The sequence below is a fragment of the Myiozetetes cayanensis genome, unplaced genomic scaffold (genome assembly GCF_022539395.1).
Source record: "Myiozetetes cayanensis isolate MyiCay16 unplaced genomic scaffold, myiCay2020 scf14, whole genome shotgun sequence".
NCBI lineage: Eukaryota > Metazoa > Chordata > Aves > Passeriformes > Tyrannidae > Myiozetetes > Myiozetetes cayanensis.
Window position 1 is genome coordinate 19,984,472 of NW_026087048.1, and position 234,462 is coordinate 20,218,933.

At 52.0% G+C, this 234,462-nt stretch overlaps 8 protein-coding genes and 1 non-coding gene across 12 annotated transcripts; 2 read left to right on the forward strand and 7 right to left on the reverse strand.

Annotated features, from left to right (window-relative positions):
- Positions 1-10,587: 10,587 nt before the first annotated feature.
- On the reverse strand, positions 10,588-37,757 carry UACA (uveal autoantigen with coiled-coil domains and ankyrin repeats). 2 transcript variants are annotated; one of them, XM_050309502.1, is made up of 19 exons: positions 37,652-37,757; positions 26,078-26,211; positions 25,498-25,586; positions 24,981-25,045; positions 24,560-24,617; positions 24,010-24,080; positions 23,794-23,900; positions 22,699-22,880; positions 22,260-22,297; positions 21,828-21,914; positions 20,641-20,748; positions 19,913-19,945; positions 19,318-19,416; positions 19,078-19,114; positions 18,128-18,180; positions 14,255-16,945; positions 13,525-13,674; positions 12,460-12,525; positions 10,588-12,364 (listed from the first exon to the last, which is right to left on the reverse strand). In XM_050309502.1, exons 1-19 carry the CDS (start codon positions 37,706-37,708, stop codon positions 12,293-12,295), a joined length of 4,197 nt encoding a protein of 1,398 aa, XP_050165459.1. In that variant the 5' UTR covers positions 37,709-37,757; the 3' UTR covers positions 10,588-12,292. The 2 variants fall into 2 exon arrangements, with proteins under 2 accessions (XP_050165459.1, XP_050165460.1); XM_050309503.1 differs by lacking the exon at positions 19,913-19,945.
- Positions 37,758-53,353: 15,596 nt separating this feature from the next.
- On the reverse strand, positions 53,354-69,195 carry MORF4L1 (mortality factor 4 like 1). The gene is made up of 13 exons (XM_050309557.1): positions 69,070-69,195; positions 67,355-67,401; positions 65,147-65,214; positions 62,914-63,000; positions 62,674-62,754; positions 60,597-60,659; positions 58,437-58,462; positions 57,808-57,896; positions 57,602-57,703; positions 57,048-57,136; positions 55,849-56,021; positions 55,457-55,541; positions 53,354-54,009 (listed from the first exon to the last, which is right to left on the reverse strand). Exons 1-13 carry the CDS (start codon positions 69,107-69,109, stop codon positions 53,925-53,927), a joined length of 1,035 nt encoding a protein of 344 aa, XP_050165514.1. The 5' UTR covers positions 69,110-69,195; the 3' UTR covers positions 53,354-53,924.
- A 175-nt stretch (positions 69,196-69,370) lies between these two features.
- TRNAK-CUU (transfer RNA lysine (anticodon CUU)) lies at positions 69,371-69,443 on the reverse strand. The gene has a single exon. It is a non-coding gene; the product is annotated as a tRNA-Lys (tRNA).
- Positions 69,444-70,060: 617 nt separating this feature from the next.
- Positions 70,061-102,477, forward strand: ADAMTS7 (ADAM metallopeptidase with thrombospondin type 1 motif 7; the record flags this gene model as incomplete). The annotated part of the gene is made up of 25 exons (XM_050309752.1): positions 70,061-70,118; positions 70,796-71,145; positions 72,163-72,334; positions 74,081-74,277; positions 75,312-75,395; positions 75,989-76,113; positions 77,127-77,276; positions 78,075-78,218; positions 80,717-80,861; positions 81,000-81,092; positions 81,683-81,828; positions 83,621-83,790; positions 83,964-84,097; positions 84,789-84,909; positions 85,260-85,504; positions 86,692-86,833; positions 88,265-88,391; positions 88,899-89,112; positions 91,494-92,626; positions 92,921-93,332; positions 93,623-93,775; positions 94,058-94,231; positions 94,654-94,800; positions 95,003-95,162; positions 102,314-102,477. Coding segments are annotated over 25 exons (5,160 nt in total), but the record flags the coding sequence as incomplete, so codon positions are not given.
- A 7,616-nt stretch (positions 102,478-110,093) lies between these two features.
- Positions 110,094-114,433, reverse strand: CIAO2A (cytosolic iron-sulfur assembly component 2A). The gene is made up of 5 exons (XM_050309566.1): positions 114,273-114,433; positions 112,973-113,137; positions 111,844-111,893; positions 111,288-111,333; positions 110,094-110,548 (listed from the first exon to the last, which is right to left on the reverse strand). Exons 1-5 carry the CDS (start codon positions 114,406-114,408, stop codon positions 110,451-110,453), a joined length of 495 nt encoding a protein of 164 aa, XP_050165523.1. The 5' UTR covers positions 114,409-114,433; the 3' UTR covers positions 110,094-110,450.
- Positions 114,434-115,093: 660 nt separating this feature from the next.
- SPG11 (SPG11 vesicle trafficking associated, spatacsin) lies at positions 115,094-142,922 on the forward strand. The gene is given in 42 exon segments (XM_050309501.1): positions 115,094-115,311; positions 116,060-116,244; positions 117,004-117,231; positions 117,813-118,011; positions 118,590-118,727; positions 119,444-119,670; positions 119,673-119,906; positions 120,123-120,268; positions 120,747-120,879; positions 120,974-121,129; positions 121,563-121,741; positions 121,904-122,080; positions 122,511-122,582; positions 122,996-123,123; positions 123,763-123,941; positions 124,663-124,870; positions 125,368-125,429; positions 125,432-125,570; positions 126,273-126,379; positions 127,166-127,311; positions 127,643-127,804; positions 128,169-128,235; positions 128,672-128,837; positions 129,560-129,765; positions 130,264-130,372; positions 130,634-130,793; positions 131,876-132,106; positions 132,299-132,499; positions 132,818-132,925; positions 133,306-133,468; positions 133,586-133,800; positions 134,224-134,968; positions 135,662-135,804; positions 136,399-136,597; positions 136,753-136,890; positions 137,505-137,638; positions 138,390-138,497; positions 139,019-139,187; positions 139,843-139,931; positions 140,698-140,853; positions 142,015-142,166; positions 142,531-142,922. Coding segments are annotated over 42 exon segments (7,263 nt in total). The 3' UTR covers positions 142,712-142,922.
- Positions 142,923-143,398: 476 nt separating this feature from the next.
- On the reverse strand, positions 143,399-151,619 carry EIF3J (eukaryotic translation initiation factor 3 subunit J). Its single transcript, XM_050309565.1, has 8 exons — positions 151,550-151,619; positions 151,376-151,476; positions 147,517-147,574; positions 147,174-147,265; positions 146,674-146,788; positions 145,706-145,864; positions 144,655-144,728; positions 143,399-144,317 (listed from the first exon to the last, which is right to left on the reverse strand). Exons 1-8 carry the CDS (start codon positions 151,575-151,577, stop codon positions 144,189-144,191), a joined length of 756 nt encoding a protein of 251 aa, XP_050165522.1. The 5' UTR covers positions 151,578-151,619; the 3' UTR covers positions 143,399-144,188.
- A 2,324-nt stretch (positions 151,620-153,943) lies between these two features.
- Positions 153,944-180,931, reverse strand: CTDSPL2 (CTD small phosphatase like 2). The gene is made up of 13 exons (XM_050309545.1): positions 180,917-180,931; positions 165,292-165,500; positions 163,951-164,089; positions 162,004-162,153; positions 161,350-161,562; positions 160,539-160,617; positions 160,140-160,251; positions 159,764-159,850; positions 159,101-159,163; positions 158,927-159,006; positions 156,893-157,019; positions 156,492-156,587; positions 153,944-155,984 (listed from the first exon to the last, which is right to left on the reverse strand). Exons 2-13 carry the CDS (start codon positions 165,481-165,483, stop codon positions 155,919-155,921), a joined length of 1,404 nt encoding a protein of 467 aa, XP_050165502.1. The 5' UTR covers positions 165,484-165,500; positions 180,917-180,931; the 3' UTR covers positions 153,944-155,918.
- A 4,942-nt stretch (positions 180,932-185,873) lies between these two features.
- GOLM2 (golgi membrane protein 2) lies at positions 185,874-205,102 on the reverse strand. Of its 3 annotated transcripts, none has more exons than XM_050309550.1 (10): positions 204,563-205,102; positions 198,856-198,910; positions 197,770-197,872; positions 196,634-196,724; positions 195,678-195,765; positions 195,326-195,406; positions 194,868-194,966; positions 193,569-193,742; positions 190,785-190,952; positions 185,874-187,081 (listed from the first exon to the last, which is right to left on the reverse strand). In XM_050309550.1, exons 1-10 carry the CDS (start codon positions 204,887-204,889, stop codon positions 187,014-187,016), a joined length of 1,254 nt encoding a protein of 417 aa, XP_050165507.1. In that variant the 5' UTR covers positions 204,890-205,102; the 3' UTR covers positions 185,874-187,013. The 3 variants fall into 3 exon arrangements, with proteins under 3 accessions (XP_050165507.1, XP_050165506.1, XP_050165508.1); XM_050309549.1 differs by having other exon boundaries at positions 195,624-195,765; positions 204,563-205,095; XM_050309551.1 differs by lacking the exon at positions 190,785-190,952 and having other exon boundaries at positions 195,624-195,765; positions 204,563-205,098.
- Between the last annotated feature and the right edge of the window lie 29,360 nt (positions 205,103-234,462).

Consider the following 234,462-nt stretch of genomic DNA (forward strand, 5'->3'; position numbering starts at 1 on the left):
CCAGCAGAGGCCAAAACCTGGAGTTTCTAAACCTTCCCCCAGCATGTGGACCCTCAGCAGTGCTGCAGGAGCGTGGGTTGTTTAGAACAAGCAAACACAACAAAAAAATGGAACCTCTCTCCCAACAGGAAGAAAAATATTTTTTAAAGCCTTGAAGTTTTTACAGCTGGTGAGAGGCAGCACGGGGAAAGCTGGAGGGCAGCCCTGGCCAGCAAATTCCAGCCAAAGTAGGAGCATGGGAGAATACCAAACCAGACAGGAAGAAAAGAGACGAAGAAGAAGAAAGGAGATGAAGAAGCTGAGATAAAAACGAGATAGCTGACGGGCTGGTGCCCACGGAGCAGGGCACCAGAGCCTCGTGTCTGGAGATGCACCAGCTAGAGCTGGGAAAATTCCCTGGCTTTGAAGACCAGGTCTTCCTGGAGACAAACAGCTCTAATCCACACTCCTGAGTAATTCTCTCTTTGGCAACACATCATACCAGCATCGATTTAAACCTCAGGGCAGCTGCACTGGCTTTAATCTAGGTTTTATTTTTGTAAACTCCAGTTTCAAGGAGAAGGCTCGCAAAGCGGAGCCGGGGCTGGTGGCAGGGAGCAGAGCCAGAATCACTGATGTCTGCACTGGAAACACTTGAGCTTCTTCAAGTACAGGGACCAAATGTGAAAAGCTTTGATCCTAAAAAGCTAACAGCCCTGTCAGGGAGGAAAGGGGTCAACCTCCTCCACTTCTGCTGGGGCAGCTCCCTCTGCTGCCTTTGCTCACCAGCTGTTCCCAGAGAGGCAGGGCAGGTCCAGATGGGCTCCCAGCAGTGCCCCAGCAACATGTGGCCATTAGTCTCCTCTGTAAAGTTATCACCTCTGAAGAAACAGAACCCAAACCTGAGAAGGGAAGAGCCATCCCTGCGAGCTGCCCCGTTGGGGAACCAGCTGGACGGGCCACGGGAAATGAATTCCATCCACTGGCTGCTGCAAAGGCACAGAAGAGTCAGTCCCTGCCTCTACCATCCCTCTCACACGTGGCAGGACCCGCCACCAGCATGGTGGACACATGTTATGGGGCAGGAAGGTGTTTTCTCTAAGGAATGCATGCCCACAAAGGCTGGTTGGGTTCCACCAGTTCCCCAGTGCCACGAGCAGCAGCCACTTGGTCCCCGCTGCCTCCAGAGATGCTGCTCCTGCTCATCAGCAGGTCCTGGAATTGGGGGACACAGCAGGAGGCTTCACCTCTGAAAGAGGGGAGAATATATCCCCGCAATTACAATTAAAAATTCCAATTAGCACTTCCCTAACTGTGCTCAGCTGAGCAGGTCCACTGGTTCCAGTATGAACAGAGCCCTTACTCCAGGCTTGTGCTGGAAGCAGCAGGAGGGACCAGGGATTTCTTTTATCAGAACCTGTAGCTGACCCCCAGTTCTCACCAGCTACAACTGCTTGTAACAGGAAAACAAACAGTCATTGTGACATCTCTGGAAATGAAGAGATCAAGTGTTCCAGCCCTGTGATAGCTGTGAACCATGGCAGATCCACTGCTGCTCTCCAGACAGCCTTGTTTTCTCCATGAAAGAATAATTCAACAGCCTGCCTGACTGTCCTTATGGATTTTTAAACTGGGTGGAACACTGAGATTGAGAGATTAATAGCAGTGTCTCCAAGGATATTCAGAACCAGGGGAGGTGCTCATGGAGCAGCCAAAACACAGAAACACAGAATGATTAAGGGTGGAAGGGACCACCAGAGGGGTCATCTGGTCCAACCTAAACAGAGACAGGATGGATAAGGGATCTAACACGAAACCTCTGGCACCTGAGATGGATGCTGGAGGTGCAGCTCCTTGAGATATTCTCCTTCACAGGGCACTGCAGAGCAAACCTTGGTGCTCCCATTGCATCCCTCATCCCCCTCCCCACGGACAAGGTCCAGGATCAGACCTCCCTGCTGCTGGAACAGACACAGTGCACAGGGATGAAGACAGAAAGAATTTTCATACAAAGTGGGGGACCTTTTCCACATCTTAGTGCTGTTTTCAGTGCTCCTCCTGCTCCAGGTAACCTAAAGCAGTTTTGCAACAGCTTTCCCTGAACTTTGGAACACTCTCAGTGCAGATTTCTCCTCAATTTCCGCTCATTTCGCAGCGTTGCCTCCGGACTGTCCCTGTGCTCCCCCAGAGCGGGGCTGGGGCAGCCGCTCCGCAGCGCATCCCGCGCTCTTGTCCCTGTCTCTGGCACCATCTGGAGGTGGCAGCGCCATCGGCAGCACAATTCCCTCGCGAAGGAAGAGCCGGAGGACGCACGGGAAGCAGAAGGACCTTCAGAGCGCGTGTTTAACCCCAGCAGAGCAGCGGGCTGATCCCCCAGCCCAGCAATCCCCGAGGAATGGTCTGTCCTGTTCCTGCGAACCCCCCGGGCTCCTTCAGGGAGGCAAAGGGAAGCAGAAAGAGCATCTCTGGAGAGGGCAGCTCGGGGCTGTCAGCAGAGAGCTCTCTCTCTCCCAGCTTCCCCAACACAGTCCTCTGGGACAGAGAACCAGGACGGCCCCTGCAGATCTCTCAGCATGGGGTAAAAAGAAAGGTTTTTAAGGCTTAAGGTGACCTGTGGGGCTCCTACACACACACTCTCACCAGGGTTCAGCAGGAGCGTTCACAGGCCAAAACCTGCCCACGACAGGTTTGTAAGTCAGGGCTGAGAGATGTCCCAGGAGGTTCAGTCAGCGCCAGGAGGGAGGAATGTACCCACTGACAGAGCCTCGATTCCCAAATCAAGCCCAGCAGGGGATTTTCCCCTCCCAGTACCACTCTCTATTCTCAGGTCCAAGCTGCAAGTGAAAGGCCAAGTAGAAGAAAGGAAGGAAGGGAACATTTTGGGGAGAAGAAGCCCAGTATAGCCCCCTTTGGAGCTTTCCCCCAGCTGCACATCCCATGGCCAAGCCCACGGGCAACACCTGGATCTGAGCACGTCCAGGGGTCCCCAAGCCCACTCCACGATCCCCCAGCCTGGCAGGTTCACCTGCTCCAGGGCAGATGCAGGCTCAGCCCCTTCCACGGAGAAGGGATGAGCTTTCCAGCACGTGAGAAGCACGTGGGAAGCACCTTCCCTTCGCTCACACCCGCGGCTGTCGCAGCCCCTGCTGACAAGCCACTTTACTGCAGAGATCAGCTTTTGGCCCCAGCTCGGAGAGTTTTGTTTCTCCTTCTCCGGAGAAGGAAACAGCTGTGAGAGTTCTGGGGAGGGAACTGTGGTGAAAGGCACCGCTGGCACAGGGCTGTGGAGTTCAGCGGCTCGGAGGCGCTGGAAGGCCCGGTTTGCTGCGGGGTGGGTCTGGTGGGACCCAGGGGGCTCCCTGCCCTCTGTGCCCCCACAGGGGGGGAATGGGGAGCCCAGCTCCCAGCACAGCTCCAAACCCACTGTCCGAGGCAGATCCTTCACAGGCACTTGAGCAGCTGCCAGGTCCGGCTCCCATTCCACGCTCCGGGTGGGAGCGGGGAATTCTTCCCGGCCTCCTTGGCACGGTGGGGGCTGCTTATCTGAGAGCCAGCCAGCACCTCCCACCGGGAACAACAAACACGGGCAGGCACTGCCGAGCTCCGGGCTCCACGTCTACCCTGGAATGTGCTGAAGGTTGAACGTTTCTAGTTCTGCTCTTCAGAACACCTGGAAGTGGTTCCTCAGGTATCTGCTCAGCATAGCTCAGCACTGAGGAAATTCCGTGCCTGAGATCCCCGTCGAGCCATCTCGCTCATCCAGGGTCTCCACCACACGTCAATTAATCCATTAATTAGCTGTAGCAGCACTGATGCTGGATACCAGCCTTAGAAGAGAAAGAACCCAAGCATGGGAATGGAAAAACCCTTCATTCCACAGACTTCGCCACCGAAGAGATTCCAAGCACAGCATTCCCAGCACGACGAGAGATGCCGCAGGATTGGCACATTTCCTTCCTGAAGATTTTGCAAAATATCCTTTTTTTTTTTTTTTTTCCCCTGCAGCAAAATCAAAGCCAGACTCGGCATCAAATGATTAAAGGTTAACTAAGACTTCAAACAAGCATCACGCGATGGGTCGTTCTCCCAAGAATTATGGGACACAAACTGGGCTTGGGCTTTGGGATCTGCATTTCATTACGGCCGTGTCGGAGGGTGAGGAGCAGGAAAAGATGAGCTTTGGTGCAGATGCGAGATTTGCTCTGGAAATTCTTCAGAAAGAAAAATATTGCTGCACCTGTTAGAGGCAAAATGCTGATCTGGGGAAGTGTCCCGAGTTTGGGGTGAAATGGAATTTGAGTTATTTTAAAATAAGATTCCACTGGAATACACTGGCTTTTTTTTTTTTTTTTTTTTCTTTGTTCTGTGGAAAACAAGGTCTGCTGGCTCAGGATGTGAGGATGCAAACACAGAGCAGGCAGGAGGAGGTTCAGGCAGCTCTGGCTGCACTGCCAGAGGGTGGTTGGCACTGAACAGGCTCCCCAGGGCAGGGGGCACAGCCCCAAGGCTGCCAGAGCTCCAGGAGGGTTTGGACAACGCTCTGAGAGACAGGAGGGATTGTTGGGGTGTTTCTGCAGGGCCAGGGGTTGGACTGGATGGTCTTTGTGAGTCCCTCCCAGCTCAGGAGATTCTCTGATTCTACAGGGTCGGATTCTCCTGGAGGAACTTGGCCTCTGGAAAACCAGAGCAGCAAACCCAGGGAAGAGGAACCCAACACCCCAGGCCAAGAACCAGCAGCTGCTTCCAGGCACATCCTTTTCACACTCCTCCCCATCCCTCACTGCAGCCTCATCACAGCAGCCTTTTAATTAAAAGAGGTGGCTCCGTGCACCTTTTTCCTATTGATCTGCAGTCAACGAGAGCCCATAAAGCAAGAAATTAAAGCCATGATTTACAGCCCTTGGCCGGGCTGCCGGCGAGCTCTGGCTGCCATATTGTACACGATGGTTTCCTGCCTCTGCCAGGACATAAAAACTTGATACAACAGCTCCAAAAGGAAAAAAATCCCTACCCCCAACACCCCCTACACACACACACACACACAACCCTACAGGGCTTCCTCCAGGAACCAGCTCCGAGGATGGTTTTCACTCACTCCCCGTGCGTGTGATGTGGGGCCAAGCCGTGGTTCCAACCCCAGCAGAGAGCAGGGAAGATGAAAGGGCAGCCCCGGCTCTCCCCAGCCCCAGCCAGGTGTGCAGCTGGCACCGGGAGCCTCCCGGGGAAGGCGTTCCAGGGGAGACATGTTAAAGCAATAAAACCCAAATGAGGAACATGTGGCTGGAAACGTCGATTCATTTCACTTACTTCTAGAAATGAGTTTTCCCAGGGCAGGGTTTTGGGGTTTCTTCAGCGGCACTCGGTTCCAGGAGCGTGACAGGGATTCCAAGGCGGTGTGCGAGCCCTCGGAGAGGTTTGAAATGCCAGCCAGCAGCTCTCTCCGAAGCTAACAGCCTCTTATTTACAGTTGTGAGGGCTCAAATAGCTCACTGAAACCTTCGAATGACACAAATTCCTCGGAGGCAAGATGCCAGAGTTGAGCAAACAATTTGTACGGTATGTTAAGTGCAGGGGAAGCCGCGGAGCTTGTAATGAAGCCGTGGCTGGTGTTTCCAATCAGGGCTGAACATGGCACGGGAAGCTACCGAGGGAACCAACAAACCACGGGGGCGGGAGGGGCACGGGGGGAGCGGGGCTGGGTTAGAATATTATTTTCTGTGGCTTGTTGAACAACGTGACGTGGTTATTGCTGGGGTGGGAGGGTGGTGGTGCTGGCAGAGAGCACGGGACGAGCTCCTGCTGCTGCTGCTGCTGCTGCTCCTCGGATTCCGAGGTGGGATCCGGGATCCAGGTGTTCTGGAGATTTTAAAAAAAAAGGATTTTTAAATAAAATCACTTCTATGCCTTTAGTGCCACCTTTATGCACAACATGCCCACAAGTGCCTGGAATGACAGGAGAAGGTGGAATAGCCTTAAGCTGAAGGAGAGGAGGTTTAGTTTGGATATCAGGGAACTTGGATGTGACGAGGCAGGTGCCTCCTCCCCAAAACAGTAGCAGCTTTGCTAGGCCAGGTCTAGCCTAGAAATCCGTACAACCTCCCTCCCTCTGTCCCCAGCCCCTCCAGGCCCCAGAACGGATGTGGGGACAACTATCATCAAATAACCGTGGCCAAACCCCCACCTGCCCGGGAGAAACATCACCTCCAAACCTCTGAGAACAGAAATAAACCAGCTTTGCAACCCAACAGCCAGAGATGGGTGACACTGGCTGGATGACACTCACCCTGCAGCCCCGAGGTGCCTGACCCGGGGTGGAAAGGCGCTCCCGGTGTAGCCCAGCAGTGCTGATCCGGTACAAACTCCCTGAGCCAGTTCAAACACATTCCACAAGTGCTGGCACATCAGCTTTGCCCTGGCAGGCTCCGTGCCAGGGCAGGTGACCTCTGTGCTCACCCTGCTGCAGCCGAGGTGCTGCCAGGGCAGCCCCCAGCTCTGCTCCGGAGCGGCACAGGGAGCACGGCGGGAGCTGGGAACGGGCTGATCCAGCTGATCCAGCTGAGAGCGGCATGGGAGCACACTGGGGGCAGAGCTGCACTGCTGGGGGATCCAACAGCACACTGCTAATGACCCCAGGACTCCTATCCCAGGGCCAGCAACACCTGGAACACAGCTCTGGCTGGGAGCTCTGCTCAGCCCAGGGGCCAGGGACAAGGGACATGAAGGCTCCAGGGAGACCTGAGAGCCCCTTGCAGGGCCTAAAGGGGCTCCAGGAGAGCTGGAGAGGGACTGGGGACAAGGGATGGAGGGACAGGACACAGGGAATGGCTTCCCACTGCCAGAGGGCAGGGACAGATGGGATATGGGGAGGGAATTTCTGGCTGTGAGGGTGGGCAGGCCCTGGCACAGGTTGCCCAGGGAAGCTGTGGCTGCCCCATCCCTGGAATTTCTCAGGGCCAGGTTGGACAGGACTTGGAGCAAAGGGACAAGTGCCCCAAGTGGCTCTTAGGAGACTTTTCCTTGCTTGCCATTGCAGCCATGAGGGGTCAAGAACAGACTCTCCCGTCAGACCCCACAGCATGGAGTGGGTTTTGTTCAACTGACATTAAAAAAATAATAAAAAAAAAAAAAGGCAACAACGCAATTAGAATGAATAAAAATACCCTTAAACACCCCAGCAGACAGTCAGTGTCGGTGTTTTCAAAGGCACAGGAGCACTTTAGAAACAGATTGGTTTATTTGTTCCACGTAATTTACTTCCAAATGTGTCCCTGGATTCCCCATCCATTGCATGGGAGATACTGCAAAGGTGACCGGGCAAGTTTCTAAATCACAAGCTCCATCAGAGGCCACAAAGCACCAGCCAGGCTGGGGGGGATGAGGGGCAGGGGCTGGGCTTGGTGGGTTTAAATAATCCCACTTTGACCTTGGAAAGCCCCAGTTCCAGCTGGGAGCACAGGGAATGCTGCAGCCAGCCCTGGCTGGAGCCTGAGGGAGCACCTGGAAAGGGGAACAAGGCAGACCTGTGTGATCTGGAGCTGGTGAAGCCTCTATGTGGAACTCTGGAATGGACCTTAAAGCCCACCCCATCCCACCCCCTGCCACGGGCAGGGACACCTTCCTTATCCCAGGTTGCTTCAAACCCCGTCCGACCTGGCCTGGGACACTTCCAGGGATCCAGGGGCAGCCACAGCTTCTCTGGGCAATCTCTGGACACCACAGAGTGTAGCAAATTATTCCCCCTTTTATATGGGCCAGCAGCCCTTTTCCCTGTGGATACAGCCCAGGGAATCTCCAGAGCCCTCTCCATGCACCACCCTCCCCAGATCTTTTTATATCCTCATTCAGGAGAGGAGAAAAATAGCAGACTGTCAGAATTCATCAAAGCTGCCCAAATTAATGTATTTTTGGACTCTCTCTCTCTCCCCAAGAGACACTGAAAACCCAGGAGAATCCTGTCACCCTTTTTTCAGGCCCTGCTCTCCCTCTCCTTAACCTCCTGCAAGGTTTTGCTTTCTGCCAAAGAACTCCCTCTTATCCCAGTGTGGCACTACTTAAATGCCCACTGATTTTTTTTTTTCCCCCCACCTTTTAGCAAGAGTAGGATGTGAGAGACTTCACTGCCTGGGGCTGCAGGAGACACCAGGAACAGGGTTATCCTATTTCTGCCCGATTTCCTGTCAAAAATACGCAGGAACACCAAAGGTCCCGTGTTTTCCGAGTGCCTGCCACCCACTCTGTGTCTGTGTGGAAGATTTCAGCACAGCACCTCCAAAATAAAACCTCCAACAGCTTGAGAGTGTCAGCCTGGAGAGCTGAGCACACACAGAGCTGTCTTTTATCTGCTTTTATGGGGATTTGACAGCTCTGTGCAGCTCCAGCTCAGAACAAGCTGCCAACAGCCCAGGACTCCCCGGAGGAGACAAGGTCATCCCTTCCAGGCAAAGGCAACCTGGATGTCACCACTGGGAAATCCAGGCCCTGCTGCAGTCCACCCTGGAATTCCTGGCTCCTGGAAAACCAGCATTTAAAGGTCTTGCAGCATCAGCTACACTTTATAAATTCTTACTTTTTCTTGGTGAATTTCTCATTGACAAAAAATCATCTACTTCCCCCCTCCCATCCTTGCTTCCCTCAGAGGTTCCTCCTCGGCTTCTTGCAGAGGAATTTGCAGGTCGGACTTGAAAATTTCCCCCTTCTCTTCAGAGCTGGGATGTTTATAGACAATATTTTAAAACCCAAGGCACAAACATTCCTGCTTCTCAACCCCCAGAGCTGCTTGAAGACAAGCCCCTTGTCCAAGTGTGTCATGACCAGACCCCACGTCACCTTCACTCCCTTTCTACTCACCATTTGTAAGTTTGGCCATTGCTACAGAAGTCAAAACCTCACAGGACCTAAACTCCAGCAAGCTGTCTGAGGAGACAAGACCAAACAGAAGTGTCTCTCCATCTCAAATAATTCTTATCCCACTCCTGATCCTCCTTAGAAAGATCCCACCTTACTCTGAAACTCCCCCTTAGGTTATAAAACTCCAACTTGATGCCCCGCTGAGAATTTTTGAAGTCTTTTCCACTGTATTCTAAAAGTATATAAGCAAAATCCCCAACACTTAATGAAGTGTAAAACTAATTATTATGAAATAAAACTAGCTGTTCACCAAGTGGAAAACCAGCACATTTTCCTCTCCTATTTTCCTTTACAATGTGTCCCCTCCCCCTGCTCTGCAAATGTAAAAATAAATATTCCTCCCAGCCTGGTGCTGCTTTGAGGGCTGTGAGCCCACCAATAAAAACCTGCACAGTTTAATGGCCCTTAAATGCTCAACATCCTTTTCACTTCATGTAAAACCCATCTGATCTAATGGCTGGGACAATTACAAGTGTGGTTTTTCCATTCCAAGGTAATTTTCTGCGTTGGCAGAGCAACAACACAGGCACGAGATGACAAAAGCAGTAAACTCCAACTTTCCACACTCAGAGACACTTCCAAGTCAGCTACCCAAAAACAAAAGTCAAAATTCCCCTTAAAAAGTGCTGTTACACAACAAGAACACTGTGCCAGCAATCAGTTCTAGGGCCCATTACCTCGGTAATGCTGCTCTGCTGTCCCATGGGACACACCCTGGGAGGCCTCTCAGGTGCATTCCACGAAGATTTGACATTTTGCTGCCCTTCCCTTTCTTCCTTTCCTTCCTCAGCACTGGTGTCCATGGAAATGGAGGGGACACCTGCTGGGTCACCCCTGCCACAGGAATGTCACTGCCACGGCCACAGCCCAGGTTTTACCTTCACCTTCATGAGTCCATTCACCCCCACACTTTTATTCAGCATTGCCAAGGGACTGGTTCCTCTCTGAGCCTGGAGACACCTCCCCTGTACAGGATTTAGACAACCCACACCTATTAAAGCCCAAAAGTTTGCCCTCTCCTTGCTGATTTTCCAGTATCACCCACACCAAGGGAACAGAAGGGTCTGAGCCACCAGGTGTCACCTGAAATACGGAACTGCAGCATTCCCAAGGAAATTCACCTTTAGTTTCTCGTTTCTGTGACACTTCAGCTTGCATTAATTTCTAAAGTAGGACTTTCTTCCCAGTTGGGAAGAGATAATGGACTGGATAATGCAAATATCCCAAAACTGAATTCAGCTGGTGGTGAAGTTACAGCCCTTCCCCTTCAGCTCACACCGAGTGAACGGACTCTGGAGGGGCCAAGAAATTATCTGCAGAGATGGCTCAGCATGGAACCAGCAGCAGGGTAAGTTAAGTGAATATTTTTGCACTAAAAGCTCAGGAACAGAACTTCTCTGGCTCACCCCCAACTCTAACAACTGACACACCACTTGCCCTGTTCGGTGTAGAAGTGACCAGAGTGGATTTACCCTGGAGAATTAACTTGTAGAAGTTCTGGGTCTCGACCAGTGTCACCAAAATGTTACCAAACCCGCTCTGAAAACAGACAGAAAAGCACAATAACCCCAACAGAGTTTAAACCCCAAGGGTGTTACCTGGTATGTGAGATCATCCAGGCCAGTTCAACACCCTTCATACCCACATTACTTTGCCAAACAACTTCTATTTCTTTACCTTTAAGAGAATTGACCACTACAATACCAAGAAAAAAAGAAGAAAACAATTTATTGGTGATGTAAAACGGGAGAGATTTAGAAAAACTTACATAGAACCCCCCGGCTAAGGAACCATACAATATCAAAATATGCCAGAGTTAGTATAACAAAACAAATCCTCTCCAAAAAGTTTCAAGTAATGCAATCATACAAGAGTTTGGCTAAAAAGTAACATCTGTATACTGAGATGTTTTCTGTAATAGTCCTCTAAGAAATTAAAGGAAAGCAGCAGCAGATCTGTTCAACTACAGACACGTATTTAGCAAATATATTAAGGGTATTTCTAGAATAAAAACTGCCCTGCACACCCCTCACTGTCTGGAGCCTCCACGTGGCAGCTGCCTCTTCAATTCTACAAGACTCTGCCCCAAAGGGGATAAAAAAGGGAAGAAACATAATACTACTGTAAAAAAAGGGAGGTGCAGCTGGCTGGGGAGCCCAGTTAAAACCAGGCAGAGAACTCTGCACTCTGACTTCAGTCCCTGCTTTTGAGGACCATGGGGGAGGAAGTGTCTTCTCTGCCTCAGGATGCCAGATCCCCACTGGGGAGTTATCAGCAAATGCTTTAACCAAGTAGGCTGAGGTCAGCACAGACACTGCTCAATTAAAACAGCCCCATTCATTACCAGGCTCATTTTTTCAATTACTTCCTTCAAACAGTCCCAAATTTCATGTTTTCTCTCATTAAACTTCCTTGTGGAAGCAACCACCTTCAGTTAAAAATGAAGCTTTGTTTAATGGGTGGATTCCAAGCAATTAAAAATTCTCCTTTCATTAATCCTCACTATTGGCATCTTCCCCCATAAATAAGATTATAGCACATAATTTACACCTTAAAATTCCAGGAGCTGGTGTTTGAAAATCCAATACCTGAACTGTTGTGCAGCTTAATGAGCTGCTCAGTCTACACCCCCCAGGCCTAATGAAGGATGAAATTATCCAGCAGCAGGACTATGGCACTGGAATCAAAAAGCTGTTCCACAAACCAGGACACTCCAGCTCCACTCTTCCAGCCTGCAGCCATCAGCATTACAGCATTCAGGAAAGATTTGGGGGGAGGGGGGAAGGGGAGTGTTAGTGTTCTGATGGAAAACCTGATTTTTAAGTCTTGTAAAAAGCAAAAGGCACTAAATCTTAAGCTTATATATTAAATAAAGGCTGTAACTTGGCCAGCCAAGTTACAACAAACACCTAAATACCTTTTATCCACCTCTGCAGCTGACTTCGTGTCACAGCACACCCTGGTCAGCTAATGTGACCAATTAGCCACTTTCTCTTAATCATTAAAGGAGATACAGCCCCAATACTCAGCCAGGCTCCTGTGAACAGTTTATTTTTAACCACACCCCGAGAGTTCAAGTCAGAGGATGAACTGGAGGCTCTGGGTATAGGCCTTGCTTTAGTAAGGGTCAATCAGACATTAAAATAATTCATCTACTATGTCATCATTCTGACAGTCAGTTTGACACCGGTTTTAAAAGGTGTTCCACACCTTTCCTCCATCAGTGGAAAAGGTGTCAGGCCTGAAATGGAGCCCTGTTTTAGTGTTTTACAAGAAGAAGATGCTCGAGCTTTGTAAGTTGTTTCCTATTTGGAGGTTCTAAATCGCAGCTATATCATCACCATTGTACAAATCTCGTGGAGGTTCCCCCTCCCACAACCACAGCACTCCCACGGGACACAGCAGGTCAGCAAACCAGCCCCTGTCTCATCCGGATGATCTGGAGCAAGGCAGCCTGGACATCCTCATCCATGTGACCCTGCAGAGGCAAACACTGGGTCAACACCAGAAACACGGCCCAGGGGTCTCCCCCACCCAGGAGCAGAGCAGAGCACTGGCCATGGCCAGTCCTACCTGCACGGCACTGAGAAGGTGCGTCCGATACACCGAAACCACCTCCTGGTGCTGCCTTTTGGCATCCTGGGAAGGACAGGGAGAGGTGAAATCAGGCATTTAACATCTGCTCTTGCCCATTTCCAGCTCTGGGCGCTCGGGTTTGTGCACTGACAGGCCAGCCAAAGCTGAATTTCAAGGTTAAAGTTATATCCCCTCCATTAACCAAGAAAAAACCCTCTTTGCTTCATTTTCTTTTTGTTATTTCTTACTTGCAGCAAAGCAATTTTGCTGAAAGGCTGCCAGAGCCAGCCTGGGGGCTGAGATCACAGAATCACAGAATATCCCAGGTTGGAAGGGAACCACTGGGACCATCAAAGTCCAACCCCTGGCCCTGCACATCACCAGCATCAGCTATTTGTCTAAACCCACCCAATTTAAGAACTCTTTGCCATATAAGGGTCAACCCTGCAAAGAGCATTAAAGATGTGTTTGTACATCTGTGCAGAAGTAGGATAACTAACTCTGAGCTTTAATTATGAGCTCTACTGTAGTCAGAGGGGCCAAAAACCTGAGTGTGCACCAAATCCCAGCACTCAGCAGGATGTGCTCCCCCTCACTGGTGGCACTCCATGGTAAGCAACACTTCAGGGTCTGCAGCCAAGGGAACACGAGTAAAATCCATTAAGAAAGGACCATCTCACTCTTTCAAAGTGAGAAAATATATGGTTGGGTTTCTGCAAGGAAGTGTTAAAACTGAGCTTGCACTCAGAAAGGTTCCTGGTGTGAACTAGAGCAGAGTACCACGCAGGCACAAATTCTCCCTGAATTGTTTGTGTCCTTTGCGTCTGGAAAAGCTGCCAAATGCTGCAACTCAAAATGCAGAGAAGGCAGAAAAATTTAGAGAGAGGCAAGAACTCAGGGAAATTAAAAATGAAACCCACCAAAAACCAGAACAGTGAATCCTGTACTTGCCTCAGCCTGCAGCCACCCCCTACCCCAGTGGCCACGGCCACGTTTCCCTGTTTATCCAAGGAATCCAGCAGTGCTACTGCACGTCAGACAACACCTTGGGTGAGTACTTACAGCCAGCTGCTGCTGGAGTGTTTTCACTTGGTTCTGGAGCACTTCCACCTGCTGGTTCTGCCTCTTGGAGGGGATCCCAGTGTAGGTGAGCTGGGACAGCCCGTTGAGGGCTTGTTTTAACCGCTCGACGTCGTTGAGCAGCTCCGTTATCTTTGAAAAGAGCACAAAACCCACCTCATTTAAGGATGTCTCACCAAAAACTAATGTTCTTCAGTGTTCTAGGTAGTCTGATGAAGGCCAGTAAGCACTGAAGGGTCTTTGTCCCAGCTTGCTAAGAGACTTCACTACAACAAAGGACTTTATTTTTGGGACATGCTGGGTCACATTGTGCTTCCTGGCACTGAGATGTGTCAGGTATATGGACCCTGGAGGGGTCCAAAAAAGCAAGTAGTTAAAGATATTCTAGGTCTAACTTCTAAAGAGAACAGTGAACCATCAGAAAGCAAGCCAGAGATGCCCAACAAACACAGCTCCAATGGAAGAATGACCTGATACCCCCAAAGTCTGAAGCTTTAATAGAATTTAAATACTACACATGATGTCCAAAATACATGAGGGATTAAAAAAACCTTAGTATAATGCAAACCCAGGACTTCATCTGATTTGGGCCAGTCCTGGGTACCTGATGCTCAGCACAAGGTCGTGCTTGAACACCTCAGGAGCTGCATTTGCAGCCTGATTCCTCCCTGCTGAACTGAGAGCACCAGGAGCATTAACTGCCACATCCCACCTTGTTATCCTTGGCTTCCACCTGCTTTGCAGACTCCTGGATTCTCTTCTGCAAGTCAATAATGGTTGTCAATGATTTATCACACCTTTCCTTCTGGTCTTTGATTTCCTGCTCGATGCTGCAGCTCCGCAGCTGGAGCAGCTCCTTCTCATCCTTCAGGGACAGCTCGCTCCTCCTCGCCTGCAGAGCCTCCTCACACGCCTCCTCGTACTTCTTACTCATGCTGGACAGATTCTCAGCTATGCTGCTGATCTGGGCCTCCAGAGTGCTCTTCATGGAGGTGTATTCTGCCATGTCAATCACTTCCCTGCTCCCCAGCTCCGTTAAGGCCTGTTGACTCAGCTGGAGCTCAGCCTGCAGCTTCAACATTGCCTCGCTTTTCACTTGGTTTTCTCCCTCCTTTTCCTTCAAGCTGGCTTTGATTGCTGTGATTTCTCGTTCCAGCATTTCCTTCATCTGTGCATGTTCCACCAGAGGTATCGAGGACTCCTTCAGAGCTGACAGTTCCTGCTGCAGCTCTCCCACTTTTAGTGTTTCCTGCTCGTAACGCTCCTTCTTACTCCTGAGGGCTTCCTTCAGGTCCTCCACGGTGTGACCCAGAGCCTCCTCCAAGGCCTCCATGTGTTCTCCTGAGAGGGGCTGAGGCTGCAGAGCCCTGGGCTCCCTGGCCCTGTCCTGCAGCTCCCCTCCCTCCTCCTCCTGCCCCGTGTACCTCCGTACCAGCCCCCTCAGCTGCCCGTTCAGCTCCTCCATCCTGCTCGCAAACATCTTCTCCATCTCGTGGGATTTCTCAGCCAGGATGTAATTCTGCTGCAAGTCGTTCTGGATGGACAAAAAGCCGTTTTTGAGCTTTTCATTCTCCTCTTTGAGCTTCTTGGTTTCCTCCTCGCTTTCCCTGCACTTCTGCTCCTGTTCCTGCAACTGTGCTCTTAATTCCTTCACTGTGGCTGCAAAGCTCTGCTCTCTGTCCTCAAAGGAGGCGACCGGGGCGTATTTTGACTTTATGCACTCCTGAATTGTGTCCAGCTCGTTCTTTTGGGCCTCAATTTCTGCGTGCAACTGTGAAATCTCCTCCTGCCCCCTCTGATACTCAGCCCTAACCGCAGCATTGTTCTCCTGCAGTTCGTGAACACTTTTATTTAAAGCGCTTACTGTGCTTTCGTGATCTTTTAAACTTATATACTCCGTTTTTAACTGATTCTGTAGGAGTTTCACCTTGCCTTTCAAAGCTCCGTTTTCCTCGTTTACCTTCAGGAATTCGTGCTTTATCTCCCCAATTTTGCCCTTCAGGTCTGACAGCTCCCCGTTGGTCTTTTCCAGGGTGTTGTTCAGGACTGATTTCACCTCCTCGTGTGTCGTAGCCAGCACATACTGGTCCCTCAGGGTCTCCCTTATGACTGTGTTCTCCGACACCAGTTTGCACACTTTTGCCTGCTCATCATCATACTTCTTCTGAAGCTCAACAAGCTGCTTTTCAAGCTCAATCCCGTTAGATTTTAAAGCTTCCACTTCTTTTTTGTGCTGTTCTGGAGACACATACACAGCTTGGAAGTGGCCAATGCTCTCACTTAAGTTGTTCTTCTCTGCCAGCAGCTTTTCAGCTTCTGCTTTGCTTTCATTGTACTTCTTGGTTATTTCAAACAACTTTTTGGTCAGGTCCCCCACAGCCTGATCATTTGTTTTCTTCAGTTCCTCGTGAATTTTTAAAGGCACGTTCTGGCTTTTCATTTCAGTTTTTAGCACTTGGACTTGCTGCTTCAGGATCTTGTTATCAGCCTGCAATCTCTCCAGTTCCTCCTGCAGAGCCTCGTTCTTCTGCGACGCCTCGGCGATCGCCCTCCCCAGCTCCTGGTTGCGGTGCTCCAGCCCGCTCCTCACGTGCTCGTGCTCCTCTGGCCTGACGTGCTGAGCCAGGGCAGCTTTCTGGCTCTCACACTCCCTCTTTAAAAGCACAACCTCCGCCTGCAGTTTCTCCCGCTCTCCTTCCACCTCTGATAACTTCCTCGCTTTCTCACTGACCTCGCCTGACAACAAACTCTTCATGTTCTCAAACCTCTCTGCAGGCACAGACTGGGCCAACTTGGCTGCTGTTTCTTTGAGCTGCCCTTCCAACTCCATGACATGCCTTCCCCTTTTATCCCGCTCCATCTCCAACGTAGCAAGTTCCTTCTGCAACCTCTTGTTTTCCTCCACCAGCCTTCCTTCATCCCTCTTGAATTCTTCCACCAGCAATTCGTTCTGCTTAATCTGGTTCCTCAGCTTCCCCACCTCAGCAGAGGCCCCCTCATACTTGGTTTTCATTTCCTTCAGCTGCTCCCTGAGCTCCTCTGCCACCTTGGTGCTCCCCGAAGCCACTTCGTTCGTCAGGTGGTCCTTCAGGGCCAGGAAGTGGGTCTGCATCTGCTTAACTTTGCCCTCAGAGTCGAACATCCTTTTCTGAACGTCTTTTAAAGCATCTTCCAGCTGTTTTATCTGCCCATCAGATTCCACCTTGGTCCTCTCACACTCCGATGCCAAAGCTTTACATTCGGATGCCTTGAGGGACAGTTCCCTCTGCAGTTTGCTGATTTCTTCCTTGGCTGCCCCAAAGCAGCTCCTCAGGTTGTCAAGTTCTTTCTTCAAGGTTTCCTTCTCTGAACTGGGTGATTGGACAGGCAGGGACAGCTCCAGGGGCCTCAGCATGGACCTGGACTGGAGGGAAATTGGCACAAAAAAGGCGTGTTTACAAGTCTGAAAAGTCATTTTCATGGGTTTATTGTTTATTATTATTATCACATTTTAATATGTGAATTGTCACACACAAAGAACTGTCTTAAATCCCTGTTGATCTGAACCTGTACAAGAGATTTCCTTTTCCCTTAAAATTGCACTAAGTTATTCTTGCCCATATTACACAACAGGCATTTCAGCTTCTAACAGTAAAAATCTTGAATATAGCTCTACATTATTGTTTCCCAGTCACAGGACCCCAGAAAAGTCTAGGTTGGAAGGGACATTAAAGCCCATCTCATCCCACCAACTCTCCCAGGCTGCTCCAAGCCCCATCCAACCTGGCCTTGGACACTTCCAGGGATCCAGGGGCAGCCACAGCTTCTCTGGGCAACCTGTGCCAGGGCCTGCCCACCCTCCCAGGGAGGAATTTCTTCCCAATATCTCATCTAAACCTAAATCTTAACTCATCAGACCCTACTGACATTAAAGTGCAGGTCTATTCCATTCCCCTTGTTATGCTATTCATATTTAATCACTCATCTGCCTGAACAAATTTGATTTATTAAGAGATTCCCCCCCATCCCTCAAACAGGTGAAAATAATTTTATAAGGAATGAGAGCAGAGTATGCCATGGTTAACAGAACCCTCCTGCTGAAAGGACTGAGGAATACAGTCATTTGGAATTCTAGAGGGGCTTGGGTTGGGAAGGACCTTAAAGACCATCTCGTTCCACCCCCAAGGGTCTGACAGGCCTTGTTTACACTGGAATTGTTGCTTTAGAAGGTTGACAGCTACCAAACAGAATTGTCAGGAAACGACCACATAGCTGGCAGGAAAAAAGAAATCTTCTGAATATTACCCAAATTTAAAGTAGAAAAAAATCATGGAGGTGGAACCCCAACTTTACCCTGTGACAGTTGATCCTGGTTTAGGAGAGCTCCTTACAGACCCTTCAGCACTCCAATTTCCTAGTATTTAAAAGCCCTGCCACAGACAGGACTCTAGAGGGCACCAGCAGTTAAAAATAAACACGGAAAAGCGAGGAAGCCTCGAGGTTTTGTGTTCAGAAGCAATGCTCAACAAACATGCATCTATGAGGACATTCAGCTTTCCCAGCATTGCTGTCTTAGCATTCTCTCCTCTGGTAAAATGTTTCTTACCTGTGATTCCACAGCGAGCACTTGGCCTTGTTTAACTACTGAATCTTCCTTTCCTAGATTTTCAAAGCAAATGGCATTCAGGTTCTGGTTAAAAACACAATCACAAGAACTACGATTTTCCTTCCTAATTTCAGTCTGTTCAATAGGGCCATGCTAGACTGAAGGTTGGTGTTTAAATACTTGGTATTAAAACAATCCCTCCTTAATTAATTGAGTCACATAAAAAGTCTGGACAAAGCCCTCCTAAGGAAAAGAAAACCTTGGGAAGATTACTGCTGTGCCAGGCTGGGTAAATTGTTCTGCAGAAGTGTCCTGGAAGCCACCTCACCCCGGCTGCAGGTCTGCACATGAGCACAGCAGGGAAAAGCATCTCCCTGCCCTCCAAAGAAGTGATTCCTCCTGACAGACAGCCAAACAGCTCTCAAAACGTTATTTAGTCTGTCAGGAGCCATTTAGTTACACAAGTGCAAGGCAGGTCTGTGACCAGGCTGGATGCAAAAGACTCCAGCCTGTGCAAATGGAATTATTTCCGGCAGAGGTGTAAACTGAGGTCTTGTGATTGGAAGTCAAAAGCTGCTCCACTCAAGCCTTGCCCCTGCCCGGTTTCCTGGTGCTGAGCCAGACAGGAGCATTGTGTTGGGGATGAGGGATGGAAAGGGGAGCTCCATGGGGAGCAGGGATCTTGCTCAGCTTGTTTTTCACGTTCTTAGAAGATGCAGCAGAGTCACAGTTCACATTTCACGAGGCCAGTCACTGTAAGTGAGGCTGATGGCAGTGCCCTGGCAGCCACCCACGGACACACCCGTGTCCAGCTGACTCTGCTCCGGGGGGGACACGATGCTTGGCTGGATTTAAGACCAACAATATGAAGAGATGACAAAAAACCCCTTTGTCTGTGTATCCTAACACTGCAGCAGGCACGGCAAGCTTTAAGAATTTACCATACTTACTGTTTCCAAAGTTACTTCCAGACCCCGCAGAGTCCCCCTAGAATCAAACAGAAGAAAACACAAAACATGAAGCTGAAAATTTGTTTTAAATTCTTTGGTGTATGTTAAACTAGGCATTAAAGGGCAGGGAAAGGTCTTACAAGGAGATAACCACTTAAAACTTTCGACAATTTAAAGCGTTTAAGTATTTACTGCTGCAAATATCGATGGCTCTATCACATTTCAAATCAATGAACGTACTTCATAGTATTTGAGTTTAGCTTTGAGAGCCTCAATAGTCCTCAAGCTTTCCTCCTGCTGCTTCTCCTTGGTAGTGAGGATTTTCTTCAACTCATCCTTCTGAAAGAGAAAGAAGTGCCAAGTAGCCAAAGCCACAAGAGGGGACAGATTTACAAGATCTCAAGCAACTTTTTAAAGAGTTTAGGGAGAACTTCAACCAAGATCAGCACTGAAAGAACCCCTAAAGTTTTATGTTGAAGTTCTTCCACAAGACTGCTTCTCTACAAGAGGAGTCTTGAAGAATGAGTCAAGCATATGCACCAACATAATCTGCTGTTGTTTAATTTATTCATATTTATTAGTCTTGCATTACTGAAAGTCACTAGAGATAATTATAATATTAAGTTTGCTTTAAAGGTGCCACAGGAATTACACATATTATCTGTAGTACTGGAAACGCTGTGCAGCTGTACAAACTGACACAGAGCAGCAGATACTTCATTTACCATTTTTAGGCAGCTTTTATTTCCTCTACAGTTTTAAATACATTACTGAAACGAGAGAGTTGCTTCCCCTATCTCCCAGTCCTGTTACACTTGCGGGTGAACTATCGTACCTCATTCTCAAGATCATCTGCAAACATTTGCTCCTGCAAAAATAACAAAAAAAAAAAAAAATCCCCCCCCCCAATCATTTTTTCAATGATGTTTAAGGGGCTTGCACACAGTTCAACAGCTGAGAAACCTATCCCAGTTCCTAATGCTCCCCATCCAGCCTCATCTCCCCTGTCAGAGGTTAAACAGGAGTTAGGATGTCTGACAGAGCACTGTCCCTAGAAACTGGAACATTCCTCACTTATCTAAATCAGACACTACTGAGGCAGAAAAGTACAACTTCAGGAGGAGTTTGCTGATTTTGGAAAGTGACTATTCAGAAGTCTGGTTTATAAAGGCAATGCTGAAGAGAGAGGCTCAGACAAGCCAGTGATTCCAAGAAGAAATATTCTTTCTATCCACGTGCTGCATTTAGGAAGAGCTGCATAAATGTACCTCTACAAAATTCAGTAAACAAACAAACATGAGCCTCCACAAACAAAAAAACAAACCCTGGTTTTATTTTCTTTCTGCTGGTCATGCTTAGCTCTAAGGAGAGGGATTTGTTTGTTTGTTTGTTTGTTTGTTTTTGAACAAGAATTTAAAAAAAAATGAGTGACACAAAGCAGCAATTCCCAGGAAAGGAATGAAGACCTCGCCCTAATTCCACGTGCTTTTCTTTCTACTCCTACTGTCAGCATCAGGGGGTTATCCCAGCTCTCAAGTCAGGTTGTTCCAAGGCCTGGTTTACCTCATTCAGCTGCATTTGTAGCCCACTGATTCTGTCCAGCAACATCCTTTGCTCCTCCTGCGCTTCTCTCATCCGATCTTTCAAGTCTTGGTTTTCCAGCTCCAAGTCCTTAAAAGTGAAATATGAGATTAATAAATACAGACAGACCATCAGACCACACACACCCTGGGAAAGGCAATGAATCTGAACCAGCAGTTTTAACAGCCACTGAAGACTCCAAGCCTTGCCTAAGGAGTCCCCTGATGGTTCTGTGGCCCTTCTCCAGGTCAGGAGTGGTCTGGAGGTTTACACAAGCACAGGCTCCTGAGCCTTCAGGCCCCCGAGCTCCAGACAGCTCATTCCTCTCAGTGCACACAGGGGTTGTGGAAGGAGGAGCAGAGCGGGATCACCCTCAGTGCTGACAGCCCTCAAGAGCTGCTTATCTGTGTCTGTTAACACATAACAATAACTCCTGTTAGAGCAGCTCCTGACACCAACCACTGCAGCCAAAGGTGCAAGCCTTTAAGTGTGAAACTGTTCCAGCAGCCACCAGAGCCACCCCAGTGACATCCAAACCCAACAGAGTGATGGGTCCCTGTGCCTCAGTCAGTGCTCACATGCTGACACAAAGCACCTTTAACTCTTGCCTGAAATCGCTGCCTTAACTGTGGAACTGCTCTGGCCCCCACCAGAGAACAGAGATCTTTATCCTTGCATTACAAAGCATTTCAGAGTGAAGGCCTCCTTTTTTCAGGGCTTTGTTCCCCACAGATTAAAAGCGTTGTTTACCTTTCTGAAAACTGTAATGACATGGGAACGAGATGGGAAATTAATGCTGGTTAGTAGAATTGTGACACAGATTACTTTGAGTATGACACAAACATACATCTCTTGAGAGTGCTGAAAAAATAAATCTTCCTGGTTTGTGACTCTGGTGTTACTGCAGAGACAGAAGGTTAAGAGGTAGGAAAGGTTATGGAGACTTGCAACTACTTATTACACAAGAAAGCATTTTTCCTGAAAGAAGTTTACAGCTTATCTGCATAATTGCACATTCCACAGTCAGGCAATTAAGTTTTAAGCAAACAGCAATATATGACCTTTCCTAATGGAATCATTAGTGCTTCCTTTGCAAGCTCATCTTTCTTTGGTTCATCTGGTTCATTATCCACGTGGGAATACCCAGATCACAGGAATCCTCCTCTTACCTGAGCATTGTGTTCCTTCTGATACAGTTTGACATTCACCTCCTCCTGCACAAACCCCCGACTCCACTTCTGTGACATGTTGCTAATCTGTAAATACAGCAGTAAAACAGGGATTTATTTGTACTCCTGCTGTGTCCTGCAGACACCCTTTTCTGGGGATAACAGGCTGCTCCCACCCCCCTTCCAGCTCCCACGGGGAGCAATCCTACAACATTCCCATTTTGACAGCTTGCCTCGCAACAAGAGGTCACCCATGATCTCATCCCCACACAAATGGGAGGCTTGTCAAAACTCTAATCCTGAATATGCACATCATGGAATATTTTTCACACAGAACCAGCCACACCATCTGATCCCAGCTACAGACGAAGTTTAGAATCATAAAATACTGAACAGTTCTGTGTCACAGCACAATCCTAATCAGATACTCACCTTTTGCTCAGCCTGCCCTTTCTTCATGCTGTCCCTTCCTAAAAAAAGCACCACACAAATAGGAGGTTACGAAATGCATTTCATTCAGATCCATGCAACAATGCAACACATTCAGCTCATTCTATCCACTTTCCATACTGGGAGGACATTTCAAAAAAAATAGTTCACCACCCACCCTCCAGTTAATCAAACATGGAAACATTCAAAAGAGCAAAGTTTTTCTATAAATAAGGCTAAAAACTCCAGTGATCAACCCTACAATGCCAGGCTCAGCAACGTTAACCCCTCGAGGCGTCAGAGCCTGCATTTACCTTAAAAGCTTTACTAAAACCAAACACAACCCCAAAACCTTTCTTTCCCCTCCCCAAAGAGGCAGTTTATCAGTGGGGACACACAGTTCTACCCAGAGAGCACAGTGGTACAACCAGGTTCCTCCTACCTTTGCCGGAGTCCTCAAGGGCAGCTTTTATTAAAGCCAAAATGTCAATATTGTCCCCAATCCTGGCATAGTAAGCACAGTCATGCCCAAGGCCATCAGTCAAACTCACATCCGCACCATTCCTGAGCAAAACCTCCACGGCATCCCTGCAGCCGTACTCACAGCCCAGCATCAGGGCAGTCCTGGCGTGGAGAGAGAGGGGGGTGAGCTCTGGGGAGCCCTCCTGGAGGGAGCAGCTCTTACACACACAATCCCTCCTACTTTCATGTCTAATCCCAGAAACTGCAGCCCAGGCACCTTCCCTCTGTCCAGAGAGGAAACAGCTTTAAAAAGTAGTTTAATCAACATTTAAATATTTGTTAAAAAGCAAACAAACCCACTATAATGATAGTATCTTCATGGGACCAGCACAAACATGCTGCCTTTGAGAGTCTCCCAGTGTTTTGAAAACTTTGGTTTTCTCTATTAGATACAAACCTCAACAGACACAACAAGCACAAGATGAGGAGTTTAGACAAAGCCTGGAGAGGGGAGCACCTGGGAGCCCTGGCAACGCTTCCCAAACACTTCCCAACTGCAGGACGTGCCACGGGAGCAGCCAGGCTTTGTCCCATGGCAGCCTCACGTCCCTCGGCCACCAGGCAGGAGACCTCCCAGGAATAACTGGCAGAAGCAGCAGCTACAAAGAGAAACCCCCTCCCCTGAGCCAGAAATAAACACCTCAAGGCCTTGAGGTCCCTTCAGAACTCCAATGGACTCAGCACGTCTTGACAAAGCCCCCCTTTTGTCCTGAGCCATTTTGCATATTGATCCCAAAGGGTGCAAGATGCAGCTTTGGACACAAACTCTTGAAACAGCCAACTGTAGGTTCTCTGCTGGCAGGAACAAGCCTGGGTGTATTTTAGATGCAACTAAAAGCAATAAAATAAGGCCAGGTTTATCTGCGTTGCTGAACTGGCACGGCTACTTCTGAACTACATCCCAGGTTCTTTTCCACCACATTTAGCACGTTTATTCTGCAGCCTGAGAGCCAAGGGGCAGCTTTCCACCCTTCCAGTGCCAGCAGGCCGTCCAGCAACGCTCTGTGTGCGTTACCTGTTCTGTTTGTCCCTGGCATTGACATCTGCCCCTCTGTCTATCAGCAGCTGGCAGACTGCGGGACGGCACATCTGAGTGGCCAGCACCAGTGGTGTCCTCCCATCCTGGAGAGAGGCAGGGAGGGGAAAGACATGAGGCAGGGGAGAGGAAGCAGAGAAAGTAGGGGGACTCCCCCAGGGGTGTGTGCAGGAGCAGGGTGAGAGCAGCACTCACGCCATCCTTTGAGTTCACCACGGCGCCGTGGTCACACAGCAGCTGAATGCTGGAGGAGCAGTCTGACATGGCTTTGGGGAGACAGAGAGAGAGCAGGTCACGCTGCTGACAACAGCCCAGACTCCTCCTCGGGTGCGTTTGGCCCACAAAACTTCACCCAGGTATGTGAAAGCACTGCAGGGCTCTGCAGCCTGGTCCTCCCACCCCCCAAAGTGCCCAAAGGAAACCAACACTCCTGTTCCAGACACCGTGTGGCACAAGCAGGGTGCAGAAAACCCAGAGTGAAGCTATCTTATCCTACTGACAGCTCTGCTCTGAAACTCTGCTGAACATTTTACTAGAAAATGCACAGGCATCAGAGGAGACTCTCAGACCTCCAGCCCCCAAGACTGTTCACTTCACTGCTGAGGACAAGTGTCATGACAGCACAAATCACTCTCTCCTATTACTGTCACCAAAACTAAAAGGGAAGAATTCTGCCCCTCTGAAAGTGAATCCATTGATTAAACCTTAGTTTCATATACAGCTGCAAGAAAAGCAAAACCCTTACCTGCATCATGAAGAGCAGTTCTTCCCTGGAGATCCACATTCTCCGTGGGACAATTGTACTGTTAAAAAAGAAGATGTGCCACTTATATCTGCATGGAGACATGCACCAAATAAACAGAAGTTTCAAAGAACCCATTAAAAATTTAAAAAAAAAAAAATAAAAAAAAATAAAATGAGCATTAACTGACCCAGGAATAAACGAAGCAAAAATAAATATCACACAAACCTAAGACAACCCTCAATATTGTTTCATTAATGAAAGATTAAAGCTCTTTTCCCCATGACTGTCTTATTTTTTTAAAAAGAATCTAATTGGTTAAAAAAGAAACCACAGGAGAAAGGCATATCCCAATTCTGAATCAGTGTATTTCAAACCTCCTTTTCCCTCTCACTAATAAGAGACAAGCTGGATTTTTCAGTACCTGCAAGAGCTTCTGCAAACACAAGGCATGTCCATATTTTGCAGCTAAATGCAACGCGTTTCTCCCTAAAAACAGACCAAAGGCAATCCAGGATTTATTTTGAATGGATTATTGATGAATATTCACATCACTTTAGATACAACAGTCCCTCTGTGTCAGTGCCCCCCATTCTGCCTCTAACCAAGGCATCCCTTTTGTACACACCTCACTGTTTGTTACAGTCTGCCTATTTTAGAGAAACTGCAACCAGGGATTCAAGTTCATTAGTGAACTTAACCTCAAAACACTGCAAATGGCTCCACATAAGCACTTAAAAAATAAACTGTCACATGAAAGGAGCAGGCCAGGTTAGTTCTGTAATTCTCTTGTTTTCGAGTCACACAGAAAATGAATTTTTTTTTGCCAACTGTAGAAAGGAGGAAGATCCACCCTGTGGTTCAGCTTAATTCTATTCCAAATTAACACCCAGCTGAGAAGAACATTTTCAAGCAGCCCCTGGAGCCCTGAGGAAGCCCACCTGCAGCATCAGTGGCCGTGATATCCACTCCGTGAACAAGGATGGTGTTCAAGCAGTCCAGGTTTCCCTTTGACGCTACCACATGGAACCTGTAAAGGAGGAAACACCTTGCTTAAGCACAGCTGTTTTGTACCTAAAAATGGCAGTATTAGCCAGGAAAGCCAGAGCCAACAGCTGCACACTGAAGGCATTACACAGGACAAACCCAGCTCTGGACAGTATCCAAACCCAGGTGAGAGCTGTGCAGATATTACTTTAAGGAACAAGACAGCTTTCTTGAGAAACAGCCATTATTTATCTAATCAGTGAACCAGGTGAAATACCAGTGTGGTTTCAGTTTCTCTTTAATACTCAAACCTGGCAAGAGCGAGTATTTAAATACTGCCCTTCCCTTGGAAGTGAAGGTAGTTTGAGGATTTCCCATCCTAGCCAGCTGGTATTCCAGATTAGTACACTGGAATTGAACATGTTGTATTGCATAGACTTAGGGATTCAAAAAAGCTTTTGGAGAAGCAGAAGATTGGGAATTGAGGAACTTTCAGGAGCTTCCCAGGCCCACTGGGGCCCTGCGGTCACTTACGCGGATCTCCCTTCCACATCCAGCTTTGTGGGAGTGACTCCTTTTTTGGCCAGGATGGACGAAACCTTTTCCACATCGCCCCTTTCAGCTGCTTTCATTAACCTGTCATCGTATTTGTTCCAGTCCGGGTTCAGCTGTGCAGGAGAGAAGCAGAGAGGCGAGTGAGCCCGTGGGGCAGCACCAACCCAGCGAGGGCAGGGTGGGGGGCACAGCAAAGCACGTCTTGGTCTGCAGAGGCAGTCACACCATCAAGCTGCTCACAGGTGTTTGTGCACAACGTCGCTGTGACACCTCAGCCAGGCTGCTGGAACTGAACAGTGCCCAGACACGACCTGGGTGAGCCACTCTGGTCCTGAAGGAGACCTCTAGGATCAAACCTCTTTGGTTTTCCTCGTCCTGCTTCATTCTTTGCTCAGTTTTCATGTTTCAACAACTAATGGATGGTCTAAAAATATGCACCAGGACACAGCTTTTCCTGGCTGTGCCAGACTGTGCACTGGGTCAAAAATTACCCGAGTAATTGCTAATGGTGGTCAAGAGAACTGAGCTGTAGAAGAAAGAAATTCAAAGTTCAAAAGCCTGCAATTCCCAAAGCAATGGAGAGGGCAAAGGAAGTCCAAGTCAGTTATAAATAGCCCACCACACATTCAGCCCCAGACAGTCGTCATCCCCCACTTTTCCCTTGTTTACTTCCAATTTAGAATTTCAGGCCACAGGCCAAGCCTCCCACCCCAAGATACAGAGTTTGTTCTCTTCACTGCCAAACCACCCCTCCTGAATGGCTTTGGGCTTTCCAGGAATTTCTGCCTGTGACAGAAACCTCCCAGCCAAGCTGGACACTGAAGAACAAGATTTAAAAAGGAGCATTATATTGAAATCTAACTCTGCACAGCAAAAGAATTTGTTGACAACAGTGAGACACAAGCAGCCTGTAGGTGCACGAAGTTACTTATCCCTGTGGATCAGGAGTTCCACACCTCACCAAATAAAGAACATTTAAACAGATAACTCGAACCTAGGGTTTGCCAGGAAAAAGAGGATACACAAAAAGAACAGAACCAAAAGCCCACTGCCAGCACCTGCATCTGTAGTGATTTGTAAAGTGGAATTGCAATCGTGACCAGGGGAGGCTGAGAGGGGTCTCATCAATCCATACAAACATCTCCAAGGGGTGCCAGAGGGTGGTGCCAGACTCTTCAGTGGAGCCCACTGACAGAACAGGGAGCTATGGCCATAAACCAAACCATGAGAAGTTCCACCTCAACAGGAGGAAGAACTTCTTTCCTTAAGGGTGGCAGAGCACTGGAACAGCTGCCCAGGGAGGGCATGGAATCTCCCTCTCTGGAGACATTCCAAACCCACCTGGATGAATTCCTGTGTCACCTGCCTTGGCAGGGGGTTGGGCTGGATGATCTCCAGAGGGCCCTTCCAGCCCTAAGTTTCTGTGTGATTATCTTTACTCCCCTTTCTCACAACAAACAAGATTACAGTAATCATGAAGGCTTAACAACAGCTTACTCAGTACAACGCTTGCTAAAAGTGACATGAGGTAATAAAAATAGACCACTAATGACATTACCACCAGTGTTGCCCAGCTGAAGTGCAGAACTCATTTGTCAATCAATTAAAACATCCATTAGCCTGAAAGCCAAGCCAGCCTGGCCTAATGAAGTCACTGTGCTGGTGTCACCACCAGCCCCAGCAAACTCTGCCTGCACCGCCTGGGAACGCCGCTGTCCCTTCCCAGCCTGGACACCATTCCTCTGCAAAGCCACCTCCTCAGCTTCAGGTTTTAATTCCAAACACCTTAGAGGCTGTGCACACACAGCATCAACTCTGTGCCCTCTAAATTCTTCTGCACATGGCACATTCCCATCCTCTCAGGAAGGGGATCCCACCTGGAGTGTCAGTCACTGGGCCGGGATTGCCCAGCTGCACCTTTGCAGCTCATACCTGCTACCACAAACTCACCCACATCTACAGAAGATCCTCCCCAGCCCCTCCTTGCTCCCATTTAATAAAACTTCTGACTAACAAATGCATTACTTAAAAAAAAAACAAAAAACAACAAAACAAACCAAACCCAAACAAACAAATCCATCACTTTCATATTTTTTCCCTTTGGTTATCACAGTAAATCATATCCACGGCCTAGGATGTACTACATTTACAGGGGCTGGAGGGACAGCACCGGGGGGAATGGCTTCCCACTGCCAGAGGGCAGGGTTAGATGGGATAGGGGGAAGAAATCCTTCCCCTTGAGGATGCTGAGGCCCTGGCACAGATTGCCCAGAGAAGCTGTGGCTGCTCCATCCCTGGAAGTGTCCAAGGCCAGCTTGGACGGGGTTTAGAGTGACCTGGGCTAGGGGAAGGTGTCCCTGCCCACGGCAGGGTTGGGACAGGATGAGTCCCTTCCAACCCAAACCATTCCATGATTAAATCATTACCCATTTAACAAATGCATTTCACATTTAAGGAAAATTCCTCACAGGAAAGGTTGTTTTAAGAGACACAACACACATTAATTAAACAGCACCTACGCTACAAAACATTTACGCAATTCGAGCTCTCACATTTTTGCAGCTGTAAATGACTGCCAGGGACATGAAAGCTCAGATACCTACAGTGTCTTTAGCTGCACAAGAAAACCAACAGATCATCCTGAACTCTGAGCCTCGTGCTGCCAGGAGGGATCAGTTTATCTCACATCAGCTCACAGCGCCCGGAGCTCACACAGGCTGCTCCCAGGAACGGCTCCTCTCCGCCGCCCTGGATTCATCCTGCTCCGGCCGTCACTTAGCTCGGATCCCCCAGGATGTTCTCCCCATCTTCAGGATCATCTTCAGACTTCATAACTCTTGGAAAACTCCCGGCCAGAGGAGCCGTGTGCGCTCAGGGCTCCCCAGAACCCTCCCAGAGCCGCGGGTCGGGTGGGAGCAGAGTGGCTGGGGCTCCCAGGGAAATAGTGCCCAGACCCCGGGGATCTTGTAAACAATACGTAGACAGTCTCCTGAGGCTGATCTATTTTCTGATAGCCCCGTCCTTGCTAGGCAGGCATAGAAAGCAATGGCCATTAGTGCATTCCCGGCGTGCCCGCGCCCTGAGTAATGCGGGGCAGGTTTGGTGTTAACTGAGGAGACAGGCACGCAGGAAACCCTGCTGCAGGGTTGTTGTGCTCTGCAGACGGGCAAACACTGGCTCTAAAATAACAAACACGGTAGTCAAATTAACTGTGCACTGACATGGGGGAAGGTCACGCTTATCACCACTAATAACACACGAGGACTGAAATACTCCCAGGAGTCACTTTTTCCCCATTCCACCAGGCCACAGAGCTGAAACCAGACTCAGGCTCAGACTTCAGACAGTTACGACTGCGGAGCAGATGGAATGCATGATCCTATTTTGACAGAAATGTAACCCATTTCAAATTAGAAAACACACATGCCTCTGCTTTAAAAAAATTCTCCTTTTACAGCTCTGAAACCCTTTCTGAATAGAACCTGGTTTCAGCTTACTGCTGCTGCCAGTCTGTCTCCCAACATGAGGAACGAGAGGAGTCGCAGAGGCTGTGAAAACATTCAGTGACAGCGCAATGATTAACAGGAGGGGAGAAGGAGAGTCCCCTTTCACAAGTTTTAAATTTAAATGGAGATCTCCCAAGTGCCATATTTAGAGGAGTAGGTCAACAAGGCAAGCAATGCACTGTTTTGTCTGCAGAAGAAAAACCTGGTCCAGGGCCAGAAAATCCACACACACACCCACTCCCACCCTGGAGGACACACACAGGAGACTACAAATAGCCTAATAAAAGGATCTTCTCAGCAAAGAGATTTAGAATCACTCTTTCATATTTGGACTAATTCACTCCTTCCCGGTAATTTCTGAACTATCCCACATCCCCCTTTGCCTCTCAGCACCACCGTGTTTCCCCAAGGAATGCTCCAAGACCTCTCTGCAATTGGTACCCATGTGACAAAGCCACGCCAAAAAAGTGCAGAGACTGCACTGTCGTCTTCTGACCAGAACCAAGTCTGTCTCCTCAAGCTAAAAATGGCTTTTTTTTGGGGGGGGAGGGAAAAAATAAATACACTTCACAAGTGACAGCACCAGAAAAGGGCTGTTTAACCAACAGCAGTTTGGTGAGAAGTGTAGGTAAGGCTGTGGCTGCCGGGTGTACAGCCTTCTCCAGAGTATTTATCCCGAAGGTTTTACTCCTCTCCACGTTATCTGCCTGCAGACATTCCTGGTGACTCGTGAGCTGCAGCCCCTTTGTGCTGGAGATCCTCCTTCGACAGTGCTGACCACAGGGCTTAGGGTTGCTAAACCACACTGCCCAGCCCTGCCCAGCTCCAGCCGGGCACAGAGCGGCTCTCACAGCTCCATGGGCACCGGGCAGCCTCAGGAAACACAGCTGCAAACTGCCCCTGACTAAACTGCTCTCCAAGGCACTGAAATCAGGGACCCTGAAGGGTAGAAACAACTTGAACAGTTCAGAACCCAGTTCAGAGCTGTTTATCAGAACACAGACCAGAAACATCATCAGACAGGGGCAGTGCAGATCCCTGCAGGTGCTACACTGCCCACCACCCCACAGATGCCTGGCCAGGGCCAATGTTACCTGCCTTTTATTAACACAGAGCACCTGTTTTTTCTAGGCTCAGCCTGCCAGGAATCCTTCCCAGCTCCAGGTCTCCAAAGATAAGGAGCATCCCATCTCCTCCATCTGTCAGGATCAGAAGCAGCCTCGTTCCCAGCAGTTTGTCTGGAGCACTCCCTGTTTGAGGGATTTATCTGAAGCAGACACGCTGGGTGCCTGCACACTGTGCATCCATCTGGGATCCAACACCCTTGGGAGGGATGGAGAGACATGTTCACACCACCCTGCTCAGAGAGAGAACATAAACTGAGCAGGCACAGGATACTGCTCCAAGTGCCCTCCTGGCTCTCAGGGAGTGACAAACTTCCAGGGCTAGAGGGATTCTACCCACGTGCCAATAATCCTGAATGAATCACTGCATTGACTTCTCCAGTTTTTCCTCAAGTCCAGGTGAGCTCTGAGCATCCTCGACAGCCTTGGGTAAGGAACTGTCCAGCTGAGCTCTAACAACATGCAGGGACAGGACAAAGGAACAGCTTCACGCTGAAAGACAGGAGATTTAGATTTTAGGAAGAAATCCTTCCCTGGGAGGGTGGGCAGGCCCTGGCACAGGCTGCCCAGAGAAGCTGTGGCTGCCCCTGGATCCCTGGGAGTGTCCAAGGCCAGGTTGGACAGGGCTTGGAGCTGCCTGGGACAGTGGAAGGTGTCCCTGCCCGTGGCAGGGGGTGGCACTGGATGGGCTTTGAGGTCACCCCACCCAGTTCAGAAATACCAGCTGTAATTTAAAGCAGCTCTTAAGCCCTTCAGCCTGAAAGCTGGGCTAAAGCTGTGAAAGTGAGCACAGCCCTGTCACGGCTGGGCCAGGCAGCTGATCCCATTACCAGCAAACCCCAAACGGGACAGGGCCCCGCTAATGCCGTCAGTGGGTGACATAAGCACAGGCCAGAGCACAGCTCTGGGGACACCCTGCCAGCACCAGCACAGCAGGAGCTCACAAACCTACCAACGGGCCTCCACACAATCCCAGATGGGTTTGGGCTGGAAGGGATCTCAAAGCCCATCCAGTGCCACCCCCTGCCAACTATCCCAAGTTGCTCCAAGCCCCATCCAACCTGGCCTTGGACACTCCCAGGGATCCAGGGGCAGCCACAGCTTCTCTGGGCACCCTGTCCCAGGGCCTCCCCACCTGCTCAGGGCAGGATTTCTTCCTCATGCCCCACCTAACCCTGCTGTGTCTCAGATGCCAGGGGCAGGCTCACACATCTGTCAGGCTGCTCATTCTGATTTCCTGCTCCCTCTCCAGAGGTCAGAGTACATTTGTAATCAAAAGAAAGGCCTGGCAGACACACCCTGCATTTCATACAGCACTAAGTGACAAATGCTTTTGAAGTAGTTTGATTTATTTGGAAACTGCACAGGCTGGCAGAATGAAAGGGTAAGTTAGACTAGTGAAACTATTTTTTTTTCCCAAAAGATGTTCAGCAGGTGCAGTTTCCCCTGCAGTGCAGAGGCACTTCACTATCACCCATCTATTCTGTAGATTTTGCCTTACCTGCATTTGCCTAGAAAAATCCTGCACATACCACCTGCAAGGAACAACAGGTCCCTCCCAGCATTGCCAGCATCCCCTTTCCACATGACTGGGATGGGATGGGAAAATCCACCAGCACCAGCCACAAGAGTTCACAAGGTTCGGTGGAAGTGTCAAAGGACTCTGCCTACAACCCCTGAAGGAGGCAAGCCCCGATAAAAGAATTTAAAATAGTCTCAATTTTGTTCTGAAACAGCCTCCTCGTGTCTCGTGGCCAGCACACAACCACAGTGCACTTTACTGGTGAAACAGCCTCGAATTCCCAGCCTTGAGACACAGACTGACCTGGACACCAACAAAAGTGATCAGAGCTGCTTATGCACTCTGCAAACAAAGCAACAAAGCAGTGGCTCTGCAGCTCCTTAGAAAACTCTGTTAAGTCCATTTTATGGTGACTGAGGCCGGACTCACACACAGCAGAGCAAAGCAGAGCACCACAGCTCCCACCTCGCAGATACAGCAGCCCAGGTCCTGCTGCTCCTTCCCAGCTTCACCCCACGAGTGCCCAGGGGAAAATGTTTCCCCTTAAGCAGGGGGAGAAAGCAGGAGCAAGGTCAGAGTGCCAGGAAGGGCAGCACATCACCCTCACCCTTCCCGGGACCCCGGGCACAGCATCAGCTGGAATTAGGAGCTCTCAGCGAGGCCCCATTGATTTGTGTACTTCCATTTATTAGCAAAGCATCAGGAAATATCAGGGGCTGATGAAATACAGTGTGATTATTACATCCATACACAGGGATAGCCCCAAGCACATGTGCACAGGGAAGGGATAACCCACTGCAGTCCCAGCCCTGTTCTGTCACCATTAAGTGATGAGAACGTGGAGACAGAATCGCTCTCAGATGTTCAAGCATTTGCTTGCTAATATTAATATTTAAATACTGGCAAAGTGCTCCCTAAGTTGCTTCTACACCAAAGGTCAGATGAACTCAAACCAGATAAACCATGGAGCTTATCTGTGTAATTATGTCTGCAAATCAGCTCAGGGTATTGAACTCAGAGGCACTCACTAAACCCCCCCTCTTTTAAATATTTTTAATTGCTACATTCCAAACTGATAAAGCATTAAAACTCTCTTCTACCGAGCCTGAAAATTACAATGCACCTGTAAACAGGCTGCACCACAAAGCTTTTGCTGGACCACAAATTGCCTGTTGTGTTCCTTCAGCATCAACCCCAAACATCACCGAAACAAACACCTAATTCCAGTTAACTAAATGCAAACGAATCACAAAGGGGTTTTTCCAAGGAGCACAGGCATTATTAGCAGGAGCCTCAATAAAGCTTCCTGGAACCAAAGGTGCTGGAAAGAACAACCCCAGCCCGGCCAGGAATGCCATTTGAATATTGCAGTGCTGTGGGTCCTCCGAGATACCAGCACAGAGTCACCCCAGGCTGCCCGAGGGAGGCAGGGATGGCACAGGGACTGCTCTGGCCACGAGCAGCAAGGCTGGAAGAACCCACTGCTGCCTCCCAGCACCGTGAGCAGCGAGTGGCTCCCCAGCTGCTCTGCCTTTGCACGGGGCAGTCGTGACAAACACCCCCAACACCTCGCTCCTGTACAAACCACCCTGTGCCACCAGCAGCACGAGGCTTGCCCGTGCCTCCAGAAGTGATCTTCAACCTGTGAAGGCTTAAAATTATCAAACATCTATTTTTTACTTCGTTCCTTCAGTTACTAATGTGTGTTTGGCAGCACTCTGGGGTTACAAAGCATTTTTAACATATTCGTACAAAGAGATGGTGCTGCTGATGAATTAGCAAATTCAAACAGTATTCTTCATTCCCCCAGTAAAATGGGTCAGACCAGAACAAGAGGTGGTACCTGCCCTCTCTGGTGCTGACAGGGCAGGAGTGGATGTGTAATTTCGTACTGGGTCACCCCACAAAGCTCCACTCCTTACCTAGAGGAAAACTCACCCATTTAACAGAGCTGGGCAGCCTCCACGGGGAAGAAAACTGTTGACACAACCCTGAACAAGTTTAGCTGTCACTAACTACAGAGCCTGTGCAGATATTAATTTAATAATCACAGATCATCAGAGCAGGGCAAGTGCTCAGGTGTCCACCTTTGTTCCTTGCACAATGGTTTCCACTAATTATAGACGAGGTTCAGTTTCTCTTCATTAAACAAAACCCAGCATCACCCTTCCCAGAGGAGAAAGGATTGGTAGAAGCTTTCACATGGTTTTGTGTCTGCTCATTGCCACCACGTGCAGGTGATTCCTATCTCAGGCAGCACTGCCGGTTTCTGAACCACCCGTGGGTCTCACACCAGCTCCACCTCACACCTTGGGATGCAACAATTCCAGAGGGAAAAAGACCTGCTGCTGCTCAGCGGCACTGCCAGGAATCCCGTGTTTCCCAGGAACCCCAGGAGCCCCCTTCCCTAAATTCCAGGCCCCATCACAAAGGGCAGAGAGGTTAAAACCCCACACTGAAGAGGTAACACAGCTCAGGTTTAACAGAACACCTCCACAGCTGCTTCCCAAGTGTCACACAAACAAGTGGGCACCTCTCCCCCCGCAGGGGCCGCAGTCAGAACCTCACCCCTGACACTCCATCTGCAGAGGCCTGAACCAAAAATAACGTTGCAGAACAATGAACCAAACCTTCCCCAACCACCTTCTCATCTCAGGAGAAACCCAGCAGTGAGCATGTCATTTGTACAGACAGCTGCACACAGAACTTCTGACTCTGCTGGAGGAGCACGAACCAGGTCACAAACTCACATTTACAGTACCAGGATGTATTTTGGAACCTCAGAAACGCAGCCAGTGTGTGCTGCTGTGGGCACCCGGTGGGACTGACTGCATTAATTAAAGCCTTTTCTGTATCTGCTGGTGAAAGAGGCATCACCTCTGACCTCACGGCTTTGTGCTCCACAGAGTCTCACATTAAAGCTTCCAGCCTACACTCCTGCCAACGACAAGCATTTGTCTCACTATTCAAAGCACCAAACAGGCTGCTCAGATGATTTTCCAAGCACCATCAGCCAGCTGGCGTTGGCAAAACCAGGTAATTCCATTGCAGGCACAACGTTCTGGATAACTGTGGAATTGGTAATAATTAATGCTTTTACTTTTTGCTGCTCTTTGCGGCTTCCCTCCATCAGGAGCCCAGTAATAAAGCCATTTCCAACAGATCTCCATCAGAAGGCACCTAATTATTCCCTTAACCTGGAGGGAAATTTCCAAAAGCAGCATGGATTAGGTTTCTCTCCACCCCCCAGGAAATAGCACTGGGTGGGGAGAGGAGAGAGGGATGAAGTTTCTCAAACAGGCAACTCTTTTACTCTCCTTTGAGCAGGATCTGTAAAGCTCCTGCTGGCAGGATTCCCACCCACTTCCCTCCTTCCCCAGCAGCAGAACAGAGACCTGGCTTCATCCCTTCATCCCCTTCGGCCTCACGGTTAACACCCACCCCTGGGGATGGATTTCTGCCCCCATACAGAAGTTTATAGGTTGGTATTTGATGAGCTGGTGATCATGTAACCAAACTATGCAATAAGCAGGGGAAATGAGTTTATCATGGATACAAAGCCCAGTTTTTAAGGGATCTTGCTGAAAGCTATTTCCCTTCGCATATTTTAGAATAACTCCAGCTCTTAAAAGTATTAGAAGTACTCAAACCTCCTTTGAAGGCAAGGATCGTTGAGCCCTCACCTATGGAAGCGAAAAATCTCCATGCCTACTCAAAACAAATACGGGTGCTGTCAGTCTTCGCTGAGACTTAATTATTGTGGGCTAATTTGAGAATGACAAACAGCTCTAAAGTACAGGACAACCGATGAGCACAAGGCAGCGCCAGCCTACACATGACAAATCATCATAACTGACTCGTGAATCACTGCCGTGCTCCGGGAATGCTCCGGCCCCGCCGGGAGCTGTCACTGCCAGGGACCGCGCTCAGCACTTCCCAAACCTCAGCATCCACGCCTCTTTCAGGCGAGTGATTATGTGCAGGTAGCAGCTCCAGAGCCGAGGCAGATGCGCAGGAGGATTTTAAAGGCAGCCAGCATCTCAAAGGACAGCTGACAAAAGGCAGCGTCTCACGTTCTTCCTGCCCTTTCCCGCTATCCCGCGGTGCCAGCGGGATGAGGGATGAGCTCGGGAGCGCAACTGACAGCGCGGATTCCCGGGGGGGCGTCCACCCAACACTCACCATCAAAGGTGATTGACCACACAAAGCGATTCCCGAGCACGGCTTTCTCCGGTTACAAAGACCTCCCCCACCAAAAGTCACCGGCAGGGGTGAGCGAAGTGAAAATAAAGACCAACGAAGCCAGTCAACAGCAGCCTAAATTTAGGAAGAGAGAGAGAACCAAGGCACAGACAACTGCACCATCGCAAAGGTGCATTTCCAGAGGTTCTGCCTCGCCCAGGCCTAGCATTCCAGCCTGGATGATCAGGAAGGAATCACAGCTGTGCAGTGGCCAGCTGCCCTCTGAGAGGTTTTTGCCCGCTTTCTGAGCACGTCCTGCTTCCCGAGCGCTCCGGTGCTGCCCCGTGAATCGCTCCCGCAGAGCTCCTGCCATCCTGCCCATGCCGTGCACACACGGGCGCCCCAGGGCTGGCTGCCAGCCGGGGCTGCACCGGCTCCGGAGGCTCCGATGGAACACAGAGGTGTTAATTCCTGCCGGGGCCGGCCGGCAGAGCCCAGGGCAGCGCTAAATGCGATCGCACGCCCGTGTTCCGAGCGGGCGGCCGGAATGAGCGCCGGGGGCAGGGAATGTCACCCCCTGGCTCCCGTGCCCCCTCCCCGGCACAGCCCACCGGGGGTCCCTGCCCTCCAGACCCCGGGACCCTCCAGCGATCCCAGCTCCCCACGGATCCGGGGGGCTCTGCCCCCCACTCACCCCGGCTCCCCGCGCTCCCTGCCCACAGCGGAGCCCCCGATCCCGGGGAGCAGGGACCCCCCGGCTGTGCCTTTCCATGAACCGGGACCCTCGTGCTCTGCCCCTCCAGGAGCCGGGATCATCCCGGGGAGACACGACCCCTGTGCTCTGCCCCTCCACGAACCGGGACCCCCGTGCTCTGCTCACCCCGAACCGAGACCCCCCAAACTCTGCCCCTCCACGAACCGAGACCCCCCGAGCTCTGCCCCTCCACGAACCGGGACCCCCCGAGCTCTGTCCATCCCGAACCGGTCCCCCCGAGCTCTGCCCACCCCGAACCGAGACCCCCCGAGCTCTGCCCCTCCAAAACCCGAGACCCCCCGAGCTCTGCCCATCCCGAACCGGGACCCCCCAAACTCTGCCCCTCCACGAACCGGGACCCCCGAGCTCTGCCCACCCCGAACCGGGACCCCCGAGCTCTGCCCACCCCGAACCGGGACCCCTCCGCAGCCCCCGGGTGTCCCGCCGCCCCCTCCCCGCACCCACCGCGCTGCCCCCGATGACGGCTTCGTGCTTCTTGAGGCGGGACTTGAGGCTCTTCATGTCGCCGCCGGGGACCCCGCTCCGCTCCCGCTCCCGCCGCCGCCACGGCCGGACCGCGGCCCCGCCCTCCCGCGCGGCCCCGCCCCGCCGGGCCCCGCGGCCAATCAGCGAGCGGGGCGGGGGAGGGACTTCCTCACTTGAGAGGGGCGCGGCCCGGCGCGGAGCCGCCCGGCCGGCAGGGGGCACGCTGCGGGCGGGGCAGGGCGCGCGGAGGGAGGGGCGGCGCTCTGGGCCGGGGCGGCCCTCAGGGAACCATAGAGAGGGCGGGCTGGGTGTCCTGAGGGAGCGGGGCAAGGACCGGGATAACCGCCGGGATAACCGCCGGGTAACGACCCGGAGCGGTCCGGGCCCCGGGGAGATCCGTCCCTCCAAGCACAGCGCTCCCGGTGTCTGCGGGAGGGGCTCGGAGCCCGCACGGCCGCCTCAGCGGGCAGCACAAACCTACGGTCACAGGGCAAGCATCCCCCTTAGTGACATTTGTGTACAAGAGAATAGAGGGATCGCACCAGAGCTGAGCAGAAGCAGCATATTAAACAGCACCATCCACTCCCAGCCTCGGTGTGCCCCAAAGTGGCAAAGTTTCCATTCACTTTAGTTCATCCCAAGTCTCATTTACTGTCCCTTTTTCACCCCATTGTACTCACAGCCGGGTCACACAGCACTGGCCACTCAAGGTTTTGAGACTTACTCGAGACTTATTTAATTCCAGCCCATGGGTTGTGTTAAAAACCTTACTTATTACAGTTGGAATGGGGCTGTTCCACCGATGTACCTCCAGTATAAGCGGGGCTGGAGATAAATGCCACTGCTTTTTAATCAAACCACATTCAAACACTTTCCCTATAGGTGGCTTGTTTAGAGGGAAAGAGAGCGGCGTCTTTAAACACAAACTCTCATTTTGTGCACATCAGGGTGTCTGGAGAGCACCAGCGTGCTCCAAAATTAAACCCTTCTCCGAGGAGTCTGACCTGGCCTAAACTCATCTAAAGGGATTCATCCCAGATCCGGGCTCTTGGGAGACACATTCGTGCCCTGAATGCCATTTAAAGTTTTTGGTGGTGGTGTCCCCTGGGAACCCCAATTCCCACCGCTCCAGCCTGGCACAGGCAGTCTGAGCTGCCTGGCACAAAGCAAAGCCACAGCAGCAGCTGTGGAGATCAGGATTCCCTGGTTGTTTTCTACCCTGACAGCACAAGTGGTTTCATTTGTTCTTTCCTTCCTATTTCCAGCAGCTCCAAAGGTGCTGGAAAAGTGAGTTCCTCGAGCGCACCCGAGGCTCAGCACGTCACAGGGGTGTTTGCCCAGGGATGTGCACAAACGTGCACATGGAATCCATGGAAAAAGCCCAGGCCCAGCCTAACCTGGGGCAGATGAACTGGTTTGAGTTGTACGGATCAGAACCATTGTCTGCCGAGCTGTCACAGAAAATAGTTGGTTCATTAAAACTAAGCTTTTATTACAAAAATTTCAGCTTAACAACATATTGTCTGACTCTCAGGCCCAGGCTCACAGCAGTGGCTTTCTCCTCTTCCCACCAAATTTGCGCTGTTTAAAGGAAGCTCCTTCTGAGTCACCCCCCTACTGGGAAAGCAGAATCTTAAAAATAACTCCTTGCTCTCGAGTCAATGCCGAGAACTGCACAGAGCAGTTCCAAGTGCTCGGCCAGTTCCAGAGCCAATTCCATTATCCCTGTCCCCAGATAATCACACACATCGGTGTGTTTGCCCCACCCAGCTGGGTCTCAGTGCAGTAAGAGGGTGGCATGTGCCTTGTGATCCAGCTCCCTCCGATCGGAGTCAATCCTGAGGGCAGCGTGTCCCAGTCACACCACAGTTCCCACTGGCCAGCTCTGACAGGGTAGAGCCATCAGCCAGCTCAGCTGGAGCAGAGCATTCCCATGTTTTCCCTGCTGTCAAAGCAGGAAGTTCCCTATCTGAACACCATCTTCCAGCCCTACCTGTCAGCACAAGAACAAGGTATTTCACGTTAAATTCCTGGTGTGAGTGGCACCCCGGCCCTGCAGCCTCAGGGAGCACAGATAACTCTCCTGGAGCTCCACCTCGGAGTCTCCAGTCCAGCCTGGGCCAGACCAGTGTAGTCTGGACAGATATCCCTGTCTGGCCCTTCCCTGACCATGCTGCCAGAACTATTCCCTCATCCTGGACACATCTACGGGCTCTTTATCCAGACTTCCCACTTTGCTCTCCAAATTAATTCAGGCTGCTGCTGCTCAGATTGTTGGCATGCAGTTGTCACTACATCACCCCTCTCCACATCCCATGCCCTCTCTCCTGTTAGCTAGAAATACCGGAGAATCGTGGAATCACAGCCTGGTTTGGGTTGGAAGGGACCTTCAGGCTCATCCAGTCCCCCATGCTGCCGTGGGAAGGGACACCTTCCACTATCCCAGGTTGCTCCAGGCCCCATCCAGCCTGGTCCCCATGTTTGTTCCGCAGCGTGCTCTCGCCATCACTCCATCCCTGCTTCTTGGCTCCTGTCCCCTCATTGTCTGGCCAGACGTTCTCCCAGCTCTCTTGGAAGCGAGGCGAGCCAATACAAGCCAGCGTGCTGTGGCTCGTGTTTGCCGTGCGTGGGCACAAAGAACGGAGCACAACCTGAGGGTGGTGAGGTAAGGTCACTTCACACTTCCCGAGCAGAAACCTGGAGCTCCTGATGGGGATTTGTTCCCCAGTCCGCTCAACTTCATGATTTCTTTCTCTGGATTTTCTCCTTCAGCCCACAAGTGTCCCTGGAGCAGCGGCTGACACTGCACATCTCCCGGTGCGCTGACTCAGGGCACGGGGGCTGCTCGTGCCTCAGCGATTCCGCGTCCGCAGGGACGGTGGGAGCTCTGGGCACGGCTGCCTGCACTAACACACACTTAGTGCCGTCCCAGTGACCAGGGCTGGGATCTGATCTCAGCAAGCAGCTTATGCAGCTCCCGAGCCATCACCCTCTGTCTGCTCGCACGGTTCATTTTTGTGACAACCTTCGCTCGCAGCAGCACAACAAAGGGGCTGCTTATCCCGGCAGTGTTTGCGTGATAAGTGCAGAGTTAATGGCACACGAAATTTTCTGGCTGGTCCTCTGCAGGCCTGGGATCTAATTAATCTCTGGCAAGTCCCCCTGAAATAGAAGCAGTGTTGGCCTGCACATGTAGCAGTCGAGACCAACTAATTGGAGCCAAACTGTACAGCGAGACAGGAGGGAGGACTCGCCGCAGCACGGCGGGGGTTTCAGAGTCACAGTGCTGGAGCCCGAGCTCCTGCTCCATTGGAAGAGCACCATTTGTGCCATTCTCTTGCCCCAGCCAGAGCTCAAGAAATATCTGAGTCAGAGTCACAAACATCCTGCAGCCACACAGGAGCTGGCTGGGGAGAAGCCCCTAGGCAAAGCACCCTATGGCAACATCTGTCTCCAATAAGTCTTAACAAGCTTTGGTTCTCAGCAGTTTTATACGACACAGAAGCAGATCAGCGTGAATATATTCCACTTTTCAAGGGATTCCACTAATCAGTCAGTTCATAATGGGACATAAACGTCAAACCCCAACACGGCTGAAAGGGAAACACACTCTTCACTTTCTATTTCCACCGGGGTCATTAAATTACCCAGCCACCTCCTGCATCACTGGCTGCCTTAATCATCTGGATAGATTAATCCCCATGCCAGGCACACACAGAGAGGAAGATATAATTTTATCTCCCTTTGCTCTTGGACCCATGAAGAGTCACAGTCCTCATTGCAAGGATATAGTAAGGCCTTGTTCTCTCTCTTGTGTCTGACCCCTCACCTGAGCCCGAGGTCCCACTGGGGGCAGTGCCCCTGGCAGGGACACGTCTCTGTGCAGTGCCTCCCTGACCCAGCTCCCAGGATCACACCAGGTACTCTGGGAGCAGGGATGGCAGGGATGGCCACACGGAGCACACACAGTCACTGTCCCACCCAGCAGCCCCTGGAGCCTGGCTGGATCCCTCCTTCCCTAGGGCAGCTCCTCCCCACCAGCCAGGAGCACCAGCCAGGCGTGCACAAACCTGCCCACACATCCTCTGCCCCTGTGCTGGGACAGGGAGGGGACAGGGCTGCAGGCACCTACAAACACGTGGGGGAAGGCTTTAACAACATAGCCCAAGCAATCCGGTGTCCAAGCTGTATAGAATCATGGAATTATAGAATTGCTGAGATTGGAAAAGACCTCTGAGATCATCAAGTCCAGCAGTCAACCGAGCACCACCACCATGTTCACACCAAACCTTGGCCTCAAGAGCCACATCCACATGTTTTTTGAACCCTTCCAGGGACAGTGACTCCACCACTGCCCTGAGCAGCCTGTGCCAGGAGTAACACTTTTCATAATGTCCAGCCTAAACCTCTCTTGGCACAGCTTGAGGCCATTTCCTCTTGCCCCATCACCTGCTCCTGGGGAGAAGGGCCTGAACCCCCAGCTCACTCCAGCCTCCTCTCCCTTGTTGCCTTTCACCCCAGCTGTGTTCTGAATTCCCAAAGGGGAGAAGGGAGGAAAGAGAGGCTGCAGTGCCTGTGCCAGCAGTGTTTGCACACTGCGCTCCCGGGCCCGCCTGGCCTGGCGCCCGGCCGGGCACAAACAAAGCACTGAGTGCCAGTCTCCCGGGAGCTGAACTCACCACAGCTCCGCTGCCAGCTTGGCTGCTCTCCCTCGCTCCTGGCGGCTACGCCAGCAGCGCCCGGCAGGCACAGGGAGCGCCCAACCTGCACCCACACCAGCCCTGGCACGGCTCACGGGAACCGCCCCTGTGCGGCCACGATGGACACGGGAACAGGTGGGGTACGACCTCCCAAAGCCCTGTGTCAGGTCACAAGTGGGTGTAGAAAGTAGGGCTGGCGCCTGCTGCCAAGACAGCCCACAGAACAGGCTGTCCTGTGTATCACAGATTAAATCACACCCCAAAGGAAGAAAACACCCCAAAGGGAGGGAATCTGGTTTGGCAGCAAGAGAGGGGAAAACTCAGGTTGTGGATGAAGACTGAAAACAGCAGCTCAGTTTTTCTCCACCCGCACGTGTTTTCAGGGAAATGGTGAATTTAATTTTTGGTGGACTCCAGTGCAGATGTGAGGGGAAAGTTCTGGAATGCCACTAGGGAAGATGTACAGTGAAGGCATCCCATCCTGGGGCTCCAAGCTTCGCTGAGCACCTCGGCTGCTGAGAGGCAGCAAATACGCTTTCAGAGGAATGAAGTTGTTGTGCTGGGGCAACAGCAGTGAGAGCCAGCCAGAAAACCTGTGCTGTAGCACTGTGGTCACAGCATCTGTGTGATAAATGATATTAATTAAGCAGCACATTCCAACAATTACAAGGGAAGGCAGCATGTCCCACACAGACCGCGGTGCCTGAACTCTGGAACACGTGCTGTGGTCATACCCGAGGGTGGGAGGGAGAATTAGAAACAGAAGTGGGTGCAGGGAATATACCACAGACTTCTCACATTCCCACCAGGAAATCGTTGCCATTAAATTCTGGTTCACCACACCACAAAAAAAAAGTGGGGTTTGCCGCTGCCTTTGTTTAGCAGCAGGTGCAGGAAGGAGTTCCAATCAGATCATGCAGCTCCTGAAACACAGGAGCAGAGGCAAAGGAACCTCGGCCAGGGCTCCTGGGGCTGCACCAAGTGACAGAGCAATGGCAGGAGAAACCCTGATCTCCCATGGACGGACTTGGTCACAGAGATAAAGCCTTACCATCAGTATGGTCAATGGGAGGACAGACAAACAGAAGGGATAAGGAGAAGTGATAAGGAGCCTAAAGGAATGTGAGGATCAAAAGGAGCTTAACCAGAGCTGAATGCCTTCCTGCACAGAGCAGACCAGCCAGGGAGAGACCATGCTCCAGTTTAACTGTTTCATTTGCAGCAGGAGAGAGAGAGAAAATGTGTCTCTGTGGGAACAGTGTGCAGATCCATCAGAACAGTGGCAGAGCTGCAGACAGGTCTTCAGAGAGACGATGCTCTGTCTGTGGGGGGCCAGCCCAGAAAACATCTCAAATAGCTGCTGCCATCAGCACATCTCTGTCCTGGATGGGCTGGCTGGCTGCACTGGAAACCAGAGCTCCCAGGCAACCCCGGCCGCACTTTCCAAAGCTTTGGAGTCAATAGCAAAGGCAAAGCTCTTCTTAAGCTTCTTACCCTTGTGTGTGATGCCTGGAGTTGGACCATCAACAGCTTGGAGCCTTGTTTAAGCTCAAATGGATCAACAGTGAAACCAGAGCCCCTTGACCTTCAGTAGCTCCCTCACCCTCCTTCTCTTCTTGGGAACTCCTGTCAGCACCCAAGAGACATTGGATTCATTTTTAGGTTGATGAGGGGCAAAGCAAGCAGGGTCCCAGGTTAGCAGCCATCCAGGCACGCAGGATTTGCAATATTAACAACCCCAGCGTCTCCCACAGTCTCCCAACCAGCAGAGCCTCCTGCAGCCACAGAAACACCACACAGCTCTCCAGGCCTCAAAAATCAACTTGGTTATCTCAGCCGTGCTTTCCTGCTCTCCATCTGCTCTGAGCAGTGGCAAACCAGCGGGGTTTGAAGCCCTGCCTGCTGCCGAGGGAGCAGCTGGACCTGCAGCAGCCAAACTGGCCCAGGGCTCACAGGAGGAGCCAGAACGAGCTGCAGCAGAGGAGGAGGAGGAGGCTGAGGGATGAACAACCCCCAGGGAAGCACAGGGGGAACAGGGTTCCTGAGGTCACCTCAGGCTGCTACACGACTGCCAGCTCACACCAGCTACTTCACCCCTGAGTTTGTGGTACTCCTGCAAAACAAATCCTGTGCCTGCCTCCCCTGCTCCCTCTTGGCTGCTGGCCGATGGCAAACGGAGCCTGAATTTCCTGTGAATGGGGCTGGGTTCTGGAGAGCAGCTTTGGCTCATGCTGGGCAGCAATCTGTGCACAGATCCGGGAGCTGAGGGAGCTGTGGAGCAGAGGCCTCAGCCCTTGGAGCAGTCCTGGAGGAAGGGCAGGCTGTGTCCCAGTGCCAGTGGTGCTGCAGAGTGCTGGACTGAGGCAGCAGGCAGCGAGGCTGCCGGGAACACCTGCAGAGAGGTCTGGCAGCTGGAAATGTGAGCTGATCCCTGGGGATCTGCACTGCCAGGGCTGTGCAAGGGCAGGGTTCTCCAAGTCTTGTCATTTCAAGAGAGAGGGGAAAAAATACCTGTGGGTCGAAGCATCCAAAGCCTGGGAACTACTCCAGGAGAGCCCTTTGCTCTGCCCTTTTGGAGTGCCCGGGTGCAGCACTGGGAGCAGACGCCAGACACTGTCCCAGGCATGTCTGCCCCTGGAGAGCATGTGTGACCCTGGGATCCCTCCTGGGATCTCCAGCAGCTGCCTTCCCTGGCTGCATGGGCAGCTCCTGTCCTGATTCAGGGCTTGTTTTACCTGGTGAGGCTCCAGCCCTGCTGAACAGTGTCTGTCTCCATCGCTCTGTTATTTGAACACACTTGTTTGCTCAAGTGCAGTGACCAATCTGCGTGGCAACTCCATCCACAAAATACTCTCTGTCCTGCTACAGGGCAGCTTCCATGCTCAAATTCCTCTTTGCATCCAATCTGGGAGGCATTCCAGAGTGGTCTGTGCTGCAAGAGCCTCTTGAACAATCAGCTGTGGAGCAGTGATCACAGTGTGTGTGTGATTGCACAGCTCTGCTCCCTCCCCATCCCCTGCAGGGCCCAGGCAGCCATCCAGGAGTGTGGAAGTGGGGGAAGAAGCACAGCTAAATCCAAACCAGTTCCAGTTCTGCTGGAGTGGGGGAACTCTGCCATAGGGATTTCCCCCATGTCACACTCCCCAGAATATCCCATCCAACCCTGCCCTCTGGCAGTGGGAAGCCCCTCCGTGGCACCAGTCCCTGGCTCATGGAGTCCCGGGAGCAGAGGTTGGCAGGGATGTTTGTGCTCTCACTAATGAGCTGCTGCTTTCCCGTGTCCTCAGCAGAGCATTCCAGGCTCCTGCACACCCCATGTGCCGGGTTACAGCTGCTCTGGGCTCTGATGTTTCTGGTGTTTGCACTGACGAGGGAAAGAAAATTACTTGGATTTTAAATTACAGCTTAAATCCTGGAGCACGAGACCCAAACATCAGGGAGGAGAGCCTGTTGCCAAGCCACCCTAATCCCAGCCCTTTCCTCCTCTGTATTTAGCATTCCTGCTAATGGAATTTGGAGTACAGCTAATGCTGATTAACATTTCCATGTTAGTTATTTCACATAATCTTTTCTCCAGCTGTGGCACAGACTAGAAGCACACCATTTATCCTTGTTCAGTCTCTGTTTCCCAAGCTCTTCCCAGCCAAACCACTGGGAATGAAAGGCTGCTGTGTTTAACTGCTCCTGACACAGATCAATTCCTAAACTCAGGAATGGCGACCTTTCCCTCTAAACCTCTGCCTGGATAACAAGATTTTGATTGCAGGCTAATGCTGGGGTGGGAACAGGGCAGTGGGTGGTTGGGAGGCAGGAGTGAGGACATTTTGGGGATGGAGCACTGGTAACAGCCAGCCCAGAAATAATCCGGCTAATTTTACACCTGCACTCATCCCTCCCTGCAGGGAATCCAGCACGGAGAGACCGACGCCTAAAATTAGAGCAGGTTACAGACATGATCTTGAACATGTTAAAAGTAGAAACACGCCAGTGGACGCAGCGCTCTGATCCCAGCACTCCAGCCTGTTTCCACTCGCGGCGGCGGGAACATTCCGGGCACCTCCCGTGTTTGGTTACAGCGCTAGGGCAGCCTCGGGGCAGCCCCAGCTGCCACTCGCGAGGGCAGGGGGTGTTGTGTGGCTCAGGAAAGTGCCCAGGCTCGGGAGGCCAACCACCGAAACTTCCAGTCCCCTGTGTCAAACACCGGCTCTGCCGGGCCAACCTGCCGCGCTCCCGCCCCGGCTCCGCCTGCTCCCGGCATCGGCACCGCGGGCAGGGAGGCAGGAGCCTGGCACGGGGATGCAGGAGCCCTGGGATGGGGATGCAGGAGCCAAGCTTGGCTGAGCAGGGACAAGGCGGTCCCCAAACCGACCGCTGGCAGCTCCCCAGGACATGGGCTCGGTCCTACTGCACGTTCTCCCCCACCTCCTCCTACCTCCATTTCCCCTGCTCCTGCAGTCCTGATTCCATCTCCTCCAAGGACTAGCTCAAGCACCAGCTGGGGATCATTCTGGGCTAACTGGGTTTTCTGTCATTTAAAAAGGAAACCCCACTTTGTGACACACCAGTTCTTAATCAAAATTAATTTTTCTGTATTATTAATTCTCCCAGAGTGAAAAAAGCATCACTAATGTGTGTGACTGCATCTGTTTGCAGGGTAAAATTAGAGCCTGCTGTGATGTTGACTTTACAGAGGGAGCAGCACTTTATTCCCCTCGACCTGCAGCCAGTGAGGCTGCACAGGTTCAGCTGGGAGAGACACTTCCGAGCACATCACGGGGTGTCTTTCACAGCTTCTGCTCTGAAACTCCCGTGAGAAAGAAGGAGCACGAGGAGCTCCTCCCCAGCCGCTCCCAAGGGCTAATTGCTGAGTGCACTGGACCAAGAAGCACGCGAGGATGGCCCAAGCCAGCGCTTATCCCTCCTGGAGCAGGATCCTCACCTCGCCCGCGGCAGTTCCAGCGGAGGCTCGGGAGGTGCTCGGTCAGGGCTCCAGCGCAGGGCTGGGCGCTGCCGGTGCCTGCCCTGGGCTGGCGGGGGCTGCCAGCAGCACGAGGAGCTCAGCCAGCCCACGATTCCTCACTCCTGGGGTCCCCGGGGACCATCACTCCTGTACTGAGCACTCCAGGGAGCGAGCAGGAAAAGTGGAAATCAAGGAGCTAGCAGGGAAAAGTGGAAACCAGCACAGCACAGTCCCTGCCCTACCGCTCTCCTGCTCTGTCCCGGTGTCCCTCGGATGTCGGCGGGCACTGGAGCAGCAAAGCCGGACAGGGAGGGCTCCAGGAACCCGCCCTGCTGCTTTACAGCACCTGTAGATGAAGGGGCAACCTGGCCCTGAAGGACAGAGCATCCTCTCAGTGCAGGGAGAGGACAGGGCTGGGAACTTACTCCCAGTCTGGGAAGGGGATACAGGGATCAGAGCATTCTCTCAGTGCAGGGAAGGGACAGGGATCAGAACATCCTCTCAGTGCAGGGAGGGAACAGCTGTTTTGGTGCCATCTCAGAGCCCCAAGGTCTATCCCACCCCTGACAACAGCAGCATGGCTGTGGGCCCATGGGACGATGCTGATCCCGTTTCCATGGAGAGCTCAGTAGAGATGAGAAGAGATGGAGAGAGGGGTGGGAGCGGTTCAGAGCTCTGGGAGCCTGGATAAGGAATCCCTCTTGTTTGTATGGAAAGGGGACGCCAGGTTTCCACTCCCCACCCAGTTCCAAAGCAAAGGCAGTGACGGTGGCAGCGCCGGGTGATAACGCGGTGCAGCTCCACAGAGAGGCTGTCCCGGCCCTGCAGCAGCACACACCAGCATCTCTGGGACACAGGCACTTCCCTCTTACCTGGGGTGCTCTTGAGGGCTGTCCCAGGGCCAGGAGCCAAGGCAGGAGCCAAGGCACTGCACCATCTCCCAGGAAGGGTTTCCCGGGTTCAGGTGTGCCCGTACCACAGACCCAGATCTGTCCCAGGAGCTGGGAAAGCCCCAGTGGAGCCAGTGCACAGGGAAACCACAGCAAGAGGAAGGCAGGCAGGAAAGGGGCTGTGTTCCATCACAGACTCCAGCTCAGTGCTCCTGATGAGCAGGAGTCTGATTGTGCTGCACCTTGAGAGGCCTCAGGCTCGACAGCAACAGTAACAACATCCAGCAACAACAAACACAACAAAGGGAGAAATATCCTCAAAACAGCAGCTTTGCCAGGACCTGGCCCCAGTCAGGGAGCAGCCGGTGTACTTGCTCCCAGAGCACAATGACAGCACATCCATCCCCCTGTGCCCCTCTGTCAGGGTGCCCTGGCCACCAGCTGCCCCTCCTGGGCCACCACCAGGCTCTGCCCCATCCCGTGGAGCCCCAGCTGATGCCCATCTGGGCATTATTCAGCTGCTGGCACAAACCACCTGGGACACCATGGAGAGACTCTGAGCCACAGGCAGCCACCCCACTGAGCTTCCCAGCCTCACCTCAATGTCCCTGGTGCGTTGAGGGCTCCGACGGGGGGGACAGGCAGCTCCAGTCTCAGGGTGACACCAGCCCATGGCTTTATGGCAGTGTCTCTGCCAGCCCCAGGCTGGCCCAGAAGGCACCTGCCTCTTCCCTGTCTGCTGCCCCCAGTCCTCCCAGACGTGTTTCCAGGCAGGAGCAGAACAAGGTGGAGAGGGCAGGGACCCAAAGCTGCAGTTGCCCAAGGCATCGCTCCCAGCCAACCCTGCCCTGGCTGGGAGGAGGATTGGCCTGCAGAGAGCCTGGGCAGGGACACTGCATGGCTGTGGAATCCCCTGGCCAGCAACCTTTCCCAGCCCTTCTTGGGCACAGACACAGCCCCACGGGGACACACCCGAGCCAGTCCTCCCCCTCTCCTGGCTGGTGGCACCACAGAGGGCTGGGAGCGGGCAGGGTGGGCACACTGTGCCATCATCCCTGGCTGAGTCCACCGGGGTGAGGGGGTGAACCAGGTCCACACCGAAACGGCACAATGAGAAACCAAGGCTGTTTGAGGGCACAGCAGCAGCTTGGGGGCTTTCCTGTCTTTTAAATCTCATTTGTCTACTGAGGGAGCCAGGACTTCCTCAGATGGATCACCAACTATAGCTCTAAAACCTCCAGGGCAGCCCCTTCCCCACACTCTGCCTTCCAAAAGGGAAGCATCCCCAAACCCTCAGGGATCTGGGTGGACTCTGCCCTGCTCCCCAGTTCCACCACCCCAGGCTCTCCCAACTTGGCCACCACATCAGGTCCCTCCTCCCTGGGAATGGCAGCTAAACCCAGCACCCAAAATCCAGGTGGAAAATGGGCCCTGTCAGAGCACCAAGAGCAGCTGCCAGGAGAGGCCCAGACAGCCACGTGCCTGGCAAGGCATCTCCTGCCCACGGAAAGGCAGTCACAAGGCAAGCAGAGAAAGGAGAGGAATGTGGGCAGGTCCAGGCACTCAGAGCTTTCGCAAGCCCTGGGCAGCTCAACCCCCTCAGGAGCTGCTCCCAGCTCCAGGTGCAGCCCAGAGCTCCTGGGAGCTGGAGTGAAACAAGGACGAGCTTTTACCTCCCCAAGGCTGCACAGAGGGAAAACATCTTGGCTTGTCTGCTGGTCCAGCTCTGCCGGGATTCCCACTCGGGAAGGTCCCGGGAGCCAAGTGCCTGCCAGTGCTCTTGGAGCCTCATCCCTTGTGCGGCTGGAGGGAGCCTGCACAGGATTGTGTTTCCAGCTCCACTGCCTGACCTGATGCAGTAATGACACCCCTGGCCAGCCCTGGCAGAGGGAAACCTTTCCCAGATGACTGAGTCGCTCCTGAAAGGCTCTGTTAAGGAATAAACTAATCAGCCAGCAGCCTTCAGTGCTGCAGTTAGCAACCCCTCAGTGCAAATTGAAGGTGACAGCAGTGTCTGAGCCAGAGCTGCTCTCCAGCCTCGCCGCCCTGGCAGCTCCTCGAGCTCCCGTGGGACTCCCACCCTCCACTCACTAATGTTGCCAGTGGGGGCTGCCTGGCCAAGAGCTCCCGGACCCACTGAGCAGCTGATGGGACTCAGGGGTGACATGAGGCCATGGGAATATCATGGAAATCAAAACCTACCAGTGCCACCCAGCAGCAGCCGCTGGGTCCTTGAGGAGACACAGCTCCTGGCAGCCCCTCCCAGCCCAGAGCAGCTGCAGGAAGCTGATTTACCCCGAGAGAAGCCGATTACAGCTCCCTGACACCCAGGAAGGCCGCACAGCAGCAGAGCCACAGCAGGACTGGAGGTGTCAGAGCTGCGTTCGCTCTGGGGGCACCGGGGGGTCCTTCACGTCATGGGCTGGGGGAGCATCTGTGCTGCTCCTGCATCTGTGCCCCAATCAACTCACTCACTCCAGGCACTAATTAACAGCAGTGAGTAGGCAAGACCTTGCCATAATCCCAGTGGTGGAAAGCCCAGAGCACCTGCACTGAAAAGCCTATTGCAGGTAACAGAGAGTCACATGGAGACCTAATGGGCTTTGGCTCCAGCCCCACGGGGGGGACCCGTGAGCTCCTCATTCCCTGGTGTAAGCTCCTTATCTCTGCAGGGAGCTCTGGCAGCTCAGACAGCAACCCCTGGCAGCTCAGACAGCAACCCCTGGCAGCTCAGACAGCCCCAGCTCCTGCCCATGGCAGGGCCGAGCCCCCCGCTGGCACAGCCCCAGGACCACGTGCGGTGCCACCGTGTGATGTGTGTGCTCCCACCCCAGCACAGAGCCCGGGAGGGCACGGGCTGCTCCCCGCACATCCCAGAGCCCCACGGCCACGTGCAGGACACAGCAGAGGGGACAGCAGGGCAGGGTTTCTGGGGGAGCACTCACCTGCACGGATGCCATGGCCCAGCCTGGGCAGGGATCACTCTGCTTCTCCCCGTCCGGGGATGGGGAGCAGGGCCGAGCCAGCCGAGCTCCGGCCCCGGGGACGGAGGAGCGTTGGGATCACCCCTGGCACAAACACTGCTCGGCCAGGCAGGCTCTAAATGGCAGCAGGAAAGCAGGGCGAGGATGGACCCAGCCCTCCACACCCCCCAGCACAGGAAATCACCCTCAGATGGGAACAGAGGAAGGAAAAAGGCGACCCAGCTCGGGGGGCAGGGGGCAAAGCTGGGATGCTGACACTGCACAGCACCGCCCTCCAGCCAGGACCACCCCGGGGGGACAGCCCATCACCTCTGCCCAGCCACCACCTCCAAACAAAACATTTCCCACCTATAAATACACCTTCTGCAGGAGGAGCTCGGCCAGCCCAGGGCACCCACAGACTCCCAGTTCCCCATCCACCTCTCCAGAGATACACAAACCAGACACACAGACACTGGCACAGCTCCAGGCACTCCATCCCATGCCCGGCTCAAGAGCCTTGGCCGAGGAAGGGATGAGTCCCCACCATGATCCAGCCCTGGAGCTGTGAGGGACAGGCCACGCTCGTCCTGCAGCACTGGGAGCAGAAGGAGCTTTGATGCCTCAGGTACAAGGCAGGTGTTGTAACCCCTCACCTTGCAGAGACACAGCCTGAACTTCAACAGGGCTTTACCTGTGAGCTTGGCATGGCATGGTGAGCTGACAGGTCTTTTCCAACCTAAAGGACTCTGAAATTGCTGCCTCAGTCCATCAGGGCACAGTTCACCCTCCCCAGGAGCTGGAAGGAGCAGAGGCTTCCCAGCTTGGAGGGGCACCACAGCACAGGCACATCCTCTCCCTGGGGAGGCCGAGCACCACAGGAGCAAAGCCCTGGATCCAAAGTCCTGCATCCAGAACACCCCTTGGCTGGGGAGGCAGGGACAGGACTGAGCCTCCCACTCCCTGCTCACCTCCCTTCCCTGCCTGTGGACAGCCTGGAAAACAGAGCAGGTGGTGCCTCCTGAGCTCAGCAGAGGAGCAGCAGAGCAGGGAAGGAGGCTCAGCAGGTCCCTCCATGGGAGGGGAACGTGGCTGTGGCCCCCCCAGGGTACAGGCCTTGCCTGGGGGCTGTGGGCTGGCACCACCCCCAGCTCCTGCTCCCACTCTCACTCTGGCTGTCCTGCTCCTGATTTTCCAGCGGGACACCAGGGAGCTTCCCACATAATAACAGGATCCCCAGAACATCCATCCAGGTCTCAGTACAAACACTGTTCTCTGAACACAAGCACTGACAGCAAAAGGTTGTTTTCCCTTTTGGGGCAGCTGGCAAAGGATAAATCCATTGTTCAGCCCAGAGCACAGCTCTGGGTAACACGGTGAGCAGTAGCTGATTAACCTAATGAATGTGTGAAAGAGCAGACAGTGACTGGAACACCCCCAGGAGCCAGAGGAGCACCCACCTGCCCAGGGCTCCAGGGCTGCTCCCTCCCAGCCACAGCCCCCTTCCCTCCTCTGCCTGCCCTGGGCAGGATTTCTGGCAGGAACCCACCTCGGAAGCGCCGCGGCAGCTCCCAGCCCTGCCTCAGTTTCCATGGCAACTTCCCCTCCCATCAGTGCTCAGTATTGTTCTTTTTCCATTCAGCAACAGATCCTGCTGCTCTTTCCAACAGCTCGTTATCCTGCCGGGCCAGGCCGGCCCCGCCCCGCCCTGCACAGCTCAGGACCCGCGGGCTGGGCCTTTGTGCTGCGGGACAGGAGGGCACAGGGGCAGGGTGGGACACAGCCCCGCTGGATTCCTGTCCAGGCAATCTGCTCACACCTTCCCTCAGCCCCGTCTTCACACACAGGCAGCTCCTGGGAAGGGGCAGCCCCTGTCTGGGGACACAGGGGGTGCAGGACCCTCCTGTCTCTCAGTCCCCCCAGGAAGGGCACGATCCCACCCCACCCACACCAGACCAGCCCTTGGATCCCCAGATACTGTGATTTCCTGCAGCAACATCTGTAACTAAAACCTGGTATTTTGCCTGGAAATAGCAGCTACTCAGGCCAGAGCCAAGTCCTGCAACACCATTAACACACGTCCCCAAACCCCTCATTGCCTCGGCTCATCCTGGCCAGGACACTCGCAGGGCAGGGACTTGATACAAACACAAACATCAGAAACAACCTTTGGAATTAAAAAAGTTTATTTGCAGCTCTGTAAAACAGCTCCATGAAAGACCAACATTTCCAAACACTACAAGATGAGAACACGTTTTCCTACCGTTAGAATATTAAAAAAAAAAAAAAAAATCACAGTCCTTCAACTACCCCAAGAGAAGCGAACATTTATGGACCAAACATGGAACTTTTACCACCAGCACGTCAATGGGTTGAGTCAGACAGTCAATAGCACCAACACAGGTGACACAGCCCCAGGGGTCTGCTGGACTATGGAATAAAGCAGGTTAGTGAGGCCAGGCCTCGTTCAGAGCAGCCCTACGAGCAGGGAGTTCACACAGAGACACACCAAACAAATTCCTTTCCATCCCCCCGCCGAGACAGCGAGCCAGGAACGGCCCAGAGCTCCCGGGAGCTCCGAGCGCCCAGCGGGGACGAGAAATCCTCACAACTTTAGACGCCAGCTCCACCTCACACAACTTTGTTCACCTCATGTTTACAGGGCTGTGCAGGAGCTGTGCAGTGGGGAGGTGAAGGACAGGATGCAGAAGTGGACAGTTACAGGGATCCAGACTGGGATTACACCGCTTTCCGGTGGTACTCCGGAGGGGCCACTTCATAGTCACTGGCACTGAACAAGGCAGAGGAGTTCTTTGCTAAATACCTACAGAAATAATAAATACATTGCATTACCTTCCTGCCCAAATTCCCCACTGTTCAGAACCACGTGAGTCCTCCAGTGTTAGTCCAGACCACAGGATGGGATTTGAGCAGCACAAATCTCTCATGTAGCCACTCACACCAGCTGTGTCAGGTTAACTCCACATCTGACAGCTCAGGCCAAAAAATCAATTAAAAAACCAAAATCAATTCCAAACAAGCTGTCAAACTGCTCTGGCTCCAGGTGAAGTCAGGATTAATACGATGAAACAGCTGACATTTGAGGTTCAGGCAGCTGCAGTACATCCACTACTGCTCTACTGAAAGGAGCAGGGTCAGGGAACAGGACTCCAGGGAGTTCTGTCTGCACAAACAGGGAACCTCAGGGGCTGAGTGAACGATGGCAAAACAAGGAACAGCCAAAGATGAACGTTATGTGCCCTTAACTCTCATCAAACGGATTCAGGGATTTCTGGGCACTGGCTTCACATTTCTGCCTTTACAGCCAAAGCTCTTCAGCACCTGCATTTACCTCAGACTGACCCAAAAGACCAGGATCTACTCAAGGCTCATCCTGGATTTACTGAGGGTTTTCTTTCAACTTCCAATTGTTTATCCGATCACAGAATCCTGGAATGGTCTGGGTTGGAAGGGACCTTAAAGCTCATCTCATTTCACATTAAAGCCTTTTATTATCATTCAGGATGGAGTTCTCCTCCCAGATATCCCACAGCCACAGGGCTGCAGCACAAGCACACTAAAGCTCCAGTGACTGCCTGTCCCAGAAAAAACATCCGTAAAGTTCATCAGTTTTTAAATATTTGCTCAATTGCTGTTGAGTAACTATTGTGTAATTCAACAGCTTGCTGGAATTATCATCTGCTTTTTATAGCAACTAGAAATAAAAGTTGAAGCATTTACTTTGAAACAAGTAGCAGATTTGGGCTGTTTAGAAGGGTAGACCAACAGAATCCACAAATGGTTTGTGTTGGAAGGGACCTTAAAGCTCATCCTGTTCCACCCCCTGCTATGGGCAAGGCCACCTTCTGCTATCCCAGGTTGCTCCAAGCCCCATCCAGCCTGGCCTTGGACACTTCCAGGGATCCAGGGGCAGCCACAGCTTCTCTGGGCAACCTGTGCCAGGGCCTGCCCACCCTCCCAGGGAAGAATTCCTTCCCAATGTCCCATGTAACCCTGCCCTCTGGCAGTGGGAAGCCACCTCCCCCTTTTCCTGGCACTAGCAATAATCTCGGTGTAACAGGAGAGAATTAAACCCAGTCTTACTGTGCTCCTGTAGAGCAGTTGAAGCTTCCCTGGGATCGGACACTTCACTGGGAAGATCCCCCACACAGGCCCCAAATCCCAACAATTCACTGAAAACAGGCAGCAGTACAACAGCCTGTGCTTCCTAAACTTTGCCTTTCTTGCTGCAAGACCTTCCCAGTACTTACTTTAAGAAGTCATGCAAGTAGTTCAGCAGCAAAGCCAGGCTCTTCTCGTCCAGAGGGGTGTAGGCGAGCATGGCCCCGATCCGCACTGCTCCAAAGGAAGGGGCACTGGTTACTCACAGCAGCAGCTTCCACAGGGACTGAAGAACAGCCCAGACCTTCACAGCAGCACAGAAAAGCAGCCCAGCAAACCTACTCTGATATGTACAAGTTCAGCTAGACTGTTTAAAGCCCATTTCCACTCCAAAGCCCCCGATGGCTCTGAGCATTCCGGATATGTGGAGTAAGGAGAGAGTGAACCCACGATCCAGAGCTGCCTGTCACAGACTCAGGAGGGCAACAGACTTGTTTGAATCCTTCCAACTGCTCTTCCTCACCCCCGGGGTGGTACTCACCAAACAGCCTCAGGAGGTGTGGGGCACCATAGACCTGAGACATGGGAGCATCCGGGTGATCCGCCAGGATTTCGGCATACTGGGGCCTCTCAAACTTGTAGAGCAGCTGAGTTCCCAGCATGACGTTGAAATACTCCTTAATTCCAGCCACCACCTCGTTGACAGCGTACTCCCTGGGGACACAGAACACTGCCAGCCTTGCTCCAAGGATGAGGATCTTGTACAGGCCTTCAGATCTTCCAAGGAAATTTGTCTGGAGACCTCACAATGTACAGCCACGGGGAGTGGTGCATTTCCAGACCTCCCTTAAAAACGGGCTGTTCTGAACTCAGGATTTAGGCAGACTAAGAGCAGCCTTGTTTTTAGTCACCCACTCAGAGAGATGCACTCTTGGAGCAGCCCTTCCGAAGGAACAGGCAGGATTTCATGGACACTCCCCAGCTCTTCTCTTTTCACCCAAGTTCATCCCAACTCACAACACTTTAAAAGTACAACACTGAAGTAACAGGACTGAACTCCTGCTAGCAGAGAGGGACAGCCCTCAGTATGTCAGGCACCTGATCCCTACTTCCCAGGCCTCCTGCCATATTCCTGGTTCACCCTGCCTGCACAGGAATTAGTGACACTGAGAAGCCCAGCCCTCACTCCACCCTGCCAGCACATTCAGAACAATTACATCCAAGGGGGTTAAAACACCCTGACAAGTCAACAATCTGCCTCCTCCTGAATGGCAGAAAATTACTTCCCCTTTCTGTTCTGTCTCCCTTTCAAACAGGAAAGCTTCCTTCAGAATAAACACACCTTGTTTTGGTCAGGGCTGACTGCTGGGGTAATTACAAAGGAGTAATTAGCTCTGCTCATCTGAATGTTTTACAAGTCCTCATGCCCCTCCCTGCCCCTGTGCCTGGGAGGGAGCCCAGGAGCTCTGAGCTCACCTACCAGGCAGCTTTTTTGGGCTGTTTGTATCATCTTCCCTCAGGAAAAGGCTTGGGAAAAGGGAGAGAAGCAGATACAATACCCAGAAAGCAGAACCGCAGTCTGGAATTACCCCCTCAAGATTTCTAAACTCCTCCACCACCTCGGCCTTGGAACAGGATGCTGGACATTGGGCTGGGCCACGTTTCACAAGTTTCCTCGATTTTCCAAGTCCAACAACAACAGCAAGAGAAGTGTTTAAGGTGGGAATGGCCACAACTCACTTGTTATCAGTATTTCCTCGGGATTTTTTGTAGTTTGCATAATCCTCTAAAATGGAGTCAACATTCTTCTTGGCAGGAAGGTAGAAGAGCTGCAAAGAAGTAAAACAGAACAAATACAAGTTGCCTCATTTTTGCAGACATTTACACCTGGAAGCTGAATTGAAACCAATGCACACAAGGGCATTTCTAGACTGAAAACAGCAGGTTCATGTGTTATGTGTTATTAAAGGAACACCCCCAACTGTTTTAATGGACAGACAAAAGCCCAACCAACCTGAGCACCCTGGGCTATGGAAGGTGTCCCTGCCCATGGCAGGGAGTGGAATGAGATTGGCTTTAATGTCCCTTCCCACCCAAGCCATCCAGGATTCTACAACTATATCCATGTTTCCATTTAACTCTCGTGCTGCTCAACAGCAACCTGATGATGAACTACTGAATTAAATAAAGTCATGCCAAGAGTCACAGGTACACAAGGCACACACGTGCCCCCCAGACCAGACCATGATTTTTACAAGTGTGGGATGGCCCAAACTGTTCTCTTGCCAAGTCACCTGCTTCTGCCTGGTGATCAGGTCCCAGTCATCTACCAGCCATGGCTTCAGCTCTTCTGGGATCTTCACCTTTACTTCAACTCTGTTCATAAATGTTTCTTCCTGAGAAAGGCAAAGCCAAACTCCTTACTCCCAGGCAACAATGGTGAGCACAGCCCCCTTCCTGTTTTCTGCCCAAAGCCCTGGGGGGAATGGCAGACACTCACACTTTCCACCGTTGGATCTACTCGAGCCCTTTTCTTCCTCGGGGGCTGGGGAGTCTCACTGGTGCTGCTCCCCTCTCCAATGCCTGGAGCTGTGCAGAACACAGACTGCATCACTGACAGACACCAGGAAAGATTTACAGCAAGGATTTCAGACTCAGATTTCCCTCAGATCACCTCTTGGTTTGGCTGGGGTTTGTGCTCTGCAAGTCCCAGGTCTGTGACAGTTTACACTGCTGCACTGACACGTCCCTGCAGGTGGAGGTTCCTGCACTGAATCCACACCAAGGTGTCACTGTCTGTAATATTCTCTAGCACAATGTTTGGGCCCAGCAGCTCAGCTCTGCAGCTGTGCCCCACCTCCAGCTCAGTAAGAAAACATAAGTCTGACTTATGAGGTTATTTCCTCAGATCCATGGAGATCTCACTTTGCTTTTCATCTGCAAGAGGTCAAACTCCTGACAGACTGAAACAGATTTTGTGCAGAGCAGATTTTGTGCCCTCCTGGGCAGGGAGGGACCCAGGAGTGCAGGAGGGACAGCACAAGGGAGCAGCAAGTGACAGACTGAAGGTCTTTCCAGCTAAGAATCCTTCACTGAGGGGATCCACTTACATACAAAATACATACTTACTTTTCTGCTTGTTCTTTTTTGTTTTCCTGCAAAAAGAACACAAAGTATTGCAAATATCAAGAGAGTGGTACTTAAGGAAGCCAAAGTAGAAAGCCAGAACAATTGTCCACCAAGTTCAGCACAAGGAGCAGATACTCAGGGGCCTGGGGAGTGTTTGGATAAGAACACAGGAAAGAAATATCAGCTAAGACTTCCCTTCACAGTTATAGTACTACAGTATTTTTCATGTAACAGGTTACAATTCACCTTTTCTTTGGATGCTTTGTCCTTCCCAAGTGCTCCTGGAGAACTACACTAGATTTGTAGATGTTTTATTTCTGTATTTCAAACAGAATATGGGACAAGGAAACAGAAGTGCTGGGAATTACCAGATAAATCTCAAGTCAACTGAATCAAGTTCCAGTAAAATATTGGAAAACCCCCAGTTTTACCACTACAGAGGCAGAGGGAAGTTTCAGTAGCACTTTGTGTACTTGCTACCCATTTTCATAAAGTTTTAACTAGAGTACTACTAGTCATGTCTCAATTATCTCCCTGCTAACAGCAGGCCAGTTCAACTGCTCAAAAACCAGTTTGTGTGGACAAAACTCATTACCCAGTACAAGATTATTTCCTTGCAAATTCACCACTACCTCAAGTGGCTCGTTTGCAGGCTCTGAGCTGGGTTTATCTGGGCCAGGAACCAGGCAGAATCCCCAGGAAGGGCTGAAGATACAAAGAGTAAGGGCTGTTTGGTTTTGTTTTCTAAACTTCATGTCAAACGAGCACTAGGCTGAAACTGGGGGCAGAATAAAGCTCCTCTCTCCAGGAAGAAGGAGCAGTGGTCAAGTGAAGTCACTGATAGTGGACTGGTGCATTGAAGAGAAAGGCTTTTCTTCCAAACCTAAAGTAAACAGGGAGGAACAGGGAGTTCTTCCCAGAATTAAAATCACAAGATAAAAATTATGTTAAGCATTAGAACAGAAGCAGAGTTTTAACCACTGGAACAGGGGGGCAATATAATATAAATAACATAAAGTCCTTATCAAGCATAAAGCTGAACAGCACCATGCAGGTGCCTCATGCTGCAGGTAACCCTTTCCTGCAAGGACAAGTGGAATGCAGGTCCTGAAGGGGCACAAGAGATCAAACCCACCTAGGATGGGTTAAACACATCCTTTAGTGCCACTTCACAACCACATGGGAACAGAAGCCCCAAACTTGCACTGCCTCCTCTTTCCACAGCCCAGCTGTGCACTCCCCTGTTTCTTCTCCCTTCACTGCCATTTGTCACTGAACTGGACAACAAATCTGAAAAGCACCACGGAAGCCTCAAAGAAGCTTCTGTGGAAAGAATTTTAATTAAAAGCTTGAACAGAGGTGGGAGGTGCTGAAGGCCTCACAGATCAAACTAAGAGGGGGAAGGTGGTGGGGGGATCACAACAATAAAAGGTGAAGCCTGAAGAACTGAGCAGTCTTTTCCCCAAGACAAGATGAAAAACACCAAAAAGCCCCAAAGCAGCAGACATTAAAATGACAGGAGTCATCCTCCTCCTTCCTCACCTCTTCAAAAAGAGAACAGGCTGCCAGAAGATGATGGGGAGGCCAGAAGTCCAAAGGGTTCAGAAGTTACTGGATAAATATAAGACAGTCCCACACAGGGACATTAAGCCATCACATGGACACAGCCTCCAGCTCTGAGGTCCCTCAGTCACAGAGAGCTGGAAGCACAGGGGTGTCTGGGGAGAGCATCTCTGGCCTGACTCACTGGTTCCCTCTGAGCACACGTTCCTGGTGGCCAGAGAGGAGGAGGGGAAGGAACCTCCAGCCTGAGCCGGTCCCAGAGCTGCCCCAGCCCTGCACAACCAGCAGGGTTTGGATGGTGGTTGGCATTTGGAAGGCCTGGAGTGCCTGGGAGAGCCACCAGCTGTGCCAAGGGAGCAGGGGATGCCCCGAGCCAGGCAGAGAACACGCCTGGGCATGTTCAGGTCAACAACAAGACTTGTATTAGCAGAAAAAACAACTAATGCTGGTTTTAAATAAACCCACCACCAAACCAATCCACTGCTGCCAAACATACAATACCCAGCTGAGGACTCAGAGAGTCTCTACAAGAAGTGCAGGGAAGCAAAGAGGTTTGGAGTGCAGGACATGTGTGGTGTGACAGCCCCCCTCACTCACCGTGTGGAGATGGCAGGGGTCTCCAGACAGCAAACAGTGTGGGCTCCATCCCGGCGGAAAAACCTGTGGGTAAGAGGCAGTGTCAGGCCTGGTGTTCAGCCTTCCAGCAGCTCCAGGCATTTCCTCCCCCTCTGCTGGGAGCAGCACAGAGGGAAGCACTGCAGGTGCCGTTGACCAGAGATGAGCTGCAAGATCACTGCAACAACACGGGACCTGTTCTAACCCACCTCCCCCAGGCCAGGCTGCTGCTCCAGCAACAGCTTTCCCTCTCCCCCTTCACAACTCAAAATCCATCACCAAAGAATCAGCTTTTACAGTCAGTGAAACACCAGTTTCAGAGAACTACCTTATGTCTGCCTTGCCCTGCTGGAGACAAGCACAGGAGCTCAGGACAGTGGTGGCAGCAGAAAGCCAAGCCAGGCCCTTTCCAAAGCTTGTTTCAACCAGGAATGAAGGTAGAGCTGGTTAATGTGCTTTAAGCTTCACAGGGGCTTAAAACAAAGTCATTTTTGCCGCTGGGTCTCCCTTGGACGCAACATCAGGTGTGGGTGAGAGGACTTAGGCCAGCTCTGACTTTAGGCCCAGGATAACACTTAGTGTTTACTCAGCCAGAAACAGCTCCCCCTGCTCTCAGCCTGAGCTCCTGGGGGACTCAAGCTGGACCCTGCTCTGCAGTTACCACTGCCATGCTCTCTGTGGTGCAAACCACTCACTGACAACTGAGTCACCCCTGCCCCTGCCCAACTCACACCTGGGATTACTCACCTGGGAGACAACGCCAGTGTGACAGCCCCTTAAGCAGCCAAATTAGCAATGGTCATCATTTAGACCTGGTTTGATTAGATTTTAATGACAATCATTATCAACTATCTACACAGAGAGGTGGGTTGGGTTTTTTCACCTCCAGGAGGAGACAAGCAGTGCCTGGGCCCTGTCAGAGGTTGGTGCTGAGCTGACAGAGCACAGCCTGACCTGGTGCTGGAGCCCCTTGGAGGCCCAGCAGAGCACAGGGGAGCACCCCCAGCTCTGGGGATCAGCCAGATCCACTGGCTCCCCACTCCAGACACCAGCAGACAACTACAGCCTGGGCTAGGCTTTGACTAATCCCAAAGTGGAACTGCTTCAGCAGCCAGAGCAAAAACCAGCTCACTGACCCCACTGCTGCTGCCCTTCTCAAAGCAGGGATTCACGGTTCGTGACAAAGCTGCCCACAAATGACACGTGAAATCTCAGGCTGCTGCCAAATCCACTTCTGAAGAACTGACGCCGTTTCAGCAGCTTCCCCATGAACACCAGAATCATAAACGGAGTCAGGAATTCAAAACATCCCATTAGTAATGACCATATTTAAGTGAATAATTAAGTGAAGCACTGCCCCAAACAGAGGAGTTTGGTGACAAATGAGCAGAGCAGCAGAGCTGCACTGACTGTGTGAGAATCTACCACGACACCTCTTCTGAAAACCAAAAGGATGCAGTGAAAAATCTGACAGTTACACCCTCAAATTAATTTTTCCAATAAATGTCTGAGCTTGCTTCTGGTCTGTTAAGATGCAAACCCACTTTTAATAGACTATGGGGTTAGTTTTGTCCAAACCAGCCAAACAGACTCTTTAAATGCAGTTTTGATGATTCTGCAGTGAGAAGGCATTGTAAGGATTTTATACCCAAGTGCTTGCAGAGCCTGGAACAAGTGGGAAGTTCTGTATGGAAACTGATTTCACTGAGAGACACAAGACTTATCAGGAACCACCACTTTTTGAGTGTCAGGTCACCAACTCAGGAGGAACAGAGTGCAAAAAATGTAGGATGTGTTTACTCAGTGTTCTCATTCAGTCCTGAACTCTTCACCATCTAAAGGCAGTTTAATAAAATGCTTCAACAAAGGCCTTTTTGACATCATGTAACACAGCTCTTGCATGGGCTGTGTCACAAGAAATGGAATTTAACCTGCAGAGCCATTCTAAGAAAAATCCTGCAGATCAAGAGTAAAACAGAGAAGCAAAGGTTTAAGAGCTGTTTGGGGTGGGGGCTTGGGGGTTGTTTTGTGTGTTTTTTTTAAATAAAAACCTTCTTACACTTCAACATTCTTCTGCTGCAGACCAGAAGTTTTCTTGCCTGGAGCAGCTCCTCTCATCTTCCCCTCTGCATATTGTTCCCTTCAAAAAGAGGAAATTCATAAATGAGACTTTAATGGAAAACAAGCTTGGTTTTGTTTGTTTGTTTTTTTAACTCACTAACTTCCCTTGATATGTAGCTGTTGGATGGAAGCTCTTAAATATATTTTCTGAGAAGGATTTTCTACCAAAGTTACTCACTGGTTGGCCTTTTGAAGTTCTTTTTGTTTCTGCAGGTTGGTATCCACGTATTTGAGCACTCTGCTTTCTGGAACCCATTCATCCCAGCTGCAAGAAAGCCAAAATACCAGATGATCACTCAAAAACTTCAAGAACAACTGCACTCTACCCACAACAGTCAATTCAAAGCTTCGCAGAATTTGGGACTAAACTGCTTTTGTGTCAAGTCATGGACTGGCACAACTCAAGGTGGAAGTCACCAAACACATTCCCCACTGACTGCAGCTGGAATGGTTTTCCTAGGGAAGTGTAACCCTCAGGCACTTCCAAAGAATTTCCCAAACTTGAAGATGGGCAATTCAGGAGGGAGAGGACTGACTTTAACTCAAAAGAAGCATCACAGGAAAAAAATAAAATATTCCATGCTTACTGAATTATGGGACACCTGCAGCCATAATATATTAAGAAGCAAGTTTCCTTTATCTATTCCAACATTTTTATAGGTTAACAAATTCAGCAATAAGATCTTACTGTAAGGAGAAGAGCTCTGATTTCTGTCTGTGAAGGAAACCAAGATGGAATGAATATTTGAAGAATCTGAACAATTTAAGAGAAGAGGTGTTGGGGAAATCGCCATTACGAGCAGCAGTTCCACTCTGACCAAGAGTGGATCACCTGAGCAATCTGACAGTTTATTTCAAAGAAAACACATTAAAAGTGGCCAGGATATTCTGAAGTTAAAGCTCTTTCTATGGAGTTCTGTGTCATTTCCCAACAGGTGCCAGTCTTGGAGCATGGAGTGGTCAAACCAATCTTGCTACAGGCACACCAGGGCTTCAGAGTGTGAAGGCAAGACAAGCTCAGCATCCAGAAATCACAGAAAAACCACTCCAGCTGTACCCAAAGCTGCTGCTTTTTGGGTAGTGCTTTGGTAGCCATTTAATTACCTCCCTCCTGCCTGTGGAGCTGCAGGGGACCTTCAGGAAGTGCTGTGTAACCAGGTGACACACGGCTCTGGATGGGGAGGAAACCTTTTTGTGCCCTGACTGTTGATGTTGGCAAAAAGATTGGGAAGTCAAGCAATTAGCAAAGGCCCATAAAAGAACCCCAAATGAGGGGGTCACAGAGCCCCAGCTCCCTGGCTCTTGCAGCACTGCCACTTTTAATGTTGCTAATGGGGAGCCTGAAGGCAAAGAAAGGCAGCACAAGCAAGAAAAGCGGGATCGGGACAGCAGTTCCGGCCCCTCCCTCGGGATGAACCAGGGGAGGAAGGACCAGATGTTTGCTGCCTCATCAACAGACAGCAGCCACACGAGCTGGTTGTGCTCCTGGGGCTGGTCCCTGCCCTCTGGCTGCAGGGTGAGCAGCTGCAATTAAAGTTACACAGAAAACACCACGTTCAGCTTTGAGTCCCATCAGTGAGATCAGGATTGCTGTGACAGAGTCTTCAGCACTGAAACAAAACCAAAGCAAACAGGAAGCTGCTCCCTGAGACTCCCAAGGCTGAGGAGCTGAAGCTTTTCATCACTCAGGCAAAACTCCACTTTTCCTAAGTTCAAACTGAGTGGCAGAACATAAATCAAAACCAAACAGTGTATCAATACAGCAGTCTCCTGGAAGTTTGCACCCTTAATGGCCTCATCATTGATTTCACAGAGTCACCTTCCATTTTCAGCAACCCTCACCCAGAATCCTGCTGCTTCTGCAGGAGGGAAAAGGATCTCCAAGTTTGCTTTGTGAAGGGAGGCTGGAACTGAAGCACAGGCTACACCTGCCCCCATGAAGGGCTCAGCCAGCCCTCCCCTGCTGAACACAGCCCTCAGCAGGCTGTGCTTCCCCAAAATCTGCTGCCAAACGTGGTATAAAAGTCAAGTGCAGGGGATCTGAGTGCAGTTTTGCTCTACCTCTGTAGGAGTTGCCTATTCTACCAGCACGTAACAAGGACGTTTTCACAGCAGACACTTCTGCCAGGGAGGAATTACAGTGAGTGTTTTCCAGCCTGAACAAAGAGAATGCTACAGAGTATTCCCATCACTTCCCTGACACCCCAGGCTCTGCAGGAGATGGTTAGTTTGGCAATGTTTTCCTCGTGTTACTATAAATCATCAGCTCGGGTATAAAATCATTTAGGTTGGTCTCAGGGCACCTCCCCACACCAGGGACATTGGCAGTTGATCCACCCAGCTCACACTCAAACAAAGCTTTCTCCTCTGAAGGGAAAAGAAATTCTGCTTTCGTTTTGTGCAGTACTTACTTTTTATTCCAACCACTGTAATGGATAAAGTATTTCACTTGCTTGTCCTTTATGGCAACCTTCACACACTGGAAGAGAGAGGAAAGGTCAGTCAGCCCCAAAGACAACAAGGAGACTGGAATGAGTTTTGCTTTTTTAGCTTCCAGTTTAAGCAAAGAGATTTCCATGCAAGCCCCTGGAGTCCTGGCAGCTGTTCCACAGCAGGCACTGCTCTCCAACCCACATCACTGCCTAGTGATGGACTGGGAAGGGCAAAGCAGAGCTCTCCAGAGGGATTCCTTCCCTCAGGAGCGGGACCAGAACCTTTGAGGATGCCCCAGGAGTAGCCAAGAAGCCACTTCCCTGCTCCAGGTGAGCCAAAGCCTTTCCATTAGAAGACTGGCCTATGGATACAGCTCAAGCAACCACAGCCACATTAACAACCCAGCCAGGGACAGGCCTCTTCCTGAAAAAACAGCCCGGAACAGAAAGTACATAACCCCAGCTAGGTCAGTTCTGTGCTCACCACAGGTCCCTGAACTTCCTGGCTATGCAAATTAAATCCACCACCTTCAGCACTTCACCCACAGAGTCACAGTCCTGTTCTGGAGATGCTGAGATACAGGTGCCACTCACCAGTGACAGAACAAGGGAGCTGTAAAACAGGAACAATGACCCTCTGTGGCTCCAGCTTTTAGTTCCTCTTTAAGGATTTTTTCCCCCATTGAAGTCAGAACTACTCACAGAACTTATAACTGCTATTTTCCTGCCATACTGAATCACCCTAAGTGTTATATAGTGTTCTGCCATACAACATTTTCTCAAGAACACAGTGTGATGTACCCTTTTTAATTAAAAAAACCCTGCCAACGGAGAGGAACATCATATTCCAGTAACCACCTCCAAAATGCCACATATGGAGCTTAAACTCAGGCTCAGCAGACTTGCACCTGGGAGTGAGGTTATGCTGCTCCTGCTGGAGCCAGGACTGCACCAGTGGCTCCTTCTGACAGCCTGAAGTCAAACCCAGCCAAACACAGACCGTGCCTGTCTCCACTTGTCCTGAAGAACACAAAAGGGCTGAGCACAAAGCAAAAGGTGACTCAAGTGTATTTCTGTAGCAAAATATTTTCCTTGGTGGAGGTCAGAAGTGTTTTCAGTGACTGTCATTTAACTCTGCACTGCAGAGGTGTGCAAACAGTTCCTGTTTGCCACAGCTCCTCACGCTCCTCTAACACAAACAACAAGTGCTTCCCTGACCATCCTGCTGAGGGACACCCGGGACGGGGGCAGGAACAGAACCACCCATGAACTCAGAGTCACTGAGGAAAAACAGATCAAAGGAACAGGAAGAAAGCAAAGGTTATTATTAATTACTACATACAGAGCGCCTTTTAGAATTAAACCCTGCTAAGTAAATGAATTGTAATTGTAAAATGTTTTAAGTTCATTCTGCCAGGACAGGAACTCAGAAGGATCCACTCCTATGTAAACAGCCAGCCAAAAGCTTCTTGCCAGCTGGGAAATCCCTTCCAGCCCCAGGCTGGCAGAGCCAGACCCTGCTGAAATCCCACTCTGGATAAAGAAGAGGGACACAGCAGGAGAACACCAAGTGCTTGCCTGTCACCACCCCTCTGAAGCTGCCCCATCAGCTAACATTCACTGACACTAAACCCTCATGGATTTAAATCCCTGTTTGAGGTGCCCCAGGAATTTCTGCAAGTCCTCTAACCCAGAGAGAGCTACAGGAGCCCTTTTGTCCATTTCAGCAGGCAAATCCAGAGCTGTACCTCCAGCAGACCCGAGGCAGCGGGGTTACCCTCCAGATCACAGAGCTGCAATGCAGGTTTGTGTGGTTAAAGAGGCAGAACTGGGAATCAGAACTGGGAATGCCACTTCCTTTATGGCTGCAATCCAGCAGCTCCAAGTCCTGCAGGTGCAAATGCATCCCAGTGTTCTGGGAACACGGCTCTATGGGATATTCCAACATGTGAAACCACCAGCCTTTGGGAGTTCACCAGGATAACTGGGCAGCACCACTGGGTTTCTTGAAACTTCTCAATAACATAAAGCTGCAGGATTTAAAATCTCATACATCATCAGGTTTTCATTAATTTTTCACTTCAGTCCTTGATCCCACCTAGCAAGGCACAGCAGGGAAACTAAACCAGTTCCTTATTTTCCTGGGGGCAGTGAGAACCACCTGCAGCAATGAGCTGCCACACTTACCTTTGCTTCATAAAGGAGAGGTCCATGGAAACAAAGCACTCGCTCACCTGGAAGAAAGGTCCAGATAAACATCTCAGAACACCACAGTGCCATTAACATGTGTCACCCAGGCCAGCAGCACACACACCATGTCAGGCCTGCCCAGAGAGTGGCAGGGCAGCTGGTGACTTCAGCAGGAACTGCCACCAAAACTGACATCCCTGCCCCTCCATCGACACTCCCACATCCCACTGCAAGGCTGGCACACGCAGCTCCCTCTCAAAGCCTGCAGTTCCAGCTGCAGACCCCAGAACACTCGGGCTCCATCCAGCCCACTGGTATTCCCAGTGCAGTGCAGTCAGGAAGAGACACACCCCCACACTTCCCCATCCGATGTGTGGGATGGAGCAGTGCTGGGTCTGGGGAACAGCAACAAAACTGTTCACTTTGAGGGGTTTCTGTAGGATGAGACTGTCCTTCAGCCTGGTGTTCTTCTCCTCAATGGCAAGGCCTTACTCTGTGGTTACACTGCAGGAATTTCAGTGTACTCAGCACAGGATACCTGAGCCCAGATGTTTCCTTCTGGAAGCTGCAGTGCCTCACATTTTTGGGGAGATGAGCTGCAATGTGAGAGATGAGCTGCAGAACTACAAAATGCTTCTGCGTATCAAGAAAGCAAAAGATTTAGAAAGGTTCTCACAGAAGTGCCCGTTTTGATACATGACACAGTCAGTACTTTTATTTAAAGAAAGCAAACGTCAGTATAACTATGGCTGACAATCAGAGGTGACACTATTTCCCTCCTGTGTCACAGTGCTTGCAAGTACTGGTGGAAACACCACTCTATTTCAGTTGTTGCCCAATGTTTTCTGGGTGAGATGTCCATGGCTACTGCGAAATACTTATTTTTAAAATCACACAAATGTGTTTGGCATTCTTTGTTTCCATGATAACCTGGCAGGCTCTCTCTCCCTCACTGCAGCCTCTCCTGTGAATCCACACACTGCAGCGACACAGCCACACCTATTCCTGATCCCAAAGGCCACCCCATCCCATCCCACCCCTGCCAAGGGCAGGGACACCTCCCACTATCCCAGGTTGCTCCAAGCCCCGTCCAGCCTGGCCTTGGACACTTCCAGGGATGGGGCAGCCCCCTTCCTGTATTACTATTTTTACTTCTCTTAGTTATATCACTACCAACCACAATCACTACCTAGAAATCGAAATACACGCAGAAAAAGCCTGACAAGAAGCCCGATTCACCCTCGTTCCCCTAAAACCCCGGCGCTTCGTGGCAAACATGGATTCCAGCAGGGCTGCCTCCAGCCCTGCACCGAGCTCCCTCTCGGGGAAACGGAAACCTTCCAAATGCACGAAAATCCCCCCCGACAGCCCATGGACATTCCAACAGGCTCAGCCAGGGAAGGTCCGGGCCGATCGCTGGCACTGAAGGGACCGATGGCAATGCCAGCACCAGCGGGGGGGAAGGGCCCGCGCCTCGCCGGGGCGAGACAGGAGGCGCAGGGAGGGACAAAGACTGCGGGGATTCGGCTTTCCCACGAATTCCCGCATCTCTAGGGCTGAGCAGCGCGGGGTTAGAGCCGGATCACCCCCAAAGCACGAGCGCTGGGCGCAAATCGCCGCAGTGGGCACCGACCCGCAACAGGGACCGACCTGCGGCCCCGCGGCCCCCCCGGCCCCTCGCAGGGCCCCCCGCCCGCTCCCCTCACACTCACCCTCCTGGAATTTGGGCTTGGGATCCTGCTTGGGCGCCATTTATAAGGGCCGGTCCCTGCTCCGCCCGCTCCCCGCGGGGCCTCAGCGCCCGCGCCGCATCCCGGCCCGGCCCCGCCGCGCAGCCGCGCCCCGGGCATGGCGGGACATGGAGTCCGGGCCATCCCCGCCCCGCCGCGCGCCGTGCGGGGCGCAGCACCGCGCCGGGGTGCACTGCGGGCCGCCGGGACCGTGAGCTGCGAGACAGGGGAAAAATAATGAGGAGGAAAAAAAAGGAAAAGGTAAGAGGAAAAAAAATCAATGCGCCCAACGTGGGGCTCGAACCCACGACCCTGGGATTAAGAGTCCCATGCTCTACCGACTGAGCTAGCCGGGCGCTGCGATCACCGGGCCACGTCCTCGGCACTCGGCACCGCCCCGCGCGCCCCGCGCTGCGGCCGCCAGGGGGCACGCGTGGCCCCTCCTAATTTGTATATGACGTCACCACCTAATTAAACACACATTCCCTCTCGAGGCCGGCGGGCAGACGCGGCCCTCCCGGGAAAGTTGTGGGCCGTGGGGGCCGCGAGCGGCCACCGGAGGGGTATTTAATGGCACCAAGTTACGGCGTGTTTGCGCTCCCGGTTCGTTTAAACCTGAGAGGCAGCGAGAGGTAGCCCTGTCCGGGGGGGACATGGCGGCATCGTCCGAGCACTCTTTGCCATTTTTCAACGAAAATGTTTCCTTTTCCACCGCAATCCCCGCAGCGGAGCGCGCTGGGAGCACCGCCAGGGGGCGCCCTCGGGCCGCGCCGAGCGCCGGCAGCGCGCGCTGCCCGCCCGGAGATCGGAGCCACGCCCCGATTTGAATATCTCCGCCTCGTGCTCAGAGCCACGCCCCCGATACCCATAGCCCCGCCCCCCGCCGCCCCTGCCGGCGGGAGCCCCCAGCGCCGCAGCCATGGCGGCCCCGGCCGGGCTCCTGCCCCTCCTGCCCCTGCTGCCCCTGCTACCCCTCCTGCCCCTCCTGCCCGGCCTGCCGCTGGCCGCGGCCGCAGGGACCGCGGGGACAGGTCCGCGCGGGGACCGCGGGAGGGGCGCGCGGGGGATGCGCGGGGATGGATGCGGGATGTCCGCGGGGATGCGCGGGGCGCTCCGCGGGGCCGTAGCCGGGCACCCCGGTGCCCCCCGCCGCTGCAGCCCCTTCCCCGGCGGGCCGGGCAGGGTCGGACCCGGCTGCCCGCGGCATTCCCGGTGCCCCCCGGCTCCTCCCGCTTCTCCCGGTGCGCCCGGCCGGGGAGGCTCCGGGGCGCTCAGTGCCCGGGGGTCGCTTTGCCCCCGGAGACGGCGTGCGAACACCGTTTCCTAGCTGGGATTTGACTTTTTGCGGGTTATTTTGGTGTTTGGTTGGTGGTTTTTTTGCTGGCGGCTGGAGTTTAGCAGCGGGAGTGTGTGCGTGGAAACCGGGACTAGCCCGGGCAGAGCGGAGCTCCGGAGCTGCCCGATCCCCCCGTCCCTCCCCGCCCGGTCCCTGACCCTGACCTTAACCCTGTCCCACGGCACACCCCAGCCCGGACCTCCCGAGGTGGGGTCCCTGCTCTTCCCTGCTCCGTGCCGTCCCAGCGGGCACCAGTGACCTGATCCAACCGGAGTTTGGGTTCCTGCCGCGAGAGTTCATCCAGCGGAAGGGAGGGGTGGGAGAGGACAGGTGAGGAGCCCTGCAGGTAACCCCTGCACCCCCTCTCCCCAGAGCCGCCCCCGCCGCCCCCTGGCAGCGACATCGTCCATCCCATCAAGGTTGACGAGAGCGGATCCTTCTTGTCCTACGACCTGACTCACCGAGCCCTTCACCGGAGGTCTCCTGCCTCCAGGAGCAAGTTCCCTGCCTTCTACGAGCTGCATTACAGAGGACAACCCCTGAAATTCAACCTGAGCCTCAACAGGAACCTCCTGGCCCCGGGGTTTGTCAGCGAGAGGCGCTTCGGGGGCATCGCCGGAGCCAAGATCCAGCCCCGCACCTCCAACCCCTGCCACATGATCGGGGAGGTTCGGAGCCGGGCAGAGGGAGGGCTGGCCGCCCTCAGCACCTGCGATGGCCTGGTAAGTACAGCCCTGATCCGTAAGGATCCTGAATCCACAAGGAAATAGTAGTAGCTAAGTCCCCCTTTGTGCTGAAAGTGATGGCAAAACTCCTGGCAGCAGCAGGGTCAGGATCCCAGCACGTAGGGCTGATGTGGCCACAGATGAGCTGACTGTAAATTTCCCATGGATTCCAGTGGTTTGGGAACTCTCTGGGGCTGTGCTTCCCTATTTGTGTCCAAATTCCCAAAGACAGCAGTTCTCTGCCTTCTAGTTCATAAATGTGTGGTTGTGAGGAGCACAATGAGGGGCTTGGAGCTGGAGGTGTTAATGCCAGCACAGCTCCTGGGGACTGAAACTACTCCCTGTTTCCTGAACTCTCCCCTGCCTTATTCCACTGTAGATGTTTCCAAAGGCGACAGTGTGGAAGAGCAGCAGTTTTGGGGGAAGGGTACCATGTAACTGGTGATGTGCAGATCCCCGTTCCTGAGGGGGCTGTGGGATGACAGGGACTCTGGGGTTGAGAACCTCACTGTGTCCCCAGCACGGGCACAGGACAGAGGGAGGGATCACCAGCAGTGCCTGTGCCGGTGTCTCCCAGTTTGGAGGGATGGCAACTCCATGGGATCCTTGGTCTGCTTCTGCTCTCAGGTGGGGGCTGTGGTTGCTTTTTGAGCTTTCTGTGTTTGAATAAATGGCTTTCCACTGCCAGAGAGCAGGGTTAGATGGGACATTGGGAAGGAATTCTTCCCTGTGAGGGTGGGCAGGCCCTGGCACAGGTTGCCCAGAGAAGCTGTGGCTGCCCCTGGATCCCTGGAAGTGTCCAGGGCCAGGTTGGATGGGACTTGGAGCAACCTGGGCTGGGGAAGGTGTCCCTGCCCATGGCAGGGGGTGGCACTGGGTGAGCTTTGAGGTCCCTTCCCTCCCAAGCCATTCCAGGATTCTGTGATTCCAATGGTCACTCCCACTCCCAGGTCCTTCAGTCTGATCCTGTGCCAGTGCAGGTGCCCTCACAGTGCCCCTTGTCTCTCCTGCCAGAAGGGCGTGTTTCGGCTCCTGAACGAGGACTATTTCATCGAGCCCGTGTCCAGCAGCCCCCGGGAGGAGGGGGCAGCTCAGCCCCACAGGATATACAAGCGCCAGGCCCCCCAGGACGGGGCAGAGCGGGGCAGGAGCCCCCCAGCCCCACGGGACACCTGTGGCGTGCCAGGTACTGCCCCTTCCTCTGTTAATCTGGCAATGTTGGTGCCACCAGTGACTCGGTGTGTGCTGAACCTCAGCGTGTGCCTCTCGCTCTCATCCTCTCCCAGCCCTGCTGCAAGCAGGGAGATGATGTGGTGGCTGAACATTTGCTTTCATTCTCTTGAAAACTTCAGTTTAAACCTGCTGGGGCATTGGACTTTGGGAGTGAAACCCCTTGGTTTGCTATTTCCTAGAGCTCTCTGCTTTCAGAAACTGGGGTGTTTTTTGCTATGATCAGGTTATCTTCAGGCATTCTGATAATCTAAATTAATTACTTAATCTTTGGTAATAATCTTAACGGCTTTTTCAAGTCTTTGAGGTCTATTCTGGACTCAAGTCTATTCTTGACTTTGAAGTGTATTCTTGAAAATTCATTCCTCTGGGTGTGCTATGGCCCGTGTGTAACTCATGTGGATCTCCCCTGCAGTCAGGGCTAGCAGGGTGGATGTGCTGGGCGTGCCCTGGGAAGGAATCCCAAAGTCTGTAGGATTGTGGTGACTGCCACCCTTCCACCCTGCCCTGATGCACTGCAGGTTTGCTTTGCAAAGCACCACAACAGCCAGATGGTGTTGGGCTGCTGGGTGGTGTTCAGCTTCTGTCAATACGTGGTACAGCCTGTGTGCACAGCTGGGCAAGTGTTTGAGGGGCATCATCCCAAAGGAAAATGCCACAAAGGAGCCCCCCTGGGCACCCTCTGCTCTGCAGTACCCTCACGTCCCGGCTGGAAGCTCAGCAGCCAAGGACACAATGGAAACGAGCTCCAAGGAAGCCGCTGCGATTAAACTGTCACAGTGGTATTAGCAATTCATCAAATTATCCAGATAGTTGGGATTTTTCAGGCTGGGGGATCAAACACCCTTTCACAGCTAACGTACAGTATAGTCCATAAAATATACAAGGCCATTGTTAGGGGAGCGAGGCTGAGCCTCCCAAACTGGTCGTGAAAGCGATTCCCACTGTGTGGGATGAGTTTGTAAAGCCTTCACCCAGCTTGGGGCTGACCCTGACCTTGATCTTGGAGCAGCGTCACAGGGAAAGTCTCCGCTGGAGAATTCCCAGTTGCTGGTGTGCGTGAGGAGCTCTCCTCCGCCTCCGGCCTCTCCTCAGCCCGCTGCGCATTCCCGTTGTTTCTCCTTGGGAAGGAGCAGAGTTCAGTCTCCGTGTGCCTGAGGAAATCTCTGGGCTGTCCTGCAAGGTCTCGGCTTGCCCAGGGCACTGATGGCTGTGGGACTTGGCTCAAGACTTCAGTCCAGCTTTGGGGGCACAGAATTTATCCTGTTGGGAACTGTGCCTCCCTGAAAAATACAGATCTGGGATGAGAATCCAAAGTGTTGAGCCTGGGGGTTGTTTCTCAGGTTGTTTCTCAAGCATCTCTGCAGAGTTGCCTGTAAATTCCTGTACAGTACAAACCCTAAAACTCTGCTCTGGGAGGCTCCCTATTCCTTGTGGAATATTGCAAGCCCCGTTCCAGTCAAAGATATTACTTCAAATATTTGTTTGTTTTTCTGTTGTGCTCATGTGCAGCAGACTGAGGTCAGAGTCTTTTGGAACACAGAGCACAGCAAAATGCACATAAGTCATGGGTCTGAGTGTGGAGTCTTCTCCCCACCAAGGGTTATTCCTTTGAATTAAACAAAAAAAAAAAGATATTTTATCAAGGTTGCAGACATTTCATCAAGAAAAAAAGACCTTTTTTTCCCCTCTAATCCCTCAGAATCTCAGGAAAGCCTGGAGCGGTCTGAGCGGCGCAGGGAAAGGTGGGAGCAGAAGCAGCACAGGAGGAGAAGGATTCGGCAGCGCTCCATCAGCAGGGAGAAGTGGGTGGAGACGCTGGTGGTGGCAGACACCAAGATGGTGGAGTTCCACGGCAGGGAGAACATCGAGAAGTACGTGCTGACCGTGATGAACATGGTGAGTCCTGCGAGACGTGGAGTCATGGAATGGCTGGGCTTGGAAGGGACCTCAAAGCTCACCCAGTCCTGTCCCCTGTGGACAGGAACACCTTCCACCAGACGGGGTTGCTCCAAGCCCCATCCATCCTGGCCTTGGACACTTCCAGGGGTGGGGCAGCCACAGCTTCTCTGGGTAGAAGACCCCATGGGTTGCCAGGACTCATCCCTGGTGGGACCTCAGCAAACCCCTCACCACCCCCCTTGGCTTTGCTGCCCTGCTCAGTGCTCTGAGCCCCCGGGAGGACGGGTGGGTGGCAGCAAAGCCGAGGCCAAAACCTCTGTGCAGGCGGGAGCAGCTCAGCCAGCACCATTTCCTGTGGGGCTGGAGGGCTTTCCCTTCTGCCTCCCTCCATGGATGGGTGATGTGGCCTCCCAGGGAGGTCCCCAAAGGGAGACATGCTCCAGGGAAGGGAGGTGGTGGGTGCCAGAGCTGGCACTATCTGGGTTACCAGGAGAGATGGGAACAGCTTTTCTGGGAAGGAGCACCAGACTGTGGTGGGAATGTGGGGGAGTCTGCTGGTGCCACAGAGGAAGTAGATAGGTCAGGGTGAGTTGGTTCAGCCTGTTCCCTCTTCTACTCTCTTTACATTCCAGAAGAGAGCTTTGACTGATGCCAGGAAAGGGTGGGATTGGGCAGAGGACCTCAGGTAACATCCCTGGATTTCTGGGGGGTGGTGAAGGCACCCAGAGAGCACGGAATTCCTTTGAGATGTTAAACACATCTATTAGTGAGAGCAGAGGGGTTCCCCGGGCGTTTCTGGGTGAGTTCCAGCGTCTACACAGATCATATCGAGTGTAAATGGAAAGCATCGCAGGCCTCAGTCCAGGCCCGTGTCTGTTCTTGTCCTGATTTGGGGAATTCCCCGAGATGTTGTCAGCAGCCTGCAGCAGCTTCCCCTGGAGCTCGTGTTCCTGCAGAGGGATGTGCCAGCAGCCGTGTCCCGGGCTGGGCTGTGTCCTGAGCTGTGTTCCCTTGGCATTGCCGTGTCACAGGTGGCAGGGCTGTTCCACCACGCCAGCATCGGGAACCCCATCAACATCGCCATAGTGCGGCTCATCCTGCTGGAGCACGAGGAGGTGAGAGCAAAACAGGGTGACTCAGCCCGTCCTGGCAGCCAGGCTGGGATGCACTGGGAGCTGGCCTGGGAAGCCAGGCTCCCTCCTGGGCTGTCTGCATGGCCTGCAGGAGTTTGTGTAAGAGAAATCCAGTGTTTGCGTCCTCGTCTTGGCCGGTGGAGTCAGTGTGGTCAGAGGAGCTGCTGAGTCTGATTTTTAGGATGATTTCTGATAACTCAGCATGGATGTGGGAGCAGAGGGCTGTGGGTCGCTGGGTGGTCGTGTCCCAGCTGCAGTGGTGGCTCTGAGGCCACTCGGATGGGCTCCCAGCTGCGTCCTTCACCCCCAGCCAGGACGGGATATTTCCCTCCAGTGTTTCTTAACCCCCATTACTGGATGATTTCATGTTTTGCTTGAATCACAGATGAAAAGAAAGCAGGAAAAGGACTTTCTTCCCACCCAGCCAGCAGCCTATAAACATGGAGCAGTTCCATTTGGATGGCAGTCTCTGCCGATTCCACTCCCATGTGTCTGAGATCAGACCTCTCCCCTCTCCCCCCCCAAAACCCAAACAGCTCCAGCAGTGATATGACAGCAGGCTTCTTGTCTTTCAGGAGGACCTGAAGATCTCCCACCATGCAGACAACACCTTGAAAAGCTTTTGCAAGTGGCAGAAGAGCATCAACGTGAAAGGAGATTCCCATCCCCTGCACCACGATGTGGCCGTCCTGCTCACCAGGTATCGCGTCCTCCCGATTCGCTGCTGTGGGGGCTACTCTGTCAGGAAGAGACTGCCCTGGCTGCAGGCAGAGGGGCAGGCAGAGGAACAGGCAGGGGGAGCTGGTGAGATCTCACTCTCCACACCAGAGCCCTGCCTGGACACCTGCACCTAAGATGTGTAATGTGAAATCTGGAGATATCTGGGTCCCAAGGGCTGGAACTGTGCTGGGAGGTGTCCCTGGAATGAGAGGAGCTTTAAGATGTGCCTTCCGACCCAAACCGTTCCAGGACTCTGTGGTTCTATGGGCTGGTCTCAAAGCTCAGGTTTCCAGCTGAAGTTTCCAAACCAGGTTTTCTCCGTGGCCCTCTTGCCGAGCCCCAGAGCGGCTGGATCCTCCCAGGAGCTGTACACAGGGATTAACTCTCCTTTTTTCCCTGGAGGCTGGGTTTGGCAGAGGAGCTTCTGGGAAGCCCCTGACCTCCCACAGAGCAAACAGGAATTGGCTGTGGCCAAGTTTATACACCTTACAGTCAAGCCCTGCTCTGAGGGTTTCAGGCTGCTGAAAGGATTGCCTTGGCTTCTGGCAGCATTGTGGTGGTTTGGGTGATGATTCACAACCCCAGCAGCTTTATCTTCTCTGGGAAGTTGCTTTGTAGCAGAAATGAGGCGCTTCAGGCCTTGTACTTAATGGAGTTGTTCCTCCTGGGTGGTTGGAGCTGCCCTGGACCACAGCACCCCTGGGCTGTGCTTCCCCATAGGAATTGCTTTATTATTCCCAGCATCAGTTTTATTTATACAATGGAATAAACGTAGCCAGCAGTTCCCATTAATCATGCTTACTAATGAGCTGGGGATATGGGGAGAGGAAAGGGGAAAGGCAAGGTCGTAAATGTTTCCATTGTGGACGATGTTGGATGGCTCCGTTCTCACTTCTGTTTGGCCGCTGTCTGTGTGTCTGGGCCGTGTCCCACACTCTGTCCTGCCGCCTTCCAACGCCCTCTGTGTCTGTCTGTCTGTCCCTGTCCCCCAAGGAAGGACATCTGTGCTGCCATGAACAGGCCCTGTGAGACCCTGGGGCTGTCCCACGTGGCGGGGATGTGCCAACCCCACCGGAGCTGCAACATCAACGAGGACACGGGGCTGCCCCTGGCCTTCACCGTGGCCCACGAGCTCGGACACAGGTACCACCAGCTTCCTCCTCCTCCTCTTCCTCTGCGCTGCTCAGTTGGGGCTGGACAAGGCACGGGGGGAGGCTGGGAGAAGGTTCCTAGTGGTTCCTCACTGCTGCAACCCCTCCTTCTTCCCCCGGGGATTTCATTCCAGAGTTAGGTTTTTGGTTGCCCCAGGTTTAATGAAAACCACATAACCCAAGGCAATCTGGACAAACTGTGCTTCTGTATCACCCTGTGCTGGTTTGGGAGGGCTTTGGAGCAGCTTTGAAGCAGGGTCTGTCTGTAGAATCAGCAACAGATTTCAATCAAATTTTGACAAGATCATAGGTCACAATAGATACCTGTGTGTGGGAAAACACCCACCAGTAAGTTCAACTAGGTAATCTTGTTCAGTATTCCTGAGTATTCAGTGGGAAATAAAAGCACAGGGCAAAGTTTGGGGCAGTGGCCTTGGTATCAGTAAAACATCCCCAGGGCCAGGCCCCCGACCCTGTCCCTGCCCATGTCCCCCTGTGCTGGATGCCCCAGCCCTGTCCCTGCCGTGCCCTCTGTGCTGGATGCCCCAGCCCTGTCCCTGCCCATGTCCCCCTGTGCTGGATGCCCCAGCCCTGTCCCTGCCGTGCCCTCTGTGCTGGATGCCCCAGCCCTGTCCCTGCCGTGTCCCTGTGCTGGATGCCCCAGCCCTGTCCCTGCCGTGTCCCCGTGCCGGTGCCGTGAGCGGTGTCGCGCGGTGCCGGGAGGCGGCGGCTGCGCGGTTGTGGCGGCACGTGGCTCATCTCCCCTCTGTGGGACTGTGCTCTTACACAGTTTTGGGATTCAGCATGATGGAAGCAGCAATGACTGTGAGCCAGTTGGGAAAAGACCTTTCATCATGTCTCCACAGCTCCTGTATGACACGTCCCCACTCACCTGGTCCCGCTGCAGCCGCGAGTACATCACACGCTTCCTCGAGTGAGTCCTTCCTCCTCTTCTTCCTCACTGGAGGGTGCTGGGGGGGCTGGGGGCCCAGGGCACAGAGGGATGCTCTCACCTCTAAGAGCTTCCACCTGAGAGCGTCTGGGGGGTCTTTTACCCAGAGAAGCTGTGGCTGCCCCATCCCTGGAAGTGTCCAAGGCCGGGTTGGACGGGGCTTGGAGCAACCTGGGCTAGTGGGAGGTGTCCCTGCCCACGGCAGGGGATGGAACTGGATGGGATTTAAGGTCCCTTCCAACCCAAACCATTCCACGATTCCATGATCTCCCTGGGCTGCCTCCCCCATGCTGTGAAGGGGGCTCAGGAGTGCCTGGGTGATGGCACAGGGGCTGTGGTTGCACAAACAAAGCCAGAGCGGTTTCCTCGATGCTCTCGGCAGTTTCTGCACGGGCTGGATGATTGTCACCTCAGGAGGCATCACGTGGGAAACGAGACCCAGCCAAATTCTTCCCTGGGTTTGTTTATTTTTAGCACCCAGGGCTGATTTTTCGGGCTGTTGTTATGAAGTTCCAAGGAACACAGCCCAGATTCACGTCTGTCAGTGACTTGCTCTGCAGGAACATTTTCCTTCCTTGCTGCGGGAAGGTTTGAAAACAGCGAGGAGCAGCAGTGGGAGAGCTGGATGAGGGGCTGGGCTTCCGTGGTGGGGAGGCTGCCAGGGCTGAACTCCTGCTCCTAAACCCCAGCCTGGGACTTGTGGGCTTGGCCCCGTGCAGGAGGAATTACTGTTGATTTATGGCTTACAGAGGAATGGAGCCTTTCTGTATCTGGAGTGCTCTTGGCCCTCTGCTTTTAACCTTCACTTTTGCATTAAGAATTTCCATGCTTGTGATGACCTTGGGCTGCTATGAGCTGGGATGGGGGAGAGACAGAGCAGCTGGGTGCTCCTCTGGTTGGGTTTTGGTCTCTTTACCCCCCAGAAGGGGCAGCTCTTCCTTCAGAAGGAAGCCAGCAGGCATCTGTCCCTGGCTGTGACATCCCCCAGGCCAGGGAGAGGCCAGAGGCCGGCACAGACATGAGTTGTTATGATGTGGTGTTGGCAGGAGGACAGGAAGGAGTGAGCCAGAAAATGGGACCCTGCTGACCTGGCTGTGCTTGGAACAGACCTCACGTTTGGAAAAAAGCCACTGTCAGATGATGATTATTATTATTGTACAGAAGATTACTGTTTTACAAGCACTGCTGAGTGTTTAAGCATCTCAAAGTGACTCCTGGCAGTGGCACAGCCCTGGCACTGCATGGCAGCCGGGGCTGGAGACCCTCCTGTCTCCTCAGACACCCAGGTCCCTTCCCTGCTGTGGCAGTGGTGTCCCCAGGGAAGGACCATCCCTGGCTCAGGCTGATGTGGGATGCCAGCACAGGCAGCAGTTCTGGGATTTTCCCCTCTACCCACTGGAGGATGCTGGGGGGCTCTTTGTTCCCCACCCCTCACTGTGGCATGAGCTCTTTCCCAGCCCAGCTGCTGGAACATCCTTGTCAAATGGGATCTGGCCCTGCCTGCACCCTGAGCCTGGGACTGATGGAGCAGCCTCCCTTCATGTCTGCAGCCCTGGCACAGCTGCAGTCTGTTCCTTCTCCCTTCAGTCTTTGCTCTACATCAAACAACCAGTTTTTCAGCCTCTTTCCACAGTGCTGGAGCTCTTCTTCCATCATCCTCCTCTTCCTAGGGCCTGGGGCTGGCTGCTCCTGCCAGCTCCACCAGCTCCTGGTTGTGCAGCTGATTCTTCCCAAGCTCCAATCGCTCCAACCCTTGCCTTTGTTTTTATTGAATTCTGTCCTGGCTCTTTCTAGACCATTCCTCCAGTTCTCTGAGAGCTTTTGGAATTTTAATCCTGCTCTCAAATGTATCTGCAGATCCTCCCAGCCTGCTCACAGATGGGGATTTAATCATCCTTCCATCCATTCCATCATCCAGCTCGTTAAGGAAGGGGCTGGAACAGGCAGAGCAGCTCAGACCCCTGCATGTTTCCCTGCAGAGTGGGATTTACTGCAGATCCCTGCAAAGCCAGAGGAAACTCAGGCCAACTTTTCCTGGCTTGGAGGTGTGTTTTGGCCAACTGAAGAGACCAGTAGAACGATCACAAAGTATTTCATGAAGAAATAGGCTCTGAACAGAGCACTGGAAAGCTGGTGGCAGATCTCAGTCACCCCCAGGTTGGACAGGGAGCTCACCCCAGGCTGGGGCAACACAGGGAGTGCCCCGAGCAGGTCAGGGGGACAGGAGGGTTGGGGCAGTTTGGGGGGACCCAAACAGGCTCAGCAGCACCCCCAAAATCAGGTACCCATATGTGCCTGTGGGTGCCAGCCGCTGACTGCCAGCGGCTGCAGGGCTGGTTGCAGGGCAGGGGTCCTGTCAGGGAGAATTGCTGATCGCTCCTCACCGCGGTGGGACCTTAACGAGCTGCTGCTCCTCCCTGGCAGCTGCAGGAGCCGTGTTCGGGTGCCCCACTGACACTGCTGTGCCCTCTCTCTTTCAGCCGGGGCTGGGGGCTGTGCCTGGATGACCCCCCAGCCCGGGAGGTGCTGGACTTCCCCCTGGTGCCCCCGGGGGTCCTGTACGACGTGGGCCACCAGTGCCGGCTGCAGTACGGCCCCTACTCCACCTTCTGCGACGACATGGATGTAAGCTGGGATCCCCCTCGGGGCAGGGGCTCTCTGGGGTGTGGGGGCTTTGCTGGGGCCACCCTCTCCTCGTGGGTTAGATCTGTGCTGGGGGTTGGCTGGGCGGTAACCGAGTCCTGCACAACCTGTTTCCTGCAGAGCGTCTGCCACACGCTGTGGTGCACGGTGGGGAACACGTGTCACTCCAAGCTGGACGCGGCTGTGGATGGCACAGCGTGTGGGGAGAACAAGGTAATGGGGAGCAGACCCCTCTGTGGCCTCGGGGACCCCCTGTCCTGCACGTGGAGGAGCTTCCCAGGCTCCAGCACAGGGACAGGCTCATCCTGCTGCCCATGCTCTGTCCAAACCCCCGCTGCTCCCAGGAGGGGCTGCCTTCAGGGAAGCTTAAAAATCCTTGGGAAGGTGAAACCAACAGTTAATGACCATGGCAGGAGAGCATGAGGCTCGTTCTGCCCTCTGTCTGCCGTGGTGGTCCATGGTCATCCCTGGGATCTTCCCCACTGCTGGGAAGGCACCCTCTGAGCCTCACTGGCTCTTCCCTCTGGGCTGAGATTGGGTTGAGAATCCCCTTACTGAGGGATCTCAGTGGAGGTTTGGGTTTGTTACCTCAGACAAGTCCCAAACAGCCCAGCATCTCTGTGTTTCCCACTGTTTGAGGTGCTCCAGGCTCTGGCAGAGCCCGGCTGACCCCAGGCACCCCTGTGCAAGCAAAACATGGATTTCCACGGGACAGCACGTGCTGGGTGTCACTGCACCCTGCACCTCAGACTCGGCAGCAGTTCCTGCATCCTTACCCTGCTTTCTCTGCTGTCCCTCTGCAGTGGTGCTTCAACGGGGAGTGTGTTCCCGTGGGTCACCGGCCCGAGCCCATCGACGGCGGGTGGAGCTCCTGGAGCTCCTGGGCCGCCTGTTCCCGGAGCTGCGGGGCCGGAGTGCAGAGCGCCGAGAGGCACTGCAGCACCCCCACGTGAGTGCAGCCCCCTCACCCCCTGCCATGGCCAGGGACACCTCCCACCAGCACAGGCTGCTCCAGGCCCCATCCACAGCTTCTCTGGGCAACCTGTGCCAGGGCCTCCCCACCCTCACAGGGAATAATTTCTCCCCATTGTTCCATCTCTCCCTGCCCTCTGGCAGTGGGAAGCCATTCCCTGTGTCCTGTCCCTCCATGCCCTTGTCCCCAGTCCCTCTCCAGCTCTCCTGGAGCCCCTTTAGGCCCTGCAAGGGGCTCTCAGGTCTCCCTGGAGCCTTCTCTTCTCCAGGTGAACCCCCCCAGCTCTCCCAGCCTGGCTCTAGAGCAGAGGAACCCAACTCTTTGTTCCCTGTAAGGCCAGGAGCCATCACCTGTCCAGTGCAGTCCCACCCAGCTGTGTCACACAGCCAAGCTGTGCCATCCTGCAGTTATTGTCTGAACGAGGAGCTTTTGGACACTTTAATTTCCTGGGATGACCCCCGGGAGCCTCTGGAGAGGCCGGCTTTGCTCTGGCTCCCTCCCAGTGTCATTCCCGCTCTGTGCAGGCAGGGAGCGGTTGCACTGACTCAAACAAAGGGCAAAGACTCAGAGATGTAAAACACATCCAGTGTCCTTTAGTGACAGAACAGCAAACCAGGCATTCTTGGAGTCTGATTCAGAGTTGTTTTGGAAAATCCTGCTGCAGTTTATCAGCCTACATGCAGCATTCCATGAGCCAGGGCAGGCTCCCGCCTGGAGCATCGGGGCAGTGCCAGAGGATCTGCCTTCTCCATCCCATGATTTCTGGGCTGATCCATCTGCTCCCCAGATGTCCCCTTGGTCACCAAATTGCTGTTGCATGGGATTCAGCCAAATGCCCCAGCTTGCCCGGGAGCTGGAGCACCCTGGGGTGGGGAGGAAAGGGCTTTGTGAGTGATCTTCCAGGGGGATCGCTTTTCCATGGCATGAAGAGCTCTGGCAGCCCTGGGAGAGGGCTCCTGATGTGCCCAGAGTGTTCTGCCCATCCTGTCCCTCGGGCACGTTTGGCACGTGCTGTAGGGCTGGTGAGGGAAGTGCTGTGTTGTCTCAGACCCGGGTCAAGAGCCAGCTCTGGTCTGACATGAGCTCCGTGGCAGAAGTGCTGTGGTAGTTTATGGAGTGTTCCAAACACAGCTGTGGACAGGCAGGAGAGCAAGAACTGGGAAAGCAGCGGAATTTCCTGGGCAGTTGTTTGCTTTGGCGGCCGGAGGTAAACCTCCAGCTTTGCCTTTGGGATGGAGTGAGCAAAGTGTGTGCTGGGCACCCCTCCTCCCACAGGCATTCCCTCGGGCCAGGGCATGTAAACACAGCCCTAAAACAATCATTAACTTCATTCTCTTCAGCAAAGTGTGTCCTGGAGAAGGAATTTTCATGAGGCCATGGGGACATGGGCCATGGAGAGTGATGTGGCAAAGGAAAAGGCAGCATGGCAGGAATCTGAGAGAAAATTATTGTGGCTTTTCAAGTCCCTCTTAGTTTAAAAAGACGAGTGGCAGCTTTGCTGTTCCCTTGGGCAGCGGAGGAGCAGAGCTGTAGGGGTATCCTGGGTGGGATGGAGAGCAGCTCCTCCAGAGCAGCTGCAGGACGGGCACCAGGCTGGATGGAGCTTGGGGCAACCTGGGCTGGTGGAAGGTGTCCCTGCCCATGGCAGGGGGTGGAACGAGATGGGCTTTAAGGTCCCTTCCAACCCAAACCCTCCCAGGATTCTATGACTCTGAAGTCCCTCTCGTCCCAATCCCTCCCTGATTTCCCTTTCCCTGCCCTCGGACAGGCCCAAGTACGGGGGCCGGTACTGCCTGGGGGAGCGGAAGCGGTTCCGGATTTGCAACGTCAGGCTGTGCCCCCCGGACAAGCCCTCCTTCCGCCAGGTCCAGTGCAGCCAGTTCAACCCCATGCTCTACAAAGGGAAGCTCTACAAGTGGACGCCGGTGCCCAACAACAGTGAGTGGAGGGCAGAGACCTCAAACACAGGAAACCTCACAGGCGGCCCCGCGAGCGGCCCGGGCGTGCCGTTCGTGCCTCGCAGTGTTTGAAATCACGGCCGGGCCTGCAGGGGTAACTTGTGTTGTAACCCCCGCTGCCGGGGTTTAGTGTGTACCTGTTGGGTTCCCCAGTTAACCCCTGCGAGCTGCACTGCCGGCCGGAGCACGAGTACTTTGCGGAGAAGCTGCGGGACGCGGTGGTGGACGGGACGCCGTGCTACGAGCGGGACGCCAGCCGGGACATGTGCATCAACGGCATCTGCAAGGTGGGTCCTGTGCTGGTCCTCTGGGAGCGAGCCTGAGGACCCCCTTGCCTAGGAAAACGCATGAGCCATCCCTTAGGGGAGCAGTGTCCCCTCCCTGCCACGCTGAGCTCATTCCTTTTGTCGTTCCCCACTGGGAAACAGTCCTGATTTCCTTGGGGTGTGTCCTACACACTTGTTCCAGCCTCTGTGCTGCCTCAAGGATATAGAGCACAACCCAGGCCAGGTGGGACAGGGCTTGGAGCAACCTGGTCTAGTGGAAGGTGTCCCTTCCATGGCAGGGGGGTTGGAACTGGATTGTCTTTAATATCTCTTTAATCTCTCTCTCTGCAACCCAAACCATTCCATGATTCTGTGAATCCATTGCAGTTGATGCAGATGATCTGGGAGATCCTGGTGTGGCCAGGCAGGCTTTGCCAAGCTGTGCCCTGGGTCCTCCAGCTGCCTTTAGTGGCAGTGAACCAATCCCTTTAGCCTTTTCCCTAGAGAAACAGGGTTTGGGATGGAATAAGCACACATGCAAGACATTGGATTTCTGTTAAATGAGGGAGTGGGTGGTGATCTGTGGTCTGCAGAGTCCCACATGGGAGGCATCAGAGCTCATGGCCACGTGCTCCTGGGACTCACAGGGGTGGGAGAGGGCTCAGGGGTGTTGTCCAGCCCTGGGTCGGGGGCTGACGGGGGTCCCTTGCAGAACGTGGGCTGTGACTACGAGATCGACTCGCACGCAGTGGAGGATCGGTGCGGGGTCTGCCACGGGGACGGCTCCACCTGCCACACCGTCCACAAGACCTTCGAGGACAGCGAGGGGCTGGGTAAGGGCACAGCACTGTCCCCAAAATCCTGAGTCATGTTCCATGCAGAGCCAGGCTTGCTGCCACCGCTGCTGCTGCTGCTGCTCACTCCCAGGGAGGCTTTTAATGCCAGCTTGTCAGGTTTCATGGGTTGAGCCAGCAGGGAATGCAGCTGGGCTCAGTGCAAGGTGGGGTTTGGTGCCATGGGTGCCTTACAGAGATGCAAGGATTGGCATGATGGTGGTACTCAGTTGACACTGGCACCCACAGTAGCACCCACAAAGGGGACACTTTTACCCACCCAGGGGACACTCATCCACCCAGGGGCACAAACTGTCTCCCCCAAGACCAACACTCGGTTCCATTTCCAGGCTATGTCGATATTGGGATTATCCCTGTGGGCGCCCGGGAGATCCGGATTGAAGAAGTCGCAGAAGCCGGGAATTTCCTGGCGCTGCGGAGCGAGGACCCGGAGAAGTATTTCCTGAACGGTGGCTGGACCATCCAGTGGAATGGGGACTACAGGGTGGCAGGGACCACCTTCACCTACAAGAGGACGGGGAACTGGGAGAACCTCACCTCTCCAGGGCCCACCGTGGAGCCCGTGTGGATCCAGGTACGATGGGATACACAGCAGGGGGTTGGGGGTCAGAGCCTTCCTGGGCAGGGCTGAGCTGCCACAGTCTGTCACAGCACTGCCCTGAGTCCAGGCGTGGGGCTCTGCATCTCCTGGCTGAGCGTGCTTCTCCGGGAGCCAACACTGGAGCAGCCAAGCACGCGCCACCGGCCCGGCGAGCGCTTCCAGCCCACAGCACTTCCAGCTGAGCCTCATCCCCTCTGCAGCATTCCTCAAAATATTTACACGGGAGAGGGAGTGTGAGCAGAAAGAGCCATTTCCTGAGGCCCTTCCCATATCTTATCAAGGCCTTGGTGCTTCTGGCTGGGCTGGTCAGGGCTGAGGGGTCTGCCAGTTAATGCAAAGCTGTTGGGAATCAATATCCTTGTGACCCTGAGGCCAAGCTTTGCTCTGGAGAAGCCAGTGGGAATCATCCCACAGAGGATGGCGCAGCCAGCTCCAGCCCAAAACCCCTCGTGGTGCCAAGTGTGGTGCAGGGGCAGCGATGGCCACGGAGCTGCATCCCGTGGACCCCCAGGGCCCTCCCCTGTCCGGCAGTCACGGCTCATCCCAACACACTCTCGGGAGCACCAGCCCTTTGCACAGGCTCTCCTGGAGCTTGGCCACCCTGAGCAGCCAAAATCTTCTTCTTCCCTCACCCTTTCCTTCATCAGTGGCTCAGCTGCAGGATCCCGGGCTCGCTGCCTCCAAGAGCTGCTGTTAATGGGAATGCTGGCACGCTCGGCACCCACAAGTCACTTTCTGGGATCTGTAGCCTAATTAAAACCTTCGGACGAGAATGTTTCAATATTCGTGGAGAGGTTTTGGAGAGACGCCCTGGCTTCCGCCAAAGCTCCAAGAACAACAAAGCTTTGGCAATAATGGGAGTGCTTAGGCTAAGAAAAACAGGGATAAACTCCCGGCCCTCGGAGCGTGGGTGCAGGAGGCGCTTTGGGCACGACTTGTGTCAACCGCAGGAGCAGCGGGAGCCTGTTCCCAGCAATTTAGGGAATTCCTCCAGGCAGGGACAACTTCCCTTAGACCAGGTTGCTCCAAGCCCTGTCCAACCTGGCCTTGAACACTTCTGACCGTGCTGGGCAGGTCGCTCTCCCCGGAGAAGCCTCCGGGGTGTGATGCCACCCCCCACCGCCCTGCCCTGACCCCCTGACCGCCCCTTGTCCCCCCAGCTGCTGTTCCAGGAGACCAACCCCGGGGTGCGGTACCAGTACACGATCCAGCGCCCGGCCGACAGCGAGAACGAGATCGAGCAGCCCGAGTTCCTGTGGCGCTTCGGCTCCTGGACCACCTGCACGGCCACCTGTGGCACCGGTGAGTCCGGATCCCGCGGGGCGCCCGGCCCGGCCCGGCCCTGCGGAGCGGCGGTCGGAGCAGGTGGAGCATCCCCAGGGATGCCTCAGGAATTCCTGGATCTTTGGTTTCAGGAGGTCTTAGTGGGGGAGAAAAAGGGCCATCTGCTGAGGTCACGGCTCCGGTGCCCCCGCGGCGCTCACAGGGACCCGGTGCTTTATCAGCGCTTTGCTCCCGGCTCGGTGTCCTGTTACTGCTGGGCGCTCCTCGGCGGGATGGACACAAAAGAGCTTTAGAGAAATCCGGGAGTGTGGAAGGGCTGGCCTCCCGCCTGGCTGGGCCTCCCCGTGGGGGAGCACGCCCAGGGTTTCACAGAGAGCCCACGGGAAGGTGCCTGGTGTGGCTCCGTGTGTCAGACACCTGCTTCCCTCCATCCTGCCCCGCTGCACCACCGGGGTCCCCACGGCCGCTTTTGGGGCAGCCGATGGAGTGGGACATTCTTGGCACACTACCAGGGGGAGGCTGGGACCAGCAAGCACTTCCTCGAGAGCGGCTGGCACTGGGAGAAAGGGGAATTCAAGGGCACTCGTGCTTTCTAGGTAGCACAGAGTGCCAGGGGATGGCTTTTGTTTAAAACCAGCTTTGCTTTGCACGGTTTGAGCGCTTGGCTTCCAGAACAGAAGGGAAATGCAGGAGTGAATCTGGCAGGAGTCGGGTGAGCAGCTGGAGGAGGGCTGAGCCTCTCTCCCTGGGCTGGATGATGGAGTGAGCTGAGACATGGATTTGGGAGAGCTCAGGGTGAGCCTCTGGTCAGCCCCAGGGCCCTGTAAGCTCCCAAGTGCTTGAGCCAGAGCCCAGCTCAGCAGGCTCAGCAGGGCTCTGTCAGTCTCAGCTGGTGGCAGGGGTTCAGTGACAGCTCTCCGAGGCACAGGTCAAGTATGTGTTACAAAAACGGGGACAAAAGCCGGAGCGAGGCAGCGTGGTGAGGTCACCCTTAAAAGCATCACCCCCCGAGTGCTTCGAGGACAGGAGGCCTCAGCCAGTGATTTATCCCAGAGCTGTGAGGGGGCAGGGCTGCCAGCAGAGCTGTGTGCTGCCTGTTGGCTCCCTTGGAACACAGCCCCCAAAATCCCCAGTGCACACAGGCTGCTGTGGCTCTGGGCAGCGCTGCCAGCACAGTGCAGCACCTTCACAGCTGCCCATCCTGCCCTGCCTGCACTGGTGCCCTGTGAGGGCACTGCTGCCTTGGCAGATTTAGGTCTGCAGCTTCAAGTGGTGGTTTCCTTTCCTTTCCCCTGTTTTGGTGGCTCAGACTTGCCAAGGGCCTCTTGTCACCTGCTGGCAGAGGGTGCCGGGTGGTTTGCTGTGGTTTCCAAAGCCGAGCCGGTGCCTGTGTGGGTGGTTTGGTTTCCTGAGCCCCTCCAGAGCCCGTGCCCGTGTCCATGCCCGCAGGGGTGCAGCGGCAGGTGGTGCACTGTGTGGAGAAGCTGGCTGGCATCGTGGAGGAGCGGTTCTGCGACGCACTCACCCGCCCCGACGACCAGCAGCGCCCCTGCAGCGAGGAGCCCTGCCCGGCCAGGTCTGACCCTCCCCTGCCCTCCCTCAGCTCATCCTCGGTGTCCAACAGCCCTGAGGGGTGACCAGAGTGGGGGGACCTCGGTCACAGCCATGCTAGATTGCCCCAGGATGTGTGCAGCTCTTCACACCTCTCCTCTCCCCCATCTGTAGGGATGGATCCCAGACCCTGTGTTGGCCCGTGAGAGCATCCCAGGGGTTGCCTGCTGGCTGCAGGGTGTTGCTTGTCCTCAGGTTTCGAGCTGCACAGGAGGTCCCGTGCTGGCAGGATGCTCCTCTCTGCCTCTGTGCACAGAACCATCCCTGGCACAACTCAGGGACTGACCCATCCCTGACCCTCCCTCCGTGCTCCCTGACCTCGGGCTGACACACAGGCTGCAGTTGGGATCCTCATTCCCCCATGGCCCCACGGGATGGGCCATAGGATGGAACCTGGCACGTGGGTGCTGGCTCTGGCTGAGACCTTTCCCTCCCCCCTTCCCTTTTTCCCCTCCCCTGTGTGTCCCTGCAGGTGGTGGGTCGGGGAGTGGCAGCAGTGCTCGGCCTCGTGTGGCAGCTCGGGGCTGATGAAGAGGACGGTGCTGTGCATCCAGAGCGTGGGGCTGGACGAGCAGAGGGCCCTGCAGCCTGCGGACTGCCAGCACCTCCCCAAGCCCGATGCCACCGCGCCCTGTCACTGGGACGTGCCCTGTCCCTCCCAGTGGGCCGTGGGGAACTGGTCTGAGGTGAGGAGGAGCGGCGGGGAGGTCCCAGTGTCTGGCAGAGCTGGTGGGAGCTGGGGACAAGCTGCCCTCAGACACCCTCAGCAGTGGGTGTGCCTCCTGCTCCCAGGGAAAATCCATGGATGTGTGTGTGTGGGCTCAGCAGCTCCCGTGGATGGGAATTCCTTTGCATGGAGAGGTCTCAGAGTGAGGAAGGAGCACTGGGCTGTTTAACTCTGCCCCATCCCTGAGCCTCGCTGCTCCCTCAGGGTCACACCACGCTCCCTGTGCAAGGAGGGCAGAAGCAAGAGGTTTTCAGCTGGATGGGGCTTGGAGAGCACTGGTCTTCCATGGCAGGGGATGGAACTGGATGATCTTTAAGGTCCCTTCCAACACAAACCATTTCATGATGTGATTTGTGATCACACTCTGTATAGCCTTGATTTATTTTTGTATTTCTGTGGATCAGCTTAACCACAGGTTGAGGGTTTCGACCAGGAAATGATAACTCCTAATTTAAGCAGGCATTCCAAAAAGTGTTCAGCATGAAGACAAATACCAGGAGAGAAAGGAGAGAGCCTGGGAATGGAGCTTGTTGCTAAGGAACAACCGGGATCAAATGTGAACAGAGAATTTGAAGGCTACATGAGAGAGGGAGTTAGAAATATTTTTCTAGGGGCCCACAGAAGCCACAATTAAGGGCTGAGAGAGACAGATGCAATGGTTTAACGGGAAAATCATGGCTTGGTGGTGGGTCAGTGCTGGGCAGGGCCAGCCCCAGCCCTCACAGTTGTCCTCTGTGGTGTTGGCACGGACAGATCTGTGAGCTCAGGAGAAAAGTGCTCGGGATTTTGAGGTTCTGTCATTTTTCTGTCCTTTAATTTAAAGCAAGAGCTCTCTTTCTTCTCTGTTTCCACCAGCACTGTAAGTAGGGGAATTAGAAGGGGTTTTGAAGTTTGCTTCATGTGGTCCTTCAGGCAGCAGTTCCTGACAGGGGTTGGGGCTGGTTTTGTCTCTGCAGACCCCAGGAGTGCGTGTGCCTGTCCAGCACCAGAGCACCCGGTGCCAAAGGGCTTCTCTGGGGTTTGGGTAGTCCAGCAAACTGCTTAAACACCAGGATTTAGCATCTTCAGAAGGACCCTAAAGCAATGCACATCCAGCTTTATGGACTTTCCAAGGAAGTTAGTGCAGTCAGAAGGATGATTTGTTTGTTGTCCATTAATTCTCCTGCCAGGAGCATGACCCAGCTGGCCGTGGTGGCTCCTGCTCAAGGCTGAACCCTCCTGTGAGCTCCCTGTGTTCCTCCACGAGGCTCCTGCCAGCCCTCATTCCTTATCAGTGTCCCAGAGGCTTCCCTGATAACCCAGCCCTGGCAAAGAACCCCCCTGCTTCCCCCTGCAAGCATTGTGATACCTGGAGTTCATCTCCTGGATGGGGCTGTGCTGGGAACTTTTAGCTTTGTGGGAGTTATCTGTTTCCCCTGGGTTGGCAGTGCCATCCCAGGGGGGGATGCAGCCTCCTTGCAGCCCCCTCACAGATGCTGGTGTGTGGTAATGTTTTATTCCAGCTGGTGGAAATGCCTGTGCTGGCCACGTGGTGTTATTGGAGAATCCTGGAGTGGTTTGGGTGGGAAGAGACTTTTAAGCTCATCTCATACCAACCCCCTGCCATGAGCAGGGACACCTTTCACAAGTCCAGGTTGCTCCAAGGCCCAAATGCAGCAGAAAATGCTGCTGATCTTTCCAGCATCTTGGTTTCTTTTTACTGGCCCCTCTGAAAGAGCCCATTGTGGTGGGGGCCGGGGTGTCCCCAACAAAGCTCCTTCCTGACCTTTGCTTTTTCCCTACTCAGACAACACCCACGTTGTTATTAGTGCTTCAAAAAATGTTCTTCTACAAGAAGAGATGCAATTCATGGTGATAGGTCACAGGAAAGACCTATTAGATCATCTTATCCAGTGCCCCTCCCAGTGCCCATCTCCCGGGAAAACTGTTTCTGGTTGGAATGCAGGTCAAGGATCACCCTGAGCAGAGTACCCCAAAACACCAGCCCTGCTCTGGGGCTGTCTCTAACAGGACACAGCCCCAGAATTCGATTTGGGCAGCAACACCCTGCTCTCCAGTGGGACCAGTACCCCTGATCCCGACTCCTGGTGCAGGGGACTCCCTGCCACCAGTGGGAATGGCACAGGAGCTGCCTGGGGACCCAGGTGGGTGGTGGGAGTGAGGCAGAGCAACGTGGAGTCCCTGTGCCCATTGTGGCACATGGCACAACCAAGCACCCCCTTTGGCATCCCAGAGGGCAGCACCGGTGAGGGGCTCGGGCACTGCTGCCAACCCCATCCCCAGCCCTGCTCCTCCTGCTGCCTCCCATCCCTCATGTTTCCCTCTCTCTTCCCTTCCCAGTGCTCCACGACGTGTGGAAACGGGACCCGGAGGCGCCCTGTTGAGTGCAGCCAGGGCACGGGGACGGGCTGTGACCCCGCAGAGCGGCCCAGCACGGAGGCTCCCTGTGCCCAGCCACCCTGCCAGGACATCCACAGTGCCAGCACCAACAGTGCCAACACCCACGGTGCCAACACCCACGGTGCCAACACCGACGGGTCTGGCAGCGGCTCCTCCAGCAGGGAGGTGTTCAATGAGATCCACTACATCCCCAGCAACCACATCGCGAAATTTAACCCCCTCATCCCACACGTCCCCGAGTCCAACGATGTCAATGTGATCCCTGAGGAGGACTTCCCAGCCAGCAAGGGAAACGTCTTTGTGGATGACTTTTACTATGATTATAATTTTATCAACTTCCACGAGGATCTGTCCTACTATCCCTTCACGGAGAAGGAGACCAAAGGTGAGGAGGCAAAGCCAGAGCTGAGCAACAACGACGTGGAGGGGCCCTGGGAGGTGCCCACTGCTGTCCTGCTCACCACCGAGCTGGCAGGAGGGAGCGAGCACCATCTGGGCACCAAAGCCTCTGCTCCTGTGGATGAGGGGGAGATGGAGCCTGAGGATTTAGCCAGCAATGACTTCCTGAGCGTGGTCCCCGAGGATGCAGGATCAGCCACTCCCAAGTACACCATCCCTGGGTTCATGGGTGAGGAGGAGGACACAATGCTGGTGCCCCGTTCCGAGGACCACCCACCCACCCAGAGCACCACGAGTCACAGCTCTGCCAACAGCCACAACCACGCAGCCCTGGATGAGCCCCACGGGGCTGTGCTGACAAGGACAGGTCCTGGGCAGGATGCTCCAGCCCGTGGCTTCGCTCCCTGGGGTCCCCACCCAGCTGATCCCCCTGCTCCGCTGCCCACAGCCTGGGGCAGTGCCGGAGTGGATGTATCCGATGTTCCTGGAGTGCCGGGGAGCCGCAGCGAGGGCTGTGCGGGCACAGCGGGGCCGGGGCACCCCGGCAGGGAGGGGCACGGCGGGGCCGTGTCTGCGGGGACAGGCCACGAGGACTCCAGGGAGACGGGTCCTGTCCTCACTGGTGACACTGACGGTGACACCACGGAGCAGGACAGGGGGGCAGAGGTGCCAGGGTGGGTGGTGGGCACGCAGGCAGTGTCAGCAGATGGTAATGATGAGCATCCCCGTGGGACAGAGAGGGCAGACCTTTCCTTCCCCACCCTGCAGGGACCGGGGTGGGAGATGGGACGGAGTGCTGGCAGCACCCATCCTGCTGTGAGTCCCTCTCCCATGGGTGCTGTCAGGGGTCCCTCGGGGCAGGCAGGGCCCCAGCCAGAGCTCCACACCCCCACATCCCTGAGCTCAGCCCCCTGGGTGGCCACTACAGCCCTTCCCACAGCAGTGTCCTTGTCCCCTGCTGTGCCCAGACCAGCCACTCAGCTCAGCTCCAGCAGCCTCACCCAGCAGGATGCCCTGGCCCCAGCCATGCCCACGGCCCCAGCTCACAGCCCAGCTGCACACCCAGTGGGAGCATCCCCCTCCAAGGCCCCCCTGGAATGGTGGACCCTGGGGGTGTCCCCCCACCCGGAGCCGGCATCGCCCCGTACTGAACAGACCCCCCATGGGACCCCACTCAGCATCACCATGCCAGGGGAACCCTGGGCACCCCCAGGGACATTTGCCTTCAGTGATGGGGGGCACAAGTGGTCCCAACCCTCCCCTGCCCCCCCACCGCTCTGGGAGAAGAGGATGGAGGAGAAGGAGAAGGCTTCGCTTCCACCATCAACCACCACGGCAGCCACTGCCATGCCCAGCTGGGAAGTTGGGAACTGGAGTGAGGTACGTGTTGAGTCCCATTAACATGGAATGGGGCACAGGGGAGGGTTTTCCCTGAGGGCTGCCTGGCGTGGGACTGCTCAGAGAGGAGCATCCTTCGGGACAGCTCCTCTTGCCACATCATCGCAGAGCCCTGCCTGCACACAGCCCGGTTTAACCAGCACTGCTCCCATCGCCCTGGAGGAGCTGAGCCCACAGGGACCTTTCTGCCCGGCCACCCTGCCCCACCCTCGGCCAGATCCATGCAGGGGTGGGTGCCAGGCGCAGAGGAGCAGGTTGCCCCTGTGTTGCAGTGCTCGGCCACGTGCGGCGTGGGCGCGATCTGGAGGAGCGTGCGCTGCAGCAGCGGCAGCGACGACGGCTGTGCCTTGGCCAACAGACCCGTCCCGGCCCGGAGGTGCTCCCTGAGACCCTGCTCCTCGTGGCGTGTGGGCAACTGGAGCAAGGTACACGGGGAGGGAGGCCCCAAAAACCCCTCAGGGCAAGGCAGGTGTGGGGTCATTGCTGCTCTCGGGGTGGGCTCTTGCCCCACGGCTCACAAAGGCGGAGGGTGAGGGTTTGCGCTTGCCATGGAGTTTAAACTACTTATTCCCACAATATTTCCACTTTTCCTGCTCTTGGGCCAGGAATTTGCAAAAGCTAAATAAGAAGTGGTTTGAAAGGTCAGGTTGGGTGGGCTCCTGGACAACTTGGCCCTTCCCCAGCGTGATGGTCGTGTCCTTTCCCAGTGCTCCAAGAACTGTGGTGAGGGGACGAAGGTTCGGGATGTTCATTGTGTGGACACCAGAGACCAGCGGCTGCTGCGGCCCTTCCACTGCCAGGCCGTGCTCCACAAACCCCCGGCACAGCTGCCCTGCCACGGCCCACCCTGCCTGGACTGGTACACGTCCTCCTGGAGAGAGGTAGGGGCTGGGCAGGGGGCTGAGCAAATCCCACCCCATGCCATGGGCAGGGATATCTCCCACTATCCCAGGTTGCTCCAAGCCCCGTCCAACCTGGCCTTGGACACTCCCAGGGATGGAGCAGCCACAGCTTCTCTGGGCACCTTGTGCCAGGGCCTGCCCACCCTCCCAGGGGAGAATTCCATCCCAACATCCCATCTAACCCTGGAAGCCATTCCCCCTTGTACTGTCCCTCCGTGCCTTGTCCCCAGTCCCTCTCCAGCTCTCCTGGAGCCCCTTTAGGCCCTGCAAGGGGCTCTCAGGTCTCCCTGGAGCCTTCCCTTCTCAGGTGAACCCCCCCAGCTCTCCCAGCTGGTCCCCAGGGCAGAGGGGCTCCAGCCCTGGGATCCTGACGGTGCATTCCATGGTTTGTGTCCCGGCAGTGCTCGGAGTCCTGTGGTGGAGGGGAGCAGGAGCGGCTGGTGACGTGTCCGGAGCTCGGGCGCTGCGAGGAGACGTCGCGGCCCAACACGACCCGGCCCTGCAACACACACCCCTGCACCACCTGGGTGGTGGGCTCCTGGGGGCAGGTGAGGGGCTCCTGGGGCAGGTGAGCAGGCACGGGCTCCCCTCCATGGGATCTGCATGAAACACGAGGAACAGGATGAGGGGAAGCCCAACCCTCCAAACCAACTGGGGGGCTGCTGCCACAACCACCTCCCGGGCTCTGGGGTGATCCTGAGGGGCACAGGGACGGAGTGCCCCTGCCTTGACAGGTCCCTGCTCCCGCAGTGCTCGGCTCCCTGCGGAGGGGGCATCCAGAGGCGCCAGGTCAAGTGCATCAACACCAAGACAGGGGTGGCCGAGGAGGACAGCAGCCTGTGTGACCACGAGCCCTGGCCCGAGAGCACCCAGAAGTGCAACCCCCAGGACTGTGACAGCTCCGAGCCGGGTAAGCGAGCCGTGCCCAGGGCCTTCTGCCCATGCTGACACTGAGTGGGGTGTCCTGAGGGGGGTTGTGCTCCCCAGGAGCTTGAGCAGCTCTTGGGATAAATGCTGAGTTTTGAGGGCATGGTGGTGATCTTGGGGATTGGTGTGGGAACCACCCAGGCTCCCAGTTAGGGACTCTTTAAGAACTGTAGGAACATGACCTGTCCTGCATCCTGTAACCAGGGATGGTTTTTCTAGCCAAGTTTAGCCTCATTCTTTATGTTTCTCCCCACTTTTCACTTCCCATCCCCCCAGGAGGACACCAGAAGTGGGGACAGACCAGCTCCACCCCATTCATTTCTCCAGGGTGGGTCATGCCCTGTGCTGTCCTGCTCCTGGGAGGGGACCCCAGGAAGTGCTGTGCAGCCAGTCCTGGTGCAGGGTGGGATGGGCTGAGTGCTGGGAGGATCCAGGGGTCGGGGCACAGGGAAGGGTGAGGGGCACAGGGTGCTCATGGTGCAGCCAGAGACCTGGTGCTGCTGCAGCAAGGAGGGATCAGGGAGGATGGAAAACCAGTCTGAGAAACAGTGTGGGAACTCTGTGGGGAGATGAAGGGGTGTTTCATGCTTGGATTGTGTAAGGCTGGCTTGGCTAATTGATAATTAGGTGGCAATGTTATAACTATCTCTAAATGTCCGGAGCATCCGTCTGTCCGGGGCCAAGCGGGGACTTTACTGGCACAGATGGGGACTGGGATGTGCTTGTCGGATGCAGAAGTGTCACTGAGCACTGGGACAACCAGCAGGGACCCTGGTGGGGGTGTGGGGTGAAGGGATCTGCTTCAGGGACAATGTGGCACAGGAAAAGGAAGGCAGAAGGAAATACCCAGTGATGGAGCTCTCGAAAAGCTGTTTGGTGGTAAAGTCCCAGAACGCAGAAATTTGGAAACAAGCTGGGCCAGCATTATCAAATCAGATAAAAGGCCAGTTCTCCAGCCTCTTCAGGTGTGTCTGAGCAGGTGCCTGAGGGAGACAGCCCCATTTCAACTCACTTTTCATTTCTCTGCCCTGGCTGCAGCCACAGTGCTCAGCCACACCACAGCACTCCCTTGCCTTCTCCTGCCCCCTTCACTCCCAGAGGTGCATCCCATGGCACCAGGCAGTTCCCTGCCAGCCAGAAATCAGGGGCTGCAAGGGTTAAAGGCACTTAAAGGAAAAGCATTGTAAGGGGGGATTGGATGTCATTGGTATGAGCACGTCAGTCATTTATCAGCTTTATCGTTTTAATGTGTCTGTGCAAAAAAAAAAGCTCTTTGTCTGCCCAGAAAGTAATGTTGGCCCCTCAGGAGGTCTGCTGAACAAAGGGAGGGCTGAGAGGTGGAGCGAGTGGGCAGCAGGGCTGATGCCCAGGGTGCAGGAGCTGGATCCATGGCTGCTCCACAGCTCAGGGCAGGCCCCCTCTGCAGCCTGGGACACCCATTCTCACCCTCCCAACTCCTGTGTTGATCCCATGTCCAGCATGTTCCTCCTGACTCCTACTGCAGGGAGGGCAGGAGCGCTGGCTTTGGTTCCCTGGGAGCTGGGCACTGGCACCTCTGGCCACTGGGCTGTTTTTAGGCATTAAACAGCTCCTTTTCGGAGCCTTTGCAGGGCCGTGGGGCTCTTCAGCCTTTAGGAAATGATTAGTCAGCCTTGCTGAAGAAATGATGTGCGGTTCCGGCTATTTTTATAAAGGGAAAATTTCCGTGCCAGGCTCGGTGATGAGAGCCATGGAGCCAAGGCTGGACCAGAATAACCACTGAGATGTGTAGGAAGCACACAAATAAATGCTAAAATCCTGGATCAAAAGTGACATAAACGCTCTGGCTGCAGCCCAGGGCAGGAAACGCCTCTTGGAAATACAAAACGTTTCCAGCCAAAGCATGAAGAGGAACAAAACTTTCACATGGCAGGAAATCCCAGATGTGTAAATCCACAGGCTCCCAGAAAGGCATGAACGTAACTCCAGCCCTTTCCTGTGTTTTAAAGGATCTTTACTGCACAAGATGGATGCAGGCTGGAGCGATCCGTGTTCTCCTTAGGAGCTCAAGGAGCCTCTCCCTCCTCTGGCTCGAGGTGCTCCGGTACCACAGAGCCATGGCTGGGTCTGTGAGCGGTTGTGTCCTCACTGGACACAGGAATGCCAATAACCCCAGTAGGGTTTAAATGTCCAAACCATTATCAGATGGATTTTGAGCCGGGATGGAACAAATGAAGCACAAACAAACATCTCACAGCAATCGGCTCCTCAATTAAAGGAGGCTGGGATTAATTAGAACCAGAGTCCTGTGCTTCTGCCAGGTTATAAATTAATTGAAGATTACACCAAGGTTATTTTTGAATGTGCCTATTGCCTTCCAGCTGCAGCCAGCTGTGAGTGTGTCCTTAGATGGCTCCTGGGGAGCATCAAAGCCCGTGGGCACCCCGATGCCTCCGTGGGATGTTCCAGAGGCTGGGGACGTTTATCTGGGAAGTGTTTACAGCATCTTGGAAAGGAGCTGAGCCCCAGGCCCCACGTGAGGGCTTGGAGAGACCAGCAGCAGTTTATCCAGCAGATCAAATAGATTTAACCCAGGAAAGCAGGGATTGCTGTGTATGGGAGGAGGAAGCCCAGGGCTGGACAGAGCTGGTCACTCTGCTGGTGTGGGGTGATGGCTGTGCCAGGACAGTGGCTTTTGGGCAGACCCTGGCGATGGTGACACAGCCCTGCTTGGGACAGAGCACAGGCAGCCCCTGGGGGGCTCACTGTGCTCATGTCAGAAAATGAATCATTTCCCTCGTGCCCATCCTCTGGATCCAGTCCTGGGGGAGGTCTGTGAGCTCCCCAGATTGGCTCCAAGCAGGTGTCAGGCAGGTGATGGGGCCAGCTCTTGGCTGTTCCACAGGTGTCCCAGCTGGGAATACCAAGGGGATGAGGTAAAGCCTTCATCTGGCTCAAGGACAGTGTGTGTAACTGGTGCAGTTCCTCTGGGAGCGGGACAGAGCAGGGGCTGGAGCTCAGCCTGTGTACTGGGCAGGGGTGAGGGGACACCGGGCTCGTTACCCTTCGTTGTCCTTCTGGTTGCCTGAAGATTAATTGGCAATTAAACGTTGTGTTCCTGCTTGCTCTGGGTAAGGAAATGGAATTGTTCACGGTTCTGCGTGTCGCTGAGTTTGTCCACAAGGGATCCATAGGGGAAATAATTGCAGCAAATTCCAATTTTCTCTGTCATTTGAGCGTGGAAGTCCCTATCCGAGGGGCGAGGCAGGGAGGTGCTGCTGAGCAAGGCATTGAGGGCAATTAATTAACTGCTAATTAACAACAGGAGTCAGTGGGAAAGGGATGCTTGGGAAAGGACTCCCTGTTTTGATTAAATGTGGGAGAAGGATGTTGCCCACAGCAGGACTGACACCTGAGAACTGGGGGGTTGTGGTTTTCTCCCGGTTTTCCCAGCTTGGTCGTGTCAGTGCAGGCAAAGCTGGCACTGGGGGTGCATCCCATGCATCCCATCATGCTGACCAGGGACCACAGGGGAGGGCACCATGGCCCTGGAGCAGGACCCTGGGATAATACTTGTTAAATTCGGCCCTGGCTTTGAGAGCATCCCGAAGGCCAGAGGTCAGCAGCCTAATTCCCTGGATTTGCTAGTTCAGCTCGAAGCTCAACCTTTCCTTGTTTTCACAAAACCTGTTCCAGGAAGTTTATTTTTCCCTAGAATAGAAGTAAAGGCTTAGGTCTGGGTGGCAGAAGCTTAAATGAAATTTAAAGCGACTTCCACGCCGACCTTAAAAAAACAACCCCGAAAAAGTGGGGGTTTTCACTCTCTAATGTGCTGACTTAGCCTGGATTTTTAAAGCCCTGCTTTAAGCTATTTCTTTAGCCTAAAATTTGGCACAGACTTACGGTGCGTGTGTCCAAATGAAGTGTGAGGATTATATAAAAAAATTGTTAATAGAAAAAAATAACAGTAAAAGGATTAAATGGAAATGGAAATCAGGCCCTCTCTGAAGAGCTGACAAATCAAGTGCTTATTACAGCTTCCCTTGCCCAAGACCGAATTCCAGGGAAGAATCAGGAGCCCAGCCAAGATTGTCAGACCTGAGCTTGACCCCACACACATCCACCCTGAGACGCTGCCTCAGCCCCCGGCACGGATCTGGAAAAGTGATGAGAACTCAGCGGCTCCCATTGACTTCACCCAGCTCTGGAAGTGTTTGGACAAGGCTCTCGGGCACGGGGTGGGATTGTTGGGGTGTCCTGTGCAGGGCCAGGAGTTGGGCTCGACGATCCCTGTGGGTCTCGTCCAGTTGGGGTATTTTGTGACCCCATGAGTTCATTTTGCTTTGGACCCTGAGTCCCGCTGGGGTCTCCTGTGAGGTCAGCAGAGCCTGCAGCCAAGGGAGGTGGCTCCTCTCCACCCTCCGCAAGCCCCTCCCGGCTGTTTCCACAGTAACCTCGTTCCTGTGCCGGTAAGGTGGTGCACAGAGGGCAGTAACTCCCAGCGGGATGGGCTGGTTGTGCCTGGGCAGTGCAGGGACCAGGGATGGGAATTTCCCTCCCGTGCCCAGGGTGCTGACCCGTGGGACAGGGATCAGGAGGGAGCTGCACCGCTGTTCCAGTCCTGGAAAGCCACCTCCCATGGTGAGCTCCAGCAGCCTGCAGGGCTCTTTCAAGGGAAGGCAGCTTGGTTGGGATCCATAAATAACTTCCTAGGAAGCTGCGATAAGTGGAGTGAGCAGGAGAGAGGGCTAAAAATACTGAGGGGCTCCTGGGGGTCTGCCTGGGCTGGGCACCCCCTGGGCAGTGATGGGGACATTCCCACCCAACTGTGGGGTGTTTTTAGCTCTGTCCCCCTCGCCCTGGGGCTTTGCTGCAGTTACAGCCTGAGCACACCAGCCCTGCCCCTGCCTGCCGGGAGCCACCGCTCTGTTCTCCAGCTCTCCTGCCCAGTGTCACTTCCAAACCCAGCAACAACCAACACAGCGAGTTTGTGATCCCTGCAGGGGTTCAAAGGATGTGTGGATGTGGCACATGGGGACGTGGTGGCCTTGGCAGCGCTGGGAGGATGACTGGACTCGATGGTCTTGCAGGGCTTTTCCAAGCCTAGTGATTCTGTGATTCTGAGTCCGTAAATCCCATGGGAAGCACAGGCTGGGCAGGGGAGTTGCCCAGTGGTGAGGAGTAAATGAATTACCGAATCCTGTGTGTGGGGACAGCTGGGGTCAGTGGGCTGGAGCTGGGTAATGGGCTGTTTTAAGGTGCAGCTTGGCTGGTCCACCCCAGTATTGCCATCACCAGCCATGGGGGATTCTCCAGGGAGATTCCCTGGCCCTTGCTGGGCTGTACAGAGGTTTCTTATCTGCTCTGCTCAACCAGCAGGAAAGATGCACATTGTCCCAGGCCCCAGGGGTTAGAGCAGTTGGATCCAGGAGCGTGGGTGATCAATGGCTTTGGGGGGACAGGGACACTCCTGCCAGGCACAGAGAGCTGCAGCTCGGGAGGAAGAGAGGAAATACCTCAGCTGAAATAGAAAATTAATTTTAGAGCAGCGGAGTGACCTCCTCACTGCTGGGCTGGGGGAGGGGGCTGTGGCTGAAATCCCAAATGGGGGGAAAAGCCTCCGCTCTGCATCTGCCACTGGGGTCGGCTCATCCCGTGGGAATCGGGGCAGCAGCCGTTCCCTCGGCACAGCCTTTGTTCCCAGAGGGGACACGGCGAGGGGCAGTGGTCAGTGAGGGCTCCCTGGCTTGGTCCTGGTGTTTCCTGAGCACAGAAGTGTCCTGGGAAAGAGAAAAGCCCCAGTTCTGCCCCTGCTCAGTGTGGTCCTGGTGGAGGGTGCCTGGGGAGGGGCAGTGGGAGGGGACCAGGGGTGCCGGCCCAGGGGATCATCAGCTCTGCCCTTTTCCAGAGAAAAGCTGTCATTTATTTAAGTTATTTGTACAGGGGGCAAACTCAGACAGAGCTGATGTAATTTAAGCGAGTCTTGCCCAACTGGGTGAGATGCTGCAGGCTCAGGGAGGCGAGTGCTTGTGTGGAGATACAGCAGAAAGGAGGAAATTAAAATGAAAGCAGCTTTATACCCATATAAACGATGTGTGTTTGGTGATGGGTCTCTGCTGCTGTGGCTGAGTTGAGGTGCAGCCTGGCTGAGCCTGGTGTGGCTGCTGGTGGAGCTGGGAGCTGCTGATGGTGCAGGAGAGGGCTGTCCCCTCCTTGCCACATTCCCACACCATCCCATGGGATGTACGGCCCATGCTGTCCCGTGGGATGCACAGGGAGGCAGGTGTGAGGGTGTTTTGGGGTGGTGGGATGTTCCACCCTCTCACACCCCAAGGACAAGGTCTCTTTGAGGCAGCACTCGAGTCTCTCCCTCTGTGAGCCCAACCCCCCCTGACCTGGCTCTCATGGTCCTGGACTGGGATCTGTGATTTCCAGACTGTTTGCAGGGAGGAAACAGCTCCTGCAAAGTTTGCTCAGCCCGTGGGTGACTCAGTGGGGTGGCCAGGCTGTGGCTGTGGGTGACTCAGTGGGGTGGCCCCGCTATGGCCACCACGGCCGCTGCTGCAGCTGCCCGGGCACTGCCCCCTCTGCAGAGCCAGGGTGCTGGCACTGGAGCAGCGGTTCCCAAAACAAAGCCTGTCCTTGGAGCAGCAGCAGAGTTGTTTTGGGGTCTGCAGGACACCTGCAGGAAGCGAAACAGCTGATGCAGGTTCTTGAAATAACCTAAACAATGCCCAGAAAAAGGAATTCTGGCCTTTCTGCTGCTCTGCTGGCTTTGGGGGGGGTTTGGGGACAGGGAGGAGGCGTCAGTGTGGGGAGGTTTGTGTCCCTGGACCTCAGCCCTGCTCCCTGGGAATGATGCTGCCCTGGGAGGAGGCTGTGGAGCTGCAGGGAGCAGCACAGGTGTTGTGGATGCTGTGGATGAGGAATACTGAGGTGCGGGTGGGCTCTGGGTTTGGGGAGCTCTGTGTCTGTGCCAGCTCCCACAGAATCCTCGAGTGGGTTGGGTTGGGTTGGATTGGGTTGGGTTGGGAGGGACCTTAAAGACTCATCTTGTTCCAACTCTTGCCACGTGCAGGGAGATTTTCACATCCACACCTGCTCAGGCGGTGACACCGGCACTGACACTGTCCTTGTCCCCTCCCTCCCCTCCAGGTGTCCCCTGCGAGCGCGACCGCCTGACCTTCGGCTTCTGCCAGACCCTGCGGCTGCTGGGCCGGTGCCACCTGCCCACGGTGCATCTGCAGTGCTGCCGGAGCTGCCGCCGGCAGGGGCTGCCCGGCCGGGACCGCGGGGACGAGCGGCTCTCCCGGAGGTGACAGGAGCGGGGCCGGGCCCGGGGCAGCTCCCGGGGGCTCCCGGGCACAGCCGGGACGGGCGGCTCTGCCTCGTCCCAGGGCAGCCCCGGTTTCTTTAGTTGTGCTACTCCGTAACGGTGCTCAAACCATCGGGTCAGGCAGGTCTGGGGTCGGGGTCACTGCCCTGGGTGCCCGGCGGGGAAGCATTTTGGGGAAGGGAACCGAACGCAGCAATAATTCGGGGGACACCTCCCAGAAATGCTTATGGTGCTATCGATGACCTTTTCAGCCTCTTGAAGGTGTTGGCTGGCCAGCACGAACCTTGACTTTTTTTTACTGTTTTTGTATCTCTGGAGCGAGCATCCCGCATTCCGCCAACCCTTTGGGGTAGGGATTCTTCTTTTCCTTGAGGGACTTGAAGCTGGCAACCCATTCCTGTAATTTTCATTAAAATGTTTACGAAGCAAAATACATTTAATGTAAGAAATGGAGACAGGGCAGAGGAGTCAAGTTTTGGCTTCAGGCAGGGCTGTGCTGGGCTCCGTGCCCCGTGTCCCCACTGCTGGCTTTCTCTGCCAAAGCCACTGCCTGTGTCACTCTGGAGCAGAGGGGATCATCAGGGACACCAAGGTTTGGAGTCCAGCAGCACATTCCCTTGCATGTATTTGGGAAGCAGAGGGAAGCTGCTCTGGCCGTGGTGGTGAGCAGCTCATGCCCTGCCTCGTGGGCAGCCAAGTGCTAAGCCCTGGATTTTTGTATGTGTAGCAGTGTAATGGTTGGTTAAGGTGTTTTTCTGTGTTCTTACAAGCTAAACCCCTTTTTCCCTGCTTATCTAGAGTCTCCTCTGTTAAGGTTAGCTGATTTTTAACTAGAATATCCAGCACTGCATGAGGTACAGCTCCTTTCCCGGAGCAGCGTGTGGGAATCCCTCCCTGTCTTGGGAAGGGTTTGCTGGTAGGTTGTTCCCTGGAGAAGGGCAGGAGCATTCAGGTAGGAATTCCTTCCCCTATGACTCTTCAGGCTGTGAAGGATGCCCAAAAGCTGGGGGATCATGAGGGTGACTGTCCTGGCACTGAGCAGGGCCAGGCTGGACCCATCCCTGGTCACAGCTCCAGGTGCGTTTCATCACCTGTCAGGAGCAACAATCGGTCCCTAAACGGGAAATTCCTGTGTGAGATCTGTATGTAAAGCACACCCATGACTTCACCAGCTGTGTTTTGTTCCTTTCCAACACGGTGTAAATTTTTCATGTTCCAAGAGCCTGTGTTCAGTCCTGGTTTCCTCCTCCCCACTCCCTCCATCCGCGCATCCGTCCCCTCCCAGGTTTGTGAAGAGACAACCCCTGTGCTGGGGTCTCATGGCCACAGCTCACGAGTGTTAAATTAAACAGTTACTGAAGGAAACAGGTGGGCTTCACAGTTTCTCTTCCTTGGGGAATTTCGAGGGAGTTTTCAGTTGATTGGGGGTGGTTTAGGCCCTGGCAGCAGGAAGGGGGATCTGTTTGCATCTGAAAATCATTTCCAGCGGCCCTTTGCTACTGGGATTTGTTGGTTAAAACGTGAGCTGGGTCGGTGGGGTGAATCAGTTCTGCAAATCAGTTCATTCCAGGGGTACCCAGCCAGGTGAGCCCCTCCTGCAGTGCCTGTCCATGCCATCCCCAGCCGGGATGAGGGCACAGGATGATCCCTCCCATGGGAGACTCAGCCAAACCACTGCACCAGTGCCCACCAGCACCTCGTGTCCCACCAGCACCTCGTGTCCCTGTGGTCCTGCCAAGGCTGTGTCTCTTTGGCACAGGGAACTGCAGCAGCCAGGGGAAACCTTTTCCTTTCAACCAGAAACCTCTCCTTTTCAACCCCAAATCCTTTCCTTTTCAACCCCAAATCCTTTCCTTTTCAACCCCAAATCCTGTGTGTCTCCAGAAGGGCTGACCCTGCTGGGCTGGGAGCCCTGGGGTTTTTCTGTGACCTTCAGCTGTCACAACACAGCCCTGGGCTGGGTGTCCCTCTGGGAAGGGCTGAGCCTGTTCCCAAGCTCGGACTGGGAGCAGCAGGATTGGATTTAATGCAAACCAAAAGCACAGCACCCTGAACCTGGCAGTGCCAAGCTGTGGAGGTGTCAGGTGGGCACTGAGGCTGGAGGAGTTTGGATCATAGTGTGGGAGTCTGTTGGAAGGGCATTTTGTCTAATTTGTAGCCACATAACAAGCCAGGCCTCCCAGCAGCACAGAAACTGCATTATCAGTGATGATAACACACATCTTGCTTCATTTTCTTTCAATGAGATGCTTATAGGGAGTCTCTCTGGAGAGGGACTCTTCACAAGGGCCTGGAGTGACAGGACAAGGGGGAATGGCTTCCCACTGACAGAGGGAAGGGTTAGATGGGATGTAGAAATGCCTTTTTTCTTCTTTTAAAGATGCTTTTATTGTCTTAAGAGAAGCAGGATGTTATTCAGACACAGCTGCTGCAGTGGGGGGAAAGGGAAGGAGGAAAGGGCTTATGGATCAAATGATGTTTGAAATAGGGTCATGGAATGGTTTGGGTTGGAGGGACCTTAAGGATCATCTTGTTCCACCCCTTGGCATGGGCAGGGACACCTCCCACCAGCCCAGGGTGCTCCAAGCCCCATCCAACCTGGCCTTGGACACTTCCAGGAATCCAGGGGCAGCCACAGCTTCTCTGGGCACCCTGTGCCAGGGCCTGCCACCCTCCCAGCCAGGAATTCCTTCCCAGTATGCCATCTAACCCTGCTCTCTGGCAGTGGGAAGCCATTCCCACTATCCCTGTCACTCCCTTCCCTCCCAGAAAGTTCCAGGGTTCTGTGATTCCATGATCTCCTGAAAGCCTCTCTGAGAGGAGTCAGAGGCTTTTGGCTCCAGATCAGAAATCAGATCTCCCTTGGTCACCTCCAGACATTTCCATCCTGGAGACAGGAAGGAAGGGAGCTCACTAATTGGGAAGCAGGAGGCACTTATGGAGGAGCTTGTTTGTGTCTGGGATTCACAGGAACACTCCAAGCGCTTCCGTGGCTCTGGGGCAGTCGGGTCTCCCTGGCAGAGCACCTGTGGTTTGCAGCTCTCAGACCTCACCGAGTGCTTCTGTCTGGCCCAGACGGTCTCATCTGGAGGATCTGAATTCCCAGAGAGCCAGAGGGGTCATCAGTCCTTCATCAGCTGCAAGGCCGAGGGAGGGACCCTGGTCCTGCCGGTGACCTGAGCACGTGGGGAGGCAGCGAGTCCAGTGGGACCAGGAATCGCTCACAGCTTCCATCTGTGCTCTGTCATAGGGAACAGGTAGGAATAAGAGTCGGGTTTGTGTTCTCCTGGCCTCAAAACCTCCTTGTGCCACACACAAAGGCTTCACAGGCACAGCCCCGAGGGTCAGCAAAGCCAGGACAGCAAGCAGAGAATTTGAAGAATTTTGCTGGTTTATCTGATTTTTTGGCTTTTAATTGGAAGCTGCTCCAGGTGGGAACAGCCTCCATCCAACCCCTTTGGTCCCAGCCAGTGCTCCAGCAGGTCATGGCCACCCAGGACTGCCCATTGCAGAGGGGCATTCCCAGAGGGAAGTAAAGCAGCAGAAAATAGGAGGAGGGAAGGAAGGGGAGGGAAATGAGCTGCCTTGCTCCTCAGCTGGTACCAAGGCACAGCCTGTTTGCTCTCCCAGAGCAGCCCTTTCTGCTGGGAAAGGAAATAAAGCTGTTTCACATGTGCTGAAGGAGGGGAGGGAGGATCTGCAGCCCCCACTCCCCCAGCCCCAGACCTGCATCTGCACTTGAGGGGAGGCTCAGCGGGCTGGTGTAAATATTTAGTAGTATCTATGGGCTAAAAATAGCTCTGTCTCTCCATGCAGCAGCTCCATCTCTGGTGAGTAACAGTTACACACCCGTGTAAAGTGTTTGCAGAGGAGCCCCAGGAGCCCTTCACACAGCCCTGCTGTGGGTGAGACCCCCGGATGTGGGATTTGGCCCCTCCACCTCTGGGTTTGCTGCTCCTTTGCAAGGGCTCAGCCTGGGGATCTGGGGTTAGAAACGGGATTTTAACCCTTTTATTCCAGAGGCTGCTGTGAATCGCTTTGCGTGTCAGGGGAGCCCAGCAAAGGGGCAAAAGGATGCTGCTGCTCTTCCTGGGGGGATTGGAGGGGGGAGAATGGTCTGTCTTTGTGTTTGTGCTGAGGTTTGAGGCAAGGCAGGAGCTGAACCTGTGCTTGGGACACTCCCCTCTTTGCAGGGTGATGTGATGGGGATGAAGGTGCCCTCCAGCGTCTGCCCTGGCTGAGATCCTCGCAGCTCCACGTGCTGGGGCGTTCCCTGGGTCTCTGCTTCCTTCCCCATCCCTGCAGGCGCTTGCCGGGTTCCCCCCGGAGAGGTGAACGCCCAGGTGCCCACGCTCCTGCTGGGACACCCTGCGGTGCTGAGTCCGCACAGCTCGGAGCATCCCGGGGTTCTGGGGTTGCGGGAGCCCGGGGGGGCCGGTGCCGCTCCCCGGCACAGCGCTGTTCTGCGGGCTGCTGCTGCCCTCTGCAGTTATTGCTGCTGCCCTCTGCAGTTGTTATTGCTGCTGCCCTCTGCAGTTGTTATTGCTGCTGCCCTCTGCAGTTGTTATTGCTGCTGCCCTCTGCAGTTGTTATTGCTGCTGCCCTCTGCAGCTGTTATTGCTGCTGCCCTCTGCAGTTGTTATTGCTGCTGCCCTCTGCAGTTGTTATTGCTGCTGCCCTCTGCAGTTGTTATTGCTGCTGCCCTCTGCAGTTGTTATTGCTGCTGCCCTCTGCAGTTATTGCTGCTGCCCTCTGCAGTTGTTATTACTGCTGCTGCCCTCTGCAGTTGTTATTGCTGCTGCCCTCTGCAGTTGTTATTGCTGCTGCCCTCTGCAGTTGTTATTGCTGCTGCCCTCTGCAGCTGTTACTGCTGCTGCCCTCTGCAGCTGTTATTGCTGCTGCCCTCTGCAGTTATTGCTGCTGCCCTCTGCAGCTGTTCCTGCTGCCCTCTGCAGCTGTTCCTGCTCGCTGGAAATGCAGAACGAGCCATCTGAAGGGACGGTTTTGCTGGCGGTGGCACAAGGGAGGTGACACGCGTGTGTCCTCCCGGGTTTGGAGGGACATCCCGAGCTCCTGAGACCCCTCAAATCCCGCCCGACAGGTCCCTCCTGGAGCTGTTCCCGGCTCAGGGTGACCTGCTCCTGGATGTGTCTCTGGCACCCAGGTGATGGTGTCACCCCCACGGTGTCCCCAAACCCCTGTGGCAGCAAAGCCTCTGCCCACCCCTGTCTGTGGGGCAGCAACGGGGACGGACAAAGATCCCAACCCCAATTTTAATGGAAATGCTGGAAAGTGCAGCAGCTCCTGGGGAGTCACCTCCCTGTGCCCCCAGCAGGGACCCGTTCCCTGAGGAACTGGGAATATTCCTGAGCTTAGACCTGCTTTTGGGGGCAGATCCATTTTCCCCAAATTGCTGGGATTCCCAGGCTCTGAAGAAGAACATTTGACCTCTGTGCTCCAGCACAAAGCCCTTGGAACTGATGATCCCAAGGCACTGCAGAGTCAAGGCAAGGCCTCTTATGGCCATCAGACCACCCCATTCGCAGTCCCCCAAGCCTTTGCCTGAGCTGGGAATGCCATTTTGGTGGTGCAGGCAGAGCTGTGCACAGGCACCAGGCTCCTCATCCAATATATCCGCATATCTCGTGGTCACAGGACCCACAAACCCTCCTTGCTGGCTCAGATATCAGCATTTCTGAGGAGAAAATATCGTCCCCTGTGCTGGACAGGAGGAAAGAAAGCAGATTCCAGGAAAACAGCCAACAGATAACGCAGCTCCTGCTCTCCAGAGCATTGAACTCCCTGCAGTTCACCTGCCTGGAAGCCTCCCCAGCAGGGGGGTGGGTGCAAGACGTGTGTCCCCCCTGTCCTGGCACAGGGACACACATCTGTCCCTCCCCTCTGGGCTCAGAAAGCTGGACAAGCTGCCAGGGCAGGGAAATTCCCTGTGCAGGGATTCTTGGGGAGAGAAAAGTGGAAAGAAGTGCCTTAGATCTACTAAATTAAAAAACAAGTTTGCTTCTCCTGGATTGCTTTGTTTTCCACCAAGGTGAGGGGTCTTTGTCTGATAAAGCCCTTCCCTGGCAGTTTTCCAGGTGTGACAGGGACAATTCCTGCCTGAATCCTCTCCTGTTCTTTCTCCATGGGGTTTTCACTCTTGCTCCAAATTAATTAGTCCAAATGTTTCCTAAAGCCTGGGTTGGAATGACTCTTTGTTTCACCCTCTGCCAGCCCCAGGAGCTCTTGCTCGGGACAGGCTGTTCCTGGGACATTTGTACCCTCAGGAACACGGATCCAGTGAAATCCTGTGGGCACACAGCAAAGCTGGTCCCAAAAATGGCATTATATCCCTGAAATGAGGGTTTGCCACATGTGGTGGCCTGGTTGGACCTGAGCTGTTCAGTGTTTCCAGAAAATTGCATCTTTTGATCATCAAAACCCCCATTTCAGTTGTTTTAGTATTTTAAACCAGACCTGGGCTTCTCAAGGAGCTCAGTTCAGCAATGAGGGTACAAAGGGGTTTGAAATTCAGCTAAAATGTAATAGAAGCTGAGTAATTGAAGTTAAGAGAAGCAATTTTCCACATGTGCTGGAACTGAGAGTTCTACAGCTGGGCAGAAATCTGTGGAAAAGTGGGATTGTTCTCTCCCCCACCCTTTCCCCCCTTTTTAAATGCCTTTTTTAGGGTAATTTGGCCCTGGGATGGGGCAGGGGAGGAGCCCTTGCTGGCACAGCTGTGCCATGGGGCAGTTCCCTGCTTTCCAAAGAGAAACATGCCCCTGTTTATAATGCTGGAGTCCAGCCCAGCATTCCATGCCTCCAGGAGGGCTTTATGGGGATTATGAAAATGGTTACAAATCCCTGAAATCAAACCAGATGTTTGCACTGAGCTCCAAGGATTTCTCACCGTTGAACCAAACATGAAGGACTCCGTTCCAGGGAGGAGCAGCTCCCAAAATCCCTCGTGAGCCACTGCAGCACATCCTGGACTTCACTGCCCCTGGGAGAAGGGCAGCTGGGAGGGGAATGCTTGCCTGATTCCCCAGGGAAAGGTAAATCCACGGGCAGATCCACAGCTGCAGTGGAAACCATCCCTGAGGAACTTCTCCAGGGAGGAACCTGTGGCAGCTGGAAACGTTGTGGATGCTCCAGGTAAGATCAGTGAGGGAGCAGCAACAAGGAACAGGGAACCCCAGAAGGAACAAGGTCGTGGGAAGCAGAGGAATGAAGGGCTGTGGGATTCTCTCGCCTTCCACACTGCAGGTAAGTCACCAGAAAAAGCAGGATCAAACTGACAAGATCTTGGCTGCAGGGAAATTTTACCCTCAGGGTGGTTATAAAGCAAAGCCTCCAGAATTAGAAATGTATTTAGCAGTGGAAAACAGCCCAAATATTTAGCAGGAATAGTGTCCCAGTGAAAATCTCCCTGTTCTAGTCCAGTCTCTTGGCTCCAAATCATTTTTCTGAATTAACTTCAGCTTTAATGTGTTTGTTGAAATGAAGTTCAGTAAAATGAAGAAGGGAATCTTTCCTTCTCTAACAGAAGTCTAAACTTAAGCTTAAAGAAAAAAACAACAATTCAGAACCCAGAAAGCAGCATTTCATTACAAGAATCTGCTTTATTTTTTACAGTGCAGTAACTGAAACAATGTAGAAATTTAACTTGCAAAACTGTATTTATATCACAATGTCTCTCAGAAGGCAATGCAGACGTGTTGCTTTTAATCACAAAATATTCCTCTGGACACCAGAAATTCCAAGCCCTCAGCGCTATACCCTTCATTTAGAGACTGATTCCTCATAATTTAAATCTATCTTATAAAACAATTTCTTTTTTTTAGAAAAACACGTGGAAGGAAGGTATAAAGAACTCAAGTATTAAACTCAAGGCCTTGATTATTATTATTATTATTTCTTCTGCAGGCAAAGCTGTCCTCAGGAGCACCCCCAGGGGCCCTACTCGGGCTCGGTGACGCACTGCTCCACGATCTCCCGCAGCGTCGGGTTCTCCATCGCCGCCGCCACGCGCTCCTTGTCGTTGATCTGCTTGTTGACTGCAAAACAGGCCGGCAAGAGGCAGCTCAGGAGCCCCAGGGGCAGGGGGCACGTGGGGATGAGGGTGCTCAGGAGCAGCCAAAGGCAGAGGGTTAGCAGGAAAAGGGGAACAAGGCCAGGGAAAGCTCAGTCGATGACCGACCAGCAGAAATCGGTCATTTGTGACACTTTCTCTAGTTTAGGAAAAGAATTTGAGATGCTCTAAAGACAAGCCTTAAAATTTAGTGCGAAAATCACGACAAATCAGGAGACTGAGTCCTCCAGGTTCAGTTGCTAAGTTACCTCACCAAAAGAACCAATTTCTGCCAAAGACACCCCGTGCTCAAGACTGGGGCACTGCTGGCAGGGGCTCTGGCAGCTCTGGGGGCAGTGCCCGGCTCTGACAGTGCCCCTGCCCTCAAGTTTCACTTCAAGCACTGGCTGAGAAACACGGGTGTTTTTTGTTATGAATTTTTCAGGACAGCAAGATCAGCCACTCGGTTCTTCATGTCAGTTATTCAGCAGCAACTTCTTTTGCCACAAGCACAACCTAACACCTGCAAGGACTGCGCTGAGAAACCAAACCAGCAGCCAGCCCTGGTGACAGAGCCACCACAGCTTTGGGAACAGCCTCAAGGGCGTGATGGATTTTAAGGCTTTCCCAGGGTATCAGCTCCTGGAAAGGACGGGAAGGCAGGGGAGGGAAGGACTCAAGCAGCACAAGCAGGCTGCAGCAGCTCATTGCCAAGCTCTACTCACTGTCCTCTTCAGTGGAATGTGTGCCCTCAGATATGTAGATTTCCAGCTGGAGGAGAGATCAGCAACGTTAGAAGGGTCACAACAGCTGAATTTATTCACTGCTGGAAGGAAAAGGTTGTCCAGTGCTCATACAACATATGTCACTCCTCCTGAGAAGCAGGGGATGCATGGAAAGAGCTGATCCTGGACTTCACTGCTACACAACCACAGCACAGGCTCCCCGTGAGACACTGCTGACAACCTGCTCGGTGATGACAGTCCCAGACAGTCTGCCTGAACTCGGCTGACACAGTCTGTTCCTGCATGGAACAGATTATGGGACTGGACCTAAACCCCCTCCAACATTCACCAGGCCTGGGAAGAACAACAAACCCCCCTGACACAGGCTGGAGGGCAGGGAGATCTCCTGAAAGGGATGTACCCAAAGGAACCAAGGGAAAAAGAAATCAGCTCCTGGCTGGCAGCAGAGCAGGCCATTCCCTGCCCTGCAGGCTCTCTGGCAGAGGTTGTCTCTCATTCATGCAGTTCAAAACAGGTTTCAAAGCAGGTACTTTACCTTGTGTCTGAAAGGCAAACATCTCTGAAGTTTTATTCTTAGACAAAGGCCTGTTAAGACAAAACAGAGATTTCCTTGTAAAATTCAAGGTTGAGGAGCGTTTTCAGAGAATCCATATTTACCAATCAGTATAACTGACAACCTCCTTTTGTATTCTGAGCAGCACAAGCCACAGAGGGACTGAAGAATTTGTGGTTTGGCCCCTTGGACGCAGCTTTTCAGGTAAGTTCACACCTGCCTTACAATCCTGGAGGTCTCTGGTCTCTAATCACCTCCTAGAAACACTAAATAGAGACAAATTCCTCCCTTTCCAGCTTGCTTTGGTATTTTAGATAGAGCTCTCCAGCTGTCCCTGAGGCTGCAGGTGCACTGAGGGGAATGCTTGGTTTGTTTTTAATAGTTGTTTAAAAAAATAATATAAACTATTTGGGCATAAGTACATCAGTTTACTCATTAAACTAAAGACTTGATTTCCCTTAAATCTTTAAAACACACCAGAAGTCTTAGTTCTGATATTTAATGGTAAGACTTTCCAACCTTGGCACATTTAAACAAATCACGTCAGAGCTCTCAGATGGGATTTTTCAGATGAAATCTCACCACAAATCATAAGGGAAAAGTAAAAAGGCAAAACAGGCCAGTGTAAATTCTCATTCCACATAATTCCCTTCCAACTCCTGATGGTTCAGGACTTTTTTGGGGATTCCTGGATTGCATGTGGGGATTTTTGGTGTGTGGGAATGGAGAACAGCCCATAGGGAAGGGAGACAAGCATTAAGTTTAAGGTTTTTTAAATGTAAGAGCTGACCAGTTTTTAATTTAACATTGCTGAGATAACGTGGCCAATACAAAGAAGGAATTCTGTACCACTTCCCAGGAGGTTTCTGAGGGGCTCTTTTTGAGGAGTTTCCCTGGCTGGATACAAACTGGTGGGTTTCCCCACACTTCTCTGGATTTGGGTTTGGTTTGGGGTTTTGGTTTGGTTGCACTGCTAGCTGGGCTCTCAAGATGCAGTTCCTGGTCAAACCAACACAGCAGCACAGGGCTGACCTTGAACTGACACTGGTGTTCCTCAGACCCCCCCAGTGACCCCCTGCTCGTGGTGTCCAGTTCAGAGCCCAAACCTCACCGATGAGAGTGGCCAAGGAGCAATGAGGTACTGTTGGTGTAAACCTGATGACGACCAGATACTCCTCCTCTCCTATCTCCTGCACCTCCACACCACCTTCTGTCACCACTTCCAGTTCTTCCAGAGTGTTTGGCTTCTCCGGGTCCCGGATGGTCCGGATTATGTCTGAAGCAGAAGGCGAGGGAGCAACAGTAAAGCAGCTTTCCAGGATTTAATAAAAGGTATTTTCATTCTCAACCACCTGCCCAGCACTGCTAGTTTTGCCCCCCTCTGGAAGGGGCAGAGCTGTAAATACCAGGGACACTTTATCTCACAAATTCCTTCGGGACAGGACAAACTGAGGCGTTTGTTGCTCACTGTGGGTTTGTTTTTCATGTTCCATTAGTTCTGATTTAGTTCAGCAGCACTTCAGGGGTTCCTCTGCTCTTTCAAATCTAATTATACATGGACAGGTGCTTTATTCTGCAGAGCTCATGGACAAGTCTGACCCTGTGCATGATCCAAAATCCTCAGGATTTGCTTCCCTGCTCAGGTTCATACCCTGGGTTATGAGTAATAACTTTTACTTGGGGCCACTGATGTTTTAGAGTAGCTCTACTTAAACCACTCAAGTTTTAAAACTGAGTTTGTTTAACATTGTGTCCTCTTTTATTCTTTTTACATCAGGCTGTGAAGTGCTGCCCAAACCCCACTCCTCAGTTCTCTGAACTAAGAGTGCCCCGAGGCTGGACAAGGTGTTTGGAATCCTCCCCAGGCAGAACTTCCAGCAGTGCAATCTCTCCCCACTGTACAGAAACAGTCACTCAGTGACAGAAGTCTCCGTTTCCCTGGATCCACTGGTGACCACCCTGGAATTCCTGGCCCTTCCAGGTGTGTCCAGCTGCTCCTGTCTCAGGTGAGGAAACATTCAGTGGTGCCCCCGAGGCAGGGGCTGAGCTGGGCAGCGATCCAGGCCCTTCCCAGCCCCGGAGCACCCTCCACTCCAGAGGGGCAGGGAGACCCTTCTCCCACACTCCTGGCCCGGGTCCCCCCTCACCGTGAGCACCCCAAGGGAGCCCCTTCCCACCCGAGTCCAATCCCAAAACGAGCCACAGAAACGTTCCTCGCTCCAAGCTCCCGGGCACGGCTCCCACCACGCGGCTGGGCAGGCAGGGAAGGGCAGGGGGCGCTTCCCTCCCTTCAGCCCCCCCGGGGCACAGCAGGAACCCCCCTAAAACCACCCCCAGCCCCCTCGCAGCCCCCGGCCCCACAGCCCCTCACGGCCCCGGCCCCCCGCCCGCCCCGGCCCCCCGGCGGTCACCGTAGACCTCGATGGCCCTGTCGTGCTCCATGGCGCGGCTCGGGGGCGCATGGCCGGGGCTGTGGCCGGGGCTATGGCCGGGGCAGCCCCAGAGCCGGCCCAGCGCCTGCGAGAGCAGCGCCCGCAGCAGCGCCATGGCCGCGCTCCGCCATCGCCGGCCGCGCGGGGCGGGGGCGGGGCCGCGGGCATCCACCAATGGACGGCGGCGCTGCTGCGCTGGGCCCGCCTACGGGGCGGGGCGTGCGTGTGGACACGCCCCCTCCGCTGTCCTTTGGTGGGGACAGAGAGACCCCGGGACAGACACAGGGACGGACAGAGAGACCCCCGGGAGAGACACAGGGACCCCGAGAGAGCCTCGGCTCGGGGGCACTGCGGGATTTGAGCAGCTCTCTAAGCACAGAGGCAGGGTTAGAAAAGAGGCGCTGTTTGTCGTACGCACGGGGCGGGGTGGGCGTTCCCACAAAGCGGGAGGATTTGTGCGCTGAAGTTCACATAAACTCTCCCGTCCAACCCACAGTTCCATCCGCAGCACAGATCAAAGGAAGAGGCAGAGACAGACAATTCTTCTTAAAGACGCGGGAAATTCTGCTTAAAGATAGGGAATTAAATATACAGAGAACTCTGTTTGCATACACAGCGAATCGCGCTCACAGACACGAGCGACACCGCCCCCGCCCGCGGGGCACACGAAACTACATCTCCCAGCGTGCATTGCCGCCCCATCCACCGGCCCCGCGCCGCGGTGCGTGCTGGGAGATGTAGTCCCGGCCCGCACTGGGCGGCGCGGTCAGCTGTGCGGAAGGTGGAGCAGGAGCCGGAGGATGGAGCAGGCGATGGCCCCGCGGGAGCTCCGTGTGCTCCTGGCGCCCCGCTCCCTGGAGCCGCGGGGAGCCCCGCGGGACGCGGCCCGGGTGCGGCTGAGCAGGGCGCAGGACGCGCTGGGCACGCTGCTGGCCGCCGGCGGCATCTCCGTGGAGCCGCTGTCGGCGGGCGGCGCCGGGCGGGCCCGGGGCACGGCCCTGCCGGGGCGCTGGGCTGAGTGAGTGCGGGGCAGGGGGCCGGAGGGACCCCCGGTGCGGTGCTGGGGGAGCGAACAATCGGGGTGCGGGGGCGGAGGGACCCCCGGTGCGGTGCTGGGGGAGCGAACAATCGGGGTGCGGGGGGCTGAGGGGCTGCGAACCTGCCCCGAGCCGGGACGGGCTCCGTAAGGCCCCGGCGCTGCAGGGGACGCTGTTTTACATCTCCTTCCTTGTTTAACTGTGCGAGAGCTCAGTGCGGGTGGTCAAAAAGCCGAACGAAAAGGGTGTTGTTGTCTGTCGCGTTGTCTCCTGGGCCCCCGCAGTGCCCCGAGCCCCAGTCCTGCCCCCCGTGGGTGGCAGTCACTCACATGATGTTTGTGATCTGCTTTAGTGGCTGTCGGTGCTGAGTCAAAACCGCGGGCACGTTTTAATCCTGAGCATCTGCAGTGCCGAGCTGCAACCAGCGCTGTTCCGAGCACCACAGCGTCACGGGATGGGATGGTTTGGGTTGGGTTGGGAGGGACCTTAAAGCCCATCCAGTGGCACCCACCCAGGGCAGGTCTGAGACACGGGGGGAGTTTCTCAGCCCAAGCAGCAGGGCAGATCTGGTGTTCTGGTGTTGGCAGGGACGGGGTGACAGCAGCAGTCATTTAATCTGAAGGTTAAATAGTGCTACCCTTCATCAGTGCATGACCAGAACTGTCAGTGTGGGAAATGTGAAAGGGGAATAAATAAAGCCAGTAATCATTGTGAATGTTGTATCTCCAGCTTCATGTGGGAGAACACAGAAGATGATGGTTTGGAAGAAAACAAGTCAAAACTCCTGGCTCTTGGACAAAGTCATGGACTGTTTGTCTATGAACTCTCTGTAGAAGATGGAAAGTGCAGCCTAAACTCCCTGCACAGTTGTGAGGAAGAGACACTTAAAAAGCTCCTCGAAGTTAAAAACATCAGTGAGTAAATTCCAGTGTGTTCCTTGTGTGAAATTGTTGCTGGTCTGGTTCTGCTGCACCTGCTGGGACAAATGCAGGCACTGGGGATTGAGCACTGGGGAAGTGTCAGGTACTTCCACACTGATTCAGAGTGATCAGCAGGATTAATGGACTGGAAAAATAAAAGGGACATTTCTGTGTTCAAAGGTGACGTTGGTAGAGGGAATTAAACTGTTACAGGGTCGCGTGTTTGGGTGATATGAAATTAAATTTCAATAAAGCATGTTCCTGCAACCCTGCCCTCTCAGATTTCCCCTTCAATATTGGAACTGATGGGAAGAAAACAGAGACAGGGCTCCTCAGTAACCCAGCAGAGACTGATTAAGTGTTTCACCTTATGTATTATGATTAGCAAACATAGTGTACAGTTACACTTTGCAGGACCTTTGGTGTTAAACAGTCTCCCTCCCTAAAATATTTCTATTTCCAAAGTTTGTAGCTTTTATTTTCAGTACTGACTGAAATATTATTTTGGGATGATTTCTTGTGTTCTTCACAGTATTGTCCACTTAAAAAGCCACAGCAAAAGTTTTAGGAAAGAGTTCTAAAATTAGTGACATAGAAAGTGAAATTTAAAACAAAACAAACCCCTCTCCCCAGTCCCAAATTTTTTTAAGGTGGTAGCAGAGGGAATGAATTTGAGCTGTCATTTTCTTGGGGTTCCTTTGCAAATCAAAATTCCCAGCTGGCTGTTATGCTAAAATATCTTTAAATTTACAGGTCTGCCTTCTGTTTTCTCTGTGAAGATCCTGTCCTTTGGAAACAACAAGTGCAAACTCCTGCTCAACCAGTGCATCCTTGTGCATCTGACCTTTCCTGGGGAAGACTCACCCTCAGAGACCTGTGACTGCTTCACCCTGGATTTGCCTGCAGAGGTTTTGGGGAGAATAACAGATTCCTACTTCTGCAGAGGGATCCTGTTCCTGCTGGACAGTGCTGGCTGGATTTGTATCCTTTGCAGGAGAGAGGAGCTCTCAGGGGAAATGATTGGGAAGAACAAAGTTGTTTTTCTTTTCTGGAAGGGTTGATCAGAAATTTCTTTAGAGACATTTTGGGATCTGTTTTGAAGGTGCCTCCAGAAAGGGTTGCGTTGCAAAGTCCTGGTTATTGTTGTGAAAATGCCATAGTTGTGTATCAAATGTTTCTCAGCACAGCCCTGGAAATCTGCTTCCCACTGGATTAATGTTTTCCAGTGCAGGGAGGTCAGGGTACCTTTTCCTGGCTGTTTTACCCTTGGAACAGTGCAGGGAGGTCAGGGTGCCTTTTCCTCCCCACAGAACTGCCAGGACAGGTCACTCCAGGTATCACTGAACTGCTTTGAGGTGGCACAGGTGGCAGGTTTGTGCAGCACAATCCTCTGCTGATCCCAGCTGAGCTTGGAATGCTCTTGGAAAACAAACACTCCCTCTGTTCTGTGGGGCAGAGCCTGGCCTGGACCACAGGTTACCCCAAATTCCCCATCTGCCCCTTCTGTGTAACTCCTTTGTTGGACCTGGGAGCACTGGGGTTTTCCTTGACGCTGTCTGAAGACGTATTTGACTGCTTTGATGGTGCCAGCTTAGGCAGGATCAGTGTGGCCCTGTGCCAGGGAGAGGGGCAGGCTGGGGGCAGGAGCCCTGCCCTGCCATCCCCCCTCACTGCCCTGAGGGTGTCCCAGGATCTCAGCGTGGCCGTGGTGCTCAGTGCTGCCCACGGTGCCCTCTCCGTGGGGCTCGACAGCTACTTCAGGTATGTGGGTTCCTGAGGGAAGGTTTGGGTTCAGCCAACCTTAACTGGTGCCTGAGCTTGGTCCTGCAGTAGGTGAGGTGCTGTCACCTTTTTATTGTGAGTTCTGGCCCTGTGGCAGAGCGGAAATTTCATATTTGTTTAAAGATTGTCCTTTATTATTTGCTCCAATCTGCACTCTGTCACTTCAACAAAAGAAAATTTATCTATTAACATCAGTTTGTTTTAATTTCTGTATTAAATACGCTAACAAATAGAAAACCTTTGTGCTGGACCCTGTTTTTCCTAGGAAGATTAGGACAGGTGCTCTCAGTGCCAAGGGTGGGTGGCAGCATCTTTTAGAGATGCTGTGGGGTCTGGGATTATTAAACTCCTGATACACTTGTGCTGGTTTGGCTTGGTAAATGAGGACCAGGTTGTAATTGAGAGGAAGGAGCACCAGGGTTTGATGGCTCACCTGGACACCTCCCTGGGAGTGCTGTTGACCTGAGAGGAAGCTGCTTTGCAGAGAGCTCCTGGAGGGGTTAGACAGCAAAAAAATCTCAAGAGGGAGGTGAAAATTAATATTTATTTCTTTACAGGCGGTTTCCTGAGCATTTGCTCTGTAAGAGAGATCCTGAAAGTCTTCCCTTGGAGCCTCCTGAAGGGCTGGATGAGGATGAGCTTGGCAGTTCTGAGTACAGCATGGAGCTCCTGTCCTCCCCTTTCCGCACGGACAGGTACCGAGGGCAACCCTTCCTGGGACAGGCTGGGCTTTGCTTCCTTTACATCAGGGATAATAAATCCTGGGAGGGGGGATGTGTTCAGTTGTAATTGAGATAAGTAAATTCAGCTCATTCTGCACTAAATAGTGTGAATTGAGGATGATGTTTGCAAATGGGCTGAGAGAACTTTACCTGTGCCATTGAACAGCTCCCAAACAGTAATTGCTGATAAGGGGTTACCTTTCATTTAAACAGTATTGACAGATTTTTTAGTATCCCAAGGACTTTACATCTCCTTGTTTGTTTAGCACAAATGAGTGTGTGTGGCCTTCAAAGTACTCTGTGTTTGTGTAACACACTTTAACTGGTTGTGAACCTTAGGGGTATTAGTACTGATAAAACATGTTAGTTACAACTTGATGTAAATGTAATAAATACTCAAGTCCAGAATTAATTTCATTCTAATTTTTTTTTAATTGAGGGGGCATTTTCTGTGAGGAAAATTTTCTATAAAAAAGGGTAAATGTGAATGTTGTCATCTAATGCAGCTGGGATCACTCAGCTTGGCTGCAGAGAGCATTTAAATAGAAATAAACAGGCCATGTTAAGGTTTAAAGGTGCTGGATGGATTTTCTAAGCTTAAAATGCATTTTATTTAACTGAGGAAACTTTCTCTGCATTGTTCTTGGAGTAATGCCTGGTGTTACAGGTGCCTTGTCCCCTCTGCCCAGGTCCTGGAAGGCACACTTGTCCTCACTGTGGGACAGAGTAAGAAGAGGAAGACCAGGTTCTCCACATCTGGGGAATGACTTGAATTTGCCTTGGTATCAGTTTTTTACCCATCTGGAAGATCACGATCCTGAAATTTATGAGGATCCAGAGAAGATGGTGGCCTTTGTCCCACGGGCTGTCACGTGGGCAGCTTCCAGACCCCTGCACAGCCACGGCACAAAGCTCGGGGTGCAGGACAGCAGTGGACACAAATCCCCGGGGGAGCACCGCAAGAAGTGGTGAAACTGGAGTGTAAACTGGTCACTGGGGCTAAGGCTGTGTTTGTGGTGGTGACAAAGGACATGGGGTTGTCTCTTGCTCTCTGGGATTTTGAGTCCCACGACGTGACGTGTTCCCACTTTGGCACCAACAGTGTTTACGTGGAGTGCAGTGCAGAGCTGCCACTGTGTCTGCTGCTCACAGGTGAGGGGTCATGGATTCATGGATTGTCCTCAGACAGCTTTTGGAGGGGGTTCTGCTGGTGTTCTTTCCTGTCTGCCTGGCTGCTCTTGGCTCATGGCTCGGGTGAAACCCAGGCGGAGCTGCTGCAGCTTTGCATCGTCCTTTGGGGAGAGAGGCAGTGAATGGAAAGGCTTTAATAGTGAGTATCTTTAATTATGGTTTGATTCTTTTCTTTAGAGCGTGGTCTGTTCTTAGTTCTGTTTGGTGTGACCCAAGAGGAGTTTTTGAACAGACTGATGATGTTTGGCAGCGCTGGAGTCGTGGATTCCATTTGTCACCTCAATGGATGGGAGAGATGTTCCATTCCAATCCATGCCCTGGAGGTAAGGAGAGCTGGTTCATGTCTTACAACTAAAAAAAGTACTTCTTTTAAGTAATGAACACAGTTTATGCAATGCTAATGGTGGTTTTAGACACAATTAAAAGTACACTTTAAACCTAGGGGCAAAGAGAAGTGGTTTAGTTATTAAATAAACAATAAAGCCCCAGGTAATGCAGATTAGTAACCCAAAAGTAGAAATATGCAACAAATGAATGCCCTTTAATAACATAAACCAGAATTTTAAAGTAAGCAGTGCTCAAAAATCCCTCATGATTGGATCCTATAGCATTTTTGCCAATTTGTATTTCTGCAACAGGTTTTGTCCTCTTGCAAAATGTCAAATGTTAAAAGAAATCCTCAGAACTAGATTCTGGGTTTTTGTACCACTGTTATAAAGCCAGAGGAGAACCAGCAGTAAGTATACAGTATGTGTAGAGTTTAGAATCCATGCATAGTTGTTTCTCTGCATGTTTGTCTAGGCAGGTTTGGAAAATCGCCAGCTGGACACAGTGGACTTATTTTTAAAAAGCAAGGAAAGTGCTTTCAGTCTCTCTGCTCCCTGCCCTGGGCCTGGGCAGTGCAGGGATGCTGCATCCCAGACCTACCTGAGAAGTAAGTCAGTCCCTGCAGCTGCAGAGGGGTTTCAGTTGAACTGCCTCTCTCTCTGTGGCACAGTGCAGATGTTTGATCTTTGTCATCACTGCAGATTTGGAAGAGCTCAGGCCAGCTTTAAACTTGCTTTGCTCAGCAATCCAAGAGAATGATATGGAGCCTCACAGCAAACACTTCTCTGAGCAGCTCCTGAACCTCACCCTGACTTTCCTCACCAGGCAACTGGAAGAAATCTTTGTGCACACACAGGGTAAGGTGACTCCTTTTGAGTCATATCTAGTAACATGTCATTGTTTGGTTAAATGGGAACAGCAGCTTTTTTAATTAAAAGCTTACATTTGCCCAGAATTAACACAAGAAAAGTGCCAGAGATAAGTGAATGAAAGATTTTCACCCCTGCATTTTAAATGGGACTTACCTGCCTAATAATTGGTTGGATTAATAAAAAATTCAGTTCTTATGTACTGGTCCCTGAGGGGTAAAACATCTCGGTGAGGACAGGGAGCACTGGTGGGGCTGTGACTGTGTCCTGACAGGGTGCTGGGCACTGGCAGTACCTGTGCAGGTGAAAGAGCTGGTGAAAGTTTCTGTTGATCAGTCAGGAGAACATTCAGCATTTCCAAACACCAAAAATCCTGTCTTGTCCATTCCTGTTTAACTGGTATCTTGGATGCTCTTGGCAGAACCCGATGAGTTCCTGCAGAAGGCTGCAGATATTCTGACTGATTACATTATTAAACTGAGGAAATTCCTGAGAAGATATCCTCGCCCACAAATCAACCCGGTGCACACAGGAGATGAGCTGGATGAAGACCTGCCTGAGATAGAAGAAAGCCATGTGTGGGAAAAGCTGACAGCAGAGGTGAAAATGAGTGACCCAGTTTTTACTGATCTTATTAAATATATCTAAGGAGATCATTGATGTGGAAATGTCTTAAAGTGTTGGGGGAAAGATCAGTGTAGGGATTATAAGGACAGTAACACTGACAATAGGTGAGTTTGCTCCATTGTTTCTCTGCTTTAGGAAGTCATTGCTGAGGCCATCTTAAGCAACAAAATGCCAGAGGCCCAGATCTTCTTCCGGATGCATCAGCATCCTGCTGAGAACCTGCAGGAGTTCATTCAGACAGGTTTGAACCTGGTCTATGACCGTCTGCTGAAGGGCAACACCAGGGAGGCCTCGGAGCTGCTCCGAAATATGGTGAGAGCTTCAGTGGTTCTTCACACTTTGGGACTGATGAAGTCAGTGAGTGCTGGGAGTATGGGCAGCTCAGGGGTCCCACGGATGCGACTCCACCAGACCCAGGTACTACAATGAAAATTAACCTGTTTGGAAGAGCTGCTTTGAGCACTGGTGCCCTCAGGAGGCTGAGGGAGCCTGTTTGTGGGGGGTGATGTCATGGTCCTCGAGGTGAGAAGGTGGTTCTGGCAGGTGAGGTGTTAAAGGGCACAGGGTTTGTACCCAGCCGTGCTGGGGACATCAGGCACATCCCTGGGTTACTGTGACACTTCAGGAGCTGCTGAAGGGAACATCACGAGCGTGCTTTGGAAGGGAAGCAAGTGCATTTATTCCATCCCTGTCCAGCTGCGCTTTACAGTTTGCATACAGTGGGTGTCTCCTTCCCTGCCAGGGCTTCAATGTGAAGCAGGAATTGCACAAGATCTGTTTCTACACCGTGGATAAACACGTCAGAGATCTGCTGGTAAGTGCAGCAAAGGCTCTTCTTGTCCATCTCTCAGGTCTGGACCTCGTGTGTGTTTATGCTGAGGGAAACCAGTGTACTGGACTCACTTTCAGAGCAGGCAGGCAGGTTTTGTCCCTGCATCCTGGCAGTGTGGTTATTGAGACGTGCCAGTGCCATTTCCATGTTCCTTTGTGTTTGTAGTTCAAGTAAAAGTAGTTAAAATGTCGTTTCTTTGTCCTGGCTCTGCTCTGGTTCCCGTGTCCTTGCACACAGAATGGAGTCCTCTTGTCCTTTAAGTGTATTGCCCTCTGCTTCCAGCGTTTTTTCCTGCAGTTGGTAACTGTTTGCACTTGCAGGGTCATATGTGACTTGAATATATTAAAAGTAGATCAAAATGACAATCAGAGGTAATACTTTAATTTGAATTAAAGGTGAAAGTTTTACGGGAAGAAAATTATTTTTCTGAAAAAGAGAAGAAAATGATAGACTTTGTGCATCAGGTTGAAAGCTTTTACTCGGAATCCTTCCAGGAAAATAAAGAGATTCAGTCTCTTTCCAGGTAACGTGAGTTAACAGTTTTAATTATTAATTAATAATGTTAATAGGATTTAAAATGTGCTGGCTTCTACATTCTGTGTGATTTACTGCACTAACAAATACAGTCTCAGTTTGATTAATTTCACACTGATCTTTGTTTGCAGAAATCAGGGTCAGTGGGGGGACAAAGTAATTTCCTCATTAATGTAGCAGTTGCTGTCATGTTCTCTCCAGACCACATCATGACTTACTCTTGTCAGGGTAACACAGCCCTTCTGCTCATGTCATCACCATAAATGAAGCATTTTTAATAGCAAGTGATATTATTATTAATCAAATTAGACATTCAGATGGAATGTTTGCTGGGTTTGATGCATATCCATAATATATAGCAAGCTAAAGTAACTTAGAAAAACCACCTACAGTTAAATAATTGTAAAAATGTTGCAGTACTTACCATTTTCTATGTTAGTTTTGGGAAAATGAGGTAATTCTTTGGTTCTCAAACCTTTAGTTCAGGTCAGTCTCTCTGCCACTTCCAGAGCTCTTCAAATTGGACTGGCAAAATTTGTTGACCCTTTCGCCACCTTCTGTTTGTTCAATTGGTGACTGTTTATTAAAAGAGCAATAAAGAACAGCCCAATTCCATCCTGCCTTGCAGTGTCAGTGCGTGGAGGAAGGGCCAAGACCTTTCCAGGGAGGCAGCAGTGCTGGACTCGGTGCTGGGCTGGGACAGGCACAGGGCCCGCGGCCGCAGACTGCGGCTCACCTTCGACTGGGCTCGGTGGTGGGATGAGCTCACGCAGGAGATGATTCTGCTCCCCAGGAAACCACGCCAAGGCAAGTCTCCTGGGAACAAGGGCTTGAACTGGGCGTTGGAAACCTGCCTGGGACGTGGTACACTGCAGTGGTGGAGGACTGGCACTGCTGTGACTGAAGTGGGAGCTGCCACAGTGGGTCACTTCCTAGCAGTCAAACTGGCTAACAGTGGTTTTTTATCCTGCTGCATCTGTGGTTTTCCTGTAGAGAAAAGTTTGGAACTAGCTGAAAGGGACTTGCCTAAGGCATGGCCACCTGTAAATGGGTCCTGCTTTGCCACATTCTCCCAAGCTCGTTGCACTGTGGTGTTACTTCCAGCTTGGCCAGCATAAAGCTCTGACGAGCTGTAACAATATCCTGCATCTCAGCATCGTTTGCAACTGTTCATTAAAAAGAAATGCAAGGAGCAACAGGACAGGGAATGGCTTCCCACTGCCAGAGGGCAGGGTTAGATGGGATATTGGGTAGGAATCCTTCCCTGGGAGGGTGGGCAGGCCCTGGCACAGGTTGCCCAGAGAAGCTGCGGCTGCCCCTGGATCCCTGGAAGTGTCCAAGGCCAGGTTGGACGGGGCTTGGAGCAACCTGGGCTGGTGGGAGGTGTCCCTGCCCGTGGGGCTGGGTGAGCTTTAAGGTCCCTTCCAGCCCAAACCATTCCATGGTTCCATATGTGAAGGAATATCAGTATTTCCCTCAGCAGTGTTTGTCTGTGCTGATTTCATCCATTTGCCTTTTTGAAACACAGAGCTCAAGACGTGCAGTCCTGAGGTTCTTTGGATGCACTTGACAGCCCAGCATGATTGGCTGAGTATTTGTTCCTGGCTTGAGGAGTCAGAGCCCAGGCAGGCTCTGTGTGGAGCAGCTGCCTGGCCCCCTCTGACTCCGGCCGTCGTTGACCGGAACACGCTGTGCAGCAGCTACATGAGACACGAGATCCTCAACAAGCTGGCCAGGTATGTGCCCTTAGAGCTTTGCACTAACTCTCTATCCTATGTGAAGCCAAAGTCAGATGGGTAGAGAAGATAATAAAATCTTAATGAATTTCTATAGTGTGTTTAGTGCTCTTTTTGGAAACAGCACAAATCTATTGAAATTTAATTTTAGTCTTGCACTTCCACCTAACTGAAAACAGTAAGAAACATGAGAACAGGGGAAATCCTCCCTCAGCCCCTGGATCTTACCCAGTGATTATGTTCCTGATGCCCACTTTAATGCAAGTGGGAATTCTGAGCACACAGGATTTCCTTCCTCACACCTTGTCTGCAGTGACCTGCAGGAACCACAGTGTTGTTTGAGCACCATCAAACATATTTTGGCACACTGTGTTTTCCTCAGCAATGAGTCCCTGAGAAGGAAAGTGTGCTTTAATTTTGAGCTGAAAACACCCTTCAGAAGGTGTTGGAAAGAGAACTGTCTGATCAGTGTCTGTGCTTTCTCTGCTTTCTGACAGAAATGGAATTTTTGTCCCTTCTGAGCTGGAAGATTTTGAGCTCCTGCTCCAAAGACTGTCGTGCCTGGGGGAGTCCTGCAAAATCCTCACCCTGTCCCAAAATACAGCTCTGCCAGTGGCTTGGACTTCCATGCTCAGTTTGTCCTCCACTGCTTACAGCACAATCTGCAGTACCTATTGTACACCTACCTGGACTATTACAGGTAGGAATGCTTTTCATCCCTCAAATCCCGTGTGGATTTAAAGATTGAAACACAATTTTAACAGTTGTTGGTAAGAGTTTTCCTCCACCCTTCCTGTCTATTGACAAAGAGCTCCTGGGTCACAGCAGTGTCATTTAACAAAATCTGTGGGGCAGCGTGGGAGGTTTTAAACTGTATTTTGAAGTTTTATTCAGGTTGTCTTAACATTAATTTGTGTGTCAGTCATCAAAGGAAACAATTACAGTTGTAATTTTGTTTTATATAATGCTACAAGCAATACAATAACAAGTGAGCCAAGGCAACTTGCTCTCCATAAACTCAGAGAATTCAGAACCTCTGTCACTTGAACACAAGTGTGAGTTCCTTCTTGTTAGGTTCACAAATTGCTGGTTTCCATCTAAATTAGGATGAGTTGGGATTTGAAGGAGGAAGCAACATTAGGCACTGGAACTGTGTGAATACTTTGTAAGTAATTAATACTTCGCAATTAAAATTTCTGTAACTCCAGTCTAACGCTGGAATTATCAAGAAGGTAAAAGTGGACCAGAAAAAAAGCCAACGAGTCATTTTTTGTTATTTGTCTGATCGATTTTAGTTTACATAACCCCAGTCAGGTGCTCCCAGTCTTTAATGCTGTGTTACGTCAGGGCAAAGGGTGGTTACAAGTCCTGTGTTTTCACTGTGCTGTTCATTTATTCCCAGCTTAACCCCTTCAAATTGCCCCATTTTGGAGAACAAGGAGCTGCACGAAGCACATCCCTGGTTTGAATTCCTGGTGCAGTGTCGAGGGGTTGCCAGTAATCCCCGAGGTAGGAATCTCGCTCCAGAGGGGGCTCCCAGCTCTGCTCCAGCTGAGGGCTGGGCACAGCTGGACTAAACCCTCTGCTCTGCTGAAAACCTTCTGTTGACCTTGGCAAATCACTTACATGGCCATCACTTCCCCATCTCTAAAGTTTGGATTATTGTTCCTCCTGAAGCTGTGCAGAAACATTTGGCGGCTGCAGATTTGGGAGAATTATTTTGTGTATGATCATCATTACCCCCAAGTTTATTATGTTTCCAATAGGCTGATGAGAGGGAGAATTCATTAGAAAATGCACATCCCACTAAAATGAAACCTTTCTCTAGTCCTCCTGGTGCATTTTGACTTCTCTGCCCTTGGATTACGTGTTAGGTTTTTTTTTTTTTTGCAATTGTCATTGCAAACGAGGAGAATTTGTGCCCTTAGCTCATTGCACATTTTAAACACTTCATCTTTTGCAGAGTCACACATTAACAAAAGATAAAAATAAGCCCAAGTGAAGCTTTTCTTTAGAAAGTGGGATCGGGATAAAGAATTGCACAACACAGTGTTCAACTGTGGGACTCAATCCCAGTCGATCTGTGTAGGCAAAACTGTGGTTTGAAACTGGGAGAAACTTGGTAAAGTTTAGATCAACCTGTCTGTATTTGTAAGTAAATTGAGAAAAATCAGTATTAACAACAAAAAGTAGAAAATCCAGGATTTTTCATAGTTGGAGAACAGTTGTAATGGGTGATTAATGATTTAATATTGGATTTACATGAAACTAAATCTCGCTTTTTTTCCTGTTAAGATCCAAAGATGATTTTCCAGGCGAGTCTGGCAAACGCTCAGATCCTGATTCCCAGCAACCAGGCCAGTGTGAGCAGCATCCTGCTGGAGGGCAGGACCCTGCTGGCCCTGGCCACCACCATGTACTCCCCTGGGGGCATTGACCAGGTACTGGGGTGGGCACCGCATCCCTCAGCAGCTTCTCTGCAACCAGGAGTTCTGTTTTTAATGGAAAAATTCTCAGTGAGACACGTGTTGGAACAGAATTCATTAACACAGAGGTGTTTTGATACACTGCACAGTCACCTGAAACATCAGGTGCTGTTGAGGATATGTCTGATACAACTTCAAAGCATGTGATGGGAAAAAAAATGGTACTTCTGTGTTGTCACTGCATGTCATATTCCCCTGAGGTAGTTTGGCACATTCAGAAATTGTTTTGTTGTTATCTTGATGCAGTTTCTTCTCAATTAATTAACTTAGCTTCCTTGCAATGTAGGTCCTTCAGAATGAAGATGCAGAAAACCCCCTAAAGAAAGTTGATCCACAGCTCTTAAAAATGGCCTTGACCCCTTACCCCAAGCTCAAGGCTGCTCTCTTTCCCTCCTGTACTGCTCATGGAATTTTGCCACCTGACATCTCTCTCTACCATCTTCTTCAGGTAACAGTGAAGGAGCAGAGCAAAGAGGAGCTTGTTTGCAGCTCGAGCCTGGAGGGAGGGGGCCACGTGTTGTTTCCTTGGAATCCTTAGTTTGGGGCTTAAGTTTATGGCTTCACTCTGAACAGTTTAATTTTAAGTGGTGTGTAAATGCTGTGAGTCTGCAGTGTTTAACTTGAGCAGCCCTGGAATGTCAGGGAGGGATATTCTTGCAGTGTTGGGTGGGAAAGTTGTTTAGCATTGCAGAAATGAAAATATTTAAATTTTAAAATGTTTTTAATGGTCTAAGAGACGCAGAATTGAGAGTTAAAGGACAGTGATGGGAAATTCTCAAGCTGCCTCAATGTATTTTGTTTTAATTTTTCAGTCACTGGTTCCCTTTGATCCCTCGAAATTATTTGGCTGGCAGTCAACAAACACTCTTGCTGTATCAGGTATGTTCCTTGTCAAGGTTTAGATGCTTTCCTAGCCTAGGAAAAAATACCTTCCAGTGGAATGATTTGGCTGTGAAAATGACTCAAAAGGCCATTTCTTTCACAAAAAAATAGTTTAATTTACTAAATTTGTGTTCTAAACTGAAATCCCAGATAAGGTACCTTTTTACATTAAGCTCTTCACAGACAGATTTTTTTCTAAATATAAGATAGAAAAGCAATGTCTTCTTTTAAAAGCAAGCTGAGGGGCTCAGAAGGGATCCAGAGTTCCGATCTTCCACTGAGGAGTGGAATTTCAAGGGGGTTTGGATATGCTGAGATCTGAACTAGGACCAGAGGAAAGGGATTTGATGGTCGTGTGCTGTGGCCAAAAGCCACGTTTTGGTGTTTGATTCAGCTGTTAATCAGCTCACACTAACGGTGGTGCTGTTCCCAGATGCAGCCAGCGAGCTCCCTCACTTCTCGTGCCCCGAGCTGGTGAACAGGCACGCGGTGCTGGAGCGGCTCGATTTCCTCTACTACCTGCACCACGGCCGTCCCTCCTTTGCCTTTGGCACCTTCCTGGTCCAGCAGCTGGTGAAGAGCAAAACCCCCAGACAGCTGTAAGTCTCCTCCAAACTGACAGACAGCTCTTTGGAAGTTAGAGTCGAGCACATGGGGGAGCATCTGTCCTCCCCAGCAGCAGACAAGTGGTGAGCGGTGAAATTTCAGGTGTCCTAAGCTCTATTCAGTCCAGCATCGAGCAGGATAGAAATAAATATCACCTGAGTGGAGGTGAGCTTTGTTCTGAATTAGCTAAATAAAATCTGCACAAGGAAAGCAAGGAATGGGAAATGTTCCACCTTTATCAAACACAGATGGGTTCTTCTTTGAGGAACCTGAGCCCCTAAATCACTTTGCAGGGAAAAGATGCCCCTTTTCTTTGACATTTCCTAAGGGTGACACTTCTTTAGTTAAATTAATAAGGCAAATAATGTACTGGAGGTTGATGGAATTAAGTTTTCTGGCTGAAGCTTCAAAATCAGGTGTTCAAAAGTAAACAGTCAGATTACACATCTTCCATATATTGAATTTACTATTAAGTGTATTCAAGATTGGTAGGAGTTACATCAGAACAAATCAGCTTTTCTGGAAGGTCTGGTTGGTGTGTTAGTCACTGTTGGTTTCTCTTCATCATTTCTGACCAGATCAGTTTCTCTTGGATAAGGCTTTGTTCTCATACCTGCATTTGATGTAAATATGACATTTTTGCTTTGTAATTACCTTTCAGAGTAAACCTGGTTGGAAAACTGGTTCCAAAGGTTGTGTGTTCCTCTTGTTCCAGGATCCAGCAGGCAGGGAAGGAGGCCCATGTTTTAGCCCTGTCCTCCTTCGGTGCCCCCTCTGTAGGAGCAGCCTGTGTGTGCTTTCTGGAGCTGCTGGGCCTCGACAGCCTCAAGCTCAGGGTGGACCTGAAAGTTGCAAACATGATTTTCAGCTACAGAACTAGAAATGAGGAATCTCATCACAGTCAAATCAAAGACTCTTTGGGTAAGGGTGTCTTTTGTCTGGTTTGAAATAGAGTGCTGTGGATTTTTTGGGAAGAGCAGCAGAGAAGGATGGGAAGATGGTGACTGATGGCTCAGGAATGCAGGAAAAGCATCTAAGGATTTTGTTCTTCCTGTTCTTTACTAATTTTGAAGGTACATTTTGAACCTGTCATGTCAAGGCAGGAAGACTTACATAATAAATCAAGGATTCAGAACTGCATCAGGATCTGAGACAGTCCCACAGCTGCCTAAGGATCTGTAATGTTTAGCCAGCCCAATGTTGCAATAATGTAATAGTTAAACAAAATCTATTAACAAATCTCTTTTCTCTTTCATATTTGAAAACTGTGTTACAGCAGTGAAATCAGGTGTTCAAAGCTGCAGGGAAATTTAATTTTTCCTGGGGATAACTTTAGAAAGTTGAGTTCCTCACTCCAGGTCCACAGGTGTCTTTGTTCCAAGTAGCACCTCGGTAATAGTAATATGTTCTTTTAAACAGTTGAAAAGTTAACAAAATTGGCTGATGGTGAAAAAGCAGCAGCAGCAGCAATTCTTCCCTCCTTGGAAGAAGCCTTCTGGGATGCAGTTGAGCATCAGGGAATCAAGAGGTGAGAACGGTGTGATTTAAAGGGTTATGCTGGGTGAGCACTGAATTTTGCCATTTGTGTACCAGATAATATTAAAGGCACAGGGCAGGACAGTGTCCCTGCCTTGGTGGTGGGAGTGTGACCCAGTGTGTGGTGGAGCCCCTGGCAGTGCTGGTGTTGCCCTTTCAGGCAGTGGGGCTGAGCCTCAGGGTGGGTTTATACGGGAACACCTGGTGTAAATGTTCCAGTTCATTACAGCTGAAACCTTGGAACCCTGTGCAGGACATCCAGTGACTCCAGGAGGCAGTGGGCATTGGTCATGCAGTTCTGCAAACTGCACAGCATCGGGCTGAGCACGTCCTACCTCCGGGAATGTGCCAGATCCAGCGACTGGCTGCAGTTCCTGCTGCACAGCCACCTGTACGGCCACCAGCCAGGACAGGTGAGCTGCTGTGCCTGAGGGGAGGGGGGGCAGGCAGCTCTGGGGACAAACTCAGCAGCTGCAGGGCTTTAGCTCTTGGGTATCAACACCCCTGGCTGTGACAGCCCTTCTCCTGCAGCCACACTTGCCAGCTCTGCTGCTCTTCCCTCCTCTTGGTATGGGAAAAGCTGACACAGAGGGAACTGACTGTCCAGCAGATCCAGTAACGTGGGTCTGAGAGCATGGAAGTGAAAGGAAAAAATTAGGGAAAAAAAAAACCCTTGTTGGAAAAATAATTTGTGATTGTAATAATCAGTGTGGAGACAATTTTCAGAGAGGAGTTATTAGAGTGCCTCTTTGATGTGAATTGGACGTTTGTCAAGAAGGGATTTAATTTTCATTTTTAATTTAGTTAAAATTATTACATGCTCCTACTGATTGTAAATTTAATTTTAAATCATTCAGTTAGTGCTTTTTTTTTTTTTATTGGAGAATTGCCAGATGTTCAGTGGGAGCTTTAACAAAGCCACTCATCTTTCCTTTCAAAACTCACATTGATTTTTGTGTGAAGATACTTAAACTTCTGTGAATCCCAATCTTCCATTTTTGGTGTTGAACATGATCTAAAAACTAGTGAAATATTACCAATACATAAAAGCAATTCGGGAAAACGTGCAGAAGCTAACTGGAAAATTCCAGGTAAGAGGATAGTTAAGAGGTCTGGGGTTTTAACTTGGATCTCTTTGTTGTTGGCTGGAAAACAAAAAGAGATAATCACACAAAGGCACCTCACTAGAGGCTTTTCATGCTCTGCTGCTGGCAGTACAAGAGACATGGCAGAACTGAGTGTCTCTGAGAGGCATTTTAGCTTCGCAGAACAGGATGAACTTCAATATTTTATTAGAATACTTCAGAACTACAGAACCCTTTTTCCCCCTCTGCGTCTCCAAAACTGTTCTAAAAAGCTGAATTTGAAGAAAGTTTTAGAAAGCTGGATTTGAAGAATGTTTTATTTGTCTTTGTGTGTTTAGTGCTTCAGTCCTCCGTCCCCCTCCCTCTTTCTGGGTCTCACTGCAGGGGTGGTTTTGGTTCTGTTTTCCCAGGTCGTTTCCATCCTCCAGGATTTCCCTCCCACCTTGCGGGATCACTTGGTGCTGGCCCTGGGGAAGCTGCAGTGTGCCGAGGGCAGAGCTGTGGCCCCGGGCAGAGCTGCAGAGAGCCTGTTCCAGGTGCTGCTGCAGTGCCAGGGCAGCCCCAGCCCCTGGCAGTGCCTGCTGGCTGCAGGGCTGAGGGAGCAGGCTCCTGTGCTCAGCGTGCTGGCTGCCTGTGTGCCGGTGAGTGTCCCTGAGTCTGTCCCGCAGAGAAACCACCAGGAAAACCTGAGGTTCTGCTCAATGGGAGATGTGCAGTTGCATTAAAAGCTGGTTTTTTTCTGGTTTTGTAGTAATTGTGACTAGTGTGACACGTTTCACCAGGTGGTTTCTAACGAGGTGATGTACAAGGCCCATTATTTTCGTCATTCCCAGGATGCAAGCATCATTCCCTGCCTCTGTGTTTGGATCATCACCTCTGTGGATGTTGCCACCAGGGCTGAGGCAACGAACCACATCCAGAGCTCAGCAGAAAACCACCAGTGGGACCTGCAGGACCTCTCGGTTATCTGGAAAGTCTTCTTAAGGAAGCAGAAAAGTAAAACACTTCTAAATGGCTTCCAGCTGTTTTTGAAGGTGAGGGAATGTGTTTCTGGGGGTGTATTTGAGTGTTTCTCAAACTGTCTGGGAGAGGAGGTGGCCTGCAAATCCCCCTCTGGGATAACCTGGGCTATCCACTGAAATCCCAGTCAAGGAAGAAAATCTTGGGATGGAAGTTCTTCCAAGGACCACAGATTTGCAGATCATATATCAATTTTGCATGCAATTTTAATACATTAGAGCTTTACTGTTTTGGTGCTAAGGAAGACAAATTCTACTTTTATTGGGGTTAACTTATTATTACTTTTACTTTTATTTTAGAGAATAATTATAAACTATTTTTGTGTCTTAAAGGATTCCCCTTTACTGCACATCCTGGAGATGTATGAACTGTGTATGAACTGTAAAAAGTACATTGAAGCTAAAACCAAACTGGACAAGTTTCAGGAAAGTCTCTCAAAGGTAAGGAAATTAATTTTCTCTGAATGTCACTGCCTGGGTCTGCCCTTTTTGGAAGTGATGGGCCTCCAGTGTCACATGTGAGAGTAATGGAAAGGGGTGTGATGAAAAGCAGCAGGTTTCAGCAGATTCTTTTTATCGCTGACGGTTGAAAAAATGTTTTTGACAAAACCCACAGTTCATTTTCCTAAATGAGTTTGATTTAAATTGCTGTGGGCAGAGTGAAATACAGTGTCACCCTGCTGGTGTGAGCAGTTCACTGCTTGAAGGTTGGCACTGACCACTGCTGGCAAATGGAATTACTTGTAGTGAGTAAGGAGTAATTCAAATAATTGAATATATTTGTAATAAACCCCAACACTTAAAAATCTTTTCCTACACAGCTCAAAACTGGAGAAGAACCAGCAGCCCCCGAGTTCCCTGTGCCATGGCTGGAATCACAAGCACTGTTCCTTCTGGAGCTGATGATGCAGCAGTGCAGGACGGACTATGAGCTGGGAAAGCTCCTACAGCTCTTTGCTGCAGCAGAAAATCTCCTCCTGGATGGTAAATACAGGCTCCCTTGTGAATCCTGTGCCCTCTGGCAGGGCTGGACACTGAGGGAAGCAGCAGAGTTCCCTCAGGTTTGAAAGCAGCTGCCCTTTGTTCATCCTCTCAAACCAGGCCCTTACGTGAAGAAACTCTGTGCCCTCAGTGAGGCCCTGAAGGATTCCTCCATATCCATTAACCGCTCCATCCTGACGAGTTACAGCCTGGAGACGTTCCAGAGGGAGTGCAGGTCCATTCTGGAGCAGCTGCAGGAGAAGGGGATGTTCTGCCTGGCCCGGGAGGTCGCGGCTCTGGCCGAGCTGCCGGTGGACAGCGTGGTTATACAGGAGGTACAGTGCAGTTCAGTAGTGAGGGTCACCTTCATCCTCCTGGTACTGCCAGGGGGAGGATGCAACTTCTCATCCCTCCTGAAACACAGATATTCCCTTAAATCACTTCTTATTTTAAATACAAGAGCACAAAACCTGTTGACTGTAAGTGCTGAGGTGCAAAGGACAATACAGCTGTCCTTATTCTTTACCATTTTTTACTTGCTGTGCTGTTGGTTTTATCTGGGGAGAAAAACAGATGGATTTGCCCATCCCTGTCCATGACAGAGGGTGGAATTAGATGATATTTAAGGTTCCTTCCACCCCAGACCATTCTGGAATTCTGTGACTTGCTGCATATTGAGACACTTGCCCAAATTCCATGTTTCAATGTGAGTTTTCTTCCTTGGAAACATGACTGTTTAAAACCTCTGTTTTTTACAGGTTCTGAGAGATCTGCATCATTTAAGAGAGGTTGGACAGTGGCATCAAACCCAGACCAGAGCTGAGTTCTGGAAGAAGTGCAACGACACCTTCCTGAAACATTCCATCTCCAGCCAAGCCGCAGCCGGTTTTTTCCTTGACCAGGCAAACGCGGTGTTGGAATCCTCAGGGGAGGAGGGGGTAACCAGCATTATGGAGAGACACCTGCTGCTCACCCTGGCTGGCCACTGGCTGGCCAAGGACGCCTCGGTGCCCCTGCAGCAGCTGGAGGAAGTGGAGAAGCAGATGTGGGTCTGTCGGATCGCACAGGGAGTGTCCCGGGCAGCCGAGGGCTCGGAGCGGTCCCCGTGTCCCTTCCCTGCCGCGATGAGCAGGGATGTGTCCTTTGACAGCCTGGCCAAGGAGTTCTCCTTCTCCAAGCTGCCTGCTCTGAACTCCCCTGGGTGCCTGGAGCTGGGGGCCGTGGCTCTGCAGCCCCGGCCGGCGCTGGCTGGCGCAGAGGAGGCGGCGCTGCGGGGGCTGGTGGGGGCCCTGCTGGACGAGGGCAGCGTGCACGAGGCCAGCAGGGCCTGCAGGTACTTCCAGTGCTGCCACAGGGACCTGGCCCTGGTGCTGCACTGCAGGGCCCTGGCCTCGGGGCAGGCGGGGCTGGACGAGCTGCAGCCGGACATTCGGGCCCTGCTGGCGGAGCACGGACACGGCCGGAGCTCGGCTGAGGGAGCCGCGGAGGGCAGAGCCCCAGGCAGTGAGTAACTCCTTCCCTCAGCTCTGTACACCTAGTGCCACTGCTGGCCTTCCCCTGCCTTCTGCCTCCCTCCTTGCACTGTCATTTCCCCCACATTCCTGCAGGAAATAGGTGTTTGTGACAGTGGTTTCTCTTCTTGGCTCGTAAAGCCTGTAGTGAGAGGAATGTGAAGCCTTGCAGTGCTCGTTGCCTCTGTGTGCTTCAGGCAGGGTGTTTCTGTGTGCAGCTCCTGTGAACCTTTCATTTGTTATGGTTCCCAAAAATGGTAAAGCAGCACTGAGACTCCATCTCTGTTCCTGCTTTTGGAATACACACTCTAGGAAATATTTCTTTTTCTGGAGCTGAAAACAGGGATATTCTTCAAGTGATAGATTTCTCTGACTTCTCTGTGCATTATAAAGGGCTTGCTGTTTATTAATAGCAAGGCTAAGGCTGAGAATGTTTATCTGTAAAGTTCTCTGCATGTTTATGAAGTCTGAGTGAGAAACTGTCAGCTGGAACTAATACTGACATGTGCAAAGCTGAATGGACACAGAACGAGTCCTAAGCTATCAGAAAGTCTGCTGAACCTTATATTATAATCTTATGCTTAGGAATTTTATATTTGAGACATTGGGAGTACTTTGGCTTATTTCTGTTCTGTCATATTGTTTGTACCCTAAAACTTTATGGCTCTTTTTTTTTTGTTTCCAGCCTCCAGCACAGAAGACTGGACCCAGCTCGTGGCTCCCTGTGCAGCAGATGAGGTGGTGGCCTGTCTGAAGGCTCTCACAGAGGAGTGTGTGCACGGCAGGAACTACTGCAGGCAGGTTCTGTGCCTCTACGAGCTCTCCAAGGTACCAGCCCTGAGGGCACACGGGCTCTGTGTGTGCCAGGCTGGGCTGCAGGTTTGGGCAGGAGGGAAAAAGGGGGGTGAAGGAGGCTCAGAAGCTGCAGAGGGTGAAGTTACTGACCCTGTGTGTGGGAAAAGGCCGGATGCTCCCTGGGCATGAGGGGCCGAAAGGAGCTCTAGTCCCAGCTGCCCAGGCCCTGCCCTGACCCCACTGAGCCACAGCTCAGCCTGGGGCTCTGCTGTGCCTTTTGATTAGTTTTTTTCTGAATGTGTGCTGAAAATATTGGCATCGTCCTTATCACAGGGGTTCTTAGATTTTCCTGCACAATTTTTCCTGCTTTGAGTATTCAGAGGTTTGAGCTACTAATGTACATTTTTGGATTGATTTGTAATTTTGTGAAGCTGTGGTGTTACAGCAGAGCCTCACTCAGAGCCTCACCCCCTGCCCTTCCAAATGTGAAACCCAGTTTCTCTCTTCCACTGGGAGGAGAGGGAAAGTGGAGCCGCAAATCCTGCCTGGAGGAGGTGTTCAGGACAACGTCCTGCGGGTGGGGGGTGTCCTGGGCTGGGATTTGCTGAGTGCCCATGTGTCCCCCAGGAACTGAGCTGCTCCTTCGGCGAGATCTCGGCGCAGGACCCCGAGAAGGTGCTGCGGGCCATCCTGGCGGGGCGCGGGCCCGAGCGCGGCCGCAGGGCCCAGGCCTTCATCGCCTGCCAGGGGCTGCAGCCCGCGGCTGTGGCACAGCTGCTGGCCGAGGAGATCACCCAGGAGCTGCTGGCACCTGCGCAGGGCAAAGGTGGGAACAGCCTCGGCCTTGCACCTTCGTGGCTTTGGTCCCTGAGCGCCGTCTTTGTGTCTGGAAAAAAAATTTGTTTTGTTAATGGTAAAAAGCAAGAATTGTTCTCTCCTGAACAGTTACCAGTGGTGACGTGGTTCTCTCTCTGGCCACAGGACAGAAGCAGGTTCTGAACCCTGCAGTGGAGAGCCAGGCATTCCTGGAGCTTGCCAAGCTGTGCCAGGACCATACCTTGGTTGGCATGAAGTTACTGGATAAAATTGCCTCTGTCCCGCGTGGGGAACTGTCGTGCAGTGAGTAAATGGCAAATCATTCTTGGTGTAACTAATGTGGCATTGGGTGGTCTAAAATCACAGCACAAAGAGGAAATCAGTGCTGAGGGAGACCTTTATTACTCATCTCAAATCTGATATTAAATTTGATATTAAATTAATAGAGATGAATGTGTGCACAGTAGATCAGTGTGTTGCTCAAGTGTCATATCAGATTAAGTGATCTGAAATTTTGAAGGAGGATGTTTCTTCATATTAATCAGAGTTAGAAATGGAATGATTTTTCAAACCCAGATGCAAAACCTGTGGCCTTCCTTTTCCCAGTGCAGAGCTGGCAGGTGGTGGGGTGCTGTGTCTAACAGATACATTTATCTGTTAGTCAGCTTTTGGTGGAGGAGATTGCAAGTTTTGTGTGTGTGAAATAAAGTTTCAGAAAATGATCCAGAACTCCCAGACTTTCCCCCAGACTGAATGAACACTCTTAGGGGAACTGTTACTCCTTAGAATTGCACAGGAGAACCATCATAGCTCCACTTTCTCCTGCAGTTCTGCTGTTTGTCCCTGGAGAGGTTGTGCATCCTCTGCAGGGGTGGCATCTCTTCTGGGGAGTTACCTGGAGTTCTTTTGTTCTTCAGTTACAGAGTTGCTGATCCTGGCCCACAAATGCTTCAGTTTGACTTGTCACATGGAAGGGATCACCCGGGTGCTCCAGGCAGCGCGGCTCCTCACCGACCAGCACCTGGCTCCCAGGGAGGAGTATGGACTGCTGGTACGTGCCTGGGGGCTGCTGTGCCTGGCCAGGGGCTGTGGGAAGGGGTCCCTGGACACTGGAGCAGTAGGTGTGTGATGGAATCCCAGAGTCCCAGACTGCCTTGGGCTGGAAGGGACCAGTCCCACCCCCTGCCATGGGCAGGGACACCTCCCACTAACCCAGGTTGCTCCAAACCCTGTCCAGACTGGCCTTGGACACTTCCAGGGATGGAGTTGAATCATTCTCCTCTGGGTGACTGGTCTTGAGTGTTTGCTCTACTGTGTGCAGGTGATGATTTTTATGTCTTAAATGACTTCTCTGGGAAAACAGAGGTGGAGGTAGTAGAATAGTGAGGTGGCAACAGTGTAGTAAGTTGGAATGGGAATGTGAGAGTAATTCAATCACTGGTGAAATGTGATGGTGTGTATTACTGGGCTGTTGGCATTTTTCCTTCCTGTCTTGGGAGGATTCCTGGAGTCTGGGACGTACAGGCCCAGTGGAATGGTGTCCATGCTCATATGTTCCCTGCCTGGTTTTATTTGGTAAAATGATGTCCTTTAACCTCCCTGTGAAAAGGATGCAATGGGTTGGTTTAAAAATAACCCCTTGTGGCTTCCAGGGACCATGTGCCATGCTGGTGTGGCTGGCTGTGCCTGGCCCTGCCCTGGCAGGAGTTGTTCAGCTGCCCTGGCAGGAGTTGTTCAGCTGCCTTGGCAGGGGTTGTTCAGCTGCCCTGGCAGGGGTTGTTCAGCTGCCCTGGGTCCCACAGGTGCGGCTGCTCACGGGCATTGGCAGGTACAACGAGATGAGCTACATCTTCGAGCTGCTGCACCAGAGGCAGCACTTCGAGGTGCTCATGAGGAAGAAACTGGACCCGGTACGTGGAGGGAGGAGGGGGGAACACTCAGGGACTGGTGTGGCTGCATCAGAAACTGGTGTTTACACAGCGTGGAATTACCTGGGGATTTTACTTATTGGAGTGCAGGAACTGTGAGTCGAGTTTCGTAGAAATAAATTAATTCTGGGGTTATTCTAGATTTAGTTGAACCAGTTTTTTCTAATTAGTTCAGGGCTGCAATGAGAGCGGAGTGGAAACTTCAGACTTGGCATTGTCAGAGTTTTCACGTCCTGCTTTGCTTTTACTTCCAGCTAAAGTTTCATGGGGGTTTTAAAAATCATAAATATTCATAACTTTGTTTAAAATAAATCCAAGTCACTTTTGACATTTGTACGTAGAGAAATGCACAGGTGCTGGATTTTCCTGCCCAGCACGATGTAGTTGAGCCCAGGGATGACTCTCAAGTATGGAGAGTGTAGCACTCACGTTTTGGGACACTGTAGCAGAGTTGCTCGTGGGTGACAGCAAAGCCCGGGCTCAGAGTGCCCCTCCCTCCCCAGAGTGGGACGCTGAAGACGGCGCTGCTCGAGTACATCAAGCGCTGCCGGCCCGGGGACAGCGAGAAGCACAACATGATCGCCCTGTGCTTCAGCATGTGCAGGGAGATCGGCGAGAACCACGAGGCCGCCGCCCGCACCCAGCTCAAACTCATCGAGTCCCGGCCCTGGGGTCAGTACAGGGGGAGGGGGGAGGTCCTTTGTGTCTGGTGACGTCCCTTGAACTGCTCCTGCCTGCCAGGCTGGATGGTTCTTGTCCTGAACAGTTCCTGAGTGCCTGGCTGTTCTCCAGAGGGGCAGTTTGGGCTCTTCCTGGTGTGCCATCCCTGTGGTACCTCGCGTGGGACACGCTGTGTTTTCCTCACTTGAACAGGATGGGGCACAGTGGTTTTGTGTTATGTATGTGGAGTGTTGGGTTTTTGTCTGTGCAAGGGAAGGGTTCAACGTGCCCTGTGTGAGCTCTGCACAGCTGGGAGGGGCACAGGGAGCTCTGCAGAGCCAGCAGCCAGTGCTGGACCAGCAGCTGAAGCAGGAGCTGAGCCAACGATTTCTGAATTGATCTGGTAATGGTCACTGCTGGGATCTACCACAAACGGGTGCCTGGGGTCTCCTTCCACTTCTTCAGTCACTTGACCAGGCTCCAGCAGTACCTGTGCTCCATTAACTGAACAGGCAGCGTGTTTTTTCTGGCTTTTTTAAAACAAAAATTTAGATTTAATCTGTTGTTGTTTTCTGAGGCACCGCCAGGGACAGACCTGGCACTGGAAGGGATTTGTGTAACTTGCCTTTATAATTGGTTACTCCTTTTTTTTTTTCTCCTATTTCAGAGGAGTCTCTCCAGGATGTTGCAAATTTAAAGAAGCTGCTGCTGAAAGCTCTGACTCTCTTCATTGATGCAGCAGAAAGCTACTCCAAGGTAAAGCGAGGTGGAGTGGAATGACTTGTGTATAGATTTGGGAGCACATCAGGAGTGGGCTGAGCTGGGAGAACACAGAGCTGCTCTGGGGAGGGTTTGCAGCATCCTGGCCTTTGGAAAAGGAGCAAGGGAATCTCTGTCTGTGCCAGCCCAGTGGCTCCAGCAGCCCCAGTAAGAGCTGTGCCCGAGGGTGCTGTGCTGGCCCCTGCTCAGGTTTTAACCCCTGGGGTTACAGGTCAGTTCCCAGGCTCAGAGCAGGGACCATCCAGGCTTTACATGCTCTGGATACAGGTATGGTACCTCACCACTGCTATTCCATTAAGCACACTGGTCTGTGCTGCTGCATTTTTTGGCACAAAGCTGTATTTTGAATGCCTGAAGGAGTTAAAATGCCTCTCCTTCCTGGACAGCAAAATGTAAGAGAGGTGGGATGCTGTGGGTATCCTGACACACTGTGTATGCAAATTTAGCATCCCCAAACTTAAGAAAAAGGGTAAGCTTTGGTTGCCATAAAATAAGATTACAGTATTTTTTGTGTTTCTGTGTCTTACTTTTAGGTTTATGTGAAAGCTTAGTGAGCAAGAGTAGAACAAAGTGTTTAAAACAGGCTGTGATTATGATGGAATTATTTGTGGGGAGTGAAGCTGTGCTTGAAACTATGGGAGTGTGATCAGTGCTAAACCTGCTCTCCAGCCCTGCCCAGCTCTGAGCTCGTGGCTGCTCTCAGCGTGTTCTGAGCCCAGCTGAGGCTGTTGTTGTGTTGCAGGACTCGTGTGTGCGGCAGTCCCTGCGCTGCCGCCGCCTCACCAGGCTCATCACGCTGCAGCTGCACTTCCTGGGCTCGGGGCACAGCACCAGGATCATCAACCTGGGCAGGCAGGACCTGATGGACACCATCCTGGCCCTGCCCAGGTTCTACCAGGTGAGCTGCGCTCCCTCGGGTCGTTCTGTTGGAAATTACTTGTGCAGAGCAGAACCCGGGCTGTGTGTGTGTCCCGTGGGCTCTGTGTGTGTCCTGTGGGTTGTGTGGGGTCCCGTGGGCTGTGTGTGTGTCCCATGGGCAGTGTGTGTGTGTCCCGTGGGCTCTGTGTGTGTGGGCTGTGTGTGTGTCCCGTGGGCTCTGTGTGTGTGTCCCGTGGGCTGTGTGTGTGTCCCGTGGGCAGTGTGTGTGTGTCCCGTGGGCTGTGTGTGTGTCCCATGAGCTCTGTGTGTGTCCCGTGGGCAGTGTGTGTGTCCCATGGGCTGTGTGGTGTCCCATGGGCTGTGTGGGGTCCCGTGGGCTCTGGGTGTGTCCCGTGGGCTGTGTGTGTGTGTCCCGTGGGTTGTGTGTGTGTGTGTCCCATGGGCTGTGTGGGGTCCCGTGGGCTCTGTGTGTGTGTCCCGTGGGCTGTGTGTGTGTCCCGTGGGCTGTGTGTGTGTCCTGTGGGCTGTGTGGGGTCCCATGAGCTCTGTGTGTGTCCTGTGGGCTCTGTGTGTGTCCTGTGGGCTCTGTGTGTGTCCCGTGGGCACTGCCCAGCCCTTCCACTTGCCCACCACGGCCCGTGGCTGTTGTCCCAAATATGTATCCTGTGATATACAAGGGATGGAGGGACAGGACACAGGGAATGGCTTCCTAGTGCCAGAGGGCAGGGTTAGATGGGATATTGGGAAGGAATTGCTGGCTGTGAGGGTGGGCAGACCCTGGCACAGGTTGCCCAGAGAAGCTGTGGCTGCCCCTGGATCCCTGGAAGTGTCCCAGGCCAGGTTGGATGGGGCTTGGAGCAACCTGGGCTGGTGGAAGGTGTCCCTGCCCATGGCAGGGGATGGGACTGGATGGACTTTAAATCTCATTTACATTGGCATCCATCAGTTTGTAAATTTGGAAATAAGAAACAAAAGGGTTTATCTAAAAGAGAACAGAGAACCCCCCCTCTGACACCTTGTTTAGGGGTTAAGGAACATTATGTGCTGTACTTTGTTCCCTTTGTTCCTCTGCACTCCAGCTGCTCACGAGATGGGCCGAGCAGGAGACCTGGAGTGTTTCAGTATTTTCTGTGCCATCAGCCCTTTCCTGTCGTAACTGCAGCCCCTGCTCTCCCTGCAGGCCGTGATTGTGGCCGAGGCCTACGAGTTCCTCCCGGACTGGGCTGAGGTTCTGCACCAGCAGGTGATCACCAAGGGGGACTTCACCTACCTGGAGGAGTTCAAGCAGCAGAGGCCACTGAGGCCCAGCCTGTTCGAGGAGGTGGCCAAGAAGTGAGTTCTGTGCTCCAAGTGCAGCTTTGTTCTCCACAGGGGCCTCGGGAGGAGCAGCTTTGACAGCATGGAAGTGTTAAACCTTCTCGTGATATGCAGGGGCTGGAGGTGGAATCACGGAATCCTGGGATGGTTTGGGTTGGGAGTGACCCAGCTGCTCTGGGCACCCTGTGCCAGGGCCTGCCCACCCTCCCAGGGACAATTTCTTTGTAGGTTTAGTTTCCTGAGCGCTCTGTGGAAGGAGCACTGCTCTACCCTTGTTCCTGAGCTGGACTAACAGGGAGCTCTCATTCCAGGCCCAGACCAGGAGTCTCTTGGTGCCTGGGAAGCTTTTCTGTTTCAGTTACAGTGCAATTGTTTCCAGGGTCAAACAACACCCCCCTGCTGACGCTGCTCTGAAGAACCTGAAGCGGTTCCTCGCCCACTGTGAGGACATTTACACCTACTACAGGCTGGCCTACGACCACAAGTTCTACGATGTGGTGAATTCCCTGCTGAAGGACCCTCAGACCGGCTGCTGCCTCAACGACCTGTTATCCAGCTGAATTCCAGCCCTGGAGCACAGCCTGGCTGCCACACTTCCTGCAGGGTCAGTGCTGATAGCACAGATTTTATCAGTGACCTGCTCCCAGGGCTCTGCTGCTGAGACAAAGTTACTCCAGAAATCTGGTGGTGGTTGTAAATATTTAAAATGCTGACACTGTGTTAACCTACAATTGTGCTTGTATAGTAATAAATCCTACTGTTTATAAATTACTGGAGTCACCAGCAGATACAGAGTGGCACAGGTGGGCACGGAGCAGAGATCCAGCAGCCCTTTAAATTGGGGGTGTGGGGGAGAGAGCACCCCAGGAATTGTATCCAAACAGCTGGGCAAAATATCCAGTACAAGGGGGTGGAATTAGTAAAGGTTTCAGGTACACATGAGGATAATCTGTTCTCTGAGTCCAGTCTGATTAGACTGGGCTTGTTTTCTAAGGTCTTGTACAGCTTCAAACAGCACATTCCTCAATTCTGCTGTCCTGAAGTAAAAGAAGTAATTGAGTGCAAATGAATTCTTACTGTTATTCAATATTAATACAGATATTAAATATAAATATGTATATAACTATGGACCTCCTTTCCAGGCCCAGGCAGTCAGCACAGACCCAGCACAGCTTAGCTTTGCAAAGCTCCCTCTTCAGGTATTTCTCTTGCCAGGTCCCAAAAGAACTGCTCCAAGGCCAGCCTGGTGAAGTCCTCAATAGTGATTTTTATTAAATTAGTTGCTTTATAAAACATTGCAGATGTTGTAATTGTTAACATAACAATTTGCCCAACTGGAGGAACTGCTGCAGTTTGCAAAGCAAGTTTGGTTTTTAATGAAAGAAAAGGGCAGAGTCACGAAAGACCCACCACACCCCAGGAGAGCCCCAAGGAAGTCTCGTGGCTTGGTTTTTGTTTTACACTGAAATCCATTAATTAACTGTTAAAGAACACCCACCCCAACAGCTGCATTAGTAGAAATTTAGGTGACTGGAACTAAAGTTCATCCTGGAGACACAAGTGGGTTTGCCTCGCTCTGCCCCAGGGGACAGGCTCCCAGGTGCAGTATCCCACACGGAGTTAGCAGTGCCCTTCCCACGATGCTGAGAACCTCAAGCTCTAACTCAAAGCGACTCGACGTGCACACCCTGCCCTTGCCAACGGCCCCTGGACAGGGGCAGGTGAGGCCACGCCACGGAGCTGTGCTGGTTGTAATCCTTCACCCTTTCCAATTCCTTCCCCATTTACTGGCTGTTGCTACCAAATTAAATAGCAGCAGTGCCCATTGTCAGAATTTTGGGTTTTTAACTGCAATTTTCAGAGCTTTTCCCTTCTACCCCGGCCCGGGGCTTCCTCCCGGGCTGGGCACGTCCAACCCCCAGCACACAGATACTGCAATTCTGATTGTAGCATTTGGCAGAATTTAAAGGAAGAAAAGTTGTGCTACATGTTTAAGGGATTATGGGCAACAGAAAGACAACAGAAAGGAGATAAATGTCACATGAAGTCTTCGAAGTCTTGTACGTACTCGCCGTCGTAGCCCCCGTAGTCGGCCAGGTCGTCTTTCATGGTCGCCTTCAGCCCCCCGCCAGGAACAACCCCTTTTTTCTTCTTTCTGGCTTTGTTCTGCAGGAGGGAGGGGAGGGTGTTTATCTGAGCACTGCCCCAGTCGGTGACCCCCTGGGTATGAGCACTCACATCCCCTGTGCTCAGTGCCCCAGTGCTGATGTTTCCACCCCACCCACTCTCTGCATGGAAATCCATCAGTGTTTAGCCTGGAATCTTGAGATTCAACCAACTCCTGCTCGCCTCACACAGCAAAGAGGATTTAACAGTACAGCAGCATCCCAGGGGCTCATTTCCCCTCCTACTCCCCCAGACCCAGCAGTTAAGTCAGAGTTACCCTGTCACCACTGCCCAGGGGACCCCCACAGGTGCTGTGATCCCTGAGGAATCATCTTACCTTCTCCTGTTTTTGTTTTTCACTGCATAGTACTGTCAGAGTGTTTGTGATCTTTTTCAAATCATCCACTTCCACTGCATTGGGGGGGAAAAAAGGATAAAAGGAAAAGATTCCTCATCAGTGTTGTTCTTATAAAGCAGTTAAATGTTAAATAACATCAACAGTCTCTAAAACTAGAACCAAACATTAGCATAGCTGTGGGCAAGATCTTCATTTAAAATCACCAAATCAGACTGAAAGGTTCTGGGCCTTACAATCCTAACAAGGATTCCAGCTGCTACCTCGGAAGCCTGAGTGTTGTAGAAAGTAAAACTTGCAAATTGCAAGTTACTGAACACAGGAGTCCTAATGAGGCATCTGAAGAGGAAGATATGGAAATAGTAAAACAGAGTAAAATGTATCAAAAGGAGCAGTGGATTAACAATAAATTATTGCCACTAAATGGTGTGAGAGGTTGGCAGTCCCCTCCTTAGGGGCTCTGGAATCTGTCTGAGATGGAAGGTCCCAGCTGCCAGCCAGGATGGCTGGATTTACCCTGGCTGGGATCGAGTTACCTCTCCCTGAAGGACAACTGGGGACAGGACAGGACAGATCCCCATGAGTTCTCCAAGTGCTTCAGCCACCAGGGCAGTGGGAAAAGGAGTTTGGTTTCTCTCTGTGTAGTTACACACTGAATTCCAGAACAATTAATCTGCAGTGCCAGAATTATACAGTTTTAGAATAGTGTTTCCCTCCAAATGAGGGAAAATCAAGTTATCTGCCTTAGAGAATAATTTATTTATTTTTAAAAAGGCTTCAAGGAAAACATGCAGGATTTAGATAAGTATAAAAATTCACACTTTTTAAATGACCGTCTCTCACTGACGTGCAGAGAGAGCAGCTCTTGTACAAGAGAATCCTTAATGGAGTTTGTGGGAATGGAATCAGGTCAGTGCTTCATTTAGTGCAAACTCCACAGAGCCATCCCCCCTGAACATTCCCTATCACAGCATGTTTTCCACTCCAGCTCCATCCCAATGTGGCAGCAGAGCTGGGGGATGTCTGAACTTACAGGAAATACAGACGTCCCGAACTAACGCTTCCAAAAACCCGGCGTAATGTAACGACTTCTCGTACTGTGTGATCTTCTCCTTTAGGAGTTTGCCAAATTCCGTGAAGTCGTCTTTTGTAGAGGGATTCATGGCATCTATTCCACAAGTGTTATTTACACCTGCATGGAAAGACAGAGGTTACAGAGACCATGAGCTGGGACCCTAAAAGGTGACCCCTGAGCAGGCCTGGCTGCTCCCACCTCTCTGAGCTCTGCTCCTCACAAAGCCAACCCCGACTCCTCGGCCTTACAGGAGGGCATTTTGCTGCAAAACTCCATAATCTCATTAGAATCCTGGAATGGTTTGGGTTGGAAGTGACATTAAAGCTCATCCAGTGCCACCCCCTGCCATGGGCAGGGACACCTTCCACCAGCCCAGGCTGCTCCAAGCCCCGTTCAACCTTGGACACTTCCAGGGATCCAGGGGCAGCCACAGCTTCTCTGGGCAACCTGTGCCAGGGCCTGCCCACCCTCCCGGGGGAGAATCATTCCCAGTATCCCATTAACCCTGCCTTCTGGCAGTGGGAAGCCATTCCCCCTTGTCCAAAGTCTGTCTCTAACCCTCTTTCAAGCTCAGGAGTTTGATCCAGCTATTCCTGTTCTCTGGACAACCTGCACTGCACGAGGTCCCTCTCCCCTCAAATAAACAATTCCTGTCTCAAGCTCCTGAGTGCAAAACTCAGGCTGGTTCTTTGCAGGTGTATTCAGTGCACCCCTCAAGCACTGTACTCTGACAACTCACAGCACCACTGCCCCTGAGCAGTGAGCTGAATCACTCACTGTAATCAAGGGAGGACGCTTCCCTGTTTGAGGAATGCTGCCGTGCATCAGCATCTCTGCCAGTTCTTTGTTCTCAGTGCCACAAGAAGAGAGCCAAGCCCTGCTCAGGCCTTTGCAGGGTCCCACAGGTTGACTGATCTGACACTCACCAAATGTTTCCTTTGCTAACTCAAGGTCCGACTCCTCTTGTAGCTTCTTTAGCCGTAGTTTGTCTGCCAACTGTTCTTCTGGTGTGAGCTCCTTCTGCTCCTCTGGTGCCTCTAACTGTGGGGAGATGCACACAGGAGAGAATGGCACATTTGGGACCTGGGGGTTCCTGCAGGGTCACTGAACTGCTCCCTTCTGCCTCGAGTCAGCCTGGGCATGGACAGCTGGAAAGCACCCCTGGAGCGGAGCAGTGCCCCGTGCCAGGAAATGGTCACCACACTGTGAGCTCCCACACCTGCCTGTGCCATCACTGGTGCCCCCAAAGGAGCTGGGGGAACGCTGCTCCCATCACTGCTTCAACCACACAGGAACTGAAGCCCTGGATGGGATCACCTACAACACCTACGGTCTGTCTGTCAGACGAGTCAAGACCCTTGCAGGTCTTGTTCAACCTCCAAACCTGCCCTCTGAAATTTATAAGAAAGAAGAAATCTGGAATTACCCTTTTTTTAAGCTCCTCTTGCTTTTTCTTCTGTAGCTTTTCTTTTTCTTTGATTTTTTCTGCTATTTTCTTTTTTTCTGAGACTTTCGGTTCTGTAAGACACGGAACAATAAATGCAGCTCTCAGGAGTTCTGAGGATGAGATTTTTTTCCTCCCACAGTCACAAACACTCAAAGCCACCCAGCTCAGCTACTGGGAGCTGAACACAGAGGTAAAGACACCCTTCTGTTAAATCCACCCCCAACCCCAGCCATGGCCAGGTTTGCATCCTCACACACCCCCACACAAAATCAGTGTCCATTCTGATGCTGACACAGAGCCAGGTGTTACCTTCAAGCCTTACCTTGTTTTACCTCTGTCTCCTTTACCTCCTCCTCTTCCTCCTCATCATCCCAATTATCCTGCAAAACAATAAAGGTTCTTTTAGAGACACTCTGAACCCCTTTAAATGCCCACAAACACATTAATCTCACGTGTCAGGGTGAGGGAGCTGTGAGGGCTGCAGCACAACAGTTTTTGGGGGCTGTCCACGCTGTTTCAGACAAGTTCATACCATGAAAAAGGCAGTTTTTGGTCAAACCATCAGTTCAGGTCAATAGCTACAACAGCCAGGTCACAAGCCTTCCCATGCCAAAACATTCCTGATATCCCACCTAAACCTTCCCATGCCAAAACATTCCTGATATCCCACCTAAACCTTCCCATGCCAGTGTTCTGAAGGACAGCTGCTTTTTACAAGCACAGGAGCCACCAGAGGACTCTTCCCACACACAGATCATTCCCTGTTCCCAACAGCCACGTGAGGGGCCAAGCAAAGCAGGCAGGGATTTCCTGGGAGGCTCCCCCAGAGGTGCTGGTGCAGAGCCCCACGTCCCACTGGGATGTGCTGATCCAAGCAAGGAGACACTGAGTCCATCCACCAGCTCATCCTGGTTAATTGGCACTTCCAGGGAACTCGGCTTCCCTGCCACATTCCAAGGAGCTGACTTGAGTCTGGAGCAGCATTATTTTAGCTTCCATTAATTAAGAGTTCGTTACACCCACTTCTTAAATAGCTCCACTCAGCACTGCAGGAGCTGCCCCTGCTCCATCCTCCATGGCCAGGGCTGGGAATCAGGAACAACCTTCAGGGGAAGGGCCTGGCCAGGAAGGATGGAGGGAGAACACTCCATGTCACTGGGATGCGTGGGAGACCCCTCAGAGGGCACGTGGGCAGGGGCTCCACCTGATGAGACGTGCTCTGACCCCTGGCAGAGCCCTCCTGCCAGCCCTGCTGGCCTAGGAACTGCAGGGAATTCCATGGCCTGCCAGCTGTGCCTGGATTATGAACTGCAGGGAATTCCATGGCCTGCCAGTTGTGCCTGGATTATGAACTGCAGGGAATTCCATGGCCTGCCAGCTGTGCCTGGATTATGAACTGCAGGGAATTCCATGGCCTGCCAGCTGTGCCTGGATTATAAAGTCCAGGGAGCTCTCCTGGAGGAAGAGCAAACTGCCTCAGTGCTGTGTCTTTGCACTGCTACAGTAATTCCAAGAGAACACCTTTTTATTCCAAGTATTTCAACACTGTTTCTGCACTCCAACTACATCAGGGCTCCTGAAACAACCTCCAAGGATTCAGGCCTGGGAAGTGACAGGTCCAGGGCACGTGGGTGGGACAGGCCCTGCCCAGCCCTGGCTGTGCCAGCACTGAGTCAATACATCAAAATTCCCTGGCAGGGGCCCCAACTGCTGGGACCGTGTGTGCTGGGGAGCACTGAGGAGTTCTGTTACCAAAGGTGCTAATTTTAAACCTTTCCCAGCTAACAGTTACTGCAAGTTCACTCCTAAAGAATCTTCCCAAATAAACTCCAGATCTGGAGACAACAAAGCACATTCCAAGGCGTGAAATCCCTTGGGACACCTCCTGGTCAGAAAACACCCCGTGCTGCCGGTTTAGGCCACGTCATTTCCCTCAGGGGAATTTCCCCACAGGGGGCCCTTGCACTGAGGAGTCCAGAGCCTGACACCACCCCCAGCTCAGCTCTGGGGACTTTGGGGTTTGGGCAGGAAGAGCAAATCAAAGGAAAATAAACCAAACCCAACCACCTGCCTTTGCTGGATCCTCCCTAGATGGAGCTCCAGTTCTAAATCCATAATCCCCTGGAAATAACTAAGTAGTTGCATTCTTATTAAATGTGAGATATAAAATGTAAGATGTAAAATGGCTTCCCACTGCCAGAGGACAGGGACAGATGGGATATTGGGAATAACCCTTCCCTGGGAGGAGGCCTTCCCTGGGATATTGGGAATAACCCTTCCCTGGTGGGATATTGGGAATAACTCTTCCCTGGGAGGGTGGGCAGGCCCTGGCACAGGTTGGGCAGAGAAGCTGTGGCTGCCCCTGGATCCCTGGAAGTGTCCAAGGCCAGGTTGGAACAACCTGGGCTGGTGGGAGGTGTCCCTGCCCATGGCATGGGGTGGGACTGGATGAGCTTTAAGGTCCCTTCCACCCAAATCAGTCTGGGATTCAGGGATTCCACTTGAGGAAACTTTGCTCCTTTGTTAAACAGACACAGAACCCCCAGGTGTGTTGAGGAGAACCAGCCCAGCTCTCCTGGACACCCTGCATCCCAGCAGGAAAGCTTTCCAGGGGAGGAGGACTAGGAGATGTGGCAGAGGAGTCTGAGCTGCACCTGTAGAACCCCCAGGTGTACAGATCCCACACACAGCTGTGTCACTCCCACTCTGCTGCAGCCCCGCTCTGTTCCCAGGCCTGGAGCTGCTGTCCCCACCCCTGGCCCTGTACTGCTGCTCCCGGTGTCACCAGGGACACCCCTGTCCCTGTCCTGCTGCTCCCGGTGTCACTTGGGACACCCCTGTCCCTGTCCTGCTGCTCCCGGTGTCACCAGGGACACCCCTGTCCCTGTCCTGCTGCTCCCGGTGTCACCAGGGACACCCCTGTCCCTGTCCTGCTGCTCCCGGTGTCACCAGGGACACCCCTGTCCCTGTCCTGCTGCTCCCGGTGTCACCAGGGACACCCCGGGCCGTGGCAGTCACTGAATTTAAGGAGGAGAGTGGACAAATGTAACTCGCAGGAATTTGGTAACTTCTGGCTTTCTGGCAGAGAAGATGGAGTTTTTGCGTGTTTATGGACAGAACCCCTCCCTGGGCCCCCAGAACAACCGCTGGTGTTTTCCAGAGATTCTGGTAACAGTGTCCAGGCCACCAAACCCAGGCCTCACCCAGCACAAGCAACCTCCAGGGCAGGAACTGCAGGAACCTTCCCCCCTGTTACAGTGACCCAGGGTCTGTTACAGTGTCCCAGGGCTGCAATGGAAACAAAAAGGTTCTTTTTGACTGACTACATTCTACTCGTGGAATCCTGAGATGGTTTGTGTTGGAAGGGACCTTAAAGCCCATCCAGTCCCATCCCCTGCCACAGGCAGGGACACCTTCCACTGGACCAGGCTGCTCCAAGCCCCGTCCAACCTGGCCTTGAGATCCATCTGGCACGTTCCCTGTGTGTTCCCTGCACCCCCCTGCATTATCCACAGGGACAGGGAGCAAAGGAGGTTTCTGTGGCACCACCACCCTGCCGAGGGACAGCAGGGACCGAGCAGGAGCAAACAGCCCCTGGGGAACCCCTGCCTTCAGGAGCCCCGGGAATGGTCATCCACGCGTTTCAACCCGCGTCCCAAACACACCACCCTGAAACAGAGCAAAAACCCTTCTCACGGGCTGTGAGGAAGCGAGAACAGGTGGCAAAGACGCGCTGGGGCAGCCCAGCAGTGTCTGGTCAGCAGAGAGGCCCCAGCACAGCACTGCCGTCACCAAAGCCGGCCCTGCCGCCTCGCCCCGGGACAGCCACGGCAGCAAGGGCCGGGAAGGCGCCCAGGGCCCGGGAAGCAGCAGGTGGATCCCGCGGGGAACAGGAGGTGCCGTTTCAGGCTTTCCAAGCGTCTGTCCGCCCTCTCCTCGCCTGCACGCCCGGCAGCGGGGGCTGGGGGGCACCGGGCAGGCCCGGCCCGGGCTCGCCCGGCCTTGGACCCGTCACCGTGGCCGGCCCGGGGTCGGAGCCGCCCGGGCGGAGCCCTCGCGACCTGTGGGGGCCCGGCCCGGCCCCGCCGCGCCCCGGGGGCGCTCCCGGCCCCCCTGCCCCGGCCCCGCCGCCCGGCAGAGCCGCCCGCCCCGCGGGGTCCGGCAGGGCCCGCCCGCCGCACCTTCACATCGTCCTCCTCATCCTCGCCGGCCCAGCGGTCCCCGGCCACCCCCGGCACCAGCCGCTTCGCCACCGGCTCCACCACCTCGAAGCTGTCGGCGTCTGTGGGGAGAGCAGCGGGTGAGGGCGGGGGTCCCCGCACCCCGGCCCCCGGCCCCGGCCCCGCCGCACCCACCCCACGAGTCCGCCGCCTCCGCCGCCATCTTGCCCGGCCGCGGGGAGCGCGCGCGGCACCACGGGACGGCGGCGGCGCGGACACGCCACGGACACGCCCACGGACACGCCCCCCGAGGGGCGGGGCCACGGCAGCCATGGCGGGAACGGGGAGGGCACGGGACGGGATCGGGATGGGACCGGGATCGAGATCGGGACCGGGACCGGGATCAGGATGCCGACCCTGCCCGCCCTGCCGCTCCCCGGGCCCGCAGGCCCGCGGGGAAGCTCCTTTTCCTCCCTCCCGCCCCGGCGCTATCGCGGAGCCGCAGCCGCGGGAGCCGCCCCGGGCCCTGGCCCCGATAGCCGGGCTGGGAGCGGCACCCGGCGCTGCCCTCGCTGGCTCCGTGCCCCAACACGGCATGAACTGTGCCACGGCCACCGCGCTCCGCTCCGCTCCGCTCCGGAACGCCCCGGCACGGTGTGTCCACCTCTTCGGGGTGTGCTTTTCCTCCTTCCCCCTCTGTCACATAACACAGAATAGAGAAAAGATGGGAACATTCCCCTCATCCCGTTCATTCCACTGCCAGCTCTCAGATTTTGTCTGAAGTTAATAAATGTCTTTCGCGTAACAACTGAATTGTCTCTGGTGCCATGATAGACATGAGCTACTGAAAACAGGACTTTCAAATTTAAGACCCTTTCCTCCTTGGCCCCTGTTCACCAGGCCATCTACAACAGAGATGTAACTATGGATCAAACAATGTCCCAGGTTATATCCTCACCAAGTCCACCAACCTCCAGAGGAAAGTTAAGGCAATATGGGCATTTAGTCAGCAGAATCCCAGTACTTGTGCTCCTGCTCGGCTTTCCTTCCCTTTGGCTATTCCAGACCGCAGGCCCAGTCGCTGTCCTGGCGGGTGGGAGTCGTGCCCACTCCTCCTCCTCATCCACTCCTGCTGGTCCCTCTTCCCAGCAGGCTTGGAGCTCTCCAGCTGCAGCAGTCCATTCATCCCTGAGCGCCCTGGGCTCCAGCTGCAGCAATCCATTCATCCCTGAGCGCCCTGGGCTCCAGCTGCAGCAATCCATTCATCCCTGAGGGGCTCCAGGGCTGGACAGAGCAGAGTTTGGGGAGGGGGACCACGTGCTGCAGCTCACTGCTCACCCCCCAGCTTTGACACCAGTTCAAGGGCTTTGCCCAGAGCTGATCTGTCTCCTCCTGCCGCCCTTGGCTGACACCACTCTTGCTGTGGGAGACTTCTGATCCGCTCCTGAGACATCCAGGCCTCCTGACACATTCAAAAGTAATGAAAAATGGCAGCTGGGGTGAATCCAAGGTGGAAGGTGACACCAGCACCAAAGTGAGGGCTGTTCCGGCTACAGAGCAACTCCAGGGAAAACAAAGGGTTGAACAGGTATTGCCAAAACTGGTTTTGTGCTGCCAGAACCAAGATGCTCCAACCTAGAACAGAATCCATGGGGACACGGAAAATGGACACAGGGTCACCACAATCCAGCAAGAGACCACAAAAGAAAACATTCAGCACTTTGAAAATAGGATGTTGTACTTCCCCATAACAATTGCAATAGGAATAAATGACCCAGCTGCAGATGCACTGCTTCAGTTCAAGACATTCAAGGCTCAGTAACACCTGTGGCTGAGCCTGCCCTGGTCACAGGAGTTGGTTCTGGGGACACAGCCTGGCCCAGCCCCTCTGCCAAGGAACAGGGAACTCACCCTCGAGACAAGAGAAATAAAACCTGTGCATTAAAACTCTGCTTCTTTCCAGAAGGGTTTGACATCTCTAGGAAGGGACATTTTGCAGCAGGCAGAACCCTTCTGCAGAGTTCAGTGACAAACACCAGGCTGGCAGCACAGGAACAGGGACACTGGATTGTTTCCTGAGCAGTGTCTGTCTCTTGTGCAGCCATGCAGAGCTAAATCCCCCGCTGACAGTCGGGCTTCCCCCACGGATCTGCTCGGCACAACACACACAGCTCCAAAGTGCAACGTGGCTCGGTCCCCTCAGCTCCAGCAGCTCCTTTGGAAGGGGGGGAGCACTGAGAGGACCTGGAGACAAGGACATGATCTGAACAGCTCAGCATCCTTTACAGCCAGAGAAAGGCCCCGAACCAAACAAAACTGGGCTCGCTCTGGGAGGTCAGGGCATTCACAGCAGTTCTGTGACGTGAGAGGTTCGGAGGAACCTCCCTTACACAAAGCTCTGCCCTTAAACCAACGAAACCCCTCCAGTTCAGACTGACCTTCCAAAGAACAACTCACAGCGAGCCTGCAAACCAAGGAGCAGCTCCAACACGAGCTGCCCCCTTCCAAAATCCAGCGATCCTTCCAGAGCCATGGGCACAGCCCCCAGGGAGGGGCTGCCCAGGGCGACACGGCTGCGCGAAGCAGATGTAAAGGTAATGTTCTGTACATTTTATTTCAATAAAGACATAAGACAAACAGCGTAAAGATGCCCAGATGCCCTAAAGATAAATACATTTAAAAGATTCTCATTAAAATGAATCTGTAGTATTTCTTTCCTGCAAGCAAAATACCTTTCTTTAAATACAAAAAAAATCAGTATTCTGAATTGCAAATGTTTTCACTTTTTTTTTTGCAGAAAATCTGCCATGATGATTTTGTTTTTAATGAATAAGGATTTTCCACAAAACAGGCTTGCTCTACATGCTAAGTTTAACAGTTCAGTGACACCATGTGCTAGCTACATACACAACAGATAATATAGTAAGAAAACACTCAACCTGATGAAAAGTTAAAATCTTCATTAATACACTGGAAAAAGTTGACATAACTCATGCCTTTTAAAATCAAAAATACAAAAATTAAATGTTTTGCTAAAAAGATTTTCCTTATTTTAAGGACTCATTTGAAAATGAAGCTGCATGTAATTTGTACAATAAAATTGTACAAGTAAACAGGTAATATACATAAAAAATTAATTGACATACTTCTCAATTATCAGCTGTCCACCTTTAATTTCCAATACTGTACTTTCTTATCAAGCATACAAAATAGCAAACTTCTCTTTAGAAAAAGTGCCGTTCTGTGACATCTTTTACACAAAACCAGTCCGAGCCTGTGGCGTGGTAATGCAGTCGAGAGGCAAAGCTTCCCACCTCGTACGAATTCCACCTTCCATAAAAAGCCTCCGGAATAGCAGATTTCCCACCGTTACAAAAATATCACCTCCGGGGCGCTGCATTAGGAGCCACGGCTGGGGCCTATTCCCTCGGGAAACCACTGGGATGGCAGGCGGAGCCCTGCCAGGGACCCGCTGCCCCGGGAGAGGCTGAGTGGAACCAGGAGTGTCACAGGGGTGCCCAGCCCAGGCCCCACTCCCCGGAATGCTGAGTGGCAGTCCTGGAGCGCACGAGGCAGCAGGAGGGGGGTCCCAGCAAACCTGCGAGCTGAGCACGCTCCTCCCCCTCGCCAGGTCCATGCACAGCACAGTGTGAGGTATTCCTTGTCCATCCGCGGGGCCGCTGCCAGGTGTGCTCTGTCCGGAGTACGTGCCATCACAATGGTTTAAAATAGTCGGAATATTAGTAATTCTTATCTTCTTATCTAGCCAGTCTCTTGATTTTTGAAAAGGTTTCGACTACAGTAGAATATTACAGAAAGAAAATATAAATGCAGGGTTTTTTGTTTTGTTTTTTTTTTTTTCTCTTTCTAAATGAAACTTACGTGGGCTAAAACTAGAGAATATTTTTAAACAAATATACAGGATGCAGGCAGACGAAGCAGGGAAACGGCCAGCCAACTGTTTAATAAAAAACTAACAAAATTTGGCTATTTCCAGAAAAACTATGAAGCGCCTCAACTAAAAGGAATGCATAATGAAATTCTAATCTAATACAGGTCAAAAATGTAAAAAGGTTATAAACCTTAACAGGAAAAATAAAACAACTTTTACTGGCCATTCCTGTTGAAATGAGAATCTTAAAAGTAACAGAAAAGTGGCTACAAACCCACTTAGAGCACCGAACAGAGAGAAAATCCGAGTCCATTTTCAATCTCTGTTGTATCATAAAATCCTGTGTTTCTAACAGGTCAAACTGCTGGTGGCAGAAACAGAATTTTCTTTATAAACTGCAGATGTCCTGTACATAAAAAATTTCCTTGGAGTTGCACTAGTTCTAAAGCCTTTTCTGTTCTAGCCTCCCTACTGCGGGTACTGGATTGTACTGATGGCGGCAACCTCAGGTGTAGAAAGTCTCTTTCTGTAACCCTTGATCAGTGTTGGGCACCAAAGATAAGAAAAGCAAGACGGGGTACAAAAATGCAAAATTTCAACAGTAATGGCAATGTTTTGTATTAGTCCAACAGGGTCCTGCATTTCCTCCCCTCGGCAGCGAGAGCAAAGGCTTTAATCGGGGGGTAGCAAGTCATGCAAGCGAAATCTGTCTCTGATGTGAGGTCGGACGTCTTCGTTCTGGGGGGAGAAGTGCAGGTTTAGGGCAATGAGCACAGCCAGAAATCACATTTTCACAGGGTTCATGGTCTAACACCCCTATTTTGACATAACAAAATATAAGCAATTAATTATGTCATTCAAGAGGTTTACAGAAATAACTACATAAGATCCACAGCAATCTGGGGTAATTTATTTGTTTCAAGAACAAAGGCACACAGCACTCCCAACAACGGGCACTGTGTCATGGAAACATCCCCAGATCCCAGAATTCCTTATAACTGATGTCCCAACCCCACAGCCCTTGGTTTCCAGCACAGTCAGCAATGCCAGCAGTTCCCCCTTTGCTGTGGGAACACGTCCCTGTGCCCACTCTAAAATCCTGCCCACAGCAGCCTGGTCACACAGGGACACACGGGGCCTGCATCAGCCTAAATCTCAGTGACTCAAAACCCCTTAAAATATGTGCAAATACTTCAGAGAGCTCACTGACGTTTTTGGCAAGAGCCACAGAAAGGAAACACTTACCAGCTCTACGAGTTTCTCCAGAAATGGAATCAATTTTAGGAGTTCGTTGTCATTTTTATCCATGAACCAGCTTTCTATAGGAATTCCATTGGAAAGCTGAAGTTAAAAAGGGGAAAAAAAATAATCAAGACATGATTTATACTTAATTTATTTACAAATATGACTTGTGAAATAGCATTTGGAGGAAAAACATTTCCAAGTCAGACTTCACTGATGTGTATTTTTCCCACAGTTTGGTTTGTAAACCTCAAAACAAACATAAGCCCCAAACTTCAGTAAGAAGAGAAATCCAAGTGTAGGGTTTCCCTGGCCCCAAACTTGGGTAAGAAGTGATCCAGCTGCAGGGCTCCACTGTGCTGCCTCGGGAAGCTCTGAGGTGCTTGCTGCCCACAGCCCCTCACCTGGTAAGCAAAGGCTTGCGGTGAATTGTCGATGATGATGGTTTTGGAGAGGTCTCTGCCCAGGATGTTTAAGTCCTTGATGTAATTCCCTTGTACACACACACAATGCTCACGGAAAAGTCGATGCCTGTCATTAAAGGAAGACATTCATTAATGAGGCCAGTGACAACATCCCCCCTGCGTCAGGAGCAGGTGACTCTGCCAAGCGTTACCCAACATTTTCTCTTCCAACCTCCTTGTCCCTTTTAAAGAATTGTGCCCCTTTCCCGTTCACTTTAGAGCTTTTTACTGGTAAACTCCCCAGTTCAGGTGATTTTGCACTAACCAGTTCTGGGTTAGTGTGTGTTTGAACAGCTCTTCCTTTCTGATCCCCCTCACAGACTGACAAAGGGACCCAAAACACCCCAGTGATGTGCCAGGCCCCAGGTGCTGCACAGGAGCCAATTTATTGGGGGTTATTATCCCTTTACTCTGTCCCATGCTCCCACAGAAGGAGGCCTCCCTGTGCCACCGACTGCCAGAGCACAAAGTATCACAAGAATTGTTTCTTTCCTATTACACCTCGGTTGGCAATTAACCTATTTCAGTTACTGTAGCTTGAAAAAAAGCCTCGAGGCCAAAACATCCCATCAATTCCTTCCTTTCCAATTAATCTGCTCCCGTGTAATTCATGACAGAAGAAATGGATGGATTGACTAGAAGGAGTCAGATTAAAAAACCAGCAGGAATAAAGCTCCCATTTCATGGCATATCAACAGAATTATAAATTGTAAACCAGGCAGATTTGGGGCTGCCCAGCCCTAGGACAGTGCAGTCCCTCCCAGGCTGCCTGTATTTTTAACTGGAGTTTTCAGCAGCTGTACATAGTGTGCTCAGTTCCACACGGGAGCTGAGCTCCCAGTGTTGCCATGGAGGGAAGGAGCTGCTGCCTCGGCATTTATATATAGAGGGTGAGTCACAGAGGGGGCCTGGCAGGCACTGGGGCTGGGGCACAGCCGGGGCACGGGGACCACAGCCCCGTGGGCAGCACGGGGACACCTCCCCCAGTCCCAACCCTGCTGGCTCTGTGTCTGACTGGCCTGCCCCTGCCCCAGCACAGGTGTACTGACCCAGCCCTGGGCTGGGACCAGGGGCTAACACCTCGGATGCACAGCCAGGCTCACGTTCTGGAGCTGCCAGTGCCTCCTGTCCCCATCCCACCCGGGTGACACCGCCAGGCTCAGGCATTCCAAAGACTGGAAGGATTCCCAAGCCTAGTGGCAAGGAGGTTACCATGCCCACACTGGGATTCTGTGGTGGATGTCACATAAAACAAGCAACAGTATAACTGTTCCTGGATAAAACTAGAGACATCTTAACTTTGTGCCCTTCAAAAGTGAGTTGGGATGTGCCCACGCCAGCGAGTGAAAGCAATGGATAAAACCACTGTCTTTCCTGTGTGTGTGTGTGAGGAAAATCCAGTTTCCCTCAGAACACACAGTAACACGATGCACAGAAGGGCTGTGCAGGTGTTGGGTGCAGTCACACAGCTCTGACCACCACCAGGCAGGTGTTTGCTTCCCTGACCTGGGGCACCCTGGGAGGGGGAATCCCTGAGCAGAAACCTCTTTGGTTTCAACTTCCCCAGGTACAGTCCCCCTTCCAGGGGAGCATTACAGAGTCTCACCCCATGGAATTTCCTTCTGCCTTAAGGAACTGCAAAAGCCAATCACTTCCCAACAAAGCTCACTATTGAGAAATGATAAACCAAACCAGCTCGAATACAAAACCAACAGACAAATGATTTTGTGATTGAATAAGAACAAACAGCATGCTGATTGTAAAAGTTATACAAGTCATAATTTATAGTTAATAAATCGATTTTTGAATAGTTTAAAGGTAATCTGATACTCAGTTTATTTCCTTTATTTGCAGTGTGTATTCCAAGCACATTTCTGATCCCCAAGAGGACATTTGCCATGAGGGAGCCTAACAGAGGATGAGCAGGTACAGGTCTTGGTCCCTGAGGGCATGTTCCCAGTGTTCTGTTCTTACCTGACCAGTTGCTTTTTGGGGTCCAGGATGTTCAATAACTTGTCTGCATACACCTTCTTAGAAGCAGTAAACAGAATGATCTGGGGATTGAAGGGGAAGAAGTCATTACTTGAGATGCAAGTGTGTGGGTATCATTTGAAAATGAAATTCAAAAGCAGTGGCCATTTGTTTTACCTCATAAATCTGAGACATACGTTCCAGGAACTCTCGGAAGAACGGCCTTAGCCGGACATAGACCTGGAGCAGAGATGGGCTTTAGTAAACTCAGACTGCTTCAGCCCTCCCCCACCCACACTGTGCCACCTGGTGCAGAGGAGGCCAAAATGAGCATTAGAAATAAACAGCAAATATTAACTTCTACTATAACCTAGTTACCCCAATATTCCACTGGCTCACTGCCCAAGCAGCTCTAAGTGAAGGTGTGAGATGATAACATTGAGCTACTTGGAAATGGGATGGAATTGGAAATAATTTCAATAAAATATAAAAGTTGAACAGTCTCTAAACTAAAAATGCAACTGGTTGCTTTGACTGAACATCCTGACTCGGCTCTCAGCAGTGGGGCAGCAGCAGTTCCAGCACTGAACGCTGTGAGCCAGTACCTGAACTAAATCATCAATTAAATCATCAGTCCAGGGCCCTGGAGCACCTGGTGGAGGTGAGAGCAGTCCCAGGCTCCGTTATGTCCCTGGGGCCAACACTCAGGTAATATTTGGTGTGTGCTGGACAGACCTGGCCGTGACCTGAGCCCACAGTGACAACACAAAGGAGAACAAACACAAACCCCAAGGATTCCCACCTTAAACAAAATGAAAAGGTTTGTGTTTTTCTTTTTACCTGGTAAATGACATCTTGGAAAAGGACTGGAAAAGTGAGTGCAGCATCTTCTAGTTCATTTAGACTACAGTGCACTAATGTTTCATCCTATTAAAAAAACATATAAGAGAAAGAAAAGAGTGTGAAATGATAAAAACTGTAATGCCTTTTTTGAAAAGGATGTAAGTATTTGACAAATACAACAAGCATTCTATTCCTGCCACTATTAATTAATTCTTTTTTAACTACTTTAACTAGTATTTTTAACTAAAAATACAAAAATTTATGTAACATTCAACAGTCTTTTAGTTTAAAGCAAACACGACTGATTTCCACAAGCAAAATAAGGGAAATGCTCCATCCCCCAGCTCTAGTTCGTGTTTATAAAGATATTTACCAAGTCTAGAACTAATGAGAACTCTGGTGTGCTTCTGGTTTTGAGTGGGAGAGCTGGCTTCCTGTTCAGCTGCTCTTCTGTTAGTGGGGGCACATGTTTGATGAAATAATATCTGAAAAGAACACAGATTTTGCTGTAAAAATGTACACTATTGAACTGCAATGTTTTAGGTCAAGTAAATATTTGAAATATTTAGGGCTGCACAGGAAATAAGTATTTTAAATTGAAATAAACCCCATGACAATATGCAATTATTTTTTTAAGTTAAGAGCTTTTGGAGCTCATTATCATAATATTAAAATGATGCAATTAATATAATAACAAATATAAATAAAAATACCATAACCCTATACCCAAAATGGCCAATTGACTATTTTCAGCACAAACACTGGCACTTACGGATCAAAGACTTCCCAGTCCTCTTCATAGGTGGCTTCTGCGTGAGCTGATGAGTAGCCACTGTCTGGAGATACTGGTGCTAAAATTCAACGAAAATGACCAAAACAAAAAATAAAACAAAAAACCACAAGAGCTGGTCTTATTAGTGCAGTTCTTCAAAGCCACAATGTGCACTTGAGACATGAGGGAAGAAGCAACAGTGAAGTACTCTGTCCCCAGCCCCACCTCCCGCCCCAGGGGCTGCTCAGACATCACATTTACCCCCTTGGCAGGAGCCTTCAAGAACTATTCATCTCCCAAAGCTCTGAGGGTCTGGGGAGGGTTCAGGGAACTGTTAAGGGTTTGATGTTGCCCATCCACATAGAAACTGTATTTTATGGCTACAACTTTTGTCAAAAAAAAAAGGATGTATGGTGAGCCTTTTGAAGGAAATATGGACAGCTTTTCAGGATTTGTGTGTAAGGTCTGTGTGGTTCTCACTGACCACGTGGTTCTAATATAAGATATCAAAATGTAGCCAATTTCTCTTTGAGATGAGCAAGCCCAGAGTGTGCCTGTGCAGTGGGGTGTACTCAATGTCCATAACAACACTTTTCCTCTGGAACCTTTGTTTCCATGTGAGGAAGTGCCACGAGACCACTCGAGCCGCACCAGGGACAGACAAGTCTTGCCCAAAGTGTGCCTGTGGTGCAGGAGCCAGGTGGGTGTATTAACCACAGGAATCAGCTCTAGCACTGTTTGAGAGCCCCGGGCAGGGTTTGGGGCAGGGTTTGGGGCAGGGTTTGGGGCAGGGTTTGGGGCAGGGCTGTACCCGTGAGCGGGGGCAGGTCGCGGTCGCCCGGCTCCTCCGCGTCCCCCAGCCCGTGGGGGACGGCCCTGACCGGCACGGGCTGCCCCGGGAACGCCGCGCCGTTGGTGGACGTCGCCGTGCTCGTCGTGATCTCGTCCACCTGCTCCATGTCCAGCTGCTTCACGATCTCCTCAGCTTCCACAGCCTGGCCCGGAGAGTCCGACCCCGATGTTCCTGGGGGAGATTTCGGGGCGCTCGTTACCCCCGCGTTCCCCCCACAGCACCCAGAGGCACCGGTCAGCCACACGCAGCAAAGCTGCAGGACAACTGAAGGCATCTGCCTTGAGTCACGTTACAAAAATGAGACCCAAAATGATGGCCTCGACAAATGGCTTTAAGATATGTTTGGGACAAGAAACTTAACCCTTTTTTTTTTTTTCCCTTCTTATTTTTTTTTTACTGAAAGGTGCACAGAGATATTCTAATGCTTATAAACTTATTCCTTCCTTCATTAATGATCAACCCATCTAAGAACTGCAGAGCCCTTTATCTGGCAGCAGTAACTCTTGGTCTGTAAATCAGAATGCAAAGTGTACTGCTGCTCAGAACAGTAATTTCATAAAAGAGTATCTTACTCTCAGCTTTAACACCACTGGCCTTTCACCTAAGACTCACCATTTTTATTTGCTGGTGAAAAAAAATTGAAAACGGGAGAAAATATGGTTCCCAGTAACGTTGTCCGTGGGGGGCTGCCAGTGGTGGGGTTATCTTCCAATTTTCCATTTTGCTTTACGTGTTGGTTTGTCATCTCATAACTTCCAGCTTCTGGAAGAGAAAAGTGACAACCTGTAAGACCACGCTGCTGTTTTCAGTTACATCCATGTCAGCATCTGCTCTACAGGATCCCTCCTGTTCCTGGTTCAGCTCTATCCACAAGAGCCAGTAATTTACTATCAGCATCAAAACAAAAAGTCGGTTTTCAACACCATCATAAGTTTAACACTCCAGATTAGGAAACACTCCTTGTTTACATAAACAATAGAAGTTTAAATCCCTTCAATGGACTTGGTGGGAGAGAGACTTGGAGCTGCTGTGCCCCTGGCAGAGCACACTGGTGTCAGTGTCAGGGGGACTCCACTAGATGGAAGCAAGAGAAAGTGTCAGTGAGCTCCCGAGGCTGAGGCTCCAAACTGCACCACATCCAGGATTTGTTCCTCTCCACATACACACCAATATGTGCACAAATACAGTTCCAAAGTTAAATAATCTTTAGTTGTTATCGCAGATAACAAAGGCAGAATTAAATAAATCTTCAATTACAATATCATATGTAACAATGAAGGTTTTCCCAAACTATGCAGGTACAGTTATGCATATCCCAGAACTCAAATTCCCATCTCATGGCAGTTCTGAGACTGAGATGAAGAAGAATTCTTTCCTTCCCAGCCCCCAGGCTCTGAGATGTCTGTCCATATAGAAGTGAGGGAATGGATTTCATGCACATGAGCTGGGAATGTCCCTGTCAGCTGAGCCTGAAGGAGCTGCACGGGGAGTCCACACTGCCCTGTTCCTATATGGACCGTGGGGTGTGCCAGCTGCAGCTCTGAGCCCCCACTAATGGGGAATATTTGAATTAAGAACTTGTATCCCTGGAACAGTAACACAGGCTGAGGGTGCTCCACGTGCCCTGGAACAGCACAGAGTCACAGCATGGTGTGGGTGGAAGGAGCCTTATGGACCATCCCATCCCACCCCTGCCATGGGCAGGGACACCTTCCACCAGCCCAGGGTGCTCCAAGCCCCGTCCAGCCTGGCCTGGGACACTGCCAGGGATGGGGCAGCCACAGCTTCTCTGCCCAGCCTGTGCCAGGGCCTGCCCACCCTCAGGGATTCCTTAGAAAAGAAGTTTAAAGAACGGGATTTTAAAGGTAGAACCACAGATGATGTTCTCAATATCACTGGCAATTGTATCATGTCACTACTAGAGATATTCAAGAACAGACAGTTTTCAGAGGGAACAGGGAATCTCCATCCTTAGAGAGATAGAAAACTTGCCTGGACAAGGCTCTGAGTAGCCTGATCTAACTCCAGAGGCAGATCTCACTCTGAGCTGGATCATCACTGCTGGGAGGGAAACAGGGGAATTGGTCCAGATGACCTTTAAGAGTCATTAAGCCCTTCTGATCCTACAATTCTGTGACAGAAACCTGCCTGTGTGTTTGACAAGTGCTTTCAGTATTAAGGGCACCTGGTTACTTCCACAAAGGTCATGAGCTGGGAGTCATAATTCTCTTTTATTTGCAAGAAAATGGAAGAAGAGCTAAATCAAATAATTATTATTGGCTTTTTAGAATCACAATTAAAAAGAGAAAGTTAAATTAGTTCCAGAATAGCTGCTGCTGATCCAAACTGTTCTTACAGAGACACAGTGAGCGTGTCTGAGGAGTGGCAGCAGTGTTGCTTGCGGCCCTGGAACTCCTGTTTTGCTGTGATTAGCTCAGCCTTGCCCTCACTGAAGCCAGTGAAACCCTGTGAGTCCCCAGTGCAGGAATTCCTGGCTCAGGTCAGCTGGGAGATCAGTGGATGCCATGCCCTGCAGTGCCCAGGTGAGGCTTTACCCACCTCCATTCATCTGACTTTTCCGCCGCACTCGCGAGATCTGTTTGTTGGGCTTTTCTCCCGACTGAGGTGTGGATGTGATCAGGTTGTTATCTATGTCCCGCTCAATTCGACTCCTTTTTGTGGGGTTTTCTCTTTCTTCCTTGAAGGAGAAAGGAGGCAAAAAAGAAACAGACTGAACAGTGCCTTCTTTTTTCCATGGAATGGACCAGATCTGTAAAACAGATCAACTGTCACAGTTTAATGAAAAGCAAATTGGAAGCAGATGTAACCATTGCTGAAGTGTTTCTTGGTTGGTACCTCTCTGTTTCCAGGACAGGTTGTCGTGGTTTAACACGTCATGAAATATTCTATTTCACTATATTTTTCATAATTCAAGAATATACTGTTACTTTAAAGCTATCTGAACTTCAGCTTGTTACAAAGTTATCGCTTCAACACTTTAGTTTGAACCCCAGAAAATACTTTTGAATTTATATCAGATTTTTATTTATCATGTAGCTGATCTGGGATACACTGTAAATTAGTTACGGCTTCTCAGCTACTCCTCTTTAAAATTCACAGTTACATAATGTCAGTATCTAAACTGCTGGGGGTGAATGAAGACGGATTTTTTAGACTGGCCTTCATTTAGAGAAAAAATCACAGGTTTTTGAAGCAAGGTTACATTCAGCCTATCAAAGTTTATGTGTGTATATATATATATATATTTGCTGTATATATATAATTCACCCTCAAATGTACATGTGACAGGTGTTCACACGGGAAGATCAGTAAAGCTCCGATTTCTGCCTGGACCAAGATGAGATTTCGTGGTTTTCCCTGGCAATACCTGGGTTTGATGCTCTAAGCAGGGCAGTGCCCACTGCAGCAATCGCACAGCTGCAGCAATTCCCTGACACTTGGATTTGTGAGGTTTGACCTTTACTGACTGACTGACCCCTAAACGGTTTTGAATAAAAATGCTAAGAACACTCAGTAAATTTACGCTTACACACTGGCTTGCCTCAGTTGCCAGAACTGGTAATTCCTCCAATTTGGATCCAAGGACTCTTTAAAACAGCAATTAAAAATCTACTGGATTTATTAGCCAACACTTTCACAAAGAAATACCAGGTAATAAATGCCTGTGATTTATTGGACTGTTAAATACACCTATGATTGACTCCTGAAGGATTTCCAAGTCTGCTTTTCCTGACACAACTCTCACAGGCGCCTGTTGCCTTCCAACTCTTTACGTTTCGCTTCCACCACATTCTTTGTTCTCAACAGAAAGGGGTTTAAAACCAATTCAGCCCACTATGACCCAGCCAAGAGCCAAGCAGGGCCCCACAGCCGGCTTACCTTGGGTGTGCTTCCTTTAATGAACTTTTTGATCGAAGACAAGAGGCCGGTGTCATTTTTCTGTGGTTTCCCCCCGCCCCCAGGTAAGGTCTCCTCCACCTCCGAGTGTTTCCGCTTGGCCCGGAGCGCCCGCTGCGGGTGGATCTGGTTGGACTGCTGAGAAGCTTTCCGCGTTCTCAGCCTCATCTTCATGGGCACCACATGGAAAGCTATAAAAGGAAAAACCAGGAATACTCAGTCATTGAAGAAACGCACGAGGCTCCGGCTGCTGAATTAAGGAGTTACGTAAGGCTGGCAGAGCTCTGCCATCCCTCGCGCGGCCTCGCCCACGGCACGGGGGAGCTGCGCGCCTGGGAGCACAACACTGGCACCACAACAGATGGAGCTCACCCGGCCACGCACACAGCCAGCCAGCACATCCACGAGCCCCGGCACAACCCGAGTGGCAGGAAGGAAAAATCGACCTGCTTGGAATCACAGGATCGTCCAGGCTGGAAAAGACCTCTGAGATCACCGAGCCCGGCCCGTGGCTGAGCACACCTCGTCAGCTGGGACGGTGTCACCACCTCGCTGACGGGACTGACTGCGTGGTGTCTCCAGCCCCAAACAACTGGATGCTGCGACAAGTCCTTTCCACCCCGTGCTCCTCACTATATTTCATTTAAAGTCTCCACATTACATTTGAGATGAGGCATAAACCTAAATTTGTGTCAAGTGTTCACAGAGGGAATCATGAGCCTGTGCACTCAGTGTGGGTGAGGACAGAGAGCTCTGCAAAGGAACCCAAACTGAGCTTTCCTAGAGCCAAGTTTGGGAATAACATCAGACCTCAGGAAGACTGGTGTAAGGGCAATATTTATTAAAGCAGAGTAAAATGCCATTCCAAGGATTGCATCCCATTTATCTCCAGTGTTCCAGTGGACTGCTGGTATTGTCACTCCTGTGTCTCAAAGCCACTGTCCTTCGGACTGGGGATGTGCTTTCTGCAGCTGCCTGCAGCCCAGAGCTGGGCTGCTTTGAAGGGGACTCCTCATGAGCTTAAAATCATTCATATGATGGATCAGGAGCAGAAAAATGAAGAAGCAAGAAATCCATCTGAGATTAACACAGAAACACTGGTAAGAAAGTAACTTGCCTTTCCTAGCTGAAGTCACGACAAAAAGCAGGTTTTTAAAGCAAACTGCATGCTTATCATGACAGGAATCAGTGTCTGCCTTTCGGGCTTCCATTTAGTGTGGATCTGACTGCTGCAGAGACAGAATAAATGTAACATTTAACATACAAGTTGCCTCTCTGCAGGCCATTTAGTGTGGATCTGATGGCTGCACAGACAGAATTAACAGTCTGTAACATTCAGCATGTAAGTAATGTCACAACAGGTATGTTGTTTAGGGAAAGGCAACGGTGGCACCGGGATGAGTCACAGACAGACAAATGCTGATCATGTTTTTCACTACCAGTCCAAAGCCTGTACACAGCTGTGTGTGTTCAGAGATAAATCTCAATCTCACACAAAGGTGTTGCAGCTACACCTGGACACCACACAGCCTATGGAGCTGGTGGATTCTGGAGCTGGACAGGACAGAGGTCCAAGGATGGAGGGAGGGAAGCTGGGAGTCCCAGAGGCTCCGATCCCAGAGCACTCACCACGGCAGAGCATCGGGCTCAGAGCACCCTCCACATCCTGGAGCAAAGGCGGGCAGAGCGTGAGAGCCCCAGGCAGGTCCTGTGGAACAGGCCAAGGTGCTGTGACCTCTGTGACCCAGCAGTGATGTCACGGAACCACTGAGGGGGGAAAAGCCCTCAAGGCTATTGAGGCCATGGAATCCAACTGTCCCCCAGCACTGCCAAGGCCACACTAACCCCCGTCCCCGAGTGCCACATCCTTATGTCCTTAAATCCCTCTGGGGATGGGGACTCCACCCCTGCCCTGGGCAGCTGTTCCAGGGCTGGATAGCCCTTTCCAGGAAGAAATTTTCCCAATATCCAACCTGAGCCTCCCCTGGCACAGCTGGGGGCCATTCCCTCTCCTCCTGTCCCTGTTCCCTGGGAGCAGAGCCTGACCTCTCCCAGCTCCCCCCTCCTGTCAGGGAGTTGCAGAGCCAGAAGTTTCCCCCTGAGCCTCCTTTTCTCCAGGCTGAGCCCTCCCAGCTCCCTCAGCTGCTCCAGACCCTTCCCAGCTCTGGACATGCTCCAGCCTCTCAATGTCTTCTTTGCCATGAGGGCCCAGAACTGCCCCCAGGGCTGGAGACGCCCCAGCAGTGCCAGCACAGGGACAGGCACTGGCCTGGGCTGTGCCACACTGGTGTACTGGCCACACTGAACAAATGTGTGTAAAAAGGAATTAGAGAAAACTGTCAAACACTGAAGGAAGACTCACATGAGAGAAATTCCAAATTGAGAATGAAAATGTTACATAAAATTTGCTATGGTACAAATTGCCTGACTTTTCTAGAACAGAAACAAATATTAGGCAGACAAAGAATGAACCAATGTAATATCTGTCAGTGGCAAGTACATATTGCTACTGTTCAATGAGCTGAACTGCTCTGCACACCCCTGCCTGTCCTGTGGCTCACTGCACACCCTGGGTATCATGCCTGGGGTTATAAATATCTCTAATGGACTTAGCAACAGGTACCTGCAATCCTCTCAGAGACACGAGTTTGCTCTCCTAGTGCTTGATCCCCTTGGCAGGGGAGTTTTTACTGAATTATTGCCGTGGTTCTTCCCTGAACCAAGCACAAACCAGGCTACAAAACTTAACTCAGTGAAAAGAATCAAGCCCAAACACGTAGGAGAATTTCTCTCCTCAAACCTGCAGGATTTGGCTTTCCCCAGGCAGGCCATCCCTGGTGGCACAGCTGACCAGGGCTGAGCCAGGGCTCTGCAGGGAGCTGTGCTGAGGGAACCCCTCTGCAGGGGCTGAGCTGGCATCACCTCCTTCTGCAGGTACAATAAACCAGAAATTTGGGGGGAAGGAAAAACCTCGTTCTTCAAAAGAGAAATACCTGGCAAAGAGGGACTAAATGGAGTACTCAAACAACAATTCGTGGCACAGGAAAATAAACTGAAGGAGCTCTTAAAACGCAGCAGCTGAAGGAGCTACAGCTGCAATAAATTCCATTGTCCTGAGTCCACACAGCCCTACCTGTGTCAGGCTCCCTGCCTGTGAATACTGTTGTTATTCTGTGGCACAGGTACACTGTACCTACAGGAAAGAAATTCCTGTGAATGACTCATATTTCAAACGAAGAACACACCTGGAATCTGCAGCTAGGGATGGCTTTTTCCCACCACATATGACACTGCTCTTTCTCTATTTTTCCCCAGACTATTAAAAGAGGAATTAGGTGAGGCACATCTAATTACAGGGTTTAGGGCTTTCTGATACAGGAAAGAGTTGAAGATGGTAAAAGAACAATAGTGATGAACAATAGGAAGAGATAAGTGACAGGAAAAATTAAATATAGTGTTGAAGGATTTCTCTCCATTTATTTTGGCACTCAGGAATAACACAGAACTGCCACTGTGGAAATCCATCCACCCCAAGCCTCCACACCAGAGGAGCCCCAGAGGATTCAGACAACTCGAACATGTCAGGAGTGTAACTCCAGTGATAGGAACACAGGAGGCAAAAAACCAAAGTTATTTATCTGGTTTTTGTCCTGAAATGTTTTGTACACAAAGCCAAAAAGGCAGTAAAATATTTTAACTTTTAGACTTTGAGCAGGAGCAGCAATGCATGGTGTGGATACAGACTGACACATGACCAGCACAAAGCTGGGATCTGTCCCCAGATTTCACAGCTGTGACAACAGAGGGGTTTGGATTTGAGGATTGGCAGGTTTGGTGTCCCAGCCCAGCTCCCCCAGACCTCCCTGCTGAGCTGTGCGTGGTTCCTTCACACACTCCTGGATCTCTGTGCAGATCCACGGACAGAGGAACCACGACCAAATATTTCCTTCAGTTTGCTTTTGAACAAGCAATACCAGAGGTATTTCGTCAGCACATTTCACGGCTGGGACGTGACCCAGATTTCGGCATGAGGAAACATCCCAAGGAGGGGATGAGCTCCCTGGGCTGGCTGAGATCCATTCACACGGTGCTTGGGATGCTTCAAGGAAACCCAGCCCTGCTGTGCAGAGACCCCTGAGCCACCTCGGGAAGGGACACGTTGGTCCCTGGGTGGGGAGGGAGAGGTGGCCAAAGAGCCACCAGCGAACGACCCCCCTGGGCTGGGCTCAAACAAAGCCACCCAAATGACACACACATATCCAGCCTTCCTTCCACACAGCCCCAGAGCCCTCCACAGACTTCAAGGAAATGCTTTCCATTAGTTCAAAGATGTTGAGACTTTTCCCTCCAAAGACTCTTGGCCTTTCTTTAACCGACTCAATCTCCTTCCCTAGAAAATGACAGCAATTTTGTGTTACTCTGGTGGATGTGTTTTGTACATTACTTGTCAGTCTTCTCAAATCTTTAGGTGTGTTTGTCTGCAGCTGCAGAACTGAGAGAGCAGTTATCCAGGAAACCCTGACTCAAAGGAGTCTGGAAGTGGTGCCAGTCTAGTGTAGGTAAAAGCAAAATTAAAAGACACTGGTTTATTAAAACAGCAAATCCCACAATATGTACTATTCAAATGCTGGTACTGGGTTATGAAATCTGGATAAATGTATGCAGAAACCACAAGTTCCACCAAAACAACAGTTAGGAATTCCAGCTATCAAAGGTGCAATGCAAACACCACCTCTAAATTCTGCTTCACTGAAAGCCCCTTCTCTGCTCCTCCCCATCTCCCAGGGCATTAAATCAATTCCACCTGAAATAAAATCCTGCTTGAAATCCCTGGTCTTCAGTCCCCTTGTTTGAACCCTGATTCCTCAGGACATCTACCTTGTGCTCACACACTCAGTTCTACTCTCCCAAAGTTTGGACATCCCCCCCAAACCAAACACGCCCTTACAAAGACTCTGCCAAGGAGCGACACAGCTTTCCAGAATTGGCCTCAACTGAAAAGAGATTTTCTCTTCCCTTATTTTTCTGCTCTAGCCATCATATTTCTGTTTTGCCATTGCTCTGCTAGTGAGGCTTTGTTTTGATTATACCAAATGCATTTGGAACTGAAAGTTTATTCCCTCCTGGCCAAGTTATTTTTCTCTTTGCAACTGAGGGCACACACTGGAAATTAATTCGGGCTTTCCACACTAACCAAGGAATGAACACGGAGAGCTGGAGTTAGCTGTGGGAGAGCAAATCCCAGAGCAGAACCCCAAAACCTGCTGCCAAAGGAAGGCACTGCTGACAATCCCTGCTGTTGCAGAGAGAATTCCACAAGTCACTGCAGATCTCACTGGGCTCCCCGAGCGCGTGGGAAAGGAAAGTTTGCAGTGCCCGAGTTTTAAACGAGCAGTAACAAATTCCACAGAACCAGCACTGCTCCTGCTGGGATTCAGGGAGGGCCCAGCTGTCCTCAGGCTCTCTGGACATTTAATCCATGCTGCCAGGCACACAGGGAGCCTATTTATGGAAGTCATCTCCCTCTCATTACAGCCCGTGGCACAGGTTGCAAACACTTCCTGAACAGACCTTCCAGGATATTGCCTGACCACAACAAAGCCTGAGGAGTTACTTTTCCTAATTGTTCAGCTCATCCATATTAGTTACCTTTTCAATTTAAAGAAAAATCAAGAATGTTAAGCCCAAGGAAGCCTGTGTTGGACTCTGGATGCCATGGAGTAACTCCTGGGATTGTCAGGAGAACACAGGAATTTTTGCAAGGTCTACACAGCAACAGAGTTGCCTTCTGCTTGACTCCACCACAACACCTAATCTTGCTCCACTTCACCTTAACCTTCCCGTGGGATCACAACCACAGTCACATATCCCACAGGACTAGGTCAGGTTCCTATCTTTTAAAGGGCTAGATAAGGGGTTTGGCTGCTCCTTTGGCCTTTAAAATAGCAAACTATTTTTACTGCTGGATAAAAACTCTTTAAATGATAACATGATTCTTGTTGCCCTGGAAAACACTTTTTCCTTGGTACACCATTTAAACCTGACTCTTTCAGGGCTCATCCTGGCTTCTTTCTTGCATGGAAAACTTCACTCCTATAAAATTGCACTGTTTGAGATTAATTTGTGCATGTACCTAAGTTAAAACTGACAGGAAAGTAAGTGCTAAAGGTTTAACAGCTTTACTAATTTGTGAGGGATATTATGTTTTTACATATAACCTTCAACCATGATACTGAGACATGATGAACTTGAATCTCACCCAGTCTCAAATACTTGCCTGAAATGAGTTTCAGGGACCTGTCTGATTCTACCACAGTGAGGTTCTTTTACACAGTTTATTTTCTTCCCTTTTCCCTCCTGTTCTTCATTTTGGGTGAAAAATCCACAAGAATAAAACCCAAACCTTATTGCCTACTCAGTGGAAAGTTACAGGAAGATTCTGGTCAATATTCCAATACTACAAAGTACAATAAGCACAATTTACAAATGAGAAGCTTTGTAAGGCAAAACTGCTCTGCATCCACACTGCAAGGTTCCCAGTGTTCATTCCACTCTGAATGTCATGTATTTATTTCACAAGATAACCCCCCACGATGGTCTAACATATCTCTGCCACTCTAAAATGTGTGAGATGTAATGAAGCAGTAACTCCATGGCTGTGAAGTGGCAGAGATGGCTCTGCAAACAGCCAGGGAACTGCTCTCTGAGTGAGAAGGTGCTGTTTGGCTCGTGCCTTACTTTGGGAAGTTTCTATCTGAGGGGCTTTCTGAGCTGGAGAAGAGGGAGGTTGTGCACCAGTACCACAGGGCAGAGATCCAAGTGCTGCAGCAGGAAACCTGCATGGGTAAGTCCCAGATCTGCACACACCACCCATAAATCTGTACCTAGATACCTTAAATCAGAGGAATCTGCAAGGACAAGAAGTGCTGATACCACCTGTGAGCTCACACAGGGGCTGCATTTGTTGCCAGTCATTCCCCAGCACCAGGAGTGAAGCTGCCCTCTCCACCAGGAATCCCACAGATGAAGAAAGCACCCAGCCTCCTTCCAAAGCAATGCAAGTCTCCTTGACAGTGGTTAATTTACCACATCACTAAGCAGTCACACTGGAATTTGGGAAAAATTTTCCAGATACTGAGGACATTTGAGTGAACTTAAGTAACAAATTTAATGCAAGTTAACTCAGACAGCAACCAAATGCTCAAAGGAGTTGCTGTCACCTCTGTGCCCCATCACACAGGACAGAGCACACCCCACCTTCCGCTACAAGTGCTGAAGAAACAACCTAGCAGAGTGGTGGAAGAGTAGCAATGTCTTATGGGGGGGAAAGGAAGGGTTTCTGCTTCCCTCACCTCCTCCCTCCACATCCCTGGGCGCCGTGGCAGCCCTGGCAGCGCTGGCACACAGCTCACCTGCCAGCCAGCCCAGTTCTCAGGCTGCAGCGATTCAACCCGGGAACGAGGGCTGGAATAAAAACACGCAGCTCCTGGCAGGGGAAAGGCCAGTTGTAGTAGTGAAGCAGCAGGGCCGGTGCCCGGGGTTGGAGCTCCGTGCCATGCTCAGCCGTGCAGAACTCCGGCTCCCTGGCAGCGGCACGGCAGGATCAGCCTGCTCCTGGATGGCGCTCAGGAACGGCTCCAAGCACTCTGTGGGACAGGGCTCTTCCCTACAGGCAGCACTGAGGAGGTCACCCTGATTTGGAGGAACCCAGCTCGGCTGGGTCACACCACCGGCTCCCAAGGCCACGGGACACATCCTGGCCCATTCCCTGGAGCAGCCAGGAGACCGTTCCACGCTGCTGTGGAGCCCCAGCTCCAGCACGGCCACAAGCCTGGGGTTGTGTTGATGTGATCAGGTTTAAAATTTGCCTTTCATTTTCTGGCACGTTATTTTAACAAAGAACATCCGGTCACGAATTTTTAAAGCAACAGTATTTTCTGCCATGGGTTTCGTCTGCTCACTGCACTCCCTGATGGGCTCTGTCCTTTAGCAGAGAAACACTGATCAGCTTTTTCTAGAGAAAATAAGCCTTAAACAGAGTTCTGCTGTCCATAACTGTCTGTGTGTCTCTCAGTCCTCCCCGGGAAATGCAGAACCCACAGAGCAGCATCAACCCAATTTCACAGAGGGACAGAAATTCCAAATGGACTCGGCTCTTACAAGGTCTCTGAAAATCCAAACCTATGTAGGGAACAGAGACCCTCCAGCATCCCAAATAGGCAAAAATGGCCACATCCCTGTTGTCATCCCTCGCCCAGCCTGGCTGCACACAGACACACTCCACCTTGTCTCCTTGCCTAGGCCACCTCTGGAATATTTAAAAACTTGCACATTAAAGCAGAAAAATTTCCTCTCGTCATCCTTTTGATACCATGTATGTTATAGAACAGAAATTAGCCTTTTCAACTGTCTTTGAACTCGATGGCCAAAGCCCACCAGACCAGTTAAACAACACCTATTGCAAACCTGTGTGCAGAGGCAGCTGGGGAGGGTCTGTCCAGCCACAGGGCAGGAGCAGAGCTGAGCTGTGGAGCTGCAGCAACAGGTGGAAAAACCTCATCCCGAATGCAGAAAACTGCACAGATTGTCAGTGACTCCCCTCTAACCTGTGGATGCTGACTGGAGGATTTTAACCCTCTTCTACAGCCCATCACTCCAATCCATCCCTTCCATCAGCTGCCCTGTGCTCCTACCCACACACCCAGCCACAGTGGGGATTTATCAGCAGTTACTGTGGTTTAAAACCAAAACTACACCATCCAACGAGCCTTCCCCTCTGTACCCAGCGATTCTGACACCCATCAGCCCCCTGCAGGCACAGAGCCTCCCAAATTCCCAGCAAAGGGCACAGCAGCAGCTCCACACCCCCGTGGTCTCACAGCCCACCAGGGAACAGAAAACACATCAGGTGCAGAAGGAGCAGAGAGCCATCCTCCTGAAATGACTTTGTCGTTTTGAAAGCACAGGCCACCGATGACAAATGTTTATTTTCTAACCTGAAACTATTTTACAGTTTGGAACCCCGCTACGTTAATTGACTCAGGACATTTTTATATTAACTATTAATCTTTGAGATTGCACATTATCAAACCTTTTCCAGGTATATAATAAACCAATTTACTATCAAAAGAGAATTATCTTCAAATAAGTCCAACAGGGTAATTACACCTAACAATTAAGCCTGACACCTCTTTACCCGGACCTGGGTCTCTGCAGCCCATTTTTCCAACTGAGTTCTCACAGACTTTTCTCTTAGGAGTGCCAGGGAGCTTTCATGTCCCTCAGCAACACAAAAGTAAAGGGTTTTAAACCCAGTAACTACCATTGTTTAGGAATATCACTTCAGCTACACTGAAGTCTTCAAAAGTTTCTTCCAAATCTCTATTTTTAAGAACATAAAAGTATCATGATGACATTAACTTTGCTTTCTTCTATAATATTCACCAGCTCTGGCTTGATATGCAAAATAAACAAGCTTTTCTAAGCCTCTTTAAAATGATTTAATTACAACTGCTTGGTCTTGACAAGAGTTTAAGGTGTCAGATAAACTGAGGTAGATAACTCAATCAAATACACTGTAGTTAAATCCTGTGTATACAATGCCTTGAACATTCTGGTAGATATTCCTGCTATCTTTAAATACTTTCTGTACCTTTTGTATACTGTTTTCCCCCTCTGGAAACAACCTTAAAGCTTGAGCTCACACTACACTTTCCTTTGGCCAGCACAGACACAGAACTCTTCCCACAGAGCTAATAAGGAGCTTTCTCTTATCCTCGTTCTTTCTTAACTCCTGACAGACCCTCTCCATCATTTCCCAGCCACACCCAGGGCTGCAGCACATCCCACCTGGACACTCTGGCAGGACAGGCAGGGGGCTCAGCCCTCACCCACAGCACTTCCCTCTCTCCCTCCCATGTGATGGATCAGAACCCAGCAGCCCAAAGGATTATTCCATAGGAAAGGAAGGCTGCTGCACCTAAATGAGCTCCCCCAGGACAGGAAAAAGAGAGAAGGTTCTGGGGAAGGGAGGAGGAAAGAGGAGCATCTCAGGCGGTGTTATCTCCTACAGAAAGGGTGCTGGAGAATGGAGCTGTCACCTGGAGCCAGCCCTGTCCTGCCTGGAACAGAGAGTACTGCAAACACACCAGCTATGGGATGTAACCTGCAGAAGAGTTTACTGGAGCCTGGAGAAAACTACTCTGGGTGAGGCAAAACCCAGCACAGGGGTAAGAAATCTCTGTACCTGTGCTGGTCTCTGCTGCAGCACTGCAGCCCTCTGTGCTGAGCAGAGACACCCAGTGCCCCTGGGGCTCTGTCTGGACTGAGATCTGGGCTGGGCTGTGCCTGAACAGCAGCTTTCCCACTGCAACACTGCTGGGAAGGGAAAGGGCAGACCCAGCCAGGGGAAGGAGGCTCCCAGAGAGGCCTCGTGCAGCCGTGCTGGCCAAGGAACCCCCGCCTGGGGTTCACCACTAACCAGGCTGGTGCTGCCGTGCCAGGGAAGCCCTTGTGGTACAGCCTCATCCTTGGATTGAATTACCTCCCTTCCTCTAATTAGCACCTCCTAAAATACAGGGTGAATCAAAGCAATCATGGGTTAGAATGGCCTGGAGTAAACTGAGTTATGATTTAGTCTGAAATCGGTGCAGGGAAAGCGAAATTGCTCAGAACGACTGCTCTGATTTGATCAGAGTTCCTGTTAATTTATTAACTTAAATTAGCTATTCCTAAACACAGCCTAAATAAGGACAGGTTCCTTCTCTTCCCTCTGAGGCTTGGAGGATGCTAATGTGCCCTACGGCATCACCCTGTTCTGTTGCTAATGACACTCCTGCTGTGTTGTGTGTGTTTATTAAAGTAATTTATTTACAGGTAAATTCTAATCCAAATGCTTTAGAGTCTTAGATTCCCTTCTCCTACTTACACCTGGAATACTGGCAATGACTAGCAGGATATATTTTTTAGCACTGTGCCATGTTAAGTATCCACAGCTTATTTTCCAGATGCTGTGGAGTTAACAGTTCCTTTTAGTTAAACTTATTTTCAAGACAGTATTATAATTAAAGCTACACTGCTACAATAAATACTATGAACAGAGAATTAGAGATGCTTTGTGACTCCTGACTAGATTCCTCACCCACCAGAAAGGAACTGTGAAGTCAGACAAGGTAGGACTGTCAGGGATCACTTTGATTTCTGCCATCTGTCTCTACGTCATTCCAGCAGCCGCATCACTTGGTGGGCAGTGGATCCTCACTGCATCTAGTGCAGCAGATGGGCACTTCCTAAATGCTGGCTTTAGGGTTATGTTTAGCAGGATGCACAGAAATCTCACCGATGGGGCTGGACTTTCCAAAAGCTTTCCTTCCCCGTGGGGAGCTGTATTTTTAATGTCACCACAGCAGAGATCAATGAATGAATTGATCCGAGTGAATCCTGTCCACCAGCGGCTCCTTCCCCTGGGCTTGGCCACAGATCCCAGGATTACCACAAGCACTGACCCATCAGATAGGGAAACCGAGGCAAGAGAGGCCGGATCTCCTCAGCTCCCACAAGGGACAGTGCTGGCAGAGGTGGAAGCACACTGCAGGATCATGCTCAGCTCCCTGTTTCCTAACAGCAGCTTGTCCTGACAAGGGTTTTCCTTGGATCACAGGATACGACGAAAGAACTTCTCATTTCAGAAGTTAAGAGGACCTTAATCAAAGTAATTACTGAAACTGATCTGATTGGGAAGTAATCTATTTAGAAAAAGTTAGGAGTGCCAAGGGGGAAGCTCCGACCCAAGCCCTGAGCTGATTGCGTTAGATGTGGATGATTTCCCACTTAATTTTTCAAGAGCTATTGAAAATGTCTTCATCTGTGAATGTCAAATATTTATTTTTCTAAAACACCAAATAATGGCCATCCAGGCATCTCAACACGTAAACAACATGTTAGATGGGCTTTCAAGTACCTGGTGCATGGGAGTTTCTCTCCAGCAATGGGAGAGCCGCACTGAGCTGAGCTAACGGCACTCCAGGGAATTCCCCCGGGACAGAGCTCTCCGTAGTGCTGGCACTGTCACATCCTGCCTGGGAGAGCTCCTCTTCAACCAGCTGCTGAGAGCTTGCTCTTCCCTCCCAGCATCACAGCAATGATTCCATCTGAACAGTCTGCCCCCAACAATCACCACCCTTCGTGCATTCAATTCACCAGCTCTGCACTCGTGGTGTGTACCTGCACTTTGGGAAGATTTCACTGGGATGGACAAACATCAGATCCGAGTCACAGAATGGCCTGTGTTGGGAGGGACCTTAAAGCTCATCCTGTTCCACCCCCTGCCATGGGCAGGGACACCTTCCACCAGCCCAGGTTGCTCCAAGCCCCGTCCAACCTGGCCTTGGACACCTCCAGGGATGGGGCAGCCACAGCTTCTCTGGGCAACCTGTGCCAGGGCCTGCCCACCCTCACAGGGAATAATTCCTTCCCAATATCCCATCCAACCCTGGCCTCTGGCAGTGAAGCCATTCCCTCTTGTCCTGGCACTCCAGGCCCTCATCAATAGTCTCTCTCCATCTTTCCTGTCGGTTCCTTCAGGCCGCAATTGGCCTTCTCCTCTCCGGGTGAACAATCCCAATGCCCCCAGCCTTTCCTCACGGCACAGCTGCTCCATCCCTGCGACCACCTTGGTGCCTCCTCCCTGTGCTGGGGACCCCAGAGCTGGAGGCAGCACTGCAGGACCTCTTCATACACAGCACATGAAAACCGATTTTCATTTCAAATGCCCGGTATGTGGTGCCAAGGCTTCGGTGCCGAGCTGAGCTGCCAGCAAGGGATGGCATTTCATCCAGATGTGGTCCTCTACTTTCTGGGCTGAGAGGAGTAAGAATCATCATATCTGACCTACTCACACTAATGAACGGGAAAGGCACTGGTGGAGAGGAAGGATCCTGAGAAAGGATGGAACAAGGATGGAATAAGGATGCAGTCACAGGGCGAGCGCAGGTGGGAGAGGGGGTGCCTGTAAATCTGGGATGATCTTAGTAGTACTAAAATGACATCAAAGTCCAAACCCCATCATACACAGGAACTGGTTTCCCTAGGGAAACCAGGCTGAAAACACGTGGATGGGGAAGAACTTCTACAGGGTTTGGACAGGGAAGAGCTGCAATCCCATAACCTGGAAAAGGAGGTTTTAGGGTTATGCAACTACACCAGCTTCAGCTGTGACCCCAAAACGACCACAGTGATGCTCTGTGGTTACCTGGTAACCCCAAGTTACCCTCCCAGAAGGGCAAGAAGTCTCAAGCTTCTGCCAGAGTACACACATGTCTAGAAATACACAGTAATTTAAAATTCCTGTCCAATTCCAGTCCTACTTGATGTATCCTGCTTTTACAGACTCCCAGAATGGTTGAGGTTGGAAGGGAACTCTGGAGTTTCTCTTGTCCAACCCCCTTGCTCAAGCTTTTCTTGCAAGTTCTTGCCAAAATACTTCAGTTTGACTTTCAGAATGGTTTTTACAAAAATGTGCAAGTGTTCCAGGTTATTCCACCACTTACACCTGCGAAAAAGTTTCTTCCGTGGGAACGAAATATGTGCATAGAAATGTGTCAGAAGAGCAAATGTGATTCCTAAAGCCTCCTGCAAACACTATTTCTGTTGGTGTCAACCTCACAGCATCACAGGAGATCAAAGAAAAGAAAAGCCAGTGACACGTGGAAAAACTTGGGACGGCGAAGACTCGGTTTCCTTTTGAGTTCAGATGACTTTTTCTGGTTTCTTAACTGCTTAAATGCTCCTGGGCCTCTGCCAGTGCCACATCCCTGTGCTGGGCCATCACCACCACAGAAAGGAGTTACCAACACTTGCGGAGCGAGGCTGAAAAATCACCTTTAAATGATGAAATGCACGTACAGCCCCAGCATATGTGGAATGTTTACATTCCTAGAAAAATGATCCGACTGTCCCATTCAATCTCTGGGACAGACTGACAGGGGAATTTTCTCTGTAATAAAGAACTTCGACGAAACAGGAATGTCAGCTTTAGTTCATTCTGCACTGACTGGAACAAGATCAAGTCTTAACTAAGTTCCACACGATGTTTTCAGGGGAAAAGTGGAGAATGTTTCATGGAATTTAAGTCGGGATTTGGCTTGCATCCTAGAACATATATCTTGTTATGAAAACTGCTGAAACACTTTTAAGTGGGCAAGCCACAAGTGTCCTTGGAGCTCTCCAGTCAACTGGAAGTCACACAGGCAGAACCTCCTAAAGCAGAAAAGCCTGAAATTGGGAGGGGGGGGTGAGGGAGGGGCCAGTAATCTTGGAATCCTATCTGTTATCCGGAACCGTTTGCTTGTGCCTACAGCATGAAGTAGTTACAACTTGTTTTCTGCTATTGTCACAGATCCAGGACGTTACTCTGGCTAAATCATAATCTCTTCCTGCCTCAGTTCATCCATGTGTAAACCTGGCTCGCTAACTCTTACCTTAATGTGTCATGGGGCTTAATTAATAACACTTAGGTCTTTTAAGTCCTCTACAAACATTAACTACTTCTTGTAACAACTCTCCAAGGTATTATTATCCCCATTTTACTCATGGAGAAACGGCAAAAGAGGTTGTCACTCGCCCAAGGCAACAGGGTAATAGTTATACTTAGAGATCCTCTTCACGGACTAGCCTAACAGTGGAAACGGATCAAGAAAGGCAAAGACAACAATGACAAACTCCAAATTACTTTTAGAAGCACACCATACACAACTGGAAGATGATGAAAAATCCCTCCCAGAAACAATAGGCTCGGGATCATAAAAAACACCACAATTGTCACCGCGGAGAAAGAAATACCCCAGGCAGACCTAGGCTAGAGCTCACCAGAAAAGCCACAACGAAACAGTCAGACCTGTCCTCTCGAGTGCTCTCAAGTACCATAAAATTGAGCAACAGGCTCGTACGGTGCTCTCCAGTAACGCGGAGCGGGCAGATAATCAATGTGGTATGCAGCACGCTAATTCCTCCCGCCGCCTTCCCAGCGGGGGCCGGCGATGCCCGGCACGGCTCGGGGCGGCGGGGGTCCCGCTCGGAGCCACTGACAGCCTCAAACCCGGCGTCCCCCGAGCCCGGCGCCGCCGCCGCCGAGCCGCCCGCGGGGCCGTGCCCGGGCAGCCCGAGCGGGCAGGGCGGGGGGAGCGGGACACACGCCCGTGCCCTCCCCGGGGCCGGTGACAGGCGCGTCCGGCGCCCACAACACCACCAGCAACAGGCGCGTCCTGCGCGGGACCCGCGGGCTCGGCCCGCGCTGCGCCCGCGGCGCTGCGGCCCCGGCCCGGCCCCGGGACCCGCCGCAGGCCTCGGCCTGGCGGGGCGGGCGGGGGTGTCAGGCGGGTGACACCGCTCCGCCGCTCCTCGCGCCAGGGCCGGCACCCGCCGGGGCTGCGGCCGGGCTGCCCGCACCCGCGGGGGCTGCGGGGCCGGGCGGGGGCCGCGGGGTGCGGGCGGGCGGCGAGCCCGGCGCGGGCGGGCCCCGAGGGGACATCCCGCCGGTCACTCGGGCGGCCACCCTGCGCCCCCACCTGATCCCGCGCCGGGACCCGCGGGGCTCCGCCGCGTCACTCACCTGCGGGAGCGGGGCCGGGGGCGGCGCGGCGGGGCCCGCGGGCGCGGCGGGGCGCGGGCGGGCGGGGGCGCGGGCGGCGGGTCCGCGCTCGGGGCGCTCGGCGCTCAGCGCTCAGTCGCCATTTCCCGCCTACCGACCCGCTGCACCGCACCGAGGGACCCGGATGGCAGCGCCCGCCGCGCACGCGCACCCGCCGGGGGGCGGGCCGGGCAGGCCGGCAGCGAGCGGAGCGGGCCGGGAGGGGGAGCGGCACCGGCAGAGGCACCGGGATCGGCTCCGGGAACGGCACCGGGATCGGCCCTAGGAACGAACGGCACCGGGAGCGGCCCCGGGAACGGCACCGGGATCGGCACCGGGATCGGCCCCGGGAGCCGCCTCAGGCGCCCCGGCCCGGCGGCCTCGCGCGGAGCAGGCGGCGGCCGCTGCTGAGCGGAGTTGGCTCCGGGCCCGGGCTCGCTGAGGTGAGCGGGGAGCGGGAGCGCTGAGGGAGCGCGGGACAGGCGGGGGCGCGAGCGGGGGGGATGGAGGGAGAGAGGGAAAGGAGGGAGGGCCGGGCAGGGGGCGGTGTGAGGGGAAGCCGCGGCCGCCGAGGGGGCGAGCGGCTCTGCCCGGGATCGCGGCGCTGCCCCGGCCGTGCCCCCCGCGGCACCGGCGGGCGCTCCCGGGGCCGGGCCCGGCCCTTTCCCCGGGGTTCGCCCGGCCTGACCCGTCCCCAGAGCGCAGGGCACTGCCCGCTGTGGTTTCGGTTGCTGTTTTAAGTCGCCTGGTGCGAAGTTTTATTTCCGCTTTCTCTTTTCCTTTTTCTAGGCAGCCTCTTTGGGTGCGAAATGCTGAGGACGCTGCATGTGTTGACATCTGAATGGCTTAATGAAGCAGCGTGACCACCTCATGCAGCATAGGAGGATGTAGTGAGGTTACATTTATCGTTTCCATGCTACTGATCCTGGATACCTTCACTGTTCCCTTGATGATCACTTTTACTCACCAGTCTCTTAAACAGGAATCTTCAGTTCTCAGGTTAACCTGTGTTATGACAGGGTAAGTTCTCACGGTATTGCTCAGAACAGAATGTTTTTGTAAGAGTAGCTGGCATCCACATCGTCTAATTCAGCAGTAAAGAAACCCACAGAGGTGTTGTTTCCTTTCCTGGTACCTGTGGACTCCCTGCTTACCTTTAGAACCTGGATCAGATTATAAAATCCCAGCTCTCTAGTCACCTAAAATATTTACTGGCTTGTTTAACAGAACTACATGTGCTGCTGTGAAGCCAAGATCTGTTTTAGAATTCTGTCACAGGACTCTAGTGGTCTGTCTTTAGCAGAAGACACTATAAAGCTAATTTTACCATCATTTTCTTAAAAGAAGAGGTCATGGAAAGGCACTGGAAACAGTGCAGCCCTCCTTCAGAACAGGTAATAGTTATTCCTTTAGAGCATTCAAGTAAACACTTAACAACAGTACATGAATATTTTGTGAATGATCAGCTGTGAAAAAGGTTCGTTTGGACATGTTAAAGCTTAATTAACACCGTTTGGCAGTTTCTTAGGAGGAACTAGTATGGCAGGATAACTGTGTGATGTCTCATGCTGAGAGCCCAAAAGGACATTCACTGATACTTAGAAAGTGGGAGTTTTGGGAAATGGTGGGTGGAAATACTCTCTCAAGCCATGTAATTAAAATGAAATGAGCTGCCAGAGGAGATCATCTAGCAAGAGTCAAAGCAAGCAGGTATTTGTGAGAGCACCAGCATGGCCAAAAACACGCTGGGAAGACATTAAATGTGTGACTCAGGGTTCAAACTGATCTTTTTGGCAGTGAGAACTGTACTTTTCTCTTACAGGATATCAAAATATGTTTTCCACAGTGCCTTGTGCTCTCCTCGCGTGCCCCGGTGCTGAGTTAGGGAGAGGGTGGGAAGGGACCTGAAAGCCCAAACTATTCCATGATTCTCGCTGGTATTCCAGCCCCCTTCTTGCAGGTAACACCGTGAACCCCGAGCACAGCAGCTCAGTCAAGTTTATTTTGCCAAAGTGAAAACAACTGTGACAGGACTGAGGGTTGTAGAAACAATTCTTGTTTGAGTTTATATTTTACTATTGCCCATTTCCAGTGTTGGTTCTTTTGCTTATCTGAAGGGAATCAAAGCCATCCAGCATGTGAGTTAAGTGAAAAGCAGCTCCCAGGCTGTGCTGCTGCTCCATCCCCGATGTCTGGGAGCCAATCTGGCTGTCCAGGAGCAGCTCCAGACTCACTGTTCTCACTGCTGACACTCCAGCTGACAGCAACAGGGATTCATCTGCTCCCAGATCCCCACAGAAACACGTGGGAATGAACCCTGTGTTTGATCTGGCACAGTGCAGCACGGAGAGGGGCACGAGACATTCCTCCAGGGATGGAACTGCGCAGCCACAGGTGGCCAAGCCCTGTTTTGGGAAGTTAAACTGTAGATTATCCATACCAGTAATCCCAGTGTGGCTACTTGGGGTTTGCTATAGGTTGAGGAATTGGAGTATTCTGGTTTCTATGTTGGCAGGAAGAAGTTCAGGCATAAATATGATTACTGTGTTTCTGGCGGGCTTGAAAATTCCACTGCACTCTCATAAATAGGGAGATGCCCCCAGTTGGTTTTGTGGGTTTGTTTTCCTCTTTTATTTAAACTACAGGAATCTGGTCTCCTCAGTCCTGGAGCCAGCTGGAACAGCAGGACACTGTGCTCCCTCTCCATATAAAGTGCCCAATCTCTCATTTGCTAGTTCATCACAGCAAGATTTTTGATCCTATTAAATATTCTGGTCAGTCTCCTCAAGGAAGGGTCCCAGGTTGCTTTAACTGGAAGTTCCATACTTGGGTCCCATGTTACTGAAAGCTCCTTGGAATAGGGATAGCAGCTGACAGATTTATGGCAGGTTGAAATTCCCCTTAATAGGGATAAAGGAGAAAGGTGTCAGACAGGGAATTTCTTCAGACTTGTGTGAACAGTGAAATAGGTCCTGATGAAAATCTGGGATCAAACCCCTTGTTTTAAGTAAACTAGTACTGATCAGTGCAGCTCTTCTCCAGGGTGCAAACTGTAAACAGGGAGAGTAAATAAATTTACAGAAAAGACCTTTTGCCCTTTCTGTGGGTTCTTTTGCAAAGCACTGTCGAGCTCTTCTGTCCTGCAGGCTTTGGGTTCCCCACTGTTGCTGGGTTTGCCTACATGAAAATATAGAAGAACATTTAATAAAATCCACAAACCATTTACCTCGTGTCTGTTTGCGTCTTGTCACTTTGAAGTGGCTCTTTGCAGCCATTAAAACGCTGAAAAATGTGGAGTTTGAATTTGTTTCATTCAGAACTGGGTTTTCCCTTTTGGTGAGATCCTGCCCATCAGTTTGGTTTTCCTCATGTTTAATCTAAAATGGGTTCATTGATGAGTCTTGGTTTTTGTGGGATCTGTGTGACTTTGGGAAAGCTTCAGCAGCGTGTTTGCTGAAAACCTCCAAAACTGGGCAGCTGGGACTGGCTGGCATAACTGGAGTTGTTTCTCTGGCTCTTGGTGCAGGTGCCTGTGGTTCTCACAGGGGCTGAACTCGCCCCTCAGCCTTGGCAGCTGGATCTCAGCTCTCTGTTTGAAATCCCAGTGGATCCAAAGGGCTTTCCAAGTGGAGCCTCAGCCCCAGGATTGGACGCACGGCGGAGCTCCCTGGGGGTGTGGGTGAAGGGCTGTGTTGGGTCTCTCCTGTGAGCCCTGGAATGGGAGAGCTGGGTTGGCTGCAGGTTCGCTGGGGGCTGAGGAAGCAGCTGCTGGAGATCTGTCAGCGTTGTGTGTGCTGCCATCGCCATGGAAACAGGAACTGGCTCCGCACAAACCGCACAGGGACGTTGGAATTGCACGTTCAAAACAAACCCAAGCTGGTTTGTGGCTTCTGGTCCTCAGACCCCGCGTGGTGCCACACAGCCCAGGGGCAGGGTGGGCCTGTGAATCCACATTCATGTTTGAAAAAGAGCTGCTGTTCGATTAGCAAAGTGCATTTATTGTATTCAGTGCATCACATGCTCTTCCAGGTATCTGAGGACATCCCAGAGTTCTCCTCCCTTTGCTCACCTTCCTCCAAAGAAAGGGAAGGGATCCTGGATGAGAACTCCAGGTGTCAGCCAGTTGGCAAAGCCCCCTGTTCTTAAAAAAAACAGAGAGTGGCTCATGAAACACACAACTGAAAATTTGTGACTTTGTATCATGAGCCACTTTCTATTTTCTCCTCATGAAAATGAAGCGAGATCCATTTTGGGGCTCCTTTGTTTGCCCTGGGGGACACTGGCCTTGGGAACAGCACCTGAGAGCCAGAGCAGCTGCCCAGGTCAGCACTGCTGCAGCAGGAAAATGGGATTACACTGGAGGGACTTGGTGCTTCCCAGGCTACTGAACAAAGAACAAATTGCACATGAAGTTCAGAGGATCCTGGAATGACTTGGGTTGGAAGGCACTTTAAAGCTCATCCAGTCCCATGGGCAGGGACACCTTCCACCAGCCCAGGTTGCTCCAAGCCCCATCCAACCCTGGACACTTCCAGGGATCCAGGGGCAGCCACAGCTGCTCTGGGTAACCTGTGCCAGGGCCTGCCCACCCTCCCAGGGAAGGATTCTGAGCTGTTTTCATGGATCTGTCAGAGCACCTGGGCAGTGTCACACCCACTTGGGATGTGCCTTAGCCCTGGCACTGAGCAAGGACAGCAGGGAAGGGAAAAACAGCTGAAGCTGTGAGTGCAGAATGGTTTAATCTCTACATTTAAGAAGTAGCTCTTTAATTTACTGGTCTTCCCAAGCTGTGCCATGTGATGCTGCACTACAGACAACACTGGGTTGGGCTGGTACTGAACCAGAACACAGCACTGAGCTGGACCTTCACTTTTTAAATGCAGCAGCTTTTTTTGTCATTGACACTTAAGCAGTAATAAATTGTCTTAAAACCCACCAATAATTGTAGAAGTGTTGAACTTTATTTAAGAGTTTCACTGAGCTGGCAACGAGCAAACCTGCCCCGTTACTTCAGCCCAGCACCTGAGCACAGGGCTGAGTTCAGTCCCCCTCGTCAGGGCCTACAGCCTGTGTCCCCAGGAGCCCTTAGAGGAGCAATCCCCTTCATTCCCACACTGCAGAGCCATGGAATCATCTCCACAATTCCGACAGTACTTTAACACAGAACACAGAGAAGGGTCTGACTTACAGATGCGATGGAGCAAACCCGTCCGTGGGCCGTGGCAGGTGTTCAGAGCTGTAGCAAGGGATCAAACTGCACCTGGGCTGGACACCCTGGCACAGCACACCAGCAGTGAACCCAGGGAGGGGCTGGTCCTTCTGTCGACGGCAGGCACAGCTGCTGCACACGTGTCTCTCACTCACACCCTTGCTCTCTTTAACACAAAGATCTCCTACAAGCCGTGAATTATTTATAATTATTTATATCAATTTATATCTTTTAAATCAAGCTATTAGTTGCACAACTTTTTGGGGATGTACCAAATTATTGAAGTCCTACTGTAGATTTGCAGCTCTAGCTACGAGATGTGGTCGCTGTACAGGAGTTGAGTGGCAATGGTGCCGAGGGCTGCCCCGGCCTGGGTCACACCGAGGAGGGAGCAGCTACTGAACCGTTCAGGTCTCATTCCCAGCTCGTGGCTCACCTGCTGGACAAACCCAGCACTCGGGAGCAGCAGTTCTGCCCACACAGGTGGGACTGTAGAAAAGGAGTCCTTGGCTGTACATGGCTTCCACAGCGGCTTTGTTACATCAGGTACAAACTGTACAAGTTCTCCAGGTTCCAAAGTGTTGTAAATGGCAGAAACAGTTCAGCCTGTGTTTATAGACCGGGCTTAAGTGTAAAGATTATTTCAGATAAGGACCAGGCTGAGCAACCGGCTCCGTGTGACAATGCTGGTTTAACACAGCCCGCAGTAGTACAAGTATGTACATATGTACAGTGGGTCCTCTTCACCTGCTGACTGAGCACACTCGGCACTTCATCCTCAGCTTCCTTGGAAGTAGGAAACACTGGAGTAGAACTGGTTCAGTTTTGCAGCACCTCAAGTCCCTGGGTTGGGCTCTCTGTGCCCCAGGCCTACAGGACCCCATCGCTGAAGCGGGACTTGTAGTCCCCCAGGTCGTTCTGGTCTCGCTCCTCATCATCTGCAATGAAATCACAGGTCAGTTACAGCTCACACACTCGGATCAGCCCTGATGTGACCTCTGAACGAGCACCCAGCTGCAGCTCCCCAGGACGTGCTGCAGTGGGCCCAGTGGGGACCCTGGGGCTGCAGTGCCCCCTGCTCCACAGGCTGACTGCCCTCAGAGCCTGCACCGCTCACACTGTGGCTCTGAGACTCCTTCTGCCAACACCTCAAACTAAAACCCAACTCCTGTGGAAAGGCCCATTCCAGAGTTCGCTCTGTAAGGCTTCACAGAACCTCTGGGGCTGGCACTGGGACCCCTTCCAGACCAAGGGAATACTTTTCCCACCCACTTCCCAGCTGACACCTTCCACACAGTCGTGGCACGACACATTTTTCCCTGCTGGGATGTCTCCTGATGCTGCAGTTGACTTTGCTGTCAGTGTTTTTCCAAACTGCTGTCTTGTATCTCAGACTCACGGGTAAAATTTGGAGAGGCTTTGGAAAACCCTTCCCAGGCTCTTATGCACAGAATCCCTGTTCCCTCTCGGCACACTGGGCCAGGGAACACAGGCAGGAGCTCGGCAGGCAGGGGCTCTCTCAGCCCCCAGTTGCCTTTGGTTCCTCTTCCCAAGGGAGTCACAGCTCTGTCCCGACGGGCAGATGTGGATGTTTCACCTTCCCTTCCAGCCCCAGACACTGTCTCCACGTCTCTCCTCTGTCCTGCTTCCTGACTTTGCTGCTTGGGGTTTGGCCTTTGAGCCTCCTGAGAGATGGTAAAATAACCCCCCCTGAGTTGTGCCCCCTCAGTGTAACCACTGACTGCAGCACATGCAGAAAATTCACAGAGGAAATGCACATTCAGTATTATTTTATGGGACATTTTAAAATATTCCACATTCTACCTGCCACAATCCAGTTGTCCTATGTGGCTCCCTGGCCTCCTTCCCTCAAAGGGTGAAAACCCCACAAAACTTCCATTTGTTCCAATTAATGAGCTTCCCCTGCACCTCAAAGCTGTTCCTTCATATCCAGGGGATGGCTGTTCACAGGAATGGAAAGCACAGTGTGAGCTCACCCGTCTCTCACCAGCTGCCTGGAGCAATCTGCACCCTCACACCCAGCACCCATCGCCCCGTGGGCCCTGCTCCAGCAGCAAAGGGCTGCAGTTCACCTGCATGGCCCATGAGGAACTGCCACCACAGCTCCTGGGCATCCTGGAGCTGCTCCCCCTCTGCCACCCGGGCCCCACAAACACCTTTCCTGCAGCAGAAACTGCCACCTTCAAACAAGGCCTGGCCTTCAGCAGGTGATGAGGGCAGGGACAGCAGGCTGGGGCTGCCCCTCCCCAGCACATCTCCCAAAGGGAGTATTTTCCCTGGATAATTTCCATCTAAGCCCACACATTCCTCGTGGCAAGAGAAACCAAGTGGAATCCAGTGGCTTTGTGGCACGTGCTGCAGGCTTTGTTCAGCCTGATGCAGACCGGGGTGATGTTTTCCTGACAGACAGAAATTCTTATTTTTTTATCTCCCTAAACAATTGTAACCACTCTCCCTCCAATGTCACCAGTTCTCCCCTCTCCTGCCCTGCAGAGAAATCAGTGTAATGCCCAAAGCAGATGCTTTTCCTGGAATGCTGCCCCTGGAAGCACCACTGGCCACATTCAAATCACAGCTCAAGCCAAGTCAACAAGTTATTAGGGAACAACAGAACAAAGGGCTTGGGAACTGCGGTTGGAGGTAGTAACACATTCTGCTCACATCACCCCTCAGTAAAAGGCTCCCAGAAGTCACCCTTTAACCTTCACTGGCTCTCATTAACCCAGTCTGTCTATACAGAGACACAGGGGGGTTCACCAGGAAAAGGATTTTCCCAAGTCCAAATTCCAAGCCCCCAGAGCAGGGACCCAACGCAGCTGGGAGATGGTTTTATGGGGTCACTTTCAGTCAGAGCACTGCTTTTTCCAACACCCCTCACACTGCAAGCTACACAAGCACAATCTGGATTTTAACAACCTGGCACCACTTGTCCATCCCTCCCTCACACCCACCCCTTCCTAAGTGGCATATGGGAAAGCTGTCCATGCCCCTGGTAACTGTTCACAGCACACCTGGCACCGACTCCTGAAGCCACACTCCCTGGGAAGGCCCCCCCAGCCGGGTACTGGTGCTGATGGAGCAGCAGGAGCTCCGAGGGAAGGGCCAGGGCACTGTCCCTGCATGGGCAGCCACCTCCTGCCAGGAGGGGGGAGCCATGTGGGGGTCAGGCTCTGATCCCAGGGAACAAGGGACAAGTGGGGAAATGGCCTCAGGTTGTGCCAGGGGGGTTCAGGTTGGATACTGGGAACAATTCCTTCATGGAAGGGGTTGTCCAGCCCTGGCACAGCTGCCCAGGGCTGACTGAGGGCAAGGGGACTGGAGCAGGAACCCCCTGGCACTGTGGGGTGTGCAGAGCACAGGGACAGCCCCCACCCCTGCTCAGGACACAGCAGAGCCGGCAGGAACACGGCTCCCACTGCCCAGCACTGCCAGAAACACCAGCAACCACACCATCACTGTGTGTTTTGGGTGGGAAGGGACCTTAAGGCCCTGCCAGGGGCAGGGACACCTTCCACTAGACCAGGTTGCTCCAAGCCCCGTCCAGCCTGAATCCTGCTGTGCCCTCTTGCAGCTGCCAGCTGGGATGAGCAGATGACAGCCCAAGGATCCCTCTCTGGAGGGACAGGGGTGAGCACACAAACCCACTGTGAATTCTGAGCACAAGGGTCACAGAACAGGCCTCAGCTTGAGCAGAGGGTTGCAGTTCATCAGTCAGTCAATTAGTCGCCCAGGGTTCTGATCCATCCTTTTCTTTCCCTTGTTCATTGAGTTTCACACTCCCAGGCCAGCCCAGCCCAGCCTGCTGACACTGCACACAGTGCATGCCCACACAGTCAGCTGCTTTTTAACAGTTTTGCCCATTAATTATGCTTAGATACCAATTAAATACTTGTATGAAAAACCTCCAGCTAAAAACTTACATTATGAGGATCAAAATCAGGGGGTTGATTTACCATCTCCTATTTCCCCCGCCTCTTTATTTTACACTTTCATTTAGCTGGAAACACTCTCTGTGTACACAAGCATTCTCCCCCTACAGACATGCAGGCCTGTCACAAATATCCCCACACAGCTGGATGGAGAATGGCACACAAGGCAGGCACAGGCAGGGACAGACAAGCGAGGGAGGGGATGCAGGAGCCACATGCAGGGGGGTGGCCATGCACACACAGGGGGCATTAGGCAGCACTGGCTCAGCAGCTGTGAGGCTGGTTAGCAGAACACCACAAGCCTGTTGAATCTGTGTATAATGCACAGGAGTGACACCTGGAATCGCTGCCTGAGGCCCCACTGCACAGCAGCTCCAGGCAGTGTGACGAGAGCAGCACCCAAAACACCACATTCCTCTGTTGGACAATTTAGGAATGTCCAGGCCCACAGCCCACCCAGCCAGGAACCAGAGCTGGGGGTTTGGGTAAAACCATGCCTGGAATTTAGTGCCTTGCTTTTCCTAGCAGGAACTATACCCAACTGCAGTGAGGTGTCAAAACCCTCTCCCTGAAGACTGGTGCTCTGTCTGAGCAATTTGTGATCAGCTAAACCAGCGAGGCTTTACACAAATTCAACAAGTAACTCAGCGTGGGTTTGTCACAATGGGATGGAGATAAGGCCCAAGCTCACCTTGGACGTCTTCTTCTCCACCATCACCATCCTCTTCCTCATTGTAAGCCAGCTCAGCCTGTTTGTCTGCCTCATACTCACCCACGTTCCCATCATCCCCATTATAATCTGCCAGTTTAGAACCCTGCTGCGGGTCCACAGGGGATTCATTCTCATCAAAGAACCGGCCTGTGGAGTAGGAAAGGAGTGAGTCAGCAGCAGAGAGGAAAGAAACAGGGAGACTCTACACGAGAGCAGGTCACAGGTGGAGGTAGCTGGGGTCTGGGGTAGTTCCAGCTGGAGAGAGAGGAGGGAGCAGGGAGAGGGCTTGGACAGGGGGAGAACAAGGCTCATGGAGCACCCCCGTGTGGAAAGGACACACTCTGTCACCCAGCACTCGGACCTCCTGGAATGTGACTGTCCCAAGCTCCTGCCTCCATGGAGAAGGGCTGCAGTGAGCCCCTAAACCAGCACCTTGGAGTGCCTATGGACACTAACACACGTTTCTCAAAGTGCTGAAGAGCATCGCTCAGTGGAGGGTTTAGTCTCCATTTCTCCCGAGCCCTGGCATTTTCCACAGGCTGGAGTGATCACTGCTGATGTGGTGCCTGGCAATACCTGCAGGGTGTGCCCAGCTGGCACAGGGGAACCCAGCAGAGACCTGCCCTGCAGTCTGACCTCCGTTTGTAACTACCTCATTCACTGGCTTTACACTCTGCCTTCCTGCTGAGCTCTGACAGGGTTCAAAATGTCCCGGAGCACAGAACTTTTGTCTCCCCACCAAAAATTAAGAATAGTTCCAGGTCCTGAAACAACGCACAAGAAAAACAAGCCTTAGCTGGAACTATGGAATGAGCAGACAGTCAGGCAGGCACACAGGGAGACACCACTGGTGTGATGTCCAGTCCAGAGCTGGTGCTGAACGGGGTGCAGCTGTTCCAGCCCAGCAGTGCAGACTGCCTGCCTGCTGCTTGAAGGGAGCAGCTCTGAGTCTGCTGAGGCCACAGGCCTGGAGGGCTGGGTATAAATGAAAAAAAAATGGCTTAAAGTGTGATACAGTCTTTACAGACTGGGCACCCAGGCTGCTGGGTGAGAGATTTGCAGTGGGAGTAATTAACAGAGAAGTAAATGGGAGGATGATTTCAACCTCAGGATTAAAAGGGGACAGATATGAAAATGAAATGATTTTCCAAAACAGTGAAAACTTTCCTATGTGGTAGAATATAAAGATCAGGACAGAAGCAGTACTGTGGCTCTTCTCTGGATGGGGAGAAAAGCAGCAGAATCACTCCTGGTGCAGCTCAAATGGACAGAAGCAGCAGTTTCAGGTATTTTCACAGAACAAGCAAGAAGAGACCATGATCTGTTTAGAAATCCCAAGTTCCATACATTATTAATTCCCTGTTCATGTCAGCCAGTGATCCTGGCTATTACTGATGGTATTTTTGACACAAAACCCAGACAGGACAGGAGGATTTGCACATGTTAAACCTAAACCGAGTCATGAAACACAACGGAATGTCCCCAACTTCCAGCACAAGCACCTGTGGGTGTGCCAGAGGAACTGTGACACACAAACTGAACCTGACAGCAGCAAAGACTGAAACGATGAGGAGATCCCAGGAAATGCAGCAGGTCCACACAGGCTGTGAGCTGAGCTCAGTGAGCCCCTGGTGTGCAGGACCCCCCTGTGAGCCCAACCCTCCCCATCCCACCCCTGCCATGGGCAGGGACGCCTTCCACCAGCCCAGGTTGTTCCAAGCCCTGTCCAACCTGGCCTTGGACACTGCCAGGGATCCAGGGGCAGCCACAGCTTCTGGGCAACTGTGCCAGGGCCTGCCCACCCTGACAGGGAAGAATTTCTTCCCAATATCCCCATCTAATCCAAATATGAAGGAGCAAAGAGAACAGACTAATCAGTGACAATTCCTGACTCCCACGTACCCCCTCACAGCCTACAATGGAGACATTTCCTTCACAGCTCCTGCCTACACAACTACCCCCATCATTTAATACATGGCCAGGGAAAACACATAATCCATTAAAAACCCAACAACTTCACTATGAAGGTCTCTCATTCCTGAAGCTTCTTCAAGAAGCTCCCTTGACAAACTAAGCAGTCTTGAAGACCTCAGGGTGCAGAGGGGAAGCCAAGACTGCCCAGGTTCTGTGCCAGCTTAATACACCTATCCCTGCTGCCTCACAAAGATCCACGAGTCATGTCAGAACATCCAAAGTCCTCCCAAAAGATCTGTTTCTTCAGAAAAATCTTATTCAGATAAAAAAAACCCCAAGAGAAGATGTTTCAGCAGTCAGTTTTTCCTCCCAAACACCCCTTCCCCACCCAAGTGCTAAACAATTAGAACTGGGTCTTCAAAAACAGCCTCCACCACAACACACCTGTGTGCACCTGTCTGGGGGCTCCTGCCCTGAGCAGACACGGAAGGGAAGGGTTCTGGAACCACGTTCTGTCCAACACACATTCCCACCACCACCAAAATCCCTCAGTAACTCAGTATCCTGTGTGTATCAACATCCTGACTTAATCTATTTAAATGTGCAGTAATTTCCAAGAGCATTCTAAATTCCAATAAGGACATAATCTTTTTAAATAACTGAATATACATGTGAAAAATAACACACTAAAGCACATCTTTTACCCAGGAACACATTACAATCCTTCCCAGGCTCCCTCTCCAAAGCCACCCTCCGCAGTGGTCCCTGTTTTCCAGACAGGCACTCTCACAGACAGAAAATGAAGGGATATTTTAAATATACTGAAGTGTGTGATATTGGCCAACTTACTTTGCTTAACCTTCTGCAAGTCGTTAACTCGGCTCTTTGGGATTTGTATCTGTTCTGTCTCAATTTTGTGCTCTTTCTGGGCTTCCACCTTTTCTTCAAAGGTCAGGTGCTGGAGAGGGTTTGGAGGGATCTGCTTCGCAGCGTTGGCGTTTCCATCACTGTCACTGGGCAAACCTGCAGGGAAGAGGCGTCAGTGTCTGCAGGTCTCACATGGCTCCAAGGAAGGCAGAGGATAAATAACTGGTCACATTTTAGTTCCTAATCAATCCCATGCTGTCATCTTTCCAACTTTCTACATGTGTTTCAGCTCTCCACAAAGCTCAGAACACACATTTATGTATTTCTTTTATCCTCCTGCTGATTCTGCTTTTCAAGTCTACCAAGCATCATTTATGGTTTCAACAGCTCTGATCTGAGGACAAGGGTGTGGCAGGGCACAGAAGTTATGCTAAAAACAACCACCAGAATCACAGGACTCCATAGCCAAGGAGCCCAGAACACCCTGACTCCCCTGAAACTCTCATCAAACTCCTGTGGATAAACTCCAAGCTCAACAAAACAAGCTTTTCACTTCCTGCAACTTATGTTTTCTCATTAATAAAAGTGAAAATGAAGGACTATCTTCAAAGGAAACAAACTGTTTAAAAGATGTGGCACTTGGAAACAACAATCTTTAAATGTGTATGCAGGCTTTGAGCTCCCTCATTTTGGAATTCTGCTCACCCATCCACTGCAAAAGCAAAGAAATCAAGAAAAACTTCTGTTGTCTTTTTCCAAAAGAACCAATGGCAGGCAGAGCAAAAACCTGGAGCTGTTCTGTCATCCTGAGAACTTTATACTTAATTTATTAATATTAAAGTTATATCACTGCAGGACTTTAAGTTCTCATGTCCTAAACCTCCCCCATGTCATTCTCAAGTGAGCTGTTCCCAGGGCCAGGAGGACTCTGAGCAAGAGACAGGAATGCTGGTTTATCTCTGACTGTGGCCACCAAGAGATCAACAACCAACCCCTGAGGGTGCAGCCCTAATTAGTACCCTAGGGGGGAACACTCATTTCAATTACTCTGTCCACCAGAGGACTCTCCAAGCACTTCTCTTTGAACCTTCTGACTCAGATTCAGCTGCAATTGGCCCAAAGGCTCAGGAATTCCTGCTGTGGAGGGTACAGGGAGAGATCACACAACCAGCAGCCTGAGTGCCTCAGTCAGCCAGCTAAGAACACAGCCTTGGATCCTGCAGAACTTTGGTTTTCCTCTGGTAACCAAACTGCCTTGTCCCCTGCTAACAGGAGTTGTACCTGGTGCCAGGTTTGGAGCGTGGGGCTGTTCAGTTGGAAGATTCATAACAGGTGGATGACCTTCATTCTTGGGAGCTGAAATAAGCGGCTTCTTTAAAGCTAGAACAGAACACAGGGACAAAACCATTAACAGGAGACAAACAAGACACTATTTACCAGGTCAAACTCTAACAGGCCTGTAAAGTCTTTGCTTTCCTTGTTTTCTCAGTTTTAAACCACAGATGAAAATAAAAACAACAATAATATTTTGGGAGGGGGGATTATCTGAAACATTCAGTTTTGAGCATTCCAACCTCTAAAGCACAAAAGAAATGATCTGATTTTACACTGCACTTGAATTTTATTACCACAGAGAGATCTCAAAGCCCTGCATTCACTGTGAACCACATGGTGTTCACACACAATATATACGTCACTAAGACCCCAAACATGAAAGAATTTAGAGTATTTCCCCTCACCAGTGGGAGTGTCTTCAGCTTTTGCTGGGTCATTATCTTCTATTTCAGGCATGCCTGCATCTCCTCCTGCTTTGATTTTCTCTGCAAGACAAGAACAGGATATTCTGCCTTACTATCCTTTCAGTCTGAGCAGTGAATGTCCCCCTTGTGGGAGGCTCTAACTTAGTCAAATCACTGCAGCTAATCTGAGCCAAACAATTCCTTGTTCTGCTTCAGAGAAATGCACAGTTCTGGAGGATGGCAAAGGATGCAACACAACTGGCCCATTCTCCATCAGAAATGCCAAGAAAGGAAATACCTTTGTCATTTACAACATGCTCTGAAGGCTCCTCGTTCTTCTCTGTGTCTTTACCTTCCTCTGCCACCGTCTCAGGTACTGCCTGGCCATCATTGCTGGGACTGACTTCAGTGTCTTTACTGGACTGAACTTTCTGTGTGGCCTGTTAGAACAAATTCATAAGGAGCCAAGATTAAGCACATCCCTGGAAATTACAAAACAAATGCCCTCAAATTCAAGATTACTTTGGGTAAGCAAAATTGCATTTATGACTTCACTGATGAGCAAAGCAACGAGCAGAGTCCTCTCTGCACAAACCTGGGGGTATGGACACACAACTGAACAGGCAATGCTCAAAACAGCACAGCTGCAGGACATTTCTACTGCCATTCCAGGTGTTAAGCACAACACAAACAGGTTAAGGTGTGGTTGGCCTTAGGCCTCAGGTCAGATCCCTGAAGGAATTCGAGACTGTAAGAAAAGATCTGTCGGAAATCTGCTCTCAGTCTGCCTTATTATTTGAAATGTTTATAGGCAGACCAAGTAAGAAAACGAAATTTTCAGCAAAGCAGGTTATTTCATCGGTTTGCAGGAAAGAGGCCCAAATTCTACTGGCAGCATCTTGTAATCACAGCCTTGATACCATTCCAACACTGTTATTTCCATCACATTAGCTCCTGGAGGCCTCAGCAGAGCTCAGTTCCCTGTGCAGTAACCTGGGCAAGGCTGTGGGAACACAGATCCCACCCTGGAGAGCTGAGCAGCAATATCCACGTTACAGCAAGAACTGAAATCCTCAGCAATGATGTCACGGAGGAGGGCTGGAGCAAAGCAAACAATTTGGCCTCATCTTCCAGCTCAGTCCACTGGCTGAGCAAACAGGCAGATTTCCTACATTAACACCCATTTAGGGCTGCTCAGGGGGATGTTTAACACAAGGTTAGGAAGGAAATGTCCCAGGCCTCCACATCTCTGAGGCAAACAGCAGACTTTGGGCTCTTCTCACTCAACACAAAATTCCCTGGCATTACCTTTTGTTCCCGTGCAATCTGGTCCATTAATTTCTTGATGTTCTCTTCATGCTGCAGCCTCATTTCCTTGATCTGCTGCCCACACTGCAGGCTTGAGGAGAAACACACCGTTAGATATATTTCATTTGTTGTATCTGCTCTCCCACAAATCAAATAAGGGGGAAAATATGAAGTGGCACAAAAAGCCAAACCTGAGAGATAACTAGAATAGTCTGTCCAAAAAGCCTGGTCCTGGCATGTGTATGGAGTGGGAATGGACTGAATACAGAAAGAAAGCAGAACTGGAAAAAATAGGGACAGAGCAGAAAAAACAGTAAAATAAACAAAATGGCCTTGAATATATTTCCTCCAAAAGCTGGAATGCAACCAAAAAGTCAAGCTCCACAGTTAATCTGTCAGCAAATATTAATTCTACCGGGAAAGCAACGTGTCTTTCACGGCTGTCAACAGAGAAGGTACACAACTACCACTATCAGTTACTGCTCCCAACTCAAATAACGTGATCTGAATACATAGCCACGTGTCCCAACTTCCCTAACAAGCCACAGACATCAGCCTGAGCAGCAGAATTCCCATCTCCCACAAACCCTCAACAGCGCAGAAAGAACATTTTGTGTGTGTGAAAGCTTCAAACACTTTCTCAAGTGTTAAACCTCCCTCCCTCCTCAAAGCTGCAGGAGTAGTTTGTTCCTCTTTCTCCATCGTCAACTTAAAAGGCTGAGGTCAACTTAAAATTTCAATCTACACAATTGCTGCTTTCAGCTTCAGTTAAAACAAATGAAATGACACTGTCAGAAAGGCAGCAATGACCAACACCAGTGACACAGGACTGTGTCCATTAAGCTCTACCATGAGTTTGTTAACTAAATCTCCATGTCATAAAAAATGCATTGACTTAAAAATGCTGACCAATTCGAGAGTAAGTCAAGATTCCCCTTAACTCCTATCTCCCTTTGAGGTAGCAGGACACCACCAAGAAACAGACCTTGAAAGTCAAACAGCTAACAGCGTGCATCGCCGAGTGAGCACACTCAGGCTGGAGGATCAGCAGACACAGGATTAACTGGCACTTTTTAGTAAGCACAGACCCCATCACACGCACAAACCTGCAGTTACCAACACTCCTGAGGACATACCTGTCATATTCCAGCCTCCTTGTAAGGTAGGTGTTGTTCTTCTTGTACTCGTGCAGCTGATCCTCCTGGCGGATGAACTCCTGCCGTAACTCTGCCAGTTGTTCTAGGCCAGAAAGGAAACACCACTGTGAACTGAGAAACAAAACTAAAAACGCCCTGGGGCAGACACAACTTTCAGTATTGCTAAATAAGTAAAAAGCCTCTCGGGTTTTATGGTAGTTCATCTAAAGATTCTTAAACTAATTTGAAGAAGATGCCACTTCTCTCATGTAAAGATGAGTGCCAGACGGCAGCATGAATTAGAGAAATTCTTCTGATGCTACAGCAAACCCCATAAATTTTTCTTTACCTTAGCATTGCGTAAGGCTTCTAAATGCAATTTCACTGTCTGTCAGGAAATGCAATTTCCTGAAAGATTCTGTGACCCTGAGTAACACAAAAGCACTACCAGGTTACTTCAGGCATGACACTCAAATACTGTCTGTAGTGACTGTACAAAAGGAGGCACCTTCCCGCTATCCACAAAATCAACACGTATTTCCTGTCTCCACAACTGGTCTGGAAGTTCTCCCTGCTCCTCAGGCTACAAGTAATTACGCTTTCTGCTGTTTTAAGCTGCAGCTGCACAGATACAGGCAGAAACCACGTGTGGCGGTGTGTGCAGGCACGTTCACGTTTGGGCACTGGCTGCTCCAGCTCCCCCTGCAACACTCCAGACACGGTAAGACCACAGGCATTAGAATCATGTCTGTACAGATCAGCCTTAAGAGATGTTTTCTGGAGCTTTTCTAACCCAGCATAGCCACCACAGTGTTTCTGACCAAACTATAGCAATCTGTGTACTTGGCCATGAAAATGATTCTAAAAGCTTGGAGGTCAGCAGTGCCCGAGCACACTTTCCTTCTGCAGACAGCAATGTCCAACCCTACACTTACCCACCCCAGGAACAAACAATGCAATGAGACTGCACATTATGGGATGTTCCAGCATCACCTGATCCTTCCTTTAAACTGCATTCTGCAGCACCTGGGCAGGTAAAGTGCCCGGCTCAAGCCTGCCAAGTGAGTTTGGCCATGAAGCCCTCACCCTTTAGCCGGTGTATGTCCGCCATCTGATACGAGATGTTGTTCTGCAGCTTCATCTGGAAGGAAGAAAAGGCTGGATAAATACAGGTAAGCAGGGGGGTGGCAAGGGTTTGGGCTGCAAACACTCAGGTGTGTCTGTTTGCTTTGTAAGGCAAATGTATAGAGAGGATTATGGCACCAACAAAGTGCCGGGAAATCCAAGTCCTGTGTATTTAGTGACATCACCAAACCAACACTGTGTTCAGGCTTTGCTAACAAGGGCTTTAAGTTTAATTCCAGAACACACTTCTATCAGGAAAGTAGATTGTCAGGACTAAAATAAACATACTGCATCCTGATACTGCAGGAGGGACAGTGAATGGCCAATGTCAAAGCACAGGTGGGTAAAACTAAACATGCAGCACCAACAGCAAAACCAACTGTTACCTAAGTACATCATATAACAGAATTCTTATATTTAAATAAATCTTTTACATGTTGCTACTTAATATTTCTAACATAAATTTTATTTTAAGAGGGAATCTGACACCAGTAAAATTCCACAACAGCTTTTAATTTGGTATTTTCAGTAAGGAAAAGAATAGCAGTTACAGTAAGAAATGCATGTACACAAAGTCTTGAAGTAAAGACACTTTTTCTTGTTGTTACATAAAGACAAAGCCCAGCAGGAATGAAGAGGAAGATGCATGAACAGACTATGCTGAGAAAGGGTGGAAAATCCCCACCTGCCATCAAGCACCTCAGAGGCTGAGGTTATTCTTCTTGCAGTCCCATGATGAAAGAAAGGTAACTCTAGGAATGTGCTGAGTGGGGCTGTCACTCGTGGGGGACAAGGTCAGCATCACCTCTGGGGACAGCAGTGCCAGCACAGCCGGCACACCCGGACACACACCTGGACACAGGGGCTGTTTCAGTTCCCCCCAGCCCCAGGAGTGTCTGAGTCAGTCATCTCCATTTCCTGTCAAAACAAACCCCAAACAAGTCCTACTTGCCCTGTAGGACTTCCTGCCCCCAGCTCTGCCTTCCCTTTGTCAATCATTCATTCACTCCCAACTCTTTCCCGCTGTGTTTCTGTCGTTACCGTTCTGGACAGGCTGATCCCCTGTGGTCTGCTCAGGCACCCCGAGCTGGCAGTCCAGCCCTGCAGGAGCTGCTGAGGTGGCACCCCGAGCTGGGAGTCCAGCCCTGCAGGAGCTGCTGAGGTGGCACCCCGAGCTGGGAGTCCAGCCCTGCAGGAGCTGCTGAGGTGGTGCTTTGTGCAGCACACAGGGTACATGACCACGCATCGGCCGCTCCCAGCACACAGCACCGCTTCCTCGGGATGCACAGCGCTCCAGGCAGAGCCTCGGGGCCAGCCTGCAGGGTCCTGCCCCAGCCCTGGCAGCAGGACACACCTGTCCCAGGCCCAGAACAAAAGCCAAGAGAGTTCTGGAGTGTGGAGAGGCACTACCATGGCTCCCACCTATGAGGGGACACAGAGCTGCTTCACGAGGCTTTTCCCAAAAAGAGAAAGCAAGTGGAATTGAAAAATTAAGGACAGAGCAGAAAGAACAGTAAAATAAACAGAATAGCCTTGAACATACTTCCTTCAAACCCCAGAATGTAACTGAAAAGTCCAGCTCCACAGTTAACCTGTCAGCATTTATTAATTCCACTAGGAATGTGATCTTTGGGTAACCTGAGCCCCCTGATCACACTGCTCTGGAACAGGGACAAAATACCCCCATCCCCCCAGGGACCCTCAAGGAGCCTCCTGCCATGTCAGAGCCACGTTTGCCACGTGCTCTGCCCACCGAGGCATTCAAGGCCCTCTCCTTACAGGATGCCCAAAGCAACACCCCATCCAGGGACAGCCTGGCCTGGACTTGCACAGCTTCACTACAAAAGTGCAGGCAGCAGGTGGGGATTTCACAGGCAAGGAGGAGACACAAGTCACCACCAAGCCTTTCCGTGCCCCAGGTGCCCACCACGCCAGCTCCCCTCCCACAGACCCGGGACAGCGGGGCAGGTGCTTACAGTGATTTCTTGAGTGCTAATGAAAAAGTATCTTTCCCTATTTTGCAAAACCATTGACAATAATCACCACAATTTTCTGTTTTCCACTCCAATGCAGCTGTTTCCCAGAACCCAGTAAATCTACAAACAAAGGAGACCCTGGGAAGTAGTAGGGTCTGTTTTCAAACCCTCATCTATCAGAATTCCTCACACGTGACCCTTCCCACTGGCTCCTGCTCATCCCATAACCATGAAGCATGGCCTGTGAACAGGAGCTGGATGGGAATGTGCAACAGTTTTGTCACACAATCTTTCATTTTGGTGATTCTGAGTTTCAGAGAGAAGTGACAGAATTTATATCCAGCTCAGCTGACAGCAAATGTCCCTCATCTGAAGGACAGAAAGGGAAGAAGCTTTTTTATGATTCATGGGATCTGTTCCACCTACACATGCAAATTCCACGAGCCATGGCGTGGGTCCAGTTCCTCCTGAGCCACGTCCTCCTTCAGTCTAGACCTGTTTGTAGTGCTCAGAGCTCTCAGGGGCTCCTCAGGGCCTGTCCAAGCACTTGGGATGGAGAAAATAAACCCTCTGCAGCCCAATGAGCCCTGCACAGCAAAACCCACCAGAGATCTGTGCGTGGACATGTGGCTACCCTCCAGCGCTGGCTGAGCTGTAAGTCGTGTCCTACAACTCCGGTCGCTGTGGTGAAGAGGCAGCTTTGCAGTCTGGGGGGTTATCAGGGAGTTTTGGCAACAAACAGACCCAGCTGCTCCCAGGGGTGTTTGACCCAACAGCTGCATCCCAAGCATTGCTGGGCAGCAGGGAGGGCAAGGCTGTGTTCACCCCTGGCCGGGCCAGCAGCCGGTGTGCAACTGGGAAGCTATGGAAAAAAAATATATCCTAACGGTATGCTACAAAAACCCACGGAATACCCAGGAAGCTGATGCTACCTGTGCATGCAGCACCTGCCCGAGCTCCAGGCAGGCACTACCCCTGCTTGCCTCTCACAGGGAGCTCCAAAAGAGAGCTCCTGGTTTGTTCCAAGGCCCAAGAGACCATTGAGGAGCTCATCACAGGGTGACAGAGCAGAATTCCCAAGAACTCAAGTTTTTTCTCTTTCTTTCTAAGCACAAGACACCAAGGTCATGGTCCCACATTTGCTCCCAAGAGCAAACATATCCCAGCTCATTCCACATCCAGGGAAGGAGGGGAGAGCCAAGAGTTTGGGCTTGACTCCAGAGATCCCTGAGCCAGGGGACTCCAGAGATCCCTGAGCCAGGGGACTCCAGAGATCCCTGAGCCAGGGGACTCCAGAGATCCCTGAGCCAGGGGACTCCAGAGATCCCTGAGCCAGGGGACTCCAGAGATCCCTGAGCCAAGAGGAAGCTGCTGCAGGAACTGGAGTTGCCTCGGCACTGGGAAAGGCACTTGATTTATGTGACCACAAGGCAAAGAACCTCAGCTAAGGACAAAGGAGCACAAAGCAGAACTGACACTGAGAACCACCAGGGCAGCATCTTTCAAATGACTTTTCCATTAAATAAGCCTGGATTTGTTGTGATCACTTGATACCCTGGGAATTACCAGTGCTGGGGTTTTATTTGAGCTCCTGCATTTCATAAATGGACTATGATCACTGGTAAAAAGCAGTTTAGTCACACAGACTAAATTCCGTTTTGAGAGAAAAAAAATTATTCAAGTCTTTTTCTGCTTTTACACTTTATATCTGCTACTAATTTTTGGTGACAGATCTTTATTCTCTAAAACCAAGCTTTATTCTCTCAGAGAAGTACAGTCACTTAAACACGGTCACTTAAAAGGGTTTTTTTAAAAAAAGAGGTTAGAATTGTTGCCCCTGAGAAAAGACAGTGGCTCACATGGGAGGAAAAAGGCCAGTGACTGCTTTTTGATAAAATCCTGCTGTTCTGGCCTCTTAGCGCACAACAAACATTTCGAACACAAGAGAGGGGATGGTCAAAAGCCATGGGCTCACAGGGCCTTAACTGGCAGCCTGTGGAACAAAGAAGGAAGACACAGGGCACACACACTGCAGGCAATGAACAGTAAATTGAATCTGTGGGGTCTCCCTGGCTCGATCCTCCTGCTGCCCTCCCGTTCTGCCCTGTGCAGTGTCACACTGCCAGAGCACCCAAAGCCCAGGCAGATTCATGAAAACACCCAGTGCTCAGCAGGCTGTGCAGCCCAACAGCCCCTGTTTGTATCCTGTGCATCCAGGGGGCCCTGGCTCCCAGGAAACCATCCCACCCCCCAGCTCAGCACCGGCACCTCCTGCCCCACATCCTGCTGTACCACATCACACACTGCCACGGAAACACACCCTGAAAGCACCCCTTGCCACAGAGCCCAGAAACTGCACCACAGGATCCCTGAGGTTGGGAAAGCCCTCCCAGCCCATGGATCCCCCCTGTGCCCCATCCCCACCTTGTCCCCCAGCCCAGAGCACTGAGTGCCACTCCAGTCCCTCCTCGGACACCTCCAGGGATGGGGACTCCATGCCTGACCAGCCTTTCCAGGAAGAAATGCTTCCTGAATTCTCCCTGATAGCTCACCTGAACCCCACCAGGGCAGTTCTAGGCCTGCAGGCACTTCCACTGACACACCAAACAAGCTGACTGCCCCTCTGCAGACAGGAGGGGAAGTATCTTGGCTAAAACCCAAGTGCTTTAGAACCACTGAATCACTGAGGTTGGAAAACACCTTTCAGACCATGGAGTCCCTTCCATATCTAATTGGGCTTTTTATTCCAATCTCGGGGGGAAAAAAAAAAATTTGCTGAACACACAAAGGGCTCAATTTTAATGGTTCTGTAGGAAACTTTAATACAAACAATCATTTTGAGGGAGTCTAACTCTGGAATGGGGCAGCTTTTTCTGACAACTAAATGCATTTTTATTGCTGCTCATCCTCTGTGTGATATAAAGGGCCAGAACACCAAACCCAGCCAGCAACACCCTGAGAGCGTGGCATTTCCATAAACCCCACTGTGAGAACAGTGTTCAAGAAGCAGAGGGATGACCTGCATGCAAATACACCCCACACTTACCCGGAGCAGGAGAACTTGTGTGCTGAGCCCGGGGAAGCTCCGGGGATGGTTATGAAAGAGGAACAGTGAAAGTCGAGCCACTCGCTCACCCTCCACAACAAAGAGATCCCCAGACCACCCCCACCGAAAGGACCAGCTCAGTTTTGTACGAGCTTGGCCGCTCCAAGCCAAGCAAAATGACATGTTATGTCAGCAGCAGGATTTTTTTTCCCCGAGTACATGCTGGCAGCATAAAAATCAGAGTGTGCTGTGCCAGGCATTCCGAGAGGCAAGCTCGGGGTGCCACGGAACAGCACACGGGTTTCATTTCCCTTGAAAGTGTAGCTTTACGGCTCTGTCTGCGGTTTGTTTTTGGTTTTTTTTGACTGATCGCAAAAGATCAAACAACCGCAACAAAGACAGAAAGCTCAAAAGACAACAAGCAAACTTAAAGCAGCCTTATGGAAAAGAGCGAGCTCGGGGGGTGTCCATTGTTCGCACACACACCGGAGGTTTCCAGCCGGCTCCGGGGTGTTTGCAGAAACACGAGCACACTGCAGCTGTCCCACAGCACCAGGCAAGCGCCCCGGGGCGCCGATTCACCCGTGAGGAGCAGAGGCTGCGGGGACACCTCGGACGGGCGAGGACTAACAGAGCCGCCCCTTACCTTGCCGTCCTCGCAGCGCTTCACCTGGCCGTCCCTGGCCTGCAGCTGGCTGCTCAGCTGGCTGTAGTCCGCCTCCTTCTGCTCCAGCTGCTTCCTGTGCGAGTCCACCTTGCCCAGCAGGTCGGAGTTGCGGCGCTCCAGGCGGCCCCGCGCCACCTCGGTGCGCTGGGCCTGGCTCTGCAGCTCGGCCAGCTCCTCCCGCAGCAGGGCCTGGCGGGACGCCGCGTTCCAGCAGTGGAAGGCGAGCACGGCGATCACGGCCAGCAGCGCCACCAGCACCAGAGAGGGCAGGCGGCCGCCCCGGCGGTTCGCGCCGAACCCCACCATGGGGGAGGCCGAGGGGGCGGCGGTGTCCGGGCACGGGGGGGCCGCGCGGGGCCCTGAGGGCACCGGGGCCGAGGGGGAGAGGGGGGACCCCGGCGGGGGGGGCGCTGAGGGCGGCGGGGAAGGGGAGCCGGCGAGGCCGGCGCTGTGCCCGAGGGGCGCGGGGCGGAGCGGGCGGTGCCGGTGCCGGTGGCGGTGCCGGCAGGGACCGAGCAGGGACCGGGCACGGACCGAGAGGGACCGAGCAGAGCCCGCCCGGCTCCGCCGCCACCGCGGCGCCCCGCCCGCCGCTCTCGCGAGACGGGCCCGCGCAGCTCTCGCGAGAGCGCGACCCCGCCGTGCCCTGAGGGCGGGCCGGGCTGTGGGGCCGTCACGGCCCGGGACGGGCGGGAGGGGACAGGGCACGGTGAGGGACGGTGGGGACGTTAAAGGACGTTAAAGGACATTAAAGATCATCCAGTCCAACCCCCTGCCACGGGCAGGGACACCTCCCACTAGCCCAGGTTGCTCCAAGTCCAATCCAACCTCGCCTGGGACACTTCCAGGGATCCAGGGGCAGCCACAGCTTCTCTGGGCAACCTGTGCCAGGGCCTGCCCACCCTCCCAGACAGCAATTCCTTCCCAATATCCCATCTATCCCTGCCCTCTGGCAGTGGGAAGCCATTCCCTGTGTGCTGTCCCTCCACCCCTTGTCCCCAGTCCCTCTCCAGCTCTCCTGGAGCCCCTTTAGGCCCTGCAAGGGGCTCTCAGGTCTCCCTGGATCCTTCTCTTCTCCAGGGGAACCCCCCCAGCATTCCCAGCTTGGCAGCAGCTCCGGGGCCTCTCTGAACTCACTCCAGCAGCTCCATGTCCCTGTGCTGGGACACTGGGGCAGGACCAGGGTGGGCTGTTCACTCCTCACCTGGAAGGTGTTTCCCGAGGGAACACAGTGTGCACTGGGAATGAAGTGAGGGGATGAGTCTTTTGTTCTATAAGAAACACTCAGATAAATCATTTATTGCTGATCATGTTGCCTCACACGCCGTTCCTGTTGCCCCTCAGGCAGCAGAGGTTTTCAGGGAGCTCCTGGGCACAGCAAGTGCACGGCACAACCCCGGTGCCTCCAGCTGCAAACGGTGTGGGGAGGATGTGGGAGGAACAGAAGGGTATCAGTTTTCCTCCTAAAAGAACAAAAACAGCATTTAAGAAATAGAGTATAAAATGTGCTCCTGAGACACGCCACGCATTGTGCAGAACCTCAGCTATGACAAAGGTGTCATGATACATACAGCCCTTCTTCTTTCCACCCTGATTCCAGCCCTGCATCCCACTATTTGCACTTTAGCACTTTAATTGCTGCTACGCTGATGGCCCATTAATTTGCCATCGTGCTCTCTGCAGATGGCAGTGCAGATTCACATTCCAAATCCAGCGTCGCAGATATTCCCTCCTTGTGAAGCTGGACAGTTCCAGGGTTTGAGTCTGCCTCGTTCAGCTTGTTCTTTCTGGCTGCACTTCCCCTGCGCCAGCCTGAACACTCTGAGCCAGGAAATGTTTGTCTAAATAACAATATAAACACAATATAAACGTGACTGATTTGATCTCAGAACGACACCTGGGTTTATTTTACGTAACTTACACCTGGGTTTCACATGCTTTTGTTTCGTACCACCCCGTAAGCCTGCTCAGAAATCTCCTGCTTTCATGTAGTGCTCAGTGATGTTCCTCACTCTCCCATTTCAGCTGTTTCTCTTGGAATTTATGTGATTTCCCAGCTCCTGGAAGTTCAGCATCAGAACTGGCCCCTGCACGTTTTTTGTGGTTTCCTTTGCACATCTGGGAGCTGAGGCAATACCAGGGAGTTTTCTCTTTACAGTTAATTTGCCATTTAATTTCAGCTGAGTTCCAGGCCCCCTGATCCTGTCCTAGTCTGCTCTTCTCCTGGTTGGAAAGGTACTCCTGTTCCCTCTTCCTGGCTGTAATCTTGCATTGCATGTTGGAATAACATATCCCAGGGCATCTCCAGCTCAACCTCTGACCAGGATTTGGCTGGTCCTTTGCTTCTCTGGCTTGTGACCTCCCAACGTTACGGTGGGAATGGGGAGATCCTGTCCCTGCAGCACTCAGTGTCTCATCCTGAAACACAGTGCAAGCACAGGAATTAAGTTTTAATCCTTGGACCTGTCATGGAGAAGGTGAAGAATGCAAAGAAGAACGGGTATCTGGGATTGTATTAAAATCTAACAGATGTTTCTATATATCTTTTCCATTAATCTGCTGCTGATAATATAGTCAATGGCTATTTGACAGAAGAATAGTAATAAAATAGCAAACTCTTATATTCATTAAGGTAATCAAGAAGAAATAATGCAGTCAGCATTTATGGATTTGTTGGTACCTCACAGAGAAGAAAAACTGATTTAATGGAATTAATTTTCTGTTACCATTACCAGGATGTCATAAAAACGTGCAGAGGTTTGACAATCTGAAATTACAGTGGTTCTGGAGGGTGTTAACCTTACCCAAGGAGGAATGGTTAGAAGTGGTGGTGACTGCAGAGCAGTGTAAGCAGCAGCATGAGAGCCTTTGCCAAGGGAGAAAACACACAGAACTGCCTCAAAAACTGCAGACCTGCTGGTTCAACCCTGGTGCCACTAAAGCCCAGGACAGGGCAGCCTCCTTGCTTGCTTTTGCTGGTGAAACCCATAATACACATTTGATTTTCTTCCCTTCAGACATTGCACTTTGCAAAGAAACCGCTGATTATTTACTTCCTTTTCTTTTTCCTGCTGTAAAGATGGAAAGTTTAGGAGCCCCACATGTGGTATTTTTAGAACCAGTGCTGTATTGTTGCTGCCCTGGCACTTCTATCAGTTAAAGCAATAAAACATCTGAGTTGCTGTCCTAGTCAAGTATTTTGATCCCTTCAGAATCTGAAGCAGGTTTCTAAATGAAAGATAAATTTAGCTATGTTTATTTTTCATGCCTAATTTAACTCAAATATAAGAAGACAGTCTGATTTAATAATCTATTCAGCATTACAGAAAATTGGTGATTTTAAAAGTCTCTAATTAAATATTCTAAGATCCTGTTTCCTTCCACTGCATCAGAATGAACCTTTTTTTTATGTATTACAAGTTTGTGGTTTTTTGCAAACATTCTGAACACAGAGCTCAAATTATCCCAGACTTTTAGCATATCCTTAAAAACTGATTAACATACTCCATCTGTTGGTACGCCGAGCAACTGTCCAAATGAGCAACATTTCCATGGAGATTTGTAAAACTACAGCTTAAGTAGGAAAACAGCTCTAGCAGGGGAGCACTGGGGTGTTTTATTGCAATATGACTGTGGCAGCTGGAGATTGTCTTGCAGAGTGGCCACCACGTCCTCACTTCAGAGCAGTGTCTGTTCACATTTTGGGTCAGTAAAAATAGTCCATTTCCCATTCAGCACATTCCATGAGTGCCCAGGGGTGGTCATTTCCCAGGGAACAAGGGACAGGACAAGAGGAAACGGCCTCCAGCTGTGCCAGGGGAGGCTCAGGTTGGACATCAGCAGGAATTTCTCCCTGGAAAGGGTGGTCAGGCCTTGGAAGGGGCTGCCCGGGGAGGTTTGGAGTCCCCCAGCTCTGGAGGTGTCCAGGGAAGGACTGGCCGTGGCACCCAGTGCTCTAGGCTGGGTCAGAAACATCTCTTTGCCATCTCTACTAAAGTGTAACTTTGGCTGCAGAACTCAATTAAGGCCTGTTGACCTCCAAGGCAAATGTTTGCTGTATCTCTGAAGGGTGAAGGTGGCACTGGAGCAGCTGGAGGAGGAGTTGAATGGAATCAGTTCTGGGTTTTAGAGCTGAAATGGGGTTATGTTTATTTATGGCCACCTGAGGTTTGGAAATCGTTCTGACAATAAGTGCTTTGGAGTGAGGTATCAGAATCAATCTCTTCCAACATGTTGCTTTATGAGAACAGACCAGGGAACATCTGGGGCTGACTCACCAAATGCCAGCCCAAAGAGCAGACCTGTATCCAGGGAACTGGGACTGGCTTGAAGCTGCCCCCCAGGCGGGGAGCAGGGAGCACACGTGTTCCTGGGAAGCAGCTGGGGAAGCACAGGGCAGAGTTTGGCATTTTGGAACAAGGTGCTTTCTCTTGACAGCATTTCACAGAAGAAAGTTTGTTTTCTCTTTTAACAGCAGCTCCAAGGGGCTGGTGGGGTTCCTGGAACAGCAAATGACATTTCCAGCAGGGATAAAACCACAGCTGTTGGCAGGAGCTCCCGTAGGTTATTGTGGATAATCACTGGAAAGGCAAAGCATCGATTTGGTCTGCTCTTTGCAGGGAACTGTCCGTGTGGGAATGGAGAGAGAACGGTGCCCTGGCAAGGGCTTTGTGCTGAGCTTCCCAGAGGAGCTGATGGTTCGGAGCTCCTGAGCTCCTGGGGATGCAAATCAGGCTGGGCATGCCCAGGGCAGAGGTGGGGGGATCCAAATGCCCCCTTTCCCTCGGGCAGGGCTGGTTGCAGGAAGGGCAAAGCACTGCTGTGGATTTCCCTGGAAGGAGAGGAGCTCCAGAGCAGCAGAGCTGCAGCCAGGCTGCTGCAGCAGCTGTGGAAGGAGGTGGCCTGGGGAGCAAGATGAGAGGCAAAATGAAGAATATCCTCGGAGATGGGGTAGCATGGCCTTGGAGCGGGTGCAGGAGGCCTGTGGGCATTCCCTGCTCCTGGAGGGAAAGGTTCTTGTGCTGGGAAGAAGCTCAGCTGGAGTGCAGACAAGTATTTTAACACAGTGGGTTGCGGTTCTGTTGTCTCACGTTGTGGTTTCACAAAACATTCACCCTCAATTACTGTTTCTTTGTTGCTGGGGAGCACAAGCAGAGGAGGAAAATAATAATTTAAATTTAACTCTGCTAAATATACATGAGATTTCCTGGGACAAAGAAAAGACTTCTGTAGCTTGAGGGGGTGTTGCTGTGCCAGATTTCAGAGGCTCTACTACAGCCAATAACATTCTTAGAGCAGCTTAGTTGGAAGCATTTTTATAACATTTTTTTAGGCAACACAAATACAGCCATTGCCTCCAGGAGTGTGTGGGGTTGCTCTGGAAGTCACAGCAAATATATCTGTGGGTGCTGATTGTTATGGATTTATTTACGGGAATTAGAGAGAGTCCAGGGTGATACAAGTTAAAGATCATGCCCTTAAAATTTAAAGAAAATGTATGAAAATGTATAAAAAGGTATTCCTGGTCTCTCTTGCCCCAGATGGTTGTGTTCACAGTACATACATTTAGATATTCCAAGGGCAGGTGCTCTGTGTTTTCCCTTTCCCCAGGATAATGAAATCCCTTCCTTAGCTCTGGCTGCTGGAATTGCCTTGGGATGAAGGCTCCAGCTGCCAAATGATGCCAGTGACAGCAGGTTCAATTTAACGGCATTTCCTGGGTCAAACAGGTAGTAGACAATTCTGCAATAAACATGTCCTATTAAAAAAATCTTCTGTCTGGTGCTTTGTGTTGTACTGAGGCACTTTCTGATAAATGGGTGTTGGCTTCATGGAGCATTTTTTTAAAGGCTTAATCTGATAATAAGAGTGCTGCTAAAAGAACTGATTTCTGAAGTGGTTGGGATGGTGGCAGCTTTCTATTTGTTGTTGCCTGCACTGAATTTGATAACAGCTTGAGGCCAACATTTTAAGGCATTTAAGCATCCCCAGCTTCATCAGGGAATCTTCTGCTCTATACATCAAAAAAACCCCAGTTTTGCCATAAAATGTAAAGGTTTATGTAAAGGTTCACAGAACAAAGTCTCAGCCTGTCCTGGTTGTGCTCTGGACTCACAGCTGGGAACTGATGTTTCTGCTTTAACCTTAAATATCCCCAAACTCACCTTAGAGGAACAAGTGGGGGCTCATCAGCTGCTGGGGGACTCTGCTCCTTGGGGGGGACAGGTTTGCACCAGGGAGGGGGGGGATGTTTGGGGGGTCAGAGCTCAGACCGGTGGGCAGGTTGGGAAGTGCCACTCCACCCAGTCAGCCTTTCCTCGGAGGAGAGGTGCTCCGTGGCTGAGTCCTCAGGACACCTGCAGGACTCGAGAATATTCTGGATTTTACACCCTAAACCTCTTGTTGTCAAGCTCAAGTTGAAGTTTTCCTGGCCCCCTCCCCACATCCCTGTCTCCCAGGGGCTCTGTGCTGTACCAGGGCGGTTTGACCAGGAGTGTGGAGATTTCTCACTCCAGCTCCTGAGCTCTGCTCTGACCAGCACCAGCTGCTTCCCACAGAGACGATTTAGGACTTGGGTTCGATGGTCCCTGTGGGCCCCTTCCACCTGAGGATGCTCTGTGACCCCATGGTCCGAGGTCTGGGTGCCCAGCTCTGTGCCCCAGCCTGGCATCCCAGCACTAGGTGGTGCCAGGCGTGAGGAAGGGAGATCCAATTCCACGGGCGCTGGAGCGAGGAAGAGCCATAAAACTGCGCTGCAAACAATGCTCGTCAATTATGGCCTAAGTACCGGGCTGCGATAAAATCAGCAATTAAGGCCGAATGCTTGTTAAGGACTGGAAGATGGAAAGAGAGCTCAGTGGGCCGTGAGCAGCGGGGCTGATTCCTCTGCTCCCCCAGCTCAGCACAGACACTGCTGCCATTTCCCGCTCCGGGAGACAGCTGGAGATGGCAATTCCCAGGGAAGAGCTCTCAAACGCCAGTAATGTGCTGCAAGCAGGACATGATGAGTCCTGTACCCCAGTGCAGGAACACCCTTGTCTCAGGAGCCCAGCTCCTTGTGCAGTGTGTGCTCCTGGTTAGCCCACAGCAACAGCTGGGTTGAAAACCACTTCCATGGAGTGCTGAGAGCTCAGACAGCCTGTGCAGGGAAGAGGTGGGACGAAAGGACACCCTGGGCAGTCTCCCAGCTCACTGGCACACCTGGATCAGGGGGATGGTTTACAGAAGCCAGAAAAGCTGGACATGCTGGGTCCTTCCTCAGTGGGACAGCGTGCAGGGTACGTGCTTTAATGTGGACGGGTTGAATTCCCAAGTCTCTTCCAGGTCTGTTAACACAAATCACTGCAATGACATCCTGGGCTCTGATCCTAAAGGGAGTGAAAGCAGACGTTGTGTAGATGTTCCCCCAAAGGCAAAAGGAGTATTGACCCAGGATTAGGAAAAGCTGACATAGGGCAGTAATGGGATACATTTTCAAGAGGAAATGATTCCATTAAGTCCAGGGAAGTGCTTGTGTCCTTGGAAATCAGAGCTGACCTGAAGTACTGTGTCCATCTAGGACACTCAAAAACTGAACAGTCCTTGATGTGCTAAATTAGGTTACAAAGCATTTGAATAAAATTTCCAGAGAAAATTCACATTCCTTACCTGTCTGACTGTGGTTCTCCCCATTCTTGCCTTTGCTCCTTGTCCTCTGCCGTGCTCCCTCGACAGAATTTGTATTGCTCTCCAAGTGCCAAATTGTTCCCTCCAGTCAGTGGATTTTTTTTTAATGTTCAGTCTAATTAAGGCCTCGGAGCCAAGATACGCAGAACAAGGGGGTCAATTGTGCTCCCACTTGCGTGGTGCGAGCCCGCAGTAACTCCGTGGAATGCAGTGAATTTCCATCAGCCCCATAGAGCTGCTCTGGCCAGGCTGGGGGGGCCAAACCTCCCAGAGCATCAGAAGGCCTCTGAAGACAATCCATTACCATGGGGACCTTCTCTCAGGGAGCTGTTACGTGGCACGGGAACGAGAAAAGGAACTCCCTGGGAGCCAGCCAAGCTGCCCCATTGCCGGGGTGTCCCGGGGAGCACTGCTGGGGGGGTCTGGGAGAGGGAAAAGGAGGGTGGGTGGGCATAGGGGAACATCCTGAGTGGCCACAGCTGCTTTCCCTCTCTGGGAGATCACAGAGTCACAGAATCACAGAAACACTGAGGTTGGAAAAGCCCTCCCAGCCCATGGAGTCCAACCTGTGCCCGATGCCCACCTTGTCATCCGGCCCAGAGCACTGAGTGCCACTCCAGGCCTTCCCTGGACACCTCCAGGGGTGGGGACTCCACCAGCTCCCTGGGCAGCCCCTGCCAAAGCCTGACCACCCTTTCCATGAGAAATTCCTCCTGATGTCCCACCTGCCCCTCCCCTGGCACAGCTGGAGGCCGTTCCCTCTCCTCCTGTCCCTGTTCCCTGGGAGCAGAGCCCGACCCCCAGCTGGATCCCCCCTCCTATCAGGGAGTTGCAGAGCCAGAAGGTCCCTCTGAGTCTCCTTTTCTTCAGGCTGAGCCCCCCCAGCTCCCTCAGATGCTCCTCAAATGACCAAATGCTCTCTGCCAAACATGACACAAACCTTCACCTGTGTCATCCCGCCTGCCCTGGCGGTACCTGTTGCACACACAAAACATTCCATGTTGCTGACTGGGAGAGACACAAGGGATTTCTTCCAAACTCAGCATCTCTCTCTTAGAAGCAGAGTGGGGCTGGTGCCTCTAACCCCACTCCTCCTTCTTGCAGGGTGTGTTAGGAGTTCAGTTCTTGTTCCTCTGAGGAGGAAAAGTGATGCAGCTTTTCACGGCAGCTGCTTTCCTTTTCTGCCTTGTAAATGCTTTTTCCACTGGACAGCAGTTGGCACATCAAGAGCATTCCTGGGGGAACAGAGAGATCAGGAAGAGGAATGATTGTCAGGGCTGCTTCAGCAACGGGCCCAGTTTAATGAGATGGCTGCGACCCAGGCGGGAGGTTGAGTAGTGAAGTGATGCGAGTCGGGGAGGAGAGGATAGGTCACGTAAATAACATCACGGGAGTGTTTGCTGTGAGCCAGCAGAATGTGAGTCGGGAGACATCTGTCTTTGTCAGGGAGTCCTGCCGATCCGTTTCTCCATGGATCAGCTGCACGTAAACTTAATCTGCTTATGCAGCACGGAGTGACTGAGATGCCCTCGATGCCCTCATCTCATCCCTGCATCCAGAGAGTCTCCAAATCCCAGGGGAGCGCAAATTCCATCTGTGTTTGGGGCATGACCACCCATCATGCCTCTCCTTTCCTCTTCTCCTCTGCAAGGCATTGGGTGGGACAGGATTGAGGGACAGTGAAGTCCTGCCTGAGGACACTTCTAGTGGAAGATGTCCCTGACCTTTGAGGTCCCTTCCAACCCAAAGCAGTCTGGGACTCTGGGGTTCTATGATGTGGGGTGGAAGCCTGTGGCCTGAGAGCCTCAGTGTCACTTCAGGGTGTCTGGACCTCTGCCCCAGGTGGCCAAGGGGGTCACACCTATGTGTGTCCTCCAAGCCCTGCTCTGGGCTCCATGGGTGACTCCTTGTCCTCGCCAGCAGGGACGGTGTCAGCCAGGCTGCTTCAGGAATCTGCTCTGACCATCAGCTCTCTGTGACCCCAGGTGAATCCACAGGAGCTCAAATGCCACAACAAGGAAAAGAAGAAAATCTCTATTTTGTCCTAATTTAAAATCAGCCAAAGTGTGGAGGTTGTGAGGTTCAGTTCATGTTTGTAAACATTGGTAAGAAATGTGTAACTTCACCTGCATCCCTGTTTTATTTATTTCATTTAGGGCATCATTCATAATACCTCATCCTTTATTTTATAGCAGCATTTATCGTCACATTGCAAGGGCCAGTCAGAATTAATCCATGATGCTTCCCTCTGATTCATTTCTAGACAGAAACCCCGGGAGATAATTTACATTAAATATGGTTGTTCTTTACCACCTTGCTTATCACCTTGCCTGATGGGCCAGCACAATCAGTTCCCTTTGGTACGTAATGCTGCCTCCAGGGCCACCTAGGAGAAGATGCAGGGGCTGTTGGACTCTCAGGGAGCTCCTCAAGGTCTGTACTCTGTAATTTCCCGTCACAAACGTGTGCAAGGTCATTGCTGAGGGGATGATTCACGCTGGGCTCCCAGGACACTGCTCCCTGCTCCTGCAGAGCTCTGCAGCACCGAGCTGCACATTGGGCACGTTCCAATTCAGTCTGGAACATCCATGTGAGCAAAACAGCCCATGGTCAGGACACTCCTCTGGTGCTTCCTCACAGCAGAGCAGGGAGACCTTGGAGGGAAGCCTGTATTTCCATGGGGCAGCATTTGGGATGGGAAGGGCTGGGGTCAGCCTGCACACCTGTCTGTGAGTCCTTGGCTTCCCTGTTCCAGCTGGATTTCTGAGATCCCAGTCACATGCACCCCCTTATTTAGCTTTTCTCTCTGGAGGAGCCCATGGCCAGTGCATTCTGAAAGTGCTTCCTGCTGATTGCTCTGCCTTCCCAGCTGCATTTCAGCAGAGCAGCCGGGCAGCCAGGGAGACCTCCCAGCCCTTGAACTGCTGTGTCCTCAGAGCCCCGTTCTTCCAAGCCCCCCATCCTCCCAGAGAGCTCTCTCCTTGCTCAGCACCACACGCAGCAACATCCCCTGCTCATCACCTGAGCACCTCCAACAGATTCTCAGACTCAACAAGTTAATTACATTAAAGTGTTTAAAAGAATGACTTTCAGAGCGAGACATGAGCAGAAAGCAAGATGCTTCTCCTCATCTAAGAGAGCAAGAGCCATGTATTATATCAGTTAATTGGTTCAGCTAAACCCTGGGTAATTCAGTTACTCCAGAGTGAGTGGGATTTAATAACAAACCCTTCAGTGGATAGCAGCCCAGCGCCCGGGCTGTGTGAAGGTGTGCAGGCAGGGCTGTGTGAGGATGTGCAGCAGGGCTCTGTGCAGGCAGGGCTCTGTGCAGGCAGGGCTGGGTGAGGATGTGCAGCAGGGCTCTGTGCAGGGCCCTGTGTGGTGCTGCAGGTGTCTTCAGCCACACACCAGCCACCAAGGGCATGATCCTGCCTGGATAAATGGAGGAGCAAACAGCAGGCACCCAGAGAGGAGTAATTATTCCTGGGGACCTTTTCACAAAGGTCATCCTCAGATGGTTTTAGTGCAGCCTCTCAAGCCTGTGCCTGAAGACGGTCTCTGTTACAGTGATCTACATTTTTAGCCCAGTTTTTCCCAGAATGAAGTGTTTCAGTCACACCATCTGGATGTCTGTACAGCTCCCCCCCAGAGCCTTTGTGCCTCCTGGAGTGTGCAGGGCTGGAAATCCTGGATCCCAGCCCCCAGAAGGGGCTGATGGTTGTGAGACAGGCACGGGGTAATTGTCCCATCCAGCTGAAGGGTGAGGGAGGACTGGGGACCCATCAGAAGGTGTGTGCAGGGGCAGGACCCATCACTTTGGAAATCAGGAGTCTTTGCTTCTGCTGTTCACTGAATTGCTGTTCTTCCTCCCCAAAGAGACACTTTCAGCTGTTCATTTGGAGATGTTTTTGCATGTAGGTAGGGCAGTCCCTGTATTGTAGGGATTTCAGCCTTTCTGAGCCTGAATCCACAGCCCCCTGTGCTGGGACCTGCTGTGCCCTGAGCCCGGCTCAGGCCATGGGCACTTCCCCTGCTGGTGAAACACTGCTGACAGATTTATTTCTCTTCCCTGCAAGGTTCGTATTCTGCCCACTGCACATTGTTCTTTCAGTGTCTTTGTGCCAAGTTTGATCTTGAGGCCTCTCTTTAATTTGGGCCAGATAGTCAAATGCCTGATAGAAGTTCTGAGTTACACCGACCAAGCTCTCTACCTAATTTAGATTTGTGTGTGATTTCAAAGCAAAGGTCAGTTGTTCCACAGTGCTTGGGAGGACTGTTTATTCAGATGTACAAAAAGATTCATTTTTAACACTAAACAATCAACTTCTTATCAGTTTTCTATGGAGAAAAAAATAAGACAATCACCCCCCCACTCCACCCTTTGCATTAACACAAAATCCAGCATCTACAAGACTGGGAAATGCTTTGAAATGTAGTACTGTGGGGGGAGGGTGTTAACAGATTGGTTTTGATATATTTCAATATTTTTCAAAAATTATTACTACTGAAGTTTTCTTTGAAAACCAGGATTGAAGTGCTTCCCTCTGTCTAGACTATTTCATGTCCTTTTCAGTGCCTTTTTATGCTGGGAGTTTCATGGCAGCAGCCTGGGAGCACAATTCCCTTGCCCTGGAGGAACAGCCATCAAGAAAAGAGAAGCGCTGAGGTTGTTTATGCTCTCATGCAACGTCAGACCCACATAGGACAACTCCTGCTCTCCTTAATGGCATCTGTCTCAGGCAGAGTTCATGTAAATATCCTGAAAGCTTTCATATCTAACTGCTGGTGAATCTACTGGAAGCTGATCCACTCCCTTTCCTTCTGCAGCTCTGGAACACAGAATCAGAAGAGTTAAGTTCTTTGCCTGGTAGAGGACATGCTAGAAACTGCTGGTTTGAAAAGATTAGGCACAGTAATTAAAGCATAATTGCTATTAATAGTTGTCTTCCTAATCAGACTTATCTCTCTATTGCTCCTTACCTCCGAGGATTTTTCCTTCTTTGTTGTTTTCTGGAGAAGTGTTTGGGGACTATCACCAAATCAAACTGGGGCTCTCCCTGGCAGCACCGGGGCCCAGCCCTGGGCACAGGACAAGGCCCTCTGCTCACCCCAAGGAACCAAACTGCTTTTAGCACTGTATCTTACTCTCTCATTCCTTTCCAACCCGCTTTCGAGCAGCGCAGTGGTTTGGGTGGCTCTTCCCTCGTGTTTGTGTGGTTCACTCGGCTGGAGGTGTCTGCTCTGACCAGAGTGGGAGCCAGAGCAGGAGCTGCTCCTGCCTGATGCACCTGTGCCTTCTGCCAGCAAGGCTGGGGGGAGGACAGCTCGGGATCTGGGAATTCCAGCCCTCCACACAGCATCTGGGGGGACTTTAGAGTCCAGCACAGGCCTGTCTGGTGCCAGCTGTGCTCCTCTGAGCTGTGCTGGCCCGGGGCAGGGTCGGGGGTGCTCAGTCAGTCCCTTCTCTGCGTCACTTTGTGCAAAGAGAACAGATTTTCTTTGTCTTGCTTTTATCTCTCCTGCACACTGTCTCTACCCCCCTCCTCTGTGCTTCCTCACTTTCTGTCATTCCTGTCTCTACTTGCCTCCTTTCCTTTTTTCCTTTTCCAATATTCACGTTGCCCCTGAGTGCAACCGTGCAGCTACAGGAGAAATCCCCAAACAATCTGCCAGCCCTTTGAAGAAGGGCTGTGTTCTTCCATGTCAGCTTAATTACTGTGTCCCACTGAGGACGCCGAGGCCTTCTGGGAGGGGAGAGCAGAGGCAGCTCTGAACGCTGGATTCAGGCTGGGATGTGCCCGGGGCACTGCAGGGCTCCCGTGGGACACTGCCTGTCACCTGCCCTCCTGTCACCCTGCCTGTGCCTCCTGCATCTTGTGTCGTGTTTGGTATGGGCTGGGTTCTCACCTGTGATCTGGAGGAGTGCTGAGCAGAGTGCTCAGCAATCAGCACCTTCTTCAGTGCTTGGCTGAGCGGGGTCAGAGCTGGCCGTGCCCGCAGGAACAGAACACCCCATGAGCAGTCCCTGGGAGCAAGTCCTGCCTGGTGAGCTCCCTGCACCCTGCTGGCTCTGCCCCTCTTACCTGGCCACTGCCAGTATCGACAAAATGAACTTCTCAGAGCTTCGGTTTTGTGGGAGAATTTGTGGTTCTCACTGCTGAACGCCTTTCCTGGCTAAACACTGTGATTTCCTGGAAATAGCATCAAGTTGTCGTTAATGGGCCTGACCCAGTGAGAAACTGAGCTCACTTCATTCCCACTGACTTCCTTAGCAAGTGAATTATTCATGTATATTTATATAAAATACAGTAAATATAAAATAATATACAACATTAATAATACAAAATGAATATATTAATTTATATGAAATATTGTGCATATAATATATTAATAAATATTAATATGTTCATTTTACTTTCACAGCCTACCATCACGTCTGCCCTTGTTATGAGGGCTTGCTTTAGTGATAGAGGGGGCAAGGGAAGTGATACACGGGCTTGGACCAGGCTTAGCTCACTCCCCATCCCAGTCAGGCCGAACCAGAGCATCACCTGCCCCTCTGGAAGCAGAGCCCACAGCCCTGCTCTGTTAACACTGAGCTGCAAATCTCAGTTGTTTATTAAAGACAGTGTTTTGGGCTGGCCTGTGGATGCTGTGTGCATCAAGCCAGCATGTTTCTGGAGCAGACAGGGTCACATCAGCTCCATGCTTTTACAGAAATAGCTCCCAGATGTAACCATTGTGTCACAGCACATTTAGGAAATTTGGCAGAACTGCAGGATGTGTGGGGTTTGTGTGCGTGAGGGGAACTCTGTGCCTCAGCCTCCTCTCTGACCTGTCCCAGCCTCGTGGGCTTGGTGTCCTTGCATGGTTTGGGACCACAATGAACAGCCCTGGGTGGTGATGACACAAAGACAGGGCCTGAGTTTTCCTCTGCTGGCGTAGACAGGGCATGGAAACAGAGTCAAGGCATTTGAAGCCTCCCAGACACGTGAAGAAGGGTGTTTGGCAGCCAGCATCTCCTCAGCCAGCCACTTGGAAGTCCACAGAAATAGAGAATTCCAGCTGGGCTTCAGCAATATCTGCCAGAGAACGCTGGTGGTGGAGCAGCATCCCCTCCAGTGCTGGATGGGCCACAGAGCTCCCGTGTGCTGCACCATCCCCACCCCAGGGAGCTTCAGCTCTGCTCAGCACAACTTCTGTCCCCACAGGGACTCACTCGTGTGCTCTGTGGGGCTCTGGCAGGGGTCAGACATCGACTGGGCAGTTACCTGTCCACACACAGAACCACTGCAGAAGCACATCAGCCTGCTCTGCTATTTACCTGGGATTTCCAATCTCAAGGGGAAAACGAGAACAAAATTATTTCCCCCTTTGCAACTATCTGACATTTTTTCACGGCCTTTTAATGCTGGTAGATGGTGTTACAAGAGTCCAAGCATGCTTAGAGCAGGTCTGGTAAATGCTTTCATTCCTCCAGCTGCTGGGCACCAAACACCTCTGGGGTCAGCCACGTCGGGCAGGGTGAGGCTCAGCGGTGACAACCAGCTCCCTCTGCAGCAGGACTGCTCTCCTGTATGTCAGACCTGCCAACCCTCTAAAAGTGGGGGGAAATAATCCTAAGCCTTTGCAAAGAGCTTTCTTTTTTTTTTAAAAAAAAAAAAAGTAAAAAAGCCACACAAGCAAAAGGGCATCTCAGGTTTTTCGCCGGCCGTGCGCGTTTGCAGCCATCGGGTCATGTGGTGAGCGATGAGCAGTGACACATCGGAGCTCCGTTCCATCCCCTGTCACAGGAGGCAGCCTCTGAGGGGGGTTTAATCACAGCACTGCGTTAAGAAAGGTTTTTCTCCTCGTGGGGGTAAATAACCCAGCTTGCAGAGTCTGGGGAAGCGGTTTCCAGTGGGGATCCCTGGAGCCCTCTCATGGGTCACCAGACAGGTTTCCAGCTCATCAGAGCTCATCCCAGCGTGCACAGTGAGAGGCAAAGGCCAGAGCTGGTGGGGACACAGCGTCCTGAGCTCTGCCACCAGCCAGGGTCACCTCTGTTGGGCGTGGCAGGAGCAGAGCAGGTCCCTTGCATCGTGGGCTCTGTCCTGGGGGCTGGGTGCTCATGTTCCTGCCTCCCAGCCCGTGTCAGAGAACAGAGGTGAGGCTGGGTCACTCCAAACCCCAGGAGATGTTGGTCTCCACGTCTTGCCTTGCTCTGGAAGGAACAGATGTAACCTATTTGTTGGATGTCTGAAGGGCATTAGGAAAAGGTCAGTGGTTAGAATGTGGATGACGTGCTCCAAAAGTGCATTGAAATAGCACAGTTCATTAAGCTCTGAGGAGCAGAATGTTTGGAGTTAAGGGGGAATTGCCTTTATAACCCCCTTCATGGCCCATTTTGTGTGGAGGAGTTTGAAATGGTTTGATACAGGTTTGCATGGGGATTTTTTGGCCTTGTTATAAAATATTCACACTGTAGTCAAGGGGACTGAAGGCAGCACTTGCAGTCTGCTCCTGTGACTGACGAGTGTCCATGCCCTGTCTCTATTCCTCTTTTTTCCAATACACAGGCAATGGTGGAGCAAACACCACCAGTGACAAGCAGAGTCTGTCAGCACATCTTCAGAGCCCTGTCTTTGGGAAACCATCCTTGGAAAGAACAGATTGTCTTCAACAATTTGTCTTCAACAGATTGTCCTCAGCCGCCTGAAGGAGAGAGGAGTGGATTTGCTTCTCCAACTCCAGATTGGAAACTCTGCCCCTGAGCCATGAAAGCAATGGCAGAAAACAGCTCCCTGTGTTCTTCTGAAAATAAAAGAGGGTTATAGCCTAAGCCAGTCAGACAAATAAGACCAAGTAAGAGCAATAAGACCAAATAAGACTTGTAGTTTAACAAGAGTGGCAGAAACTCCAGAAACACGATCTGCAGGGCAGGAGCCCCTGCTCAGCCTATACTGGAGTCCAAAGGATGAAGACAAAAGAACTCATCCAGTCTCCTCCAGCAGAATCAACACAGACAGCAAATGCATGGCAACCATTTCCTTTGGCCACGCTGGAGATCCAGTGCTCCAGGCACCTGCCTGTCCCAAAGCAAACCCTGAGCAGCACCGTGGCAGGAGCTGCAGGAGGTTTCACGTCCTCCTGTCTCTGAAACACGGAGGAGTGGTATGGCAGCTCCCTCACCTGGAAGTGTCTGGATGTCAGGACTGTCAGTAATTCTTCCCAAAGGCAGCCACAAAGTGCTGTGCTGCAGGGGGTGCTCCGTGGTGAGGGTCGAGGAGGCTGCTGGGTGCAGGACACTGCTGGGTGCAGGACACTGCTCAGTGCAGGACACTGCTGGGTGTGGGACACTGCTGGGTGTGGGACACTGCTGAGTGCAGGACACTGCTGGGTGTGGGACACTGCTGGGTGCGGGACACTGCTGGGTGCAGGACACTGCTGAGTGTGGGACACTGCTGAGTGCAGGACACTGCTGGAGCCTCCTGCGTGGTTGTGTTATCCCAAAATGAACAGGGCAGTTCTGGAGCTCCTTGCCCTGTGTACAGCTGGTAGCTGAGTGCTACCAGCAATGGACTTGAACTGGGCAGGAGGGGCTTTACCATCACTCTTTATGCTGCTGAACTCCCTGAAGTGCTGCAAGTGCAGCATTTGCTGTCCTGTTTGCTCGCTCCCCGTGAGGCACAGGTCAGCTGTCTCGGTGGAGGCCAGGGGTGCTGGTGCTCCGGGATGAGTCAGAGTCTCCAGGCAGGGCCGCTGCCCATCCATGACTCACTGTGCCTTCCTGGGAACTGCATCCACGCAAACGCTGCGGAGGATCCAGGTGTCCTGTGGGTGCTCCCGCGGGGGCCCTGCTGGGGAGAGGCTGCCACGCTGAAGGTGCTGGTTAGGGTGGCTGTGTGGGTCTGTGTCTCTGGGTCCGCTGAGCCCCTCGCCCGCTGCCCTCGGGAGCCCCCACCGAGGGCCCTCCTGCCCCGGGGACGCGGGGGGCGGGCTGTGCTCCCGCCCTCCTGCGATGCTTTTTTTAGGAGCAGCTCTGCACGGCATCGCTAAACCTGCGGCTGTCATTTGGCAGTCACGAAGTCAGGCAGAGCCGGGAAGGCAGCGCGGGTGGGAGCAAGGCATGAGCTGCTGCAGCAAACAGCTCTGCAGCAGCCCTGCCTGAGCTCGGGAATGCTCGGCAATGCTCCGGTATCCCAGTGGCCCTGCTCTGGTATCCCAGTGGCCCTGCTCCGGTATCCCAGTGGCCCTGCTCGGGTCAGAGCTGCGCTCACCTGCCTGGCGGCAGCGCGTCCCAGCGGCACCCAGAGGCTGCTGAGCCTTTTCCAATACACCGGGGACGAGTAATTTGCCCCCCCCGCAACATCTCCCACTTCAGTGCCGGTGCTGGAGAGGGTCCCGGCTGCCCAGAGCCCCTCCACGAGGAGGAGGAGGGGGAGGAGGACGGGCCCTGCTCTCACCTGGATACTGTTGCTTGGGAAACCACACCCTCCGCGTCCGCTTATTCGCTACAGTGGTTCTGCCTTCCAAAAAGGCATTGCGGTGATGGGGCAGCCTCAAAACCAGCACAGGGGCAAGGAAAAGCACAGGGAAGGGCTGCAAACATTCTTGAATGTTTTGTGAGAACAAGTACCTAAAAATATTTATGTTTTTATGTGCAGCATCAGAGAAACAGACTTGAAATTATGTGTGTGTGTGCTCCAGGCTGGAGTCTGCTCCAGCTGGAGCCTGTTGGGATTTGGAGACAAAATTCTGACCCCACAGAAATGTGTGGTGAGCTCCTCTGGCCTCCCAGGACCAGGGTTTTGCTGGGGACCAGGAGGAGCACTGGGAGGCCTTGGCCAGGCTCTGCTCCTCACCCACCCCTCTGCTCCCACATGGATCCTCCAGGCACATTTATACCTGGGAGGTTTTAACGGATGGATTTGTGAGAACGGGCGGCTCCAGGGTCAGGTTGAAGGGAGGATTCCGTGTGCTGGGAAGATGTGAAAAGGTGGGAGACACGGAGGGGTTCCTGGCTCCGCTCTGTGTGCAAGGGGAGGGTGAGGAGAGCTGCCCCCTCCCACGGTGCTGGGGGGACCCCTCCTGCAGCCACTGGAGCATCTGCTCCTGCAGCGGGATGAGGGATTGCATTTCCACATCAAACTTCCCAGAAGGGCTCTCTCCTGCTGGAACAGAGCTGGACAGCCTGTGGTGCTCTCCCTGTTGTTACAGAAACCTGTTCTACCAGGAGAGAAATCCAGGCTTCTTTTAAAAATTCATGATTTCCTCTTAATAAAAGTTTAGGAGGAGTAAGTGCCTCTCTCAGAGGGCTCAGTCTGTGTGTGATTCATCAGGGCTTCCCTTGGAAGCTGTTCCCATGACGTGCAGCTCGTGGCTGCCAACAGGAGAGCCAGGAATGCTGGAGGGGAGTTTGTCCCAGGGTCTGGTGTTTGGGATGGTGGGAGGGAGTCTGGACACCTGTGTGCTCCAGGGAAGCTTTGCTGAGCACCAGCAGCTGGATCCTGTCCTGGAGGGGCTGCAGGGGATGGAAGGATGATCCCCCCAGCTCCAGCACTTGGGGGTCAGGAGGAGATGGAGAACCCGTGGGTACCCACAGGACTGGGGCCACCCTCCAGGAGTTGTCCCCAGGCTTGCTGGGCTGGGCACAGGGGACCTGGACCACACTGCATCCGTTCCAATGCACCAGCCCTTGTGCTCTGGGGGCAGCAGCTGCAGCTTCCTTGTAGGGTGTGGGGCTTTATTTTCCAGAAAACCCATCATTTTATCCATTCTTTTATCCATATGAGCTCAAGGATGCTCTTGGCTTTCTATCTTCTGAAAAATTGGACACTTCACTCAAATTTTCTCTGCCTTTTCCTGGGAGATAACCTTCTGGTTCCTGGGGAATTAGATGTGGCTTTTTACAATATTCAGGTGTTCAAATGGGAAAAGTGGCAGTGCACTGTGGGAGCCTCTGGGTCCTGCAGGTCACCCTTCCAGCTGGCAGCACAACCTTCCCTCTGAAATCACTCCCTGATCGCAAGAACTGGCACTTTCTGATATTCCTCAGTGATGACATTAATCATTTGCTATTTTTGTTCCCTCCGTCAGAAACATTCGGTAAAGCCTTTTTGTTTCTCTTCCCTTCCTCAGGCTGCTTTCCAGGCACTCCCAAGCCCCTCTCCCGGGCTGGAAGCATCCTCCCTGCCCTCCCAAACTCCGTGCTGTGGGATGGACTGGAGCAAGTGAGCAACCAACACCTTCGTCAGCTTCTCCACTTGATTCCGCAAAACCCCGGTTTGTAAATGGCAAAGCCGTGCTGTGGAGAAGAGCTGGGGTGGCAGCACCTCCTCCAGCCTGTCAGGGGCCGGCTGCACCCCGGGCAGCTCCGTGCTGTCTGCTGCAGAAATGGGTGTCCCACGTCAGCATCTGCACCGAGCCCCATCCAGCGCCAACGTCACTTCGATCTGACAGAGGGAGAAACATCTCTCTGAGCCACAGATCTCCCCACCCCAACTCCAGGACACGTAATTGCCACGCAGCCAGTACGTTTCAGGTTGCCATTACAAGTAATTTAGCTACCACGATATGGCAGCTTAATTTGCCTTATTTATCTCAATCATTCTGCATGAGGGAGGTAAATGCCCCGGCAGGATTTCACGTGGATGATCCGTCTCCTCTAATGTGGTTTCAGGTAAAGGCTGCACAAAGCATCCCTGCATAAGAATTCATCTTGCAGGCAATTGGCCTGAATTAAAACACCCAGAGCAGGTAAAGGGAACTTTGCCTCGTGGCTCTGAGCAGAGCCAGGGCTCTGATGTGAAGAGGTTTAGAAGTGTCTTACCTTTGAGCCCAGGAGAGGGGAAAGGCAGCACAGATCCCCCCACGGCCGTGGCCACGTCGTCCTGCTGAGCACGTACTTTGCTGCTTCTTCCTTTTTTTAGTTTGGAAATGTCAGCACTTTCTGTTCCCATGGGAACCCTGCCTTTTCCCTTGGCACGCCGCTGCACTGAAAGCTGCCGGGACTGAGGGGCTGTGGTCGCTCTGGAAGTGTGTGCCAGCCATTCCTGGCTCCTGCCCAGCAGGGAGGGATGGATGTGGCACCCCAGTCCTTTCCTGGGGTCCTGCCCCTCCGACCGCCCCTGGTGGGGCTGATCCCGGTGGCTCTTCCAGGGGCTTCCAGGGGCAGCTGCAGCCACGGTGTAAGTGGGAGAAGGGGCCAGAAGCTGATGGAAAACTCCAGTGGTAATCTCTGACTGTAATCTCTCATTACAGTTATTCTAATTATTCTAATTCTTTGAAGCAAGCTGGGGGTCGAGCTCTTCTCCCAGGCAACAGGTGACAGGACAAGAGGAAGTGGCCTCGAGCTGGGCCAGGGGAGGTTCAGGTTGGACACCAGGAAGAATTTCTTCACAGAAAGGGTTGTCAGACTTCAGAACCTTAATAATTCTGTGATTCTTCAAAGTACCCAGTGACCTCATGGGAGAGTATGGGATTTCCCAGAACAGAGGGAGCATGGTGGCCACATAAGCACTGTGGAGAAATCCCTTTCTGAGGGTGAAACTCACATTCTTAGAGTGATTTTGCCACTGTTACAAGTCTCCAAGTTAGGTGGGCTCCATTTGCTACTGGAAGAATTGGTGATGTGATAAAACACCAGCAACAGGTCGTGTGTGGCTCAGAGGTCGGTGCTCCCAGGGGGTCGAGTTCTGAACCTACGGATTAATCCAGGTCACCAAACACACCCAGCCCGCTGCTCCACGGGTGCCACGGCAGTTTTCTTCATTGCTCAGCTTTCAAATGCTGCTGCTTAAAAAAGCTCCTTTGAGAGCAGTGGGACGTGTGAAACAATGTGGAGCTGCTGACAGGTACCATGGCAATGGCTGTGCCAGGAGCTGCGCTCGCTGACTGAGCTCACTGCCACTCCATATTTATGAGTATTCCCACTCCTGAAGGATGCTGACAGCTCTTCCATGTGTTGCTAAGTCTCGGGCTGGGGGGTGCAGAGGGAATTTGGCCACAGCTCTGTCTGTGCCTGGAATGCAGGTCAGGGATGGTGGGAGCTGGGACAGGCTGAGGGACAGCCTGGGAAGTGACTCTGGGATTGGGGTCCCACCAGCCATGCGCTGGGATTGCCCTCACATCCCGCTGTTCCCAGCTGCCTTCGTGCCCCAGCCTGTCCCCTGACCCTGTGCCCAGCCCCTGTGCCCAGCCCCTGTGCCCAGCCCCTGTCCCCTGACCCTGTGCCCAGCCCCTGTGCCCAGCCCCTGTCCCCTGACCCTGTGCCCAGCCCCTGTGCCCAGCCCCTGTGCCCAGCCCCTGTGCCCAGCCTCTGCCAGCTGTCCTTGCTCACTGCTTGTTCAGGGAACCTTTGCCTTCTGCTCTGTCCCACCTGGGCTCCCTTTGCTTTACCCAGGCCCTTTCTGGGGGGCAGGCTGTGCCCCCCTGCCCCAGCTCAGGTGCTTTGTGCCCAGCAGGAACAGGTGAAAAGCCTCCCCCTCCTCAGCTCCATGGAGCTAGGACATGGACCACTGTGCCCTGGTCCCAGTGCCACCGTGGGGGTGGGGGTGACATCCCTCCCCAGGACACACCTGGCAGTGCCCGTGGTGGCAGCAGAGCCAGCAGGGCTGTGCCGTCCATGGTGCCCATCCAGCCCATCCCACAGGGCTGTGCCATCCGTGGTGCCCATCCAGCCCATCCCACAGGGCTGTGCCATCCGTGGTGCCCATCCAGCCCATCCCACAGGGCTGTGCTGCAGTGGGGCAGGTGCTGCTCCCTGCCCAGAGTGATGTGCTGAGCTCTGGGCAAACAGGCTTTCCGAGCAGGGAGGTTAATTGCTGTTTGCTTTCCAAGCCTTTATCTGGTTTTTAAGTCCTCTGCCTTTCATCTTCCCTCTCTGCTTTTTGAAGAACCATGTTCAGAAATCTGTTTGCAGGGCCCAAAGCAGCTGCAGGAGCAGGGCCAGGGAGAATTAGCAGAGGAGGCTCCTCACGGGCAGGAATCTGAGCTCCAGTGAGGCAGATTTGGTAGGGATGGGGTTTAGGGTGGGGGGGTCACCAAGCCCAGCTCCCAGGAGTGGCCTGGCCTTGTGAGCCCTGAGTGCTTCCTCTCTGCTCTCAGCTCCTCTGCTTTCACTCCCAGCCATCGGCACCATCTCTGCCTTTCTGGGGGAAATAAAAGCACCCTTAACCATCAGGTACCTGCCTTACAATAAAGATATTTATACACTGTAATAAAGGCAGCTCTCTGGATCCCATGTAAGTTAAGCAGATGGAGCTCATGGGGGGTTTTGCAGCCTCTCAGGGATTTCACTTGTTCTCTCTGTGCTCTCTGCACATCTCTGTTAAGCACTCAAGCACCAAACCCGAATGTAGATCTCCAGTGTTGGTCTAAACACTGGGTAATTGAATTTTCCATGGACAAATTCACTGCCCTGCTCTTCTGGTTGGTGGCTTTGTTTGCCACGAAGCATCCTGGATGCTCCTGGTGCATTTTTTTCCCCCCATGCCCTCCCAGGGCTTTCCAGGACCAATGTCCAACATCCTCCCCATGGCCCCGTGCCTGGGCACAGCCAGGTTCTTGCCCTCACCTTTCTCAGTTTCATTCCCAGCACATTCAAACCCTCTCTGTGTGGATGAGTGGAGCATTTTGGAGCACCGTTTGCCTCAGCTGCTCTTCCTTGTTAGTGGCTCTCCTGCCAGGCTCTTAATCATCCATATGTTTTATCAGCAGTGATCTTGCATTTGCTGACAATTTGCTGATTAGAAAAAACTCATCCCCAGTCCCTGGAGCCCCTCCCCAGACCGGGCTGTGCCTGGTGCTGCTGTGCCTGCTGCACCTTGGATGGCACAGCCCTGCCAGCTGCCAGTGCCACCTCACTGGGACCTCGAGGGGACCCCATCCTGACAGCCCCACGTTGGGGAGCAACAAAGGGCCAGAGGGCAGGGTTAGAAGGGATATTGGGAAGCAATCCTTCCCTGGGAGGGTGGGCAGGCCCTGGCACAGGTTGCCCAGAGAAGCTGTGGCTGCCCCTGGATCCCTGGAAGTGTCCAAGGCCAGGTTGGACGGGGCTTGGAGCAACCTGGGCTGGTGGAAGGTGTCCCTGCCCATGGCAGGGGTAAGACTGGATGGGCTTTGAGGTTCCTCCCAAGCCAAACCATCCAAGGATTCTGTGATTCCATGATTCTGTGAATGTCACTGAACTGCCCAAAAGGGCAGAGTGACAAGGATCCAGGTGCTGGCAGAGCTGGGTGGGCTCATCCCCCCACCCTCAGCCTGCATTCCCAGCATGCCAAGCCCCAGGTTTGTTATCCCAGTGACATCCAAGGGCACAGGAGTGTCCCAATGCCTCTGCTGCCCTTCCAGGTGTTCCTTGCACAGCTCTCACACATCACTTGCCTCTTCCCACCCAAAATGTGCAGTGACTGCTCATCCCTCCAAAATGCCAGGGATTATCCACTCCCTGCTGGCAGCCTCGTGACGTGTCTGCAAATGCCCAAATTATTGTCCTTGCTGGTCTCTCATGGCTGCAAGTGCCCAAAAGCCTGGATACAGAGTGAGGATAATAAAGCAGTAAATATCCAACCCAGGCACTTGAAGCTGTAGCTGTGGCAGCACCCCAGGAGTCCATTTTCTCCAGACAACAGGATTCTACTGGAAGCATTTTGAAGAAAGTAATTTTAAACATATTTAAGAGAAAAATTAAAGCAAGTTAAGGAAAGCAATGCCCATTGCCTGGAACATTCGCCGGGCAAATGCATTTTCCTTGCACGATGCCTGAGCACTGGAGGTCTGGGAGGATGGCTGAGGGTGATGGGCTCCTCCTGCTCTTTCCTTGGAAAACCCTGTGCAGCACCCCTTGGATTTGTGCAGTGTGAGTCTTTCCTCTTCCCACCACACCAGGAGGGTGTTTACAAATGGAAAGGAAGAGTTCCCAGCTCATTCCAGAGCCATGGAAATGCTCCTGCAGCCAAGGGGTGTGGTGACACCCGTCCTCCCGACTGTCCCCAGCTCCTGTACGACTCCCCCAGTTCACACTAGAGTAGAGACAGAGATCCACAGAGATCCCCTCCTGTCTGCCTGTTACAACATTTACAGAAACAGCCTGTAAATAGAATTGTGGGAATGTTTTAAATGGATTTCTGGGCTGGATTCAGAACTGTTCCCTATTTACATTCTCTAAATATAAACCAGAGTGTATCTTGCTGGCACAAAACTGCCAAGAGTGTTTTCCAGTGTTACCTCTGCGAGTACCCAGGAGGCTGGAAGTTGTATTTGCACTTTCAGGGACTGGGGATGCTCCTCTGCCAAACCAGTGACCCAGGGAGAGGAGGAGACCCTGCGTGTCCCAGCCAGCCAGGCACAGGCTGAGCTTCCAGCCTGGAATGTCTGTGCAAGCACACGGAGCAGAGCTCTCCCTGACACACTTCTGATCAGCTCTGCGAGCAGGAAAGGGGTTTGGAGCCATGGTTTGCTGGGAATTACTGACCTGAGCAGTTGCACAGGCAGAGTTAAGTATCTCTGCAGTATTTCAAAGTAAAACCAGCCAGTTACTTTAAAGGTATTTGGTGCAATAAAGGAATCATAAAATCCTGGAATGGTTTGGGTTGGGAGGAACCTCAAAGCCCATCCAGTCCCACCCCCTGCCATGGGCAGGAACACCTTCCACTATCCCAGGCTGCTCCCAGCCCCGTCCAGCCTGGCCTTGGACACTTCCAGGGATGGGACAACCACAGCTTCTCTGTGGGCTTCTCATGGGGCAACCTGTGCCAGGGCCTGCCAGCACCCTCCCAGGGAAGGATTGCTTCCCAATATCCCATAACCCAGCCCAATATCCCATCTAACCCTGCCCTCTGGCAGTGGGAAACCATTCCCCCCTTCTCTCCAGGCCCTGAGCTGTGTCCCTGCTCCTTGCTGGGCTCTCCTCAGCCCCTGCCCCATCCCGAGAGCCTCTCTCAGCCCTGAAGCCAAAGGAGGAGGGATGAGGTGGATGTGTCCAGCCCCTCTGACCTGCCCAGCAGCACAGGCTCTATAATTACTCTCTGAAATACCTGCCTCGAGCCAGGAGCTGTGTGCTGGAACTGGAGGAGACCTCTGTCTAATGAGCCTGTCCCTGGATGTCAGCAGTAATTAATGTGCATCGCCCTGCAGGTTCCCACCTCTTCTTAATAAGCTGAAATTTTATCCTCTGGTTATAATTGCAAATTATGGTTAAAATTTCACATGCCTGGGAGTAGGGGAGCTGGATGCTCCAGCCTGTTCCCCTGTGGGTACACGTGGGGAGGTTGCTGACATTGTTCCAGCCCCTTCTTTCACTCCTGGTCCTCTTACAGTCAATTTCCATCCTCACCACACTCTTCTCCTCCCTTTTCTTGTCTTTCTCTCCTTGTCTCCTACTTTCTTTACCTTTGCCTCTTTCTTCTCTCTTCAGCTTGGCATGACAAACCCTCCAGGGCTGTGGTGGAAGATGATCATCCCTTGTGGCACATGAAGCCACCTCTGCCACAGCAGCCCCTTCCCATCAGCTGTTGCTGCCAGAAATAATACTGGGATATACAGAAACAATAAAGGGACCAAAGGCACACACAGAAATACCTATGGAGCACAACTTCCTCCTTCCCCTCAAGCTGGGAGAAATCACAGGGGAAATGAGACTCGTGGGGTTCTCCCTGGCACAGCAAGTCCCTTTCCTGGGCTGTCCCACCTCTGCTGATGAGCTGTGTCTGAGCCCAGACAACTGCAACTCACTGACCTCATTTCACTGGACGAGACAGCTCTGCTGCTGCTCCAAATGTTTCCCATGGCCCTCAGTGCTCAGGTGAGGGTGGGAGATGCACAAACACTCACTAAAGGGCTCCCACATTCTCTGAACAGGAACTGATGGCTCAGCTCCAGAGTGGCTGGTTGCAATAGCCAGGTGAGCCTCTTTCTTCCTTTCCACACCTTTTCATTAAAAAGTAATGAAGGGATAGCAGAGAATTTGGGCTTTGTTGCTGTCAATTCTCAGTGCACAGGGAGCTGAGAGGTGGGATGGGAGGTGGTGAATCACGCACAGGAGAGCTGCCCAGGGATGAATCCAGCTGATCTGGGGTGGGAATGCCAACAGCTCTGTTACCACTCGAATTAGGGGCCCCGCTGTGACATCTCGGCCGGCCCTGGGCTGTGTCAGAGCCTGGGTGGGCAGAGCCAGGGTTTGTGCAGTCCCAGCTGCAGGTGCCTGTGGAAAGGGAAAGCGGAGCTGACAGCCAGGGAAACACTGGATGGGTCCAAACACAGCAGGCTGCACCGCAACGAGGGAGAGCAGAGGGCTGGGCTTTGGTCATTTGGGCACAATAAGTAGTTCTTGCTTACATACATTAACATAATTTAGAGATGAGCAGCCATCCTTTCCCACTGTGGCTGAACAGAGGTCTCCAGCTGGACCCTCTGAGCCAGGCACTTGACATCCCCAGGTTCTGCTCCAGCTTTACCTGGGCAGCAGCCAGGTGTTGTTCTCCATACCTCCCCTACACCTGCATCTGCTCTCAAAGCTCCAGCTAGCTGTGGGTGATAAACTAGGATGGATGATAAATAAATAGATGATGTAGATAATAGATAATGCATGGCATTTTGTATTGAAATCATAGAATCCCAGAACCCTTGGATGGTTTGAGTTGGAACGGACCTTGAAGCTCATCTTGTTCCACCCCCTGCTGTGGGCAGAGACACCTCCCACTATCCCAGGTTGCTTCAAGCCCTGTCCAACCTGGCCTTGGACGCTTTCAGGGACCCAGAGGCAGCCACAGCTTCTCTGGGCAACCTGTGCAACACTCTTAGTGAAACTTAACCTGCTGGAAAACACACACAGCAAAGAGCTCACTTTGCATTTGGAAGGCTGCATTTTGAATTTTTTAACTCAAAACTGCAAGTGACAGAGAATCCAAATAGGGAGAATTTGTAGGATTTACTGTATTAATTATTAAAAAGGAAAGAAAAAGACATTACTCATGAAAAGCACATTCTTGTCGATCAAAGCTGGGAAACAGAGAGTACTTTTATAAAGTCATCTGCCAGCCTTTGATATGCTCAGTGGAAACCTTGTCAGGTATTTGGAGTGTGGAGTGTGGAGCTGTCTGGCTTTGACGACGTTCCCTGTTCCGAGGACGAGCCGAAGGCAGCGAGGGGGATGAGCTCAGCCAAGGGGCTCCTGTGCTGCCTCAGCGAGGGGCTTTAGGAAAAAAAGCCAGAAAGCTGGAACCTGAACAGAACTGCTCCCTGGGTGCAGGAGCAAAGTTGCAGCGGCGCCGTGGGCCGGGCGAGAGGCTCCGGCACAGCCGGCTCTGAACGTGCTGCTCATTGAGCCGCTCAGCTGGCGCAGCCTCTGCTGCTCTGGCTGAAAGCAGCACCTGCCAAGGCCAAGCATCCCATTCTTCAGTAACAGCTCAGCTGGTTCAGAAGGGGAGCTTGGAGGCAAATGAACAATTTATGCAGAGTGGGATCCGTGACAAAGTAGCAGCTCCTTTGGTGAATACAAGCATCTTTGTACAAGTGCCCAGATGGTTCAGGAGCGGGGTCGTGGCTGTGAAAAGCGCCGTTGTTGTTCCGGGCTCGGCATCACGCCCCCTGACAACGTGCCGGGCACAGCCCCTGCTCCTGGGAGCTGCAGCCTCCCCACAGACATCCCACACAGGCCAAGTCCCTGGCTTTGCTGACAGTCCTCCCTGCAGGATAATGTCCCCTCCAGGGTGTCACCCACTGTCTCTGCCCCACTGCTGCAGCACCACTGCCTGCAAGGCCGTGTTCCCACATGGTTTGGACATTCGGATTAATTGGACTTGGACGTGAGATAACCAAGGCCAGCCTTCCTTGGCAGCCCCTCCACAGGACACGGCCAGCCTGACAGACAGCCTGGCTGTCCCCCATCACGGGACAACCTGAACTGTAGGATCCCGAAGGATCCCAGCCCCACACGCTGGGGTGTGGGCTCCTCACATCAGGGACTGCAGGTCAGGGATATGAGAGCCTGGAGAGCCACTGGCCTTGGAGCAGTTCTCCTTTCTAGGGGAGCTGGGAAGAGCTGCAGGGAAAGATGCTGCTCTGCAGCCAGGAGAGGCCTGGAAGGGCTGGTGGGAAGAGAGCCTGCACTACTTTGGGAAAAGTAAGGAAGACAGCCTTGTAAACCACCTTTCTGGCTGGGAAGGCAGGGAATGAGGAAGGCTGGAGCAGAGAGAGTACAGGGAGCAGCTGGCCAGCTGGATTCCATGCAGGCTGGTGCTCCTGGGCAGAGGATGGGAGCAGCACTGCAGCCTGGAAATGCAGCTGGAGGGGATGAAGGTGAGCCTCCAGGCAAAGATGAGCTGAGCCAGGAAGGTGCAGTGGGAACAGGGCCTGTGCTGTGATGGGATGGACTGGGGGTAGCTTAACATGGATCCTTCCTGTGGCCTGCTTGATTTGGGTATTTGCCAGAGTGTGTGGAGCCAGGGTGGTGATGGGAGCAGCGCTGAACTCCTTGGTGGGGGGTGGCTGTGGGCAGTGTGATACCCAAGCAGGGAATGAGCAGGGCCAGAGGCAGAGACCTGCAGCAGAGCTGGCCAGATCCCCATCCCCCTGGTCACTGCTGATGCTGCCACCACCTATTTCACTTCCCCAGAGCAGCACCAGCTGTACCCAGTAACACTGATGGCTCTTTGAGTCCATTTCGTCCAAGAACCAGTGCCTTAAAAGTTTCCTTCCATAGCAAATGAACACTAAGGGAGAAGCTCATGGCCTGGGGGCCACCTTGGCACTTGGGCTGGTGCTCAGGGCCACAGCAGCTGCTGCCCCTCCATGGCAATACCAGCCTAGTAATGGGGTTGGGCTCCAGTGAGAACTGGGCACAGCTCGGTGCTTTGGCAGTGACCTGCGGGCCTGATGGGTTGTGTCTGGTCACCTGCTGTCCTTGGAGTCCCAGAGTCCCTGGTGCAGCCCCTCACCTCTGATCTGGGGGTCTGGGGCATCAATACCCCGGCCACGTGTCTGACCTGCTCGACATCACTCAGAAGGCTCAGTGTCGCCACGGTGCATCATCTGAGGGGTGCTCCCACCAACTGGGGGCTGCCCCCTGCCCTGTCCCGCTGCCCCCCGATGTGGGGGAGTCTCTCGGTGGTCGCCAGGCTGTGGGGAGCGGGCGAGAGGTGCGGACACCTCAGCGGAGTCCCGCGGCGCTGAGTGCCCCCCGCCGCCCACCCCGGCCGTGCAGTGCCGCGCCCGCAGCCCCCCTCCGCCGCCCT

Coding starts and splice junctions, on each gene's coding strand:
- CTDSPL2 (XM_050309545.1), bottom strand. CDS start 165,483: ATGAAGATGAGGCTGAGAACGCGGAAAGCTTCTCAGCAGTCCAACCAG. Junction 159,851..160,139: donor TCTCATTAGTTCTAGACTTG/GTAAATATCTTT, acceptor TTTTTTTAATAG/GATGAAACATTAGTGCACTG. Junction 156,588..156,892: donor CGCAAGCCTTTGCTTACCAG/GTGAGGGGCTGT, acceptor TTTTAACTTCAG/CTTTCCAATGGAATTCCTAT.
- MORF4L1 (XM_050309557.1), bottom strand. CDS start 69,109: ATGGCGCCCAAGCAGGATCCCAAGCCCAAATTCCAGGAGG. Junction 62,755..62,913: donor GAACTTCAAAAGGCCAACCA/GTGAGTAACTTT, acceptor CTCTTTTTGAAG/GGAACAATATGCAGAGGGGA. Junction 57,137..57,601: donor TGATCACCAGGCAGAAGCAG/GTGACTTGGCAA, acceptor ACTTCTTTGCAG/CTCTTCTACCTTCCTGCCAA.
- EIF3J (XM_050309565.1), bottom strand. CDS start 151,577: ATGGCGGCGGAGGCGGCGGACTCGTGGG. Junction 151,477..151,549: donor GGAGGCGGCGGACTCGTGGG/GTGGGTGCGGCG, acceptor CTCTCCCCACAG/ACGCCGACAGCTTCGAGGTG. Junction 147,266..147,516: donor GGAGACAGAGGTAAAACAAG/GTAAGGCTTGAA, acceptor CGTGTCTTACAG/AACCGAAAGTCTCAGAAAAA.
- CIAO2A (XM_050309566.1), bottom strand. CDS start 114,408: ATGGCGCTGCTGCGGGCGCTGCTCTCGCAGGCGCTGGGCCGGCTCTGG. Junction 113,138..114,272: donor CAGGGCCATCGAGGTCTACG/GTGACCGCCGGG, acceptor CTTCTGCTTCAG/ACATAATCCGGACCATCCGG. Junction 111,894..112,972: donor CTCCTTGGCCACTCTCATCG/GTGAGGTTTGGG, acceptor TTGTCTTAACAG/GCCTTTGTCTAAGAATAAAA.
- UACA (XM_050309502.1), bottom strand. CDS start 37,708: ATGAAGAGCCTCAAGTCCCGCCTCAAGAAGCACGAAGCCGTCATCGGG. Junction 26,212..37,651: donor CCGTCATCGGGGGCAGCGCG/GTGGGTGCGGGG, acceptor TCTCCTGCACAG/CTGAACCCGGACTGGAACAA. Junction 12,365..12,459: donor ACCTTCTCAGTGCCGTGCAG/GTAGGACTGGCC, acceptor TTGCCTCTGCAG/GGTCACATGGATGAGGATGT.
- GOLM2 (XM_050309549.1), bottom strand. CDS start 204,889: ATGGTGGGGTTCGGCGCGAACCGCCGGGGCGGCCGCCTGCCCTCTCTG. Junction 195,766..196,633: donor AGATTGCACGGGAACAAAAG/GTAATGCCAGGG, acceptor TTGTTCTAACAG/GCCACACAGAAAGTTCAGTC. Junction 190,953..193,568: donor CTTGCAGAAGGTTAAGCAAA/GTAAGTTGGCCA, acceptor CCTACTCCACAG/GCCGGTTCTTTGATGAGAAT.